At 38.4% G+C, this 288,358-nt stretch overlaps 8 protein-coding genes and 1 long non-coding RNA gene across 44 annotated transcripts; 6 read left to right on the top strand and 3 right to left on the bottom strand.

The window, feature by feature from the left end:
* Window positions 1–47,240: 47,240 nt before the first annotated feature.
* On the top strand, window positions 47,241–97,728 carry INTU (inturned planar cell polarity protein). 2 transcript variants are annotated; one of them, XM_075150193.1, is made up of 16 exons: window positions 47,241–47,399; window positions 52,450–53,036; window positions 64,505–64,590; window positions 70,979–71,182; window positions 75,882–76,000; window positions 78,641–78,730; window positions 79,241–79,318; window positions 80,123–80,312; window positions 85,453–85,506; window positions 86,911–86,973; window positions 88,040–88,261; window positions 88,838–89,260; window positions 89,796–89,893; window positions 90,646–90,835; window positions 94,709–94,771; window positions 96,852–97,728. In XM_075150193.1, the coding sequence occupies exons 1-16, from the start codon at window positions 47,257–47,259 to the stop codon at window positions 96,900–96,902; spliced, it is 2,661 nt and encodes an 886-aa protein (XP_075006294.1). In that variant the 5' UTR covers window positions 47,241–47,256; the 3' UTR covers window positions 96,903–97,728. The 2 variants fall into 2 exon arrangements, with proteins under 2 accessions (XP_075006294.1, XP_075006293.1); XM_075150192.1 differs by having other exon boundaries at window positions 94,709–94,863.
* Window positions 97,729–100,163: 2,435 nt separating this feature from the next.
* Window positions 100,164–112,169, top strand: SLC25A31 (solute carrier family 25 member 31). Its single transcript, XM_075148214.1, is given in 8 exon segments — window positions 100,164–100,345; window positions 100,348–100,389; window positions 101,571–101,698; window positions 104,215–104,332; window positions 105,632–105,786; window positions 106,000–106,125; window positions 109,063–109,267; window positions 112,042–112,169. Coding segments are annotated over 8 exon segments (1,056 nt in total). The 5' UTR covers window positions 100,164–100,191.
* Window positions 112,068–138,335, top strand: HSPA4L (heat shock protein family A (Hsp70) member 4 like). Of its 3 annotated transcripts, XM_075150195.1 has the most exons (20): window positions 112,068–112,406; window positions 116,888–116,945; window positions 118,411–118,551; window positions 120,093–120,215; window positions 121,720–121,819; window positions 123,470–123,603; window positions 124,554–124,798; window positions 124,885–124,961; window positions 126,169–126,320; window positions 126,842–126,948; window positions 127,365–127,498; window positions 128,727–128,929; window positions 130,309–130,356; window positions 131,512–131,613; window positions 132,142–132,279; window positions 133,171–133,296; window positions 134,479–134,586; window positions 135,692–135,811; window positions 136,396–136,557; window positions 137,008–138,335. In XM_075150195.1, the coding sequence occupies exons 1-20, from the start codon at window positions 112,300–112,302 to the stop codon at window positions 137,200–137,202; spliced, it is 2,580 nt and encodes an 859-aa protein (XP_075006296.1). In that variant the 5' UTR covers window positions 112,068–112,299; the 3' UTR covers window positions 137,203–138,335. The 3 variants fall into 3 exon arrangements, with proteins under 3 accessions (XP_075006296.1, XP_075006298.1, XP_075006297.1); XM_075150196.1 differs by lacking the exon at window positions 130,309–130,356 and having other exon boundaries at window positions 112,070–112,406; XM_075150197.1 differs by lacking the exons at window positions 130,309–130,356; window positions 131,512–131,613.
* Window positions 138,336–152,924: 14,589 nt separating this feature from the next.
* On the bottom strand, window positions 152,925–176,211 carry LOC142082225 (uncharacterized). Its single transcript, XR_012673620.1, has 5 exons — window positions 176,124–176,211; window positions 171,670–172,300; window positions 170,507–170,576; window positions 169,576–169,696; window positions 152,925–153,487 (listed from the first exon to the last, which is right to left on the bottom strand). It is a non-coding gene; the product is annotated as an uncharacterized LOC142082225 (long non-coding RNA).
* PLK4 (polo like kinase 4) lies at window positions 167,156–184,608 on the top strand. Of its 2 annotated transcripts, none has more exons than XM_075150191.1 (16): window positions 167,156–167,310; window positions 168,187–168,282; window positions 168,972–169,067; window positions 169,161–169,275; window positions 171,287–172,319; window positions 174,411–174,511; window positions 176,141–176,517; window positions 177,445–177,549; window positions 177,925–178,027; window positions 178,835–178,984; window positions 179,909–180,039; window positions 180,805–180,896; window positions 181,288–181,429; window positions 182,133–182,273; window positions 183,164–183,270; window positions 184,026–184,608. In XM_075150191.1, exons 1-16 carry the CDS (start codon window positions 167,281–167,283, stop codon window positions 184,123–184,125), a joined length of 2,919 nt encoding a protein of 972 aa, XP_075006292.1. In that variant the 5' UTR covers window positions 167,156–167,280; the 3' UTR covers window positions 184,126–184,608. The 2 variants fall into 2 exon arrangements, with proteins under 2 accessions (XP_075006292.1, XP_075006291.1); XM_075150190.1 differs by lacking the exon at window positions 167,156–167,310 and adding an exon at window positions 167,803–168,021 and having other exon boundaries at window positions 184,026–184,607.
* A 2,032-nt stretch (window positions 184,609–186,640) lies between these two features.
* Window positions 186,641–199,053, bottom strand: MFSD8 (major facilitator superfamily domain containing 8). 7 transcript variants are annotated; one of them, XM_075150202.1, is made up of 13 exons: window positions 198,897–198,988; window positions 197,702–197,765; window positions 197,146–197,231; window positions 196,087–196,130; window positions 194,677–194,917; window positions 194,264–194,377; window positions 192,720–192,864; window positions 192,023–192,081; window positions 190,962–191,070; window positions 189,720–189,854; window positions 189,232–189,335; window positions 188,875–189,134; window positions 186,641–188,120 (listed from the first exon to the last, which is right to left on the bottom strand). In XM_075150202.1, the coding sequence occupies exons 3-13, from the start codon at window positions 197,174–197,176 to the stop codon at window positions 187,905–187,907; spliced, it is 1,458 nt and encodes a 485-aa protein (XP_075006303.1). In that variant the 5' UTR covers window positions 197,177–197,231; window positions 197,702–197,765; window positions 198,897–198,988; the 3' UTR covers window positions 186,641–187,904. The 7 variants fall into 7 exon arrangements, with proteins under 7 accessions (XP_075006303.1, XP_075006304.1, XP_075006300.1 ...); XM_075150203.1 differs by lacking the exon at window positions 198,897–198,988 and adding an exon at window positions 197,856–197,925; XM_075150199.1 differs by lacking the exon at window positions 197,702–197,765 and having other exon boundaries at window positions 194,264–194,344; window positions 198,897–199,053.
* A 282-nt stretch (window positions 199,054–199,335) lies between these two features.
* On the top strand, window positions 199,336–224,736 carry ABHD18 (abhydrolase domain containing 18). 13 transcript variants are annotated; one of them, XR_012673619.1, is made up of 16 exons: window positions 199,337–199,492; window positions 202,348–202,496; window positions 203,300–203,408; window positions 206,751–206,835; window positions 207,990–208,090; window positions 208,557–208,700; window positions 211,045–211,123; window positions 211,214–211,300; window positions 212,087–212,112; window positions 214,367–214,505; window positions 216,088–216,177; window positions 216,893–216,994; window positions 218,264–218,642; window positions 220,761–220,923; window positions 221,955–222,120; window positions 223,949–224,736. XR_012673619.1 is itself a non-coding variant. In XM_075150181.1 (15 exons), the coding sequence occupies exons 3-15, from the start codon at window positions 203,317–203,319 to the stop codon at window positions 222,004–222,006; spliced, it is 1,539 nt and encodes a 512-aa protein (XP_075006282.1). In that variant the 5' UTR covers window positions 199,337–199,492; window positions 202,348–202,491; window positions 203,300–203,316; the 3' UTR covers window positions 222,007–224,736. The 13 variants fall into 13 exon arrangements, 12 of the variants coding, with proteins under 12 accessions (XP_075006284.1, XP_075006282.1, XP_075006278.1 ...); XM_075150181.1 differs by having other exon boundaries at window positions 202,348–202,491; window positions 221,955–224,736; XM_075150177.1 differs by having other exon boundaries at window positions 221,955–224,736.
* Window positions 224,737–229,297: 4,561 nt separating this feature from the next.
* LARP1B (La ribonucleoprotein 1B) lies at window positions 229,298–263,227 on the top strand. Of its 12 annotated transcripts, none has more exons than XM_075150164.1 (19): window positions 229,314–229,887; window positions 237,748–237,809; window positions 238,891–238,950; window positions 242,636–242,816; window positions 244,243–244,386; window positions 247,764–247,907; window positions 248,159–248,327; window positions 252,116–252,260; window positions 252,474–252,648; window positions 253,445–253,617; window positions 254,096–254,467; window positions 255,870–255,993; window positions 256,856–257,067; window positions 257,458–257,564; window positions 258,071–258,228; window positions 258,547–258,691; window positions 259,948–260,057; window positions 260,273–260,400; window positions 261,214–263,227. In XM_075150164.1, exons 1-19 carry the CDS (start codon window positions 229,611–229,613, stop codon window positions 261,445–261,447), a joined length of 3,120 nt encoding a protein of 1,039 aa, XP_075006265.1. In that variant the 5' UTR covers window positions 229,314–229,610; the 3' UTR covers window positions 261,448–263,227. The 12 variants fall into 12 exon arrangements, 10 of the variants coding, with proteins under 10 accessions (XP_075006274.1, XP_075006265.1, XP_075006269.1 ...); XM_075150163.1 differs by having other exon boundaries at window positions 229,317–229,887; window positions 258,068–258,228; XM_075150166.1 differs by having other exon boundaries at window positions 229,319–229,887; window positions 242,648–242,816; window positions 258,068–258,228.
* On the bottom strand, window positions 262,111–281,318 carry PGRMC2 (progesterone receptor membrane component 2). 3 transcript variants are annotated; one of them, XM_075150176.1, is made up of 4 exons: window positions 280,934–281,013; window positions 271,709–272,074; window positions 270,566–270,721; window positions 262,111–269,807 (listed from the first exon to the last, which is right to left on the bottom strand). In XM_075150176.1, exons 2-4 carry the CDS (start codon window positions 271,983–271,985, stop codon window positions 269,710–269,712), a joined length of 531 nt encoding a protein of 176 aa, XP_075006277.1. In that variant the 5' UTR covers window positions 271,986–272,074; window positions 280,934–281,013; the 3' UTR covers window positions 262,111–269,709. The 3 variants fall into 3 exon arrangements, with proteins under 3 accessions (XP_075006277.1, XP_075006275.1, XP_075006276.1); XM_075150174.1 differs by lacking the exon at window positions 271,709–272,074 and having other exon boundaries at window positions 280,934–281,318; XM_075150175.1 differs by lacking the exon at window positions 280,934–281,013 and having other exon boundaries at window positions 271,709–278,076.
* Between the last annotated feature and the right edge of the window lie 7,040 nt (window positions 281,319–288,358).

Here is a 288,358-nt window from a genome sequence, read left to right as displayed (position 1 = left end):
GAAAATGAATGTGAACTTGTAAAAATTGAGAACTGTATTTGTCCCTTAAAGAATCAAATCCAGTGCCTGTGGACATGCTGAAACAACTTCTACCGCAGCCAGTACAAGATGTGAAACATCACAAAGTAAAATTTGGCCTGTAATAAATCATCTAAATGGACTTTTGCTTGCACTATTGAGGAACCCTCACCCAGTTTTGCCTGTGCTGTTGAGGAGCCCTAACCCAGTTTTGCCTTCACTATTGAGGATCTTTGATCTAGTTTTCAGTCTCCCAAATTTGGAAATGTTTAGTTGGTCTTCAGTTCTGCAAGATCTAGACCAGAATCACTCTGCTCCATACAGAAGTATTTCTGCCCAAATAGAAGTCTAAAGCCAGGCATTAGGATGGAGATTCACCCTAACAGAAAGCAGGTGAAGTTATAGATACCAGCTGGCTCCGCAAGTCTTACATTCCTTTCTTCATTCTTTTTTTTTCATTCTGTGTTTTTAAAATTTGTCTTTGACCCTTCTGAATTTCTTTCTCACATGGACATAACCAAACAACTTAGTGTTTTACTTGGTTAAATAAACAAAGATAATAAATTGCTTTTAATTTAAACAAAATGCAGAAAGTTGACACAGCATTTCTTTTTACCAGCTTTCAGACTACATGTGAAATTATGTGCCTTCCCCTCTCCCCAGTGACAATGCTGGAGAGGAAACTTAATTTGCATTATTAATTTCATAAATGTGTATGTAGATTTAGACATTGATCAAACCTAGTGCTGTACAACAGATGTTACGAAAAATGAAAGCCAAAACACTGAAACTTTTGCATTCCTAATGAGCAAACTGTTCCTTCTTTATTGTCTTAGTTATGGTGTATTGCTAGATTCAGATAGCTCTGATAAATGAAATGATACAGAGATCTGTGTAATAGTCAAACGTTGTGCAGGTGTACCTTATTAATGTCAGATTTGGAAAGATGGTTCCTTGGAGACTAGAGATTTATATAGCTGAATGCTTTACATATTCTGTGCTGAAACAAGCTAGATGCCATGATTCTAGGCCAAAGCAAAGCCAAAGTTCACAGCTAGACTCTACAACATAACTAGCAATCAACTATCTTAAAATGGAAAGCAGAACGTTTGCTTTAAAAGTATCATGGGACATAAACTCACATTTACTTTCAAGTTCCTCTGAAGCTTGAGGCAGAATCTTTTTTTTTTTCCTCAAATTTATCACAGAAAAGGGTAAAAATATTATTGCAAGAAGAAAAAACGTAGTGCTGTCTCAGAGGAGGACATAACATGCAGTCCTCAGGTTTATTTGAACACCAATTCATTGGAAGAGGGCCATGGGAGCTTTAGCCTCCTGTTAGTGCTAACTGGTATAGCCTACAATTCCACATCATGTGGTACAGTCACAACTGTGGGTCCTGGTGTATGTGTACTTGCCTGTGTTCCTTTCCATTTAAATTGTAAAAGAAACATCAGAACAGGTTGGGCTTTTGAACTCAGATATTATGACTGTTCCTGCCACTATGGACTAGAATTTGCTGGTCTTACTCCTAAATTTTCCCATATGCTTCAAATAGGATGACTCGTGTATCAAGTGAATAGATCTGATAATGTTTTAACAGAAATTACTTTATATGCCACACATAAGCTCAATTTCTAAGTCACACAACAGTTCAATAGAGCTTTCATTTTAAAATTCTCTCATTTTTTCAAATGACAAACTCTCTAGCCTATTTCAGTTTAAAAATAACAAAATCTCCAAAAATTGTTTCAGTTACTGCAAATAATTCAGTTGGACTCTTGATATTTAAAATATTCCTGATTCATTTTTGCTTCCAACTTTTCTGCTTCCTATCAAAATTCCCCTTCTATTTTTGAATTGACAGAACTGACAGGCTAAGTCCCATTGAACTGAATGTTTCAGCAAGACATAAATCAGTAAGAACTTTCACAGGCTGTCAGTACACAAAAATATCAGCATACATCTACATATTCTCCACTGAAGCAAGTGGGATACAGTAGAAAGGGAATGTGAGAAGGTTTTGTGCGCTGCTTAACATGGTACTGAGTGCTAAGGAACCTGTGAAAAGGTGGCATTAATCTGCAGCTGCTGCCAATCCAGTTACTACTTGTCTTGCGTAAGGGAGGGAATTGAGGATTCTTAAGCACTTCTGTGCAATTCTCCCCCTCCCTATCACAGGATATGACTTTTGACATAATCTAGCTGTTAGTACGAACTGAATTATTATAGCTTATATTTTAATGCAAACATCTGTAAGTACTCCTATAAATATTAGAAATTTCACTGCACACATGTTCTAAAGTCTGACCTCTTCAAGGAGGAAAAAAAGGAGGTTAGATTCCAAATATAGAAGGTGTTTGTCTTATAAATTCTTAATAAGAAAGGCTGCAGTTGTCAAAAATATGCAGTTTTTCACTTGAATGCATATGCATCCATTATGGCTATTTCAAGACACACAGCAATGTGAATTACATGTCCAACTTCAGGAGTGGACTGCAAGACTGAAATATTATTGGTAATATAGAAAAACTCTTCCCCACTTAAAGAACAAAGTCCATCAATTCTTCTGAAGGGTCTCTACATACGTTACAGAAGTCAGGCCCATGCAAAGTCAACCAGTTTAGGAAAGATGGCAGAGAATTCATGTAATTTTTAATTCACAGGTTGAGAAAATAATTCCTACAACTGTGGAATTTGGCTGTGTGACTTTAGAGCTATGACAGGTTTGAAGGAATCTGGGACAGATGAACGGTGGATATGATTCTCCAGGTCCACTTAAATCCCCAAGGAAAATGTTCAGTAGGGATTATAAATTGGTACATAGATCCTTGAAAATTACTGGAGTGGATGGATCTGTTTTGTCCACAGTTAGGGTATGCTGCGTTACTTTGAAAGGCTGAGGCTGAGCAGCAGGGAAAAAAGCTCCCTGTTCCCATTGTACTGGCTGCTGCCCTCTGGGTCAAGAAGAGACAGGAGTTTCCCTTCCAGAGCAGATAAATTGCTGAGCACAGAAAAGGTTCTGGAGCACAACCTGGGGCAGCCAGAGAGAGGAAGCAACACTCACAAAATAAGTGAGAAACCTGCTGCAAGAGCAAACAGTGACTTTACTGTTACAAGCCTCGGAGGTGATGAAATCCTCCAACAGACTTTTCCCAAGGACACGCAGGATACTCTGCAGAGGTCTCTGCAGTATATCATCCATGGCACTCTACTGGCAATAACAGCAAACCTGAAGACACTTCATGCAAGGATACAACATGTAGAGAAGACGACTCACATATAAACATTTTTTTTCTGTCTTACTCGGCAGATAGGGTTTTTTTCTACTTGGTAGAAGCTAGCTAAAGCCACCTTTAAATTCTGGATGCACTGGAGTCCTGTCCCAACCTTTCCTTCTCTGCTTTGCTGTGTTTGTCTGAGCTGCTAATACAGAAAGAGAACATTTGTACAAGAGTGCTGGTGCTAACGCAACCTGAGAAACTAAACTGTATAATGATTTTTGTTCACATCAAGACCAGCAACATTTCAAGAGTATTGCCATCAGCAGATCTTCATTGCCCATGTCAGGAAGCATGCAGCTTTGAAGTAAGAGGAAAGTGGAAGCAGCTCAGTTAAAGGAAGAAAAATGACACAAGAAAGTAAAAAAGGAATAGGAAACAATGAGGAAAAGCAAAGAAAGAAAAGGACAGAGGGAAATTAATCAATCTGTCAATACCCTTTAGATCAAAAAGAGTAGCAACCAGCATCCTGAAGAATAATGCAGGTCTTCCCTGCTGGTACCAACATCCAGTCATGGATGTGGCAACCATGGGGGTATTGATACATTCAGTGATGTGGATCCATAAATGAAATTGAAATTAATCTGATAAATACAGAGTAAGATTTTCAAAAGCGGTTATCACAAGACAAAATAACTCCAGTGGGCATTTTGCTGCTTGTGTTCAGAGCAAATTAGACAGACACCAAGGTTTTCTGAAAGTCCCACACATAGGGCTTAACTTGTAGCTCAGTTATACTCACGTAAACCAGACATCCGCTCAAGACATCTAAATGACATTAGATCAGATTCAGACCCTTATGGCTTTGATTCCTGCCAAGCATACCAGGTTCATCTGATAGTAGAATCCATAGCAGACTGGGAACTTGGGAGGCTATTTGATCCACTCCATTGCCAGTAGACAGGATCAGATACACACAGACATGTTTTTCTAACCTGTTCTTAAAAGTCTCAAACAGGCTCTCTCTGAGACCTACTCCATGTTTATCTATCTCAGGTAGAGATTGCCACTAAATATTTCATCTCATAAAAACATGGCCTCTGATTATTCCTACCTAATGCAGTGGTTTTTACACATCATGAGTGAATTGTATTTTTAAATACTTCAAAATTTTGCTGCGATTGGTCAAGATACTTTAAAATTCTGATATGATCAGCTAATTTTAATATGAAATAATTAAATCTAAGATTACTTTCTCCACAGGAACTTTAATGAAATATTCTATTCCATCATTCAAGTTATTAATGAAACTATGAACAATAATGAACACAGGAGAGACCCCTGAAGAACTCCGCTTGGTGTATTTTTCCATTCTGTTGGGAACCTTTGATACTTATCCCCAGCAAATTCTGCATTCACATGGTAGTATTTTAATCTACATCAACTTGTACTCATTTGCTTAGCAGAATGTCATCTGAGACAGCATCAAAAGCTTTATTAAGGTGCATGTGAATGCATGCTGCTTCTAATCTACACAAGGAATCCTGCTGGAGATAAAAATAAGGTTGCTTTAATATAATTTGTCTTGAAAATTCCATGATTGTTCTTTCTAGTCATTTAATTACCTGTTAGGTAACTGCAGATAGATAAGTTGATTATTTGTTCTTTTATTTTTCTGAGAGTTTCAACTTGGGATGACTCCTGTGTAATTTTTTTTTAATAATTTCACTGTGAAGACAGGCATGTTTACCTTCCATGAATCTCATCTCTTCTTTATGAGTCCTCACAGACAGTTGCCAAAAGTTTAATTTTCCATTGATATTGTATTTCTAAAACAATTTTATATTCAGAAAGAAACCATGAAGAGCTAAGGTACAGCTATATGAATAATGAAAAAAATGAGCTGTCATTTCTTAGCATAAAAGTATACCTGAGAGTGCATATTACAACTTAATGAACCCCTTTAAAATGTTCACTTTTATATTTCAGAAGATCTGTCAGGGTAGGATACTTATTTTTATGCTGAGGATATATAGGTTGCTTATTTTTAATCTTTAGTATTGTACAAAGAAAGTGTCATATATATAATAATTCTGTCTAGTAATGTTTTCCTTAGAGTACATGTTATAGAATGACTGACAAGCAGAATCTATACAACTCAGTACAAAAGTGGTTTTTAATCTTCTTTGCAAGCCAGAGTGTAGCTATTAGCCAAGTTACACAGCCTTTTAAGAAAACATGGGAAAAACAATGTTCCAGGTGAAAGTCCCTCCACATCCTTAAGTCTCACTCTATTTCTAAAACAAACTCCAAATGAAAACACATTAACTCAAACTGGTGGGCTATAGCCACTTGCCAGGTTTCGATGCAGAAGAGAATCCCGGGTCTTTTCCCTGCAAGCCCCAGGCATCCTTACCCCACTGAACATTTGCTACAGCAAGGACAAGCGTGAGATTGCCTCCTCTTTCTCCATGCCTTTTTATATTTTGTACTAGACAAACAATTCATCTAAAACTTAATAAAATGGCTTTTTTGTCCCTTGGCTTGTAGATCAAACTCTCAAACTGCAGTCATCTTAATTTCATTAAACAAACAATAGCAACAACCATGACCACACAAAAGTACTGCCAGTATTCTATAAAAGATTATCTGCCACAGCCTTTTGTGGGAACACAACAAAAGAGTGTGGCTATTCTCTCAGTGCGATAACTTTGATCAAGAAAGTTAATAAATTATTTTTAATTGCAAAATTCTGTGCATTTTATAACCTATTTTTGAATAAAGGGTGGGGACATGGACAATGAGGTTGAGTGCTACAGACAAACTTAGCCAATCTCAAAATCAGAGTGTGGAAAGCCTGGCAAAACTGCACTTGCTTTAAGGTTTCATAACTAGTGAAAAACCATTCCACCAAAAAGCACAAAGTTGAAATAAAAAGCATTAGAGCAGCAATTTCAAATTAATCTGAAGAGTAGATTTCAGATATTATATGACCTGAGTCCATCACAATAAGGCATCATGAATATGCCATTGTCTTTTTTGCATGGCAATATCATAGGCATGATATAATTGCAGCTGGCTCCCAGACAAATAAACATACAGACCTGCTAAGAGACGCTATGTGGAACTATGTTAAAGAAAGGAAACATGCCAAAGCAATCATCAGCGCCTCAAGAACACTTTTGGAGATGGCTTTTTTCCTGGATAAAAAGCAGAGAAAAAATCTGTATAAAAGACAGGACAGGGCAGTAAAAAATGGAGGTAAAAAGGCAAGAGGAAGTATATGGATAATATTGCCAAGCAAGTTGAAGTGGTTGCTGAAAGAAGTAATAGTAAATCACTTTATCAGCTCAACAAGGTCCCAGCTAGCCAGTTTACGCTGTCTGGAAAGGTTGTCAACGATAAACAGAAAAAACTTTAACAAAGAGAAAAAACAAAAAATGTCACTTTCCAAGGACTAACTCAACTAGCATCACAGGACACTTCAACAAAGAAATTACATTCCCAGAACTAAACATTAAACATGTCACATCACAAAGTGAGGATTGGAAGACCTACAAATTTAAAATTTGTGAAAGTGAAGGCAGTGGGGAAATGACATGGGACCAAGAAAAACCTTTAGTATAACAACACTTGAAATTGAGGTACCAAAAAAAGTGTCTTACATGAGTGTGACTTACTGTAACAGTGACTGAGGTAAGCAGAACTATGGACATAAGTAAAATCATTTTAAGTACTTTTTTCTTTTTTTTTTTTTTTAGAGCTGAAGTAAAGCAAGAACAAGCTGCATTTCATGTGTTGGCCAGATTTTTACCCTAAGTATAATCATCAAAGAGAGCATCAAATACCATTTATTTGGTATAATACCAAATACCACTCAGCACCAAGTTCATAGATTTCCCCAGCACATGGAGAGCTCCTATCACAAACCACTATAGAACATCTTGAATTGTTATTATATTCTAACAAAAATAATTGCCATCATTACAGTGGAGCTTGCATAGTTAAACATAGGCTTGAACGAATGGTTAATCATACAGACTGATATTAAATAATGATGTATTCTCTAAGCTATCAAGTATGGTATTGCCATTAACTTCAATGTTAGAAAATACAGACATACGATATATGCATTCCATTCCACAGCAACAATAGATTTTGAAGATCTAGACTTTGTTGATGACATAGCTTTAAGTGCTAGCTCAATAAAAAGGCAAAGACAAAAGCAGTCTAATATTACCCCAAAAATAAGCTTTTTCTGTTATGAGAAAAAACAAAATCTAATGAAAACCAAAGTAAACTGCAACTCAATCACTTCATTAGAAAGTCAAAGTACAACAGGAAATCAGTCAATTTCCATACACTGGCAGTAATGAAAAAATCTACAGGATTTTCAGAAGGAAATAATTAATAAACAGGCAAGGTGGCAGGTGCATTTACCAGTTTAAGCAAGATTTGATCAGTAAAAATCTTTAACTTCAAGACCAACCTGTGAACTTGTAATGCACATTATTTCCATCATACCAGATGGATCTGAAAGTTAGAAATCAACCAGAGGTACAGACATATACACCTTATCTTTAAACTTATCAATAAAGAAAATGGAAATATTCAGGACATGTTAAAAATAGTCAATCAAAATTATCAAAATGACCTTTTCGTAAAACTCCTTGGAAGAAATAGCGTATGGGAACTAGGCCTCTCTTTCCATTTTAAGACATAATGGTGGAGACCTTTTATGCCCAAACAAAACTCCAATGTTACAGAAATAATTCAGACACTGAATAATCTAAAAAAGGCATAAAACAGGCATATTTGAACAATATTTGCTTGGATTACATGCTCTTTATAGTTCTTGCAACAGAATCGCTTGCTGAGAATTCAACGTAATAAGAAAGTGCAAAAGTACAACATACTGTATCGTAAGTTATAAAAGAACAGGAGTCCATCTGGCAACCATGTAACAGATATTAAAAGACTATTTATAAATGGAACTTTAATTTAAATTTTTTCTCAGATTTGATCCTTAAAAAGTTTTCAGTTTATTTCAATTGGGCCAAGTCAGCTTTATAGCCTGTATGAAAATATGTAGAACTGCTTTAGGTTATTGCCCAGACATGCCGCCAAAGCCATGCATACTATATTTGGGATTAAACTTTCCAATCACAGTAGGAAACTCAGTTAACAAAAAAATCTTCACTTACAATCCTTTTCTACAGACTCTTAATAACCAGCACTGCCAGCAAGAGATACTGGAACGATCCCTGTGCCTGAACAGTGGCAATCAGTGGCATTTTGGATACTCTAGGGCATCCAGGACTTTTGCCTGGCTAGGTCTGACACATGACAAATGGAAGAGCTGGAAGAGCTGCCCTTCTATAGCAGCAGCTGGAAACCAGATGGGATACCTCAAAGCACCTAAAATAACACTACATACCTACACTTGAGGTATCTGACTCATACTCATTGTTTTATTATTGTCTGTTTTATTAATGTACCAAAAAAGGAGTCTCAATCTGATTAGAATATCTGCACAAGAATGAGGTACAAATTTTAGGCATAATTTAGTGGCTTGTTTTGAGTTTACCCCACGCACACATATTAAACAAACAAACTGATGGAGGGAGATAGTTTCATTTTCATGTTGTTGCTGTTAATCTGTGTATCTGATTAATATTAGTTTATCTACATTCATGGCACATATCATTGTTTAGATAAAAATATTTCATTTGGAGGAATATGTTTTTGAATAATTTTATCCAGATGTTGGTCAGAAGTTTCCAAAATAAAAGAGTTTACAAGTGCCAGATCTTATGCCCCTTATTTATTATCACAGCTGGGAAGCAGGATGCTGTCATCCAAATATCCAGTGTTGGACCACCTGGTTTGACACAAGGAGATGTGGAAGTACAAGTCCCATTACTGAAGGAGTACACCAAAATGGGATTTAAAGTACAGTTCATCTTGTAGCCAAGATAGTATTAGGCAAAGAATGAGTATGGGCAGAGAGTGACAACAAAAGCAAAGCACGAGGGCAAAGAATTGCATTTCTTCCTCTGACTCCGACCTCTGTTAATACATATGGGCAACCTATTCATTCTTCAAGAACCTGCTACCCATCCTAAAAAGTCCAATCTGTATTTCAGTTAATAAGCAACATAAAAGAGTTCACAAAACTATCATGCAATGTCTGATCGCTAGTTTTGAAGCAGACTAAACAAGATGCTAGGAGGAAACAGTTTTTTATAGAACAACTGCCTTTCCAGCTTTGTGCCATTTTGCCCCACAATTTCACAAGGCTTAGCCCACTACTGTAAAATCTTCAACAAAAATTTAATTAAAGAAACAAATAATTGTAACTAATTATTAAAAAAATCATAATGAACAGCTGAGCAGAATCAGGTACAATGCTTATTGTTCTTTACACATATGGTTGCTGGTCTGGGCACACATAAACAGTGCTTGAGCTGCTTTCCTACTTTCAAATCAGAAAAGACTCTCTTACCATATGATATAAGCAAACAAAAACTCTCATTCATGAGGAATATGCGCAAAGGTAAGTTAGTTCCCTAAGGCAGTATATACTAACATATCACAATGCAGTTAGGTATCCTTTTTATCAGTTCCACTTACACCAGCTTTGAAAATATTATATAGCGAATGCATAATCTAATACACCATCCCAAATAAACAAATGGAAGAAATGTAATTCTTCTGTACCTCTTTACTCCTATGACTCTGTAATTCTTCAAAGGATAGACATCCCCTAACTTTTTGAAGTCACGAAGACAAAGGGAGACTCCATTTCTGAAGTGAATTTGTCCCTGTTCTGTCAGGTGACCAGTGATGTTTTTTCAGAGCATTCAGTAATGTAAAATCTGGGAGTATTCTCAGCATTGCATGTGTATTTTACGTGATATACCCAAGTCACTGATGAGGTCATCACAGGAATCTTAACTGAAATATTAATTTCCAGCCTCCAAATGAAAACTCTGCATCAAAATCACATCTAGATAGGAAATAGGGCAATTACTCTGTTTCTTTCATAGTTACACTGTAGGAATCACTAACAAAAACTAAAAACAATAAAAGCATTTCCTCAAAAGCTGAAATTCAAAGAAAACAGCTTTCATGAATGGAAAAACATATATACTCCCAAATAATGGCCAACTAAAACTATGCTATTACTGTTTTCCTGTCCAAATCTTTGGGTTTTATGTTTTAATTTAGTCATTTGACTTCCTTTTTCTTATCGGCACTTAGGTAATAGGGACATATATTATTTTTACTAAAAGTTTAGCTAACTCAACTTCTATTGCAAATTATAACCTTCTTCTCATACCTGGGCGGAAAGCTAAATAACTTTTTCAGTCCATTAAGGAATGAAAAGGTCAAAGATACGTGGCTGAAGTCCACCCCATCACCACATTGTGCATATAAATCATTCTTAGCAAGTTAAGTACAATTTTTATATAAAAAATATAGTTCTTATATACAGTAGTCTCCCTCCATGAAATACAAAAATAGCAACGGAATAAAATCAAGAGGGAGCACCAGTTAACAAGTGAGTAATAACTAGGATGTTTATGTAAGAAGCTTGTGGATGCCTGTTTTCTCACACTGTAACATTTTCTCTTCTGGCCTTCTTAGGACCCACCTTGGTTTCAGTCTGCTGGTTTACGGTGCTCCTGCCTTCCCCTTTTTCTCTGATCCATACACTATGAGCATAGCATTTCTGCCTTCACTAAAGGCAGTTTACAGAGCTCTGAATATTGATGAGCTAGGCCAAATAAAATCAGCTGTACCTTCAAGTACTCTTCATGTCTATGCCTCCCTGCTAATAGCAAGTGAAGAAAAGATGGGGGAAAGTAACTATGCAATATGGGAATACATTAGTTGGGTGATGCTTCATATTGCACCCCAGACTATCTTCAGTGCAGTACTTGAGTCCAACTTTCTCTTCCTTAGGAGGACAGTAGCAAGATAAAATCACAAATAAGCACCACTCAGCATTCAGTCCATTTCTTTCATTTTTATATCTTAAATTTGATGATTTGAGAAAAAAAAAAAATAATATCTCCTGTATCACCTTAAAATCTTCAATAGAAATCATGCTGCAAACAAAGACTAGTGTATGTGAAGGATCAGGAAAGAAACATGTGAATAGCATGGCAAAAAAATCCAAAATCTACACTGGAGATAATAAAATAACTTACTGCAATCTTCTGACTGTCTCTGAAATGAGATCTCATATGTTTGTGCTTGCCAGACAAGATTAAATCATAACATACACAGTTACAATAATTAGCTGCTGATGACAATTCTATGAAGATGTGTGTCATTTGCTCCTACAAAACAAGTTTACTTCTGAATGTCTTTTCCAATTTGATTTAAGACACTGTGTTCTCATTTCTTCCATTATAAATAACTGTGAATACCGCTTTGGCAGTGGTGATACACCCCTGGGGTACATGGCAAGTTCTCATTAAAATATACCATGATTTCTTTAGCATTAAATGAAAACGCTCAATAGCCTCACATTCGTTCTTCCTACAACATTCTGGATGTGTTGCTGGTTATTGCATGTGTTTGTGGGAACAATGTGGACTCTGCCTGGTAGACATAGGTACCGCATAAGCTGAACTATACCAGCACTCCAGTACCCTCTGTGTTCTGTGAAGCAGAACTAGATACAGGATCAATTAAAGCTTTTTACAGGAGACTAGTCCAAAAAACTAAGATGCTGCATGGTAGCAGATCCACAAAAGAGACAGTCACACACATATGCGTTACAGAAAAATCCTCTATTTGTTCTCCAAGATAATTTTTCTTACTATCTTGATAATAAAAGACCATCTTCCCCTTTCAGTTATACACATGCAGTCCCAGCGAAGTCACTGGCGTTCAAAAGGAGAGCATTTGACCCACGCTATTGAAAGAAACAATAAGCATGATTGTTCTAAGAGCAAATGGACTAGGGTAAGGTGCTGCTGGGAAATGGGAAAGAGAAGAGATTTTGAGCCCTGGAATCAGCAGAGGGGGAGGCAGTGACTGAGGTGAGCCAGCTGTGCTGTTACACTGAAAAAGCAGCAAATGGGCTTAAAAACAACAGGTGCCCTTTATCACATTCAGAGGCACTCCAGACACACAGTTGAGGGTGAGTTTTAAGATGTCGTCTTAATATATGATACAAATATGCATACTAAGAAGGCAACTTCTAATGAAAACTTGTTAAATGTGCTTTTTTAATAATTATTTCTCTACTTCATAATGCTTTTCCTTCAAAAAAGAAAAGTGAAGGTTGGTATTCTTATTGTTAATGCATTTCAAACACAAATGGCATTGTTACTGACTTTTCTGTGTGCTGCAAGGATGATGCAAATTGGCCTGTGTATAAAAGATACTCAGTTCTGCTTTGTCATAATTTTTAAAAGGAATTTCTTCAACAATGCCATTCAAAGAAAGAAACCTGTTTTTTTCCCCTGTGGTTGCAATTCAAATAGTTATAAAACCTGGTAAAGAGAATGCCTTGGACTCTGTCATTTTGTCTCAGTCTGAAACAGGATTGCTGATTTTTAAATAGTTGCTTTTCAGCTGCTTGTTCAGAATCCCTTATAGAATTGAATATGCCAGCTTGTCTCTCACTAATCTGCTTGAGGCAGATTGCTATGTTTTTAGAACAAATATTAAAATACACATAGAATTCAACTGAATGTTAAAAACAAGGCAGTGGAGTCTGCTCACAACTCACTGCAATGTTTTCACATTAATTGAGACATTTTATCTTATGAAATTAATTTAAAGCTCTGTTTATCAGAGAATTTCTATTGTTGTTGCCTTCTATCCGGAAGATCTAATCATATCATCCTTAACTGATGCAATGAGGCTGTTTTAAGTCATATTTTAGCACTATCTTCTCCAGATAGAATCAATCTGATGTTTCTGGACTATGAAGGGAGGTGTAATACCATTCCACTGTATTTGCAAGAAGGAGAATTTTGAAGGAGTGTTTGGCAGAGCAAAGCTGTGGCTCTAGCGATTATATCTTTTGTATAAAAATCTATCTAGTGAAGAAGTGTGTATCTTTGAAAAGGGGAACATGTAATGTTAGGTAATTTTTTTTTTCTGCCCTGCATTTGAGCTCTTGCATACTAACCATTCTAAGTTTTACTTTATTTTTGAAAAATAGTAAAAATCCTGAATTAATCCATATATTAATACATATATAATACATTTAAGAATTTTTCTGCTGAGATTTGATAGGGTATTTGGTGCAGCACTGTTTGTAGAGAAATTTGGAGGTCACATTAAAATTAATAATGCATGGCTCTCTCTTCACTAATAATTATTCACAGCTCAGTGATTCTTCCTATGGAATAGACTATTTATCAAAATAAGTTTTGGTCATCCTGAATCTGTCTATTACCTGTTTTTGCCAGAACATTCCACCTGGAAGGTTTTTAGGGGTAGGGTAACAAAATGAAGAAGGTTGTGGTCATCCCTTAAACACAAGGGACCACAATAGTGGATTTTTACCCCCTTTCCCTCTTGCCAGACTTCCCTGGGGGATTTCACTTCCTAAGAGGATACTCCAACTGCTGTTTTTTAAGATGTTCTAGATCTTCCTTGCCTCCTATTGAAATAGTTAACTGTACCAAATACGTTTTAAAGAATCATTGGAACAGGAACTGGTTTGCTCATAAACTAAGAGTTCTAGTCACCAAGCCAGAGAATTATTCTCTCGGTCGTTCTGACTCAGTGCACATTTAAGTATCTTATAGAAAATCACACACCTTCTACAGCAATACCTTTACAGACGTACAAAACTGTCATGCTCCAGGGTAGCAGATGAGGCATGACCTTGGGAGACAGATGATTCAGGTTCAAATACAGACAGGGACAGAAATGTCTTCCATTTCTATTTGTACACTCCATTTGCTTCATTTTTAAGCTCCCTAGCCACAGGACTACTACTAAATACCACAAAATTCCTTGACCTGCAATATTTACGGGTATCAAGTAACATCTGAGTTGAAGCTTATGTGATGGGGTCTTGAATAAGCAGTGAAGAGAGATGCTCTAAGAAGTACAACAAAAAAGAGATTATTGTTAATGATAAATTTCAACAGAAAAACTGCTATTCCCATCCCTTTCACTTCAATCCCTGAGATAAACTTCCTGAAATGCAACCAGGTCATAGTAAGCAAACTAATGTGTCAGTGCCTATATCATTCCTCTGAAATAGGCAGTCTAGAAGAGTCAGCTGAACCGACTGATTTGTTTTGGAGAACAGTAAATGATCTCCACAATGTCAAATCAGGCCGAGCTAAATTGTAGACCTTTCCCATTGGCAACAGTTAGTAACAGCATTGTCATTCTGGACTTGTTGCTGAAGAAATACTTGAATGAGGAAAAGATGAAAACCTCTGATTTCATTTTCTCCACGAGGGCACAGTACACTGTTACTTAACTGGTGAAAGAACAAGCCCCAAGGCTTGCAACTCTGAAGGGGATAAAGAGTTATAGCAGTTGACATTTTAAAGTGAGTACAATTTTAGAGGTACACTTAAAATATTTTTTTTTTTAAAAGCCTTGTTTAATAGGATCAATTAATTTCTAAACTTGTAGGGTTGATTTCAAGATTGACAGAGTCTCTTCAAAGGAATTTCTTTTGTTGTCTTGAGACCTGTTTGATAGATTTTTATGCACTGTTGCATAATAAAACTAAAATGTGTGCTGAAAATATTTTCCAAAGAGCACAACTGAAAAGCACTTATTTGAATGACCGCTTTCCAGAATTGTTCTGAGTGAATGCTTTGTCTTCAGTCAGTTAACCAAAAATGTCCATTGTTGCCATTACCCATCAGGAATGTAGGTTGGTATTTAAAGCCCAGCAAGTTACAGTACTTTTATTTCTGGGTACCAACACAATTTAGTGGCAATAGTATGGAGCATTAAACAAGCTTTTAAAATTTGCTTCTCAGGAGGTCCAGTTCAGCATGCTTAGATCACTGCTAGTCTAGATTTGTTTTCTGCATATTGTCACAAAGTATGCAGACATATGTTTATGAAAAACAGGAAGTTAGTAGTTTGTGTCAAAAGGGGTTCCCAACCACTTTGAAGAGCTTTAAAAGGACTAATGAAAGCATAATTTTGTCCTTTATCAACTGGTTGTCTTGCCCTGTAGCTTTTTTTAAAGGAACTGCATAACTAATGTAAGCAGTTATATACATAAATGTAAATAATCAGTACATTAGAGTATAGGATGTTTCAAATACTACATTTGGTATCTAGTTACACCTATCTCACTCTTCTGATGCAGCTCAGTAAGAACTACCTTGTAGGATCCAGCACTTTATTCAAGACTTGCTGTACCTGAGCAAGGACTTCAGAATTTGTTAGTCATACCATGTGTAAACATGATAGCCTGGTAGGATTTGATTGAGAAAGCTCCTGGTTCTTTGCAACAATATTAAGCCTTAGTATGTTAATTCAAGGTTCTCAAATATCTAAGACAAGTTGTTTTTCCCTTAAACTTCCTTTTTGACCTTTTCACTGGCATATCCTTTCGCCTTACACTCTTTTCCAAATAATCTTAACTTTTTCTTGACTCACATCCAAAATATTCTTTTTGAACTCTCTCAGCAACAATCCCTCCTCTGCACAATTTTGTATTATCTGCTCAGTTTTTCTTGTTTTCCTTGACATTCAGTAATCAGCAGGCCTGACCTGCGATCAAATAAGTGTTAAAGCTGGGTACCCCTGCACACATGGAGTGGCTGCTGACATCATAGGGTCAACTGCAGGATAGATTTTCCTGGAACCTTTGGTATAGGGTATCAAACAGACTGTTAATTGCTGTTGTTCTGATAAGTTATATCCATTTTTGTCCTAGTAAAGTCTCATAAGGTCCTGGAAAATTTTGTGGGCTGAAACTGATGGAGCAAAAATATTTACCAAAGGAAGAAGTCACATTACTGAAGTTTTTAATTCACTGGTTCTTCATACCGAAGATTTTAATTCTGACCTGTTTATAGCTGGCCAGATTGTGACTAGTTTTTATGCAATGCACAATACAGGGTCTTGACCCCTTATCTTCCACACCTTCCAACACCTGTATGGGCATAGTATTCACCATATATATCTCTTGTTCACATTTCCTCTTAAGACTGTCTTGTCCCAGTCCAATTTTAAACATTCAAGAATCAGAAAGTATGATCAGTTTTAATTACGAACAACTTGTATCTTAAAGTTATTTAAGGTCTCGTTACTGTATATATGCACAAATCCAATAGCTCTCCGTGGTCAGTTTAGGAATGTCCAGAAAATCATCCAACCCAAACAGTCTAAGAGCCTAAAAATTTGTGAGCTAATGTTTTTTCTCCTTTGTTTATCAGGAAATTGGGCTTATTTATATATTTTAAATTCAGGCATGATCAGCCTTTCTGCATACATAAAGAATTAGGTCTGATATCCCAGTGGAGCCAAAAGAGATCACATACATTTTGGAAAACAAATACATAGCCATTATATTTCTCTAATAATACAATTATGACAAGGTTTTTCTTTTACATACACAATAACCACACCTCTCGGAGCTGCTTTCATGACAGTTCTATCATAAAAATAGTCTAACAAATTGAGAACTGAAGCTATTGCCCAACAAGGAATATCACTGGGAAAGATTTTTTTTTTTTTAAAGTATTAAAATAACATTTATAGTTTGGACAGATGTCTATGCACCCATATTAGGCACAGACATCAAGGAAGGATAGGAATATTTTAGGTTAATACAGGACACTATAAATTGGGGCAATGGGATTATTATTGTTTGCTTTATGGAAAAGCACCTAACTGCCATAAAGTGTAGGAAGCTGAATTGCTACACATTATCCAAACACAGCAGGTCCTTGCCCTTGAATCAGACTGGAAGTTGAAGAGGAGACATAACAAGTGAGAATAACATGTGGTGGAGGCTGGCAAAGAAAGACAAGGGAAATGTTACAATAAGGCATACCACTACGTCGGCCATGCTTCTAAATCACATAAAACTTTCGTGAAATACTGTCTCTTTTGTTAATAAATCTGGATAGTAGCAACCCCCACTGACCCCTTTATCTTTTGAAATCAAAGAAGAGAAATGGGAATAGGATAGAAGAAATATTTTCCAACTGTGAGTTTTATTGGGAGATTAAATGCTCAAGCAAACAAAGCTGAGGATATTTTTATTCCTCTGGTCATTTAAAGTGAAAAGAAACACTATAAAATATTTAGCAGTAGATAATTGGGAAGAACACAGACCAAAATATTTAATAGGATGTGTTAATAGCCTGGTACTCTAAAGAGTCATCTTAACGTGCAAGAAAGGGGCGCTCTAATGAAAATTAAGATGAGAAATTGGAAGAGCAAATACTGAGTGTTAGAGCAACAACAAGGAATGAACATGTGTCAGTAGTATAGTACAACAAGGGAATAGAATGGAGGGAGATGAGCTGTTAAAAACTCTGCCAGGGAAGTGAGGGAAGAAATAGAATCAATACCAAGCCTGGAAGAAGGGTCAAAAGAGACAAAAAAGGAAGGTAGCTTATTTTTTTGTAGAGAGAAATATGTTCAAGGTTTGGGGAGGAAGGAATAATCTAGAATGAAAAGCTATAAAATTATGAGTTATGGCCTGGAATTTCATCTGAGGTTTTGTGACTTGAGTTTCACTGTTAATAAATTAACTTAATAGATACACCCACTATTCTGATAGAAAAATGGCCCCTCAGTTTATACTGAACTCTTTATTCTATATTTAATATTCCCTGTAGGTGACGGAACACTCAAGACTGCTGACTGTCAACACAGCAATCTGACATTTAGTATTAATGAGTAAATAAATATGCCCTTCTTGTTATGTATAAAGGCTCAAGATGTTCTTCTGTCTTTGATTTTTCCTATTCAATAAAAATACACAGCCTTTCAAAGCATTCCCTGTCAAACAGAGATAATGGAGATTTCATTGGCCATTGCCTTGTAGGTGCTGATATGTCTTCTAAACAAAAGTGTCAGAATGTTTACATAGGAGGAATCTGGCCAGCTGGAGGGCTTTCTTGACTAATAAAATATAAAATTAAAGCATTTATAACTGTTGCATTTAGTATAAAAATCTGCAAAAGTAATGACTGGATGGGTAATTTAAAGAAAAAGCACCAGAGAAATACAACGAAAAGTTAGCAGGGGGAATTCTTGTTCCAGAACTCTGGAGAGCATAGTTGGAATATGGCATGTATTTTTTCAATACAAAGCAATTACAGCCATCTCCAAATAATAAAAATCCATAAAATGTTCTGGTGTTCTTATTCATTTTTTTTCATTAGAGAATGTTGAAAAGTTACAGGATCCCATTGCATGCTGACAACTATCCACATCTGATAGGAATACCGGGGAGATATAAATGCTTATGTAATCAAATGCTGTATATGTTTTTAAATGTACCCATTATGCTTAGTACAGCATCACGAAAATGAATATGTGAACTTGTAAAAATTGAGAACTGTATTTGTCCCTTAAAGAATCAAATCCAGTGCCTGTGGACATGCTGAAACAACTTCTAGCGCAGCCAGTACAAGATGTGAAACATCACAAAGTAAAATTTGGCCTGTAATAAATCATCTAAATGGACTTTTGCAACCTACTGCTGATGGTGACCATATCGCCCACTGTGGGAAAATCATCAATCTTTTCTTTGCATTCTGATGAAAACTTTAAATACTCAAAAGTAAAAAGGATTTCCAGTTATTTTGAAAACCAGGATGTCCTGTTTCCAGACTCACTCTATAAAGGCTAATCCTTAGGAAACGCTATTTTAAATTTTTAAAAGTTTCTTCTTGTTCAAGTTAATTAAGATGGGTTAAGCTGTTCATAATAAGAAATTATAAACATGAATGAAAAGTTGATATCAGACTCAATTAATAAAAATTTCAAGTTATAAATAATAGTATAGAAAAGAAACTTTCCTTAGTTTGGCTTTGGACCACATTATAAATTGAATGGCAATATGTTTAGATTTTTCAGCTATAACTGAAAAAATGATTCTTTAAAATATTAGCAAAGGACATGTTAACTATCTTAAAAAACAGTTTATTTATAGATCTCAAAGTAGATATCCATTAGAAATCTTCATTCAGTAAGACTGCATCTGATAGGATTTTCCTGGCATTAGTACTAAGGTTATTGGTATTCAACATTTTTATCAATCATCTGGAAGTAAAGATAAAATTACAGTTGATAAAATGTGTGGAATCCATGAAGAGTGTCAGACTGGAAGGAAGCAAGTGATGTGAAGTGATCTAGATCATTTGGCAAGCTTAGATCATTAAAATTGTATGTCACCATTGCCAAATTCAGAGTTATATCCAGGAGTAAAGAATGCAGATTTTATAAATAAAATAGAGGCTGCATCCTGCAGAGTAATGATTGAAAAAGATTTAGAGTCAGAATGGAGCTAACACTTGCATTCATTCTGCTGTCAAGCTATGGCTAACAGAGTGAATATGACCTTCAGGTCTATGAATGGGGAGGATTGAATAGAAATAAATGGGTGTTACTATTTTGTGTAACATTAGTGAGATCAGTCCTGCAATACTGCATACAGTTTTGATGCCAGTAGTTTCACTGTATTTGCAAAGCTGGAGAAGGTAATGCAACAGACATTAAGATGATACAAGGAGAGGAGAACGTGCCTTAGAGTGAGAGACTGTACATAGGTCAATCTGTTTTTTTAAAAAAAAAAAAAAGACTGAGAAGTTACTATGTTCAGAAAAGATAAAAGATACTAAAGATAAATTCTGTTTAACAAAAAAGACATGGTACGGACAATGGCTGAAGCTGAATGAAGACAAATTTAAACTGGAAATAGGGCACAGATTTTTAACTGTGATTAACTACTTGAACTGATTATCCAGGGAAATGGCGGATTTTCTATCCCCTGATATATTCCCCTAAGGCTGGAAGTGATGGTTTGGACAAACAAATTATTTGGCTTGGCACATCAGTAAAAGAGAGAAGTGAAAAGGACAGTGGTATACAGAACAGACTGAAAGATGCAGAGATTTCTTCTAGCATTTAAAAAAAAAATCTATTCCTCTGTCCGTATTTGTATTGAGAATGACTAAAATAATGAAACATCATAACCAACATAGGGTACACAACTGCAGTCACTGCTAAATCACCGTGCCCAGGCCGTCCAATGTTCTCCAGGGTCTCAGTAGGTGTGGAGTTACCAGAAGTACAGAGCTTAGGGGATATCCATCCCTTCTCTGGCACAGCTGTGGGAATTCACACTGTTTTAGCAGGGCTCCCTCAGCTCCTTCAGAGTACATGGCAGTTGTAGAAATCATTGCTGTTCAGTCAGAGATGTGTCTTTCTCCTTCTCTTTGGGTGCTCCACATCCCAGTACACAAACCAATGTCAGGAGGAAATGGCGCAGCCCGCTCAAAACAGAACTGTATCCATCCCTCTCTGCCTTTCATCAGTTTTATTTCAGTGTTTTAATTTTTAATAGCTTCAGTGGTAAGTGCCAAAATACTTTTGAAGATTAGACTTTACTGCCTATCTCTGGTCAGAAAGATATCTAGACCAGGAGAAAGGAGAACTTTCACAATTCCTTAGAAAAAAAATAGGGGAAAGGTTGAACATCTTAAAATATCTATAAAATCCTCACTGCAAGGAGGTATTAAAACACATGGCATAATGTAAGAGTTTGTCATTCTGTCACATTGCTGTCTTTTTAAACTTTTTTATATTTTGCTGGCTAACAGTATCTCACGTCTTGATTACAACATTTTGATTCTAATAGCTAAAGGAATATTTTATTACAGTGGTATGATATTGAGTGAGCTGAACATAAAGGATATCTGGGAGCAGTGAGATGCCATTCCTTAAACTTACTTGCTACATAATATGCAATCAGTTCTTCATCTGTACAACTTGTACAATTTGTTCTGCCTCACTCAGCTAGTACCTCATTAGTTCAAAGAATTCGGATATAACTCTTCCACCTGGAAAAAGAGAGATTTTAATCATTTAGTAGTATAAAATGTAATGCTTTATATTTCCTGTGGTGGACAAAATACAGAAATTTTTACATACACATCTGAGAACTTCTGCAATTAATTATTTCATAAACACTTGACAGTACCCTTGTAACTTTCCAGTTTAAAAAAAAGTATACATATTATTCTTTGATAGAAAAAAATGAAAATAAATATGAAAACAAATTAAATTATTTACAATGGAAGCACAGATCCCAATCGCACACATAAAATGCACAAATTAATTGGAACTGATAGCCCACTGATACCCCAAATATGGTCTGTATACTTAACACAATTAAAAATTCATAATCTATTAATTTGCTATATATTTTCTATACATGCTTCATAGATTTAACAGCAATAGACTCATCCATTATAAAACATACTTCAGAATACTAATGAGTTTATTATTCTTAACCATATCAGGACAGGAAGGTAAAAGTATTGTTCCATTTATCTTCTTAGGAGTTCTTAAACTGCCTTTTTATAAGAGGTAGAATGCTGGCCAGCAACTAAAGGGATAGCAAATTAGGAAGGAAATCTTCAAAAATGTTTCTTTTTTCCATTATACCTACAAAGTTGTTAACTGCACTTGCCCAAATGAAGTCTTCCATATGTGACTCAGCAAACATGAGCAAGATTGTCATTCCTACAAAGACCTCCAAGCCAAATTATTATAGGTATCAAACACTTGAAGCTCCAATACACATTTTTGCACGCTAATGGAGCACTCCTCTCTGATTAGACTACGAGGTGAATCATGTTTTCTTCATCCGTTTAGTTCCTGAGCAGTTTTCTCACTGAGTTTAATCGAAATGATACATTTTCTTACTGTCCTCACAACGGAATATGCTCATACTAACGCATAGTTTGCTTTCCAGAGATCCCACATTCTCTCACAGTGTTCACTAGAAATCTTACAAATACCCAATTTCTTCCTGAACTAAAATAAAAGAAATGTCATTTACTTTGAGCTTTGATAAAATAATAACAATAATTTGAACACGCTATCTTTCTTTCACTAAGTTTGTATTTTTATCTCGTAAGAGATCATTTTATTGTCCTTTGTGACACAGTATGGAGTTTTACTGTATGGAGGCCAAAATGGAGCCAGACCTCAGAAATGCATTCAGGAAGATTCATTTATTTCTTTCACATCTCATGAAGTCTCTAGGACAACCAAAAGGCCTAAGTGCACTACTTGATTGGAGGTATGTATTTTATGTCTTAACAAGGAAAAAGACAGTATTAAGTCCATTACTTAATGGGGAAACAGAACAAATTAAGAGGAGGCTGACATATACATTGCTTTCTCTAGTTACATTTTCATAAAATCGATTAAATTTCACAAGGGTACAGGTATGCATGTCAATAGGAAAAGAAAAGGGGTTGCAAGCACTTTGAAGGACAGATTCAGAATCAAAAACTATCTTGTAAAATTTAGATTATAATACAAAATGATAGTAACAAAGGCAAATGCCAGGTGTCACAAATGAAATTAAATAAATAAAAAAGTGGGGAATAACTAGTAGGTAGCAGATAGGGAAGTGAAGTGAATCCCAAATGATTCAAGTCAATAACACAATGCTACTGCAAAAAAGGGTTGTTCAGTATATAACTGTCATGTCAAAATCATGTAAAAAATTGCTCTGTGATGAAACCTCAACTGACTGCGTGCACAGTTTCAGGTACTATTACGGAGGAAAGATATAAACATGGGGGAAAGCATTTGGAGGAGAACAAGAAGGAAACACATTCAGAAAACATGATGTATCAGGGAAAATTGAAGGAATTTACTATATTCGAGAAAAAAGTGAGGGTAAGACATGTCTTTCAGTCTGTAAAGAGTGTTTGTAAAGAGTACAGCATTCAGCTATGCTCTATGCTAACAGTGGAAGAAGGACAGGAAAGTTCGATTTGCCAAAAAAAATTAAAAGTAAATGAAAATCCAGTTGGATATTAGGAAAAACCTTCCAAAACTGTCAGCATCAGGAAACTCCAGAGCAGTTTACTAAGAGACATTGTGTTTAGTTTACTAAGACTTGTTTAGACCAGCTGCTCCCTAATTAGGAGCCATGACCCCAGCTGGAGTCAGAGCTTTTCTCATCCTGTATGAAGAAGCCCAATGGGCAGTCAGCTGCTGGAAGGGAAGGCAAGGCAGAAGTCATACAGGGAAGCAGACTTGTAAGCACAGAGGTCTGAGTACTGCTGTGTTAGACAAACATCTGCATTTCTAAGGATCTATCTGATTGCCTAAGTACGCTCTAGTCTGCTTCAATGAAGTGACTTAGATAGATCTGCAATATCTCCAAGCAGATACTCTTTGAAACAGATGTCCTTGAGGCCTCTGCTCACCCTACATGTCTAGGCTTTTAAAAGTTCACATGCATCAGTTATAGTAGATTAGACAAAAATAACAACCCTGCTACCCTTTACAATGATGGTAGATTATATTTTTACATAATCATGCAGAAAAAATATCTCAGCTGTAAAGTCAGCAGAAAGTACACCATGTTCTTTTCTAGTTTTACTGAGAAGGAGAAACATTGTCCTGTTGTATCACAGTAAAGAACTTTCTATCACTGCACCACTGATGAGCTCTGAAAATACCACTTCACCATACACAAAAAAGTATCTGTGGTTATAACTCTCTATAGCATGTCCAAAGGAAAATCTGAATCTTCCAAAATATAATTGCAAAGCAGCTTCCTAGCTGCTTGTCTAGTTTTGTAAGGTTGTGTTTCTATTCTGCAGGCTGCCTATAGCCATTTACTAGTTGACAAAAATATTTGGGGATCTGCAAAAAGACATGTGTTATCATAGAATAAAGCAGGTTGCAAAGGACTGCAGGAGGTCAGCTGGTACGACACCTTGGTCAAAGCAAGGATAGCTGCTCAGAGTCATATCCAATCAAGCTTTGAATATCTCTAGGAATGGAGAATCCACAGCCTCTTTATCTCTCTATTCTACTGTCTCTAACAAGTCCCTCTTCTGGAATAATATATCATTAAAATAAGATGAATACTGAACAATTATTAGTACATATCAGTGTGTTTTAACATGGCTTTTTTTTTTTCCTTTTGCAGAGCTTGGATATTTGATTCATCAGGAAGGTCAAAGGCACCCAACTTTGTCTTTTACAGTTGTTCACTCCTGTGGGTTTACCCAACATATTTTTTTTGGGTAGGATAATTAAAATCAAACTAAAAGGCATCTCCACAGGGCTGCTCATAATGATAACACCTTCATCATAAGGAAAATCTTCATCACTCAACGTAGTTAATGCTACCCATTTGTATTGTTGGGTTTAAATAAACCTTAATTCCTTAAAGGTAAGGCAGTGAATAAGCTGTGAATTTTAGATTAAGTGCTATTCAGATATTCAAGGGAATTTTTTTAAATACTTTTTTTTTAGTTATATGCCACTAAATGCCATCAACCACATTGTTATTATTTGTGAACCATATTGACTTTAATAAAGCCATATATCAGAGTAACATAAATTGCAAATTTTGTCCAATTTGGAAATCAAGCCACAATTGCACTAGATGTCATTAACTCAAGGTTGCTGTCCTAAAAATTTTCTAAATGCCCTATTTCTAGGGTCCTATTTTTTGAAAGAATTATGGCACACACTGAGCTGTATACTGAGTCAGCAGGAATACTCACAATGTACAAAGCTAAGCATGTGTCTTATAATTCACCCTAGCATCTGGACCCAATTCAAAAGAATGCATTGCACTTACTATATAGTAGGGAGAGAGAGAGAGAAGAATCATGCATGTTGTCAGAGTTCATAAGTGTGCACAATTCAACAGTTCAAAAACTGAGAAGGAAAACTGAGAAGTGCAGCTTGATTGCCAGAGGGACAGACAGTGAAATACAGAGACTCAGAATAGGAAATGCACTGTAAATGTTTTTTCATCTTAGAGAGCTTCTCAGTGAAACACAAGACAGAAAGGTATTGAACTGATATTGAAGTTTCTGCAAAACAGTGCTCTCAGATTTCAGCCTGGGATTTCCCTGAGAGAAAATGTGCATGTGAAACAAGCAGGTGGTCTGAGCCTGTGAAGTAGATCTGAAACGTTAGTGATGTTTCAAAAGTTACTGCATATGTGTAAAACAATAGTAGGACATAATAAAATGCATCCATGGCCTCATAGACAAAATGTGGAGAAACAGAAAAGATCTTCAAAAGCAGGTCAGAATTTCCAGTGGGAAAAAGTTAACATATCCAGATATGGTAGCCATAACTAATGGCAAGAATATGAGAGTGGGAATCAGGTCTCCTGAACTGTATTCCCTGGTATTTATGAGCATAAGCAAACATTTTGTTTTCCTATAACCCTGTTTATAGATCTGAAAATTGTGGAGATGGACCATTTAATACAACTGAGGTGCTTAAATAAAGGGAGCACTATTTCACTTGCTTTCTTCTGGCAAATTTATTGTTATTACTGTCCTATGTAGCACAAATCGCTTTCGATATTTTAGGCATATTCCATTACTAAGGTCTGTGCTTGTGCTCCCAACACTTCCACTGAAATAATAAGATACTTGCTTTTGGCTTCCACAGAGGTACAAAAAAGTTCAGTGTATTTTTTCTGACAACTGTATAAACAAATACTAAATAATATGGGATTAAGCTACAGCATGTAGCAATAGTATTACACAGGCATTTTCACTATTAACAAGCACACTGCTCTTCCAGGATGCTTATCATTTTTCATTCCAACTGTACTGGCATGAAGAGGCTTTGGAATAAGTGGATTTAGTTTAAAAAAACCTTCTCGTTTTTAATTCACTGGTAGGCGAGAGAGAGGTATCTTCAGGTAGTTTTACTAAAGTAAAATAATCTACAAGTGAGGAGGGTTAGGATATTTTAGGAGGGTTAGGATAATTTTACGTAATTACATAAAAAAGACACATTTTATGTTTTTTCAGAGGATACTGTCTTAGTACTGCTACCTGGCAGATAATTATTTCTTTTGCTCAGAAGGCACTAATCCATGCAACAGCAGTGAAAGTTGCTATTTCAAATCTTGCTTAATGGTCTAGAGAAAGGGTATCAGGAACTTGTTACTGTCATTTAGGAGAAGTATTGCAAAAATATACTTTAACATATGAAGTGTAAAATAATTCCAGGCAATTCTTGTTGGATAACAATGTACAAAGTAATTTACAGTCAGTTGTTACTTGGCCTCTCTCCTGGGCTCAGTACTCAAGGAAAGTTCCCATGATTTCTGGGGAAGCAACTGGCTGGGACTGTTTTCAATAGTATCTGCAGATTAAGCGGAATTTACACCATTAAATCCTGTACTTGACAAAACACTTCAATATTGAGCATAAAGCACGAGCTGGACTTTTTTATTTTATTTCAGGTAAAAAAAGAAAAGCTTTCAAATACAGAAATATTATTTAAAGGTTATCTATAAGTTGTTGTTAGGTATAATGATTTGTAAAATTAAAAATAATTTATTACAATTGATTAAATAAGTACTGTTTTTAAATGTTTGCTCTAATATATTTTCAAATTGCACAATATGATTTTTTTCTTTAGCCCTTTGTAAAATGGTATTTTCTGCATTTTCCAGCCTTTAATCAGTAACACCCTGCTGTTACTGTTGGCTTCTTTTGTGGAGGAGATCAAACTGGGATTCCCTCCAGAAATACAGTTCCTTAACCTTTACAGAATTCCTTAACCAGCCAGGGGGCAATTCTTAGTGTTCTCCCTTCACAGAGCTGAAAGAGCTGCTGCTGTTGCCCTGCAGAATGATGAAAGTGATCAGGGCACAACCACAGCTCAAAAGGATTCCAAAAAGTAACTTGTTAGTATTTTTATGTTCTTGGGGGGGGCGGGCAAGAGAACATCCTGAACTTGCTCTCTCACTCCATTCCTCAATGCTTAGGATGAAATCAGAGACATTCTTCTGTAAGCCCTATCTTCTAGTCAGATTCTGATCTACTCTTTAAGAACTTGCACACATTCCACAGTTTTACTTATTATGGAACTGAAGAAACATAAATTACATTCTTTCTTCATGGCAGACCTCAAAGCTGAGAATCCAATTCTCCCACGTTTAAGAATGTCTATTTAATTGCACTGAGCAGCTGCTGTTTTCATAGATCTCCAGCTATTCCTCTCTGTTCTGAACATTCATATTCAGTGAGATAAAGAAGAAAACAGGATATTTTAACAAACAAATATCCAAAGGTATGCACTGCACCACTGTGGTACTTGTCAATACAATAAAGGGTGCCAGAGCTAGTATGATCAGTGAGCTATTAAATGACTTTCTTTTAAAAGTATTTTTAAAAACAATGTCTGCATTGTAATACAAGCAGAAATATCCTAAATGTTTCAAATAATACTTCAGAAAAAAAAGGTGTACTTTATAGTTTACTATAAGATGGAAACTAGTGCATAATCTAAACAATATGATTACACCTTACCCTTCCAGCAATCTCCAGTAAATTCATAGCATGACTTCATCAGTTACCAATCAGAAAACATAACCCCAAGCTACAGTATGACTTTTATTGCATACCTTGTCATTGATTTGTTATAATCATGAAGGCCTGTTATGCATCTTGACATAACTGGGCATTAATAAAAACAGAGCTGCCTTTATAGATGTTTCTGGAATGCATTGGTATTATTTTGGCATGCTGTTTTAAATTGAAGATACGTGCTCTGCTGTAATGCAGTTGAATTTTTCTTCGTATAAACCACTTGTGCTTAAGAGAGCTCTAGGTAAACATCAGTTGAAGTGGTTTGTGCAGCAGGTACCAGCTATTACAGACAGTTTTCAGTTAGACTCTTTTATGTTCCAAATTAACAGATGATTTTTCTTTTTCACTGTATAGACCATGCCAGTCTCCTTCAACACATTGTGGAGTTTTCGTATTGCTTTCCTGTTTGGCAATATGCTGATGTGGTTTCTCTTCTTAAAGGCTTCCTGATGAATCCTGGTTTTCTTCCTCAATAAACTACTGAATGTTATCAGGCAGTCATACAGGTATTTTGAGCACCTTAAAGATGTACAAATAATTTGCAGATTCCAGCATTAAGGGCCCTGTCTTAAGATTCTCCTGAGAAGGATCATTTCCTTTATCTTAATCATCTAAAAATGTAATTACATCTGCCTTAAATACACTATGATTTTAACGTTCAACTCATTATACATCTTTTCCTAGTGAAGACAAAGCTGTTACAATCAGGTTAGACAGCAGCAAGAGTCAATACAAAATGCTTTACTCTAATTCATTTTGGCTAGGTTCTGGTTATGCAACTGACTCTTCAACCTGGCTACAAATACTTGTTCCATGTTTTACTTGATTTGTACCAGTAACATGCTAGAAAAACCAACAACAGTGTGGCTCAGAGAGAGTAATGGTACCTCTCAACTTGCCACAATAGACCTTGAATGACAGTTACACTGTCTCCTGCTTTCCAGTGGTACAGTAGCTATTAAAATGTATGTTGTTTGGAACCTGGAAGTTGCAGATTAAGGTACGGATCACTGTGGCAAGTCCACTACCAAAAGAAGCGAAAATAATTTTCTGATTAGCCATAGCTAGAAAAAAGATTGTATCATTCACCACTACCTGAGATGGATAACAATTATGCATTAATAAGCTGCACAAGTTCTTAGCTATGATTGATTATGAACAGAAAAATATTTAATTGGTAAAGAAAACAAGCTTTAAAGATAAATATAATGACAAAACACAAAGTATTTACTGTGCAGAAGGTGCACATACTTTATTTCAGTTCCTCAAGACCTCTCATTTAGTAACTTTCATCTCATCAGCGTTGGGCTTTAACTCATCTGCGTGCATCTAAATTTCCTATCGTAACAGCTGCTAGCAAAAAGCAGAAACCACAGCATCTGAGACTGAGGAGAGACATTTTCAAATCCCATGGTGTAATTGTTCTGGTGAAAACTATAGCTAGTGGCAACTCTAGCAGTTTGTCATAATGAAAAAAATAGCTATTCACAAAAGCCCAAACTGGCGAACACAAATCTGATGCTGCTCCACTGGGAAACACTATGGGAGTTCTGGTCTTCATTTTGTAAGCTTCCACTGCAGATTTTCTGTAATTTCTCAAAACATTTCTGTGTGACCTCAAGCCTTACAAACTTTTATTGGCAATTTGCGAAGGACGCAATAAGATGTCTGTTACTTTTGTAAGCCCTGGGGCTCATAACAGGTAGAGAAAGTCCATTTGATGTTCTCTGTTGCTAAACGTTGCCACCAGTGTTCTCCGAAGTGGTTATATTTCACTTTTTGTTTATCTTTAATTTGGTCATTTTTTCTGAAAGTTAACTTGAAACACTAATCCAGTGATGAAAAAACTTCATTTCCATTTCTTTTCCCCTACAAAACATACTTTTTTGAAAGCATCATCTGTATTGTAGCTATAGTACACAATTCAGATCTTCAAATAATTCATTTAATTCATGTTAAAGCATGATTTTAGTCACCATACTTTATGTGCAAGTCAAATACTACATTCTACACTGGATTTTGCACAAAAGCTTTAAAATAGCGATAGACAATGATTCCCCTTTGGAGAAGCGGTGTTGTCTGCTTGTTTTCTTATTGCAAAACATACTTCATAGGATTCCTATCTACTCTCTGTCTTCATTCTCTAATGGGAATACGCCTTTGCTGGGCCTGGTTTAAAGTCATGGGATGCAACAGTTTCATTGGAGTTGGCTTTCTATTTCTCTGCTTCACTGCAGTGATAACCCTGATAATGACATCAATGTGTGTATGTATCCTAGTTCTGCATAAAGTATGCTTCATTTCCTCTGATTTTTCCAAAAGAGAACTCAGAGTCATAAAAATGAGTAACATCTTTTTCTTGATATGGAAATCTCTAAAATCCCTAAGAACAGTTCAGTTGTGACAGATGATGTTAAATAGCTACATGGGCTGGGTAGTTTAGCAATATGCAAAATGGCTAAGGAAAACCCATCCAGGCTTAATCATTTTTGATTAAACACAGAACTACATACAAGTAAAACAGAATAAATGCCAGTATTTTGGACCCCGGCCTGTGATGGTGCATAGCTCTGTGCAGGTTTGCAAAACTGATAGGAATCAGAGAAGCAGGAGGAGGCTGCCTTTCCTTGCACCACTTTGCATCACTCCCTCTGGCACTGTGTCAGCATTTGCACTTTTCAAAAGAATACCCTCTTTGAAGACTACCATATACAGACATATCAGACACATACAGACACCTAAAACAGATAAAGAGGTAAGGGAGGGTAAGCAACATTTTTCCTCAAAGACCTTCCTCTTTTATACCCCATATGTGTAGTTCTGTCTCAAGAACTCTTTGTATCCTCAGAATTTTTCCTGCACTATTATTTCCAGGAAGAGAGATCAGTGACATGTATTATAGGACACAGAAGTTTCTGAAGAGCCTGCATTTTTTTGCAGGAAAATCAAAGAACCATCTTGCAAGTTCTACTCCTATCACTGACAAATGATTTCTAAACTACTCCTAAAATCCCCACTTTGTGTATACACACCCTGTCTTTACTTTCCTTCTCTCTTTATGAGAACACATGCAGTTTAGAACTCACTTAAAACAGACCTAGTGAAATTATCAGTATTTTTGTTAATTTTTGAACAGAATTTGTACAATGCATGGGAGTGTGTGGGGGAAATTCTATTTCTCAGACCAGAGAAAGGCTGGAATATACAACTCAACCAGCTGCCAGTCCCAAGTTACACAATTCCATTTCAGAAATGGCTGTACCTAATATTGTTTTGCTTATGTTTTCAGAGAAATACGTGTGCAACTTCAATTATGTTGGTTTGTGTTGTGTGCTCTGCATGTGCTGGCTGACCAAAGCAATCATTGTACTTGTCATTTAAGTGCCAGAAGTTTTTTTTTTTCAGTCTGCACATGGCCTCCACAGCTTTTTCCATCATGTTAGTAATCTTTTATTTGTTAATCACATTGAGAAGACTGCTGTTAAAGTAGAACACTGTGGAGTTACCAGATGTATGTGCACAGAACTTTCAATGCCCTCTAGTGTTTCTTGCTTGCAAATTAAAATTTATAGTCAGTGAAAATTTGTTAGCATGGTTGGTTAGTTGGATTTTTAAGTCCCTCTGTGGATACCGAAAACAAACCCATTGTAAATACAGCCGTATCATGAAACATGGAAGATTAAGTAAAACTGCCGTCAACTGAGATAGGCTGTGGAATGTTTTCAGTGTTTGAAATTAAAACAGTGAATAGCAGACTTCTCAACTTCACTTGCAAACTGTAAGACCCTGTTTATTGGTAAACCCATACATTCAGGACATGCCTGCACAAGAAATGTGATGTATCTACAGTCACATGGTGAGAAAGAAGCCATGGCACTACCTATAGCTAAGGAGTGAATCTTCTAGAGGTTTGGGGCACAGGATTAGATAGTTCTGTCCCTGCAGTGCCACAGTCTCCTTTCAGCTGTGTGATCCTATGCACCAAGTGCATCTGCTATATGGAAGAAGTTGAGGAAGTAGGAGACTATCAGATCCAAGTGCCTTCCAAACAAAAGCAAACAAATAGCTGAGATGTCAGAGACCAGAAGAAACTAAAGTTGCACAATAGTTTGATTAGAATTTCGTGATCTTAGTAAGAGAGACCATCCTGTCCTAAACAGCTCCATGATTGTCCTGATTTTTATGTGTGTACACAGTGAGAAATAGCATGGATGCTGGAAGACAACAGGCAATCAAGCCAAGACATGACACAATGTATTTACAAAGTTCTCTCCCAAATGACAGAAATCATAAAGACTACATTAATATCAGGATTTCGTCATCTAGCTAGCAATTATCTAAGAAATAACAATTATTTTTAGAGCTGCGAATGCTTTGATTTCCTGGTATGTAGCACAGCAGCAGTAATGTATCATTACAGCACTGCGCCCAAGCTAACCAGCTTTGATCACACTTTTAGGGTCAAGCAACTATCTCATACACTATTGCTCTTATTGTGTAAGTTTTTGGCCTGGTAGTTGAAAGATCTCTACCCTCCTGCTGTGGACACTCATGAAGATATGCCCTTAGTGTCTCTTTACATTAGCTTCCTGGTCAGCAGTTTCTGAACATAAAGGTGCTTAGTTCTGCCTCATTAATCTGAAAAAAAACACCATTTTTAGTTGTTTTTAATACTTCGAACACATAAAATTAAAACAAAAAAAAATTTCCAAAACAATGTTGTGACAAACTCACAAACTGTCCCCTAATCATTTTTGACAGTTTACCTAGTTATTGGTTTGTTTATTTTATGAAAGTATTGGTGTTTATTGTATGAATGGATTGGTTTTATAAAAATAATTTTCTTCCTTCACAAAAAATTATATGGAAGTCATCTTCAAAAAGTAACACAATCAAAACAGTGACACATAAAGTGGTGTTTATGGGACAAAGTGATCATAATGTTGCTATCAGTCACTGAGGAGGAACAATGGTAAACTCCAACACAGAGAAACAAAACATCAAGCAGAAATAAACTTTCTTGATTTTTCATGTTCTTCACAGTAAGTAACGGTCAACACCAGTTAACCCTTTTGCCAATATATAAAGTTTTATGGCAGTTTGTCATAGCTTCAGCATTCAATAGTTTCAGCAGGAACAAAATTAGGCTCAGCATTTTTCCCAAGTGGTTTTATTTACTGTTTAAGGGCAAGGTAGGTTAGGAGAGACTCAGCTAAGCTTTGGAGGAAAGGGTTTCTTTTCAGTTTTAATGTTGAGATGTTGGTTTGCTTTTATTGTTTGTGCAGTCTTCAGAATCAGAAAGCCTTAAGAGTGACGGTGCAGCTGGAGACTGAAATCTAAGCTATAATTCTAGGTAGCTTCAAGATGTAGCTGGACTTTAGGGTTCCTGCTGGGATGTCACACACAAAGGATTTTTTATACTTTTCATGGCCTTCATGGACTATATAAATACCAAGCAGGAAATAGATGACTTAAAAACGAGACGCTATCTTCAATTCTCTTATTTGCAGAAATAAATATATAATGCCTAGAAATCGAATTCTTAGGGATACATCCTCAGGCATTTAACTTCCTATTGATTTTGATAGGTTTTAGGCATCTGAAGTCCTTTCAGGATATAGGTCTTAACCTCAATTATGCTTTTAATTCCAAGCACCATGAAGAAGCCCAGAAATAATTAGAAACAAAGAAAAGGAGTGGTGAGGTTCACTTTTAGCTGTAGTTCTTCATCATCCTCAAATCTACACCAGCTGAAGAAAAGTCTAGAAATCAGATTTTAATCAATAACTTTTTACACATGTCCAGAATGGTTAAGCTACAAGAAGAACTTTTTAAAAAGTCCCTAAAAAATGCTAAATAATGGATAAAGGTTTAGGAGAAAAAGTGCCTATAAGAAAGAAGGGCAGGAAGCATTAATAATAGACATAGTGATAACATTATGTCCCTAATCATTTGACATGAAATTGTGATTGTGAAAGGCGGTAGTTTATCTGTACAGCGATAATCTCAAAAAAGTGATTGGAATTGATCGTAAAAACTTTGCTCAGCACCAGGTGGTGCTATTCTGCTTTTTTTAAAAAATCTTGTGAGCTACTAAAATATTTACATTTTAAAAGAATAACCTCTGATTAAAACTAAATGAGTGAGAAAAGTATCTATTTTCTCAAGCTGTAAGTCAGTGCACCTGATAGGAAAATTTAAAAAGTCTTTAGCTTTTAAAATAATCCTACTTACCTCATGATTAAACTAGTTACATAAATTGTTTAATCCATAAAAATTCTACATATGCTTTTTTGAGAGTCTCAGACAAAAAAGAAAATTCAGCTTAATCCAAAAGCGATGGTTGTGTGAGATGGCACATACAAAGTATGCATATTTGCTTGTAAATTTTTAAATTACAGACAGGCTGTCTAATCAATGTTCCATAATTTTCCTTTCCTTCAAAGTTAAATAAGATGAATACACATTCTCAACATTGCAAATACATGAATATATGACAGAATGTTTTTTGCCATGGGTTACTGTCAATGATTGTGACATATACTGCATTGCCAGCCCCAAATATTAATTCGCGTAAATCAAATCATTAACCATTAGATTTCTTTTTAATTATGAGATCTGAAAATAATAAAAGTATGGGTTTGCCGTCTTACTTAGTATCAATAAAGTTGAATTTTCATGTTCTACTTTGAAACCACTAGGATTAGGTACAGGAAAAATTTTCTTCAAAATAAAATTAAATTTTCACATGTCTCTGGAAGTTGGACTTGGAAAAAAGTGCTTATTTTTGTAAAAACAAAAAAAATCAAGAACAAACATTCAAGTTTTTGCAAACAAAACCATAAAGCAACACCATCATGCTGCTTGCCTTGGATGAGACAGGCAAACAGGCCTACTTGCTGCTTGAAGGAAGAAAAAATGTGGAAGGAGTGAGCTAGCTGAACGCCGAAGTCATTGTATCCAGAAACTCAGACAAACCCAGAAGATGGGGATAAGAGGGAGAGAGAGCCTTAAAATCAATTCTAGAAAATAAATCTGCAGTCAAAGTTCAAGGAGGTTTTTTTTATTTAGCATGTTTGCCAGATATTCTTATACTTTGCCCAGATGTTCATATAAAACATAAGTTGCCCCTTTCTATGGTTCTCATCTATTTCTCAGAAGACCAGATGGTCACAAACTTTATTTATAGACAAATTTACGAGAACTTTACCAGCTTCAGTTTAACAAAATCTAATTATGTTTTATCAGTCTTTGCAATATATCAACAATCTAATAATTTTTAGGATAGCTTTTTCAATTAGATTTAGACTCTTTATTCGAACAAAAAACTGTCTTAAAGGAAGTAATAAGAATCCAGCAAATTATTTTAAAGGCCATGAAGTAGCCACATGTTGCCACCCTATTCCCACTACTCTGCAAACTGAAAAGTCTTTGCAGAGCGGAACTGATAGATCGACATGAACTGAGTGACATCATCCTACGCTGCACTTCAGTTTATCACTTACTCCTTGGACTAATGGTTTACTTGTGGACTATTAATTCTTATTTCCGGCGGTTCTTGTATTGCTGACTTCGCCAGTTTGTCAAAAGCATTGCCTTTGTGGCTGGTTTTGAAGAGATTCCAGAATTACAGGAAATTTGTTTGACAAATAAACTGGGTTTTCTCTCTTGCTGCTGGAAGGCTGAACTGAAGACAGACATGGCAACTGTTTAGTGGCCCTGCACTCTGAGGAGGACAGATCATTAAACTCAGCATAGCAGAGCTAAACCTTCTGCTCTCTGCAGTGCAGTGCTGATATAATACAAGTTAGTTAACAGGACAACAACTTGGGGAACCCACCTTTCTCCATACAGATAGAAAAGAAGGAGCTATTCTGTAAGTGATGCAATAACACCAAAATCTCTGTGTGTTCTTTTTAATATGCATCTAGCCTCAATTAGAATAAAAAGCAAATCCAGAGGTGGATATCCATATTTGATCCTGTCAGCAGTGAAAAGTATACTATTGCCTCTGCCTCCTATAACCTTAATAGCTGGTTGTGGAAAGGAGGCAGAGCCTGGAAACATCTCCTTGGCAAAAATACCCTACTAACCCCACCCCACAGCAACAGATAGGCAGTAGCAGCATGAGTATGCATCCTCTGGTGAGTGAGAGCCTATCCTGTTACCTGAGAACAAATATCCACTCCACAAAAATGCCATCACTATCCACTATTAATCAGCTTGTTTTTCTGATCAAGTAATACTAGAAATAAACCACTGTAGGCTTGAAGAATGTTTCTACACAGAATGGCAAAATTTATGCATATTTGTTCTTTATGGGTCATGACTCTGAAGAACTATATTCACTAATGCAAATCACTGCTTTTTACTAATCTTTGCAGTTATCCTTAAGTTTTTAAGACAGTAGAAGCATATTTGTTAATGACCCCATTTACCAGAAAAAGCAATATAACACAACACAGAACAATCTAGTGCTAACTGATCAGTTTCCTTTATGGATTTTCATCCCTTGCGGTAATGTAGAGCCCCTGCTTGCCTACTACATCCAAAGATAAACAATCTCCTATTTAAAAGTAAAAGGTAAACTACACATGACCCAGTCAGATGGAAAAAAGTAATCCTTAGGCTGTCAAATGTCTGTGTTTTCAGATGAGTAGAAAATGTGGTCTCTAGTTCATCATTCCTGAACCCCTTTGGTTAACATCGCTTAATGCAATAGATATGTGAACTTGACACTCAGCTGCCACAGTTTATAGCTTGGCATAACAAAATAAATGGAAGTAGACGGGAGCTTAAGTTAACATACTGGACTATGAATTGCAGCTGGTAAGATGCGTTCTCAGTGCCTGTTCTGCTGCCTCTGTTACAGGGGTAGTTTCATAAGCAAAGAGGTGAGGAAGGATAGAATAGCCAGGAAAGTAACCTTGTGCTCAAACAACAATTTGCCATAGCCCTTAGTTTGGGAACTGAGACAGTATGGTACAGTCTCCCTTACTCATAGATATAATCAAGCAGAAAAAAATAGCTTTTTCTACAAATTTATCACCAGGACAAAAAATATTACAGGCAAAAATGATCTAAAAGAGACAAATCCTCCAAATCCTCCCTGCTCAGCGCTCCTAATTTCCGTTAAATTCTTACAATCTTGTCACAACTTTTCTCTTACCCAGATGGAGTCACAGTCAACTCACTTTCCTTCAAGTCTCATACTTAACCCATCCTGGGTCTGCAGCCAACATAGCCCACAGCTGGATACTGCCAGGATATTGGACTAGGAAGTATCCGTTGCCTCAAGAGGAGGGGACTGATTAATAATTATTTAATATTTCCCCCTCCAAATTCAGTGGAAGGAATGGAGTCTCTTCCGAAAGACTTCTACTATCCCCAGAGTGCTAACATCTCACAGCTAATGATATAAATGACAAATCATACATATGAAGTAATGATAACCTGATTTCTATCTTATGCAGCCAATGAAAGCAGGTTAGTCCTTGATCCCTAGGCACACTAAAACTTACTTTCCAATCAAGGAAGCCAAAGGTCTTTGAATATAGCAAAAGTAGCTTTACTACCTCTTTTAGTCTTTCCCAAAACGGGATTATGATTAAAAAACTTCTGAGCCTGTCAGCATAGGAAATAGTTTCATAATCAAGAGCCTAATAACTGTTTCTCTCAGAAAAAAACACACTACAATCTCAGAAAGAGATCTTTGTCATAAGCATAGCATCATAATACTTCGCTATTTCTTTCTTTTTTTTCTTTTACATCAGAAGCACCAGAATTGCTGAAGGGCTTTCATAAGGCAGTTCAACTGGCAGTAAAAGTACCACAAACGGAAGGGGAGCCCAGGCATACTACAATTATTTTATATGCAGGGTGCCTGTTAAAATTCTTTTTTGTTGTCATTGCTCTGTTTTTAACCTGGTTAAATTTCCTCCTTCTCCAATCCCTAATGGTTTTGTTTCTCTGCATTGAACATTGAACATTGAACTTCTCCAGTTCTCCATGTCTTTCATTGGATTCAGGCAATATGCCATAATGCCATGTTCTCTATATGTAGTTGGAGTTAAATACAAGAGCTGACAGACTTCAAAAGGAATGGTGACCTTCCTTTTTCTGTGGCCTATTGTACACATGCTAAAATCTTGCAGAAAATACAATGAAACGGCACTTTGTATTTTAGTGAAACTTCAATCTGTAAGACTCAACTAAAGTCTTGTAAATGTCAAAGGCTGGGGGATTTGCAGAAGTTGTGTAAGAGGATTAATCCTAGCTCAGAACTCTCTCTTTAACTTAAGAAAGTTATGTGCAGCTGAGGTAAGAAAAATATACTCAGGAAAAAAAAAAATGGCTCTGAAAGTCTCCACTGTATCACTTTTGAATTTCTGCTCCTCTTTCATTTTCCAATTGTGTCATCCATAAATATTGAGCCTAGGCACACCAAATGTGATAAAAATTGTAATTCATATCTAGAAAAACATTCTATTTGATTTTAAAATTAGTAATTTTGCCTGTTTATCAGCAGCATGGACCTGTCATTTCATAAGCTACACAAAACCTAAGTCACCTTTTTGCATTTTGGCATGTTTTGAGGCTCTCTTTATTTATATTTACATGTCGTAGTTTTGCTGAGTTGTAAGCAATTCTAAAAAAGATCTTCACAATTGATTTTAAGCCCATGTAAAAGTACAATATTAGTAGCAGATGATGGTATCATTGAGCTCAGCATTAGATCAGTAGTTGTAAGAAAGACAAAAAATGGTCTCCTGTGAGAAGGAACCCAGGGACAAAGAAAAGCTGACAAGCATCTTGGAAAGGCCTTCTGAGAATACAGTGTGATTTTGATGGTAATGTTTGGGGTTTTTGTTGTTTTCTACCAGCAAATGCCAGCCCTAGAAGTGGTTTTGTGTTGTCCTAAGCGAATTGGGAAAACACACCCCTGTTGTGTACAAAATTAAACATCTCTGCTCCCTTGAGGAATAAAAATAATACTAAGAGTGAAAAAAATATAGCAAAATAAATCTCTGCAGCTTTTTGCTCTGCTGCTGTTACATAATGCTGTTCTGAAAACCACATTGTACAGGACTGATGGGAGTGTAGCGGTCAAGATAAGCTGCTGAAGTCCCAGATCTACATGAAATTCTAGCTTAAAATCAGTAGCCTCAGTATGCATGTGTAGGGACTTTTGCCTCTCATTTGCTTGAGGAAAATACACACAGCGCTAGCAGCTCTGGCTTCTAACCATGCTGCTGTCAGATGCTGAGCTGCTGAAGGCTGATTACTTCAAAGAGGAGTAACAAAATATTTTTGGACTAATCGATGCTAGCTTAAGCATCATCAGATAATCTTTGCCTTTTTTTTTTCAGTTCAGCATGTAGGCAAAAGTGAACACACAGTTTAAAATGACCTGCACTGTTTCTTCTCCACTTTCACAGGGCTCAGTTACCATAGCAGACACGCTGTGAAGACACAAAAGTAGCTGTTACTATGAACAGGAGGAAAAATTCTAACCTTGCCATCTGATCCATACTTCCAAGAACATTTGTATATGAAATACTGTAAGCTTCAGATCACGCATTGCCCACTGGTGCACTCACTTAGGAACATGGATTGTGCCTAAGTGGTTTCTTGGAGTGATGGGGACACGACGACCATGTGCAATTTCCATCAGCTTTCTGAAATCAAGATGTGGGTATTGCAAGTTCTTCTCACAGCGCCCACTGCGGAAGCATTATGCTTATTTTGATACTGCACATCCCAAACTCCTCCAGCCACTGCTACTTAGACCCAAAATCCTGGTATACCTTCAGCTTCCCTAGCACCATAGCCCTGGTGCTGAAGATCATGACAAAGGTTTTATGGTCATAATCCTAGATAGTACTGCTGCAATTGCTCACCTCAGTGGATGATGGTGGTTCCACATCTTTCACAGGAGAAGAATTCAGAGGAGATTGTCCGTCTCTTAAAACTTCTAGCTGGTATCAAAGAAAGAAAGAAAGTAAAATTTTAAAAAGCAGAAAATGGTTAGATACATAAATTTTAGAGTCAAACTACTTGGTGAGCTGTTGCCACTGTCTACTCAAACCAAAGTCTTCAAGAAAGCTGAAGTTTTTACTCCATGTAGTGGTCAACATCCCATGGAGTTGGGTGCTAAAATATTCAATGGCTTCCAATTTGCTGTCCATCGTGTATCATGCTAATGGTCATCCTCTTAATGGTCTTACTGGGAAACAACTTCATTGTTGTGTTGCTATAATTATCTCAGACACAATAACCAAGAGAAACTAAAACTGATGTTTTTAATAACTGATTGCAAGACCTTATTACCTATTGATCTTAAATCACCTGTAGAAGAAAATATGGAGGAGATGACCACATCTTGAAAGATTCTAAACATTAGAAAAAACTGTTTGCTTTGTAAAAGGGAGCAGAGAACATAAATTACGGTAAGAAATAAAAATGGCAAAGATATGGGTCATACCACTTTTATACATGCACATCCCTATTCATTCAATAGACTCTGTCAGAATTTTGCAGATGGGAAACCAGTAAGGAGTCCTGTAACTCAGTAATCATCTGAAAGCGCTTGTAATTACTGTTTTGTGAAAGAGGGAAACAAAGACTGGATTAGGTTTTGTGGGATTGATAATTTTTCATATTAATAGTTAAGGAAATAGAATCAATTGTGCAATTCCATTATTTTAACCAACAGGAAAATACGCAGGGAAAAACTATTTTCTCACATAATTTTCTCACATAATTTCTCCACATAAGCTGTGGATGCAGCTCTGGGAAAAAAATCTACGGGTGCAGTTAGGAATGATTTTACTGTATTTATATGAAACTTGTGTTTTCAGGCTTTGCTAGTTCCCGAGAGAAACAATATCGTGCAACAGCGTGAGGCAGCCCCCCTCGGCGGCCGGTAAGAGGTCTGGGATAGACCCCCCGGCGGGGGCAGGCGGCAGCAGACCACCATCTCTTCAGGACCAGTCCCGCTATCTCCCCGCGCACGCCGCGGTCCTCAGCCGCGTGGGACGCGTTTCCCCCGTGCCCCGCGGCGTGGCGCCGGCGGGCTCTAGGACCGCGCGGGAGGCGCGGCGGAGGCGGGCGGGTTGAAGGGCTCCCACCTGCCCGCGGCGGCTCGCAGTCCCCGGTGCCGCGGGGCAGGCGGCGGCGGGGCGGGCGATGAAGGGGCCGCGGGCGCCCGCGATGTTTGGGGCGGGCAGGTACAGCATCCCGCGGCCCGTCACCAGGAACCTGGAGGACCTGGACTCGGTGCAGAGCGTCCTGTTGCACAGGTCAGTGGCGGGGACAGGGAGGCGGCTCCTGCACCGGCCCGCCGCAGGCTTCGCGGCGGGGGGCGGCTGGAGTTTGCTTCCCAGGCTTGGGAGGCTCTGGCGCCCCTCGCTTTCCGACCGCTTCCCCCGGGTGAGAAGCGCTTCTGCCCCTCCGCTCAAGAGGAGGTCGCCGCAGCCCGGCGAGGACCCGCCGGCCGGCAGCGCCCCGGGCGGGGGGCCGGCAGCGAGGCCCGCGGGATAGTGTCGAGCCCCCGGCTCTCCGGAGAGGCTCCCTGCAGCAGCCTTTTGTTGTCGAGGCAGGAAGCGAGAAGGGCCGTGTCCCTGCCTCCCTTCACCTTCCCCGGGCTCCGGTGGGGCGCGGGCGGGGGAGGCGCCGCGCCCGCCGCCGCGGGGGCAGGGGGCGGGCGGCCGCGGGCGGCGGGAGCTGGGGCTGCCCCGCTGCTCACGGGAAGGGAAAGGACGGCTGCCCGCGGGGCACCGACTCGCCCTCGGGTTTCCCTCCCTCCTTGAGAAGCGGTGGACCTGCAGGTGAGAGGAGCTCCCCTAAGGGTGCCCTGCAGCCTGTGCAGGACTGCGCGGGAGCCCGGGGGTACGTCTGGATTTCTTACACGCGTAAGGGAACGAGCTGACAGAGGGGGACTCTGTTGCATCGATTTTACAAGCAATTTGAACTCTTCCTTAAGGGAAGGAAAAGAAAAATATCATAAGTCGCACACAAGTCCAAGATGGGCACTCCTTAAGCGGGTGTGCAGGAGGCACACTGCATGAGAGAAGCTGCTTTTCCCCCTGCCTTCACCATCCCTAACGTGCGATTCTCCACAGTATCCCCCCACAAAGAAACCTCGACAATAAGATCTTACCCAATAGGCCAATGCAGGACTTTCTAAGCCACCCTCAATGCCATTTTCTTTGCGCTAGCTGAGAGCTGCTTAAACTTTACAAGGAGAACACCATCCCATTCTGCAGTATCCAAGAGAAGCTCATCTCCAGTTGTGCTGTAAAGTGCCCATTTCCTAACATGTTTTCTCGGCTACATTGATTTATTTCCTACTGCAAAGAAAAAGTACACTTTCTCTCAGTGCCAACTGCAAACAGCTCTTGCTATGGAAACTAACAACTAATTATTAACTCAGCTTCTCTCCAGCTCAAAGCATCAAACTGAATAGCCGTTTAAAATCCATTCCTGTGAACACTGAGGACGAAAACACTGAGTACAGCAAGGAAGGCACGCCAGAATCAGCCTGTTCCTGCATTGCACTTTATAGCAGCTTTATACGCAATAAATGTGCCCATATGCTAACAGGGGACCCTCTGGTATCTGAAACCCCGTGCATGCATTTGTCAGTGACTTAATAGAAAATGTTCCATTTCAAAGTTGGCTTGAAAACACGCTGCCCCATGGTATTGCTTCTATTAGTATACTTTCAGTGTAATAAGGTACTATTCATACTTGAAACATTTGCATGTTGACTGACTGCAAAGAATGGTTTTCTTTCATGCTTGACATGCCTGCTATGCATAGCAGGTGATCCTAAAAAAAGCCTGTAGATTTAAAGTGAAGTAAAAACAGTAGGAAAAATCTTGTTTGAAATTACAGCTGCTTTTAATACTATAGGGAACTCAACTCTGTAAGACTGTTTTCCAAAAGAATGAAATGGGTTGAACCAGTCTTCCTGAATTCTTCATGGCTGTCTTCTGTTGTTTTTATGTTCTTCTTCTAAAATACTTTCTGTGATCTAATTGCATGGAGGGAAGTTGATACAGAAAGCTTAAAAAGTCAGAAAGAACAGTCTGTTTTATTTATTGAGCACTGGAGTGTTTTCTCCCAAAATTTCTTTTCCTTTGGTCACGAAGGTAGACTTCATTCTCCATTTAGTCTGTTTATATGTAAATATCCCAGTTAAAATGACAGTCCAGTATCACTATTCAATTCGTGCCATTTTGCTATGGATGGTCTCTATACAATAATGTCAGAAAAGCTGTGAACAGAAGATTTTGTAATGGCAATCCTATTCACGGAGTTTTATGTAAACCTTGTAATCACAAAATCTTATTTATTAAGGAATGCCTGTGAAATGTGCCTTTTGTCTCTTAAGAAAGACACTGGCGGGGTAGGGGAAAGCTGTATTGTTGTCACTAATCTTTTAAAAAGAGGAACTTATTTCTGTCTTATTTTTGCTGATGCTGTGCACTGGAGGAACAAAAAATCAATAGGAATCAACAGCTGAAAAATCAGTAATGTCTCTCTTTAGCAATCCAGATTTTCTGTTAGTTTTTCTTCAGATGTTTGAGTAAAGCAGGTGTTAGCAGCAAGAAACAGAACTGTTTAACAAAGATGAAAATATTTTCCTCTTTATTTGCTTGTAATGTATCATGTTATATCTGTAATATATCATGTTATGTCTGTCCAGTTGTTGATGGAGCCTTCCTGGAAATATTATCTGATTTGAAAACAAGCAGAAAGGCAAAAAATGAAACAATAAGAAGTCACTTAGGCCTTCTTATTTCTTTAACAGTAATAAAGAGTTGTAATTTGAAGTATGGAAAGGGAGGGAGAAAGCAAAGGGATACTTAAAATGCTGTTGATACACATAGCGTAAGAAAGACAGATTCAGCTTAGTCCAGCTATATCCAGTGAGATTTGTTTCGCAGTATTACTATGGCCTGTTTATACTGCCTGTGCTGTACAAAAGAGCCGGAAAGCTGGCAGATCCAGTCGTTAAGAGAATTCTCCCTGTTTGGAGCACTGTTCAGATAGTACAGAGGCAGCACTGCAGTCTGTGCTCTTCCTCACCCACGCTGGCATTTAGCAGGGGGAATGACCCTGAAGAAGAAGGGGAGATTGCTGAAAAATCAGGGATCTGATATAATTCCTGGATAGTGCCTTGGCACCTCACGGGCATAAACTGGGTACTGCTAAGTATCAGGTAGCATTCACTCATAGAAGAGGGAGCGTTAGTTTGCCCCAGTATACCAGAGGCATAACACTGTCCCAGTTTTCAGCCCTGTGTTGAGAAGAGCTCAACTACATCCACGATTCAGGCCCAACACACCCGCTGAATGTGAATCAGTGAAATCAATCTGGGATATCATCAGTGAATCATGGGTCCTGGTAAAATTGCTAACATCAGGCCTGACTATACAAAACGAAACACGACGAGTTAGAGTAGTCATAAACACTAATCCTAAATTTCCCTGTGGTCTTCTATGTGGCTGCTAGGAAAGACTATAACTTCAGTCTCATTTCTTCATCATCAGGTTGAAAAAGTCAGCTGTCAGTATGTAACAATGAAAAAATGTTAGTAACTTAAATTGGACAGTGGTTGGAGTAGGAGTTCATAAGTATCCATGCCACAGTACCAAAAAATAGTTACGCCCCAGTTATTTTCCTCCATTATTAGAACGGACCAGTATATCTCTTTGGTGTGTCCTATACACTGTCCTCTTTTAACTATGATCTACTCCTGAATATAAATGTGGATCAAGGTAGACTGTTATTTTTAAAGTACAATAGCTTTTGAAGCAGGTTAAGCCAAAAAAGTAACAAGGAACTCTTGTTCTGAAATGAATTTCCACACATGGATTTAGTTCCTTGCAGGAACAGCTAATCAGAACAACCTTAAGGCAAAAGAGAGTGTTTTTTAATTACCCACTTTTAAATGCTCATTAACCAGTTGTCCAGTAAGGGTGAGCGGTAGTATTGATGCCAGTGATGCCCTGTGGCAAATTTTTACCATCTGCTTGTTAATAACAGCAACCTAGCATAGAAGGCTTATGGGTTCCTTAGTGAGAAGCAGCAGCCCAACTACTTGGACTAAGTGTAAAGGATCTGCCAGAAGACAAATTATTTCAAGTCTTTTCCTAATATTTATGCACAAGAAATGAGAGGCTTTCCTCTCAAGAGGGATTGTGTGGGAAAATCTGTGTCTTCACTAAAATAAAATCCTGCTGTGTGAGATGTATTATGTCTTGCGATCTTTAATTGTTCCCACAGCAGCAAAAATTCCACATTCATTTCAGAAAAATACTTAGGTGGCTCCCAACTACCTCTCTCAGTGGACCAAAATCTTCCATCATCCTTTCCTTCGTGATATGGTTATCCCTATAAAATAGCAAGTAGTGTTAAGACTACCGTCTCCTTTTTAGAGAGCCTGTATTTCTCACTTATTGAGCAAACAACTGGAAACAATTAACCAACTCTTGAACTCAGTGAAATTTAACATAACTAACACAGGACCATCTGGCATAGACTATCACTTCTCTACAGAAACACTTCAGCGTGCTGTTCAGTGTATTAAAAGTGCTTGCAAATATAAACAGAATTAGGGAGGGTGGGACAGTATATCTCACCTACCTCTATTAAAATCCTAATTCCTGCAGTATTCCTCTTGAAAATCATAACTCATTAGGCTCTTTGGGAAATGCTGTTTATGAAGACTATTTTGTTTTCACAAAGTAAATTGTTTGGGAAGTAGAATACTTTTGAAATATTTTTTCCACCTGTTCTTCTGGAAGCAATAGAAAGAATGAAAGTAGGTGCATATCTTGCATTCTGACAATTGGAAACAACAGAAGATCTGTTTGTTTTTTTTTTAAAGAATTGTCTACCATGCATGGATTATATACTTTGTGTGAAGTGGTTGTTGCCAGCTCAGATAGGAAAAAACCCTTAAATTATCTACCATATCCTGTCCTAAACTGAATGAAACCATATTAGAACAAACATTTTTTTTTCTTTAGGTAGGGAATGTTTCTATCTCCTCCTTTGGATAGGTTTGTAGTTTTAAAATCCACGCAACAGTGATTTATCTGTAAAACCAGGTCTTGTGCAGGCACTTCAGAGTGGCCACAAAATTTAATATAGGTATCTTTAACTACTCCAGTTGAAGCCTTAATCACATGGATATGAGTCCAAAACATTTCTGTCTGTTAATTCACTTGAAATCACACTTATTAATGAACACTTCCCTAAAACAGTTTCAAGCACAGGAATTTCATACCAGAATTCTGTGACTCCTACATAGTGCTCCAGCACTATAAAAACCTCGCTGCTGAAGCTGTGCAAATATCCCACTGAGCAGAGATTAAATCCAACACATTAAAAGTGTTCCAACAATTATTCTCCGTCCCTTTCCTTATTCACCATGCGTGTCCTGATAGGTTTACTGACATAGCTACACAGCAAGTTGTCTGCAGGGTTGCTATGGGTCTTGTTTTTCATGGATGTGAATAATTTAAGTCCTGAAAACTGAGTAGGGTTTTTTTCTGTCTCTTGACTGTGCATGATTTTGCATTTGTAGACTGCATTGACTGCTTTAAGGTGCCAAATCATCTAGCTTGTTTGGGTCTGTCTCACATCCTTGCCTCTCCTCCCTAACCTAACTGCTCTCCTGACTAACCTAAAGAGAAGTTATCTTAGTTTCTCACGACTCTTTAAACGATTATAATGGAGCATAACATAAAGCACAGAAGTATTCCACTGCTAACCATTTGACTTGATGAAAATTACTGTTTACCTCATGTTTCTTTCTCCAAATCGGTTTTTGATTATAAGCAATGCTTTGAGGCTCGCCCCAGGACTGTGAGTTTCATTAATAGTCTCTTTTATGGGACTGTTGCTGAGACCTTGATATCAGACCACTAAATAAATAGTCTGTTCTCCATTATGTGTTCCATATGACCCACTGAAAGACTTTCAAGGGACTAGTGAGACTCAGCTGTTTGTTTTGAGGAAGTAAACGGGGAGGTTGGGCACTTTGAAATGTTTGTTTATTATTATTCTTGCCAGCCGGAGGAGGCAGGTCTTTCTGCCAGATGCTGCACTAAAACTACAATTTACCTCCTCCCGAGGCGGGCAGCGGTGCGTGCCGTCACTACTGCTTACCAAAGCCTGGTGCTCTAGGGCCCGTTGCCGGCTCCTCCTGGGGCCGGCTGGCGGCGGCGGGGCTCGCCGTTGGCGCGGGCCTCACAGGCGGCGCCGCGACCGTTAACGTTCCGCGCGCGGCGGCCCTGGGCAGGACGCGCCTTCAGGCTTCCCCCCGTCTCCATGGCGCCGGGCCGGGGCCGCCAATGGGAAGGGCAGGGCGCGGGTCACGTGCCCGCCCGGCGCGCTGGGGTGCGGGTGTCATGGCGTCCGGGGGGGACGGCGGGAATGGGCGCGGAGCTGCTGAGGGGATGGAGCCGTCGAGGGGAGAAGGCGTTGAGCGTGCGGGCACCGGCGGCAGCAGCGAGAGCGGCTCGTGCGCCACCTCGCTGTCCGCGAGCTCCGAGTAAGGGCGGGGCGGGGGAGGGCGAGCCGCGGTGCCCCTGGGGCGGGGCCGGGCTGGGCCGAGGGCTTTCCCCGGGCGGGTCGCGGCCCCGGGCCCTCTCGGCACGTTGCCCCTCCGTGGCGGAGCCCGCCGAGGAGGTGGTCGGTGGGCCGCGGCCGAGCGGGAACCTCCGGTTCTAGCAGTGCGCTTCTGCCCCCCGCGCGGGGCCCGGCGGCTGCGAACGCCTCGAGAGAAAGAGGCTTTCCAGTCAGTTCCCTGAAGCTCGATGAAGGGCCGTTAGACCCTGCGGGCGCTCGGGGAGGCTGAAGCTTTGATGGTGCCGTGTCGCCGAGCACTCGCTCGCTTTCCCCCGTCCCTTCTCCCGCCTCCTGGAAGGTTTTTGCTCAGTGAGTTCCTTGAGAGCGTTCTCCTCAGGCGGCCGCCTCTGACTGCCCCAGCTGGAACCCGGCTTGTGCGTTACAACGAAGAGCGTTACCGTTTGTGCTGTTTTTACTGGTAGAGAACGCTTTTTGCTTTTTAAGGCTGCGTTTTGCTGGCAGAACCCTAGAAGTAACGTGGCGAGCGGCGGCATTAGTTCAGCCAGCGGGCAGTTCTTGGGGCGATTCCTGCGTCCCAGCTGGACACTGCCTGAGAAAGAGGAGGGAAAGAGGGACCTGGCTCATGTGTTATAAATGCTTTAGCATTGGAGATGCAGTCTTCCTATTTTAGTGGCCTGTCTCTTGGGAAATGGTCGGTGACAAGACAACTCTGTAATACCAATACATATTTTAAAGTCACACATGCAACCACTGGGGTTTTCTTTTTCTTTTTTTTTTTTTTAATTCGTATAAAAATTTACTCTCCGTCTGTTCCCTGCATTAAAGCAACTCTGCTTGACAGTTCAAATGTGTATTTCAAGATCTAATCAATGGCATTTTATTTGGCATGTTATTTTCATTATATAACACAGTGAAGAAGAAAAAGAAGGTTTAAGTGGGAGAGGTTTGAAGTGTGTTTAAGTATATTTGTTTTGTAGTTGTCCCATACCTCTGGCTCAGCGGGAGACAAAGCTGGTGGATGTACACCTACCTTATTTTGTTCGTCTGTTTACAAGCCTGAACTCAACTGTAATGCATTTCTGCCTGAAGCCATGCGCTTTTTTCTTTTTTTTTTTTTCTTTTTGTGTGTGTTTGGGTTTTTTCTTTTCCAATTCTTTCATCTAAAATGCCTGTTTACTGGCGTTCTTTATATGTGTTCAGGGATAAAGCTGTGTTCCACAGTTTTCAACACAGAACACAATATATAATAACGTTGGATAAATTGAAATGCATTTTTTCTATCACTGCATCAACAGAACTGTGAAGCTTTAATTTTAGGTCCAAATAGTTTCTTCCGTTGGACCTATAACACTCCAGCCTTCTGAGTACAGAAACAAGAGAAGGTTAAGATGTGACTTGTAATGAAAAGGGAGGGAGAAACAGAGTACAGTTTTGCAAAGTAACAGGTACAAAGATAGGTCTGTTAGCTATTTTAAGAAAATGGTGTTTGTTCCTCTATAGATGATCTGTATGTGGTTTTATAATCAGCCATATTTGATTAAATTAAAGAAAGAAAAACCTTGGGAATGGTTTTCTGAATTAAAAGTTACTGACTTCCAGAATAAACTTCTGACAGTTGGAACTGTGCTGCTTGATACTACAGCTAACGTAGACAAACCAAGATACGCCAAGGAATATCCATGCGAGGGTAGAAATAGGGGTGATACGAGTGCTGCTTTGTCAGAGCTCTATGATTTTGTGCAAGGCCTACTTTCAGACAGAGCTGTGAAGTGAATGCTTACATATGTCATTCTGAAAGTAGTGTGGGTTTTGGTTTTTTTTTTATAGTTTTGTCTATTTTAACAGAGTTTAACACTTGCTGTCACTCTTACTGATTGTGATGGATCAGAAGCCCTCTAGGCAGCCATAGCTGTTAAGAGGATGGCAGCTCTGCGTATACCAAATCAATGCCTCAGTCTGAAGCGGTACTTTGTCATTGCATAGGCAAAGGTTGGGAAAACTAAAGATGATGATGATCTTAACTTCTGCAAAGTGTCATATGGGTGGAATTTAATCATACAGTGTAGTAAAATACTTAACCCTTGATCTGTTGATTGCTTTAAAACAAGGCTCATAGGTGTTAACTGTTTATTGTTTCTGAGTTTCCTTGGGTGAGATCAGTCTTCTCTTGCTTCAGAATTGGAACTTAGCTCCTTCATTTCTAGTAATGTTTCTTCCATACGTGCACAATTTCAATTGGCATAGTTTTTCAGACATTTATCCCAAAGAAGAAATATCTGTGTGGGATCAGTGAAACTGCTCTTAGAGGAATGCGGGTCTTCCAGATTTTTAGATCCCTTGATTGAAGCTTCCAGACCTCCATAGAAGCTCAGGTTATTGTGTAAGTGCTTCTTTTGGCTCAAGGGAAGAGAGATGGAAATGAGATGATTTTTTTTTTTTTTTTTTTAGGTTGGTTTAGATCAGTTGTGAAACTACAGCATTAGGGAAAAAACCTGTCATCTAGGTGCAGATTTCTTGTTTCAGACTTTGCTTTTTTAGATGTCTGTAGGGATCTGTGTTCAGAAAGTGACGGTTCCTTTACAGTACGCTCGTGAAAATGCCTTCAAGGAGAGGAATTCATGCCGTTCGGACACTTTTTCAGTCTTCTGTCTTCATCAGCTTATTTGCATAGGGTGACTTTGCCATATGTGCTCCTCCTTGACGAGCCTTCTCTCTGGAGTGCTTCTGTTTGAGTGGACCCAGTGCAAATGCTACACATAACCCTTTTTTTTTTTCCCCCTTGGTCCATATAGTAGGTTCTAATAAAAATAGGCAACGAAGCTGCAGAACATGAGTGTATGAACTGACATCCAAGCTGAAATTTTGACCCCAAACAAGAAGGAGCTTTTCCAAAGAGCACAATCCCTTTTAAAGAGGGAATAAAAAGGCTATCATACATCACAGGAGTTTCTGCTAACCCAAATCTTCGTGAATTTCTAATGTTTCCTTTATCAATTTTGTTTTTTCCCAATTTTGCTTACACGTATTCGAATGCAGGAGTACTTCTTAAAAAAACAACCCAAGGTAAAACTCTGTCATGTTAATTCTTACATACCATCTTTTGAGAGATGTTGGATCAGAGGACCGTCAGGCCCTAACAGCCTTTAGGTATTATCATTCTGATGCTTTCTTGAGTAAGATACTCAATATCTTAAGTAAGACTTTGTAGAAGATGCAAACTTTGACTTACCCATGACTGTCAGGAATAGCCAAATTATCACAAGTGGTGGCTCTTCTTTTAAAAGTATCAACTTGGGCAAAATAATTAATAAATGCAGAGGAAGTGCATGATGTTTCTTCCTGTCTGCAACATCCATAGACTTCTGTAAGTCACTGGGGTTCCAGGAAGAGAGTAATGCGAATGTTTTCTATATTCTTAGTCCAGCCAGATCCGCTCTTTGAGCCCTTAAAAGTGCTGTGGTGCAGTGTCTTTGTATAATGTTCTCTGTTCAGCTAAACTTTGAAGCTGTATCATTTATCTGTCTAGTCAAATTAATGCTCTATTTGCATTATATAATACTAGTTTTAAACAAAATTTGCATCCTTTATTCAGCAAAATTAGCTACTTCTAGTATAAAGTGTATGAATGTATGTTAACTTTAAACAATTAATGATATTAATTATTATGTAAGTCTCCATTCTAATTTTTCCTTACTTGATTTTTATCAGTGCACTCTCAGATTCATAGAAGGGGAGACCTGTTTGTCATCTAGTCAGGAAGAATGAACTGGTCTTGTCTGCTCCTGAAAATCCTCCATACAGAATATCCTAGATGTTCCTTACATTGCCTGCTAATGCTGTTTTTTTTTTTCTTTTTTTTTTTTGGGGGGTGTGTGTGATCAAAAAGCTCTCTTAATATTTAGCTTAAATACTTTGGTAAATTAAACCACTAAGTACTCCTACTTTGACCATTATTGATCCTCATGCTTCTGTAGTAATATCTGTGGTTCATCTTGGGGTGGGGGAGTGGACCATTTGGCCTGTGGCTTCTCAGCTGTCATTTTTTGTTTGGGTTTTTTCTCAGCCAAAAAAGTATGACTTCCTTCAGTCTCTTCCCCTTTAAAACATGTTTATAAACTACTTACTATTTGTCTCTGTGCTCTGGGCTTCTTCCAGTTACTACATCTTTCTTAAAATGTACTATCCAAAACTGGACATGGTTGACACATCGCCATTGCCAAATTAGGACAAAAAATTTTTTGTGCTGTACAGATGGTACTTCTGTTAATACATCCTGTAGTTGCCTTGCCTTTTCTTTGCAGCAGCTTGTTGCTAGGGACTTAAAGTGATACACTCCAGCTGCCAGAACTTTTTCTATAGCAGTGCTGCCTCTTTACTTTTTTGTGGTGTATTTTTGCATGTGAGCTTGAGTATGCTATTTTGAACTTGTCTTTTAAAAAGCGTTACCTAGATTTCGTCTTGTGGGGTTTTTTTTTTGTTATATTGAGGTGATTTTGAAATGTTAAAATGTTTTAAAATTGTTTTTAAAATCTTGTCTTTCCAAAGGGCTTGCAGTACAATCCATCTGTAGATGCATAAGGGAAAAAATAGTGGGAGAGAACAAATAGGATGGCATTTTTTCTCTAAGAGAAAGCCCCATTGTGCTCATGAACGTAATTACTAATTAAAACTTCTATTGAAAGAAATGGTTTGGGGTTGGATTTTTTTGTTTGCTTTCAGAAAAGGGAATATATGCAATGGCTGTTTTCCGGTAAGGCATTTGAAGAAACAATTTTAATATCTGGGAGGGATGTCTTTCCTTGCCATACCCATCATTTGTCCAAGAAGAGCTGTCACCCTCATCGCAAGCTTAAAGCAGTCGAGCTTTCAGTATTCAGGAGGCAACATTTTTTTTTCCCTTTTTTTTTCCTTGCACTCTCTCTATCCCCTCCCTACTTGAAGTAATCAGATGTCACTTGCATAGCAGTCTTCCTTATCAGAGCTGTCACTGATCATTCTTCTTTCTTTCCCAGTGACCTTGAGCCTGAATGGTTGGATGGTGTGCAGAAAAATGGGGAATTATTTTATTTAGAATTGAGTGAAAGTGAAGAAGAAACTCTGCTTCAGAACAGCTGTCCAGAAATGCCAGCAGTGAATCATGTCAGGTTTCGTGAAAATGAAGCTGAAGTTATTCAAGAGGGATCACGAAAAGAAAGAAAGTATGAACTGAAGAAATTGACCAAATTATTAAAAAAGAAGAATCTTTTACCAAAGCATTCTGGTAAGAAAGGCAGTGGAAGCTGTAATGTGCACTCCAGTGGTCCTACTTCCATATTGAAACACCAGTCCGCTCAGAAAATGGGTGTCACGGTTCAGCAAAAATACAAAGATGTATATGTTTATGTAAATCCCAGAAAACTGTACAGTGCTGGAGAAGATGAGCAGCACAGGCTGCTGGAGGCCTTAGTAGGGATTGTCCATCAGTCTTCATGGAGCAGCAGAAGAGCAGAAAAACAAGGCAGGAAGGATAAAGTCATCAGAGGGATTGGTGAAGAGAAGCTTGTAGTACATGGCCTGGTGCCAGGTAGTTCAGCAATGAAAACAGGTCAAATCTTGATCGGTAAGTAATGGAATGAATAGTTAACTTTTGCCCTCTTCCTTTAAAATGAAGTTGTTTTTTTTTTTTTAAGGCAGCTGACTTGAATATTCCTTAGACTTAAGCAATTATTTACAACTATTATTTTGTCAGTTCTTGAGGGATTATTTTAAATAAACGTCATTGCATCTGATGTTTTGTTACCTATTCAATTTTACTATATTAGTGGTTTTAAGAACATGTGATATAAACTAGAAGGTGTTAATATAGTAAAGAGATGGCTATCCTTTAAGCATAGAGGGAATGAGCTGCTTGAACTTGGAGCAACAAATACCCCACCACCACTACCTTTAATTTAATGCAGAATTGGCTCAGTACATAAGTGGGACTGCGGAAAAGCTATAATCTGCCAAATATTGTATTTTGTTTTTATTCTTTTCCATACCATCCCCCTTAGATAAAAAGCTTTACTGTATATGCTTTAAATGGATTTTGTACCATAAAAATGAGGAAAAAATACTGAGTAAGATACATTCATATGTTACAAACTTTCTGCACAGCCTTGTTTGGATATTCTTCTGTTTAGCAAGTATAACAGCTGCTTCTTCAGCAGTTGTGATTAGATGGCCTCCAAATACATAGTGGGGCTGCAGTTTGAGGAGGCAGTAAGCCAGTATAGCAGCTCTCCTTTGTGTTGGTTTGGCTCTTGTCAGACGCTTCCATGAGCTGATGCAACTAAATAACCTGGCAGAAAACTAACCCAGAAGAAAAATTGCCTGTCTAGTTTTTGCTGGTGCAGTAAGTTAAACTTGGGTCACAGGAGGTCTGACAAGCACCCGGGTGTGAGTAACAGAGGGGAATGAACTTCTGTGGCTGGTAGCGAAGGAGAAGAAATAGTCCCACTTCCAGCATCAAGAGGCTATTAAAAGGACTGGGCCCTCACAAGACCCCAACCTGAGAGACAGTAAACGTGGGACAGCTAGCCTACATCTGTAAAGGGTGGAAGGTTGTTTAATTACCCTTGAAGTTGGTCCCTCATAGGGAGGGAGCAAAGATGTGATGTTGGTTAGACGATCACGAGAATCTTAATATTATAGTAGTACATACCCCACGAAGTCAGCATGAGTGCTTTTGAAATGCCAATGTTGTGTGTGTAAAAAGGCAAATCGTGCTTTGACTAGCTGATTCTTCTAGCACGTGTTTTTGGTAGGGATGCTAAAGATTACTCCAGAGGGAAAATTGGATAACTTTCAAATTTTATCAGAAAGAACTGATTAGTCAAGAAGTGGGGGATGCAGAATGAGGGGGAGGAGGGAGTGAGTTTCAGCTTGATCTGCTTAGTGGTATTTAATCTAATTAGTGTAAGAGAGGGTATTTATAACCTGTAAGTTAATTTTGGAACACAAATTTGTATATAACTGCATGTTTGTAAGAGCAGGTGTGAACTCCGAACAGTGTAGGCAAATACCAGATCCAGGAGGTAAAGCTAACCTTCTAAATGGAGATAATACTTCATCTGCAGCACTTCATGCTTCCCGGAGCTAGTGAGGACAAAAACTGTGGGTTTTTTTGTTTTGCTTTAAATAGAAGAACATTTAAATTAATCTAAAGAGTCTAGCAGTTTAATATGTCCTAGGCTATCATCAACCAATATTGCCTTGTTTTTGCACATTGGAAACAAATGCTTTTAAGCATACTGGAGTTATTCAGCTCTTAGCTGGGAAAATGAGCTGTATTCTGTGCCAACAGTATAAAATGTATAATTTTCATATAAAAATACTTTCAAATTATGTATCTATAGTGAACACTGAGTACTCTGGAATTTTTATGTGGTGTCTAGAAATAGGGATGCTTTGCATAAATTAGATGCTCAGGTTTCAGTGCTGTGTGCATAAAGAATATACAGTAAAAAAATTTTTGTTCTGGTCAAAAAACTGTCTGGTTTACTGCTTCTGCATTGCACATCAGAGGATGGCATAGCTATGGTACACACCCAAAGCGTGACTTAGAAGCAACTGTAGTTCAGTAGATAGCCTCCTCAGATCCTCACAGGATCTGAAGTTGGAGAGAAAGTTCAAGAAAAATACAGTAGAACTTCGCTTTTTGTTGTGGTTAAAAGTAAGTTTTAGGAATCCTGTTGTGAATTGTGGAAACAGTCAGTAAAGAATATTTCTGTGGTCAGTCTAAAATTGAAGTATTTGCACAAAAGTTAGCAGCTTCTTGAGCCCTCATGAATGAGGAATACCTGATCAGTATAGCATGATGCCTGCTGGCTGGTTTGGTTATAACTTTGTTCATCTTCATTGACCTGCATATGCACAGATATTAACCTGTTCTTATTTTGCTTTTTAGTATTTTAATAGCCTTCAATGGTGCAAACCATTTTTTCTAGTAGTCTTTTGTGAAGCAAACAATAATTATATTTTCCTTTTAAAATACATGCTTTAAAATGACATACTGTGGTCTTCCTGGTGACGAGTTGCAACGTGCATTGCAGGCAAACAATCTTGACTCAGGGAGTTGTTACTGAATTTAATTTTTTGCCAATTAATATAAAACTTCAGATGACTCTTTCAGGTACTGAGAAGATGAAAACAAAACAAAACAAGACCCTGAACAATTAAGAAAATGGTTTTTCCCCTGCCTTCTCCAGGCTCAGCTTCAACTAAACTCCTCTCCTCTCCCCTTTCCCAGTCTCAGGTACCCTTGTTTTCACTGCATGGTAACACTTTAAGTCCCAGCCCCTTCAGTGAGATAACGGGTGGCACAGCAGGGTGGGATTGTGTGTGTGATGTTTTCCTTCTGCCACTCCTTCCTTCTTTCTTGTTTTTCTCTGCTGCAGCATGACTCCTCAGCAGGCAACAGCCCTTCAGGGATGGGTCCCCTCCATGGGCCTTTCCCCTAGTGACTGCTGCTCGCTCTTAAATACGTTTGGGCAGAGGTGCCCTAGCTCCCCTGGCTAGGCGATGTTTTGGTACGTGGCAAGTTGCTTACACCGGCTTCAGAACTGGCTACAAGCAGCACAAGGCAGCTTATGACCTCCTGCCACGCAGGTCACTCCTGCAGCACCCCGCTACCAAAATCCTGCCAGTTATGCCCGATAGACTGTTCTAACTCTCCCATCTTATTTAAAATTCGAGCTCTCTAGATTATTTTTCCCAAGACTTTGGTTTGTAATAAGTTAAATAATAACCAAGTTACTTACAAGATTACTTTGTATTTTCATTGGCAAATTAGTTAATTTGTCAGTGATAAGTATGGTAGCCACTTAAATGGCTACCAAGGTTGAATAGTAAGGGAAACTAAACTCTCTTCATTTTTTTCACTCTGAAGAAACAGTTACAAAGTGGTTATTGCTTTAACATTTTTTAGTAGAAAAAACTGCTTTTTCCCCCTAAATAATCACTTTCCTCAGGTGGCTTCTTCAATTTATTTTGAAATGTGTATCCTTTATAGCTTTGAACACTTAAAACATCTGTTTATTATTTGTGCACTACACTTTAATTTTTCTTTTAAGATTGCATATGGAAGTCGTAAGTCTTGTTGCTGTACTTCATTAACCAAGTAAAATGCAGGCGCTGACCATATGAAAGTAAATACAACAGTTTTGCAAGCTAAAAAAACCCTGCCACTTAGTAACTCTGTAAAAAGATGCCACTCTATCCATGTGTTGTTTATCAGTTCATTTATCTTTCTTTTTTACATTTAGCAGGTCAGCATCCATCTTAAATTTTCAAAACAGAAAAGCCCTCATAGATTTTTAAATTCTTGCTGTCACTTTCATTTTGGTTAAGATGAAATAGTTGCTTTTATCTCATGTTTTTTAAGTGTCTTTTGTATTTTTGGCAAAACTTTTTTCTTGCTTGAGTTCATTATTAACAATATGCACTGCTATGTAAAACTTTCTAGTCTCATCTTTGAGCGTATCTTCAAAGATAAAAAGCTCCACTAAATATTCACTTTTAGATGCAGGCAAATAAGGGTTGTGATAGGAAATGCCATTATAATTTGATTTCCTCCCCCCCCGCCCTCTTCAAATTGAAACCTATCCGATTCACAGCAGGGGATACTTCTTATAAATGCTGATGATCATCATCTTTACCATAGTACAAATGGAAAAGTAATTCCAATGACACTGAAAATACAGGAAAGCTCTTTTCACTAGCAGAGTGTACTATTGTTACCCTCTTTGAAATTATCTTCTGTTCTTACTGCCCTCATTACTGGATATCTGAACGGTTTGCATGAATTCTCTCACCTGATCAGTAGGTACAATTGTCAAAAAAGTGTGAAAACTACCCAGGGACAGGGATTAATCTTGGATGGTAGTGAAGATAGGCTATAATAATCCAGTTTTGAACAAGTATGCAAAAGATACAGGCTACTGTTGCAAGCTTCAGTTGAAAGGTCCAGATCCCAACCCCATTTACTGACAAATGGTTTTCTATGGGTTTCTAATCCAATAATTCTGCTGATGTTATGTGCGAGGGTTATTTGTTTGTTTTCCCCAAATAAAGAAATGTTTAAGTAGTAATCTTTGCTCATTTTAATTTTAATAGTAAAAACGCAGATATTGCTGTTGGAGTTCTGAAGTTCTAGTAAACAAGGCCATCACTGCTAGAAAGCCAAGTATATTTGCTAGATTTCTATAGCATAGACTAGTGGTTTAAAACAGTGATCCATTTACAAAAAATAAACAACTTGCAGTCATCTTCCGACAGTCAAAGTAAATGCTGTTTTTGTCATTTGCAGACCATGGAACTAAGAGTCCTGTCAGAAAAATGTCCTTGAAAGGACCAGAATACTGTGAGAGTTTGAGATTTTCATGAGGAATTACCATATATGGTGTACTTGTTGAAAAAGCTTTTCAAAGTAGAGATGTTGGGCACACAAGATCGAAATACAGAGCTTGTGTAAGCTTTGCTATGTTCTCACTGTGGAGTTTGGGATGTCGTTTATGTTCTTTTAATCTCCTCTTGAAGCATAACAGCATTGGTTTGGGTAAAAGCAGCCTGCTAACATATAAAACAAGTAATTGATCTGGCTTTCTTCAGTAGAATGTGTTCCATACTTTGCCTTTTTTGGAAAGGAGTATGTGAACATTTATAAGTACTTCCACCAAGTCATTACCAAGAACAGAGGAAACTAAATTTCAGGATTTCATGAAAAAAGTGTCCTCAGTCCTCTCCCATGTGAACAACATGGTTCTGATTTTAATTCAGCAAAAAATGTTCACTTCCCATCACAGTATGGAAGTGGTATTCACTTATCAATCAATGTCCCCTGGCTTAATGCAAAGAAGATCTACTTTTAGAAATGGTGCTTGCAGGTTTATCTCTAGGGATGGATGTTTAACAAAAGTAATAGTCCTATACCTCGTGTGGCAAAGTGATAGGCAGTTCTGAAATAAACATTTTAGGGATGCCAGCAGTCCCAAAGACTTTTGTAAACTTTGTCTTTAAAAAAGCAGGAAAAATTTCATCAGCTGCGTGCAGACTAGGTGTTTGAGATCAATATACACTGTTCTTAGCTACTACTGACTGGATGCGAGAAGTCTTTTCTAATGAGAAGATGGAAAGACAGAACAAAGAAAATAGGAAAGAATTCCTGCCTCTCTCCTCTCTGTGTTCCATCACTCTAGTAAAATTCAGTTCTGCTCGGCATTGTGTGGAGAACATTTATGGACATCTTATAGTTCCTTTGTGAACTGAGCATCTTTTTATAATAAGTGATAAAACTCAAAAGCTTGATTATTCATTATTACGGGATTTCAAAAAAAGCTTACTTTATTCCTTAAAGAGAAGGACATATATTTTTCTAAAGATAAATTTATTGACTCAAGGTCTGATATCCTGGAGCTGCCTAAAGAAAATTTATTGCAGTTGCTCACTGTGTCTCTAAAAATGGAACTGAGTGAGACTTTGTTCTCATGTTCTTCATTTTTTAACATATATACTGGTGACTTTCATGACAGACAATAGTCATCTTATTGCTGGTAGAAATGCAAGCCAGTAAGAGCAGGTCAAGTGCTACTCTATATAGTATTATACAGTAAAATTTTTGTATACAACCGTATTGTTGAAAAAGCTAAAAAAAAAAAGGCAAAATTTTACATTATTTTATATCAGGTTTGAAAACAACATGAAATGTTGTTTTCAAAAGCAGCAAATATCTGCTTCTTGTCTATGTAAGTATATACATCTACTTCAGCAAAAAAGAAAAAGTTCACTTTGATCTCTGTACTTAAGAAAAGTAAGGGGGAGGGGGTTTTTCACCCACATCATAGAGCACAAGAATGATTGAAAAATGTATTTGCAGTACCATCTGTACAACTTTTTTCTCTCCACTAGTGAAATGTCTCTCTACATCTGAAATTCAGCATTGTTTTAGTCTGGGAAAATTTGACTTAACTCTGTAAACCATCAAGTTAGATCAACTTAAACAATTGCAAACACCATTTACCCTTTTATTTCATTTAACTTAAATTGATTAAACATTATGTAAGTGAAATTAGATTAAACTTTATATATTTGCGCTATTTTTTTGACAGACTGAATGTCTGAAGACCTAAGTCTGTCTCACTTTCTGTTAGTTTTTCACCCTGCTAAAGGGGAGGAAACAATTCTCAAAGAAACCGTAGATGTGAAACTCTAACAAAGGAACACTTGCATATATAAACTCTTTTGCTGGCATCAATTATCACACTGGGTAGATCTTGTGGTCATGTTCTGCTTTAAGATACTCTGTGTTCGTAATTTTACATACTTCCTATTGTGCCAGTGATGTCTTTCATTCTGTTACTTCATAGTCTCTATTCTTTGAATGCTGTTGTGTTTGGCAAAAAGAAAAGAAGGAAAAAATGCAAACACCCACCCACCCCCCCCCTCCCAATTCTGGAAAGTCCATACTGATAAACGTAGATTTTCTCAGTTGTACATCGAGTTGCAGTTCTTTAATAACGATACAGCATTTTCTGGCAAAATGAAGGCAGCCTCACAGGACTGCTGTTCCATTTATGGTACATGATTACATTTTTACAAATTGAATGGAATAAATATTTACTGCTGCAATGAAAGTTTTACATATGTACGTTAGGCGTCGAATAAATAAAACACTTTGAGTATATAACATGTAAATACTGATGAATCTTCTCCTTTCAAAGTGCCTTTGTATATTCCACCCTGGGAGATATGGTTCAAAAATATTCCCTTATGTGCGAAGGTGCATATGTCTTCACAAAATGTGTGCAGCTCATTTGAATGGCTCTGTGGATTAGATGACTCGACTGTTGTCTTTACAATAGAACTTGTAAGGTCTCTAGTAAAACAAACAGAACACAAACAACTTTTATTTAAACAGTGCTCCAGATGAGTACAAGAGCAATTTATACTTTCTCTTGTATTTGTGAACGATGATCTTTTAATACAGTGTTCTTCAACAAAGAGCGTAGTAATTCTGTTTATAATTTCTTGTTTTATTAGAGTAGCCTGAATGCTCTGCTTTTGATTACAAATTTTCAAGTCCTGGGGCTCTGGCTTACTGAGGACTTACTGAGTTGCTTTTAAATGCTGTTTAACTTTCAGCTTTCCTGTCTTTGAATTATTGTTGTGTTGAAGATTCGCTAGGCTAAAACTTCACTGTGCTGCGCATCAAGAAACACACAGGTTAGGTAGAGAGCTACTATTACTTGAAATAGAAAAAACAATTTAATTCATTCTATGGAATGATGACATTTTTCTGTGTATACTAAAACTTAACCTTTTCTTGTTTTGCTGTAAGAAAGAGTAGGAATGAATTCTCCTTTAATGTAAAATAACAGTGAGCAATTGATTGTTGCCTAGTGTATTAAAGAGGAATATTGAGTGCATTTTGGGGGCATTCTGTATTTCCTTACTGATGGTTAGTTAAGAAGAGTGTTCTTTCTCTCACTGGCCTTAATTGTGTTTTGCACCGATTTTGAGCAATCAACCTAGTACCTGGGAAGAATTCCAGTTGTATTTGATGGTATTTAACAAGGTAGAAGATAGAAGTAACGATAAATTGTCAGAATTCTTCTAAACTTTGAGTTTCTATTGTCTTTACTAGATTCTTAGGAAATGGAGAGACCTCAGAGACACAGATTCTGCTTTTCCTTAGTATGCACCTCATCATCATCACTGTGTTTGTTTGAGCTAAGCAAGTCTTCTCCCTAGAAAACATGAAATATGTACTGAACCTTACAGTTGTTCAGTGCTTTATTTCTGCAGTTGAGCACATTTTTGTTGCCAAGTCAAGGCTTAAAATATAGTTACACTAACATGCACATTTGCTATGAATCTGTATCCTTTTTCTAATCTCTTTACGCTGCCTGAAAGAGTGGTGAGCACTGCCGCTACTACCTGGCTGAGTATTTCTGTATTGCAGGTGTAGTTAAATACTGCTGTAGTGCTGCCTCTGGCTTTTCACATGTCCTGGCGCAGGAGGAAAGGACAGGTGTCACGATTGCAGCTTCTAGCCTGTGTCTTCTGGGATTCATATAATTCCCTGAACCCTGCAAGTGTAGCAGCACTAGTTGTGAGGGACATGCTGGTTTATTTCACCGTTTTCAATAAGGCTCACCTAAATGTGATGAGCTATAAGTGTAGATACAAATAATAAAACAAACTGACCAGAGGAAATAATGAACTGTCCAACTGTCTTCAGATTTACATTATATCCACATACCTTTGCTATGCCAGTCCCAGAATTCCTCCCCTTGCGCCTTTTCCCACACATGGGGATACCTCATACTGCTTTCATAATACCATTCCCTCTCCTGCCCTCTACCAGCTTTTTGGACAAGTCGGTGTTTGCTGTGTCTGATTCTGAACTGCCCTTGTACGGACTGGCCAGCCTGGAGCACAAACAGGACAGGTGATGAGCTTTACCTGGGGCAGGAGAGGGAAGGAAAAGGGGGAGCTTCTCTGTCCAGCAGTCCGTTAAGAGAATGCGTAGCATGTGACATGACTTGTGCCTTCTCTTCCAGCTTTGGCTGAAATTTAGTAATGGGATCAAAGCTATTCATGTAGAAGCCTCATTTCCTTAGAAAACAAAGCCCAAGAGTACCTAGTTTGAAAGAAAATCGAGTACCTCAGTCAATCCTTTTTTCTTGTTTTCAGTCGTTATATTAAGTGTCTGAAATTACATGTCACACTCCGTTAAATGCTTATATCAATAATCTTGGAGAGGATGTGGAGATACTTTTTAAGGGAGTTTTTGTGCAGCTCGAGCAAAATTAGGCTTGGTTTTCAATTTGCTCTTCCAGAGCAGCTCTTGGTATTTTTAGTTGACACCTGTAAGGCATAAGAATAACCTTGGAATTAAGTCACTTTCAATGTTAAGAAAGAAGCTAATTTCTTTTCTTTATTTCCCTTTCTACAGACAGAAGATACAAGCTGGAAACTAATCAAGTTTTTCACCCCATAGGACAGAAAGCAGAGACAGCTGAAAGTGACACCAAAGAAAATCAAGTAGAAAATAAGGCCTATTTTATTACTCTGTAGCTGAATATTGGCTCTGGAAAGGACCTAATGAACCATCAAGTCCTGGCAGTCACTTCATATAGTTCTTTTCATAAATTTATGTTGCCTCATCTTAGGTATTTTGCCCTAGATAGCCTTATTGGAAAGCTTTTTAGAAATTCTGGTTTGAGACTACAGAACCTTCTGATTACTACTTTACCTGCTTTCACACCTAACCTTTACTCACCTCATCTCTAACCAATATAAACAGGTTCTCCATTTCCCACGGTCGCTGCAGTATTACTTCTGTGTGTCTGATCTCATTTGATTTCATTTTTCTTGAGCACAGGAATAGAATCGTAAGGAGTACTCTGGATGGGATCCTGTCAGGTCTTATTAATACTCACCTACATTCAAAGGAAATGCCCTTCCTAATGCATCCAGGTGTTGCATGTCTTTTTCACGTTTAGTGTTACTTGGCTACCTTCTTGAGAATGAATATACGATTTAATTCCATTACATTTCTGTTATTCCAGTAATATTTATTGGTTTCTTCTTCTGTGATGTAGCGTTTCTTTTATACTGAAAAGCACTTCCAACTTTGGATGTTGACATTGGAGAAACCATGAAGGACTATCCTTTCAGTGAGAGTTTTTCTGACTTATGTTGAACCTAAAATCTCATCTTAAATGTTGGACTGATGTTCTAAATTGCCAACTTTTGTAATCAAATCTTTTGGTTGATTTAGTCTCCCACTACCTGAAATATCTTTAACGTATCCTTTTCTTACTGCTGCTTCCATTTTTTTTTTTTTTGAAAGTAGATGAATAGCCAAAAAAACCTTCTATTTTTACTTTTCAATTTCTATTCCTTTTGACAGGTCTAAGTAGTTTTATCTTTTGATGTTATTTTAGCTTTGTTTTCTAACTTCACAGGTAGTTTTTTTCACTGGTCTCTGTCATCCTTCTTACATACTCCATGCTTAAACATGCATCTTTTTGAGGGGGATGAGGCAGAGGTTATCAACTAATTATTACTGGGATACTTCTCTAGATATTTTCCCTCACTTCAGATAGAAATCCCAGTTTGATTTTTGTACTTGAAAACTTTAATGCGGATTTTAAGTTTGTAAGCTCTAATTCGGTTCTGTTTGCTTTTGTAACGAGTGCCTTTAATTTTTCAAATCTTTTCCATCTGCAGTTAAAGACTTTTTCTTTGGGATCCTTGGTTTTTTCTCCCCATTTCCAGTAATGGGAAGAGAGTCAGATTTAGAAAGCGCAAGATGTCGTTAGGCAGGAAGATCTGGCAGATAAAAGCATGAAGAGGGCAGAGTAAGAACCCACAGCAGTGGACAAGGCATGGAAAACAAGAGAAGGGACTAAATTGTGATGTGGCTTGAGCGACAAAGGAAGTATAGGGATGAAATGAGGAAGAGTGAATGGTTTTCTGCCAGTTTAGTAAACCAAGCCCAGTTACTAATACACACGGTAACTGCTGGGACTGCTTCAAAAAGAGGGGCCCGGGGGTGGTGGGATTCTCCCAACACTTGAAACCTTTGGTAAGTGATGGCCTAGAACTTGTAAGCTGCTACAGGAAGAGTGAGTTTTGGAATGCTTTTGGAAACAGTAGTGTTTATATCAATGGAGTTAGCAATGGAGAAGGATTGGTAAGTGAACAGAGGTGGTTTTGGAGGGGAAAAAAGTAATTCTTGGGCATAACTTCATTGGTGAAGTTGGGTTTTCTGATCAAGTAACAGGAGTGATATAAGCCTGGATGGAGGGGAGAGGCTTTGACAGTTATTTTTGTAAAATAATACAAGTGTGGCAGTAAGGCCTTAAGAGCATTGAGGTAATAGATTAATGTTTCTAAACATAGTAAATGTTGCATGTAGAAACCATGTACTTAAATGTAACAAAAAGACATTTATGATTTTTAAAACAAAACAATGTTTGGCTTTGTACTGTGGTGTAATACCATCTAACTTTCTCATGCTTTTGTCTGTTTTATCTCCAGGAGATGCTCTAGTTGCTGTAAATGATGTTGATGTGAATTCTGAAAACATAGAAAGGGTTTTGTCTTGCATTCCAGGTCCTATGCAGGTACAGTAGTTGAACATTTATTCCAAATGTCCTCTGTAAAAATTAATATTGTTTCTAGCCTTTTTTCCTTAGGAAACAGAACTTAGGTGGTCTTTTTCTTAGAACTTCCTCATCTACTTTTTGAACACATTGGTTGAATTCAGTCAAAATTAGAGTAGAAATTTCAGAGTTTAATTCCAGTAAGTTTTGTGAAAATAGATAGGTGCAAGTAAGTGACTCAAGCCAATGTCCCATTAAGGGACATTAGGCACAGTTCAGCTGTTACATATTCCGTTTGTCATCAGCCAGAGTCAGAAAGCACATGCGACATTGTGCAAGAGGTAGCAGCATACTTGTAGGTTTAGACTAACCACAACACCTGATTTTTTTTGCCCAGTGTGAGAATCAAGGTATTCTATGCCTGCAGAATTCTGAGTGTTCATGTTTCTCTATGAGAACTAGTACACATATATGTGAAAAATCAAGTTTTATTACTTTTCCTGCTCAGAAAACTACTTCATTATTACATTACCACTTGCATCAAAATTAATTACTTCTTGTTGAATACAGGGAAGTAACTCTTTTGAGACGTGCACGTACTTTTAACCAGCAATAGTTGTAGTTACGGGCAAAGATGGCAAGTGTGTTTGCTTTGAGAGCTGTTATTTTGAACACACTGATCTCAGCAAATGAAGGACAAGGTACGTAATGTAGTGATGTCTTGCTCCTGGTGGGTAATAGGGCTGGAGATGGCAACCTGGCAATAGCACGTATGAAGCAAGATATTGATGTCTAGCTTAAAAATATATATGTCAACTGCAGAATAGTAGTGGCTTTTTGGTCAATTACTGTTCTTAAAATGGTAATAATTGCTATGGAAATACTTAAATAAAATAATTATCTGTTCATCAATATAAGAGAGACTCACAAACCGCAAGAGAGTAAAAAGAAGCCTGAATTAAAAAGTAGTGCTATTAAAGATATTTAAGAGCATTCAAATGGAGAAATTGATACCGCTTTCATATTTAAATAGAAAAATAAATTCTTGAGTATTTAAGAGCTTTTAGATTACTTTTAAGATCTTTCAAAACTGAACAGTGATGAAGATTGATACAAGTCAGTAATAAATATTGATACAAAAAAAACCCGCAAAAACTGACCTGATGAATAATGTTTCTTCCCTCGAAACCTACTGCATATATCTTCTCTTATAGCTGGATAATAATTTTGGAGCTATAATGAAGAATTAAATAACTAATAAAGAATTAGATAGCTATTTCAGAATTAAAACCGGGAGAGTGTTATTACTTAGGATGTTAGTAGTGTAAAATTAAGTATTTTGGGTTATTCTGCTTAAATCCACTTCCTGATGGACAGGAAGACAAGGTAAAAGTTGCAACTTGCAGATAGGAGATGGAGCAGGTTAAAATTACAGTGTCTCTTACAGTATGTCTGTAACCTCTTGATAGTTTTTCTTCAGGTAGAATATATGAGATGATAATAATAGAAATGGTTTACTGTACGGAGATAAAAAGAAGTGGAAATTTTAGGTTTTGTTAAACATGCTTCTGTTCGCAACTTACATAGTGTAAGTGACTGTAGAACTACATCTGCAGTAAGATTGAGTACTAGTATGTCAGTTTAGGAAGCTTTCCAAGATATTTGACAGTATGAAGCTTGCCTAAGCTACCAGAGTTGTGGTCAGGTATTGGCAGAGCTCCATGGTAGAAAAACCTTGTCTTGCCTGTCTTTGACCAAAAATGGAGTTGCTATAACTGTTATTAAATACAGAATGATTAAAAAAAGCAGAGATTATATAGTTTATTTAATTGTATCCTTGCTAGATTAGAGTATACGTATTACTTGCTGCTAAAATGCAATGCAACCCTTTATATAGTAGTTACTTTTAGTGCAACATTAATGTTGACATTGTCAGTAAATCTGTCAAGTAGACAGTGATTACTTGAAATGTGTAACTGTTTGTCATGTTGGCTTTCCCAAACCTTTTATTAAAGTGCAATTATTCCTTTTTTACTGTGCAGTTTGAGACAAGCCAGAAGAATGATTGCTGAAATAGACCAGTGGAGAATTTAAATACAGAGTTCTGGGGTTTTTTTGCAATGTAGAACACTGTGTTCATGCTGCTGAAGAAACAGAGAGGAGTTGTTTCTGAGATTTAGTAGTAAAGACAGCTGTTACACAAGCAAAATTGTTAATGTATTCTCATTCATCATACGTTGCAAAGTATCAAAAAAAGATGCAGATTAAAGCTGTTTTACCGTGGTTATAAGTTATTTACATAAGCAAAGTCACTGCTCTTCTGGGTTCAGTGTTAAAAATTACTGGAAGTAATTTCAAAAACTAATTACCTAGATTCTCTCAGTTGCAGCATGTGGCATAACATCTCTCATTGTTATTATCATTTCCAGAATTTTGTTTTCCTTACCTCAGTTTAGGCAAACTAGCTTCTAGGCATGTAAGGGCTAGTTTAGTGTATGTGTTGAGCAACAGAAGTCCAAATGCTACATCTGTCTTTTTTTTTTTTTTTTTTTTTATGGCAGAACTGGTTCTGTTTGGGTGCTTGCATGTCACCTAATAAGATAAAGTCCCAATTCTGATTAAAGCATTGGATACCCCATCTAGAAGTTCTGTAGCAGTCACTGAATGTGACAGGACAAAGCAGACCCCGCAATCAATGCTTGAGATAGTATGATAAGTTATATTCTGCAGTCTATACAATTTTACATTTCTGTAATCAAAATAGCTGCTGTTTCCTATCACCACAACACAGGGAAGACAGAATAGGAGGGGGAAGATATGCTAAAAGAATATACTTTTCCTTACCCTGATACTCGGAAGTTGCAGAACCATTTTACCCAAAGCTTTCTAAAAATATTCAGCCCGAGGCAGACATTCAGAATCAGAAATTTCAGCCTGAAATTTTGAGTTACAGTTGTGCAAACCATAAGCACATGGAAAACAGAGACTTAAAACAGGAAATGGCAGGCAATCTTAAAAGGCAGGCAATGCCACCAACTCTGTCTATAATAAAATCCATATTCTAAGATATATAGCTTTCTTGCAGATAAACAGAAAGCATGCCTTTCTGGGTCAGACCAATGGTACAACAGCTACATTTTTCTGTTTCTTACACTGACAAATGTTTAAGTAAAGAGTATTCAGAAACAAATTAAATACAGAGTGACCTTCCCATCATACTTTTTCAGCTGCCAGCAGTCAATAGTTAGGGACTTGTTGGATCACTTACATGGTTGTACCTTCTTTTTTAATCTAGTTCTTAAAATTCCTTTGACTGCCATAGCATCCTGTAGCAGTGATTTACATAACTGATTTGTTACGTTCATTTTTGTTGGTTTTCAAACTTCCATCTAATTAAGTGAATTTCATACCACAGGTTCCTGTGTTATGAGGAGTAGTTAACTATCCATGTCTTATTCTTCATATCATTCCATGACTTGAGAGTTCTGTCATGTTCCACTTTTGTCACATCTTTCCTAAGCAGAAAAATGCCCATCTATGTACCTCATAGTTTGCTATTACTATCACCTTCATCAGTGCCTTCCTGCAGTTTGATTAAATTCTTTTTGAGAACTGTTCTAAGTATTGCGAATGTGTGCATGCTATGTATTTGTAGAGTGGAATACTAATATTTTCTGTGCTTTTCCCATTCTTCATTTCATTTCCTTTTCTGTTTTTTGCTGTGCATTAAACTGATTTTCTTCGGAGAAATGGAATCGAAGTTGTGAAAGATTCCATAGTCAGTATTTACAAAAGGGTACTTCAGTAGTCACATATTTAATCAGATCCTGTGCACTGCTCAGGACAGAGATCCATTTCTCCTCCACAAAAAAAAAAAATAGTTTTAAGGTATGTAGAAATGTAGTCTCTTGGTCATTTTCTATTACAGCATTTTCCAGCCTAGATAGTCTTTTTCACAGTAATTCTCTTTTTAAAGGCAGGAAATAGATTAGAACTTGGACAAAAGTAGAGAGGAACAGAAAATGACATGTTTTAAGCTGTTAGATAGAATCAAGAAGATTTGGAAAGGAACTTGTAGTCAAATTGCGGAGGGAGATCTTTCTCAAAATACCGTGACTTCACATCTGAGCAGTGCGGTATTGCCTACAGTGATGTGGGAGGCAGCATGGATGCCTACAGGATGAGGGAGAGTTAAAGTTCTGTTTGGCCCAATTTGTTTTGAGCTCTTGCTTGGAGGGCCATATTCTTGTGTCTCTAAGACAAGGCAGACTGAGTTTGGTTTTGTTGTTGTGTTTTTTTTTTAAATTGAGAGACTAAGAGATAGACTGCAGCAAGAATTACATCTGTGCGTCACTAGTTTAGAGATTGTAGCCTAAGTGTCATGAATAAGCGTCGACAGACAAGATGTAGTAGAAGTTAAGAGAAATAACAATTGAGTCTTGAGGAAATCTGCAAGAAGTTAAACAGGGTATGAGGAAAATCCGCTGAAATATATGTAGATGGAGTGGCAAAGAGAGATAACCGAGTCTCAGAATGCCAGAGAAGAAAACATACATCTATAAAATTGTGAATGATCAAGTTACTGCGTCTTAAGAAGCCATTGCTGCTTAGCTGGATGTTTCTGCTCCTCGAGGCCTGTTAATACGCAGTGTAATGAATTGAAACTGAAATGATGAAGAGAGAGCGAGTGATGAGTTACTGTCAGAAAAGGTGGTAGCACATGGCAGGAGAGCAGGATTGAATGCAATGCTGTTCCAGAGAATGAGAAGAGAAAAGAGAAAAAAGCTGATAGCAACCAAAATAGGAGAGGAAGAGATTAATGAGAAGTGTCGAGAGGGAGTAGAGTGGAATGGGAGGAAGGCAGACAGTGCATAAATGTTGTAGCTGGAAGAGCTGATGATGGCATTTCTCTCTGATCTAGTTTGACAGGCAGTGGATGTTTTAAAGCATCATTGTTTCTCGCTGGCACTCCTCTCTTTAAGGATGTGTATACACATACACAATTATGAAAATATAAATTATCTATATTTAAATGTTTAAATTACCTCTGCTTGGGCTTTTCAAATTTATTGCAACTGGGAAAATATAAACATTTTTTGTTGCATCAATCATTAGGCTAAACTGTCACTGACTTTAAAGAGAAGCAGGATTTGGTGTGATGTATTATGTTTAGAACTTCCCAGTCAATAGGCATGTTAAGGATACTTTAAGGCAGACAAACAATTTTGAGTAAAAACTATGAAAGAGGGAACTAAGAGTGTGCCTGCTTAGTCCAAATAGATATATTTCAGTCACTTTGAACAATGATGAAAACTAAGGTATCATCCAAGAAAATAAATCAATTTATTCTCCTCGGAAATTACGATTTTATGCTCAGTCAAGAGCTAGGTATTTCTCACATATCCTTCTTTCATACTTAGGATGAAGTGTTCATTCACAAAAAAAATAATTCCTCTTTCATTTCATGACTACTGGAACAAGTAAAATAATTTTTTTAAGGCAGTGCTCATAAAAAGGAGGTCTGTAAAGCAAATTTTGAAATGTATTTCCACATCAAGTTTGGATTTTGTGTTGCTTGTAAGCCAGGAAATATGTGTTTATTCTAAAACTCCTGGTTTTATTTGGGAAATAAAGAACAGTAAACCTCATGTATCTTTTTGATGAAGTAAGCTTAATCATCTAAACTTTAAGTTATTTTTTAAGAGAGAATGCTCTGTTAGTGCTTTATTTTTTTTCTTCTGAAGACATAATGCAGCAAGTGATGTAAACAATTTTTATACTTCTTGTTAGTTGTGTACAGTTGTTAAATATGGCAACAAAACTCTTATTTGCTGACTTTATAGTTTTAAAAAAAAAGTTAACATAGTGAAAATGTTGGCAGATTGAAAGAAGAATTGTTACTGAGTGTTACAAATTAAGACTTTTGCAGAGTAACGTAAATTGATTTTCCTGTGCAAATGTACCTGTCAGTGTGCTCAAAAAAGCAAAGAAATGCTCATGAAAAAGCCTTGGGGATATATACTTATGAAAGTGCTGACATTTTCAAAGAAGTCAAATATTGTGTGTGTTTCAAAAGGTTTTGTGTTCAAACAAACCCAGAGCAGTAAGTATATTTTTCCATTCTCAAAACCATAAGAATTAAGTATGAAAACACACCAAACCACATGCTTACTCACATGGTTTATAGAGCACGTAATAGCTGGCTTTGTCCTTAATAATAGATGGTAATGTAATGCTGAATATATAATTGGTTTTCTTGAAACAGCACGAATTTTTTGAATGCTTACATCTTTGTCAGTAAAGCTAAGAAAGGGCTTAAATCTCTTAAAGGGCTCCAACTGCATTTATTTCATCTGATATTAGAACGTAAGTACAGCCTCATTTTCACAATAATTAATTATCTTAATAGGTTAAACTTACGTTTGAAACGTCAATATTTGAGCCTGAAGGAACTTCTCAGGAAAGGTATAAACGGGCACAGACGAGTATGAACAATCTGGTTCGGCTCTTGTGGGGAGAAGATAGTACAGACCTTCAACAGGCTATACAAGATGTGCCTCATATTGTTATGTTCCTCACACTGAAACTGGACTCTGAAACATCTAAGGATGAGGTAAGTGGCTAACTAAATAAAACTGAAGATGAAGGGTAACAACTGACAACAGCAACTGCTATGCCTTTTGATGTACAAAAAAAAAAAAAATCTTGCTAATCATTTTGAGTAGTGAATAGTCCGTAAAATGTCCATTTTGACAGAAATAAGGCCTGAAATTCCAGGGGAAAAAAATTAGCATCACTGCTGACAAACTCTAATTGGACTTGAAATGACTTCAGCGCTGCTGAATGTCTTTACATAAAGAGCAGGCTAGAGGTGTTAACAGACAAAGCAGAGATAAATTCAGAAGTTCGTTATTGTCTCTCAGATGCTCACTGGGATGTTTTCAATACGCCTCTCAAACTTGAACTATGAAATCTGCCTAGTCAAAAAAAAATTTCCCCCGCAGGAGCTGTTGGCAGTCCACATATATAATCAGTCTAGCTCCTCCTGTTTTGAAATGCTAATGTGCCTTTTCTTAGAGGACTCTTGCATGTCTGCTGTTTGCAATCAACTGTTGATTCTTGCTTGGGCAACATTTTTCAGCTACTGAAGTACTTTTCCTTTGTCCTGTAAAGCTTCCTTTGATATCTCTTTCCTTTTTGTGTTCTTCAGAAAAATTTTGCCAGTGTACATATAACCCACTGTAAGTTTGTGTAGATGTTGTTCATGATGTAGCCATAGCTACAAGTACTCCACTCAGAATGCAAGGACACAGAACAGTGTGGAGGGCTGAGTTTGGCCTCTTGCCTGATCTGAAAATGACAAATGGACAAAGTGGACTTTTTAGAAACAGACATTTGGAAAAAGACTCTTCTCCCCTTCTGTAAATTCTCCTTAGATTTAGCATAGTGCCCCACTTATATTATCTGTGATGTGGAGATATCAAATGAAGCACAAGTTTTGCCAGTCCCCAGGGACTGGGATGGCAGGACAGTGATGGGAATGGAGAGCAGAAGAAAGACGTTTTGCTTTCTCTCCCCTGGAATTAATCCTTAGATCCAGTCAGGGCTCCATCCCTTCTCTGAGATGTCTTTATTTTTTTGATACTGTTTTTCAACTGATACAAGTCTGTATTGCTCTGCTGGTGATGTGTAATAGAGAAAAAGTGTTACAACTACACATAATGGAGTTTAATTTTATTTTCTAGAGACAGGGTTGGGGAGGAGAACCCTAGAAAATTACGTGATACCATAATATCATGTGAAAAATGTGAAGTTTGCAGAGTCAAGTGGTTGAAAGCTAGGAAATGACAGATTTATGGCTACTTGTGCAACTTTAATTCAGCCCTTTTGTACATACGCAGCATGACATTGTCTTTAAGTATTACATTTTTTCTGAAAGATGCCTGTCGTGTGCAGAGGACAAGATGGATAGATGAGTGTTTATAATTAAGGCTTATTAGGGAACCATAAATCCAGTACTTCATAATTCTGGAGTACGTGATTTTGCAATATAAATCATGCTCTTAACGTATTATTTTTAAGGTAATGTATGCTTTGTTGCTTATTACAGCAAGATACTAACACTATAAGCTCTGGTTTGCAGCTCTTTCCAATCCCGTTTAAGAGACTACATTTTTTCATGAGAGGTATCTTCAGCAGAAATTAGTTTATACAAGTGTCTCTGATAATTATTACCTTTTTTTTTTTTTTTAAATAGCGTTGCAACTAGGCAAGGTCATTCTGTGCTCTTTTTCCCACCCAGAGACTGCTTCTATTAAAACATACGATACTGCGGTATTTTTCTGCTTTGTTATTTCCTTGTAACAAAAATGAAAAGAGCTCATTTAGCTGTGAATTAAATAAACTTAAGATGCTTTATCGAAGTTCACTTACATATTGCAAATAGTTCTTTTTTTCTTCAATTCTAAGTTTGTAGTCCAAGACTGCTATGTTATGTGGATAGAACAGCTATGGACAATTTCTTTAGACTTAAAGACCAGTGTTTTCTTGGTCATATAAACTTTATGAAATATTAAAAAAAAAAATTATTTCAGGGCCTCTGGCTCCTCTGTTGGTAGGTGAATAGATATGCAAATGTCTAATTGCAATTCCTGCACTTCAGAGTAAATGGAGTACTGCTTTCTTGCCCCATTATTTCTTTACACTCTCTCAAGAAACAGGATTAACCCTGAATGTTGAGCAGAGGTAAAAGAGGGATTGCAATGCACTTGTTCTCCCTTCATACCATGGAAGAATTGTTTCCTGAGAAGTCTTGGCAGTTATGCAGCCCCAAATAGTCTCTAATGTTGAGAGATGCTTTGCTCGTGTAATCAAGCTCTTTGTAACATTTCCTAACAAAAGAATGCCGCCTTCTTCAAGGCGTTTGTCTTTAAAATCATATGCTGAACAGTAAGCAACATTTATCCTGTAGATGTACTGTTCCAGATTTATTTTACGGTAGTACTTCAAGTTAGCAGTGAAGTTATACACCTATGCTATATTGCACAATAAAAATATAATGATCCTTTACTAAGCTTCTTTACCCATATCCAAAGGAGGCACGGTATGCAGATCACATCCATGTAAACAATGACAACTAGAACTAGTAACTAATTCTTCCACTTGTGAGCTTTTGGCACCCAAAAATAGAATTAATGAGCTCTAAGACTTGTAACCTCTATCTACTCAACTATAAAGGAAAGTAGTATTTGAAATCATTTAGGATGCGTGCATGCATGTGCGGAGTGTCCCATGTGATAATGATTTCAATGAGTAAGGTTGATCTTGTCTTTTCTATCTTTTATTTCAAGGTAGGTGTTACGATTATAACATACGTTATTTGTCCCAGCATACAACTCTAACATCTTTGTGTTTGAACTGATTTTGGTAATACCACATCTTAAAAGGAATAATGTTCATATTCCTCCTACATGATAGTGTTCCTGGAAGCATGTGTTTAGTTATACTTGCAAAGTAGGTATTACCTTCGTAGCTGTTAAGATAGCTTGGTTCATACAGACACTGACTTGTACTTCCTGTAGCGTTTCTCCCTGTTTTTATAATTTCTGAATTAATCTTTAAGAATTCATAGTTGTCTTTCATCTACTGTTTCTTTTTTAATCTTATGTAAGATGCAACTTAAAGCCTCTATTGTCAGTGCACTGTGTTCGGAGATCATAGGTTTTTAGGTGGTTGGCACCATTTTGACACAATTTCTTTTAGCCATGTTGTCAAGACTGCACTATTGGTTTTGGGTTTTTTTTTAATGTTATTTAGGCTCAGTTTGAGAAATTAGTAAAATAAAAATAAAAAAGGGAAGCTGTTTGATAAGCATTAGTTTAGATAGTCTGTCCAGGTTTGGGTTTTTTGAGTTGAGGGAGGGTTTACACTTTTTAAGAAATAAGCTACTTCTCATTTATTAATTCCATTCTCAGTGGCCTATGAACTTTTGCCTTGCTTTGAAGACAGCTGATCTTGTGTGGTGGTATGTGCTAAACCTTGCTAACTCATTAATATATATATGTGATACAGCTATGACCTTTTGTTACAGTTGTCTTTTCTTTCCCTGGGAAAGCGTACAGATAATTCTCAAATGAATTTTTTGTAAAGGCCCTAGTTCTTAGTGAGGAGGAAAAAAGGCTCTTTCTAGCCCTTTGTTGTGTTGTAATTAGAAAATGGCAGGTTTTACTCCAGCTGAGGGATTGATTCAGGAAAAAAAAACCCATGTCACTAATGAGTATTTGAAAATAGAGCTGATTAAATTGGATAAGAATGAAGAGTTTGCCAGGTCCTTCTGTAATGAAACTTTACATTCTTTTAATCTTGATGAAGGAAAATTTTCTAATGGGTATTGGCACTGGCTGGATGTGCTTAGAGACATAAATAGGAAAATTAATCATGTCTGTGTTTCTTTTGTTTGTGTAGAAAAATAATTTACTATACTCTTTGCATTGGCTAGGCTTAATATTACATGCATTATTTCTGGCCCATCGTGATTTGTCAGAAAGCAATAAATGTGGGGGAATCATATGTTTGCTTATTACTATATTTTTATGGTTGCTGAAATAATTAATGTAAAATTTTTGAAAATGCTTACATAAAAAAAATTTTTAAAAAATGGTTAGAAAAATAAAAATAATTGTCAGATATTTAACTCTACTGATCTTCAGTTTCAAGATTACTTCTTTACGAGTATCCTCACACAGATGGTCAGGTTTGGTGATAAAATTGTTAATGGTGTATATGTTATTTGGGTATATACCTTAGTTATATTTTGTGTTACACATGTAAAGCAATTAGATAGGGTTATATAAAGAGATTGGAGTTTTCATATTCTTATTGTTGGTTTTAAAGAGCTGTATGTTTGTTGATTTAAATTACAATTTAAATATTAAAAGAACCATACAAATATTAGCTATCTCTTGGAATCAGATTTGTTAACAGTGTACTTTAAGCTGTAAAATGCAGTGGCCATACTGTTTGTCATTTTATGTTTCTCCATATAATAATGATTCTAAATAAGTCCTACTTTTCTATAAAATAGAAAAGTTAAAACTGTCAGAAGCATTCATGTGCATTTTAGAACTTTCCAGTATGCCCGTGCAGACCACCGCTTGTTTTGATACCATGTGAAAGTATATGATAAAAGCTTTCATGTTTAGAAAAAAATTGATGCCAGGAAAAAAAATCGTTATCTTGTTCTCTGTGGGGGTTTTTTTGTGGTTTTGTTCTTGGTTTTGCTTTGCTTAACTAACAGCTAACTTTCTTCACAGCAAGAAATTCTTTATCAGTTCCCCATATCAGAAGCATCCCAAAAACTGAAAAGTGTGAGAGGAATATTTCTCACACTATCTGACATACTGGAAAGTGTTACTGGTACCCAGATTATCAGGTAAAAGTATTTGAAATGTAATGTATTACTACTTTTATTATTTTATACATATATGTACAGAAAAACAGCCATGGGTCATGCATCAAGTTCTAGACAAAACAAGAGTGACTCTACCTGTTAGGCAGTAATGTTCTAACTAGAACAGCGTGCCTGAAATTGGACTGCTCAGCCTGGATGTACGTTGATTTGGGGGAATTTCTTTGTCATGGGTAGCAATGGCTAGGATTTTTAGTTCAGTGAAATTGTTTTTAGATCCTGTCTTAGATCTCTTAAAACATCCTTATCTAAACTGGGATTCCATGGCACTGTACTATTGCAGACGGGAAATTCTACGATAGCTTCAATCATATTTTAAAAAATTTTAAAAAAGATAAAATGTAATTCAGTTAAATTTATGAGTGCTTGCTACTTTTAAATTCATTTTATTTCACATTCAGCTTGCAACATCTGAAAGATTTTTGTATCCACAGACCAGGACTCTAGTAAGAAGTGTAATAAAAATGACTCCCGAGTTTTTGGAGCAGTGTAGGGGTGGTGGAGATATGTCAAGAGATTATTGAATATTTAAAGGTAGATGATTTTCTGATAGAATAATTAGAAGTGAGATAGCAGGTATCACTTTGCAGTTTCACACTTCTTCCCACTGAGAATCAGTATATGAGTTTACATCTTTTGGGGGTCTCTTCTCTTTTGCACATCAGTGCCTTGTGTGTCAGACATAAGACCTGGATGGGTATAAAAAAGCCAAATGTAAGTGGCATTTCAGGCCCAAGAATACAGAGTGCAAGCAATAGTGCAGTAGTGAACAGCATTGGCAATAATAGGGAATTCCTCAAAAGGCAAAAAGCCTGTTTAATATATTTAACTTGGGTTTTCCATTGATAAATTTTTCCTTAAAAGGAGTTCTTGAAGTGCTTTTGAATATTTTTGCTTACCAGAAAATTAATACTGGTTAATTTACTTTTGTTTACATTTGTTTCTTCTAATTTTTTTTTTCTCAGATTTGTTGGTATCCTGCTGTTTTGAGTAAGAAGTTTTAACACTGAGTTTTAACCATGCTTATAACTTCCTAGTTAATAAGTTACTAAAAGTCATGTTGCTGATTTAGCGATCAATAGAAATGTGGATTTACTCCATTAGCAGCAGGTATCAAACACAAGCTTTTGATCTTTTGCATATAACAGTATTTTAATGCAATGCCACATTAATTAGCACTGAAGTATGTTAACTCCTCTTAAATGCTTATGCATTATTAATGGAAATTCTCCTATATAGAAGCATTTTTGGACATGTCCAGATTTTCAAACACATCCAAAAGACAAATCAATCTGTTGTTTGATGATCTATACCTACAGTATTGTCAGAAATACAATACAGAAATTCATGATAGCGTAGATTCACCTTTCCTGTTAAGGTTCTCAATTTCCCATTTTTGAGTTCTAAAAATATAAAAGCACTTCTGCTGGTCTCTGTGGACTGTCTCATTTTTTCAAAAAATATAATAGATAATCCCCAGCACTCCTATGAAGCTTTTTCTGTCAGAGGAGTATTGTGTCTGCACATGTATTGTGTATCTTTTGGGATGGGGATGTTTACTTCTTTGTAGTTAATTGTATTATAAATACATAACTTGTTTTGTTTGGAAAGCACTTTTGGTTACATGAAGGATAAAAATTTTCTTGTGATCTGCAGAAATACTAACGTATTTCTTAACTAATGAAATGACAGTATTGTTTTATTCAGTACCATCAATTTTACAGTATGAGTGAGTTGGTGAAGCAAGTTAATCATGGAGCCATATCCTAAAAATTAAATTCTTGAATCTTTCAAGCTTAAACTAAAGTTAACCTTTTTTCACTTTGCAGCAGTGTTATCTTGTTATTTAAAATTTCTAACATGATAGTAAGAAAGGTGGGGTTTTGCTCTAAATTTCGAGTTCAAGATATTTACAGGCCTTGGTTTTAGCAGCAACCAGTACATTTAATCTGATAATGCATGGTTTACTGCTAGTTAGAACATTGGGTCTAATTCTGTTTCATATTCTAATCCACTCTATGGTTCAAATGAAAGTTCTCTGTGTCTTTCTGGGATTGCTGAGCTTCGTAGAGCAATTTTCTATACAAGGAGATAGCACGAGAATTCAAGCTTATGTTTATCACACAGGTAATATGTTCAAATACCTCTTGGGCTTGTTTTCAAAACGTGTGAAGTCTTTTTAAATGATTTTGTGAGTGACTACTATGTTCAGAACCTTCATTAGTACCTCCGGTTGCCTCACTGTGACCTGAAATGGCATTTATTTTCTAAGTTGATTGTGTTAAAAGCTAGGCAGGAAGACCTTTAAAGAGCATCTGAATCATTCAGAAGACAACTGTGGCGCTTCAGTAGTGGTCGTTCATCCTTTATGTTTATATACTTGAAAATGTTGTTACTACTGGTGTGATCTGTTTGGAATAGAAATCAGAGAGTCTCTGAGTTCTGTAATAGTTAATATAATTACCTAGCCCAGTTGCATGCATGTGATTATAGATGAGCATAAGACTTTGCATATAAAATACATATAAATTATTCTGGCTTATAATGGTGGTCTTTTATAACTTCATAGTGTTAACAGAAGTACTTCTGGTTTAATTTTTCTAGTTCCTCCCTTTTCTTATGCGGAAAACTGGTTCAAGTTGTTTACTGGAAAGAATCTGACAAGTTGCTTGTGATTGGCCTTCCTGAAGAAAAGTGAGTTTCAAAGATAATGCCTTGTTTTCCTTTTAATTTTATTTTATTTCCTATTATGTGTCCTCAAATTGTACTCTTCCACCAAAAAAGCAAGAAAAGGAGGGCTTACAATGTACTCTTTTTACTATAACTAGTTTCTATACCTGTGATTTTTGATTGACTTTGTTCGCATCTTTTATATATCCGTTGTTACAGTTTCTGTTTCATTTCCTCTAAAGGGAATAAGGTCTCATTAGATTTCAGAAATGCACGTAGGCTAGAAAACAGTCATTTTCAGTGTTTGGTAAAGGCGAGTCCTGATTAGAGGCTACTGAATAACAGCAGTAATATTACATATTTATGTGTTCTAGGAGGACTTTTGGGGTTTTTTTCCCCAGCTTCACTACTGTCTTGTCATCATGGGCGAGGAAATCTCTCATAAGGTCCAATGAAGAATTTTTTGTTTGCCTATGCTTATTCACAGTAAAGATGTTATAAACATGGCTGTACGTTTGAATTTTTATTTTTTAGTGTGCCACTTTCTCAGCTGAGGAACATGATTGAAGATGTTGTCAGGACCTTGAAATTTATGTACAGTTCTTTAGACAGGTGAGTTCTTTCAAAAGTATTTTCTTTTCAGTCACTCATTTTTCATTGATGCTCACTGAAAAAGACAGCTAGTAGCATTAATTTTAATGTTTACATGGAATTTCTTTGCATGTTCCTTTATACTTGCACAAAAAACAGAATTCTTGCCTTTTTGTTTCAGTCTTAACACTAGTAAGACTCTTTAAACAGTCTTCATTACTTCAGAACGTTTTGTCCTTGATTAGGTTAAATCATTCATATAATCTAAGTCACTGTGGATGTCAACAACACTCTGCAAATGTTATCCTTTTGGGTTAAAGCACTGTCTGTAAAACGTACGTATGAATCAGTGTTATATTTTTAATAAAGTAAACACTCCAGACTTCTCAACTTTATTTGGCAGAGTGACTGTCTTTCTCTGCATTTGGAAATCACCCAGAAAATTTTCAGTCTGACTGTAACCTAAATAAAATTGCCAAGGTAGGCTATTCATATGCTTGCATTCAATTCGGGGTTAAAGTGTGTATGCCATAGAGAAAGAAGAATAATCATCTTAATTTCCAAAAGGATGAAGCTGATCATTGTCTCAGCTTAAGTTGCTCTAAGACATCTACTATAATGCTGTACAGCTTTAGTTTTTTCTTTGTTTGTAGGTACTGCCTAGATATTAGCCTAGTGGGTTTTTCATGTTTAAAATTAATGGTAAAAAAAAAAAAATCCAAGTGTAGTATCATGCTCTAAAGAGACTTTTATAGCACAGAGGGTTATATAAACAAGCTACAAGCTTCTCAATGTTATTCTAACTTGGAGTTCATGTTTGTTCAGTGCTTTTTGCCAGGTGGAAAATGTTTCTCGCCTGGACCATTTTTTCAACCTGTTCTTCCAGCGTGCGCTTCAGCCTGCAAGACTCAAGTCAAACGCCAGCCCCAGTGCTCAGCACTATGATACCTGCAGTGCGTTATTCTTAGACAATCTCCCAGGCTTGCGCTGGCTGACGTTGCCTCAGGAAATCAAGGTAATGTCATTTTCAGATCTCTCTAGAAAAAATTGTATATGAGAGGCCAGAAAATTGATGCAGGTATCTTCTGCTGTTATTGTGTAATTTACATAAGTGCTTTGCCCATCCCAAACCACCCATTTTCCTACAGGATCCTTTATTTAAGTTCGGAACCACACAGTCATTCTCACAGGAAACAGATTGCTATTATGAGTGTAGTTTGGTGACTTTAGTGTTTTCTAGGAAGAGAATATGATGACAAAGGAATTAAACTTTATTTAAAAAAAAAAAAAAAAATATATATATGCACACACACACATATATCTCTAACAGCAAGCATATGCAGTAGGGAAAGCAGCCCCTGGTATGTAGCTTTATGTTTGATTTTGACCATTTAAGTATTTTCCAGGTAGAAAATACTACTCCAGAAGCCCATGCATAACTTGTAATTTAGGAGAGTTATAAATGGCTGTTGCAGAATCAAAATAAATATTCATACATCATTTGTTTGACACTATACGGGTACAGCTTTTCTGCACCATTTCACTGTGTCTGGGTACCTCCCAGTTAGAAATTGAGTTGTGCTTTAAGCAGTAGTAAGACAAAAGCTAGATCACAGTAAATAGCATTATAGTTTTCAGTCTTAAACCTCATTTCATGGCTTTAAGAAGTTAAAATAGGGATCATTAAGATAATTACTTGTAAAGTAATTTTTTTTTAATAAAAATAGTAGATTTTATATAAGTGTGATACATAATCCCTGCCAAGTCTTCTCTGAAGTGGTTTTTCATATACACTGTAGAATTGATGTTATTAGACCAAAATACATAAAGGTGATATTTCTCCAATTCGAAACAAGTGTAACAATGTTTGTACAAGAGAAAACAATCCCAAGGAGATTTCAGCAGTGGAGTTGTAAGACCAACACATATTTCATTCATTCAGAAATCTATGGTATTATTTGGAATTACATATTCATTTGAATTACACAAAATGAAAATTGAATTCAGATTGAATTATGCAAAACAAAGTCTGCAACAGGGATTGCAACTAGAAAAACTTTGTCTTGCTGGGTGGCAGATTCTATAACACAGTTCCAGCATAGTTTGGCTCTGCATAAATAAGCAAGTCCTAGCCGTGTTGTACAGTAGTTGGCAGACAAGCTTATTATAATACCTTTTATCAATGTGGTAAGTTCTGCAAAATGAACAGGACAATCTCAGAGAATGTAGGGGAAAACTTTTACGAAATTACATTTAGGACAAAAGCTGATAATTGTCTTATGTACAAAAGTTCCTCTGAAATGTTTTTGCTTGTATGATTTTTTTTTCTGTTGTGTATCCAGATCATCTTTCAATATGTTTTTTTTTTTTAAAGCTCCTGTGGATATTTTTGTTAATTATGGAGTCAAATATATTCTTTAATAACACAACTGTATATGCGTTTGTTTAGAAACAAACCAGAAGGCTTCCCTTACTGCTTCAAAGGGCTTGTAGTTTCCAATTTTTTTCTCTGTTTTCATGTTACAATTTGTTATGAAGTCATTTAGCATCACTGCCTAAGGGTTTTGTGTTCCATGTAAAGCATTGCTAGAATATGTTTTGATCTGACAGTAGGTTCAGGTGTAGATAACTGGGTCTCGCTAAGTGCAGTTTGCTGCTTTATTTTCAGTTATACTGGAAGTACAGAAATCAATGTGTACTTTCAAGACATGGTGATCATGAAATGATTGCTTTTAAGTTTCTCATCAGAAAGACCTTCTGGGACTTTTGTGTGGCACAGAGTAGATGAAAGCTGTCCTTCCCCCACCCCAACTCCTATTTTCTCTGTTTTCTTAAATGAAAAGCTCTATTCTTGGAAGACGGTACAGTCCACTTGGATAAATAAAACATCCACAAGAAATTATTTTGTAGACCACTAAAGCAAAAATTTAAGCTGGGGGCTTAAGGGCTGAAGATATTATAAGTACCCTGGCTCTCTCCTGGCTTTTTTTTTTCCTTCCAATTTCTATAATCTCAGTATTAATAGTTGTTATTCCTTTGTAGGTTTTATTAATGTTTCTTATTTTAATCCTATAGAGGTTTTTTTTCCTAATTAGGTTTTTAGCCTTATAGCAAAATAAGGTTAAAAATAAGGCAAAATGAGGCTTCTTCACTTTATTGAATTTGTAGTGACTTGGGATAGTATCCATCTTGCCTTCTTTTAGAGCTATGATTATAAATGACTATGGTTGAGGTGCTAATCCTGAACTCTTCCTATTATTTAATGGGGAAAATCTGGTACTTTAATAGTAATTCAACTGCTCGACTTCAGCTGTTTACTTTAGTATTAGATGAATCATGCCTTAGGACTCCTGTGGCTTCATCTGCATTAACTATGAGAGAACCTGAAGTGGAAGGACTAGCTCAAATAGAGAATATCTACACTGTAGGTATTTAATGAAATGCAGTCTCATTCAAGGAACTAAACATATGACTAAGTAGCTAATTACTGTTTAAATCGGCTGGCCTTTAATGAGACAGACATATTATAAAATTGGACCTCTTTTTCTATTTAGAGCAATCATTTGACGTATAATATAAAAACTCTAATGTGTGATTCCAGTTGAGAAGGCAATTTTCCATACAGCGCATATACTTCAATTGCAATTTGGTAATATTTTACATATTGTCCTGCATTCAAGAAGTGTTAGATATCAGACGTTGTAGTAAGGTACAATGGACCCCTTAGATTGTCAGTCATTTCACTTCAGGGCCTAAAGTGGCTGAAAGAAAAATTCACTGCATTTTCACTTTCCATCCTCTTGAACATTAGAGAATCTAGGATTCATTTTTGCCTTTGTGATTTTTAAATATTTTCAACTCCGCAACTAGGAAGTTATTTTCCATATCATGTGAAGAGTTGTTTGCATATTATATTTGAGTTAATACGTGTATGGCAGTTTTTACAAAATTTCACAGGAAAAAATAATTTCATTAAGATGGGATTATGTTTAGAATATGTTAGTCTTGTAATGGTTGAGTTAGTTTTTTAATGAGTATTTGCCATGATTTAATGCAAATGAAACAGCTGGGAAATTATTTGTAAGCTTGTCGATAAGGCTAGTTACTCCATTATCCACACTTATTTTATCAGCAACAGCAAAAGAAATGAACATTGTACTCACTAAAAGTGAGCTGTATGATGGAAAATTGAAAGTGCTTCTCAGAATGGCCCTGCAAAAGGACTGAGTCTGGATGTTCAAATTGACCTTACTTCTTTAATTTATAGGGTCTTTATATGAGGATAATATTAACTAAGACTTTCCTGGTTTTCTGATTTTTATGTTTAATAAGATGTCATGTACAATTTTCATAAAAGTGTGTTCGGAGGGGAAAGGATGAAGTGGTAAGTCTTTCAACTTTACTATTGACAGGGTTTGCAGAATTATTTCAGGTTTGCTACTATTCAGTAATAGAAGTTGCCATGGTCATTGCAAGCTATGCATCACTCAATGCTATTTGTTACCAAACAGATTTCTGTTTGCTGGTGTGGCCTTCTCCCTCTTTTCTCCATAATACAAGTTGTCTTCTCCTTTATCTTTAGTAGCAGACTGATAATGACTTGGTTCTTTCCACCCTGCCCTGTAGTATGTGTCTAGATCCATTTTTGCGAACTGTGCCTGAGGCCACTGTTTGCGACGATTTTAGTCAGACTTCTGCTTTTATAATATGCATATATGAACACCCGGTTATATATGTTTTAGCTACAGAAGTACATATTTATAGAGTGTCTCAGAAAAGTTTCTTTCATGTCATAACTCCAGAGCTAAATCTACTATCCAGGTGAAAAATGTAGAGGTGCGCACATAGTCCTGTAACATGCCTGTCCACTCACTTGCAAAATCCATGCTCCGTAACTGAAGGGAATAAAATGTTTATGCAACACGTAGTTGTAGAATATGGTCAGTCAGCAACCTAATAGATACTTGAAATGCAACTTAGTGCACCTCTAACTGTTGTCACACATTTTTTTCCCTATCTAGGAAATGGCACTTTTTTTTCTTGTACTATTTGGTGATCAGTTTTTTTTTTTTCCCCTCCATGCTTTTTTCTTTTCTTTTCTCCCAAGTTTCTGTAGAGAAACGCTATTACGCTTTGTTCTCTAGTTTAGCTTGCAGGTTGTTTCGTCTTGTAAAATTGTAGATTTTAAAGGGATTTAGGGAACAACGTAGTTGATATTTATGATACAGACATCGCTTTCCAAAATTGTCTGAGATCATCCACATTTTCCAGGAAAATTTTTTGTTGCAGAAGATAAAATTTCTGGTTAAGTTTTGGTGAAGACCTTTATATTCTGTAAGGAATATAAAACTAAAAGTGTCATTCTTTGTTGGGCAGAAAGCCATTTAAATTTTAACTGGGGAAAAGCTGAGAGACTGGTTAGTTGTTGACTGCCAACAGCCTCACTGACATTTCTCTGTTTGAAAAACTGGCTGTATTTCAATTAGAGGCAGCCTGTTAATACAGCCCAAGAAGTTTGTAATGATGGGGTTTAGGTTCTTTTCATAAAGTAGCACATTTATGTCATGAACTTCAGTGCCTAGTACCATGTTCTTTAAAGGAAAGTATTTTCAGTAAAACTTCAGTAAAGCTCTTGTAGTTAGACAAATAAGCAAGCTTAAAGCGGTTTCAGTAGAACAAAGATAATGTGTGAGAAAGTTTTGGCAATTTCCATAGGGACAAAAACTAAATCCATTGTGAAAAAGATTTTTCTAATAACTCAGTTGGATACAATAGCTTGCCAGATTTCAGAGTTGTCTCTAGCCTTCAAGGGGTGGTCTCTAGACCTCATGTTTTAAAGCACGCTGAAAGTAAGAGTGACATCTCCTTTATACCAAACAGTGGGTTCAGCAGTCGCGCAAGCAGAGAAATTTTACAGTTTCAAAGAAGAGAGAAATACGTAGCAATTAAGAAGGATTTTTCTTTAATCTGATGAATTGAGGTGTTCTTGATATTTGATATGACTACTGAAAAGTATGTGCAAATTTTTGTCTATTCACTTTGTACTTGTGAATCCTAATCTTCTGAGACTAGCAAGATAGAACGAACTATACTATTATTAAGTAATGTTAATGTGTTGGAAATCTCTATTAAAATGTACTGTTTAAATATTTCAGATGGAAATTGACACAGCACTAAGTGATTTGGAAGCAGCTGACTTTGCAGAGCTGGTAAACATTTTTTGTTGTTGTTTACACTGCACAGTATCTCTTTGCCTTGGTGTCATATTCAGTAGTTTAAAAAAGCACTAATTCCAACTCATCCACTTTTTTTAATCAAGTGAGAGTCAAAGTAAAGGTATATTTTATTATTCTTGTTTTAAAATAGCTCAATTTCACCCATTCCGTTTATCCTGAATTTCTCTCCATGGTTAACATCATAACTGTGTTATAATCCTATAGGATTAGTCACTGAAAACCCATGATTTACTATAATTTAAGTCCATGGGTTGTCTACAAGGACACTCAAATTTCCATATAGCTGACTGTTGTTACATTTCTTTTTTTGTATAGATAACCGTCTCCTTCCCAAGCAATTGTGAATAAACCTGAAACTTCTATGGAGCACTGAGAACTTAATTTTCCAGTTTATAGAAAGCAATTAGACATATTTTTATATGTCTAAAAAAGTTATAGAAGTTAGACATATTTTTAATACTGTAAAAGGAGATTTACTGAAGCATCCCTTGCTGTGCATGCTCTTTCCTGCGCTGTATAGGACAGTGAGGTGTAAATGTAGTGAAATTTCAGTTTGACTTTCTAATGAAAGAGCTTTCTTAAACTCATGTTCCAGAACAGTTATTTAAAAATTATTTTCTTTATAGGTATATTATAATTGAGCATAAAGATAACTTGTTTGATCACATATTTAGCATAACAATTTGGGACATACATACTCTTAATTACAAAAGATACTTAATGATTCTTAAAACCTAAAATACAAGGTAGGCAGACATGTAGTCCATCTTGCAAATGAATTTAAAAAAAGAGTCACTGTACTAAACAACCTGGATGATTATTTACAGAAAGCGATGTTTGTAAGTTGTAGTTTATTGCACAGAAATTGACTGCACCCACTTCATTTAAAATAAACTATATCCAACTAAAGATAGTGTTACTAATCTGAGAGCACTGGGCATCTAAATTAAAAGATCAATGAATGGGTATATTTTGGGTAAAATGTCAAATACTGGAAAAAAAATGCTTTGACTTGGAAGTTTTACTCTAGGAGGGCCTCTGGTGTCAATAGTTATGCTTCAGCTACTTTGCTGCTAAGAACTCTGAGAATTAGTATATCCTAATAAAAAATAGTTTATGGACAGATAAGAACTGAATAGGAAATCTGTTATTTTGAGCTGAAAATTGTAGTGACACAAAAATCAATAAGGTATTGAAACTTGGTATTTCACTTAACTGTTCACTATTAACTACTGTACTGATAATAAGAAGTGGTCAAAAATGAAAGTATTTAATAAGATACTGATTCCAATTGACTGGAATTAGTTGACTTGCATTTGGTAAATAAAATAAAAATTCTGAATTAAAAATTATACCATGCTTTTTTTCTCCCCACAGTCTGAAGATTATTACGACATGAGAAGATTATATATGATTATGGGCTCTTGTCTCTTCTACAAGGTAGTATTAGTGATTAAGGCCTAAAGATTAGGAAAATGCATCTGGAAATCTAACCCAGTCATGGAGTAACTCTTTTCTGAACCTCACAAATATGAAATAAATGTATGATTCCTTTAAACATATATTTCTAGTAACAGATCTAAAACTCAAACACCATAACAGAAAAAACTGATGTCAGGAAGCAATATGTACTATATGATGACTAAGAACAAAATACTTGTTTGAAACTGTCTTACGGGAATTTTGTGGCGTGTGATCCAAGGATTGGAGAGAGACAGTAATAAGAAAGTAATAAGAGTCAATTTAAGTAAAACTGTATGATATTCTCATAGGAATTTTTTTGTTCATTGCCATTTTTTAATAAAGATAACAGGTGATCTACCTTTAATCTGTCTTTAAATCAAAGACTTGAGAAATTGGATTGACAGCTTTTTTCACTTTGGCCTCATTTGTAAATTTATTTATCTTTATTAAATGTAGACAGTGTATTCAACAGTATAAAGAGGAAGATAACAGCCTTTTCTTTAAGGAAACTTACATTTTAAGGATTTTATCATGCAGTTGCTCTTTATGCTGGTAGTGTTATGAGACTAAACTGTTAGCACAAATGGAACTGCACAGTATCTACTATGACAGCGCTTTAACTGTAATGCCCTTAGTGCTAGAAACACTGTTTTGCTATGTATCATCTTTGGAAATTTTATTAATTCCAGTGAAAGCTCAGTATTTTTGGAGAGAGACTTAAATGAGAATTAAAGCACTTTAACTCCGTAGCTGTTTTGCAAGCTGTTAAAGGCATGCATTTCCCAGCTCCCCTTTGATAACTTGCATATATGCTGATGTTTTATTTGCTTATATTTCAGTATTTTGATTCATCAGATGTGGTGCAAAAGCTCAGCGTTATCTGTTGTACAACTGTATACCAAAAAGACAGTCTCTGGCCAGAAAGCTTAAAATCTTAATGCATGTGGAGCAGGGATATCTCTGTATGAAAAGTACTCTTAAGTGATAAGTGGTGGTGTTGTATTTCTTACTGAATACACTTCCTTTTCTGTGTTTAATTAAGGGTTACTTGATTGGTAATCACTTGCCAAAGGAAGATCTTATTGATATAGGTTTATATTGTCGGCACTATTGTCTGTTACCCTTGGCAGCAGAACAGAAGATTGGTCAGTTAGTGATATGGCGGGAAGTATTTCCACATCATCATATCCAGCCATGTGAAATTTCAAGTTTTACAGGATACAGGGAACCTGAAGCAAGATACTTTTTACTGATAGTTGGCTTGGTAAGTTGACATTTGCTGTATGCCCATTCGCTGATGGTCTGTTTTGCTGTTGTGTGTTGTCTATTGTTCACTAAGATCAACACTTTCCATGCATTTTATTTAGTAATTTTACAAAATATTCGTATTATAGCCATTTCATGGGATAGAATTTTTCAGAGGGTAGCATTTTTTTATAAGGCTTGCAAGTTTAAATATAAATTCTCATTATTTTTATGCCTTTTCACTTCAGTTGAAAATGTTTTTACTTGCATGATCTTGTATTTTCAGACAACTCATTTCAGAAATGTGTTTGGTTTTTTTTAAATGTGGCCTTCTTTTAAAGCAAAAAACTAATGAGTTTGTAAATGATAGCTTTTACAATAGCTTTTACGTTTGCATGATTAACTTAAATAACATAACAGAAAGATCTCCTTGGACATGATTTGATTAGGAAAAAAAAAAACCTCCTCTGGAGATGAGGAAGGAGTGTTGAATATAGTGCTGTATTTTGCCCAAGTATCAGATGAGATATAAGTATAATACAGCACATGCTGTATATTAAACCAAAGGCTAATGTTGCTACTTCTGTGTTTACAGAGACACTTTATGCTGTGTGTCCTGCTAGAGGCAGGAGGCTGTGCATCAAAAGCTATTGGGAATCCAGGACCAGACTGTATATATGTAGATCAAGTCAAAGCCACTATACTTCAACTGGAAGGAATAGATGCCAGCATAGAGGAAAGGCTAGATTCTCCTTCCATTCCAACTTTATCTTGTGCTGACTGGTTCCTTCCTGCAACACGTGACAAACTGGAGAGCTCGACCACCTCACCCATCCTAAGTAAGCTACAAAATACTTCCAAATCAGTAACCACTTCAGCAAGCAAAAGGACCCTGTTTGGTGACTCTTCCTTAACAACACGTAAGCCGAGCCCTACGAGAAACAGTGGAGGACCTGACCACGGTAATGAAGGTCCTGCGGAAGATGAAAGCAGTAATCCACAATCTGTAGTGGATCAGGTCTGAGAACAAAGACAAAGAGATTTGATAAGGTTCTGGTGGGTTTGGGGGAGGTGGCAATTCTTTTAAAAACTCTTAACTAAAGTAACTGTTAAATAAAGCATACTATAAAGAAGTAAGTCTAAGAGCCCCTGCATTCAGTAGAAAATACTTCTGTTGCCTTGGGAAGCTCTGGGTCAGCCTCACAGCTGATGCTTTTTTATTTTATCATTGCTTCTAAATATTTGTGTATTCACATGACTAAAATGGGCATACCTGCATTCGAATCAGCAGAAATAATTGGAGAATATCCCCAAAATAATGATGGTGTAAACATAAGTTATCAGAACAAAATGCTGTACAGTTGTTCAACTGCTTCTAGTCCATTTTAGTCCAAAATGGGCTATAATATACATTTATATAAGTTGATGCAACTGTTTGGGCCTTTTAAAAAATGCTACATTGTTTCCTTTTAAATAGGTGATTTGTTGGTTTGATTCTGGTCTTTCATTAGCTGTGTTTTCTCTGTTAGTTCATCTATATGTTTGTTTTTCAGGTCACTAGAAAAAAACATACCCTACCAAATCCATTTCACTTAGGAAACCTGAAAAAGAACCTTTCAGAGAAAGATACAGAACTTCTTAACGCTATCAAGTAAGAAATTGTTTTTCATTCAGCATTTCATTTTTAAGGTCATACTTGGATCGTTTTTTGAATATGCACAGATCACAAAAGTTCTTGCATAATTTTATTCTAACCAAAACTTTGCTATGCAAGGATTCTCAAAAGCGAAGCTCTTACATGGAGAGCTTAATTAGAAAAGATGACTGTTTCTCAAGAATATGTCAGTAGAATGTATGCAGATGTCCCACATATATGTGATCTTGGAAGTTCAAATAAAAGAGTTTTTGGACCACACATATACTTTGTGCCTCCCTAGTATCTCTAGGCAGGTGTACAAAGGACAAAGAAGCCATGATCTTCCCAGTTCCCACTTGTTGCTTGTGACAGCACAGTCTGCTCTGGTGTTTTGGTTGAGATCTAAAGAAAGCTTTCCTTCCCTCCCTATCCCCCCCAAGCTTTTATTTCCCCTTTCTTTTTTCTTTTTTTTGGTGAGAATTTTTGAGAACACAAGTGCAATACCTAACTAGTTCGACAGTTTTTTGGTTTGGTTTTTTTGGTGGGTTGTTTGTGTTTTTTTTTTTTAAATTGAGTATTAACAGTCCAAGTTAGCAGGATTTCTTTGGTGTAGAAGTAGAAACCTTTTGAATGTTTGTATCCATTTTTGTACTCTATTGTAGTTACCAGAAAAACAATTCTGTCTTGAGAAACAAAAGTATATGGTGTTTAATTGAAATTTCTTTCAAAGTTATTTGAATATTAAATGAATTCTTCTATTTTTGAAGGTTGACATCTGGTCCTGAGAATACCCTCTTCCACTATCTATCTTTGGAAACGATGCAAGGAATCTTTATTACCCCAACTCACAAAGAAGTAGCACAGCTCGGTGGCTCCATCCACCCTCAGTTAATTGAGAATTTCTATCGTTGCTGTCTTTCAATTCGTTCCATTTTTCAGCAGTCCATGAGGAAAGAAGTATGGAAGCTTTGTTTTCTGTTTTTCTATTTATGTTCTCAACTCAGTATTTCAAGATTGTTTTCACTTCATTATTTAAATAGTTCACTAGTAGGTGTATTTGCATGTGTGTGGTTGTTTTTAAAGCTCCTGATATTTTTACTGTTATGGGCAGGTTCTTTCTCTGACCATCCAACCACGTATGCATGCAAATATGGGTCACGCTCCCACCAAAAATGTCCACAAAATAAATACTCCATGTCTCCAGTATAGTATTTTCTTACTCTGTTTCATATTAGGACTCTTGTTTGTAACTTAGCAAAAAGTTCACACACTGGGTTCAAGAACTGTAAGTAGCAAAAGAGGGGATTTTAGCCATTTTAATGCTGGGAGGGAATTTCAGATTGGCAGCAAAAGGAAATTTAGGCCCTCTTTTTTGACAGAAAATGTTTCATATGAGCAGTGATAGTGCGTTCTGCCCTCACTGCGCTGTCAGGGTGTCTGACGAGTGACCTGAAGAAGACCTCTGATGGTGAGATCGTTTTTCATTCTTAGTGTCTCTGCTCTCTGTGCTACCTAAGATTGCTTATACGTTTGCCATCCGCTAATGTCTATAACCGTTTGTTCACGAGGATATCTGTCTAGAAGACTGGCTATAATGATCTATTCCTTTTAATTATGCTACCAGCTCTCTTGGATTTTAGATTAGGTGGGGTGCCAGAATAGGTAAGGCTTTTTCCCTTTACAAAGATACTAATTTGAACGTTGCTCTAGACTTGGGCTGAAGCCTGATCCTAGCTGCCAGAGCTTTATGTGGGTACTTAGTATTTAGATTATACACTTAAAAATGGACAGATCGGATGTCAGCAACTGTACTGCCTTGTGTTTGATTAAAAATTTCTGTTTATTCCAAATGATCCATCTGGAGTAAGATGGTAGTAGTAACACAGAAATCTAGACAATAGGTATAAGAATCAATTTATGAGATACTCTATTCAGATCAGACGTTTTGTGTTCAATGCATGCTTTATTTTGCTATAAGTCTGGTTTGTTAATTGCACAGTTGATTTTTATTGACATGAACCAAATTAGGATAACATTTAATCTCTGCTAATTTTGTGACCTGTTTAGTCCTTTTGGAAAAGAGAAATAATTAACTATAAACCTAAGTGGAATACTGTCTATCAGTTGCATTTTTTAGACCCTAAGGTGACAATCCAAGTGAATTAAATGAGAAATGGGAAATAACAGTACAAATTGAATGAACGCAGTCTGCAAAAAGCAGTATAATTTTTCTTAATGTTTTCTTGAAGTTACTGAAAAAGTCACTTCTGGGTAGAGCGATGTGCCTTGTAAATCATCTAGGAATTTTTAAGTGTTACAAAAAAATAGGTTAATTTGGATTGTTCTGTCAACTTCATATGACACTGGGGTTTGGCTGAGTAGGACTTTGGCAATGAGTCATGTATTTTGGGCACTTCTGTTGGGAGATGTAGAAACCCAAAAGCAAGTAGAGAGAATACACAAATATTTCTTATCATCAAATTGCCTTTGGTTACAACTGTTAAACAGACAGTTTATAGTTCAAACAAAAAAAACTGAATAAAGAAACGATTCAACCGTTAGGTGTAGCTCATAAAAAGTGAAAAACTCACACTTGAAAGTCAAAACTTCTGTTTTGGCCACAGCTACCTCAGCACATGCTTTTCTGGCTTCTTCAGACGCGAGTACAGTAGGCAGCAGCTGGGTTCATTCTGCTCTGAAAATCAGAAATAATTGATGAACATGTGCTGCACAACAAAGTTTCTCTTTTAGAGAAATTTGAGGTAGTTTTTGCATGTTGGCTCCAACAATTACTGCTGAAATTGGCAGGTTGTATAATGTCATGAGGAAAACGTAAAAGAATGAAAAGAAGTTTTCCTTGTTCATAGTGTATGACAAAAAAGTCAAATATAGAAATGTACTATTATACTGCTTATTCTTTGAAATAAGCTAAATATTGTTACAAAATTATTGTAAACTGATCAATAATTAATTTTGCCTCACTTTTTGAGAAATGAAAATTCACAATTTAACTTCTAACTGTGTATGGAATTTTTGAATAAATTTTAAATTGAGCAAAAATAAGTTCTGTAGTCTTAAACCCTAATATATATGTCACTGTATGTAATAAGCAGGCTTCATGTTCTTCATCATCATCTTAGTATTTTCTTACTCTTAAATAAAATCAGAAGGAAGGAAGTTTTAATGGATATGAAAGTACAGACCCTCATAGTTCTATCAAATATCCCCTCTTAATACATAATTTTTCTTGAGTATTTTCAGTATGAATAGCATAGTAGAAGATGTGCTAAAATATAAACAAATATCAGCTTGGAAATTGCATGATAATGACCTCATTTTTTTGGTGGGGAAGATTATTAGACTGAGTACTAACATATTCCTTAAGTCTTTTTCGGTAGCAGTATTAGCAAGAACAGGGTTTGAAACAAGTTTACATACTAAGGAAAGATACGGAAAGGGTTAAGTCATCTATTGTGAAATTTCTTCCACTCTACGAACTAGTAGTAATTTAGAATATGCTTTGTGAATTTAATCCAAAGCATGTTTAGGGAAATTTAAAAGACATTTTTTCAGGCAAATATTAGCTGGTTTGTTTCTCAAACGCTAAAGTGCATTTCACTTTTTCTACCATTTTTGAGAAATTAAGATAGTTGTGATGTTTTGACCATATTTTTTCTTCTAGATCTTCAGCCCCCATATCTTCATTATTGCAGGCAGATTGAAAGGTGTGGTTTCTGCTTCTGCATATGGCAGACAGAAGTTCCTTGAAATTTTTTTTTCAGGAAAACCTTTTCTTTCACCTTTGAAGAAACTGATTGGAGCAGAAGTGTTTTTGGCAGATCCAGAGATGCCCTGGCTTAGCAACTCTCTTAAGACAGATTTGTTTCAAAGGGATTTCCACTCCTGTTTCCATAATCTCATCTCACTTCTCATGTTTCAAAAAGAAAAAAAAAATTAAAGCTTGTTTTTTCATTATTACATACACATTTACAAAAGAGTAATAAACTTCTTTTGACTTCTGTGGGAGAAGAATTAAACTAGTGACAAACTCTTTCAAAATTCCTCCTGTGTTTATCTCCATTTTCATTCTGGTCATTTTCCCTTCGCATTTCTGGTGAAAGATACCGTGGCTTTATTGGACTCATAGGACTGTTGAGCACCAAGACAGAGCAAAGACAGAAAAGTAGTTCTTGTGCATGCAGTTTGATCCTCACTAAACAGGTACCAAGAGTTCAGTTAGAAACAACTGGAACTTTTGCAAGGTTTATTCAAAAACTCTGTACAAAACATAGGCCTAAAAACTCAACAAAACACAAAAAGGACTTTATTTTCTATACATCTTATGCACTCATACTGAGTAAGAGCAAGAAAACACTCTGAGCAAAGTGCTTCAACTGTTTATTTACAAAAAGAAATTCCTGCCTGGCCAGGTTTATTCAACAGACTTTTACTATCACAGTTCTTAATTGGGGAGGCACACAGAGAAAGAAAGATGAGAGCTTTAGCTGTTGTAAATCTTTTAAAGAAGCTGTATTATCTCAGATGTCTTATTAGAGAAATAGTGTTCAGCTAGAAGAAGAAAAAATAAATCAAAAAAGAACCATGTGTCCACCTCCAAGTTGTATAACAGTGGAAAAACCCGTTGATGCCAAAGTAACAAAACTGTGGAGAAAAGAATCATGTAAGCAAGTTAGTTATATCTTCTAAGTCTGGCTTTTTGACAGCAGTATCATTCATCAGAGATTCCTGAAGAAATCACATCGTTATATTTGATAGTGTTTATGTAAAAATATTTCATTCTATACTAACATTTCACCAACTCTTTTACAGAAGAAGAAAAAAGCAGGCAGTGGGATTTCAGAATTTAGTAAAGCAGCTGAGGACCTAGATCTGGTAAGAGAACATGGAGTTTTGTTTGAGTGCTCTCCTGATAACTGGACGGATCAGAAGAAACCACCACCAACAATGAGTTACTGGGTTGTGGGGTGAGTTTAAAGACAAATTAATGTGTTTCTCCCAAGGTTTTCCATTTTGAATATGCCGCTGTACTCTTTAAGAATAAATTTAACTGTAGCACATCACAGAAGTACTTGAGCTGACTGACTGAGGTAGCTTTGATTTGGGATCTGGGAAGTTGCATTGGTGTGATGTTCCACCTGCTGTAAAACATAGGTGTGTCAGTTCAGGTGAGCACCGTGCTAGCATGTTAACACCGCAGAGCTGGCACCCTTTGCAGTGTTGCACAGTGCTATGCAGACATCCTCAAGTGCTGTAATTGTACTCTTAATACCCTGCACTTTCTTTGTGCTCCTCGCACTCCTTCAGACCTCTTCATGCCCTGCTTTGCAAGTAAATCCCACCTGTCTTGCTTTCATCCATAATGCTGATTCAGTGATACAAGGAAATAAGGTGAACAATTCTAGTTCTTTTTTTTTTTCATTGGGAAGATCAAATCAACCCTACCAGTCTATCTGAGATATTTTGGAAAGGGAGTTTTCTTTCCTTAGTTTTCTTTCAAAGTTCTACCATTATCATTGCAAATGGATTCTGATTTATGTTATTATTTAAAATTAATTTTAGTGATTTTCTTAATGATGCCCATAGTTATTGCTACATAGCTAAGCCTTATTTGCATGACAGAACAGCATACTGCCCTAGGCATTAAATATTAAGAATAATACATTTTTTTGACTTAATGAAAATTAGGTGTAATGAGATAGTATGTATCATTTCTTCACAATTCAGAACGTATCGGATCTTGTTTAAGTCCAGGCCAGTAAGCCCTATTCTGTAGCCACTACTTCTCATATGTTACTCTTTTCTCCATCTACTATTTTTTGTGCTGTCTACATTTCAGCTGCAGTAAGCAGACAGTCACATTAGGAGTAGTCAGTCAACAGGATGTTTCCCTCTTTTCTACGTTCATCTTCTCTATTTGTATTCCTACTAGATAAATAGAAAGGAAAATGCAAATGCCCAGTTAAATGGAAGCTATGCTTCCACCATATGAAAAACAAATTCAGTATAGGCAGGGGATGAAAGGAAGATAAATGATTATGCTTGATTAATTCATGAAGTTATAATTACCAACTAGTTCAACTATTGTGCAAATAGGAAAGTCAGAAAACAGCAAAATACATTTCTGAACATGGCATAAAACTTTTTTTCTGATACAATGAGAGGAAACGTCATCCACAGGTAATTATATTGGCCAGGAATAATGATGTAGAAATTCTGTAGCAGAGCTTTTGTTCAACCTGTTTGCCTTTAAGTCAGCTGTTTAAAGAGAAAAAAGAAAAACAATTGTTTCCCACTATGAATGTACATAACTGCAGTTTGTGTGCTATCCTTGGGGTTGGAAAAATTAAAATCTTTAATTTAAATGTTTTAAAATGTTTATGCTGCTGTTGATATCTTTTAAAAAATATTTTTTCAGTCTGCATTATCAAACGACATGTTAAATCAGCGGCAGTCTATTAGTATTTGCAGTGCTATGTGCTATGCTATAATGCTACACACTGTTATGCACAGGTATTAACAGCCCTCGTATTTTAGCTCTTTCCCTAAAAGAGCTTATTAGATTGACGTGGGAATGTACCTGCCCAGACGTATTAAGTTTAAAAATTAGTAAATATGTGAATACTGGGGCTTGCTTGATTGCAGCTTGTGGCCCAGAAACTTAGATTACTGCAAACAGACCAGTACCATAGAAATAGATCCTGAAAACCTGAAGAATTTTTTCCATACACAGTCTTAAAAAAACTGAGCAGAGAATAACTTGATTAAAAATCTAATGTATTGAAAGAAGTAAGATAATGCAGGAGAGCCACAGAAATTTGCTAGCTGTCTAACACAGCAGTTGTTTTTAACATCTTACTGAAACCTCAGAGTACAAACAGAATATATCAAACAGTTGAGGAGAAAAAGCTAACATCTATGATAATTTTTTTTTCTTCCTTTCTTTTTTTCCCAGGAGACTCATTCTACATCCAAAACCTCAGGAGTGTTATGTCTGTTTTCATGACTCAGTCACAGAAGCTGCTGTTGAACTGGCCTTTAAACTGTCCTTCGGCTTAACTACATAGATGAGCTTCCTGAACGTTCAGCCATCCTGCAGGGCGTTGTACTTCAGTATAAATAGAAATTAACTCAGTTGTGGTGCCCACTCATGGTCTATCTTTGAAATGCTTTCAAAAAAAAAAATCTAACTTGTGAAAATGACACAGGTAAAACTTCAGTGATGATTCTAATGATCTCATCAATTGAATACTTAAAAAGATTTCAGAGAACCAAAGTTCTTATTTTTATATACTGTCGAATTATTTATCCTGATCATAACTTTATTATATGAAAACATCACGTAATTTGTACATTCACTGCTGTTCAGTGTATAATATGCAACATCAAATGATAAGCTGATATCCTCAAAGAACTCTCTGAATATCTGGCAATTGGTGATGGAGGGAAAAAAAAGTTTTCCAATTAATTAAAATTTTGTGCCTCTAAGGGCCTGAAAAATACTGAGTTTTCAGTAACACTGTGTTAATCAAAACAGAAAGAAATCTTTTAGCCAATTCATGGCACTTAGCCACACAAAATTAATGGCTTATCATTTTTGGCAGTATGGTCTCCTGCACACTTGAGCACTATAGTGCTCACCACGACATTGATGTTCTACTTGACTTCATGAGTTTTAACTATAAATAATACTTATATTTGTTGAAACACAATTTTGAAGACACAAAAGAAGATGGGGGGCAGTGGGGTGATGGTTTTAAGACCTATGCATGGACTCGGCTAATTTTATATTATATTCATAATTTCGTAATAAAAAATGTATATTTGGCAAAGTCCAGTAAAGCGTTATTCTATTTTTTTACTTAACATATTTTCTCTTTTGTTTATTTAAACAATATTTGTTTAGTTAGGTCTTCTACAATTTACAGCTGGATATTACAAAAAATGTTAGGTTATATCCGTATAAGGCAAAAGAAGACAAGATGTTTGCAAAATCAGAATTCTTCTACAAAATTCAGCTTTCCTACAAATTGTTAAAATGTTTGTAATCTACAGACCAGCTGCTCCTAAAGCTTTTTTTTACTGAAGTTTATTTTAAAATGTAAGATTTTTTTGGGGTCTTTTTACTCACAGCCAGCACATTTAGGTCTGGTCATCTGCATAGCATTTCATCATGTTCCATGTCACAACAGTGCTTTTTTTTTTTCTTTCTGCTGTTTCTACTTGCTTTTCATGAGTGCTTTTCATAAAATGCATGACTAAAGTTGCATTTTAAACAATGGGATCAAAAAGTTTAAGTATTCAGGAAAGTAAATTCTGTTCCATAGGCTCTCATGATCAAAGCTTTAGATCTTGTTTTCACTAGTAAATTACACTGTTCAGAGTAGTTCTAAAATAGTCAATCAAGTGCTTAGAACTGCCCACTCTCACAGAGAGATTCACAGCTTGTCTTGAATCACTCAACAGTTGCTTTAGTTCCAAGCAGTAGAAGTCTAAGGCCTGAAGTTTAAGCATATGATTGCGGGTTTTGTTAATCAGCCGTCTGTAGAATTTATGGTTCCTAGAAGATGAGAGACAGTATTTCAGTTTGAGACATACAAAACTGAGTTATAGCAATAGTGCTTGAGATTTGCTCCTCATCTGTACATCAAGTGATGTGAGATTTACTCTGCTTGAGAAATAAAAATATGTAATAGTGTGGATGACATCTGAACAGCACCTTTTAAAAGTCGAAAATATGTGGGGTTTGAATATTGGGTTTTGTTGTAGATGGAAGAAGGAACATAGAAAAACAAGCAGTCTTTGCTGCACTGCTTTTAGCAGGTTTAACAGCTTTTACAGAACCTGGTGTGTGTTTGTGCACATAAGTGTGTATCTGTGGAAAATACCTCATGTTTGTCTCGTTTCAGTCTTTTAAAGGCTGGGCTATATGGTTTGAATGCTAAAAAAGAAGATACTTGAATGCTTTAAAAAGAGGACAGCTAACTTTTCTCTAGATCCTTGTGTTTAGTTAGACCTAGGTTACTCTGCTGCCAGCGTAGTGGGTCGAACTCAGTTGACTGAGGTGGGCCAACCACACAACTGAGTCGATGCAGAAGAAACAGTGTGAATATGTAGATGTGTGTGGAGAAAAGAACTGAAGGAAGGTGGGACTCCTTCAGTACCAATCAGCTATTTAGATTGGCTTGCTCCTTCACAAGAAACAGTACCTTAAACAGAATTAAGGGCATCTGAGTATGGTATACTCAAAGCAGTGTAGTTCAGCAACAAAATGTTGCAAAATTTGCGGTATTTGTGTTGATACTACACTGAAGGAGATTTTTATTGGTTGCTTTATTAGTCAAGAAGCAGAGACTGTATATTGCAGATTTTTAAGAGCGTGTTTAAAAAGAACCCCAAAGAATGATAGGATTTCATTTCCTACAGAACATGTATTTTTTTTGTCAGGTGGCTTTCATACATACCCTGTAGCTTTGTAATTTTCAGGAAGATCATAGCAGTGAATCGGTGTATAGAATTAATGTTAAAAGGAATAGATATGGAGAAGCTACTAAAGGAATTAAAATGGTAGTATTAAGGCTCAAAAGAAATTAATTTATTTTGCCTTTAAATTATTACTTATAAAAACTACTAGCAAAGCAATGTGGAGTACAATGGAGTACCAGGGTTAAAATTACTAATGTCAAGGGAATGCAAGAAACAAAAGTTAGCATTTAAAAGCATCTACAATTAAAACAAATACGGTGTTTCATGCCTTCATTAGTCATAAAGTCAGGAGATGTAGGGGAGGTAAAGCAATTAAAAAAAAAAAGCAAACTGCTATCAGCAATCTAGAAGGAATTGGTACTTCTGACCTGCAAGGGAATGGGTATGAATAACATGACTAAAATTCATTTACTTGTCATATATAATGTTTATTAACTCATAATTCAACATGATCAACAACTACCCTATGTTACCTGGTTTTTTTATTCTCTAGTTCCTGGTCGGGGGAGAGGGGCCAGTTCCCACAGTTGACAGAAGCTTCTGGAAAGTTCCGGAGGTCTCTGGAAAGCTTGCTGCCTGCTGCTCTGGGAGGGCGGCACTCCCTGGAAGGGATCCAGGTAGTAGAAGCAAATGGTGCGGTTTCTGGGCGGTTTTCAGTGGAGGATAGAGGTGGCTCAGCTCCTGGATACCCCGAGACCATCAGCTTTTAACTTTTGAGGAAAAAGAAGCCAGTTAGGTGCCCGCCGCCCACGTGCTTTTTGGGAAGAAGAGGAAACGGCAGGGGGGCGGCTGGGGCGGTACTGTGCGCCATGGCAGCCCCACAGGGTGAGGACCTCTGCGACCCTGTCTCCTTCGGGAAGGACCTGCTGGCTGGCGGCGTGGCGGCCGCCATCTCTGAGATGGCGCTGGCGCCTGTCGAGCGAGTGAAGCTGTTGCTGCAAGCGCAGGCCTCGTCCAAGCAGATCCGGGCGCAGTGGACTGCTTCGTGCGCATCCCCAGGGAGCAAGGTAGGGACCCTGGGCTGCCACCTCCTCCCCTGGGCCGCTCCCTCATCCCCGCGCCTTGCCCTCTCTCTCCCAGACCTTGTAAAAAACAAAAGCTTTTGGAAACGCCTTTGAAGCAACCGCAATGGAGCATCCATCATGGGCTGCAGGCATTCAAAGGAGCGCGGATACTGGCGGAGGAGGTGGTGAAGAGGGAGTTACTGCTGGGTATGTCCCGGCAGGATTTTTTGGTTTATTTGGCAGTAGCAAAGTCGTGCTTGTTGGTATTTGTGGACAGCATAAAATACCCTTAACGTTTTCCTTGTGATAGTTTTACAAAAGCAGCGTTTATTTGACATCCTCATGTTGCTGTATAGGAAAGCATGATCAAAATAAGAAATGAAAACCCAGTTTTAAGTTTTCTTTTTCTTTATGGAGTCTTTGCCTTCATCCATGGTAACGCAAGAAAACTAAGAAGTCTGAATGAAGAGCATAGCTACGCATTACAGAGCTCACTTTATTGTCACTGCTTAGCAAAGTCTAACATGGCCAGCCAGTCCAATGTCTGTGAATATCCTCACATACATTTTTTTTTCCTCATAATCCGCATAAGATTTGCTCCTGCACTACCTCCTGAGCTCCATTTAGCTTCTTATGCATTTATCTTAGTGTCCAAAGGGATCCTTTCTTTAATTTAGAAGAAGATTTATTATTACAAAAGCCCTACCAAGTTTCTGATACCTGTATAAACCGTTCGTCTTTGCTTTAATATGGAGTGTGAGCACCCCCTATGGAAGCGAAAATGCATAGGCGGGCTACTTCAGGAAAACAATTTCTAGACAGTTCTGTGAGATACTCTTCTATTCTGCAGTTTCTGGACTGCAGTTTACATAGGTATCCCTAGTCTTAGAAACGTATGAAGTAAGAAAGTTGAAAATCTTACCTATTTTTCACCACTATTGATGTTTCACTTGCAGTTGTAGTTTCTAGTGCTAACACCGAATGTGTACATCTGTTGGTGTCAGAATAAATCCAGATTTCCTATACCAAATGCCTGAAAAATAAAGGACCTGAAAAGCAACATTTTTGGCCTTTGTTACAGCTCATACCAAAGCAGAAACAATAGAAGGAGTATTGTATAATATACTTGGTGTAGTATAAACTTTGGAAATGTTATTTTCAAGATCCGTTTCTTTTTTCCATAGGATTTTTCAGCTTTTGGCGTGGCAATTTGGCAAATGTTATATGGTATTTCCCAACACAGGCTCTAAACTTTGCTTTTAAGGACAAATACAAACAGATTTTCATGTCCAAAGTGGATAAAGAAGAACAGGTAAATAATCTCTTGCATATTAGTTCTGTTTAATAAACGAACTAGATCTGGTCAAGAGCTGTGCAATTCTTTCTCTCAGCATGGTTGGTAATTAGTGGTGATGTATTGATAAGATTTTGTAAGGAGCTTATTTTATAACGAGGAAGAGCGAGCATGGTTTACTGTGTAGCTTATTGTTGAAGGTACTGAAATCTGATTTTTGATCTTTAACGATTAATGAGTTTGTAAGGTGCATGTAAATGCTTATTAACTGCAGTCAGAATTTTCAAAGTTTTGTTCAGGACATGTAATTATTTTGGAGTTAATTGATGCAAGTATTAAGATGGATATTAAAAATTTTGGACTCAGACACCTATGTTTCTGGGCTTTGTCAAAAACCCCAGTTACATTCTCACAGTTAAGATCGCATTAACATGTACTTTAGTCTCAAAACCCTTTACGTTGGTAATTTCACTCACGTGAAATTACAGCTGCTTTTATTCTAATGTGTGAAGTCCTTGGGTGTGTCCCTCAAGCAGGAGTCTCTCATTTTAATTTTTTTCACGTTATTTTCTTGATAATCATTAGTAGGTAAGTGTCAGAAAAAACTTACAGATAGTAAAGTGCGTATCACTGCTGTAGATAAGTAATGATTCACACTGAAAACCGATTTCTTGCTACATGTAAAGCTAGAAATGTACTTGTCAATAGTTAAAGCATTTTAAGAACTTAGTTTTGTACAATGCACCAGAAAAGGAGCAGTTTTAGGTTATAGCTCAAAAAGGCAATTAAACTTTTGGGCTATGCTGCCTTACCTTGCAATTCTGTGTACTTGGGAAAAGTCCCTTAACTTGGATGGATTCTTGAAAGACACAGAGGTCTACACTCATGGAAGTAATTACAAGAGATCTTGGTCTTCGAATGTGAAATGTTGATACTGGCATTTGACAAATTACGTAAAATTCATTCATATCAGCAGATCGGGAGAATAAGTTCTTTGTATCTAATTTGTTTAATGTGAAAATAGCTGGAAAATCTGCTTTATTTGCGTCTGTCTTAGGTTATCTGTTTTAGGATTTCTTTGGTTAGGTTTTGATAATTTAAACAAAAATCCAATGTGCTGTGCTTTCTCTTGTTGACAGTTTTTTACTGCAGTGCCAGAAACTTTTCTTGCCACAGGCTTTTCTGGTGGTGCTGACCAGGAGGAATGCTGTCAGTCATTAAAGTATGATTGATCTCCTTGTATTGCATGCAAATTCTTAAGCAGTCTTTTTTCAATTACAGTCATTTTGTATGTAAAGTGTTTAAGCTTGCTGTTTTCTTTCTTTTCTTACAGTGGAAAAAGTAAAACATGCATGATATAAATAACACAGTGTTTATAGTTCTTCAAATCTCCTTTCCGTCTCCTGGAAGTGCTTCCAGATGGCTTACATGTGTATGAGCTTGTGACTCAAATTTTAGAAACATTCCATGAATAGCACTCAAGATTAATTTCTTTAGAAATATAATATTTAGCAAAGCAGCACACCCATTGTTGAAGCTCAGGGTCTTTGGATGCTTTCTTACATGTTTTGTGCAGGATAGGAAATGGGGAAGACAATATGGTTACATGCATTAGTTTTTGCTTAGCTGGATTATTTTGAAAAAAAAAAAAATTATTAAAACCTTTAGATTGTAAAGTACAAAGGAACTTCTATTAAAGACCGGTTATGTGTCTGTCTATGTGCCAGACACTGGGTATTGAAGGTAATACTGGCTCAGCCAAGCATCTTCAGATTGCAGCTGCCCCTCTCCTGCTTGTTACTACAACTAGCAACAATTTATGCAGCAACATGACCTAGGCCAGGTTGCAAAGCCTGCTGTACAACTAATAAAATATTAAGGCAGTTAAGCTATGCTGGACTCCATACTGCTACAGCTACAGTGTTGCTGTTACTGAACCAGCAAATAAAAAGTGATTTTGTGTACATCTACTCGGTCTGCATTTACTACACAAGATGTACCTGTGATGCCGTTTAAGTCAACAGAGCTATGTCAGATATCACCACCTAAAAATGTTACGCAAAATGTTTCTTTTACTGTGATTAGGTTTTTCTTATTTGGTAAACAGTATGGGCCACAGTGAAAGCAAGTACATTGATTTTTATGTTTCCCCGTTCCCCAGTCATGGAGAGTTGATGCGCGTTGTTGTATCGGGGAGGTCCACAGGCCGATTGTTACGGAGGACCGAATGATCATAGATGAGAAAGATGTTATCTGCTATCTGGGTCACAAGAGCACCATATAATTCAGAAGTTGAAAAAGAAAATAGCTTATATTTTTTAATAAATGTAATAATAGCCAGGGAATCTTTACAAGTGGGAATTTTGAAATACCCCAGTATAGGTCTTACTCTGAGACTGCCATGTTTATTATTTTGTAAAAAATACAATGGTTTAGATAGATCTTACTTTTCACGCTTTAAAGTTTCATTTAGTATCTACAACAAATGTCAGTATTAGAGTATTCATAACTGCATACAGTAAATTTTGTTTCAGTTCTGGAAATGGTTTTTGGCAAACCTGGCTTCTGGCAGAGCAGCAGGAGCAACGTCCATGTGTGTACTGTACCCGTTAGACTTCACATGAACTCGTTTAGCTACTGATATTGGGAAAGGTGGTGAAATCTCTTAAATGGCACTTCCAGTTTTATCTGATGTGCCTCACGTCGTTTATATTTACTTCATTTTAAAAGTAGACCAATATTCAACAGTATTAGAATTCTTTCTATTACTTAAAAATTTATCATTGCACAATTATAAACTTAAAAGTATTAAGAAATGTAAGATCTTTATGGAAAAGGAGAGGATGAAGGTGAATGAAAGAGGATTCTTTGGAAATAACTGCTATAGTATAGCTCTCAAAGTTTTGCGTTATTTTTAGATTCTGTATGGAAAAGTTTAACTGAATTTTGCCGACTTTGGATGCCAGAAACCAGAGGAGTTTAATTTTTGCTAACCTAGGGTTTTATGGGGTGTCATTTAAAGAGCTAATGACCATCCTTGTTCTATATCAAGAATATCAACTGAAGATTTTCAACAAAGATTTTGAGTAGTATATGTCTGTAGATGTATGTTTCATTCATTCAAATAGATAAAATTAATTTCCCAAAAAGTCTGGAAGGCTTTGTGGCAGAGAGAAAGAAATCTCTGCTTCCTGTATTGTTGTTGGCTTTCCTGATTTCCCTGCAATGGGACAAGTTAACTCCAGTTACTGTCTGTGCTGTGCAGGGTTGTCCCAGGAATTGGCTGCTTGTCTCTGCTTATTGCTTTCTGTGCCCCGTACTTGGGCCGAGTTAGTATTTTCATGATACCTTCAATATAAGAAGGTGTATAATTTGAGGTTCTTCCTTTCAAGATCAGTTTATTGCTTGCTGTGTTTTCACCTGTAGAGAATCTGAAAAGCTTGGGTGTAGTTACATGTGGAATGTGGAAACAGATGAAGAATCTACAGATTAAAAAAAGCGGATTTTTTTAACTTCCTCACAGCTTGTGGCTAGTGTTCCACTATGAGGAAAAGCTGAACTGAGTAACACTTCTAACAAATTTGAGTATGAATGCGTGGGGAGGAAGTGAAAGCATGGTATTAACGTAGAAAAAATTCTTTTCAGAGAGAGGGTAAGAGAATTCATACATAAGCATTCTGCTGAATGAGGACAAAATTGGAATGATAGTTATTTGACCTGAAAGTGTTTCAGCAACTGGATACCACTATCTGTTTGAATAAACTGTCTTCATCCATCCACGTGTCCCAATTTCTTCTTTAAGCTTCGTTCATAAGTGGAGGAAACAATGATCCGCTGTGTTTTTCATATAATTTTGATAATGTTAAATGTTTCAGTCATGCAGAGTAGTTTGTACTAAAGAGAAGGGCTTCTGTAAAGCATAACAATGTGCATAAATTTCTTTTATATTAGGTGCTGCTGAGCGACAGTTCCAGGGACTTGGTGACTGTATTATTAAAATCGCAAAGGCAGATGGACTTCCTGGCCTGTACCAGGGTTTTGGTGTTTCAGTACAGAGAATCATTGTATACCAAGCCTCCTGTTTTGGATGTTATGACACCATTAAGGTAGCTTTTACAAACAAAAATGCACACGTTTTAAATCTTTATCATGATATTTTAAATATTTATTGCGAACTAACAAGGGTATTAGTTACAGCTTTTGTCTTTACAGTTACTTGTCTTTAACAGAGTATATTACTGAAGAGCCAAGTAATTTTGCTGGATTTGACATACATTTTACAGAATTTGTACAGGCTTACATTTTTTTTTACTTTGCAGGGATTATTGCCAAATCCAAAACAAACTCCATTCATTCTTTCCTTTTTCATTGCTCAAGTTGTGACTACTTGCTCAGGAATGCTGTCTTACCCTTTTGACACTGTCAGGAGATGGATGATGATGCAGGTATGGTCTAGCGTGCAGTCCTTTTCTGAAAATTACTTACTAGATTTTTGAAGTTTGATATGCTAATTGAAGCACTGTATAGCCTTACAGCGGGCAAGACTCTATTCAGAAAAAAAGCAGAAACATCTCCAGAAAGACAAGAAGAAAAATTAAATAGTAGTATTGTGGGAGTCTGGTAAAAGCATGTTCAGTTCAGGACTTGGTGAGAGCTTTTAGTAGAAAGGCAGGATCTGTTTTCTTTTTCCTACTCAGAAGCCAGATATTTGGAGTAAGACAGGTTTGTGGGTAGAATAATATCCTTTATTAGCCCAGCTAATGCAGTAAGAAAAATGATCTTGATAGCACACAGCTGTTCTTCAGGTGTGAGGTAGAATCAGTAATCTTCAAAGCTCAGTACAAGCAGAGAATTATTTCTCAGCATGTGATGGGTATGATAGTGTATTATTAGCAATTAATGTTGGATGTTGTTCCTAGCTATTAGGTCATTTTACTAGGTAGTTCAGTAGCATTTGAAGTACATTTAATAATATAAATTCTTACTATGAAGATCATCCTCAAACATGAAATAAAAAAACCACAAAAATGCTCTTGAAAAATCAGGACCTTGTTCCCTGCATCCCTGAAGAAGTTTTGCCATCTGATAGTAGAAAGGAGTTGTTAGTTCCAAAGAAGTGTCTGTATGTTTTTCTTTCAGGATTATCTTCTTTTCTCTTGGTACTCCAGAAAATCAAAAGAAAATCCGAATAAATGTTGGCATAGAACTTGCTTTCAAAAAATCCTAGGAGATACTTACATTCTTACGTAATGCCTGCATACCTCTGGTAATCTGCCCTAAACAACAGAAATCCTTGAACCTTAAAGTGGGCAAACACCATTAGCACTACTGACTTCTTCCTTTCAGACTAAATATGATTTCACTGTCTTCAGATTCTGCTTTATCTGCTTAATCAGCAGTAGGCCTACAGTTAATGCTGTCTTTATTTGTAAGTACTGTGCTTCTTGAAGCTTTACCAAAAAATTGCCTGTATTTCTGGTAATTAACTTACCACTAGAATAGAGAATAGTATCAAGATTATTAAAAACATAAATTATAATCATATGAAATAAGGTAATGGGTTTACTAGCACAAAAGAGGATGAGAATGAAAGGACGTATATATGTTGTGGATGTATAAATATATTTCATGTGGTGTCCTTGTTTCATTCATGTAGTTTTGAGGCTTCAGATACAAATAAAGCTCATTAGTATGATTTTTACCAATTTCTTACCATGATGCTTATTCTAATCCAAGAGGAAGCCCTGAATTAAATATAGCCCCTTTTAATTCTTCAGTTAAATTGTGTTTGCCAGATGGGATGACTTTCTGAAATAATAAGCATAGTACAGTTACTGGTTTCATCAAAGATGATTTGTCAGCTAAGCAGTAATAACCATTACCAAATATCCTTTCATCTGCATATATTCATGTAGATTCAAACCAAAAAATTTTAAATGCTATTTAGCTATGTTGGTATGCTTATTTGTATTGATGTATGTGAATATTTATCATAGATGTATTTCTTACATTTCTTTTGTTCAGGAAATCTATAGTGATCTCATACCTTGATTCCTAACAGAAGATGTAACAAAATGTAACACTGTCTTCATCAGAAAATTCAAACATCACTTTATTAGCTGCAGAGTATATCACAAAGGCCCAAAGTAGGCAAGATTATCTTTCTGCCATTATAGAGAGTCTAGAACCTTACCTTGATATTGCAGGTGGATTTGACTTAAGATGTAGCTAAATTAAGTCAAATCTTCAACATTAAGTAAAAAAACTACTGTCGTCTTCCAGTAGAATTTCACATAAAGATAGGGATTTTGGATTAATCTCTCCAAAAAAGTGTACTTGTTTTTTGCTAGTGAAGACAAAAACCAGTGTCAGTTCCTAGCAGAGTCCTCAAATCCTGAAGAGACTGCAGTTCCAAAACAGGAATTGTTTGACAGTTCCCCAAGCACACCTACAAAAAACCGCTTTGTCAGAGCTATGGTGTTACTCAGAGTATCTGAGCGATTTGCTGTCGTCGTTGTGCCCACTGTGGAATTCAGGATGAGTATCTCCCAAGTGCTCTGCCGTGCAGGGACTGGCTACGCAATGTTCCTCTGGGCTGTCTTTACTCCGCTGTTGAAATTTTCAAAACTTAAAGGAGTTGGCATGATTTTCAGACATACTGCACTTGGAAAAAGCTGAAGGAGAGTTCAGTACTTTAGCTCTGACTTGTACCGAAAAGGTCATATATGTGCATGTGAACATTCACTGCTTGTCATCCTTCATTTTCTTCACCTGTAAGCACTTGAAGCAAGTTTTAGTGAACATGCTGCTGAGGTCTCTAACTAACAAATCCTCCTTTTTGCTTTGTTTTCGTTTGTCGAGCAAATTAATACTCAGAAACAAGGTGGGCTAGATGAGAACTGGACTGCGCTCCTCCTTAGCCTTCCTATGTTTTTACACTATCGTGCTAGTCAAGACCTTAACATTTTTTAGAGGACTCTATCGATTACTAATAAACTGAAATCTATTTGGTATAAAAATATTTCAGTGGTACTAAAGAAGGAAAAAAAAAATGAGCTGTGGAAGTTTTAATAGCATTGAAACAATTCAGAGCACCCTTAGGACTGGAGTGACCTCATTTAATTCCTAAGCCTTCTACTTGCCCAGTAAAGCTTAAAAGCATCATCAGAAGAAGGATCACAGCCTTTCTAAATTTAGCTATTGGAACCAGCTAACAGAGCATTACATCAGATAAATATTTATTAGTTAAAAGATCACTCCTTTGCAGTAAGTGAAACATTAGGAAAAAGTTCCTTAGTGTTCTTCACTAAAGAAAGACAAATTTTGCAAGTTTCTTTCTCAGTGCAGTGCCATAATGATTTGTCCTTACTACTTGTGCGCAGGGCAGGGAGACTGAACGTCAATGGAAAGGAACCATTGACTGCTTTATGAAAATATACGAGCGAGAAGGGCTTAATGCTTTCTTCCGTGGAGCATTCTCCAACATCCTTCCTGGAACAGGAGGAGCCTTAGTGCTAGTTCTTTATGACAATATCAAGGACATTTTTAATCTCGATGTTTCAGAGAGTTCAGGATCCGATTACAACAGTGAGTGAACATCTATTTTGCTTGTACAGTGTTCCTGCTAGAACTCTCATTGTTTGCATTGCATATTTTTAGTTTAAATGTTACACAAACAATACTTCTAAGAAATTATTTGGATGTTTTTGTAACTAAGCATGTACTAAATTAAATAATTTGTTTTCAGGGAACTAAAGAGCACTGTTTTCATTTCATTCAAGAAATGAATCCAAGAAAATACTTGCCTCTTGTTTAAAATTCTCAATGTTTCAGTTTTATTCATACTAAATGTTATACTTCTTGAATTTTAAGTTACAGCATGTACTTGAATATATTTTGGTAACAGCAGTTTCCCTAGCCTGTCAGCAGAGCCCATTGTAAGTGTCATATCCGTCTGCTACAGCTTCTACATGAACCACAGTAAAAAGAAAACCTGTTTCTAGCCTGTTGATGTGTTTTCATGGTATTTCAAAGCACAAGTCACGACAGCAAAGGAGTTTGTTTTTTTTTTTTTTTTAAATTGCCGTTAAGAAATACAGCAACTCACTTTCCTCTCTGTCCCATCCCTCAAACAACATTGAGAAGACTATAGTCTGGCTGGCAGCATTTTAGGCCAAAACGTAGCCCAAAAATGTGGAGACCCAAGCACCGAGAGACTTAGAACACTTAATACATTATTTCTTAAGGAAATTTTAAAATGGCTGAGGATTCTTCTCAGTATTGAGGATAAATCTTGCAGTGTACATAAGTGAGGAGACTCTTATTTTTATTTCTGAGATAATAATTTTCAATAAGGAAAGAAAAAAAGAAACCAAACCTTGTGGAATATTGGTAACTTTGGGACTCAAGAAAGCATTTAGGAGGTCTTTATTTAAATGTTTGGTTTCAACGAAATTAAGGCTAGTAGCGTTCCTAACATTTCTCCACAACCATTAAGTTTTGCACAAAACCATTAGCTCCTTGAGTTAGTACAAATATTTTTTTAGCTGCTAAAAAATCAGATGTGATCCACAGGCCAAGAATTGGAAAAACTCGGACAAGACCAATTCCAAGATTGCTACAGTGACAGTAGATGACTGGGAGGATATGCTCAGGCAAGCTTGTGGCTAATCTGACTTGAGTGAACTTTGTTCATTCTCGCAGACTGAGCGATCAGTATGACACTGAAGAACGCGAACGAGACTTTTATGAAATACTTTAAGAGTTTGGCTTATCCTGCTTATGATCTCATCTCCAACTCGTAACAGCCTTACTCTTGACAAAGCAAATAAAAAGTCCACTGGCACTTTCCTTGTCGCTATCATGAGCGTCTACACACGTCTGCGTTCCCGATGGCAGCTTGAAACCAGGTGGCTTGGTTGCCAGAAACAACACTGCAGCAGCAGCGCAAAGCTGCGTACAGGCTGATTTATCCTGTGGAGATGTGAGACACGCCAGCACTTCTGCAGCAATGGCTTGTCCCCCTGCTGCAAGGTTGCACAATTTCTTCTGGGCCTGGCTTAGTAATGTTGCATAGCTCCACAAGAGTATTTGCATATAATCTCTTGGCCCAAGGTTTCTTTACAGTCAGGAGTTAGCCTCGGGTGGTGCTGCAGAAGCGGGATGCTGCAATACCTTGAATCACCGAGAACTGGTTTTGTAACAGGGATTGAAACAGCAGAGCAGAAAACTGAGTTGGGATTTGTCTCCCTGGCTACTGCAGATGGGACTGGACCCGGTTTGCCTTTCTGATCCTAATACCAGCAAGGGAAATGAGGTGGTTAATTGCGTGTACTAATAAATAGTAGTTGTGTTACAAATAACTCTATAAACAGTGGCTCTCTTGCTTCTGGAGGTTTTAGAGGGAAATGGCTTCTGTCATCTTCACTAGGAAAATTCTACTCGTGGACCATTGAAACAATAACAAATGGAGAGAGAATCAAAACGGTGTCACATACTGCGTCAGAGAGATGTCATATTGCTGTGTGAAACTGAGATGTCATTTGTAGAAGCAGATAAATACTTATGGAGCTTTTCCAGCCTGTAGGTATGTTTTGTAGAGTTTCAGTCCTCCATACTTAAAATGACACCCATAAAAAAGGGTGACTGCAGTAGAGATACTCGGGTTTTGAGACGTTTTTTCTGAGAAAGAAAAATGACAAAGACGAGGGCGCTTCGGGGAATACGTAGGCACAAACCGGGGACAGCTCTTCTCTATGTGGTGGCGGTGGGGGGAGACAGATCGGACTCGAAGGTCCCACGCCTGTGCCCGGCCCTGGCACCAGGAGCAATCCCCACCTCGTTTCGGACACGAACGCCTGGGTTTCGCTGTCGGTGCCCAACGGCTTTCCGACACAGGACTCACCCCGCGCCGCCCGGCCACCCACCTCCCCCCGGAACCCGGGGCCTCTGCCCCTCTCCTCACCCAGCGGCGGGTCTGGGACCCCGGGGTGAAGGGCGGCCGCCCCGCAGCCCGGTCCTGCGGCTGACTCACAGCTGCCGAGGACGACTGTGTTAACCGGCTTCACGATCGCCCCAGCCGTAATTGCACTAGATTGTTATAATCATATTAAATTATGTTGTGTCGTAACCAACTTGTACATTACAGCAGCAGGCACCCGCCATCGTTCACGCAGACACCGCGGTGCCACCCCCCGCCCCGCTGCGCACCCCCCCCCCGCCCCGCACAGCTGCCGCCGGACGAGGGGCGGCCGCTTCTGCCCGCCGGCTCCTTTAAGGGGGGCGGGGGCGTGTCCCGCCGCAGTTCTGACGTCTGGGCGCGGGGTGTCGCTCTAGATAACGCCGTCTCCCTCCCTTTCCAGATCTTTCTCGAACGCGAGTCGCCCGCAGCCAGCGCAGCCCGAGCCCTTCCGGAAAGTGCCGAAGCCGTAGCCGGCGCCTGGCGGATTCCCCGCCGGCCGGCACAGCGCGCCTGCGCAGAGGAGAGTAACTGCCGGTTGGTGGCCGGTGCTCCGCAGTGGGGGAGAGACGGGCGAGGAGCCGGGTCCCAGCAGCCCAGACGGTCGCCGCTGCCGCTGTAGTCGCAGGCCGGCGGGGAGCGGGAAGCACTAGGCGCAGCCATGTCCGTGGTTGGCATTGACCTCGGCTTCCTCAACTGCTACATCGGCGTCGCGCGGAGCGGCGGTATCGAGACCATCGCCAACGAGTACAGCGACCGCTGCACACCGTGAGTACCGGCGTTCCCGGGCCACTCGCCGCCGGGCCGCTCGGGCCCCCACCCCCACGGCACTTTTCCGCCTCGTCGCCGTACTGGCGAGCCCAGGCGCCCTCTTTTCCTTCTTCTCCCCCCCACCCGCCGTACTGGGTTCCCTGAGGCGGCCGGGCGCTGCGGGGCGGGTGGAGTCGCGTGTGTCCCCGTAGGGCCTTGTCCTCTCCACCGCCCGTGGGCGCTCCTCGCGCGGTTCTAACGCCCCGGCCCGGCGCCGGTTTCTTCTCCGGCTCCCTCAGCGGGAGAAGAGCGGGGCTCTGCCGGCCGGCGCCGAGAGCCCGTCAGTGGCCGAGGCCTGGCGATCGCTCAGCAACCGTGTGCGGCCGCTCTTGCCGGGCGAGTGCCCCTTTTTCGGTAACGCGAGGAACGTTTCACGTAGGCGCAGAAATGCGTATGTTGGGGCAGGCGGCTCCCCGAGAGACGCTTGCCTCCCCCAGCTTTTGACTATTCCGTGTCCTTGAAATACCGCGCTGTGCTGGATGTGCCGCACGACTCTTGAGGCACAATAGGGTTTTTTTTTTCTGTCCTTGTAACACTTGCGTTTCGTGTAGCAAAGATCTCGGTTAAGTGCATGTGTTTCCCTAACTCTAGAACGCTTGCCAGGGCTTGAAGCATTTTCATTAACAATGTTATGATGGAGTGGTGGTGAGACTGGGGAGGAGGACGTTGATTCACCAGGGAAACAGGGAAGTGGCGCGATGAGTTCCCTCTTCTTAAACCTGTTCTTACTTGCACCGCGCTGCATCTGCTGGCCGTGGAATACCGAGGTCTTGCAAGAAAGAGGGGGGGCAGTGGGCAACGTCCGTGATGATGGGATACGCAAGAGTAGGTGGAGATTTTCCTCTTCTGTTTCTATGGGATACGTCTAGGGTTTTTAGAGCTCCATCTGTGCATAATTTTCAAGGTGGATTCAGGAATTCGTATAATACTCATAAAAATCGAGTTTTGGATGGTGCTTCCTTTTATAAAAGGAATTTGTAGCCAGCAGCAGAAAGCTGTTTCTGTGATGTGAGGCCATCGTAACTTTACCATTGCTGTCTTGATCTCAGAGAAATGTAGGTTTTGTTTTGCTTTCTAAAAAGTTTTTTTAAGTTGAGTGCTAAGGTGCATACTGTGTATTAATGGGAATACTCTTTAAAATTGTTTTTACTACTTAGAAAAGTATACTTCTCGCATTAACTCTCAAAAAGGCATTATCCTTGTGCATGTTCTATGAGAACTGAAATTGTGGGACCTTTCAAATTCTGTGCAAGGAGCCCCCTGAAATTGTTGCCCAAAGAATCCTCAGGCTGCTGCAGTTTTCTGTCCCCTTATGATGAAGAGCATTTCCGATTCTTAGCTATTCTTGGAGTGCCTTCTTTGCAGGTAGGCTTCACGTAGGCTTCCATTTAATATTTTTCACATTAATGTCTGAGTAACTACTTTCAAGACATTTATGAAGTGATTATGAAGGGGGTTTAAAGCACAGTTAGCAAGATAGCATGTGGAGTGCACAGATATGTAATGGCAGTAGTTACCTCACTTGAAGTGACTTTTTTCCTGGCTTTTTTCATCTGTTTTTCCAAAATGTAATCTAGGAGAACATGAGGAACTTCCTTTCTAATGCTAGTGTCTTGAGGCAAACCAAAAAAGTATGTAGAAATCTAACAGGTTTATTACTGTTATGTAAGTTTATCATAGTGATTAAACTTTACTTCAAACAGGATTTTAGTGATGTAGGCAGATCTAACTCTTAAATCATCAAAACTTCTCTGCTTATTACACATAGCAACACAGTAAATGAACTCTGTTGTAACATTTACATGTTCCTATAGAGGTGCTTGCGTCATTTAGATACTTGAAGTTAGCTAATAGTTAACGTTGATTGGATATGTCCCAAATACTTGGGACTTGCTCCCAGAAATACAAAGTGTTAATGTTTGTTGTGTCTGTGTAGCGTGGTATAAAAATATCTGGACTAGCTCTGGACAAGCTAGTACACTTTCATGCGCAGTGTGTTGTTATTAAGCCATGTAAAGATACTGGGTTAGGTCCTAAAGATAGGACAGTCCTGGCTGTGCTCTACAGGGCTAATTGCTCTTTCTGGGCAACGCTAATTAGTGCTTCCAGTTTTGGAGCTGGTTCGGATATCTGTGCAATACTGCTGTGAACAGTACAGCGTTAGTGTAAGCATGCTTCAGTGCTACAGACAGAAGCGGTGTAGACTTATGGAAGATATGTATTATCACAATTTAATACAGCACTCCTAAGTCATAAATCCAGTGTCCCAGTTGTTAAAACATTCAGGTGATCCTTTGGTAGTGTCGTTTGCCGAAAACCTACATCCTGTAATCCAAGGCATGGGATTGTTAGCATTTGTAAAATGTGTATCATTTTCAAAGCTTTAGCACAAGTATTTTAGAAAGAAAGGAAAAAGATTCTGCCATTAAGCCATCTGTTTCAGTAGGACTTGTGCTTTTTAAGGCTTTTGGCCGTAGCGTCTCTTTGGATGTTAACTGACACTTGGCTTTTTCTGAACTGGGAACTCCAGCAAGTCTGTTGTGTGCATTTCTAGTGCGCTGGGCATGTTAAACTCATGGCAAATGGCCCTTTCAAGTGTTGTGCCACACCACTGTGGTTTTGTGGAAAAACAGTTGATTGTTGATAGCTCATAATTTTTAGTAACTTTTTTCAGACCATGTGTAATTAGTGTAATCACAAACTGTAATTAAAATGATGAGGTAGCATCTTCTTCAAAACAATGCATGGAGTGGATTGAAATGTCCTTCTGGTGAAGAGAGTTGCTTGCTACCTTCAGAAAAGTCTGTGTACCGTTCAAAAGCTCACTTCAAAGCAGGCTGAGGGTAGCGGTGGGGAAGACAGTTCAGTTGTCACACTTGTATCCTTATGGCGGATGTGCTTCCTAAAGGGCTGTCTTGGATACAGCTGAAGGGTTTGGAGCCAAAGAGAGCATGTTTTATTTTCTGACATCTCTGCTTCCCAGCCAAGGGAGGGAGAAGCCATCCATCCCCTTGTGCTGGAACTGAGTAACTGAAGTAAGCCATGGCAGGAGCTCTGGTGGGCTGAGTAGCTTCTGACTTGATGCTTCAGGCTCTGCATAGGGGGGTATTTGCAAGTAATGCTGTCTGTCAACAGAGTCAAATTCCTACACTGAAAAGGTGTGATGTAATAGCATTAGCATGTTATTATCCATAAAATAAATGTCTTGTAAACCATTTGCACCCTTTCTAAATTTGAACCCTTTTATCTGACTTTTCTTTAATTACTACAAAGTATAATTGGGAACTGTAGCGTTAAGCGACATTATAAATTGTAAAAGCTGTTTGCAAAAGCTGAACTACATATTTGAAAAAGTAGGGCAATGCATTGTCTGTTTGCAGCAGTTAAAGCTGGAGAAGGTTTTGCATGTTCAGTGTGGTATTATAGCAGAAGAGGTTGCTAGATAATACTATCAAATTACATACAGTGCCCTCATTGTAGTGATAATGGAGAGGAGGCAGGAAACAATCTACTGTAGTGTCCTTTATGCATTTATTAAACAATTAAATTTGAACCGTATGAAATCTGGGTTGTATCTGTTGTTTACTACTGAATGGTTTTAGCCAGATCAGTTCCTTTTTGGGGAAAGAGTTGTATTTCAAATCTGTAAAGCGACGGTGTGGCGGTAGTGACTTCCAAAAAAAAAAAGTTCCGAAAGGCAGCAGTGAGGTGGCGAGATGGTGGCTGGGGGCCTGGGGCAGCCTTTGCTAGAGCCAGAGGCGAGGCTGAGAGGGGTGCTCAGTGGTAACCTGAGAAGAAGCAAGCTGCAAGGAGCCATGGACTACTCTAGAGTTTCCCAAGTCCTTGGTGGCTGGGAGCTGTTCCCAGACATCCCCCCTTTTGCCTGTTTGCAGTGTGTACCTGGTAGTCCTCAATCACGGGAAGTGCTCAGCAGTTTGTGGAACTGGGCTGTTCAGCTACCTTGGGTTTAGGTGGGGGTTTTTTATTGTTGTTTTATGATTATTGTTGCTAATGGCTCTTACAGTGTGAATGTGTACTGTCAGACTTCAGGGTTGTTGAGTCAAGAAAACCTGACTGGTAAAGTTCAGGTTTTTAAATTAAACGTCACATGCTTCTTTGGTTATAAGCTGTGACCCAAAAGTGGCTATTAATTCCTTACCTTCATGATAGGATCTGTAGAACACATAAGCTTTTAAAGAATTCCTTAAATGCAATTATTATGAAAACAATTGCGGTTGCTTGAAGTTTCTAAACTAATTTGCAAAGAACAAAATAACTAGAATTCCACTGCAAGTTCTAGTGCTTCATGCAATAATGCTGTTAAATACCACATCCATGTTCTGCTACTTTAATTTTTGTGAGTGTTTTAAAGTACCATGGAAATATTTTATGATGTTTTCTTTTAAAGCTGAATTTCTTTTCTTTCTGTTTTTACTTAGAGCATGTATATCTTTAGGATCCAAGACCCGGGCCATTGGGAATGCAGCAAAGAGCCAGGTAAATGGATCAAACACTCTTTTATTACTTACCTGACTTGTCTCCTGTTGAACTATGGGAAGAAAAGTAATGAATAAACTTGATATTTTTCTGTTTTAAAGTAAATTTTCTACAGTAAGTGTACATTTCACAGTAATAGTTACTGCTTTAACAGTATATTCCCTGTATTAGAATTGAAACAGTATTTCTGCATTGTTTTGTCATTCAGAGTAAAAAATGGGAAGAAACAGAAAACCTTGTTTCTTCCCCAGTAAAAGATTTTTTGTTCCTTGCTTACTCATGACAGCAAGAATAGAGTTCATAATTACATCTCCATTGGGGGTGGGGAGGCATACTGTGCTTATGTTTTAGGAAAGTTGAAACTGAAGTTGAACAATGGAAGCTTGGTATAGATACTGGTTGTTGCTTACAATGTGAAATGAATGCATGTTAGTAATTTGCTGTCTCAATTTGGAACTTTGAACAGAAGCAAAATTTTCTAATCCTCTGTAAATTCTTGCAAGCTAGGAAAACCTTCCTTTGGAAGGAAGACACATAAAAATTCATAATAGCCAGTGTGAATCTACAAATTCAAAATAGATCGGGTCTTACCCTCTTTCTTTGCATCCATGCATCATGTTAGCATGCTGAGGACTTCCTTCCCCTTAGTGTAGAGAGTAGGTAACAGGAAATTTGCCTGGCGGATATAAAGGTAATAGAGCCCACTGGTGGTCCCATGAGCAGTCAGTATATGCAGTGGCTGTATCGCTTTCATTCTGAGAAACTTTACATTTTTTTATCTGAGCTCAACCCCTGAACTTTGCTGTTGAGAAGGTATCCTGTCAGTACTCTTCCCAGCTATTAAGCTTGCTATTTAGACTAGTAAACTAGACTAGTTTATCTTGGGGATTACCCTGGAGTAATTTCTTTTGATAGCTTAAATACTGCGTTTGTTAGGATTTGTTTGTTCTGTTCCTTTCTTTACTTACAAGTCTGTCCTTAAAGTAATTAGGTTGAAATACTGATGAGAGAATAGGTGTGGGGAGGCTTTATGTCCGGATTGGATCTGAATTAGAGGAGAACTTTAAAGGAAGTGAAATGCGTTAATTTGTTGAAGCTTCATTTAAGGTTAATGTAGGTAATAACTTCATTTGTTCCTGCAGACAGCCATTGCAACAATATGTAATATGATCTCAAATATTGCATACTGTATCAGAAAGCTCCTCTAAAATAAAAGGTACAGTGAAAATTGATGGCAGCAAGCTAATGGGTATTAAAGAGGGAAGTAAATTTGAATTTTTTTAGTGGAGACCTCAGATGGAAAAATGAATGCTTCTTTCTCTCCCCCACCCTTTACATTCCGGTAAATGTGTGGGGCTTGACACACAGGTCTTCAATGTGTGCATTAAGCCCAACATAACAAGAGTTCCTTTCTTCTATAGTCTGCATGTCATGGGTAATTAAAAACAAAGGATCTTTTCCACAGATTGTCACAAATGTAAAAAATACGTTACATGGCTTCAAAAAACTGCATGGAAGGCCATTTGAAGATCCTTACATACAAGCTGAAAGGGCCAAACTTCCCTATGAGCTTCAGAAGATGCCGAATGGCTCCGTAGGAGTAAAGGTGAGTTAGAGCTTTGTGTAGAAAGCACAGAATATCTTTAGTGGTAGAGATGAGCACTTTAGACCTTTGTAACTTCACTTCCTGCTTGAATTGACTTATATTTTCCTTAAGAAAACTCTAAATATATTCTTGCTTGTCCTGAAAAGAGATGTCAGGTGATAACCAGTACAATAACACCTTTCATTTTTCACGGAGCCTGCCTTAGCATGGTTTTGCTGCATTTGTCCTTGTAATTAGTTCACTTTAAATGTTCGGGAAGATCTAGAGTACTTGCTCTGTGTTACATACTCATGTCTTTTAATAATAAAGTAGTGTAAAAAAGGTATTGCATTGTCTCCCATACAGGTGCTATAAAATGTTAATAGCTGTCACCCCAAAAAACGTTAAGTTTGTTTCATTCACCTTGAAAAAAATGGACAGTGTCATAAATCTGCTGTTACCAAGAGATGAAGAACATTTTTATTCCCTGCAGTAACATCTGTTCAAGTATCGTACTTTCTCTGAGATGTCTGTGGAGGCTTCTCATCGTCATTAGTTTTCTATAGTCACATTAGTAGCTTTTTACCTTACCTTACTAGATTTAACTCCAAATCACATATAATTACAGTGCGTGATTATTAGTCTTATCTGAGTTTAGGTCTTACAGACATGCAGAGACCAAGTTTCAGGAAAACAAGATAACGCTCTGAAGATGTAATCCAAACAAGTTATTTTTAATTCGCTTCCAAACTAAATGGCTGGAAACTGCTCTTCTTAAAATTCAGGCTTTCTGGCTTTGGTCTCTGAATGTGTCTATCTTTTAGCATTTTAATTTGGATCAGGAGCGCACTTCTGAAGCAAATCTCCCAATCATCCTCACTTAGTGCACTTTGGGTGGTTTCTGGTGGGGCTTTATACCACACAAAGTGAGTTTCTTTTGTTCTGTATACCTGCTCATATCATACTAATTGCCTGTGTAAATACAGCTGCTGCTCGTCTTTCTGGGTTTCCCTGCACAGGAGTGTTTGGGATTGCTAGAGAGATGGCAGCCTGTCAGGAATTCAGGACATAGAACCTCACATGAAGGCTGAAGACTCAGATGTGTTTCCCCAGCAGGGCAGGACTGTTAGAATTGCCTCGTTTGCCCCTTCCCTGCCTCAGGTGCTTGAGTGACCCTTGGGTTTGCACCAAAACTCTTGGGTTTAGCTCATGTTAGGACAAATGTGATTCTATGTTCGTTATGCATTTTCTGTTCTGTTTCTTTAATGAAAAAACCCCAAACAAACAACAAAAATACTGTAGCTTTGTGAATAGCCACTTGAGATAATGCAGGTGCTAAGGTTTCCCACAAAACAATTCTCAGCTAAACGGAACTGGTACGGTTTGTTGTAGGTAGCACAAATCCATAGCATCAATTGATACTTTATTGAGAGTTATTTGTGTCCAGAGTCTGGTGTTAAACTGGGGTCTCATTGCTCAAAATGACAAAAAAATATCCCAAGTTGCACATCTTAGAGGGAAGTTGAAATTATTTATTACAGAATTGCAATTCTCTGTTTCAGGCGAGGTACCTAGATGAAGAGAGACTGTTTGCAATTGAACAGATTACAGGAATGTTATTGGCCAAACTTAAAGAGACTTCAGAAAGTGCTTTGAAGAAACCAGTGGCAGACTGCGTGATTTCAGTAAGTTGTAATATATTTATTGCAATTCTTTCTATAGATAACTTGGAAGTAAGCTAGTACCATTTATGCCATGGTGCCATGGTAAGAGATACAAGTAGTGGATAGAAATCGCATCCCTCCCAAAAATGGGCTTTTATTATAGGTTTTTCCAAATGAGAATACTTTTGGAATCGTGTGGGAGAAGATGGAAAATTTGTTAAATCAAGAGCATGTTTTCAGAAAGAACATACTTCTTAAGCTGATCCAGACTGGCTAACTCCAAGTGCTACGTATAGTAATCCTGATTACTGTAGTTCCTGTTACAAATGGGAACTGTCCTATCTTCCTCAGTTCCAAAGAACCTTCCCAAATTCATGTCAAATTTCTTCGTTGTTACATAGTTGAACACTGTTGGGTTGTAGTGTAGTTGAGAGTTGCCTGAACTTTATGGCTCTGAGTGTCATACTGGCAATTTGAGAAGCCCAAACCACTTTCATTTGTTTGAAAAGGTCTTTTTATTTGGCTGGTTTACTTGCATTGGGTTTTTTTAGCTAGTGTCCTCACCCATGGTGGGGGAGTAGGGTGGGGAGCTTGAAGAGAAGAGGTGAGGTTCCTGATGCAAGGTCCTAAATGTCTGCTTTTCACATTGTCTTTGTTTACCGCTTCACTTCCGCTCTTGCTCTGGTGAGAAGTCTGGGCATGAAGTATTGGGGTTATCCCCTCTCTGTCAGACGGAGACATGGGAACTGGAAAGCTGTATACTTCAGCTGTTAGAAATCTGCTTTGATCTTTTTCCTTGCTTCCTTATGGTATACAAAGACACTTACAGAGAATACTTCCCACACAAACAAGGATTCTTGTAGCTAACAAATGGTAGTGAAAGAAATAGACTATGAATGTAGTTCTATGTCTTAGGCTTGACTGAAGTTGAAGATATGTCAACTGATTGCAGCCAGTTTCTAAATGGGCTCTGATTGTGCTTCGGCTATTTTTGGTGGAACTGAATATTGTAGCGCTGTAAGCTGGCACTGTGGTAAAGGTGATAACTGAAAAATGGATAAAGATTCAGTTGTAACACAGTTTAATTCAGCACTAAGTTTAGTTCCAGTACCACTATAGTACTTCTGCAGTAACTTATTTTGGGGCTCTGTATGAGTATTTGTTGTGTTGACTTTGTGCTGCACAAATGTTTTCAGAAACTGATAATGATTTTAAGATCAAAGACTCATCAGAAGAATATGAGAAAACACTTTCAGGGTTTTTTTTTTTGGTCCTTAAATCTACTTTATTTAAAACAACTCTGAAAGTCACTTCATTTTTGTCATATTTTGAAATTTTAATTAAAATAAGCACTAAAGTTAATTACCTAGCTGTTTACTCAGGCTACCTTATTAATCTGAGGTTAGCTTATAACAGTTTCTTGTGGTATTGAAATTTATAGGGTTGCTTAATGGGCGAGTCTGACTTCTTTAAATTAAAAAGTCCGTATTTCATAATATCCTAAGTAATTATTTTTTGGAAACAGGTACCCAGTTTCTTCACTGATGCTGAGAGAAGGTCTGTAATGGCAGCTGCACAGATCGCAGGATTAAATTGTCTGAAGCTGATGAATGAAACTACAGGAGGTAAAGGGCAGCAACACTTTTTTTTTAAAAATACCCATTCGGGCTATTGAATCTGTGAGGGTGATGACATACTCCTGTTACACAATTAGGAGCTTGGGGAAAAAGCTGTCCAGGCTAGTACTGCCCAGTCCAGCTTGGGAACTGGAAACACAGCAGCTCTTTTGGTGGGGTGGCTTCAGCACTTATGAGACGTTTGGGTTTGCTAACTTGAATACAGAGCCACTTGAAAATAGCTACTCTGCTTCTGAAATAAAGCTGATATCTGTGCTTACCTCTGCTGTACCAGGGAGCTACAGCAGTTGTATCAGGAAGGCCTGAGCTAGGTTCAGAATCTCTTAATGATCCAGCTGGGGTGTGCACCTGACCTAAATTCTCAACTGTGGTATTAAATAATAGTATAGTACAGTATTATCAGATGTAAACTGCAGCTGTCTGAAAGATTACAGTAAATACATTATTTAACATAGGTGTGTAGTGAGGTCTTCTAATTTTCTTTCCAGCTTACTCTAAGATGGGTGTGCTGGAGTAAAAATAAATCTCATGGAAGTATTAGAGAAATACTTTTTTATCATAAGCTAATATTTATTTCAAGTGAAATACATGGAAGGGAAATTTTAAAATGTGTAATCCAAGTATTTTTCATTTTTAACTACTTAATAGGTATGCTTGAAAAGCTGCTTCTAAACAAACTGCATTTTTATGGAGCTTTTTCTGAAAGCAGACTTGCTGATCATACTTAGAAAAAACTTGAACTGTATGACTTTTCAAAATATACAAATCAAGTCAAGCATGAGTCTGTGGGATAATGACAGTTGAAACTTGTGGCAATCCTGTCAGTTGTAGCATTGGCACAACTGTTGTTTCTATAAAGTAATTTGTTTACTGCCCTCCTCTGCTTTTGGTGAATTCTAGGGTAGAGCATAGAAATACGTTACGCTGCTTTTAGAAAGTCTCAACCAACTTTCCAAATGTGTGCTGGTATTGAAATCTTAGATTCATATAAACTAGTCTTCTAAAACTTTTTTTTAATCTCGTGAGCATGCTTGAATTTTGATCTGTACAGTTTCAGAAATTACAATGTTAATTTGGCTACAAGCAGAACTGAAATACAAGGTGATGCTTTAGTAGTGTTAAACCTTCGCTTGACATCTGTTTCCTCCCTTGACAGTGAAATATGTGTTTTCAACATGTTAAATTTCTTTGTGATGAGCTGCTTTATATATGAACAGTAATTCTTAAACAAAAGCAAAAATAACCGATCTGATAAATCCTGGATCTAAAAATTTAAATTTATGATGGCGCATATGCTACTGACTTCAAGTTAGTGCTTTGAAGGTGCACAGCATGCAGTTCTCGTTGAAAAGAGATGTTAGGTTAAACAGAATACTTAAGTGTCAATTACATGAATGAACAGGAGGTAATTTACTAGTAAAACTATAAATCAAACAGAAATGAAAATAAAGAATGTGGCAACTCATAATGGTCTAAAACTTGTGATTCTTTTGTCCCTTATGTTCTATTTGAGCAGAGTAATGGAAGTGTTTAGAAAGAGTGAACATAAGTAGTGTCTTTCTTTTGGTAGTGCTTTTAATGCATGCTTTACGGCTGTATACATCTTTCCCTTAATTTCTGTGGGTTGGTGTTTTTCAGTTGCACTAGCCTATGGAATATACAAGCAAGATCTGCCAGCCTTGGAAGAGAAGCCAAGAAATGTGGTCTTTGTAGATATGGGGCATTCTGCGTATCAGGTTTCAATCTGTGCTTTTAACAAGGGAAAACTGAAGGTACTCTTAAGTCATACAGTAAAATTCCATATTCCTGAAGTATTTAATTGAACAATACTCAAAATACTGTTCTGTGGAAAGATGATTTTTTTTAGAAAGTAAATAAATGTCTATAGCAAATATTTCTGAAATACAAAAACTTTCTGTTATTTTTTTGGCTATTTCAGCAAATCAATTTTTATAAAATGCAGAAATGAAGTATCCCTAAGTGTGTTTTGAAAAGTGCTTGACAATATGCATACTTGTTGTGTCAATACGCACAGTTGTTGTGTCATGTTACATCACTGAAATATTTGCATAATCTCATAGTCTCTGTAGTCTCATAAGCATTGTAGTTGTGCAACTGACCTATCTATGGGAAATTGTTGAACTCCTGGAATTGCTCTATAGTGATTTTTTTTTTTTTTTTCCCTGCCATCCATGACTGTTCAAAATCTAAATTCAGAAGGATATGAAGTAAAACTAACAGTCTTCACTTCTTGATTTGGAGATTTTTGTCTGTGAGCTACTAATGGCTGAATGTTTTTGCAAACTTGTCTTGGTAGCAAAATGTAGTCATCTGAAGTCATATGGAAGATGATAATGAGTTTTTCTGTTTTGAGTAAATGACATGAAACTAGTAATAGCATGACAAAATAGCTATGCTACTCTGCCTTTTCTTTAGTGAGCTAGTAAACTGAGTAGGGGCTGCAGCATGGTAGACAATAGAACGGTAGATGTGATAGTATGTTATTTAGGGAGAGCAGAAACTTAGTAATTGAGGAGTGTTCTTTTTAAGTTGTTCGGTCTGGCAACTGCATAGAAGATGGTGAGAAAACCACAAAGAATTTTCCCATATCAAACCTGTTTTTAAAGGTGCTAACTTATAAAACTAGTCTGTATGAAAGCTATCCCTGTATCTAAAACATTGTATAATAACTTTTAATCTTTGTTCTTTCACTTCTGTGCAGGTCTTGGCTACTACCTTTGACCCTTTCATAGGTGGCAGGAATTTTGATGAGGCTTTGGTAGACTACTTCTCTGAAGAATTTAGGACAAAATACAAACTGAATGTAAAAGAGAATCCCCGAGCGCTGCTACGATTGTATCAGGAATGTGAAAAACTAAAGAAGCTTATGAGTGCAAATGCTTCTGACCTTCCACTCAACATTGAGTGCTTCATGAATGACCTTGACGTCTCCAGTAAGATGAACAGGTACTGTGCATTATTTTCACTGAAGTGCAGTGAAGTGTGGTCTTTAAGCTGTCTTGTAATGTGAAGCACTTTCCCTGTTCCTGCAGAGCTCAGTTTGAGCAGTTGTGTGCTGCCCTTCTGTCCAGAGTGGAACCTCCTCTAAGAGCAGCCATGGATCAAGCTAGTAAGTAGGAGTTAATTTAGATGCCGCTTTTGGTTCAGAAAGTAACTAGTAATCCGTTATCCTAGATCTCTTTAATGATTATCTTTTTAATATATTTTTGTATTTATTAGAATTGCAAAGCTAAGTACTGAAAAGTTAAATGTAAGTTCCATTCATATGCTTGTCATGTATGCATGATCTCATTCCTGCCTCATTTAGTGCACATATCACTCTGCAACCTTGGTTTATTGACCCTCATTCACCCTGTGTAATGGAAAAGGTTGGCGCTCTGAAAGATTATTTTATTTAAAAATACAAAACAACCAAACCAAAACCATGATGGGAGAAACTATTATTCTTTACTACAACTGTCTGGCCAGCCTGTTCCATATGTGATACATACATGTCCTCACTGACCTGAGAATTTGGCAGTATATTCTTGAAATAAATTATCTGAAGCATGTGCAAATAACAATTTTTTTTTTTTTTTTTTTTTGCCTAATGTAGTATAAAGGAGAGAATTGGACTTTCACAGGGAAAGGTTTTACCCCCAATTCCAGTATCTTAAGCTAAAAGAAAGGGAAGAATAATGCTTATTTTGTGACTTGGCTAGATAGCTAATACAGGAAGTAAGAACCTGAATAACTGCTGAGCAGAGCTGTTCAAGGACTGACAGTTGTTTGAGATCATTTTATACGTGTATCTTGAATTCAGAATTAACAAGTTACCCTGCAAGCACAGTCTACTATTTATTATATATTTTTAGTTAAGTGTTTTGCTTTTCTTTATTGGCAACCAAAATTGAACCAAACATAAAATGAGGTATATTTGGGTTTCATTTTGTTCTTGTTTGGGAGAGGTGAGGTATTGTCCAGTAGTGCAAGGCTGCCAAAGAAAACCCAATTACACACGCTGAGTTTGTGCACACCAGAAAGGGGATGCACATGGACAATGCATTTTAAAGAACAGCTGTCCTCATTGATGCTTGGCTTCTGCATTTTCCAGGATTATGCAACTAGAAAACTTTGTAGCCTGCAGGAGGGACAAAGGGTTTGAATAGGGCACATCATGACAAATCTGGTTTTAAAGATCTTGTTGGCCGTTGAATATATTCAGTGCTTGTCATAGTGTCTAGATAAAAAGACAACTCTATCTTTTTTTTTGGCTGTCCAAAGACAGCTTTTTGATATCTTGATGATAACTTAAGGCCATGCACTCTCTTTTCTAGAACTTCAGCGTGAAGATATCTACAGTATAGAAATAGTAGGTGGGGCTACTAGAATTCCAGCAGTGAAGGAACAGATCTCTAACTTTTTCTGTAAAGAGATAAGCACCACGCTAAATGCTGATGAAGCTGTTGCAAGAGGCTGTGCCTTGCAGGTATAGTTATTGAAATTAAACTTCGGTATTGCTTCTTTAACACCATGTACTAACGAAATACAACTAACCAAAAGCAAAAGATACTATAGCTGAAACAACATGTAGTCTTACTTGTTCTTTCAACGGTTGGTGACAGTGACCATGTCAGAAATGATTGTATTACATTTGGTAATTTGCTGCTGTGTCATATGAGAAGGATGGTCTTGTCAGAGACCTGTTAAATTTGATGACCCAAATTGCACTGTTCCGCTTCTGTGTAGTCACTCAGAAGCTTTGCTGGATATCTTCACTGACAATCACTGGGGAAGCAGCATCTGTTACTATTACTTTAATTTAGTTAAGTCTTTAGTTCAGTTAACTTTCTACCAAGCATAGGAAGTTTCTGTTAAAAATTCTGCAATAAGCAGGACCTCCATGTGACCTATATGGATTGTAGCCTTTTTGCACTTAGGTATTAATTATTGTACTTGCTATTTATTTGACTACATGGATGTAATAAAATTTTGGTCTTTGTTTTCTAGTGTGCAATTCTTTCCCCAGCTTTTAAAGTGCGTGAATTTTCCATCACAGATGTCGTTCCTTATTCTGTAACGTTAAGATGGAAATCATCTTATGAAGAAGGGACAGGGTAAGTTGTATGGTGCCTACTAAAAAGTGTGTGTTTGTGTATATAAAGAAAGATGTTGAGGTATGGAAAAGAGCAGGCCTCGGGCTTTGAAGCTGTCATCACTTGAACAGTTTTAATTTTCTTTTTTTTTGCTTTATACCTCTGGATTTCCCATTACTGCTTAATGATTGGAAATACATTTAATGAAAAAATGTTGGTGTGAAGTTGCGTAATTTTTGAGAAGTGTGACATAGAATGCATAGTCCAGCTTTGAGACCTACAGGCTTTTGAACCTGCAACTCTTGTCATAAACCGACTTAAGCTAAATTATTTAGCTGCTTGGTTAGCACAGCTGCTGATCATTAACATACCTTGTTTTTGATTATGCATTGTGTATGCTCAGTGGTTTAACCTTACTTAATATTTTACTGCTCTAGGGAGTGTGAAGTCTTCAGTAAGAACCATGCTGCTCCATTCTCAAAAGTAATTACTTTTCACAAGAAAGAGCCTTTTGACCTGGAAGCTTACTATACCCATCCGCATGAAGTGCCTTATCCTGATTCCAGAATAGGTAAGGACATGTGAATAAAAACCCCATACCCAACTCCTGTTGATAATGGGAGAAGTGGTTCTCCTTTTTTTAAGATATGTTACTTCCATATTTCCTTTCCTAGACAGGAAAGCCTAGGTTCTTTAGAAAGGCTCAGCACAGTCGTCGTGGTTTAGATGCAGTTATCAAACAGCATTGACACCTTTTGGCAGTCCGTAAAAAAATTTACTTCCTTCATTTTATCTGTCTTCACTGTTTCTGAATGCTTTAAAAAAAGTAGGTACTAAGAGTTTAGTGCTCTATTGTCTGGTTCTTTCAACCTCTATAAAATGGATAAGGATCTTACGTGCCCGCCAGCCTGGATTTTTCAGAGAAATGAGATCAAAGGACCTGTGAGCACTAGACAGTTCTCTCTCCAGACAAGTATCTGTCATGGCTCTTTCTGTTAATCTGAGAACATACAAGATAGGCATTTCCTGAACTTAGGCATCTGTAGTAGAGTCCAAAGTATTAGATGGTATGAGTAAGTGTCCTGGTAGCTAATACTACCTTACTTGCAGTTACTAGTAGGCTCCTCAGGGTCTTTAAACTTAAAGTCACAATTTTATTTACCAGTTTACGAATCGGATATAAACTTGGTGCTACCTATTTAGCTGTCTATGCAGGAAGTCTGTCATCTTTAGGAAGGAACATTCTCCTTTACATGTGCACAGTCTGCATCATTTATACTCCAGTTTCCAGTGTTGCAAAATAAAGTATCGACCTCACTGCTTCCAGAAGCCTTGATAAGCACTGTTCATTCTCCAGAATGTGTAGTGCATCCATGTTACCAAATTCAAATAGAATCTTTTATCTCTGTTAACATTTTATTTCTCAGTGCAAAGTTTGAGTTATGTGGACGAAAAACTATTCGGGATGAATCAGAGTAATTTCTCTAGTGTGATGGTTAGAGAAGCTAACAGAGAAGTAGAACACCTAATGAAGTGTTATCTTGACTTTTTTATGAACTATAGATAAAGCAAAAACATACTAATTATCAGTCAACTGATGATAATTGGGGAACCAAGTTTTAGCTTACCTAGCTGCGGCTTACATTGTACAATTGACAGCTAAGTAGGAAGTTTCCAAATAGTTTATTTAAGTTGCATGAAGTTGCTATTTAAATTAACACCCTTCAAGGAACGTTTTTTTTTTTTCCTCTTTTGCTATTTTTTGGAACAACAATTAAAACCATCTTTGTTTTTTCAAGGGCGTTTCACTATTCAAAATGTTGGTCCCCAACATGACGGCGACAATTCCAAAGTGAAGGTTAAAGTGCGCGTCAATATTCATGGCCTTTTCAGTGTGGCTAATGCTTCTATAATAGAGAAGCAGAACGTAGAGGGAGATCACAATGACACACCTATGGACACTGAATCATCAAGTAAGAACCAAGGCAGAGATGATGAGCTGGTATGTAAACCTGTAAATACCTTCACTCCTTGTAATTCTGACAAGAGAGCCAATAATTAGAGATTAAATCATAGTGTATAGCTTTTGACAATTACTACTTCTCCACCCTTAAATTATTTCTTCAGTTATGTAACACATTTCTTCATGTTTGTTGTTAAAGTACTGGTGACATGTGGCACTACGAAAGCAAAAAAAGAATGTAAAACCAGATTCCAAAGAAAAAAAGTAACTCTTCATTGTTCTTTACCATCTCTCTACTAGTCTTAGCATTATCTAGGGTTGCTATCAAATGGCAGCATATTTAATGAGATCTGTTGACAAATGAATTCTAAAGGGTTGTTTTTCCTCAAGTACTACATTCTCATTGAGTAAAAAATAGGGTATTTCTTTATATATGGAAAACTTGTTCTTCATAAACATTCTTTCACTAAGGGCACTTCTTTATGTACTTCAGTACTGGTAGTTCTTACAAACTGGCTTGTAAGCCCATAGGGGAAAACTACTGGAAATCAATGTGCAACAGCTTTGTCACTAATACTGAGAAATTAACAAAATTATGTTCTCTCATTCTAGTGCAAGGAGGATCAACTTTCTTGATAGTGCACTGCATACTGGAAGTAATCACTGAGAGTAGTGAGGGGCAGCTATTACGTTTGACACTGTAGAGCTGAGGACTGGGTGCCAGGGAGCGCTTTGCAGCTGGGTACGGCACACCAGCAGTGGCCTTCTACAGCTTGGGATTTTGGTTATGTCACAGCTCACAGGGGAGAGAGATGATAGCATAGAGAAAAAGAGGATAAAGCAGTGGGCAAGCTGCTGCTTCACACTCCTGTCCTCTGAGATTACAAAGTGCTCTGCAGTGACCAGTCTCACAGGCTGTCAGGCATACTGAGGGAGGGTTTCCTTAGGGAGTAAGGTTGGACAGAAAGCAAACACTTGGCAGCTTTATTTAGAGGAAGGAAGGGGCGAATGCATTTCCTATCACTATCTTTTAAAATTTGTCCTTGGTAGCTTTTCCCACTTTAGTTGAATATACAACAGGAATTAGAACAAGTGGTTACACAATTAGCATTACATAACTGATATAAGCAACTCCTTAAATATTTTATTGCTTTCCAGGAATTTGAGCATATTTGAAATGCCAAACATGATGCAGTTCCTTGTGGACAAGTGCTCTGCATCTGATGTTTGTATACGAGCGAAAAACGGTTGAAGGTGACATAGCTGGCATTTAGTGAGATAGGCGTACTGCATGTGGAGGTTGCGAAGATGAGTACACTGTGTTCAGTACAAGAGTAACCATTTCCATCCTCAGGCTTTCAATCTGTAGTACTTCCATTCATCTAACACATCTTCTGTTTTACAATGGTGCTTGTCAGCAATTACCTTTCATTATTGAGGATGATACCCTCGACTCTGAGGAGGAGGTTTGTGGTGTATATATTATTTTCCCCCTCTAGCTTTTCTGTGTAAGCAAAACAGTTCCTTCCAGTTTTTGCCTTTTCTGTGTGAACAGTAAGAACAATAAATGAGGATTTTCTTTTTCTACTCTGAAGTGACAAAACGTAAATTTGGTAAAAGTAGCCTTCTTGTTTTCAACTTTTATCATTAAAAACTTGCTGAATCAATTAACATAGCTAAACTGCAACATATGCACCTGTGCTAGAGTTTGAAATCCTTAAATAACTTTTTCTTGTATTTTGCAGAACTAACAGTAAATTATTTTACCTGCATATGTAGTTGGTGAATCCAGGAACCTTAATTCCTTGTAATGGAAGTAATCTTAGACCTTTCAGACCTCTGCTACAGCTTGTTACTTATTGATGCTCTGGATGTCCAAGTATAGGAGTCATCCTGAAAACTTTAGACTTACCCATTACTATGTTATTAAAGTTTTTTGCAATGGTAACACGGAATTGTATTACTTAAACTAAATCAAGTGATCAGCACTAGTAATTAGTGATGTCTTTAAGAGCCTTAAATTGAGAATAAGGCGTAGGCGAACTACAGAGAAATTTCAGTGAAACTTTCTTAATTTCGGGTAGCAGGGGGGGAAGAGAGTTGGTCATGTGCTCCAAGAGGCTACTACGGGAACTAATTTTTATGGTCTTATGAGACAGATGCAGGTAACAATTACAATTACTAAATTACTTCCACTTGGGATTACAAACACTTGTTAGGTGAAAAATGATACGAGGTCGAAGTTCTGGCTGTTCCATAGAGAACCTATTGTTATTGCCTGTGTTGGTGGTGTGTTTCTAGAATGTTCTTTGCATACGTTTTATATGTATTTATTTCTAATTTAAAATGGAGTATTCACAGGGCTTAGTGTACCCCTTTAACAGGGGACAGATGGCAATATCATAATTATTTCAAGGGGGACAGGCAAAATAGAATTTCCATTTAATTTGAGAAAGATACGAATACTAGTAGTATATCAAAATGCCTGTTTAAACATGGTGAATCAAAAATTCTTAAGATTGATTCTTAAGTCCTTATAGTATCTGTGATCTGCTGTAATTGACATCAGTCTTAAATCGTACGGCAAACGTTTGCATTCAGTTATGTAACTCTTTTTCTAGGATAAAATGCAGGTTGATCAAGATGAAGGTATTCAGAAAAGCCAAGCTGAACAACAGAACCAAGCAGATGAGGAAACTGAAAATGCAGGAAATGAAGCAAAAGTTGGTATTCAGTATTGATAAGGAAATGTAATGTTGCTTCCCTTAGATTTCTGCCTCCCCCCTTCTCAAATTCATTTATCTTGCATGATAATGGGACTGTATTTAGTTGCAGACATGGTACTGTATTTAGAGGAGTACAGCTGTATTGAAATGGTTAAGTTAGGAATCCTACCTTAGCACTTGCATTTTCAATGTCGCATATGATTAAGACTTTGAAGTAATGTAGTTTTATAGTGAAGAGGGAATCTAGGGAAACTTAGGAAGCATTATGAGGAAGAATATGCGGTGCCCTTAGCTTCTGAACAGGTTTTCTCAATAGTTCTTCTCATTATGTTTAAAGAAATTAAATTCCACCAGTTTGGTTCAAAACTAAGGTAGTGGTGATTCTGCATAGCAGAGGAATAATTAGGTGCTTCATTTACATATGAATAATTTGTAGCTGTCGTACTAGTTTCGTCTCTCTTTTTTGAGCGTAAATGTAATATTTCTATTCTTGAAAATTTCTTAATAGTGTAAATCTTTTTACAGATTGCCTCTGGAGACAAGCAAGATCATCCAGCCCAACCAAAGGCTAAAGCAAAAGTTAAGAGTATTGATCTACCAATACAGGCAAGCCTCTATAGACAACTGGGACAAGATCTTATCAATTGTTATATAGAAAATGAGGTAAGCAGCATAAACAGATGACCACTCAAATTAATGTCACTGTAAATAATTATCCAGAAGGTATTTGCAACCATAAACTTACTATCTCATTTAGAATTCCTTGGGGGTTTGTCCTTAATTGTAAAAGGTTTTGGTTTGTTGGGGTTTTTGGAGAAATTAAACAGTTTCACTAGACTTAACTACCCAGATGTCCGAGTCTGACCTATTAGCCTGTCATTACCCGAAGTATCAATTCTGTTCTAAGCAGGAAATGCCTAGAATTGCCAGTAAAGGCTGCACAGTGTGTTACAGGAATGCTCATTGTTGTTGACTGACCTGATATGGTCAGGAGTAGCACTTGCATGGGTTTTTTTCGTGCTTTACAGAAGCTATGTCCTTAATTATATCGCATTTTTGCCCTTCAAGTCCTACATCAGCAGGGAAGTATTACAACATGTAGAAAACTTCCCTTCCAGAGGATCCTTCCTGAACTTTCCAGGTATCATGTCTGTGAAGATCCTACCAGTGTTAAGTTCCTCTCTGAAAGATAGGCAGTCTGAAGAATAAAATATGAAATAATGTTTATAAGGCAGAATGATTCCTAGTGACTTCCAAACCAGAGTCAAGACTTGTCTTTACTTTTAGTCCTGTCTGTGGTGGTCAGATCATAATTGATATCTGATCCATTTATGTTACGAAGCACTTGCCAAACAGCTTCCAAATACAAACTCATTTTCCCCCCGTTCCAGTTCTGCCTGCAGTGAAGGTGACTTACACAAAGGCGAAAATTTTAATCCGTAATTATGAACTATCAGGCTTCTGCAAAGTTCTGTGGTACAGTTTCAAGAGAGTAATCATTCAGCTTGAGACTTGAAATGCTTTTAGTTTTAAATAAGCTTTTCTCCACTCTAGGGGAAGATGATGATGCAAGACAAGCTTGAGAAAGAACGAAATGATGCTAAGAATGCTGTTGAAGAATATGTGTATGATTTCAGAGACAAACTGTGTGGAGTCTTTGAGAAATTCATCACTGAAGAAGTAAGACTTGCCTATGTGTTTCAGCTGTTGGAGAAAATTCCTTTGTGTTTATAAGTTTTGAGTGTGGGTTATGTAGAGGCTGCAGGGGTCTCTTGGACTTGTTTCAGAATATGAAATGGATTAACTTTACAGAAGTGAAGTTCAAACTACACTTACACCTGACATCCGACACGCAAGCGTGCAGAGTTCTTTACTGTCTGAGAAGTTTCTCAGTGGTAAGGAAAGATTTGGGATGCAGGTGGGTGGAAAACAAAAATCCTATGGTGGGAACAGGAGAGGAGGACAGATCACCACAAGCTTCTACATGGTGTGAGTGGGAACGAATAAAATGAAAATGAGCAGAAATGGACTGTCTGTAGCTCTGTGTTTGTCTAATTTCATGAACTTAGAAACATGATTCTTTCCCCACTTAAAAGTCCAAGTAAAGGTGATAAAGCAAGCTGTACACTGGGCTTCTGCAAAAGCAGCAGTGAAAGAACATTTGTGCAATAATCATTTCTCTGTAACAGCCATCTAAATAAAAGTGGCTGGTACACAAGCAACCAGTTGTTGAAACAACAAATGTCCAGCAGCAGTTCTAAGGTCTGGTCTCTGGATTACCTGGTCATCAACTCAGCAACGCAGTACAGACGCCTTTCCAGTATAAACTCAAGGGTGTGAGGCTTTTTTCCCATACCAATTTCAAAACAACCTCTTACATAAGTTATGGGGATAGATAAGATCTTTATTTCTAAATAACTAAAGAGAAAATCTTTGTTTATAGCCAGTAGAGTCCAATTAAAACAATTTTAACTTCAGCTATATGTATAGTGGTCCAAATTTGTCTGTTCTTCCGTCCTGCTATCAGAGAACCTGAGAAGCAGAACTTCCCATGTAAAGATGATATGCAAGAATGTTAAGAGATGCATCTGCTTCCTTATAAAATCAATCCTGAAGCTATGTAACTCCCATAAACTTCGCCTGCAAATCAGATTAGTAGGGCTGTCCTGCCTCTCTTATCATTCTGTAAAATCTTGGCTTTGAAGTCTGCTAATTACCGTTTTCCTTCACTATCACTTTGAATATTTTAAGCTGATGAAACAGTCTTTTTTGAGTAGGGGGGTTTCTTTTGTGTGCTGGGGGGAGAAGTCTCATTTGTCATGTTCCCTTCTGAACCTAGAGTATCCCTAACTTGCTTCCTAGGATTCAAACAAGTTGACCTTGATGTTGGAGGACACAGAAAACTGGCTTTATGAAGATGGAGAGGACCAGCCAAAACAAGTATACATGGATAAGCTTCAGGAATTAAGAGTAAGGTTTTAAGACACTTCCTAGAAAAATTGTTTGCGCGTTTGGGGGTGGGAGCATTTATATAAATATATATGGCTAAGTAAGCAAAGCTCTTTTAATGAGGGATGTGTGTGTGCGTACCCATATGTGAGTTTTGTAAATCCATTAACTTTTAACTATGGACATTAAGGTTGTATCTGGATGTAGTTTAGTTACAAAATGAACGTAATATTTAGAACTAGAAATACAGTTTGTTTTAATGTCAGTTGTGCTCCTAACTTGAAAACAGTCAAAGTGAAGCAGACTGTCACTAGTGACGATAAAATTAATTGCTGTCGGAATTTTCTGTCAGTCTTGTTACAATCTGAAAGAGGCTTTTGAGTAGTTCAGCTGCTCTCCCAGGTATTCAGAATTACACCCCAGAATAGATGCTCTGGTTTTCCTGTTTTCAGTGGTCTTCTATAGCTGTCTCATAACACTGAATTTTTGGTCTAATATCTAATGATGAAGGCTGAAGAGTGCTTTAACGGTAGCTTCCACTGTATCATTTGATTAGTAGTGGCAAAAAAACGTTAAATACTTCAGATTTTAATAATCTTGTGGAAAAATGCGAATTCTGATGAATGCTAGCTACTCTGTGTGTAGTAGGTTTGTCTCTAGCTCTTGGGCTGCAACTGTTTTCTCTCAAGTCAGATTTCCTTTGGGGGAGGGATAACTGATGGAAACAGCAGTGTAGATCCTGGCAACTGCCTTCTTGCCTGGATATCATTATTCAAGAGAAGGAAAAAACAGACAATGGATAAAACTAGAAGTTTTCAGACTAACTACTTTAAAATTACACCATCCATGTAAATCCTGCCTTGTTTCTCTTTTGAATGCATTGTTCCAAATGCTCTTTTCACTGAAAATAACTGCAAAATACTAAGCCTAATAAGGACAGGCACTACTTCTGTGTTTAAACTTCTGGGCTTGTTTTTGTTGCCCTAAAGCAAAATGTAAAGATAAAGCTCTTGAATGAGTGAGAAAAGGAGTTAAAGGCAGCCCTTCTTCCAATGCTGCGTTTTATTCTTAGACCAGACTAAAGTAAACTTGTATTTTGTCAAGATCTTTGTGCTTATGTTTCCAGAAATTTGGACAGCCTATTCAGGAAAGATACATGGAACATGAAGAGAGACCAAAAGTTTTAAATGAACTGGGAAAGAAGATTCAGCTCCTTATGAAAGCAGTAGAAGCATACAAAAATAAGGTACAAGCAAATTATTTAGAGAATGAACTATTATGGGTGTTTGAGTTCAGCTGTAGAGTTTTTTGTGTTTTTTTAAAAAGAAATCCTATAGGATTATCTGTTAGGCTGCTTTAAAATGGCTGTTGTGCCTTTGCTCCTGAGAACTTTTAAAACTGTTTGGGATCGCTAGCAAAAATGTTTTTTTCATGAGAATGCAAATTAAACATAGTCACGTTTTTTTATGGTGACTTGTACCACTTGAAATGGATCTGTCAAGTTACGGCTGTTATCATTGTTTCTATAATTTACAAGACTCTCTGTTGGGGTTAGTTAATCAAACTACAGTAAATCTCAGGTGCTTTTTTTTCTTGCAACTTCATTACTAACCTGCACTTCAGCAGTGCGCACTTAAGATCAAAATTTCAAATGACTAAAAATAGTGTTCTGTCTGTGTTGTTCTAAAGTCATCCTTCATACTAAACATTTGTTAAAAACTATTTCTATCAGGTTGTAGCAATGTTATCCTATTTTATTATGTGTCCATGAAACTCTTAATTGGGTGAGAAGCATATATAAATTGATGATATAAATATCTCTCTCCTTAGGACGAAAAATATGATCACCTAGATCCTGCTGAGATGGAAAAAGTTGAAAAATACATTAGTGAGGCTATGAATTGGTTGAACAGCAAAATGAATGCCCAGAACAAACTAAGCCTAACTCAGGATCCAGTTGTCAAAGTGGCAGAAATACTGACAAAATCTAAGGTAAAAAAAAAAATTTTGTACTTGTTGCATTTTAATAATTTTTTCTTTAACAAAATTTTGGCCTCCGTGTTGAGCTAGAATATTACATCTGCAGAGATTTTAAAGCTATGAAAAGATCCGTACAGAGGGAGCAGTAGTTTTATTCTTCTTCAGTTCTGGCTCTTGATTTACAGCAGTACCTCTGCGTAAGCCTTTTTAAAATATCCCGAGTTACCCAAGCACCAGGCTTGCCAGAAAATGGATTACCACATAACCTTCTAACAGATCGGAAGCTCTTTAGCTAGTGAAAGGTTTTATTTTAAGTTTCTAGACTTGATGGAATTGAAAAGTCTAGTCCTTGAAACTTAAATTCCAGGTCATTATGAACCAGAAACATATTTGAGACATTCTAGTTTAATGCAGTTAGTGTGCCAGCAAATGAACTTGCTCTCTCACTTCTGTTACAACTAGGAATTGGATAGCTTCTGTAATCCCATTATATACAAGCCCAAACCGAAGATAGAACCTCCCAATGATGGGCAGTCAAAAGCTAATGGTGAACACAATGGACCAGTGAACGGACAGAGCGGTACTGAAACAAAACCTGAACCAGCGAAGGACAATTCTCAGCAGACCAAACCACCTGGAGAAATGGAAGTGGACTAAATCTTGCATTTCTTTTACTTAATTAAAATAGTGCAAGTAACCACAGGGTCCATTCTTTTTGTCTGGTACACACCTCAGATGTTCAGTTATTCTTAGCCAACCTTCTGTCATTTGTTGCTGAGTAGTTTTGAAAGTGTTTTATATTAAGTACACCTCTGATGTTCATTTCCACTGATGCTGCTTATGTGGAGCTTTAGCCAAATGTAGATTGTATAAGTCAGTTTAAGCTTTCCCAATATATTTTATATCAAACATACAGAATTGATATATAAATGGCAACAATCTACCTTATTTAAAGCTTTTATTGTGGATAAACCTCAGCTCCTTTATTCAGGAAAGGATACTGTATTGCACTACTGATGCTCAAGTGTAGATCTAATTGCATCTTTATTTTGGAAAAATATTGGAATTGAAGTGGCAAAACTTGTCACTTGAAGCACTGACCTTTTCTAGTTATTGTATTGTTATAATTTAAATATTAAAATAGAGGTTAGTTGGCATACTAGTCCATCTTGTTGATGTACCATGAGAATTGTATGGTCTTTTTCATATAAACTGAATAATACAAGCTTAAACATTTTTTAGATTCCCATACCACTAACAATCTTAGTTACAAAATGCTAGCATAATGGCTCTGCCATGTGCTGAAGTTAAGTGAATGGTCTCAGTGCACATCGCTGTACATAACGTACTGCGCTTATGATAGGCTGATGCTAATGATAATAGTATGAAGGGGTAGAAGATACAAGGACTGTTGCTGTCTTATACAAGGACAATAGCTGTCTTACTGCATAAGTTACTTTTTCCACTTTTGTTTTGAATGAAACCTACATCTTGATCACACCTTGTGCTGGGGAGGAGAAACAACAGAAACTGCACTGTGCAAGCTGGATATTAGCACCCTGATTTTGAGGTTGCCTAAATGCTGTTTCTTGCTGACTTGAAAGACATACTGAGAGCTTATTTAAGCCTCGGTACTCAGCACGTAAACCTTTTGGTCAAGGCTCTAAACAAAAGAGCTTACAAACTGGATATTATTACCCCAAAGATGGAATCTACTTGATGAACTCGCATAGCTTACCAGTTATCTTTGGTCATTTAGTTGATCTAATGAAAGTGTCTATAATGTATTACACAGTTGAGTCAGTGTGTTCTTTGATACATCGTAGACATTGTCAAGGTCCAGTGTATGTTCATATATTCTGAATGCTTCTGTTGGTCACCAAGGTACTGTAGCACTTGCTAGAGCAAGTCACTTTTCTTTTGACTTCAAACAACTCTTCTATTGCCAGAATAGGAATGGGCTACTTTAACTATGAGAAGTGGTTTTAGTTGAGCCAGCAGAAGAGACTGAGATTAGTTGCAGCGTAACACTTCAGTGACTTGAACTCCATTGCAGAAATGCATTTAGGTGTTCAGGTGTTAATTCCTGCAGCGGCTCCCCTGTACAAGCTTGCTGCTGTTGTAAACAAGTGAAGGGTCATGCTCTTGTCTCTGGCTTTGGCAGCCATTTTATCTCCAGCTGTGCCCTTCATGTTCCACCACTGTTCATGCTACAAAGACAGTGGTCTGTGACCCAGGCTAGAGTTGGTAGAGGTGAACTATACTCTCAAATGTCTTCACAGAAAAAGGAAGCATCGCTCACAGCTGTATATAAACCTGCTAAACTAGCTCAAGTGCTAGAATTGTATTCTCATGACTGACATCAAGTGACTGAGATGCACGTACTTTGCTCTACTGTTCCTGCTCTACACAATCAATTGTGGATGGTCTGGCACCTTGAGCTGACGTATTTAAAGGCCTTGAATGAAAACGGAGCGACTGTGAAGAGAGCTGCAGCTACTCTGCAACCTCAGTCGTGAATTCTATTGCTGTAGTCGCACATCTCTGGCACTGAGGGGGCGACTGTACTTCACTGTCAGTTGTCCTAAGTTTCAGTCAACACATGACTGAGCTAGCGTTGGTCCTGTAGGCTTTAACCTCATTAATATCTTAATGGCTTTACCACAGCAGTGTAATGAGTAGCATTCTTCAGTATTGGCTTCCTAAAATCCATCTACACAGTAATATGTCTAATAGACTTCCCAATACCTGGCAGAAGAGTTCAAACAGTGGAAATCTTCCGTGTAAGCTCTCCAATAGCTTAAAAGGTCACGTGTGAGAACAGAAAGTCGTCTGCTCATGGCCATCAGGTGCTTAATACTATATTACAAATGTCTGAGGCAATTCTTGTGCATAAAGGGTGGAATAATTCTACAGCTGCTTAATATGGCAAGCTTAAAAGCAGATGTGGTTAAGACAAGCAATTGTAGTAAGGTAAGGTTTTCTTACTAGAATAGGGTTTTTTTGCTGTGCATCTGCTCTGTCTCTAGATCCCTGGTGAAGAACGCTACCCACAGACTGCCGATAGCAACTAGTTGCTGACGTACATGTCAAGAATCCCATTTGGAAGGGCAAAATTGTTCTTTCCACAGTGAGCTGCACATAACCATATGAGCATACGACTTGTTAATATGTAATCTATTTTCTGCTACAAAGAGGACACTTTACCAGGATGGAGATTTAAGGTTCTCAAGTAGTTGTATAAGCTATGCACAACTTGAAGATGAGGTTTTGTGTGTTGGACTCAACATGTGAGTTACCCTGTGGCTACCCTGACAGCACCAGTATTAGTATCTTGCAGCATAAAATAACAAGTTTTGTTAGGGAACCATCAGTAGTATGCTACTCTGCATCTTGTGTATTTTAAAAGCAGGTATTTGTTGCTAACGACTTATTTGAGACTTTCTATTGAGGGCAAGATACATTTCTAATGTTTGAAAATGTTCCCTCCATCCCACAAAAAGAAAAAACAGGAAGCAATACCATCTTTGTAAAGGCAGTAGAGTTTTGTTTTTTTAAAAAAAAAAGTTAATCACCATTTACAACTTCATGTAAAAGTTTATTTACAAAACAGCATAAATAATTTGTTTTATTTCACCAGTAACATCATCTTCCCTTTAAAGAGGACTGATTCTCTCCTGTCCTGAACATTAATAAATTTGCTTAAGAAATGGCTGTAAAATTAATTTGCTTTACTAAACTAAGTTGCTACTAGCTGTTTTACAACTGATTCATGGCTTCCTTTCCACATCTTTTATTACAGTAGTTTAAACTTCAGGATTTTCTTTGAACTTCATTCAGATGTAACATAAACAGATTTTTAACAATCCCTTTAAGTTAAACTTTTATTCTTGTCTTTCTTTAAACTGACAAGGGTGCTACATGATAAAATAACCCAGTACAGCTGCCTGCCTTGTTTGGTCTGAATTTGAATGTGTGTCTGCATTTGAATGAAGAATCCTCTCCCTCCTTTGCTTCTGGCAGTGTCCTTCTCTCACTGTTTAAATACTGCCTTGGGGGCACGCTTGCAAAACCTACAGTAGGCAGGTGGATCCCGAATCCTCCAAGCTGCCGTTTGGGTGAAGCACCTCACCTGTGGCTTCACAAGACAAGGTGGCAGAGCGAGGGGGAAGGCCCCCTTGGGGTATTGTGGCACTGGAGGGGAGCTGCAGCTCCTGCCGTGCTACTGCTGAAGCATACAGCCTGCACCCCCAGCACTGCCTGGCGAGCAGCCGGAGGGGACCGCCCCTGTGGTGCGCGGTAGGGAGGTTTTGGTTCTTCCACTTAGAGTGAAGGCTGTTAATCTAAAGCATCCAATCTGTTGATAAGATTCCTTTGTATCGTCAGCATTTAAATTACTTTTTTTTTTTTGAAATGTCTCAGTGTGCTTTACTCCAACCTCTGCTATAGATTCTTCCTGTTACTAACCGTTCTTAAATACACCATACTCAAGGCGGGGGGGTTCTTTAAGTGTAATTTCAGGAAACAGGCAAGGAGCTGGCAGGAGACTTTGTTTCCTAAGTATTTTTTGACACTAGTGTGAGAATTTTACAGCCTTAACAAATCTTGGAATCTTTACACTTTTCAATGCTCTGGTTATCCATGCCTTTCAGTTAACTGACACTAGCGTTCAAAAATGAAACCATTTTACAAATATGCTGCGTTTGCTGGTTCAAAGCACCTCGCCAGCTGCTGTAGGAAAAGCAGCTAAATTCAATTCCTGTAGATTAGTGTCATCATGAACCTCATTCCTCAGAACAGGGCTTTCATTTTTGTGCTACCATGCTGTAATACTTCTGTGAGCCCGCCGAAACGGAAGCTCAGATGCCCAAACTTCAGTTGTGGGTCAGTACGGTGTCCACACACTGTAATATGCTACCACTAGCTGTGAGTTTTCTTTAATTGGATGGAAGGATATTATGTTGTCTCTTACACTTTTTTTTGTTACGCTAAGTTTTCTAGCCTTTCAGGCACCAGAAGCCAGAAGTTCTCTGTCAAAAGAGGTACTAAAACCCATGTTGCTTAACAAAAGGCATTTAGTGCCTTGTAAATTTTCATTTCAACACCCAAGACAACATTTGGAGTATAAATACAAACTCAGTACGCTAGAGAATGTGTGGTAGCTGACTCTTAGCTGAATTCTTAATTCTCCACAGTTGAAATTTGAGGACTTCGACCACTTATTACACATGTAAATAACAGTGAAAACAACTAAATGTGACTATTAGCACTGCAAAATACTAAACTGGGTATGCGGTCATGTGACTTACCTGATGCAGTTATTAAACCCTATTTTCCATCTTCCTGGTCAGAAGGAAATCCATCAAACAGTGAAAAGCAGGAATCACTGCAACATGAAGAATCGTTTTAAACAAAAATGCAATTAAGAGCTATACCCACTGGCCACCTCTACAAAGTGATGAAATGGTTTAATTAAATTAATAAAAAAAGGCGGTAGTCCCTGAATGTTGCATAGTTGGAAAAGTTCATTTACATAGTCTAACCATATCTCCACAGGATGGGGGGAGGGAAGAGATGGGAGTGTTAGAATTTAAAGCAGTGTTTTAAGTATGCAAAATGTTTACTATGTATGTAAATGGGATTCTTCTTAGTGACAGATCATGTGCAAATTGACAATACTTCAATTTATTTTTGAATGGCAATATAGATTGTCAAGGTTGTGTATAATTATAATAAATATATCAACTGCTACTTGAACCATAAATGACCACCCAGGACCTCATTTTTACATCAATGTTCTTAAAAGATGTCTGATGCCATGGATTGATACAACGTACGGTTGTCCAAAAGACCACAGGTAAGAAATAGGCATTGTTGGTGGCTCACCCTGTCCTGCTTGCTTAGTCAGGTGTGGTTTCTCTCATGCTTCTCTGTCCCAGCCAGCTGCAGACTCTCTTCTGCTGACACGCTCCACCAGACGAGTTACCTATGAACGCTGTGACTCTCCGTTCCACCCGCTGCAGCCCAAACGTGGTGCTGCTTTGCCTCGGGGGAACTCCAGTCATTTTTCACATCTGCAATCACATCTGTGCATTTGGATGGGCACAAATTGCCAAATTTCAAGTAATTCAGCTCTCAGGTATGATTTGTTGCCACATACAAACAAGTTCAAAGTAGTTTTCCTGTGTCTCGAACTGCTTGGGGAAGTTGATGGCTTTGGGTATTGTTGGTTCTCTGAGAAGATCCTGAAGTGCGGCACTAAAGCAGCAGTCCGTGGGCTTACTCCAGGAGTTCTTTTCATGGCTTGGCAGTGCGATGGGAATTCCTCCACACTCCACCAGTATGCGATGGCTGCGGAATGTCTGCATAACCTATACAAATGTATCAAAACACAACATGACTCAACATGTTCATATCCATCTTCCTCAATACACTTTAAAAGCTTCACGAAGTCTGCCATTTCTTCCAGGCTTTTCATACTTGGATCTCAATAAAGAAATAAAGTCTAATAAAACATTTCAATGATATCATTAATTTCACAGGTGGCAAAAGGTCCTTCCTTTAAAAAAAAAACGCCCCATTATCTGTTAGACACAATTAAAAGCTCCCCAAAACATCACAAAATAGATGCGAGAGTTCTGAAAATCCTGTTTTCTCTCTCATACATATTTGTGTCCTTTCTATTCCTGCATCTTGCCTGAGCACTAGCCAAACAACAGTTTCTTTGCCCTACTTTATGTGCTACAATAATAATACTAAAACCAGAAGTTTAAATAAGAGGATTTTAAGTAATAAACCACACCAGCCTGACAATTTTCAGGACAACAGTCTAATTCCTCAGCAGTTTCATGTCTCTTCTCCCTTTGGAGGAGTGGATTATGAGCAATTAACCAGCCACAGAAAAGCTGAAAATCCCTCAGCTATCAGAGGACTCAGATTTTACAAGATTAGGCCCGTAAATATTGCTGGTGCTTCCCACAGCATGGGTATCAGTAGCAGGACACCCAGGAACAAACACTGCCGTGGAAGTTGATCCACAAGGGCCAGCAGTTCCCAAAGTTTGGCCCGTGCAAACATTTCCCCCTACGCCCCAGAGCCTCCTCACAGGAGGACAAAGTAGGGCCATGAGCTTTCTCCAAAAATCACCTGCAAAAATAAAAAAGTCAGGGGCACTGGTCTCAGTTTTATTAACAGAAATATTTTACGCTTCTGAGTCAGCAGCTATTCTGTCTATAACATAAACACCATCCTGCAAGTTCTTATTAAGTAAGGGTTAACAACCTGCTCATCAGATACTTCAGAAAAGTCAGTGGCATTACCTTTGCTGTTTTTTAGTGTTAATTTACAAGGAATAAACAACCCAGCTTATCTGTTGCTTGTGTGATGTATACTCATCTAACCCAACACATGATAAAAATAGCCTCCTGCCTGTATTAGAGACTAATGCTCTTGGAAAGCTCAGGCAGATGACCACTCAGACAGCACGAGGGAGTAGAAAACCAGTAGTTCCATACATCTCCTACCCTACATCTATGGAATTTCTGTTCGAAGTTTCAAGTCAGACTTCTGTTAGAAGATCTGGGTATTCTAATACTTAGAAAACAAAATCTAAACAAAAATTTAAAAAAGCCACGCTCCCACCTGTAACAGTTATCCACAGGGACAAAAAAGGTATCTTAGTGCCACCCACAGCACGCAGTAAACTGTGTGAGTAGATACATCCATACAGTAGCAATAGCCAGTTTCACAGACACCTGGTGGTATTAACTCTGAACTGAACCATTTTCTTTAATATGTCCATGAACTCTATTCCTTTTTGCACTTTTTTTTCTTTTTTCCCCTCTCCTAGTAATTTATTTTATAAACTGCATCTAAGTTCTTCAGTTCGAATCGAAAACTCTCCCTGACTGTTGCTTTTTCAAAAGCACTTTCCTGTAACATCAAGCAGTTGACAAACACCTGAGAAAACTTACCAGGCTGACATCTCTGGGCGTTAACATTACAGCAGAGGAAGTATTCAGTGTCAAACAGAAGAAAGCAGAGTGCCCAAGAGAGAACACTGGTTTTTCATTGCTTCCTCCAGCTCCCACACGCCTGCTCCCTCTCCACAAAGCACTCGTTCCTGTCCAGGCAACTCACCCCATCCAGGCACATATGTAGTTACTCCTCTGCTTGCTGTTGTGAAAAACAGAAAAACAGTCCTCCAGAGGACTGCTGCCATAAAGAAACATGGGATTTTCTCCCACGTAACAAGGGATAGGACAAGAGGAAACGGCCTCAAGTTGCGCCAGGGGAGGTTTAGACTGGGTATTAGGAAAAATTTCTTCACTGAAAGGGTCAAGCATTGGAACAGGCTGCCCAGGGAAGTGGTTGAGTCACCATCCCTGGAGGTATTTAAAAGACCTGTGGATGCAGTCCTTGGGAACATGGTTAGGTGGACTTGGCAGTGCTAGGTTTACGGTCGGACTCGATGATCTTAAGGGTTTTTTCCAACCTAAATGATTCTATGATTCTATGATTCTAAACCCAGGTCTTTTCTCTGAGGGAAGCATGAGAAAAGTAATGTAACACAGATTTAGTCAGGGCGTGATCAAAACTGCTCTCCCCAATAAAGTGTACTCAATGACCATCCCTCTATAATGAACAGAAAACTCAATGTATTCCTCACAGAATAAAAGGTGCTCAGCTACCCACTCCTTCAACCCTGGTACCTTGCTTCACTTCCATTCCCTCGCACACGAGAGAAGCTGAAGCACACCATACCCCTGAGGTAGGAAGGATGAAACGCAATACCCGGCTAGGGAGAGAGGACTCAGGGCACGCGGGCTAGGAGCACACCTCAGCAGAAATGACGGCAGGCAGGGCCACGCAGCTTTGTGAAAAGGGTACAATCTACATCCAATCCTCCTGAGTCCTTTCCTCTCCCCGCATCTTCCCTGAAGCAAGGGCTCTGATGGGCTGTGGGGAAACTCACTGTTACCTCTGCACTCCTAAAGCCGTGAGCCCCTTACAATATACAACTCGGGAAAAAATGTTTTTTCTACAAGAACTGACAAAATAGTGGCGCGCAGAGACCTGGCTGCCTCGCAGACTGTGGAATCCAGAGCAAAGGAAATAGTTTGTGAGGTTTCTTTTTCACTATACATATGCATAATTCCCACAAATTATAAGGCTCAAGGTTCCCCTAATTCTTTCTTCCCTAATCCTTGTTTCCTGAAGCTCCTCACCCTGGACACCATGACATTCTCTACAGGAACAGGGAGGAGACCCCAATTCTCTTGCGCTGCACATAATCAGCTGGGCTTTATTTCCTCAGTAACAGCAGGAGTTTAAATTCAAGCGAAATCCAAACTCCCTCCTGTCATGAAAGTGCTATTCTTCAAGGAATCTCTCATTTACATAAGACCTTCAATGACTTCTCTCTCCAGCATTTTCATAATTCTACGTTTGACCAGCGCTTTGACCCAACCTTAAATTCCCCAGAAAAAAACCCAGAGGCAAGAGGATATTATACTTATTTTACAGTCAAACACACATTTTGAAAAAAAATAAAAATAAAAATCCCAAACAAACCCCCAAACCTCAAAGACAATTACTTAAGTAAAGGGTGGAGTAGGAAAATATAAAGTCCCAGCATTTACAAGCAGATAAATACATACCTAGAGACAAAAGTGCAGTACATTTTCCTCTCTTTTGAGTATAAAAACAAAAAGGAGAGTAAATGCAAATTTTTATTTGTCTCAAACATTTTCAGTAAGTCAACAGGCAAAATTTAATAAAACAACTCCATTTCCACTTATACCTTCCAGAAGAGGATCACACGTTAAAATCAAGTAGAAGCTATGAATGAAAAAAGTCCTAAGACTTCTGAACACATTCCGTATAGGTAGCCAAAACTACTGCAACCACCGGAGAAAAGGTTTTCAGAAAAAGTTTACAGATACTGCAGATATCTACACACACGCCGAATTAGGTAGGAACAAAGAGGACTTTTCATAGCTCAGTATATTTTGCAAACAACTTTTCTAGACACTGATTTAAATAAGAAAACACAGAAACATGTTTTTCCTAACTTTTTACTTACCTAAATCTTGTAGAGCTGTCTCAGAGGGAGCTAACCTCTACTACTTCTTGATTTGCTGTCACCCCTTCCTAAATTCCTCTCAGCTTTCTCCCAGGAGACAACAGCTTTACAAATATGTAAATAAAGGCTTAATGTGAGCTCCTTATTATCCTTACAAATGACAAAAACCCAAACAAACATGCAGTTTGACTCCCAAATCAATGAGGTTCTACGTAGCCAACAATTGCAAAAGAATAATTTTGTAGTTATAAGGCATATAAAGTTGAAATGGAGGTCACTGACCAATTCTGCAATGATTTACACAGATCGTTACATGAACATGGCGTGATTAATCCTACTGGTGTCACTAGGGCTGCCTGCAATACACAGAGTGGAGCACAATTTGTGACTCTTCACGAAGTTGAGCCTAGGACTCCAATGAAGAGGTCTCATGCAACTCGCTGCCATCACTTTCCAGAACAGAACTGTATTTTAGGACTTCGTATGCTCACATCCTTCACTTCAGCCCAAACACAGCTTTTGGTCTTCAGTTCTGTGCCCCTTCTTAAGCATCTACACTCTCCACTCTCTTTTCAGGTGTAAGGAACAAACAGGTGTATGTGAAAATATGGATTCTGTCATTTCTTACGACTCACTCAAGTAACAGTTCGACAAGTCCCAGCAGACACTTCAAAAAGGGGCAGATGTTAGTCACTCATCAGTTTAGCCATAGGCACAAGAACTGCACCCGTTAATATTTCTATTCTGCAGGCAGTCAGAGAAATATCATTTGCTTCATGAATATGGTAGTCTTTGAACTCTGCACGTTTTAAAAGAGGAGTCGTCACAATTCAAATACGTTAGAAGCAAAACACAGAACATTTTACTTGGGAAGTTTAGTCCCTCAAAAACCTTCCAGTGACACTGTACAGGAAATACAAGCCCCACCTTGCAATTTTTTCTCTTCCAGGGAGGCCTTTCCGTCCATACAGATGTTTTTTTAAAGGACAGAGAATATTATTGGACTGGCTTTACCACCAAAAAGGCAAGCTGAAGTTGGCCATAAGGTAAAAAAAAAAAACCAAATAAAAAAATTGTTGTCAACTAAGAACTCCAAACTTGTGTACTGAAGCTTGTTTTCCATTCATGCAATGGAAGCACAGACTTCCTACCCTGCAAATCCAGCTGGTGGGATGCTCTCCATTGCAGGTGCCAGAGGAAGGCACCCTCCACCCACACCTCGGCCACGCCGCAGGAGGAAGGAGCAACTGCGCTTACTAAGGAGCAAAACCTTCTCAGCGAACGCTCCAGAACGGCCCACTGGACAGAGCTGTTCAGAGATGCAGGTGGAGGCACACCTGGTCTTCTCTACCTGGCCTGACTTCAGGCTTGAGTTAGCGATGGAGCTGCTCAAGCTCTACTGGCCTGAGACAGTGCCACGTACGCACACAAGAACGACTGAGGGCTGGGAATCAGAGAGCAGAACAGCACTACATTTGGAGATTTAGTTACTTCCTAAATTAGGCTGAATTGGAGGTTTTAGAAATCACAGTTTTCGATTTAGGAATCTAAAAGTCGACATTAAGACTTCAGGTGTTCAAGGGGGATTTATTTGACCTGGTCTGTCATGGGAAAGTTTCATTTTCTTCCATATTACCGAAAGTATGAAATACACATTTATAAATATAATTTGATGTGTAGAAATATAAAATGTATCTAAATTCACTAAGTTGCCAAGTCTATGGAAATTTTAAAAATAATTTTCTTATAACTTTAAATAACAGAAATACAGTATTTGCATTTGTCTTTGCTCGCAAGGAAATAAACAACCACACTCTAATTTGCTAAACTACCATCACAGTGCTTTTTCAATACAAACTAACTGAGCTCAGACAACAGAAACTGATTTTTCAAGTAACTTCTTGCTACATCATCTTAGTGATATAACAAGCCATTAGAGAAGTATTTTGTCTTGCTCTCCTTTAGTATCATGTCAGAAAAAACACCACAACGACCTGTTTGGCACAAAAAGGGCACTGACAAATGTCATTTGTCTTCATATGCTAAACTGCTGATCTAAATCCTTTGTAAACAATCGGACAAATGCATAAATTACATCTTCATGCTCAGGTGACATTTTGTTTTCATGGATAATGTCAATAAACCGATTTTCAAAACCAAAGGGGCAGACAGATGCCCTGATGGTGAAGTATGAACTGAAAAAAGGAAAAAAAGAATATTATTAGGATTTCAGTCAGGCATACTACAATGTAACTGATATTTTGTTGAGGAAGCTTTCAAAGCTCCTACTGCATCCCTTATTATGCTTTTCAAATCCACCTGAATAACCTTAGCAGATATCACTACCCAAGGGATTTAGCTTCTTTGCAAATCCAGCTGCTTGCTCGGTAACTAAGTGCTAGTTACAACTAAAAATAGCTTCAAAGGGAGTCAATCAAAATTTCTGACATAATAGCCTAAGGAAATACTGAATAGTTTTTTATTTAAATTGGTTATTAGCCCTCAGTATCCAAATAGCAGTGTTGCTGCGCAGAAAAATCTGTCCTCTAGTTTTAAGATTGTATCACTTTACAAGGCAGTAAGGGGACGCAATGCAAGTGCTAACCCGTAAGTATCTGCACTGATTTGAAGCTCCTTCATCTGTGTTGTGATGATGTTATTTTCACTTTGGTGTGAGGAATTCTTTTCATTGATGTAAGCGAGGTTTGTGAAAATTGTGTCATGAATTTAATGATAATTCTAGACCAAGCTAGGCCTTCTTAAGAAACAGTTCAAATACTGAGACCACCCTTTCTTACAGAATTTATTTTGCCTTGCAAAAGTTTCCTCTATTAGAATCTATTACTTAGTGATCACAAGTGCTGTGCAATCAAAAGAATCACAGAAAATGCATCTGGAAAGAAATTTTAGAGGTTATCAAGTCCACCTAAGTGCATCAAGACAAAAATAAAAAAGTTATACTTGTCCTAACAAATGTGTGTTTTGCTTTTCCTGAAAATGACGGACTTCATAATCTCAGGAGATAATCTGTTATAGTGAGAATATATTTGTGGGTTCACAGAGAACACACACACAAAAAACCCAACCAAAAGCTTTTGAAGATGTTTTCTTGCTAAATGGATTTTATAGCTATTGTAAGGGATGGGGCATTAGCTATTACTGTCAACAGTGAGCACTAGCAATACAGCCCCCAGCTCTGCTACAAATTTCCAAGCTGACTATGAACAAGTCTCCTTTTTGACAAGTCTATGTAGACCGAGTTCTGCAGGGAAAATACTCAATATGCATATGCAAAACACTGAGCACTGTTGGATCTTGAACTCATCTAGAATCTCTATTCTTTACTGTTGTACAGTTAAAGAATAGAAATGTTGTTTCATTTTCAAAAGATATGCATATAAGGCACTTGATTGCCATTGAGAAGTTCGATGAACAGGGAAGAAAGGGGAAACACAACTACACTGTAAATCACAGCTAATAATAATTGCTTTTGCAATTGCGTTTGCTCTACAGCAATGACACAAAGATCATTTCCTAGTCAATGCATTTATCACATGCTGATATCCACTGATGTACGGAGTTATAAAGAAGGTTACAAACAAGTAAGTATAGTCAAGAGTGGGGAAGTCAAATCAGGAAGATATGACTTCCAAATACAGAAGACTAACACACCGAGAGGCTGACTGAGGAACATACACTGAAATTCCAGAGAAGACAATCAAAAAGCTACTTTCACAGTGATTCATGTCCTGCTTAAGAACACGGCACAATCTGGTACTATGTTCCATATAGCGACAAATATGGCAGACACTGACAACCAAGGCATCAGCTAAATTAGCAAAACATACCAGTGACCTAATTGTTTCCATAACAATATAGGCATGATGTCAGCCTGGCTCTAGGGGTAAACCAGTGACTAATCTCACACTTGGTATCTACACCGACAGGACTCAACTATACCACACAAAGTTACAAATACAGTAACATCACTAAGACGTACAAAAGATATGAGGGGAAAAAAGCTTATGCTGGCATAAACGGTGAAATTCCACTGAGTAATATCACTGGACTACCAAATGCTGGCATTGTAGTCCAACACAATTAGCAAAAACAAAATATCCACCTGGCTTTGACAGCATTTATATAAGCAACATAATATTCCTGTAACACAGACTTAGGGACATTGCTGCAGGGCCAGTAACTTGATAGCAGGGTTCAAAGTTGGAATGTCCATAAAAATGTGTTAGTCATTGAAACAAAGCCTTATGACATACCAAGGATTTTACTCAAACCAGAATATATTTAATAACTAGTATGTCAGAAACAATCATTCTTTGCACAAACTATTTTTTCTTTCACTTACATTACAAATAACTCTCCTCCACCCACAGTTCTCAGCTAAGGATGAAACATGCTGTCAATTTTACAGATGAGTAAACTGAATCACATGGCTGACAAGTTTGACTTGTTTCTTAAAGATATGGATTTAAATAAAAAAGTCCTTCTCTGAAATAAATGGATTTTCACTGGCACAGAAGTAGGGTAGGTGAGAAAAGAATTTTTTTCTTGTATTTTTTTCTTGATCAGCATGGCAGTGGCAGGGTCAGTTACAGGATGAAGAAGTTTTCAGTTCTTTTTTCTGTCTGAAACAGACGTTCCCTCTGGAGAACTCACCATCAGACAGACAAATGAGAATCACAACCCCTTCCTGTGCGAGGCAAAGCACCAAAAATTACACAGATCTCAAGATAGTTGTTCAACTCCCAGTCTCTCACAACTCAAACATTCTGACATCTAGATTCACATATTTCCTCCGAGCACACTTAAGAGAGAAATGTCATTCTCCTGAGAAGCCACATGTGGAATCTGAAGTGGAGAAAGTTTAAAAAAAAAAAAAAGCTTGGGCTACTGAAAGGAAAAACAGACACTGTACTGCACTGTGGCAATGCTATTGTTTGTCAGCCTTAAGCAATAAAGTATCATGGGCATAAACATGCCATGGAAAGTTCTCAAGGAAAACCAGTCTGGTCTCTTAATGGTAGGAGAGAATATCAGGGAGGAGAACTAAGAGCTCAATAATTAAAGCTGAGCATAGGCTTTTGTTTAAGAAAGGAGTTTCAAGGCTAAGCCTACGTACTGCTTCATGTACCTCCAAACTTCAGTCAAATTGTAAAGATACCCCTGCCAGTTTTAAACTGCCTTGTTCGAGTACTAGTGCAGCCACATCAGCACAAAGCTTATTAATTCTGAAACGCAGGCTCAATCTCAGTAAAAACTTTACTAAGTAAAAACTAGGCACGCATTTTTGAAAGAGAAGTGACACATATGTGAAGCCACTAGGTCAAAGTATTCCTGAGATTGGAACACGCAGGAAAAAAAAAACCAATCTAAGAGTATGTGAATTTTACTGGTGAAAATACCCATTATTCTTATTTTTCCTCCTATTCACTATGAGTAAGGCTGTTTACTATTGAGCTGAAAATGTCACAGAAGAAATGCAATCACAGTTTTTGAAAATTTTAAACTCCAACCTGGGAATGAAATGGAACCTTTGTACAAAGCAATACAACTTCTCTAATTTCAATGGAACTACAGCTGCTTATGTTTAGAGCCAAAAATAGTCCACTATAGTTTCTGCCCTTGGAAAGCGCTGTCCTATATTTGCTTCAGAGGAGTTGCATGGTTTAAGTAGGCACTTCAAATTTATTTTCAGTCAAGATGGTGGAGAATAACCACATTCATTTAGTTAGTGATCAGTTCTATTGCTAAAACTGACAGAAATCTTACTCTCTCTTTTGCTAAGCCTCTCTTATTTTAGAGGAAGCTGAAGTTGTTATAGCTGGGCAAGCCTCTGCAGTTACATGAATGTCACAGTTTTTTTCGGATCCCAGGAATACAGCAATGGTCACTTCAGATCATTTATTCATTCAGAGAACTTCTGCACTTCATGTGACAGAAGGTAATACTTGATGGCTCAGTGGATGATCATAAATGTTCATAGTACAAATAAATACACTTAATAATACTATGCTGCATATGACAGGCACATATGTTTCCTCCTACAATTTAGTTAGCTTTACTGCTAGTGTGAAGGATAAAGACAGGGGTAAATCCATTCATTCTCTTTTGACAGAAGAGCAAAATAAACATTCTACAAAGGCAGATTAACTCTTTTTTACCCATGATGTCTTCAAAGAATATCTATACTCAATATGATGGGGTTTTTTTAACTTTAAAAGACGGCTCAGATATGAATGCTCCATTTATTATCAAAAGCATTGCTTACTATGATCCTGTCTTCCTGCATGGAGGCATTAAAGTGCAGTTCAAAATCCAGTTGTTTTCTATTCGGTGGTCTTTTTGCATTCTATGAAACAGACGCAAACTTCATCTGCTTACAGTAAGCTCAGCGTACAGGTAAGTGTAAAGATCTGAGTTCTGAAAACATATATAAGGACAAATGCGAATTAGAAAAAGAATTAAAACATGACATAAGACAGTAGTTACTCTCACGACTGTTGCATAATTCCGTATGGCTTGGAAACATCATTAACAAAGGAATTGTGCCTAAGGGAGCAGTCTACGTTTGCAAATAAAACGAGCTGTCAACACTGGCAGTTACACCCACTGCTGGCAATTGAATATTCAATAAGGAAGACCAAAGAAACCTCTAGTGAACATCTAAATAGACTAATATGTTAGGCAGCGTATCTGGAGGCAGGGGGAAACGATGCTGGCATTGGGAAAGGATAAAACCAAGAGACTAGAGAATCCTCAGATACCAAACCACACTGAGCATATGCTCCAGCCAACACGTGTATCTGTGGAGTTGCGTCTCCAGTATACCGAGTCATGCAACTGTCACGAGAAAAGATAAAGAAACACGAGATGAAAAGGTTTACAGACCTGAAGACAAACAGCTAAAATTCCATCTGTGTATGAACTGGAGGCTAGTGTACCTTTGGATATTGGGATGCTCAAGATGGAAAGAGAAGAAATTGTAGACTGAACCCTTTATCTGAATAAAATGCATTTGCAATGAATTGATGCTGCAGTATTCTTCTCAAAGCATTTTGGCAGGCTGAATTAAGCATAGATAAAGTCTGAGGTGGAATGCTCCTTGCATAAGCCAAAAATTAAGAGTTTTTTTTGTTTGGTTTGGTTTTTTTTTCCCAGATTATCTTCTGAGTCATAGGAGAACACTAAATTTTTTGACAATTTATAATTTAGGAAACAAAATAAATTTACAGACATTGAAGGCGTGAATAATAACCATAAGGAATAGGTCATATGCTCCTAATGGAGCACAGTCAGAGCCAAAACTTTTAATGAGATTTGCTCCAAACTTCAGTATAATCAAGATATAGAAGTTTTGTTCTCACAAATTTTGGCATAGTGCCTTTTAAGATGAAGCATGTAAGTGGCAAGACCTTTTTATGCTCATCTGTAAGGTGTACTTATTGCAGTTATTACATTACTATGTTTAACATGATGTGAAGACTGGAGACCACAGTAAACAGCAAACATCCAGCAAGTACGTTCCAAAATTAATGATCAAACTGTTGAAATGCCAGACTGGAACAAGCGCCCAGCAATGAGTTGTTACTGACAGAAACTTTGCTTTTCACCGCTCAAGTCTTCATCAGACAGATGATTCCAAATAACAAGAGCAAGGTTTCTCATCTCTGAAAGCAAAGCTCAGTTCTCTTACTGAAAGGTTAACTCTGAAAGCATTTGTGTGGGTGGGCAATGAAACAAAGAAAATTTTCATTTGATAAAATTTGATATTCTTTGTAGAAACACATAATTCTATTTAGTGAAAGAAAGAGAGGCATCCAAGCCTCCATGATCACGTACTTTCCCTTGAATAAAATAAATGAATAAAAAACACACACCAAAAAAACATTGCAAACATAAGCTGGATTTGATTCAGTTTTATGTTTTTGGTAAATCAGTCCTTCCTTGTCCAATTTTTCTGGCATTACCATCCAGAGTGAAGAATATGGGAGAAAAATGCCTGTGTGGAGTCACTGAGACAGTAACTGGAAGGGGCTCTTCCTTCACAGGGCAGTCATGATAAATAGGAAAACAAAATACGCATTTCAGTGCTATTAGGACAGGAAATACCCCACTAAAGTTTTGTGACTGTATAATTACAAACTTCAATTTTTAAAAATAAGTTGTTCGTCTTCTTGACAGTCGTTGGACTTGGTTTGCAGTGAAGAAGTCTTGCAGAACTGCATTTACTTTATCATGTCGCTAACGCACGCAGGCAGACTTGTAGGACAAGCCCTGGTGCTTGGATTGCTTTGCTTGCCCTTCTTTGCTTCAACAGCTTGCAGTGCTGCTGAAATACACTCCCTGCACCAGCATGCTGCTGATGAGCTCACTCCCTGGCAGGTCACAGCAATCTCTTGTGCATATGCCTGTGAAGCTAAGGCATAATTTATTCTAATATTTAGAATATAAAGTTAACACATCAAAGCAGATTTGGACAGGGATCCTTTCAACGCCTTCCTGTGCCACACCTTAATTGTCTTAAGAGAGTGAATGATGCATTATGTGGTTTATTTCCTTTCCTTCTTCCCTTCACCCGAGCTGAACATGTTATTTCTAGCATTCTTGCATACTAAAGCAGTCATAAGTGAGAGAAGTTATGCAAACTTAAAAAAATTAAATCTGAAGTAACGAAGTACTCATCAAACTTTGCCATGTCATCTAAATGAGCTTTCTTCAAAAGCACAGCCATCTTCCCCATTCTTCAGGGGATAAGGGAGGATACGACTTGGCACTAAATAAATAAATACAGTAATAGGAACTGTTTCAATACAGTACCACTCTCTATTGTAGAGTGCAATGTTTCTATGAAAAAAGAGATCTCCTACAGTTTCTAATTGTTCTACTGATATGCTTTTCTTAGTCTGGGAAGTAAGACATCATAAAACAAAATCGACCTGTATATATTCATGCAAAATTGAACAGTTTTTGGGTTAACTCAAATCACAATCCACATTAAAAAAAAAAAGGTGCTTATTACAAACTGCAAGCAGTGTATTTGTCTCGCTGGGAACTATCTGTCCAGAGGACTGTATGGTTTTCATTTGTTATTAAAATGAAACTGAGCATCTGTTTTGGATCTAGACCTAAAGTGGAGCAAAATAAAGAACAAAGATTGGCACTTTTCTTAAGCAATAAAATGGGGGGGGTGGGGGAATAATCAGAGGTTATTATCTAAATAGAATCATAGAATCATAGAATCATTAAGGTTGGAAAAGACCTCTAAGATCATCGAGTCCAACCGTCAACCCAGCACCACCATGCCCACTAAACCATGTCCTTAAGTGCCTCATCTACATGCCTTTTAAATACTTCCAGGGACGGTGACTCCACCACTTCCCTGGGCAGCCTGTTCCAAGGCCTGACCACTCTTTCAGTAAAGAAATTTCTCCTAATGTCCAGTCTAAACCTCCCTTGGTGCAACTTGAGGCTATTTCTTCTCATCCTATCGCTAGTTACTTGGGAGAAGAGACCAACACCCAACTCGCTACAACCTCCCTTCGGGTAGCTGTAGAGCGCGATGAGGTCTCCCCTCAGCCTCCTCTTCTCCAGACTAAACAGTCCTGGTTCCCTCAGCCGCTCCCCATCAGACTTGTGCTCCAGGTCCTTCACCAGCTTTGTTGCCCTTCTCTGGACACGCTCCAGCACCTCAATGTCTTTCTTGTAGTGAGGGGCCCAAAACTGAACACAGTATTCGAGGTGCGGCCTCACCAGTGCTGAGTACAGGGGCACGATCACCTCCCTACTCCTGCTGGCCACACTATTTCTGGTACAGGCCAGGATGCCGTTGGCCTTCTTGGCCACCTGGGCACACTGCCGGCTCATGTTCAGCTGGTTGTCGGCCAGCACCCCCAGGTCCTTTTCCTCTGGGCAGCTTTCCAGCCACTCTTCCCCAAGCCTGTAGCGTTGCCTGGGGTTGTTGTGACCCAAGTGCAGGACCCGGCATTTGGCCTTGTTGAACCTCATACAGTTGGTTGGCCTCGGCCCATCGATCCAGCCTGTCCAGGTCCCTCTGCAGAGCCTTCCTACCCTCCAGCAGATCAACACTCCCACCCAACTTGGTGTCGTCTGCAAACTTACTGAGGGAGCCCTCGATCCCCTTGTCCAGATCGTTGATAAAGATATTGAACAGAACCGGCCCCAAAACTAAGCCCTGGGGAACACTGCTCGTGACCGGCCGCCAACTGGATTTAACTCCGTTCACCACAACTCTCTGGGCTTGGCCGTCCAGCCAGTTTTTTACCCAGCGAAGAGTGCACCTGTCTAGGCCGTGAGCCGCCAGCTTCTCTAGGAGAATGCTGTGGGAGACAGTGTCAAAGGCTTTACTGAAGCTCAGGTAGACCACATCCACAGCCTTTCCCTCATCCACTAGGCGGGTCACCTGGTCATAGAAGGAGATCAGGTTGGTCAAGCAGGACCTGCCTTCCATGAACCCGTGCTGGCTGGGCCTGATCCCCTGGTTGTCCCGGACATGGCTCGTGAGCACCCTCAAAACGAACCACTCCATAATCTTCCCCGGCACCGAGGTCAGGCTGACCGGCCTGTAGTTCCCCAGATCCTCCACCTGGCCCTTCTTCTAGATGGGCATCACATTGGCAAGCCTCCAGTTGTCCGGGACCTTCCCAGTTAACCAGGGCTGCTGGTAAATGATGGAGAGCGGCTTGGCAAGCTCCTCCACCAGCTCCCTCAATGACTCCACCTCTCCATTCTTTCAAATACAGAGATTATTGAAGAGATTATCCAAGCTGCTGAAACCTGGCGAAGCCTCAGATAACTACTACAAATTTAATATTGTAATAATATTTCTAAAGGGTTAATGGAAAGACCTGAGATATGGATGGATTAATCTGACATCAGTGCAGACCAAAGTAGAAGATGTGAAAGAGTTAAAGGATATTAGCATCACAAATACCAGTCACACAGAAAAGGCACCAAACACAGCAGGTGTACTCCTTGATTCAGTCAGAAGTTCTATTACAAACCAAATACATCATCATACCCTTAGCCTTTTCAAAAGCACTGGACCTAGTACCACCTGAAATTTTTGTTAAAACAGGATGACGGCAGTGATTTTTATTTTAGCAGAAAAGAAACACAAAGCTAACTGGCTTGAAGCCAAAGTTAGGTAAAGTCACTCTAGAATAAATGCATACATTTAAAGTGAGGGTAATTAACCACTGAGACAACCTAGCTAAAGGCAAGACAGAGTCATTGTCATTTGACATGTTTAATATGGAAATGAGATCCCTGGAGATGGAATCGCAGAGCTGTGGGCCTCTCAGGCAAACACACTACCAGTACTCTTCCTTCTCTTCTGTATAGAAAACAATGTAGTTTGAGTATGTTTGCTCATAGCTGCAGCAGAGTAACATGGAGAGATTTCTTTCTTTCTCTCTTGGTTTGAGCATATTTTACAGTAACATATGTTTGGCAAAAGGCTGGCATAAACTTTGGATCCCAAAAGACAAATACCATTTATTAATTAATGCAGAAATCCTAACCCGATTAATTTTGTTGTTGAGTCTGTATAACATGTTGATGATGTAAGAACTACTATAAATAAAATAGGGTCAGATAATTAGGGAATTCCAAACTGGGGTTCAGATACTCCAGTGGGGTATAGTAAAAAGCCCACAAGAGAGAGAATCAGATTTAGATAAGGCCAAAGTGTTCTTGTATGATTAGAAGGAGAAATATTACAGAGTGTAGTGTCAGCAGGAGAAAACAATTCAACAGATCAAAGGAAACTGAAGCTCAAAGTCCTTGCCATATATACACTGAGCCAGAGAGGGGTGACACTGCTTGAAATACGGACTGGCAACCAGCAAAACTACCATAAAAACCCTGTTTATAGAAAATAACCACAGAACTATTGCTCACGTCTCAGTTCAGCAAAAACACATATACAAATATTTGATATGAAGATTTTGGAACCCAAGTATGGTGAAGGCTTAGAATTTTTTTCATCAAAAATGTAAAATATTGAAAAGACCATCAATGGCCCTGTAACAAAAGCATGAGGGATGCAAGAATAAGCTTTAATGATAACATAGAATTAGAAGCCATCATAAAAACAGAGGGCTGGGTATCATCTATGATGAATCAGATGTATCTCAGAACTTCAATAACACAGGTGAAGTGAAATTCAGTAATTCACAGTGAAGGGTCATGCATTTGTGGATTAATCAAAAATACTTATGCTATTAGAAGACGTTTCTAAATTTGAAGAATGACAATGAAGGAAGGATTTGAATGCAATAGCTGATCTTATGAAGACTATAAAATACATGATCTTCTGAAGTATCAGGAAAAGTATTTCTAGTAAAAGAAAAAGATTAGTATTACTAAGCGTTCATTTAATACCAGCAACAGCCCTAACAACTCATGTTGAGGAAAAAGATGAATTCACTATATAGGAAGCGCAGAGAAAAGCTACAGATTGACCTGGGGAATACAGAACATATCACCTGACAGGAGAGTAGAAAAACTTGGCTTGTTTATAGTGATAAAGTAAAGACTTGAGGAGGTCATAAATGTTTCTTTTAAGTATGCTGTTAGAGAAATGGACACTAGCGCCATGTACAGTAGTAAACTAGACTGTTCCAAAACATTAGCTTGACCATTGCCTGCTGCTTAACTACCTAAGCAGTGAAAACACGGTTACTAAAAATCAGCAAATGGGAAGCGTTGTTCTCATTTAACAGCTTTCATGATGCTCAAATTACAAAGGCACACATAAAGCAGTCTTAATACTAGTTTGCTAAGCCAAAGAAATGAAGTCTTGGCAACAGTATTGCAAGAGTGGTGACAGGAAGGGGCAGAGGGGAGGAATATATCCTTGAAGCCATTCGTTGCCTTATTCAAACTTTTCCTTCTCCTCCTAGAGCAAGAAAGAATCCTTTGAAATATCACAACTTAATTTTTTAGAAACTCTCCAACTACGCCTTGCTTTCTATTTCTTTGACAGAAATGACCCATTGTCTATTAAGGCTTAGTGGGATATGATTTGCTGGAGCAATTTTTCTATACAAAACAATGAGCTAAATTCAACTTGGAAATAACATCAGGGACGAATGCCCATCACAAAACAAAAAATGTCAGTAAGAATCAATGATACTTGAGTGTCACTAAAGGAGAAAAGCATAAAACCAGGTGGGTTTTTTTATTTAGTCCTAATTGTCAAATAAAGGCCACAGCTGATGGATCGTTACATGCTCACAACTCATCATTTTACCTGTGATACACCAACAATGTTTTTGAAAAGACTCAACTTCTGTTGTCTAGACTGGCACTACACTATCAGATACATCTGAGAACACTTCCCTGCATCTGTCAAAAGTAGCAATAAGAAATAAATACATACATGTGTTAAATATGTGAAACTACCAGTGTCACGAACCTTGCTGCCAAGATGCAAGCAAAGCTGTAGAACAACCAACGATGACAGATTATCTCTTGTAAACCGTAACTTTATGCCCTGTGGTCAAGGACTCTCTGAGAGTGTTCCCAGTGTCAGTGTGTAAACATGTTTCTCTTGCAAACACATATTCTTGCCTATATGAACCCCACAGGTGTATCCATATATTCTTTAATACAGATTTACAAATGCACTGGCTGCTTCCAGGCTTTACGAGTAATTCTTTCTCATTTAAATGGCTTGTTAAAATTAAGAGTTACAACCAGAAATCTATGAGGGTTCTTTTTTTTAAATCGAGAAAATTAAAATTAAAATTAAAAAGACCTGGTAAAATAAAAAGTTTGTTCTTGGTCTGACCTAGAAAAACCTTTTATATTCTTAATGTCAGAAATAAAAATAAAAACATTTCATCATCTTCACATTTTCACTATGAAATACTTCATCAGAAATTGTCTAATTACTGGCTGCTTACAATCTCAACTAACACACAGAAAGACTACTGTATCACATACATACTACCAGGTATGCACGAGCACTGGAGCCAGCAGTCAGAACAACATAATTAGCCCAGAACAAAGCAACCTCGGATCATACTGTTTGCATGACATAAGACGTTTTTTGCATATACCTGATCATATATCAGTGTAAAACAGATCAGGCCAAAGCCACAGGACCTTTTTTTTCATGACAATGAGATAGCACAAAATAAGCCATTCAGAGACTACATGTACAAAAAAACTTGTATCTGCAAGTTACAAGACCGTACTAAGAATAATACTCTGCTTGTCAGCCGACGGAACAACTGATACCAACCACACGCAGCCCAAACGCATTGCAGTCTCACCTACCGATCTACCCATGCAATTAATAAGTAATATACTAGGCATGGCATGCCAAGTGGCCTCTATCACCCAAGCTTTCTACCAGCTTTTCTGACTCAGTGAGAATATAAATTGAGGTAAATTCTGCCCTTTTTAATGAGAACAAATCAGGTATCCGGAGATGTTCTGAACAAGCAAGAGACCTCAATTAAAGACCTGAGCTCTACCTGCATGGACGTTTCTGCAACCTACTGACACTGCATCTCTGCCATTTTGTTCAAGGACAAAGTTGATTTACATAATTTGTGATACACATAGATGGATTTCAATAGGAAAGACAATTATCCATGCTCATAAAATTAGCCAGTGCAGCCAAGAGACGTCAGATTTAAAATAATCATTTTCAGTGTCTAAGACACAACGCACCAACACATATGCAGTACTCTGAACATGGGCTAAACCATCGCCACTACTGCAAGCCACAGCACTCTTGATAGTTCTTGTTCGCCTTCTACTCAAAAATCTGCTGTTGCTCCCTTCCTCTCCAGGAGAAGGCTGGAAGAGCTCCATCAGCTTTAGAAGGTTACAGTGAGACCTGAATGAAGCGGAATGGCAGGAAGGGAGGATGACTTCCCCTCTTTCTCCCAATTTCTGTGCTCCGAGAACTCTACTTTTGCTTTTCATCGTCCTTCTTACTCAGTTCCTTTTTACTGTTATTGCTAATCAGACTTCTCCAATAACGAAGGACCCTCTAAATCTTTACATTTTGTTCGTGCAATAAAGTTGAAAGAAGGCTTGTATGCCTGTTTAAAGGGAGTCCTATTACTGTCTTTAAACTATTTTAAGAAGACTTCAAGCTAGCATTTCTTTCAACACTGAAGCATGGAGAACAAGATTAGGTATGTATTTGCTCTGATAAAAAGAGTTAGCAAGGGATTTATTACATTGCTAGTTCGTCTCGCAAGCTCTGCTTACAGCAGATGCTGACCCCTGTAGTCATAAATTCAACCCAACAACAGAATAGTGATTCAACTTCCTTTTTAATCAGACAGAGGAAAGTATCATTTCACTGGCATGTTGCTGGCTTGACAGCTGCTGGAGGAGCAGCTACCCAGCTGCTGAAAGTCCAAAGACTCTCTGGCTCCCCTTTTAATGAGGACTATGTGACATGAAAGAAAAAGAAGCCAAACTAAACAATGACATCTACCTGCCAATATTATGCAAGAAACATGATCATCTTCAGAAGACTTCCTATTTATAACCTCCTAACTACCACGCAACCCCAAATATGCTACACACTATGCAACAGAACTTCAGAGAAACCAGGGCCTGTGCCCTAAAGCACGTACACTGCAGTGGCTAGTGTAAAAAGGTATTACCCCTACCTACAAATTTTGTCTTCTGTATAGTCATGCAGCATATTTTCTATGCTGTTAGCTATTTAGTTTGCCCCCAACATCAATAGGTATCAGTCATACTTTTGGCACATGAATTCACCCACACAACTTTTCTCATCACTGTTCAGATTAAAAATCTAGCCTTGAAATTAAATGGAAAGTCTTATGTTTGCTCATCTTCCACCCTAATTACTCAAACCAGCGATGACTGTTAATGCTGCACAGCTCCACAAACCAGATCTATTTAATCCGTCACACAGCTTCCGTTTTACATTTAAGGATTCCCAACATTTGACACATACACTTATCCATAATCCATTTTATATCCATTAAGGAGCGGATGACTGCATGTAACTTCTCGAGAGCCTCCTTCTCTGAAGGAGAAAGTGCAGCTTGATTACAAGCCACCTGTGTATTTTATTCCACCAATGAAAGTTGGCAGGCAGTGGAAGGACTGTTTAAGTTTATAGTCACAAGCTGGCAAACCCTGAAGAAGGTGAAGTGCTAAATCGGTGCACCTGCTTGCATGCTGTAACTCTTTGGGAGCACGCCCCTGGTACAGAAATAGCCAGCAAGCTGTTTATGAGGTGGAGTGATTCAGAGGGCAGACTAATCAAAAAAAACCAAAAAATATCTTTTTCCCAGCCAAAATCAATTCCTTGATCTGGTTCACTGTGTAGCCACATGAACAGTCCTGCTACACAACAGAGGAAGAAACAGAAGGTGGAAACAAATAGTCACGTCTGCTTCAGCCAGCTTAAACAGTCAAGCAAGAAATAAACAAAAAGCTGAACTACCAGTTGAAAAATAAGTAATGGAAAAGCAAACATCTTCTCCAAAATTGGGGAAAATTTATCCTGTGCAAGGGACCTGCACCAGTTCACTATACTGGTTGAGTCTAAATATTGTCTGAGGGCATTCTTGCCCAAAGATTAATTTCATTTTTAATAGACTAGCTAGGAATAGAAAAGCACATGAGAATGTAAACAAACTGGTCAGGTAATGGAGCTTGAAGATGCTTAACTTAACTACAGAAACAAAATTAATCAATGATGCCTGGCATCAGGTGAAGGCAGCTAGCCCATAAAAACAAATTTGTTACAACAATGTTGGTGTGTTTCGCATTAGACATGAAGTGTTGTTGACCAGGTCTGACTGCTACTTTGACATAAACAAAAGCTAAATGAAGGAGCCAAAGGACATAGGCAATTTGAGAAACTCTTTCTCTACATAGCTAGAGGATTTTATTTTATCATATATTCTACATAAAACACAATAGAAAAAGGTCACTCAGTAGTTTTAAAGTCACACATACGGAAACAGCAGACTTACCAGCCAGCTCTACAGTGTAACGCAAGGGAAAGAATATAAGGTGCTCTTCTCCCCGCTTAGCCTCATCTTACTGCTTTCTACCTACGAGTGGAATTCCACAGCAACATCAACCCATCCAAGAGAGAGCTGCTGCTGTCTCATCCTCCCTCTTGCTCCCATTTTGCAGTCCTGCCCCTTCCACTGCACTGGCACTACCACTGGCACAATCACTGGCACACACTGACCTAATTCAGGGCACTGACCAAAACCTAACCCTGCTGAAAGAGAACGCATTTTTAGCTGTTTCAGCGTCTTAAAACAGCTTGCCACTCAGCTGAAAAAGCATCACAGCCAGCACATGAGAGAAGATAGATGAGACAGTGACAGCCCTGAGTAAGCTCAATCCAAGCTAACGGGGACCAGCAGCCTTAGAAAGGATAAGTTTGTTATTAAGATGTAGGTTTGGAAGACTGCCAACAGGCGTATCACTCAGGGCTTTGCCCAGTAGCACATTAGTACCTCAGGTTAAAGAAAGATTTATGTCAAGAAGAGCATGCTAAGCACAGGTGATGGAATGAGGTTCACTTCTGATTTTCTTCGCTCATGTTTTTTTAAAACTCCAATCCGACTCACAGTTCAGAAGTTATTTCAGCAGGAAAATAGTTGGAAATAGCATTTTTGGAAAATAAAACAGGAATTAAACCCACAAATGGATGAAACCAGCTGCTCTGCTTTTGCCTCTCAGTTCTGCCTGTACTTAACATTCATCACACCTTCTTGTGGTAGAAGACAATTTAAAGTAAAGCTGTGCTATATTCTAACAATAATTACAACAATAACCACCACTGTAAAATTGGCATAATTCCTATCAGTGGAACAGACTAACAGAAGTGGGAGTTGCTATACCTTTGAAAAAGGTTAAAGACCCAAGAGGAATTTGACTGCAAAAGCATGGCTCGCAGCTGAAAGCACCACTGAGAGATCAGAAACACGCAGCTGAGAACAAGGGTGCTGGTAGAATAGTTGTGGAATGACTGAACAGGCCGAGATCCACTTAAAGCATTTTACTCAAAGTAAAAGAAACCAAAACATGAGCAGACCTCACAGCAAGGAAAACAACCAAATTTAAATAATGAAATTATATACGACAGGTCTGCTCTCCCTTTTGTGCCATTCTCTTTCCAAATGAATGGTTCAAAAAAATTTGACTACTCCTCTATAGCTTAGATTCTACTCCATTAAAGGCAATGTAAAATCTTTCTGGCTCTACTTTCAAAACCACTTGACTTTTACAATTTTCTAACTAAACTGTAACCCAGCAAGAATGTTAACTTTGTCTATGCAAATGAAGATGTGTAATGAGCAGAAAGCAACATTTTATCACACTTACAAGAAACAAACATGTTGTTATTCCCATTATATATATCATAAAAGCGAAGGCTAAAAAACCAATAAGGCCTTTGGAGGGACGATGCTACAGACAATTAAAGGAAAGGGATATGCCTCTTAAAGGACATCATAAAAAGCTGACAAAACCTGCTGCTTTAAGGGGAGCAGTCACTTATTAGTGGCAAAGACTTAAGATCAATACAAGTAGGAGAATGCTGACCTGGTCCCTTAACAGAAAAGATTGTCTCAGAAAGAGTTCTTACTGCTAAATATTTCACTGTGCAAGATCATTACAGTACCAAGTACCCCTTTTCCACTCCTAGATCGTGAGAAAAGAACACTTAATTAACTCTTGTTATGAGCAAAAAGAGGAATTATCTTCTGGTTGGAAAATTTATGCGGCTGTACAGAGCCCCTTCTTCTCTGCCTGGTGTGCTGACAGCTCCCCCTTCTGTTCCAATCGACTTTAGCCACCTTTCAGAGCATACACATACTTTCCATTAGTAAGAAAATAGTATATCTGCTAAGAAAGGACAATCTATATTATGCCTCTTCCCCCTTAATATATGCAGGTCAAAATACCATGCCCACATTTTATAAGAGAAATACAACCTGATGAAAACATTACAAACCATAATCCATTCCCAGAAGCACTATTTCTTCCATTAAAAGCATTTTCAATTACAGCACTTTAGTAGTGTTTCAATTAAAAAAAATGCTATTTCTTTGTCCTAATTAATGTTCATATTTAAGTCTGCATTCAAAAGCTTCTATATTTCGTATGAAACAGTATAGAAAAAATCCAAGTAGGTATTAGACACAAAGAATCACCACTCTCAGCTCAGTGCTCCATAATGCTTTCGGTTATAAAATTAGTTACCATCTTGTGCTATGTTTATGTGGAAGCTATGCTACTATCCCAGTACATTACTTAGTTTGGCACCACAGCCCCAGAACCTCCAACAGGTTCCTCAAGCAGAAATGTTAATTCAATCCAGGCCTTGCAGTTGCTCAGCATGTGCTCCAGCAGTCTACGACACACAATACGACCACCAGCTGACAAAACCTCACTGGCCTAAGCTTTTTCATATATTTGGAGAAAAAATACAGCAATGTACCTTCAAGAAAAGATTGGGAACTGAGGATTTAGAGCTTCAGTTTGCACCTCTTCCTTCAGTGGACTGAACATCTAGGAGAGGGGGATTTGGGACAAACCCCAATTGAACAGCTCTTCCTCTCAGCTAGCTCTGGGCGTGTTTCCTGTGCAGCTGCAGGTTCCTCAGGGTGCCAAGTGGCAGCAGCTGCTGCTGCTCCCTATCAGTACCCTATAGGAGAAGGCTGGGCACCCAGCCCAGCCCACACTGACAATCTTGCACCTAAGGCCATTGCTGTTTCCAGCCTATATATCTGAGACAAACACCCTGCGTCTCCATTACTAGATGCTGGATCAGAGAAGGTAACATGGAAGAACCGCACTTTGTTCTTAATATGTAAGGCAGTAAACCAAAGGGAAGCCCTTAAACTTTGTGAGAATTCATCCCGGAATTTAGCCTGGCTATTTAATTAAAAATAATAACTAAGGAATAACAAAAGCTCTCAGTTGAGTGCGAGGGAGATACCCACGTGAGGGCAGCACTGTTTCTTTTATGAGAGTTCAGTTCATTCACCATCCACCACGCCCTGACCCTGCCAGCTCGGTTCGGCCGATCTTCCAGGCCTGAGGGCTTCCACCCAGACGCCCGGGTGAGCGTGGCAGCGCCAGGGAGCCCGGCCTCCCCAGCCGCCGGGCGTGGAGACTCTCCCTCGTCTGAGGAGAGATACCTGGGACCGCGCAGGGCTGTCAGAAGTGGTTATTTTTCAGCTACCGGGCCGAGGTGACACACCGGGCCGATGACCCTGCACCGGCACGCCAACGCCTCCGCCACCGCCGGACCCCCAACAGCGCACGCGCCGTAACGGCTGCCGGGGAAACGGGCACGCGACGCTCTACGCATGCGCGGTATCTCCCAGCTCAGCCACGAGCGCCACGGACGCCTCTGTGTGACGCGATTGCGTCAGACGCAGCCTCGACCTGGGGCGGGGCGGGGCGGGGGAGGTAACGGCGCGATTTTTCAAAATGGAGGCGCCGGGGGAGGGGAGCGGCCGCCGGGCCCGGGAGCCAGCAGGCCTGGGCCGAGGCGGGCGGCGGAGGGCGCCGTGATGGGGAGCCGAGGTCCTGAGGAGAGCCCATAGCGGGACCCGGGGAGAGCGGCCGGCGCCATGGCGACCTGTATCGGCGAGAAAATAGAGGTGCGGAGCCCAGCCCCCTCCCGCTACCCGCCGACCTAGCCGGGGCCGCCCCGCCATTTGCTGGGGGCGGGGAGAGGCCAGGCGGGGGCTCGTCCTTCGCCCGGGCGGCTTCTTTGTGGGAGGCGGCCGGCGTGGCGCCGGGCGCGACTCCACCCGGGCGGCTGCTCAGGAGCGCGGCCCGGTGGGCTGCGGTGGGGCGGCCCCCGGTGCCTCCCCGGCTGGGCCGCTGGCGGAGCGGGCGCAGGGCCCAGCGCCCTCCCCCGGGCCGAGCCGTGAAGCCGTGTTTTCCCACCCACCGGGGGGACCCGGCTTGGGCAGAGCGCCCCGGGCGATGACACCCGGCGGGAGAGCCGCCGTTCCGCCGGTGCGCACCTTGCGTGGGGGTTTATGTTCCCTGCGCACCCACGCGAGCGGCGGCTGGCCCATGGGAGCTGCTGCGGAGCCGGGCTGCGGAAAGCCCTGGTCGCTCCGTGTTTGCGGGGCGGGCGGCGGTCGCTCCCCAGCCGCTGCCATAGCAGCGGGAGGCGGGGGCGGGTGTCTCTCGTGCCCCGGGAGCGGCGGGAGAGACGGCGGGAAGGCGGTCGCGCCGCGCCGCCCCGGGCAACGCCAGCGCCAGTGCAAGCCGGCCGCCGCGCGGGGAGGACGATGCCGCGGGGGGTGCTGTGCGGCCCCGCCGCGGACCGCCGCCGCGCCCCGGAGAGCTCCGTCCAGGTACCGCCCGGGCACCCCGGGGGCGCCTGAGGGTTTGCCCCGGGCATCGGGGGTGTGGGGTCCCCCATCTCTTGCGTGGGGGGGGAGGGAGGGGAATCTGCATCGGAAGAGAGAGGCTTCAAAGCCTGGGCTGGGGCTGACGGCGATGATTTGTTCGTATTGCAGGATTTCAAGGTGGGGAACCTCCTGGGGAAGGGTTCCTTCGCAGGGGTCTACAGAGCAGTATCCCTGAAAACCGGTCTGGAAGTGGCTATCAAAATGGTAAGGCAGCCAGCCAAGGAAGCCTCTGTCTTTCCAGAGTCTGAACCCTGAGGGCAAGTTGCGACAGGTTGGGGTTATGCGGTTGGGCATTTGTGCCTGGGTTGCTTGTTTGTATGTAACCGATATTTAGATTAGGATTCGATCCTGAAGGATGCAGTACGACCAAATAGACTGTATTGATAATTAATTAAAAGAATTAAAGAACTTAAAGCTATTAAAAGAATTAAGCTCAAATATTCAACATTGCGTGGACAATCAGCTCTGTAATACTAATTTAGAAATTTGTGACCACAAAAACTTCATTTAGAATCCGTGTGGCTGGAGAGGTCCTGGAAAAAATGCCTTGAAAAATTTCCTTCACTGCCAGGACAAACTTAGTTTGTGAAGGCAACTCGCACCTCACAGGTGTTTTGCTAGATTTACGTATAATCTATAATACTTCTATTTAGCCACCTTTTTAAGGTTAACTATATTTAGCATATCTGCCCAGCAAAATCAGAATTAGGTTTCTCTGCTGAAGTATTTCAGAAATTTTTTAAATTAGTGTTAGTATTGAAAATGTTATGCTTATATTTAGAAGTTTTCAGGCAAACATGCATTTAACATCTAAAATGTCACGTTTGCTTGAAATGAACATGTTTGTAATCAATGTTGCAGTGCTTTAAAAATATTCTGTGATCCATTTACAGATAGATAAAAAAGCCATGCACAAAGTTGGAATGGTACAGAGGGTTCAAAATGAGGTGAAAATACATTGTCAGCTAAAGCATCCATCTATACTTGAGGTAAGAATCATGTTTTTGTAGAGAGGACTGTATATGTGACTTGCTGTATAGCCTACAAAATATATTTTAATTTTTTCATTATTTATGTTCTAGCTTTACAACTATTTTGAAGATAGCAACTATGTGTACTTGATACTTGAGATGTGTCACAATGGTGAAATGAGCAGATATATAAAGAACAGAAAGAAACCCTTCTCAGAAGAAGAAGGTGAGATTTTTTTTTTCCTGTGTAGCTCTCTTTGCATTAATGTTTTGGCTTACTCAATAAATATTTAATTCTAGTGAAAGAATATTTAAAACTGCCATCACTCTGAACCAGTTTCTATAGTTTAAAACCTTGTGATAAGTGATAACCTAGAGATTAATTACTATTACACATATATTCACTTGAATTTCTGTATACTTTTGTTTCTGTTTATGCCATTTTACAGTAGCTTGTGCTATTTGGGGTTTAAAAAAAATAGACAGTGAACTTAGAAGGTAGAGGTATATAGAAGGTAGAGCTTACCTTTGTACATAAAATTATGTTGAAGTATAGGTCAAGACTGGGAACTTCCACAGAGGAAAACTGGCACCTTCACATCCACAGATTTGCTTTCTTTGCGTTGCACCTCTTCACCTCAGTATTACTGCATTACATGTCACCAGTTAGAGAGCCTTCCAGATTATACTTTGCCTTATGTGGTATCGTTGGAAATATTTACTGTGTTCCGAGGCGTGTGGAAATGAAGATAATGCAGGTAACTTGTTTAAGGGCAGAGTTAACAAGGAAATACCCAATTTGACAATCTATCTAGAGTTTTTGAAGGACTGGCAACGGAGGAGAAATTCTACTATGGTTTTATCTGTTTCTTACAGAAAGCACTGAAGATCCTATCTTTCCTTGAGAGTTCATTGTAAGAGTAATTCTAAAACTTCTTAAATTGGCTATGTTACTCTTTTGAATAGTGTTTTGAGAAAGAAGTCTTGCAAAAAAAAATTAATTGCACTTATGAATTTACTAATGTTTCATTTTCTTACAGTTGAGAGTGCGAGGATTTCAGTTAGAATACAGACCACTGAAAGCCTAACCAGAACAGCTCAATTAAAAAAAAACATGACAGCAAAGCAAGCTGCTGTGTATAACGTTTGAGGGCACAGCCAAACAAGCTGTTCTGGTTTCAGCTGATCTGGATTCAGTGGCTAGTACTTCTACTGCTTCCAGAATTACCATGCTGGTTATCTCTTGCACAGTTCTTCCAGTTTACCTGCTTCTCTATCAGTTTCTAATCTAATTCGGTGGAACTATTATATATATATGCATTTTTTTGGAACCCAGATCATATGACTGGATTAAAGGGGTACTGCTATACAGCCATCATCTGTTTAATTCAGATCTGCTCCAGCAAAAATAGTTCATCTGATGGTACCTTAGTTCTAAAAGCTGATAAACCACTGACCTGGTTAAAGAAGTCTCTTCCTTTGAGGAGTGGTTTCTACCAACGTTTGTTACTCGCCAGTCTTTGCCTTCTGCTAAGAGAATAAGTAGGATTGTAAATTGTTTGCTCTAGAAAGAATAATTCTTAAAATTGCTGTAATTGCAACATCATAATAAATGATGCTGTTTCAGTCTGGATGAGGTTTTGTTATTCCTGCTGTAAGCTAAAACTTTTGAATAGTCCCTGAATTTCTAATGTAATAGAACAGAAAGACTATCCCAGGATTGTGAACTTAGAAGTTTTTGAGAAATTGAAATACTACTAGCCTTGCCAGTTTGCTAATGATAAAACAAATATAATCCAAATTGTCTCCTATATTCTATAATCTGCATGTAGTGAAGCTGCTTGATTTTATGTATTTGCTGTTTCTGAAAGTGTGGAGCAACTTAACTTTTAAAATTCTTAAGAATCTAATTTTAAAAAGTTTAGGCCAATTGAAAATACGTCCAGTCCTGTTTACGTTATTCTGTTAGCAAAGAACAAATCTGATTACTGCATTACAGAACACTTTTTTTATGAACTTAGGAACTTTATGTCTTAGAACATAGTCATGCCATATTGCTTAAAGAAAAAAGCAGAAAGTTAATTCCAAGCTCATTAGCATGACACTTAAACATTCTCATAACATCCTCATTGTTTAAAAAAAGAAAACAAGACCAATAGCAGACTTCAAAAAGTTATTCTTTTCACAGCTATGACTTCAATTATATGACTAAAACGTCTGGTTTTGTGTTTTGACAGCCCGACACTTCTTGCATCAAATTATCACGGGTATGCTCTATCTTCATTCTCATGGAATTCTGCACCGGGACCTCACCCTTTCTAATATCTTACTCACCAATAATATGAATGTCAAGATTGCTGATTTTGGACTAGCAACTCAGCTGAAAATGCCTCACGAAAAGCATTACACCATGTGTGGAACTCCAAATTACATTTCTCCAGAGATAGCCACAAGGAGTCCACATGGACTTGAATCTGATGTGTGGTCTTTGGGCTGTATGTTTTACACTCTTCTTATTGGAAAGCCACCTTTTGATACTGACACAGTCAAAAACACGCTGAATAAAGTAGTATTAGCAGATTATGAAATGCCAGCCTTTTTATCAAGAGAGGCGCAAGACCTTATACACAGGTTACTTCGCAAAAATCCAGCAGATCGTTTGAGTCTTTCCTCAGTGTTGGATCATCCTTTCATGTCCAGGTGTAGCTCTGCACGGAGTAAAGATTCAGGAACTTCGGAAGATTCCATGGACAGTGGAAATGCCACCATCTCTACAACCCTCACAGGCTCTTCCAGCATCAGTACCAGTGGTTGCTTGAAGGAAAAGAAGAAGCTATTAGTTGGACAGCCACTCCCAAATAAAATGACTTTTTTTCCTAAAAACAAGAATTCCAGTAATACTTCATCTGTAGATGGAAGCGGTTCTTTTCATCAGTGGGGAATTCAGGGAAAAGAAATTGGTGTAACTGGCAGGGGAAGAACCATGCAACTTGCTGAAGAGAGACCACATTCACGCTACCTCCGAAGAGCCCACTCTTCAGATAGGTCTGGCACATCCCATAGTCAGACTCAAGGCATATCAAATATTGTTGAGAGATGTCACTCTATGGAACTGCTTTCTAAGCCTAAAGTAGGAACAAGGGGAAATACAGAATGCTTTTCACCTGCGAACAGCTATACTGATATAGGAGAAATATTTAAGGAGAAGACTTCTAGTAGTTCTGGTTCTTTTGAAGAGCAAATATCTCCACCTGTAAAAGATCAACCACAGTAAGAATCAGTTTTTATTAAGATGGAATTTAGAGCTGCCTTATATGTTAAATGCATGATTTTTTCCTGTAACTAAGCTGTAGTAAGTGCTGAAAGTCTCTACACTTGTAGCTTGAATACCAAATACGAGAGGGTGATAGTTGACGCTGTTGCTCTGTAGAGGTTTACCTCCTCACAGTCCCTTTCTTAAAGTTCATAGATGCAGCACATCAGCTAGCTAGATTGTAGCTTTTATTTGTCCTGGTAATACTCTATTATTGACTTATTTCCATGTGCAGCAAGTTCAGTATTTCTTTCCCCACAGTAATTGTAGGAGAGAGCCTTGCTAATGCTTCTTTGTTGAAGAGACATAGATTAGGATGGAAGGCATTCAGAGTTTGACTATCAACGTCTTTACTTGCTGCTCTGGCTTTTTTTTTCTTTTCATTTTTAAATATGCCTTATGTATGCTTAAACAAGATAAAGGAAAAAAAACAAATTAAGTACAAGATTAGGTGATGGATTATAAAACTGGTGTACCAGAAAGGAAAAATAATGCTCAAAAATAACTATCTGAAATTTAGTTCTGTCCTTAGTTGTAGCTTCTGGGTGAAAATCCTGGCTTCTTTCCATACATTGATGGACTTCTCCAGCTGATACAAACCAACTCCGGTGTCAAACGTACAAGTGACGCTAGGATGTTTTCTGTGTTTTTGGAGGCCTCATCTTTGCCTTCTGTGCCTTGTGTGCTCTGCAACAAGAGCCCTTCTTTGTGATAAACTTAATCTGTCTATGCTCAGAAGTTTGCTTTGTTTTTTCCATCAGCAGAATATCAAAGAATTCTTTCCTATTTTAATGTAAGGACTATTGCATATCTTGGTTCTTGCATTTCTCTCCACATTAAGAGTGGCAATTTTGTGTAATGGTTTCATCTGTTTTTCTTTTTGCAAATCAGTTCAGGGAAAACGCAAATGAGTGCTTTGCCCCGTAGAAAAAGTAAATGGAGTAAGAGGTTTTTCTTGACTATTCACAAGTGTTTGACATAAGCCTCTATTCAGCAAGTTCAATGGACATGTGCATTCTTTCTAGTTTGAGAAATGTTTGATGAATCAAAAAAGAAATGATTTATACAAATCATAACATAACGCTTACTTGTATTCCCCATGACTTCATAAAGACATGCTCTATGTAAATGTCACAGAACATTAATCTGAGTGTGGGGATTAACTGAATGATTACTACTTTTTTTAAATGGTTGATTATAGGAGAGCCTCTTACTATAGTTGGCCTGCACAGCAATCTTAAATGCAAAGTTCTAAGGCCTAAATTACATGCTTATGTTCTGTGGGGGTTTTCTGTGATAACTGAGTCCTTGCCAATGCTGAAGTCGTGATCATCGCAAAAAAAGTACAGACAGGTACAAGGCTACGGAAACAAAAAACCTCACAGGAGCTTAGTGTGAATTTACAACAGATCAGTGATTCTGCAGTAACTTTTTTGTGTGTGTATTCTTTATTCTTCAACATGTGGGTTATACAGCTTGAGTTCACCGGTGACTACATATATGTCATTGTCTAAAAAGCTGGTAAAAAATCTTTTTAACCTTTGGGATTTACTATATTTTATATAAACTCAAATTATTTTAAGTGATAAGATTGCCTACATATTTCAGCTGCATATTTGTTATGCTGAATGAGATCCACTGGGATGATGGGCATCATCCCTGTGTCTTCTCTGAGGTTGTTTCCTATACTGTGAATTAAGAACTAGATGTAAGAACAGCCACTGCTGGCAGCATTATCAATGGCTCTTTTTGTTCATATATGTCAGTTCCAAGAGTCTACCAGTGAGTGGTAACAGGCTTAAATTGGTGCTAAAAATTAGTAATAACTTTTCATTCCAATTGGAAACAGTATTTTTTTTTTATGCTTTACCCAATGAACGTTGCCCATGAAAAAAGAAGCATGTCCTATGCTGTCTAGAGCTGCAAAATGCCACCTGCATTTCTTAAATGTTCTAAAAGTGTTGTGGTTTTTGCAGCTGTAACATTGTAACTTTTGTTGTGCAAGTGTCTTTGATGTCATCTTGATTACATGTAACTTTTTTTTGCAGCTCAAATTATCTCTGCCCAATGAAGCCCCAGGTTGGTTTGTTAGAGCAGAAGTCCCAGGCTGAAACAATGCAGCAGTGGCTTGGAAGCATGCAAACAAATGGTGTGTTGCTAATCAGTTGTATATTTTCACACTCAAGTTGAAGTAGTGACTTGTAACTTTTCTGTGGTTTTTCTATATTTTATTTCTTTAAACTTGTGACAGAAGGGATATCTGTATGGCCAAGTAACTGTGATACCAGAGTATAATGCTGGCATCCTAAATAACAGCAATTGGATGTTAACAGAGGCTACTGCAGACTTTTTTTTTCCGATGAAAAGCATGGGAGACCCTAAACTGACTTGTCACTGCAAAAAATTGACACAGATATTGAAAGAGGCAAAATGATTTCCAGCATCACTAAGCTGTTAGAATCATTCCTAAGCAAGAAATACCCCATTGAAAACATCTTGTTCTCTCTTTTGGGCTAAGCTGTGACATTTCCGTTTCCTGAGGTAGGAATTAATTTCAGAAGGTTTTGTAGTTAGTGTTTCTCTTGAGCTCTTGGGTTGGTATAATGGACTGTATGTAACTGCCTTCTTAAGAGTGAAGAAATTGTACATTGAATTTGAGTACTTAGCTTCCTAAAATGAGGTCATTCTCTTCTTTTAGTATTTTAGCCAAAAAAAAAAAAGCCAAAAAGAGAGGAAAACACAATTCTAGAACCTGCCATAATTATTCAGTTGTGACCTGAAAGATGTGTAAGTATAAATACATGACAAAGGATTGGCAGGTGACTCAAAAGCCCTGTTAATTTAGTTGTGCAAATACGCCTTAAGAGAAAATGGGACTTTGGTGAATGAGAAAGATAATGAGGCTGCAGAAGGAGGGGTGGAGGAAAGGACAAAAGACACAGAAGGGAAGGAGGTGTTTTGTCATGCATCATATTACATCATTTACAAATAATGTAATTTAATCATAAAACTAAATCACAGATCCATTCTGGCCTTTTTTTGTTTTGATATTACTGGACTCCTTCCCTTCCTGTCTACAGGGAATTGGAATCATATGACATATGGTCTGAATAATCCTATTTAATTTTTGGTCCTTTCTCAACTGTTCCGCAACATGGCAGGAGGAGTGCAATACTTGTGTGGGTGAGGCAAAAGTTGATCAAGGGCTTAAATATTGAAACTAGGGAAACAGTTATAGGAAATTTAAATATAAAAGTAGGGTTTTGTCTGTTAACAAGTGACTGGAAATAAAACAAGAGTTTTGGAGTGTGCATTTAACATCTTGAGTACTAAAACCTCTGGTTGATACTAAAGCACTAGTTAGATAAGCTGAAACTTAAACAAAACTTGGTACTAGTGGTTATCTGAATGGCAAGTAAACTCTGTTTCAACAGATTAAACGAATTCTTGTAAACTAATTGTTTAAGTATCTATTTAAAATTCAGTATTTTGTTTATGAATGGATGCAAAATCATTTGATATATGTTAAGACCAAAGGCCATCATAACTGAAATCTAGTAACAGTTTATTTTAAGTAGTAGTGGAATTTTGTTAGCACTGGTATTGATTGGTACAAAGTTATAGCCTAATGATTTGGACTGAGGATTAAAGAAATCCCATTCTCTGCTTAAATAAGCCTTCTAAGACGATATTTTGAAAAGCTTTTAAAAACATAATAGCATTTTTTTTTTGTCCTGTGATTCTTTGAATCTACAATGTACCTTTATGATGCTTTCAGTTCCACTGAGACCACCTGCAGACCTAACTGGCAACAGTAATGCACATGGAGGTTTTCGGTATCATCTGGATGTGCAGCAGGATGCATCAAGAAATGCATGGAACACCTTAAAAGATATAAGGAATCATGATGCATCTGTCGACTGTCTGCATTCTTTAAACCAGAAAAACCCAGCGAAGTACATCCCTGGAGTTCTCTGCAAATCTGAGAAAATTCAACCATCGTCTTCTACGTGTGGCCTTTGGTCAACTTCAGAACAAAACCAAACATGGGGCAAAGAACCACCAGCACATCAGAAACCTACACTGCGAAGTATAGTGTCACCTCTCAACGCTCACAGGCTAAAACCAATCAGGCAAAAAACAAAAAATGCAGCGGTACGTATCAGTTCTTAAAACGGAAACAACCTAAGTATTAAATATAGTGTGACTATCTCTTAAAAATTACTTGGTATACTAGAAGCATTTGTTCTTATAAAACTTAATCTATAATAACTTAATTTAAAGTTATATTAGTAAGATGCATCTTAGGTTTTGTATATGGAATACTGTAACCTTGTGGTCACTTCCTGCAAATAGTGACATGGCATTGCTTTTAGCTTACAAGCAAAGAAACTCTAGGTAGACATAACAAATATTAAATGCATATATACTGCCTACGGTTCTAAAACTACGTACTGCTTAGCTGTACAAGTTGTGCTTAAGCTTTCAACATTAAGATTTTAACTATGTAAAACACATCAAACACTTTTACAGATTAGATAACTGGATTAGAAATGAAAATAGTCTTGCTCTCAAGTAAAAACTTGAATCTTTTTCCTATAACGCTGCTTTGTCCCTGTCTTGTGGGTGGGAAAGCAAAACAAATTCCATTAATCCTTACTGATCACACAAATTTTCTGGTTGGTTTGCTCCTGGTATCACCCTTTTACCTTTTGTTCCATTTCTTAGTCTTGCTTGTCCTGTTATGTTTCCCCCTGCCCTCCAATTTGGTTTTTAAAAAAAAACATAATAGAGCTGACCTGTCTTTCTTTGATTTGTCACTTCTTAAGAAGCCACACCCTCACTGACCAGGCTTATAACCTTCAGTCATGTTGAACGAGCGTTCTGGTTTTATAGCACTAATAGCAAATGTTACTGTAAGAAGCATTTATAAGTTTGCAGTGCATTCAAGGAAAAAGAAACCCCCTTTTTTTTTTCTTTAAGGCATTTGTGGAAAGGAGCGCTATCGTATTTTGCCAGAAAGTAAAGGTCTTTTTGTTTAAAGAGTCTTTTTTTGTTTAATTTATATTTAATATATTTTAGGTGAGCATTCTAGATACTGGGGAAGTGTGTATGGAGTTTCTAAAAGAACACCATTCACAAGAACTTGTGAAAGAAGTTCTCAGAATATCTTGTGATGGAAATGTGGTGAGTATGTTTTCAACTTCTTCACTGTTCTATAAAGGGCTTATCAGAGTTTTTTTAATTTTCATTTAAGTGATTATTTGTTTGGAAATGCAATGTTTACATATGCACAGCTGTGAACTCCTTTTTTTCTCCCCCATAGTACAGCCATACAAATACAGGTAGCAAACAATTATTTCAGAGCAAAATTGGACTTGACTTTAGGAACAGGTGAAATATTGTTGAAAAACTGCTGCTGTTAAATAATTACTTAATAGAGCATTCATGGTAAATCATGGTAATTAATTAAACTGTGACTTATTTCCATACCTGTTAAAAGTAGGGAGTGCTGTAATAATTTGCAATTGCAAACACATTTTTTTTTTCCCCTTACTGTAGATTGCAGTTTATCATCCAAATGAAGGAAGAGGTTTCCTTCTTGATGACAGACCTCCTGCTCCTCCTGAAGACATCTGTATGTATAATTTTGACAACTTGCCAGGTAATCTGAAATTTATTTTAAAATTATGATGATTAATGTGATTTTTGGTGAATCTTGTTTAAGACTTTTTAGCTTTTAGCCATTATTTTTCAGATAATTGTGAAGATAAAACTCCTTTCAGAATAAGAATCAAACTGCAGTTTAACTGGAAACTGTATTTTGAAACTTTACAAGTGTAAACCCACAGCTTTTAAATTATTTTGTATGGAAGTTATAAGGAGTTACTTAGCCCTTTACAATGTAGTGTACTAAAATTAAAGCTTTCATATTCTTCTCGTTCATATTGGAAACTGCTTAAATATGAATGGAAAAATATTACCTAGTCAATTTTAAAACAGAGCAACTTGACTTTGTGCTTTGGCAGGGAAGGGGAAAAAATACATTCTTGAAAGCATTGACAGAGTAATGGAGACAGCTGAAAAGCAAATACAGAGTAACTATAAGTTCTTAAGAGACAAGCAGACTTCTCTACTAATTAGAGATCAAAGATAGGTTTTATCTAAAGCCAAGAAGCCAGCTGGACTGTGATATCTAGTTAAATGGCATATGCAGCACTTTGCTATGTTGTTTAGGTTCTGAACTATATTAACTGAATCTATTCAAGTGAAGCTGTTGAAGATGCACACTTTTCTAAAAGTTAGTGGAAATAAGTCAATTTCTTTGAACGTACTTGTGTAAAGTACTTAAATATTACTCACAACATTCAGCTATCGAATATGTATTTTAAATTACTTCTCACCAAGCTGGTGCACAATGTTTAATCTCATGACTTTTTGAGAAAAGTTTTTAAATTTTCTTTTTTTTTAGAAAAGTACTGGAAAAAATACCAGTATGCAGCCAAGTTTGTGCAGTTGGTAAGAACAAAAACCCCCAAAGTTACGTTCTACACAAGATATGCCAAGTGCATGTTGATGGAAAATTCACCCACTGCAGATGTTGAAATTTGTTTTTATGATGGTATGTATTCATTTTTGCAATTATGCAAATGGTTATATCATGCTATTAAAGCTGCACTAAAATATTGCCAAACAATGAACACTTCAGGTTGAATAAAATACTAGAAATGTTTTTTATTTTTTGCCTCTACCTTTACTCTAGCACTTGCAGATCAGTTTATTATTCATTAGTTTCTTAGTGACATTCTCTTCAGGGAGTACATGTTGCAAAAGCGTTATTTAAATTATGTCTTGTTTTTATTCATGAGCTCTTCTTTGCATCTACATTTGATAGTTAACCTACTTACTGAAAGGCGCATCCCTACTCCATGCTTTCCATTCTTAACTGAGGTAATAGTATTACCAAGAACACTCACTGGAGAAAGCAATTAGCTGCCTTCTCCAACTCTGCCCTTCATAAACTAGACTGCACTGACGATTGTTTACTCACTATAGGCTACTGTCAACTAGTTTGATTTGCCACATGCATAGATATACCCCAACAGAATTTATGACAAAAAAAAGAAGGCTTAACGGCTCTGATTCAGTGTGGAACCGCTATTGAAATAATGGACATCTTTTTTTAAAACTGTATTCAAAAACTAATAGAGCCTACTTCACCAATTTTTGGCAATACTGTTAGAGTATTTTGTCTCAGATTAATGTTTAGAAAGCTAGTTCCTAAAATATGTAATAAATGCATTATTCAGCCCATTTAAGTAGTGATCTTTGGCCATAGAGGGCATTCCGTTAACATCACAGTCCCAATTTAAGTGGCTTTTTATTTCTGCTAGACATGCAGCTCATTCAGGAGTGGTTTTATTCTTGCAGTAATTAAATCCGTGAGAACACTTTAGTAGAGTAGAATGTAATGGCAGAAATCTGTATTTTATAGATGCTGGTATTTTATACAATGCACACTAGAAATTTTTACATTTTTTTACAGGAGCAAAGATACACAAGACAGCTGGTATAACTCGTGTGATTGAAAAATCGGGGAAATCCTTCACTTTGAAAGGAGAAAGCGAAGCAGGTTTGAAGAAGGAAATACAAGTTTATATGGATCATGCAAATGAGGTAAACTTTTATATAGACCTTTTCCAGTGCAAAGCAACTTTCTGAAAATTCAGTTTCTCTCTCACAATTGTACTTCTGATGTTGCTTTTCATATTTTTCTTTACACTGATAAGGAGGGACGATAAAGTAGTTTTTGGAAGAGCAAATATCAATGTAGAGGTAACAGTAATAATGCCTCACAATGAAGACTGTTAGAGGAAATTCTTACTAGTGTGTAAAGCAGGTTTGCCTGTCTGGTGAAAGGATTAAACAGAACAGATGAAGCTGCTTTATACAAATTTAAAAAAAAAAAAAAAAACAAAAAAAAACAAACACAAAAACCTGCCAGGTGGTTAACTGGCCTGCCTGCTGTGCTTTCCATCTCTTGTTTCATGTCACCCAATTAGCAGTCACAAGAGTAATTTTTTGTCTATGAACTTAGGAAACACTAAAAATATAGTACAAATTTCCTATTCAGTCTTCCTTATGTTCTGTTATTTTTCTGGAATAGAATTTGGGGGTCTTCTAGTCCCTCATCTAGTCCTGCTAAAAGGGGAGGAGATGTGGTTATTAAGAGCATAATTCCATATGTGCTGAAGTTACGAGGCAGTCTTGCTGTAGTATAGCTTTTTGAATCGCCTCCATGGTACACAAGTGCAGCTGTTATCGATATTCAGTACCATTCAAAAAAACATTTCCTTGTGTGCTCACGTCCCACACTAAACATGTATGGAATAGTTATACTGTTCTCAATTAAAAACTTTAACTAGCCCCTTCTAATTCCAGGGACATCGTATATGCCTTGCACTGGAATCTGCTGTTTTGGAAGAAGAAAAAAGGAGCGAGAGTGTTCCATTTTTTCCAATAATTGTTGGAAGGTAACATTTTTCACTTGAAAATACTTTTGCATTTGAATATTCCCAGTAAGCAGCCTTATGCAGCTAATGTTTGCAGAAGCCAGGGTTGTTTAACAGAGGTTTATAGTCATTAGCAAGATAAATATTAACTTGATAGTGTGTATGAACACCTTATTTTGGACGTGCAAAGCTTCCTTTGATACTAGGACAACATACACTTGTGGATTTAGAGTAAACCACAAATTGTTCAGACTAACAATTAGCACGTGTAAAAACAATTCTGCAGAATACCAGTGCCATCAAGTGCTTTGTACAGTCCATGGTAAGCTGAAGGAAAAGCTACATCTCCTCACTCATTTCTTTAGTCCCTTTCGAACAGACCTTTTCCCAATTTGTCTCATTATTTTTCCAGAAAACCTGGCAATACTGAATCGCCACAGGCTGTAGCACCTCCATTGTTGGACAACACAAATGGTTCAAAGGAAGTTATGGCGCTGGATAGAAATATAGCTGCCAGTTCTACTCCAGTTCAAACTCCAAACTGTACTCCTTCTGTAAGTATTCAAGAACATAGTGGAGACTGCTGTCCAGCAGGAATTCAAATATTGCCGTTTTATTTGAACTAATGGAATTACATTTGTATGGACGTAGGCTTTTGTTAGCTATTTGTGAGAATCTTGACTAGAAATGTCAACTTTGATTTCAAGTAACTTTTGATATCTGGATTTAAGATCATCTGAAAAATCAAAATCCTCCAAAACTTGACTGCAAATGACTCCTTGGAAGATAAGTTTGAAAATTGCTTACTGATGTTATACAGCACAGTCGTCAATTTGTTTTGGAGGGCTCTGGTGTGCCCTCAGGCCTGTATATCAAATGGTAGTCACAAGGGATATTAGCACTTGAGGCTACTGTTCTGAAATAATCAAATGTTAGTGTGTATTTTTAAAAAATACAGGGTTTTCTGACAGTCAAATAAGGAAAAATGGGGTTTAAGTAGAAAAAGTCTACTTAGGGAAAGCGATTCTTTTGTGAGTACAGAGAAGTGATAGAAAAATTGTCATAATACTGAGAAAGTCATACGAAATCCTGTGGGGTTTTTATAATGTAATACTGTTTAAATGAAGCATATAGGCTAAATCTGTCTGTATACATATATGAAAAGATTAAAACAGGTAATAATTGACCACTATAGTTGATACATTATCAGTTGGATTAATACTAAGACTGCTAATACTGTGCATTTCTGGGTTTTAGGTGGTGTCGTATGAAAAGTCTACATTTATGACTAACACTGCTGAAACTTCATGCTCCTCTGTTCATCAAACAGAATGCAGTCCAAACTCAGCCCAACTTTTAAAATCTGTCTTTGTGAAAAATGTTGGTTGGGCTTCTCAGGTGAGAAATGAATACTGATAAAGGAGGGAAGTCTGTTCTTTTTTCCTATTAAACTTGAGATACATATTTATAAGTCATTAACTTTAAGCTCAATTTGTGAGGAATATATTCAGTTGTGCTCAGCTGCAGTTTAAATCCAAAAATTGGTATGTGGAAAGATCCTTCCAAATAAGCATCTTAAATACCACGGTGAACTACATAGGTGGAAGAAACCAAAATAACAGTTCAGTATTTCAGTTAACACAATTTTCCTGTGGTGGTTATTGCCTATTTCAGTGTCTTCTGTCATTTAAATTTGACTCTAGTAAAAAATTGAAGCTGTTAAACTTCTGTCTGTTCACTAATGTAGATGTAAAGGTGTCGTGACAAAATGTTTTTAACAGATACGTACCAGATCTGTACAAGAAAAATGAATCTGCCTATACAACGGGAAAAGCTGTTTCCTTACAGAGAAATTTTTCCTCTGCTTTTCTGTGGGACCAGCTTTAGATTTAAAAAATGGTTCTCTGCAATCCAGATAAAGTAAGCTTCCTGTCCTAACAGAAAGTTTCCTTTATATATGTAAACTTTAAAATGTATATAGCTGTGAACTCTCATAAACGGGCCTTCTATTTTATGTTTGGTCCTATTTAAAATTTCTTTAGGTTAAGCTAAAGGTACTTCTTTGTTTAACTCTCACTGAAAAGGATGACTAAAGCTCAGTATCTGAAACCTTAGGGAGTCTGATTCTTGAGACTGCATGAGACTACTTTCTCCAATGCAATCTTTATTGTTAAAAGACTGACCAAGATACCTAAGTCAAAAACTTTCAGCTTCAATTATTAGAAAAATTTTAGATATGTAATCTTGTATTTTATGTCTTCAAACCATAATGCAACTTCTCTCGTTAGCTGACCAGTGGAGCAGTATGGGTTCAGTTTAATGATGGATCCCAACTGGTAGCCCAAGCAGGGGTTTCTTCTATCACTTACACCTCTCCAGATGGCCAGACAACTAGGTGAGTCCATTATTGCTATAAAAATAGTCCAGTTTACTGTCAGTGCAACCCTGTTACACATAAGGTAAACTCCATAGCTGCTATTCATTTGGTTTTGTAAATATTAAAACTTCAGCTTTTCAGTCACTTCTCAGTTGATTAGCTTATATAAGTTTAATAAATAGAAACACCCATAGCTTTGACTGAACTCTGGATAACAAAAAAATTTTAAAAAGCTGGGAGCGCATCTACTTGGTCTCCAGAGTACAGCTACTCTTCATGTGTAGTATTTAAAAGAGGGAGGGGGAGAAAAGTAAAGTTTTAATACTTTAAAAAATTTTTTTTTCCAAGAATACTGCTAGATTAGGGAGATAGCATGTAACATTGATGCATAGACCTGAAGTGCTCAGGTGAAGTTTTGTATGTCTTTTGGACACTAGGCACTTCCCATACAAATATAGCCACTCCGTAACATGCTTCCTCTGTGCAAAGTTCGAGACAGTAATATACAGTCTGTTCAGGTATTATTGCAGCTTTAAACATTGTTTAGATATTTTCTTTATCTGAAACACTTCTCAGTTAAATACATATAGGGAAGGGGGGGCGTCTAGATTTGAGACATCAAGCTCCAATTAATGTGTCTAGATATACTTAAAATCTACTTGACTTAGTGGTTTGCCTATTTACAGGCAAGTTTTGAAATAATTATGCTGTCCTGAAATAAAACAAATTATTTCAAGCATCTAAATTTTTCTATGCTTTTTTGCCTTTTCTAGGTATGGAGAAAACGACAAGTTGCCAGAATACATCAAAGAGAAGCTGCACTGTCTGTCTTCTATTCTTGTGATGTTTACCAATCCAGCTGCTCCCCACTGATGAAAGCAAAGCAGGTGTCAGGACACAAGAGCTTAATAAACTCACTCACTGACTTTCAAGTAAAGTGACTGATATTACTCGGCTTATGCAGAAATTCTTCCAAAAGCTGGTAAAAAACTAGGCAGGGAAGGGTTGGTCTGTTTATGTGTAGCAAATTGCTTGTAAAGTATCATACAAAACATGTTTTTCCTCAAAATGATGGATAAACTTGCTCAAGCAAAACATTGAGCAACTTCGTTCTAGATAGCATCACCTTTTTGGAAATAATCTGAATCTGTTGAATTTTTTTTCTTCCCCCACTGCTTACTGAGTGCCAACAATCAAGGAAAATGTATCTGTGCTGTTGAAATCTTGTATTTGTAAATAACTTATATTTTTACATCTTACAAGTAATATATGTAAATATGTATATGTTTTATAACTGTTTTTATTTTTTGTAGCAGCAGCTTTAACTTCCCTGCACAAGCATTTTATACAAAAAAAAAAAATAAATGCAGTGGTAATTGTCCAGATCTATTTATTTGTTTCACATTCAAGTGATGGTTTATTGAGAGCCCTTTCCTTTAAGTATTAAGTTCAATTTACAACAGGAGCTGATTCTGACATCTTGTTGGGAGTTTAGGGCTGGGGGAAGCTTGGGGAGGAACAGTATAAAACTGTTGCCCAAAGTTACTTCTAACCTGCTTAACTAAAAAATTGCACTGTGGTTTGTATATTCAATGTTATCTCTGGCCTACAGATGACTAAGACCAGCAGCACATTTGATAAGAAAGCGAACTACACATACTGTAGTAACTGATTCAGTTTGTTACTTTGTAGGAATTTTATTAACTTTATATACTTTTACCTTGTCTTACACATTATGAATCACACTTACAACAAACTGAAGTAGCATTAACAGTACCTTTTTTTTAAGCATTTTGCTTCAAGTGTGCTAACACTCCTGATGGTGCTTATATTCATACTTTAAATAAGGAAGGAGAAAGGCTTAAGTTGAGTGGGATCCAAAAAGGTGTCAGCGGGGGGAAGATGGAGAGTTTCAGAAGAGCTGAAGGTGGCTTGCACATGTGGTCTAGGCACAATAAACTGAGCTGCAAAACCCTCAGGAAACAGATGTTCCAATACCGCTTCTTCAAATCTGCAGGCTCAGCTTAGAGCTGAACTAGCCTTGACTTCAAGTCAGTTCTTATTTATCTAGTCTCTAATAGAGAGAATTTTGATTATTTTGTCATGTCCCAATCAAGGAAATAGCTTGCAAATAAGGAATTTGGCAAAGTAAGATATATAAATAGCACTTAAAAAAAAAAAGCAGCCTTAAGTGATTCTCCGAAAAGATTTTTTTTTAACTGCTCTTTCACTTGAGAAGTGTACCTTCTCACGTTAGACCTTAAGACTTGGATAAATGGTAAAATATGGTGAAATGGTAAAATAACTATTACAGGTATTTGATAAACCACGTAGTATGCATAGCTCTTATGCAAGACTCTTAAGTTTTTTTGAATATACCTGTAGATACAAATGTGCACATAAATACTGCTTTCTTGGAAGAAACATTTTGGTTTAGTACTTTAATCTTAAATCAACTGACTTTTGAAGTAGCAAGTCAACCTTGGTAAGATGGGGGTCAACACTGCATGTTAAAAACTTGCATTATCAGCCACACTGATTCTCTTTACTTCAGACATAATATAATCTAGTTTGATGTGCAAGCTAAACATACAAATAGTTGAAGAAAGCCTAAGAGGTAGACACCAGAGGGTAGAAAGGCATAAATGCTTAGAAAGAACAATCAGCTAGCCTGTAAGGAACAGTGTGACTTAAGTACAGTTACGTTACATTGCTAACCAGAATAAAAAGAAAAAACAGAAGCCCTACCTGTGAATACAAGATGTTTTTAAGAGTGAGAGGATGATAATCCATAACAAGCAAGCCATAGCTTAAAACACAGCTGACCTAGGAAAATAAAAACAACTCTCATGGCCAAGGAATTTCAAACCTTACTTTCTTATTTTAATTATTATGTAAACATATTAATGTGCATGGGCTACCCCTTTTTTCTACAGGTATTCACTGCAGAAGAAGAGGCTTGAATCTAGTTTTATCCTTAACCCTTTAAATAAATTACAGCTAAAATTAGCTCTCCAAGTACCCAAACATTTTCTCACTCTGAAGTTGGAAGTTAGCTAGCTTGAAGAACAGCAGTAATAAAAACCCAAAACCATACATACTTTCAGCACAAACTGAAAATCCTAACCATGTCAGCCATTTTGAAAACTTGCATTTCTCATGTCTAAAGTAACACCATTTCTCATGACTGAAGTAACCTTCAGTTGTTGTAACTCCAAGCACTTTATTTTGCAGTCTGTTTTCACCACCAAAAAGTATTTCTGGTACTATTTATTATGAATTAGCATATAAAAGAAACGCTTATAAAAGTAAAGTCCTTTCTTGTAACATTTTGTGATTCTGCAGCAGGAAAGCCCGAGAGAGAATAAAACTTCTGTGTGCCCTTAAGTCAGTATTGAAAAAATAATCTTTTAATTCAGTAGTCTTTTAGTGTTTGAACAATTGATTACATAGGAATACTTAATTACATTTAATAAATTCAGTAAGCATCAAGTATTAGACACATTGAGCAGCAGCTACAACTCTCATACTGGAGTTACTCCACATTTTTTTCCCCGGTAGTATTGAAACAGATAAAACAAACCCATACAGACAAGCTTAGGCCCCGTTATGAAGGAAAATTATTATTTCACTTTTTAAAATAAACACTGAATGATTCCAACATTGTAAATTCCTGTTTCTCATATCATATTATCAGAAAACAATAAGTCTACAAATAACAGTCAACACCTGAGAGACCAGTTTCCTCCTTTATGCTTAATTAACACTGGTTGCTCAGCACAGTGCATTCATTCCCGCAAATGACAACAAAAGTGTAAACGATCATGCTTAGTATTTCCTTCTTGTAGTAAAGTTAAGAAAAAACTGTGCATAATTCAACTCTGTGCAGGTTATCTTTCTTGCTACAAAAAGGCATTCAGCAAAACAGTAAGAAAAATTGCACATATGGTTCACTGTAGTTCAAGTAGCAGCCACTGAGGCTGTGATTTTCAATGGCTCTTAACCAACTTAAATAAATACCCAAATCCCACACAAACTGCTTGTGAAGCAGGCACCTACCTTCCTCTACAATTCTGTCACGTTTCATTTGAAATCCTGGAGAAGATGTACTGATATGTAACAGTTTCCAAAGTGAGACATTTTGTATTAACCAGTGCTTACAAGCTAGCAAACTGAACATCAGAGGAGGTTCACTTAAGTAGTGATGTTTCCATACAAAGTGCATGCAGCTCAACTAATCTTGTAGCTACAAAAGAGTTACTAATCCTGATTCACAGAATCAAGATAAATATTTCTTGTAATTCTTTCTCGAAAGGATCCATGTAACCTGTGACCTTCACAGCTGCATTCAGTACACAGGTGCATCATTTAAACTGTACACACTTCAAACGTGCCATTGTATTGATCTAACTTGTTCACATCCCTTCCTCTGCTGCTAGAAAAGCAGAATAGAAGAGCTCTGTTGCAGCAGGTGTAACCATGTATTAGGGTATGACCAAGTTATGTGTTCCGTCCACATGTAAGTACAGGTCTACAGTTCTCAGCATACAGCCAACAAGTTCAGCGGTTAGGTACTCCTCATTAAAAAGTAGTAATAAACTAAAGTATTATTTCTGGTTGGTTTTAGTTTTTTTTTTTCCCTAAATACATATTTAACAATTCTCTTCTTGCATCCTTCCATATCTGACAGAAAATGCAATTAGTCTCTTGTATACTATCTCCAAGAGTAAGAGTGAGACTACAACTACTCCACAGATTAAGCTAAATGCCCAACGTGGTCCCAGGTGAGTGTATATTTGGCTCACGAAAACAGGCCCAAGTATTCGTGCTCCACTTCCAGAGGCAGTTAACCATCCCATGTAGACACCCTACAGAAGATCAAAAGCTTATGTTAGTGATACAGGAATTATTTGGCTAGCCAATAATTCCCATCCTAATTAGAAAATTTAGACATGTTTAAGCAATTGCTTATCTTTCTTAACTCATTAAGAGACAGAGTACTTTCTTTGCAAGAGTACTGCTCAACTTCTCTAAGCATTAATTCAAAGGCTCCACTGAGCTACACACTCTATAGCTTTCTAATAGAAAGGCATTCTGGCTCAAAGCATTTAGTCTCTTACAGCAAAACATAACATGGAAAAAATGAGATAAGTGGTTAAAATGGAAGAAAATTTTTTGTTAAGCAGTAATATCAGCTTGCTATGTGTTTCACCACTGTAAAATGTCAAGAACTGCAGGTATCATAGCATTTGTAGTCTTTATATAACATACTTAGTAAGAGGAACATTATTCAGTACTGATATTCCAAATATATAATTGATTTTCACAAAAATGACTCCTCCAGAACAGTCGTGAAAGTCACAAGCCTTGGGCTTAGTTGCTCTGAAATTTTCACGCTGTAAGATTCGCCATAAATTGTAGTACCAGCCTTGCTTTCTCCTCTAGGGACTCGCCTTGGGTTTTAAAAAAAGATTATAGTTCCTGGAAACTTCTGTCCAGGTTGAAACGTACTATTATTTGGCTAATGACAGAAAGAATTGTTGGCTAGATCCCTCATTCTAATAAAGAGGGTGCAAGTCCTGGGAGAGCAAATGAAATAAACTGTTTAGGCATCATGCTTACCTGAGGCTTTGGTCCTAGAATTTTTGAGTATAAAGTGTAGGACATGACATTACAAACTGGATAGCCCAATCCTATGAGTATGTCAGAGCTGATATACTGGGCCAGATAGATCATTGGAGTATTCAGGCACCAGGACTGTGTGACAGGGCAGCCTACGGGTTCCGCTGTGTGGTTGGATGGAAGCTGCATTGCTTGCAAACCCCAGAAAGGCATTAACATTTCAGTGGAAATTGTTTTGGGAATGGAGTTATTCTTTATTTCTGTAAAAATAAGTTATGCATGCCATTAAGAAAAAAATACAATACAAAGCTTTCAAACAAACATTATGATGATAGTTTAGTATGAGTTGAATTATACCTTGCCACTGGATATTTGGTAGTTTTTTCCCCCAAGGCAGTAAGATAAAGAATCCAACCAAGACAATCAGTAAGCCTCCATGGAGTATGGCACGCTCACCAGTCCTACCAAACAATGAAATTACAATTAAATATATCACTTAATTAAAGTAAAATTTATGAAGGTGCTAACGACATAGCCCATTCGTTTGTGGAAAAGATGCCTGACCAAAACACCTGCAAGAAGAATTGCAAAATCACAGTAACTTAAAACCTGTTTTTCTTGTGATTCAAGGGTAAAAGACAGACAAGGAAGGGGGTTATGTTAACAGAATAAAGAACAACCACAGCATCATGGCTGTGTCAAAACTGGAAGTACTTCATTGTCACAGTAAACCCAAATTCATTAACAAGTAAAAGATTTAAGTAACGCAGCTTTGGCCTTGCCGTAAAGCTTTTCACACCTAGCTAACGTAAGTAACAAAATTCCGATGAACTCCAAAAACTTACTTTTTAGATAGCGTTTTAACCACCATGAAAACAATAACCGATTCAATGCCAACCACACTGAGGATTATTCCATTATAAAAAACGGCTTCTTTCCTGGTCCAGGAATACATATCCATCGTCAGTGGAGTAGCTATACTAAATTGACAGAACAAAATTACGTTAGTTAAAAAGAAGCTTCTTCTATACAGTCGTTTCCATACGTATATTGTCCCAAACATCAAACACAGTGGTATAGAAGCCTTTGTTCCTGATGGGCATATCAGAAAACACAGGCTAGTTATAAACTAATTCTATCATGCATCATTTAATAAAACTAAATCCACTAGACAAAATTCACAGTTGCATTACACCAGCCATATTCTGAAGCATCATTAACCTATTTCCCATAGTTCATGAAAAGTTGATGGAGTTAAAGCAAAGCAAGAGTACTAGAGAGAAAAAAAAATCAGGCCCTGTGAGTATAAAAATAATAAACATTTAATACTGTTGCAGTTTTAGCAACCAACCAGGCTCTAGGAACTCAATTTTCTAAAAATAATACAATTAAGGCAGAGACATATTGTCAAAAGAAATTTTAGATACATTAGAACTCAAAAAACTTACAGAATAAATCTTATATCCTCAAAGTATTTTATAAATTAAAAAAATGACGTATACTTAGTCTGAGATAATGTTGTTATGTTTTACTTATTTTCTGACACAGACAAAATTTGGGAATAAATAACATACCTCTCCAGGTAAAAAAAACAGTCATGTAAAATAGTGTATTGAAGAATACAATTGCATTAACTATATCAAACAATTGTGTTAATGATTACAGAAATGAGGTCTTCACTGGAGCTTTTGGAGCTAACCAGAATCATACTAAAAAATTACAAAATTAAAATAAAAAGTATGGAACAAAGTACTCAGCTGAAGACACAGCTTCCTCTTAAGATTTTAGGTAGCCCAAGTTAAGCTACTTTTTTTTTTTAACACTTAAGAACAGGTTTGCATCCATTGAAAAGCTTTTACATTAATGTTTCATATACCACAAACTGTATGTTACATATTTTTAGTTATTACTGACCTTTAATTCATTACTTTATATCAGTATACATCAATTTGATTGCAAACGGTTTTGGACTTCTATTTATGAAGAGTACGGTTAAGAAAATGAGTGCAACAGAAAAGCCTTTACATGCACACCCAGTCTAACTAATTACATGTCTAAGTATTTTGAGAGAAAATAGACAAACTTACGTTTCAAAGACAGCAAACACAAACAAGATGACAAAGAAAAGAAAATTGATTGCTACCACAGCAACATGGTCAACGTTTCCTTCTGCGTCCTGATCCAGAACACCAGTTTCTGCAACAAAACAAAAGAAAAATCTCAACGGCAAACTGAGCTTTTTTTACACCACCACAAATTACAAACAGTAATGATTCCCTTACTCTGTTAAGTATTTAACGTGCAGGTTGGTGGGCGGCTAGGCAGTTATATTTTGACAATCTAAGTAAAATGTTTTTAAATCAAAATGGAATTGTTGAAACTTCAATTACTCTGTTCCTCTTGCAAGGTACAGGAAAAAGTACACAGTAGAATTCTCTGCACTACCACAGAGCCTTTGTTCCTCTAATTTGGGCATAGCATTTTCATACACAAAACACGCACGTGTGGTGTGCACATACAGCTCCCTTTTCAAACAGAAAACTAATACAATAAACTGGTGACTTCCATAGATTTTAAAAGAGGTTTAAAATGATCTTTCATGTACTTTTTGCTCTTCAAGTGAAAGGGATACTCACAACGTTTTAAAAAATTTGAACTGCCTACAAAAAGGGTATATATTGAACGTAAGCTGTTGCACTGTATGTGGCAATTACTGTACTTTAGTCTCACCAACGAAATTTACAACATACACATTTTAATAAGATGCCGTATGTGAAAGTTGATATGCAATAACAATATTGCATGATACAGACCAGAAGAGAAGTATGAGTGCAGAGTAGAAGTTAAGGGAGATTTTTTTTATGTCCATATTCACTTAATTCTGTCCCTTGGAAGACACAGTTCCAGGGTGAAAATCTGGAAGGATCCATACAATGTTTTTTTTTTTTTCTTCTTTGCTACTAGACAGCACTACGGACACAACATGGACATGAAGCAATTTCTGGACCAGTTAGAAAGAGATGTAGTCTGTTTTCCACTTCGAGTTCCCAAAGCGTCAGACTTCAGAATACTTCTAAATGCTTGTATGTAATAAGAGAGTACTTCAAAATTATAATCACAGAGTAAGTTTTCAAGAAAACATAGGTACCTTCTCCTTCAAAATTGATACTTTTGCATTGCCGTCCCATGTCATCCACTCGATGGTCTCTAGAAATTTAGAACTGTTTTCATTAATACACATATTTATTTGATCTACTATTGAGTCAAATTTCTATTAAAATAATTCTAAACGGCATAAACTTATATTCTAATTATTCCCAGCTCCTTTAAACATCATCTGTGTAGTCTACATTTGACTGCAGTGAACACCACCATATTCAAGAAAGAAAATATTCTAGTGGGAGAATATCACATATCTGTGTGCATCTCTCCCCTGCCCTCACTGCCACCAATGGGATAATGCATAACCCCCCCCCTCGAGATTCTTAAGGAAAGACACAGACAGTGAGAACCCTACAGACAAGCTAACCTTATTTCTCTTTAGAGAAAAAACATGGGCAGAAACCACCAACATTAAAAATATATCAAGGCTAAGCTAATAATCTAACAGCTCTAACTTTTTTCATCAGTTTACATTCTAGCCATAACATCACTATGATTAATTTAGGAGCATAATGAAAAAGATACGTATTAAAGAAGGTAGAAACCCTGAAAAATAAATAACAGCTTATAGTTTTAGCACTCCAGAGTTCAGGCTTATTAATTCTTCTTCTGAGCTGCATATTATTTGTTGCAAGCCACCCACTAAAACAAGGCAGAATATTTCTCTTTTTTGACTTGATTACCTGAATATGGCAAAGATAAGAATAATATTAGTAACTCCTAAGAGAGCTCCAAATAAAACTGGTGCTGTATACATGTTCAGCTGAAGATGAACTAATTTCCATGTTATTCCTTCTTCTCCAATAAGTGTAAAACATGTCTGAAAAACTTAAAAACATACATGTATTAAGAAAATCTTGAGAATCATTAAGAAAATATTAGAACACATATAGAATAAACATATAAAACTGCATAAGCAAAGTTGTTCTAATTGCTAAGTAAAATTTAAATATTATACCTGTCAAACCTTTTATATTTTGAGAATCCTACTCTAAATAAACTGATGGATACCAGTGGGATCTCAACCAGCCAGAAAACTACTTGGTTACATACAAATACACTGTATAAACAACAGCATGATACTTAATGAACTGGAACTGAATTCTGAGTGTACCAATGGTTAATTTTCTCGGCCACGTGCAGACACCTGATTTACTCTTTTTCCTCTTCCTCCTACACAGAAAACCTTGGTCCTGTGACTGGACCCTCCTGTTAAGGGCAAGCTAGAGAGAAAAGAAGTTGTGGGGTTTTTTTAATTAAAATTTAAATTGGTGCAGAGCAAAAGACTGTAAGATCAGGCCATTTGCTTACTACTGTTAGGAAACAGACTGAGAGTCCCTATTAAATTAGGAAAAGGAATTACCTAAATTTATACTCCATGCAAATCACACAAAGAATGCAGATTTTTTTGGTGCTGTAGACCCTTTAATGCTCTATCAACAGCACTAGTAATAATCAACTGGAGAAAAAACTTTCAGCCCTAAATGTTCACCTCATTATATTACCATACACAGAGCACTTAAGCTGTACTAATTGGATAATCTTAATCTCCGGCTATAGAAGACAAGTAATCAGTAGAGGCTGTTTAGGACAAAATTGCTGGTCTCTCTTTACAACACAAGGCAAGTCTAACGCATTTCTGCCATGAAGCAGGTAGAGTACCTCAGGAGCCACAGTTACGCCTGATCTCACAAACACCCCTTGAGCTTTTTGTTCCCGAAGCTCTCTGTAATACTTGTGCTAGGTCTTAAAATTTTTGCCAATATGAAGATTTTGTGATCGTCATTACAAGATCAGAAAGATCCGTTGGGTGTTATTTTCTACAACAGGCGAGGCAAGGTGAAATTTTCAGTCATTTCAGAAACGTGGAAATATTTGCCCAAGTACAGTAATGTTAAATCCCCTTCTCCATGAATAAAGTGCAATTGGTCATAGACTATTTAGAGGGTACTGGTACAAGAAAGCATCTTGGAACTTGTTTTTCCTGCAGCCAGCGATCCAAACCAGCTTGTTTTTAAACCACAAACAATTAGATCTTCTTTGGACTGGAATATTTAGTTTATATTGGCATACACAAGTATACATGAGTGGATGCCATTCATTCAATTTTGATACCACTGACAAACTATGCCTTAAAATCTCCAACAGCTGCTGAGGATTCCTACTTCCAATGCCCAATTTCATCCTAAAAAGTATTAGAGCACTGAGGAAAGAAGATATGCTTTACCTGGTCCTAATATGAAGCCAACTGCTTGGCAGGCACTGGTATTGGCCATGGCACTTGTTCTTTCCGTAAGAGAAGTGGCACCTGCAATATACGATCGAACTACGGCCACATTTCCTTAAAAAAACAAAACCAAGAAAGTGTTCATGTAAATACTGAGTTATATTCTTAAATTATCCAGTTACATTGATTTTAGAGGTTTTTTTCCGTATTTTCCAAGAGAGTAAAACCCAGCACTCCCTCTAGTATTTATACACAACTGCAAAATTACACAATTTTATTATAAACTAGCATTGGCCGACTCTTTGCTTTGTTAAGTAATAAATTATCATTCACATAATGCTAAATCTGGTACTAAAATATCACGAGACATAGAATTGAATAATTTTCAGAAGTGTAAATTCTGCTGTGGTTACCTGCTCCAAATCCCACAAGAGCTCGTGCAGTCAGCATATAGTATTTGTTGTGTGAATGAGGTACATGGACGTAGGCATAAAGACAATTAGCAGCTACTGAAATAGCAGTTGAAACAACGAGAGGTTCTCGCCTTGGCCTGTAATTGGACCAGAAGCCAAACAGGGGAGAGGCAACCATTTGGCCAATGCTATATGAAGCTATAATCCAGCCCAAGAAACTCGCATCTGCTGTCGGATCAATCTGCAGAAATAAATTAATCAATTCTAGGGTAAAGTATTATAGTATTTTGTAATATCAACAAAACCATTTTAGAATCAGTACCTGAAATACCTAAGACTCTGCACTGTAATTCTGAGGGTATATAGCACTACGCAAGGCAGTGTCAAACCTAGGCTATCGCTAAATAAGTTAGTGTGTCCGCATGGCATTGTGCAGTGTTTAATATAAATACACCACTCTGGGTCTCGGAAGTAGTTGTTTTCACATAGTACTTCGTCTGGGGCAATAAACCTTGGCTAACTGTCTCCAGCAATGCACCAAACCAATGAAAAGTGCTTTGCTTCTAAGGCTGGAAATGGCTCACTTGCAGCAAACTCAAATAGTTATCATGCAGCACTGCTGATGTTACAGGCTACAGACATAACTTAAGCAGTACGGTAGATAATGTACATCCCAGGAGCGAGGAATCACTTAAGTCATCTCTGCACATGCCTGAATCTGTCCTGATTCACAAGGCTGATGATGTATTTTCTTTTCTTCTCAGCACCAGCCTCAATTTTAACGACACCGTTAGGACCATGCCCAGGATATGTTCTTCCAAATTTGCATTTGAAACTGCCTTCTAAGTACCAGGAGCAGTAATATCCTAGCACAGATTAAATTAAAGTTTTAGAGACCTTTTATGCCACTTTTAACAAGAATGCAACAAAGATGGAAAAAAACCCAACCAAACTAAAAACGCTATTCAGGAACACAGGCAATTCCCTGTTAAGAATATCAAGAAGGTCTACGTGCAACGATCTGACATTTACAGAGCAACTTCTAACTTCAGCTTGCTTTTTTTTTCCCCCCAAAATGCAGACAAGCCTTGTGTATTATATTTTAACACTACAAATGCATCCAGATAAAGATATTTCTATTGATTCACTGTCCAAGAAAACAGTGAAATTACATTGGAAAACCAAACATTTCTGGATTATGATGTACCTTTACCAATTCAGGAGATCAACTGACAGATTTTACATGAAATAATGAAAGCTGTCTAAGTGGATGGCAAAATAAAAGTCTCTTATAACCACACACTTTCCTTTACTGTTTCTTTTCCTAAATAAAATGCCAAGTTTCGTATTACATACTTTCTGAGCAGGAGTTTTCTGTTCTTATTAATTAAAAAAAACATATTTACAAACCTTTTGGAGATACGGCCACACAGACATAATTACAATTGAGAAACCTGCAATAGTAAAAACATAACTGAAGTTACTTTATTTGCCATGTTTATCAGTAATTCGCTTTACTGAAACACTTACTACAGGTTCATTCTTCTGCTCCTAAGTGTGTTATAGTCTAAAACTGTGCATCAGTCTGCCACCTGAAAAAATTATGTATTATGTGCTTTTTTTAAGGAGTGATAATTCCTAGGAGAAACTATTTTTAAAGGGACATTTTATAGGTGCGTACACACTGAACAAAAAAATTCCTATGAAAAGAATACTGATGCACCAAGCAAACTGCATGGGATTTTTCCTTCCAATGGAAAGACAACAAGGTCCCCCGAGTAAAAAGAATTTCTTGATATACTAACATATTTGTATTCATTTATCAAAGAAATTTTAAGTCATCAAATTAAAAAAAAAAAATCACTGAAGTACCCTATGATTTTCAAAATCATTTCTAGACCCACAGAAAATCACCAGAAGTCAAAAATCAACAGAAGTCTTGATTCCAGGGGCAGTTATTTAGGAATGAAACAGTAATTTGTTCTGCAGTGGAGATGCAAAATCCCACAGGAGAAAACAAGCTCTTATACACGTGTTGAAATAGATGACATACGTTCCCACAAAGATCTTACCTTTTAAGAACTCAGCATTATTTCTGTTTTCATTCCCTAGAAGTTTCACTTTGGATAAGAGTGTGACCTTTGTTTTGTTTGGTTCTGAGCAATAACCTTACTCTGCCGCTATCTTTTACCCCGAACTATTACAAAGCCCTAAAACAAAGATTTAAGTAATATGTCATTTAGTCTCAAAACAGAATATAATTTAACTTATCTTATTAAACATAATTTTCTGTTTGATTTGCTAGTCCTATCTTCTCTTTGAAGAATCAGAAAATGCACCTTTTTAAGGTTATACAAGAACAGTAGCATTAAAGGAGCTATGTAGTTGCAACCTAGAAAACCCTGTAATTTACAAACCAAAATATATTCATTAAGCAAATAACATCGAAATCCTCCTGTGTTTACTCACCTACACTACTGAGAAACATAGTAAGATACATAATCCAGATGGATCGCCACCTGCTCTTATAATGCTCTTGTGTTTCCACAACATCCCTGTTTTTGAACCAAAAGTCAAGAGAGAAAGAAACCGTTATCAGATTCTCTTCTAGTTGTTCCCACAGGACATTGAAAACATTTTTCACAAACCTCTCAATACAATTGTGTAAATTGTTATGCAAGAATGGACTTCCACACAGCAAAAAATACAAAGAATTTATTTCAGAAGCAAGCTAATTTTTCACTGAAAAATACTAATTGTCAAATCAAAAAACTAATAGAAATGCTATCATGTACCATTGCATTCAAATGTTACACAAAGAGATCTTTATCTAGAGAGATCTTCAATTCTGCAATCTCTTTGTATAGACACTTTGGAGCACCACAGATATCACGTAAAGACTTTAAGAAGTCCATATTAAACCATACAACCCCAGACATCTTCTCAGAACTGTGGCTTTAAAGCAAAAAAAACCCCAAACCTGAACAACTATTGATTAGACTAAAAGGTATGGCCAGTCTATTACTATGAGAAAATAACTATACAAAGTAAAAGATGTGTGTGAAAGATATTGCTGAAGATTGTCAGGGCTGCAAAAAAAAATTAAAATTAAGTTACAAACTTTGTGAGCAGTAAGTTATTTTTCTAAAATTCACAAGCACCTTCTGAGACCCACGTACTTTTTCAGAAGCAAGAACATTTCAGGCTTCTTCATTTCTTTTGAAGTATTCTAAACAAAATAACCTCTGTCCAAAAGATGCAGACTCAGGTTACATAAGCCTAAACATAGTTTATAAACATTGTTTACATACGTCATACATAGACTTAGGCATATGCAAATTTTAAAGCTAATATAGCTATTCTACAACATGATTTGTACATTTGTTTCTTCAGAAATGTTTACACCATTGAAGTGTCTTGGTTCAATAAAACTTTAACCACATAAACGACGTTTCTAAATGTACTTTGTAATCTTATTGCCCATCACGCATAGGAAGAAGGCAGGCAAACTCTTGTATGTGCTATACATATGCTACGTTTGGTTACTTTCAAGATTGTAGTTAAATCAAGCAGTATGCTTCAAGTATGAGAACACCTCAGCAAAGACGGCAGCAGCAGCCACCCCTACACATTCAAGATACTGTTGTTTCCCTGACAGAAGGAAAATAACAAGTGATCAACTGCTGCCCGCACAAGACGACTGCTATTAAATACCTAGACTTCAGCACTACAATAATCGATTTTTACGCTTTTTGGAAACTTCCCAAGCCAGCGCGTTTGTTTTTTTTACAGACGGAACCAGCCCCCGCCGGGGCTGCGGCCCCTGCCGCGCCCCGCTCCCGAGCCTGGGGCAGGCTGAAGAGCCGTCGCCGATCCGAGACCCCGGGAGGGCCCAGCGGGCGAGGGAGGCGACGCCGCGAATCCAGGCTACCAGAGCGCTTGGGGAAGGCGGCTGGGTCTGTATCCCCTCCGCCGGCTCCCGAGGCGGGCAGCTTTCCTCAAGCTTGGGCTTTCGTTGCGGGGTAAAGCACCCACGCAGGGGGGAGAGGGACTCGTCACCCACGGCTGGTTCCTCTAGTGACTCGTGGGGGTGTCGCCTCAACCCCCCGGAGCAGGGAGGGACGGGAGGCGCCTGTTGGCGCAGCTCCCCTCCGCCCGCGGCACAAGGAGCCGCCTCACCACCTCAGAAAGGAGGGGCGCGGGAAGGAACAAGCCCCTACCTGCTCTCCTCCTTCTCCTCCTCCTCCTCGTCCTCCTCTCCGGGACTCAGTAAAGGCTCCTGCCCCTCAGCAGCCACCTCCGGACCGGAGACCGCAGCCGCCATTCCCAGCCGCGACCGCTTCCGAGCCCCGTAGTGCCGGGATCCACCCCCCGGCCCCTCCCGACCGCCGACCGCCCTTCGCGACCGCTGCCGCCAGAGGGCGCGCGCGCCGCCCTCGCGCCTCCGCCGCTGGTGGGCGCTGCCGGCCGGGCGCGAGGGTCGGGGCCGGCGCGGAGACGGCCGAGCGCGAGACGCGGCGGGCGGGGGGAAGGGGCGGTGAGCACTGGTCACGTGCATGGGGCGGGGCCAGCGGCCTGCCGCGCGTCTCTGCTGAGCGCCTGCGTACGTGCGCCCGCGTGAGGCCGGCCACGCCCTTCTCCCTCCCTCCCTCCTTCCCTCCCTCCTTCTCCCCTTCCCCTCCCCCGTCCACCCATGTGGTGCCCCAGCACCGCAGCGCCGGGCTGTCGGGTGAGTGACCTTCGCGGGGCGGACGGGACGGGAAGGAGGGGCCGCCCAGGGAGCGGCGGTTGGTCTCTGTGCGGCTCTCAACAGAGGGTGAGGAGGAGCTGTGCCCCGCCAGGGCTCTTCCCTCCCGGCTGTGCCCAGCGGGCACGTCTCCGCCGCCGGTTGAGGCGGCCTCGCCCCGCAGCGGGCTGCCGACCCCTGTCCTGGCGCGGGGGGGGGGGGGGTGACGGACTCGGTGTCCGGTGGGCCGCCGAGGGGGCGCGGGCGTCCGCCTCCCCGCCGTGCCTCGCGGCGTTAACGGGCCGTTGGGCGCCTCCCCCCCCGCCCCTTCCCGCCTCCTCCCCCCGCCCCTTCCCTGAGGGAGCGCCCGGTGGGATCGGGAAGGGCCACCTGCAGCCTGCGGGGTTGGTAGGGCACCGTCTGTTGAGCCCTGCACTTGGGACCGGTAAATGTTCCGGTTAGGCTGCCCATCCGCTGACAACCGAACCCAGAGCGAGTGGAGGAAAGGCAGGTAGGCAGCGGCGGCCGGTGTAACGCTTCTGGCTTAGGCCCCGTTCTTTATCTGCAGGCTCCTCTGTATCCCATCGTGTGAAATTGTTGTGGGGCTTGTTTCTGACTTGTCGCCGTGACTTCTTTGTGATTTTTTTTTTTTTTTAAGCAGTCTTTCTTCTATTGGAGGGAAAAGAAAGGAGAAAAAAAAAAAGCATGTCCTGACATTAATTGGAAGAGAGATTTTTTTAAAAAGTAATAGGGCAGGGAAGTTAAGGACTCAGCCTTCTAAAATAGATATACCTTCTTGGCTTTTGCAGTTGACTTCTTGGTGGGAGCTGTTTCATATTCATGTATAGAAGCAGTAGTCTGGGCTTTTAATAAAGTATGTACTTTCCAGTGGTGTTTTTCTTGTAACTGAAGCTGCATGCACTGGATAAAAAGCAATAGCTGACCTTTTATGTGTTGGATTTTGGATGAATTTTTGTGTCTGTTTCTATGAAATACATGTACGTGCCAAAAATTTATAGTTAGTGTGCAGTATGAGGGTTCTGGAAGCAAAGAAAAACACTCTTCCTAGAGCAGGAGCCTAGTTACAATTTATTTCTAGGTTTCCTTGTCTTCTCTGGAAAGTGCTTAGAATGTAGAAGGGTTTTTTAGTGGATCACTTCTTAATGTGCCTTTGTATCTGTTACAGTTTCTATTCACAACTTGCAATTATGTAAAGCTTACCGTGTTGGCAATATACTCATTGAATATTCATAACGCAGGTGCTGTTTCTTGGGCTACACAACTATGCAGCATCTTTATCAGGTCACTGCTTCCAGCTGACCTGTCTTACAAAGGGATCATGATGTGACATGTGTGGTATCAAGTGGTGGAAATCCAGACGCATTCCGAAACAAGCTCTGCTGATTCTTTTCTCAAGTTCAAACTCTCACTGCTAAAATACACTTTACTTCTACTGTGAAGTTATAAAACTTCAGCCTCCAACAGTTGGATTTGCCTTTTCTGACAGTAAAAGTATTTGTAATTGTCTTTCCATGTAGACACTGATGGGCAGTGACTGAAGAATGTCCTACCATTTTGTTACTAAGATAAACAAAATAGGAGGATGACCCCTATTTTATCTCAGTAATATTTCTGAGAAGTTCTGTACAACATACTTCACTTACTTGGAATACTTTTCTGTTTTAGTGTTTCCTGTACTCTTTCCAGTAGTGGTTTAATCTTGAATCTGATTAATTGAAATATCCTGAATTACTTTAGAGTCTTTATTCAATCAATGAAATAGAATACAGGATGAGACAACCCTTTCACCTCAATCAATGTTGCATTTAAATATAATGTACTTGTCTAGAAACTTGTTTTGGCATTCCTTTTGTGCAACAGAGAGAGCTCATCAGGCCAGCCTTTGAACTCACAGCAAAATCAACATCTTCATGTTTTCTCTCTTCTTTGGCTTTTATTTTGGAGAGGATTTAAAAAAAACAAAACAACAACCAACCAAACAAAACATGCAAGGCTGCTTTGTTAAGCATCAAAACATTCATTAAAATTTCTTTTCACAATTACTGGTAGTGTACTGGTAGAACTGCAAATCTAGTTTTAGTATATTTTTGACAGCATAGACTTACTCGTGTGTGTACTCACACTGAACTGTCTTCCCAGCCCTATAGAGGGTCCACTCTGTACTGCTGTCCCTGTCTCCACCACCCAGTTCTCTTCTAGCACCAGGAAAATACACAGCTGTCCCCTTGCTCCAAAAAGCAGAGGAGGGACCTTTCAGCGGCTAGCAAACATTTCCCGTCTGACACCCCAACAGCACGTGAGGTCAATGGATAACTCCAGAGTGGGCAAGGAAAAAGATTGTATTGAGGTTGTGATTCTGTTAGACCAAGCAGATACGGATTAGAATAATAAGATTACACAGTCAGCTGTTTGGGACTGGTGGCGTAGGAACTAACACTTTCTACAGTGTTAAAATAGAGGGTCCTCACTTTGACATTCTGGTGATTTCGGGTATTTATTTCTGCCCTGTAATGACTGAATGTAGAACCATTGTGGCTTTCTAGTATTCAAGTACCTTAAATCATCTATAATTTCTATTTCGATAGTAACTTACGCTAGGTGTTAAAGCGTTTTTCTTTTTTCTGTATGTTGATTCTTAAGTATTGGCTTTTTAGAAGTGTAGAGGAATGTATTTACTAATCTGACCACAATTTTAACTTGTTATATTCAGACAAGTTTATTTTAAGAATGATCATATTAAAGTGTGGCAGAATAAATTAACTTTGGATTAAAATGAAAAAAAAACCCATTAATTAAATTACACTATTTGGAGTGTTATGAAGTTATTTAGACCATTTAGTATGGAGGGATCTGGAAATACTAGAAAATAGTTGAAGGTAACTCACTAACCAAGTCTTTGATTATTAAATCTATTGTTTTCTTAGGTGTACACAGATCCTGGACATTTTTTTTTTTTTAAATTGAATAACCTGTATCCTGCTGATCAAGAAACCAGATTTGAGTTCTCTTTTCTTCTTTTCTTTTTCTTCCTTCCTCATTGGAAGAGCACAGTAGTGGCTCCCTGTTCACTTCAGTAAGTATTGCTTTGAAAATAATACTCAGCTTGCCTGAAATCTTGTTGGCTTTTTGAGCTAGTATATTTGCTGAAAAAGAAATTGGTAAGGATTTTGATGGTGTGATTTCTTCCCTGAAGGGAGTGGGAGCATCATTTTCAAAACCGTAAGAAATGAGTTGGCGAAAATTGGAAAGGAGTGATAAAATAAGGGTTACGATGTATGCTTAAGGCATCAGTGAAGACAAGTTTACAAAAATAAGCTTTCTCTGCATCAGTGACTGGAGCTACTTTTTTTTTTCCTTTCTTCTTTATAAATGAATAATTACATAGCTAGAGATCTAGTCTTCTAGTTGTTTAAAACCAAATATTGTTTCAAGCTTTTGTTCTGAAATGTGTTTATGAAAGCCCATTTTGATTGAAAAGTTTTTCCCGTCATAGCTATATTGGTAGGACAGAGATCAATGCCACTCTTTGTTTTATTCATTCAAGTAAAATACAGTTAGGACTGATTGAAGATGTAGTTCTGTGACCTTATGTGCCTCTTTAGTTGGCTTGTCATCAATTATGTAATAAATTTCTGGTTATATTAGGCATGTTAAATTCCTACGCCTAAATTTTCCTAAAAAAGCTATTAACTGCCTTTGTATTTTGTTTAAAATGAATTGACCTGAATATCAGGGTTAATTTCCTTGGAATAAAATGGTATGGCTTTTCATTAATACAGATATTGGAATAAGAACCTACTTTGTGTTACAATCAATGAACTTACCACTCAAGTTAACCCCTTTAACTGCCTTGTTTTCACCTGTTCTTTTTTCTAGATGTCAGTTTGCTGCTAATGGGTGTAAGTAAATTAGATGTCTTGTACAGAAAGCTTCTCCTCACTAAGCTTTTCATCAGAGGATGGGGAAAGCCAGAGGATCTGAAAAGGTGACTTGTTAAAAAATAACAGCATAAACTGTACTTTAAATTAAAAGAAAAAACCCACCCTTGAAGTACCAACATTTGTTACTATCCTGTATTTAAAAACAAACAAACAAAAAACCATGTTAAAGGGTTTTTTTTTTCAGCAAATCATGTGTTTCCATACCAAGGGAGGGACTGGATTTGAAAGAAGTCTTACAGGGATTTGTTAAATGTTTGTGTTTAGAGAGGCTTTTCTTGAGAGAATGTGTATATGTCCAATTACATTTTTCATTTATGCATATATGATAACATACTTAAAGCAGCATCTCTGAAAAGTGTTTTCTAAAAACAAAACTTGCTGAATTTTTGCAGAGGAATTGTTCTTTTTAACATTAGAGAGGATCTTGCTAGCTTTCTGGAACTTCTTAATAATAATGTGCTTTAAAAGTGTAAGATGTGATCAGAAGTTTCTCTCATAGCCTGAAGTAGTAAACTCATTATTTTTAGATGTCTTCAAAATACGAAAAAAAATGGAAGTACCTCTTAATTTTTAAATATTTGCTGATTTTTATTAGTTATTATTAAGAGCAATAGTTGAGCACTTGCATTTCTTAAGTTTAAAAATTGACTGAATATATATATTCTGCATCATGTAGTATTTAAATAGGAAATGATAAAACTGCATTTAATAAGCTAATTCTTATGTATTTGAAAATCAATAAAGAACATTTAAAAAAAAATACTGAAATAAGATTTTGTTCACTGTGGATAGCAGTGGAGTTATGTGGGGGGTTGTTTTTTGTTTTTAAGTCCAAGCAAAACATCTCATCTTGAAATGACACTTGGATTGCTTTGTATGTCTTTCTTCAGTTGATTTTTCTCTTAAGTAGTAGACTTTCCTGCAAAATGAGAATGTTGAATTTTTAAAATGTCTAGTTTACTTTTGTTGGAATAAGCAAAAAATATGGGTTTTGGTTTTTTGCATTTCTGTATTCTGTTACTCGTGTGTGTATCTGAAATGGGACATTTTTAATCTTATCAAAACCCTCTCTTAAAAACTTTTAGATTCTTGGTGAGACATGATGACGTTTCACTCCCCTATCCCCATCTCCCCCCAACACAATTGCTATCTATATAGGGGAACTTCTGACTAATTCTAGTGTTAGCTATTGCAATACTAGGCAAGGCTTTTTCTCTCTTCTGCATGGGGTCTACAAGGGTAATCACGCTAATGTCAAACAGCAAGAAAGAAGCATTGCTGATAGTAATAATGGTATCAGCTATGGCTCTTCCTTTTTCATGGGCGGGGGGGAAACCTTTCACATGAGATCAAAAGCTGTGGGGGAAAATGATGCAGGCTTGCTGGCCTGAAAAGCGGGAGAAGAATTTGTTCCATGTATTGCCGCTGAGTGGGAAGAAGATGAGCTGTTTCCCAGCAGCCTGGCTTCACCTGGATGAAAAAGGAAGAATACCACCTCCTCCTGACTCCTCTCATGGGCTAGCGAGAGGAGGGAGTACCACTCCCTAGTATACATGCCCTATCATGCCAGAAAGAGTGCCAGCGTCATCTGTCTTTCCTTTTTTTTTTTTAAACTGATCACTGTGAAGCTCCATTAGAAGAAATTATTAAATTTCTCGTACTTCAAGCGTTAACTGAGGTTGACTAATATTACAGACTACCCTGCCTAGATGTAATCTGAAGTTTTATGTGCACACCCTTGCTGTGATGACTGTTGATATCCTAATGCTTTATCCTCAACTCATTAGCAAGAGTTGGAATTCCTCAACACATGCAAGATTTAACCTTCAGGATCCTCCTAACTACAGAGGAAATACATAAATGCGGTATCTTTAGAGGATTTAGTGTCAAGCAAAACATCTCTTCATTTAGCTTACCCTCCACACTCACGTCTCATACCTTTACCCTTACTTTCTCAGAAATACTTAATGCACTTGCTGTTCTGTATAAGATAAGCAAAGGCTATATAGTAGAGCTATTTTTGATATGGTGGTAAACTGGATTTTCTTTCCGTCCTTTTGGTTTTGTTTTTTCTGTGTGGGAAGGTGAACAGATCATTCCAGTTATACTGTTGTTCTGTACTTTCTACCCAAATCTGCTGTTTTAGTTGGTCAGGTAACATCATTGTGTGTATTTATAACCGTAAGAATGAGCAAGTTATTCTTGGCATAGAGTATTTAAGGTTGAGAGGGCCATCTTGAGGGCATCTAGTCCAAATCCCTATTCGAAACAAAGCTAGCTTCTTAGTTGATTCAAGTCACTTGGCACCTCATCCATTTGAGTTTTGAAAGTCTCTTGAGGATGGAGATTATTCAGTTTCCCTAGGCAATCTTTTCTGGTGCTTAACCGCTATCACTGTGAACAAAATCTTTCACTGTGTTCCAGTAGGAATTTCTTACATTGCAAAATGCAACCATTGCCTCTTGTCCTCTCACTGTATACCTCTGAGAAGAGTCTCCTTTCATTTTCTCTGTAAGACTCTGCAACCCGTTTAAGTAGCAGAAGAAAGCAACTAGATTTGCCCCTTAGCCTTCTGTTCCTCAGGCTGTGCAAACCCCGTTCCCTTGACCTGCTGGCTGCCCTCTTGCTGGATGCGGAGGGTATGCCATTGCTCTTCCTAGCTGCAAGGATGTGCTGCTAACTTGTGTTCAGTTTGCTGTCCACCAGAAACCCCATTCCTTTTCCTGCAGAGCTGCTACCCAGCTGGGAAGTTCCCAGCCTGTTTTGTTGCATGGGGCTGTTCTGTCCTTGGTGCAAGATTTTGCAGTTTTGTTGCTGAGCTTTAGGATGTTTGTCGACCTGTTCCTCCAGCTTATCCAGATTGCTCTGAATGCTAGCCCTACCTTCCAGCTATCAACCTCACCCTCCAAATTGTGTCATTCGTGAACTTCCCTAAGTGCTGCTAGTAACTTGTTTCCAGCTAGACTTCAGATCATTGGCAACTACACCTTGATGTTTGCAGTCCAGCCTGTTTTTCACCCATTCAGTCTATATTGCCCCAATGTGGCTACAAGGATATGTAAGTGCAGGAGGTTGCTATGTCTTAATTTGGCCCCGAAAAATGACATGGGTTTTCAACATATCGGGTGTAAAATATTATTTAAGAGCTGTGCAACTGCAAGCAATGTACCTGAGTCTTTTTTTCTTCCTAACTTAAAAACATTCTTATATACCTACTCTATGGTAGCCTGATTAATCTGTAAATGCAAAGCTGGCTTCATAACTTTTATTTTCTTTGTGGCTTACTTTAGCTCCAGAATTTTTTTTCTTTTTTTATATATATATATCTCTCTTCTCTTTTTTTTAGATTAAAAGTTGAATCTTCTCTACTTGTTTCCTTTCAACAGAATATTTGAATTCAGAAAGATTATTGGAAACAGGGAAAAATGCCAGAAGCTGGTTTCGAAAGATTACCCAGTGTTCATTGACAAGGTACTTAAAAGCAAGAGATGATACACTTTAACTAAATTTATTTTCCTGATGGTATATAAAGGTGAAATCAACTTAGTACTTATCAGGCTGCTTTTATAGGATAGAAGAATTGAATCTTAATGAATCTAATGAAAGAAGAAATGAATCTTGAAATGAATCTGCATTTTCCTGATGTCTGACATTATCACAGCATGACTTGCTGCTGGGATTGGCAACTCGGCACTTGTGTTAGGGAGTACATAGAGGTAGGGTGGTGAATGCACCTCTGACAATATTCAGTTAGCTTTTGCTGATCACCAGTTTTCTAACAGGTGGCATTAACTGACTTCACTGGTGTTCCCAGTTGCTCTGTGTCAAGAAAAGGACATTAGAATTTATCTGTGAGGGAAGAGGAAGTGAGGCTGGAGAGGCAAAAGACATCAGCGTAGTGTGAGTTTTCAAATGCTCTTGATTGGAAAAAGGAGGCCCTGTGCTTCCAAGTAAGGTGTGCAGATAGAAGTAATCATTGCCCTGAAGGCTTCTCAATCTAGAAAGTGTGAATAGGGGGTCAGAAGTGAAGAGTAGTTCTAAAGCCAAATAAATGCACTGGTGGTCAGTGCTGTGGCAAGCTAAATACTTCAACAGTTTTTGCTGGTTTGATTTTTTTTTTTTTTTTAATTGAGCTGCTGTGCATAGAATTAGGAGGCAATGGCAAAAATGTGAAACAGGGTTGGAGAGGATGGGAAAATTAAAAGTAGTCATATTGGCTACTAGCGGAGAATGGAAGGAAACTGAGAGAATAAAGCAGTGGCTGTACAGATACTGTTTTATTTTTTCCCCAGTAACACAGTAGTTGGGGGGATGGGATGTCAGATCTTAAAGCTCAAAAAATGCTCGAAACTTAGTGGTGTTATGGAAGTTGTTTAAAATGGGACAGCATTGCACTTTATTCCTTGATTCCTTTAATAGGTCATTTAACAAAAGCAAAGTTTGAAACAAATGTTTTGACTGTGTTGATAACATCTGTATCCCTATATTTGAAATAGACCTCAGCTTTGGGTTTTTTTAAGTACATTTTTATCCTATAACAAATTCTTCTACTTTAAGAGATTGGCTTTCAGAGCAAGTTAAACACTGAGATGAAATATACTGTTGTCATCCCATTCTCTCTGTAGGTTGAGGAGCAATCCGACTGTAAAATCCTTGAGGGGCACTTCATTTCCCCATTGGCTCATTATGTCCCAGGTATCCTGCCAGTTGAATCTCTTGTAGCAAGGTAAGAGAAACCAAGTGGTATTTCCTTTCTGAAACTAGTACCACAGAGAAATAAGAAGGGTCTATAAGTAGTTTTATTGTGAAGCTAATTTATTTTAATACAAATTATCTGTAAAATATTTCAAACTGTTTTTTGTACTAATGTGTTGAAATACATTTTGATTTCAAAAGTGAAAATAAATCTGAAATAAATCTTATTCCTGTGATGGTTTAATCTCTGTGTAAATATAAAAAAAAAAGTCCCCTAGCAAAGGACTTTTTTAGGGGACTTTTTTTTTTGAGTGTAGAAATCATATGGCACAAAGCTATGGAATACCCTGGGTTTTTTAAAATTATTTGTTTGTTTTTTTCCAAATGAGCAGGATGCTGGAAATGAAGGATACTATAGCCAGGACAGTAGTTTTTTGTTTTATACATAGCAGGAGATGCTGTTTATATGAAAGAAGCATGTTATATTGTATTTGAAGGAACCATTCCAGCCTTCCATTTACATTGAATGATGGAGTGACTACATCAGTGGACATGAGAAGGGCTACCGATGTCATCTATCTGGACCTCTGTAAGGCCTTTGACATGATCCCCCACAGCATCCTTCTCTCTAAACTGGAGAGGTATGGATTTGATGGGTGGACTGTCCGGTGGGTGAGGAATTGGTTGGATGGTCGCATCCGGAGGGTAGTGGTCAACGGCTCAATGTCCAGATGAAGATCGGAGATGAGTCATGTTCCGCAGGGGTCCGTATTGGGACCAGTACTGTTTAATATCTTCATCAGTGACATAGACAGTGGGATCGAATGCACCCTCAGCAAGTTTACAAACGACACCAAGCTGAGTGGTGAGGTCGACACGCCCGAGGGACGGGATGTCATGCAGAGGGACCTGGACAAGCTTGAGAAGGGGGCCTGTGTGAACCTTATGAGGTTCAACAAGGCCCAGTGCAAGGTCCTGCACCTGGGTCGGGGCAACCCCCAGTATCAATACAGGTTGGGGGATGAAGGGATTGAGAGCAGCCCTGCCCAGAAGGACTTGGGGGTACTGGTGGACGAAAAGCTGGACATGAGCCAGCAATGTGCACTTGCAGCCCAGAAGGCCAACCGTATCCTGGGCTGCGTCACAAGGAGCATGGCCAGTAGGTCGAGGGAGGTGATTCTTGCCCCTCTAATCTGCTCTGGTGAGACTTTAGCTGGAGTCCTGCATCCAGCTCTGGAGCCCTCAGCACAAGAAAGACATGGAACTGTTGGAGCGGGTCCAGAGGAGGGCTATGAAAACGATCAGGGGGATGGAACGCCTCTCCTGTGAAGAAAGGCTGAGAGACTTGGGGTTGTTCAGCCTGGAGAAGAGAGACCTTATTGCAGCCTTTCAGTAGTTAAAGCAAGAAAGATGGGGACAAACTTTTTAGCAGGGCCTGTTGCGACAGGACAAAGGGTAACGGTTTTAAACTAAAAGAGGGTAGATTCAGACTAGATATAAGGAAGAAATTTTTTACAGTGAGGGTGGTGAAACACTGGAACAGGTTTCCCAGAGAGGTGGTAGATGCCTCATCCCTGGGAACATTCAAGGTCAGGTTGGACGGGGCTCTGAGCAGCCTGATCTAGTTGAAGATGTCCCAGCTTACTGCAGGGGGGTTGGACTAGATGACCTTCAAAGGTCCCTTCCAACCCAAACTATTCTATGATTCTATGAATACAAAAATATTGTATGTGTATTGAAGTAGTAAGTTCATTTAATTGTAGCAAGAGAAACTGGTGCCTTTCTTACTTGGCAAGCCAAAAAAAAAGCGTCCTCACAGAAAGCTGGATGATTCCTAATAGTCAGGAGATACCTAATGGCATTTTTGCTGGTTTCACACTAAGACTTCTTTGCAGTTGAGGAGTGGGTTTGAAAGGGGAGCATAATTTCTGTTTGCTTTTAGTTTTGAGCTAAACTTTCATGATGGAATTTTTTTTCCAACCTTTGTTTAATAACTTAAATGTTAAACATAAAAGTTTATTAGCTCAAGTTGATACTGGCATTGTCAATTTTATCGATATTACCGGTTGGTGTTTTTATGTGTACTTAAACATGTAACACTAAGGATTGTCAGAAAAAGTTTGATAGTCAAAATATCAGTTCTCTTCCACCTCTCCATTGGTTAGAGAAAGAAACTGTCTCTTAACATTATTGGACTAATTAGTACCATACTGGAAAATTTACTATACTGATTGTTTCCTTATCTATGTTCTCTTGCAGTTTGTAGTCGTTATGCTAATTGTTACATTCGACAGTATTGTTGCAGTTTTGAAATGCTCTACAGATTTCGCTTAAGATCGTCGTGCATTGTATGAATATTTTTTTCCGAAGTGTAACTCTATTGTAGGTAACAGTGCTCCATCTTGTGGGGAAATACTAGTGGCTCAGAAGTGATCTTTTTTTTCCCAGTAGTTAGACTGTAAATAACTTGGGTAGCAGCAGAAGACATTAAGGGATTGATGTTGGATGTATAGAATACTTTCATGGTTTGTATGTTGGGGTTTTGATTTTTTTTTTTTTAATTTAAGTATATTGCTCATCTTAATCTTCAATTTCACCTGTTGTGCCCTCAGGAGAAAAATAGCAATGCTGCCTAGGAGAGCTAGTCATACTTGTTTAGGCTGCTCTTCATCTGAAGTTCCATTTCTCCACTCTGCAAAATTTAAATTGTGATGATGAGGCAGTGGTCTTTTTTAGGAACATGATCTTTCAGCTTGGCTCCTGTTCTTGTTTGGCATTTATTCTGTCCTACTTTCGGATTCCTTTCTTTGCTGGATGTGTTTATGAAAAATGATATTGCTGAATCGCTGGCAGTTTGCATGGGTTATGAAAATACTTTATTCTGTCTTTTTCTTTCGTCTTTTTTTTTTTTTCAGATTAATTTCTCTAGCACAGCTTGTAAATAGATACACTTACTTTGCTAAAATAAGTGTTTGCTTCTCATAGATTTCAGTTTATCATACCCAGAAGATGGAATAGTAAGCACAGACCTGTGTGCATTCATTTAGCAGGCACTGGAGATCATGTGAGTATGTAAAATGTAAAATTGATTGTTATCGAGAAGTTAAATAATCCGATTTTACCTTAATATATGTTTGAACATCTTATCTTTTAGCACTTCTGGAGGAGACGTACATTAATGGCACGCCCGATGATTAAAGAAGCCTGTATGGCTTCCCTATTGCTAGAAAATCCTTATTATATCCTTTTGTGGAAAGCACGATAGTTATTCTTAACATTCTCTCCAGAAGGTAGACGACTTACCACACTGGTATAATATCTACTTTGTGGATCGATTTCCAGTGGACTTTTCAGTGGAGAGAAGCAAAGAGCGAAGTATGACCATTCCACAATGTGGAACACAGTTAATATAATATGCTACTTTTACACCAAGTATCGCTTTTCTGATTTTTTTGAAAATGTCTTCTACAACTTCTTACTGTAGTCATTAGAGTAGAAGTTCTGATATGAATCTGTGTACTGATCAAAGTAGTGATATGATTCTTTAGCCATGACAAAGTGAAAACTATGGATTCATTCTTCATCATACTGTGTGACTTCTGGAGGTATTAATGACAGAAAAGAAAGTTGCCTCTCCTGTCTTCCCTTCTCAAATGCAACCCTTTGGTACCTCAGGTACTTTTGAGAAACTTACCGCTACCATTCAAGTATTGTTTTTTAAAAAAAAAGTTAAGTTCTGTCCTGTCATCAACTCATCGGTAACTTCTGTAACACTGTTTTATTAAATAGGATCTCTGGTTACGCTTTTTTCTTACCCATGTATCTGAAAAAAGTAAAATCTTACGATGCAAACTACATCATCAGACTACATTTAACTTGATTTAGTTCCAGTTAAACATTTGGAATTTTAATTAATCCGTGCTATTTATGTGTGTGATTTATTTTATTTTATTTTACTTCATTTTTTGTTTTAATTGCCATTTTTATATAGAATTTTTTTACTTTCTTTAACTTGAGTCTTCTACATGGCTGTAGAAAACCTAAGGATCAATTGTAAGTATTACTGTTACATTCATGGATACTGTCTTTTCGAAATACCACTTTTTTTTTTTCTCAAGAAGCTCAAAATAGTATAAACTTTGATAACTTATTAAGAAAAATAAATCCCAAGCACGGACAGGTTATTAAGAAAAAGAAATCCAAGCATGGACCACTTGTAACCTGCTAATGTGAAATTGTCTACCCTTTGCTAGACTGCTTTGTCATTTTTGGTGTTAAGAGATCACAGTGATCAGGAAAGTTTGCACAAGATGAACTTAAAGTATAGAGGGAGATGCAAGCAAGTTGTGTGAATGCAAGCAAGTACCAGTTTATTTTCCTGGTTCACAAATGCTGCAATTATATTTCAGTCAACTGTGAGTAATCTTTGGTCAGATAGTGTATTTTCCTGTTATAATTGCTAAGATTTTGCTTCTCCAAGATATTTTAAGGATTTACAGTCAGACATGTAAATAAATATGGTGTTGCTTGTTTGTTAGTCAGTGGAAACTATGCAATATTCAGTATTTTACAGGACTTGCTCCTTCAGTCAGTTTCATAAACGTGAATTTAGCAGCCTAATTAGGCAGTCCTGGTTTTTTGCTTTTCACATTTTCCGAACCACTGGAGTATAAACAGAATTCAACAGGATATGTGTCTGAGGCAAAGCTGTGGTTTTAGTCTACCAATATTTCTTGAAGTCCAAATATCAGTTGGTGTTTTAATCCTAACTTGGACATTTAACATGAGTAGAAGACGCATAGAAGGTGATTTATTTTTAAACATGTCCATTCTATTAGGACTTCACCAGGAACACTGTCTCACACTACAGCATTTTAGATTTCAGTATTTGGTCTTTGAAATCCAAAAGCTTAAAAAAATTACTTTTAAGGAGAACATTTGAATTAAAAAATAGTTTCTAGGGTTTTTTTTCAAAGCAGATGCTGAATTTTATTTATTTTGACATAAGAACCACTTTTTTAAAGAAAGTGAATTACATTTACCAACTGAGATGATTGTTGTAAAACTGCTTTTTTGATAGGAAAACTGCTTAAACATCTATATATTTATTATTGCATTTAGAAGTGTAAGATTGTAAGAAAGTGACAGGAGAGAGTGTGTGCTGGAATACATCCATTGGTGTTTTTTTCCGCAGTTATTTGGGATCGGATGCAGAAGAATAAATTAAATATTTTGGCGAGGATATGTCTAACTCTGTTCTCAGTTGTCTAGCTTGACAGCTTAGTGTATGCATGATGTAGGGCAGGACTCTTTGAAAGGGGAGTGCTCAGTCTAATGCCCCAACCAGTAATTGTCACTCTTCGATACAATGTTACAAAGCAGTGGCAGTGCTTTTAGTTAATGTGCTAGTAACAGTGTTTAATAAATAGAGCAGCTGGAGAGGGCTGAGGAATCTCATAACAAAGCTGTAGGAAAGAATTACATTAGCCTCTAAATACTGGTCCGCAGCAGCTATGTTCATTCTCCGGTGGCTTGCGCACTAAGCTTTGTCCTTGTGCTTCAGAGTGTCTCAAATGTGATTGTATGCTGGCAGAAGAGGCCAGCAGCCTTTTGTAACCTGACTGTGCGATACTGAAAATACACAGTCCCCCTCCCCAAATTAGAGGTGTATTAATTACTCTGTAAAATACTTTTTTCCCCCCCACTTTTTAGAGTCCCTCTGATGGTTCAGCTGAATAGCTTTCTACTTTGTTTTTGTTTCTTCTGTGTTTTAATGCTTTGCAGTACACTACATGAATTTCTCAGTACCGTGACAAACTTCCCACTTTACAATTTCAGTCTTACAGTGACACTGATGAGTGCTTCCAAAGCTGACATACTGATTGCTCTTCAAATGTTGTGTGCAATTTTTCAATGATGTAAAACAGGTAAATAAGAAAAAAGAAAAAAGGATTGTTTCTGCAAATGAGATAGTGATGTCTAGGACTGTATCGCTTTGATTCTATTTCAAAAAGATTCATTATAACTTTACTAGAAGATGACTACTAATGAGATTCTAATGTTGGTATTATCTGTTTCTAGAAGACCAGGCTGTCAGTGATGTTACATTAGAAGCTTAGCAGCTGTCTATTTCTAGTTCTCATTTAGATGAAAAAGTACAAGTGCCAGACAGTTAACAGGAGTTCAGCTCCAAAATTCTCAGGGATTGTGATCAGGCTTTGTATAAAAGTATGTATAGAATGATGAGAACTGTCAAAATCTAATCTTAGAAAATAAATCCTATATTTTCCTTTTCTGGGGAGAAAAGACGGTCATGTTTAAAAAATGTCTCGGACCTGTTTGTGATGGGAGGAGCTCTTGTTCTAGAATCGGCAGCTCTTTTGCACTGGCTAGAGAGAGAAGGCTATGGACCGCTAGGGATGACTGGAATATCCATGGGAGGACATGTAAGCTTTTATATTTCCTGTTCAGTAATTTTTTTTTTAACTTCTCATTTGATCATTTAGCATACAGAAATAATTTGTTTTATAGGGTTCCTCTCAGAAGTACTTTAAAATAAACATTTAGAGTCATGAGAAACAAATCGTTGGCAATTCTCATGTTCTGTGGCGCTGAATAGGTATAATCCTCAATAAGTACTGACAAATCATAGAGCCCTTTGTCAGCCATCTCCCGACAGGCTTAATAAGAATATAAGCTTCTGACATAATTATGTTTTTTTCCACAAGGGGGGAGGGGGGAGAAATCTTTTCTGAAAGAAGGTCTGTACTGATCAATTGCTAGTTCTCCCTCTTTTCCTCCATTCTTCTTGCTTAAACTTTTGTCTTTGAATGCATTGTGTGAAATGCCTCCTCTTCGTAAGCATGTTGTAATTGAGGTGACTTCTGGTGTCGGTTATGTTCTCAACTCACCTTTTTTTCCCCGATCATTGGTATTGATCAGAGAAGGTTTCTGTGGTGAGGTGGATAATATTTTGTGTATGACATTTAGCATAATCAAACCAAAACAGCGGTGTATTAGTAAGATGCTTGAAAGACTAACACACAGTTAAAATATTACTGCTTGTGTCCCTGCAGATAATCATCGCTCTGTGAGACCTAGGTACAAAGCTTATTAAAACAATATACCTCTGTTTTGCTGACCCTTGTTTGTTTGTTGTTCAGAGCTAAGAAATAATGTTGGTAATGGTAGTGTCTACTGAAAAGAAAATAATTTTCCCCCAAAGCACAATTTTGTAACTTGAAATGTTTTAAATGTACAAAACACCTTTGATTTACATAAACATCACCCTGCTGGAACAACAAATTTTGTGTTAAACATGTCTTCCCTGTCTTATTTGTAAGTTGGGTTGGAATTCGCAAACTGGTATATGCACCACTAACCGTGCAGGACTCTTCAAATGCTGTGCAAATGCTATGGGAATAACTGGAGTTACGGAGTACTGTATCCTATACCAATGGTCATATACAGCATGGGTATAGAAGGAGGCAAGATCTGAGAGAGTGAGTTTGGAAAGTCCTTTGAAATTTTTTTTTCTTAGCCCAGGAAGATAAATTTTTGGCGAGGCCTGACTTACTTATAGGACTTCTGGTACTCCTCTGCATTTTGTTTCCAGTATACAAATTTAGAAAGTATAAAATGTTACATAGTCCTTCTCGTAGATTGCCTCCATTTTGCCTTGAAATAAGCTTGCAAGAGCTTGATGAAAAGGCTTTATAGATGTTTTTCATGGTTTTAAACAACTAAAAGGTCAGGATAAATACTCCATTGGGAATTCTTACAACAAAAACCCATTCAGCCTTGAAATTAGTCCTATCCAGGGCAATGTTTATTGTTAGGGAAATCACTGAAGAACAGACTGTACCTTCTAAACAGGTGAAAGTATATCCAACTGCCACAGTCCTTAACTGCTTTAGCACTGTGTATTTGTTTGATACTGTATAAACAAATAAATTGAAGGTGAGAGAGTTCTTTTTACCATATTGTGAATTCAGTATTGAAATATGTAATAAGTGCCTTTGATTCTAGATGGCTTCACTGGCAGTGACAAACTGGCCTAAACCATTGCCATTGATTCCGTGTCTTTCCTGGTCAACAGCTTCTGCAGTCTTTACCACGGTAATTAACATATATTTTTGTTAATATACTAGAGTGTAATTAGGTATGTAAGTTAAAAGGTTTGGGTTGGCCACATTCACCTTTTCAGTTAGGGCATTTCATCACCCTTCGGCCTCTATTAGTGACTAGTGGCAAAACCCACCCCTCCTGCTCAGGATATACAACACATGATAAGGAAGGTAGCTTTGAGCTACTTCAGTGGTCATGTACCAAATCAGGGTCTGATTTGTGCGACAATGATTAGAGTCCTGGTTTGAATGTGGGAAGATGAGGAAGCAAGCCATGAAAACATGTTTTCTTCTGCTCAAAGCCTGGCTTAAATAGTTGAGTAATAATGCTGCTACTACCATGAGGGGTACCTGTTTTCACTACTGCTGCCGGGGTAGGTCAATGAATAGACTGGCTTTGACACCCGTCATTGGTTTAGCCCAGTCTAGATGTGTGTAAACCCCAAGTGGGACTGTTTTCTGCCTTCTTTTTCCTTTTTTTTTGTTTGTTTGTTTTTTAAAGGAAGGTGGGTTTCCATGTCCTGTGTTATAACATGTGCTTATGCTTTGATTACAGTAATTCTAAGGGTTATCTGGAAACTTGGGCGGAATTCCACTGGAAAAATCAAGTCACAGAGAGGAACAGATCAATTTTCTCTGTATATCGTTATTTTAGAATGATCTCTGGGTTTTACTTGTGTACTGGATGCTTGTGTTTATAATCTCAGGGTGTGTTGAGCAAGGCAGTGAACTGGAGAGAGCTAGAGAAACAGTATTTTACGCAAACTGTTTATGAAGAAGAAATCATTCAAATGCTTGAATACTGTGGAGTAAGTATAGTTTATTTTCCCTATTTGCTAATATTTACATGTGCAAATCTAACATAATATAAAGGAGGAAACCTTTAAAGGAAAACCTTCTGAAAAACAGAAGCTATTCTTTTGGTTGTATAATGTGTGTTAAGTATAGCCCTTACTACAAGTTTTTTCTGTGACCACACTTAGTGTAATCTGCAACATAAAATGAATTTAATCAAAACATTGAAACTGTAGATAATATTTCCCAGTAACTGGCTTTATAATCTGGAAAACCAATAGCCTGGCGTGGAAATATAAAAACATCATTTATTGCCCTTTGAAGCAATTGCTTCCAAATATTCAATGCTGTAGAATATTTTTAATATGTAGCAACATGAAGTTACTTTTCTAGTTTGTTTAGAGTACTAGGTCTCTCTATTTCTGTTTCTATGTGTGATGCTAGCCCTCCCTCAGCTTTAGACTTTTATTGCACAGGAGGCTGAGATAAACATGAGGCAGAGCTTTTGTAATTAGCCTCTTGCGCCTTATGAAACATCATTTATTGTCTGCATTTTTTTTTTTGCTTTCTTCTTGACTCTTTGACTGGGGTTGAAAGACTCTTCCCAAGGGGAATTTAAATTGGAGCGATAACTTTTTGAGAATTTCTTATATGCTGCAACACTGTCTTCTAGCCAATTCTGATAAATAAGTTTTTTCCTAAGATTCTTTGCTTTGTGACAGTCCTTTTCGCAATGTCTCTACGACAGGAGAAGAGGGGCTGGGGTGGAGATAGTTACTTAGGCGCTTGCCATTTTTAAGTAAAATACACTCCAGGAATACTGATGGAGCAGACAAAATGAAAAGAAGAAACATTTCAAGATGTTCAGTTTGTGTCTTCCTAGTATTTAGAGACAGTAGATTTTTCAGTCCTAAACCTAACATTAGACCTGGTCACATATGTTTATTGCCCAGAAATTTAAGCTTAAACGACTGCAATTATAAATTGAGGGTTTGAGTTTAATATAGGATTAAAAACAAATGTTTGTATCGTAAGCTACCATATATAAGTACTTCCTGCATTTTTTAAGCTGACAGAAATGTAGAATGAAATTATCAAGAGGTTATGATGATCGGGATTTAATTGAGGGACATGCAGGCTGAAAATAACAAGTACTGTGAGCAGTGCTGTTTCTATCTTTTTTTTTTAATATTGAGTTGATCTTAAAAATAAGATTAACCAACTGGAGAGGAGAAACCCTTAAAGGAGAAACCGTTAATAAATGACCTGTTGTCTTTGTTTAGACGGATTCTTTCAAGATGGGACAAGACTTTGTTAAAAACTTCCCTGACAGCGTGGACAGTCTGGAGGATGTGGATGTGACTTCCAGAATGTTCGACCTTGGTTCCTCAAACAAGACTGTATCTAAAGAAGCTGTTCACAGCTTTACCACGAATAAAAGTACTCTAAGTGCCTCATCAGAAAGACTCTTAATACAAGATTCTCCTAAAATGCAGTGCATAAATCAAACATTTTCAACCAGTAGCAATAGCAATAAAAACTTAACCAGCCTACAAGAACACAGGATAAATAAAAGAAGAAAGAGTGACACTTTACAGAGAGAATCCTTAAGGTTCATGAAAGGAGTAATGGATGAATGTACCCACGTAGCTAACTTCTCAGGTATATATTTATTTGTTCTAATGTGCAGTTTGGAAAACTGAATAAAATACGATGTAAGGAAAGGTATTTTCTTCATTCTCCATTTTGTAAACCTGCTGGCACCTTAGCTGAAATATGAAAATACCTTGCATGTTATTCAGTAGCATCTATTTACCACTCCGTTTCCTAATTGTTTTTCTGTTTCTTCTTAATGGCCAACTAATGATTAAGTGAATTAAAAATTTGCCTTTCAGTATCTTTGCTCTTTTTTTCTCTGCCTTGCTGTGGCTATTTCCAGATATGAGTTAGTGCAAATTTATATTATTTAAAAGAACAAAACGTCTGTTTGATGTGAGTAATACGTAGTTCTAATTAATCTGCTAATAAGGTTTTTCAAGCAGATTCGAGTAAATCTCATAAAGCAGAAATCTGATATTGACTTCAGATAGAAAGTAGCCTACATAGCTGAGAACCAAGCTTGAATGATACTTTTAGACAAGTGTGACCACTAAAATTCACAGAGGTCCTTCTGGGACGATGCAGTCTGGTGAATGTACTGTTTCCCAAGACAGGCATAGCATATAGAGGGAGCTGTAGCCCAGCGAGCCTTAAATCTGATGAACCTGGGTTTCTTGGACAAATCCCTTTCAACGGCCCACTTGCAGGCAATGCAAACGAGTGATTTCATCCTAGAGGTATTGAAAGGGTTTTGCTGGAGTGGGGGCTTGGAATTGCTTTTGTAGCAGCCTGTTCAGACAAAGTGGTTCAACTGTGCACATACCCACAGAGGACTCTCAACATGTCCTAGAACATACTTTGACTTCAGACAGGTTCCTGGCACAGTTGTCTTTGAATGTCAAAACATTCTTGATACTGAGACCCTGTGCAACCTCATTTTTTAATTCTGGCATTCAGTACTCCACTGGTAAATGTTTAAAAATAAAAATTCCAAATATTTCCACACTAGCATAGATTTCTTGGACAATGTCCCAGATCACTGCTAGCTGGGGATGTTTTGTGACAAATACCAGTGAAGTGCTTTCCTTAAAGCTTAAACAGTTATTTCAGCAGACAGAAAAAAAACTGTAAACTTTATTCTAAGTACAGACATTCTTGTTTATTTAGACACTTATCCAGATATCACTTAGCTAAAGCATTGACCTTTCTTGGAACTTAAGAGGATCTGTCATCCTAATGCACTTGTAAAAGTGATGTGGTCCTTCGTATCAATTGTCTCCCAGGTCTCTTCACGCTCTGGGAGACATTGCGTCCCCTGCCAGGGTATCCTTGGAGTGTGTCTAGAAAGAAGCTTCAGAAAATCAGCCTAACATTCAGATTTCATGGAAAATTGAATGGAAGACTAGAATCTATCTTAGCCTTACATATCCCCTATACATGATCTAGTATATATGAAAGGAGGGGATCTAAATTATTTGTGACACCCCATTGTCAAACATCTTGGCTGCTCACTCTTTACCAAACCACATATATTCTTTGTGAAGAGAGGACTGTTCTGTGTTTAACGTCATTTTGGTATTATTTTTCTCAACATCATTTTGGTGTTATTCCTGTGAGTCAGTAATTTGATTGGTGCAATTCTGGTTATGAGTAATAAATACATATAACAATACGTAGGGATTTTTATGTTGCAACCAAAACATGTAGGAGACAGAAAAGAAAGTGAACATATACTGCACTTTGACTTCTTGTATGAAAAGTTGTCTTTTTTCCTCTCCTTGAGGAAAAAAATTATACGAAGCTTCTACTCTATTGAATTTCAGATGTCTACTAGTTCTTTTCGCTGAAAAAAAGAGATCTCAGGGAACTGACCTGAATGCTGTAGAGTTTTGTTGATAAGAGGGAAGACAATTCTCCTATCATTCCTCAAAGACTTGTGAAGTTTTCTGCTTTAGGGGAGGGAAGGGGATTGATTAGTTTGTTTTTCTGCTGATGGCCTCACCACTGTAATGTCAAAAACCAGGTAAATTCTGCTGGAGACTTTAGAAAATATAATTTTATTAAAGATTAGAATAATTTTAATTTTTTAGAAATAGAAAGCATTTTTACAATAGAAATTTCAGCTGATGTGTTTCTATTTCTTACCTTAGGTGAATTCAATTTTGATTTGTTTTTCTTTAGTTCCCGTTGACCCAAGTTTAATCATAGTTGTACAAGCTAAGGAGGATGCGTATATTCCTCGAACTGGGGTGCGCAGTCTTCAAGAAATCTGGCCCGGATGTGAAATTAGGTATCTGAATGGAGGTCATGTCAGTGCCTACCTCTTCAAACAAGGACTCTTTAGGTAAGATAAACAGGAAAGTTTGAAAATAGTTGAGAGCTTAAAACCATAATTTTGAGACACATAATTTTTCTTCTAAAAGCAAGTCTATAATTACTCTAAAGCAACAAATACCAAATACTGCTTTGAAGAACAAGTTATCGGATCTGAAATAATTTAAAGAGAATGTCAGCATTTCCATTTTATGAGCAAAGATGAGGTGCAGCATAGCTCGGATTGTTCAGTAAGCCAATGGCAAGAGAATGATCCTTCTCACTTCTGTTTTTCTATAAAAGCTTTTAGTTAGTTTGTTCACTGGTCACTAGAAAATATTTTTTTAAGCAGTGACTGCTTATGTCATATTGCGCAGCTGTTGTCTTTTTGCAAATGTTGTCTTCTGAGAATTAAAAAACCCACGCAAATGAAGATGAGAATTAAAATATAAGCTTGACTGCAAATGAGTAGTCCTTGCATGAATTCTTGCCTTAGTAATATTAGGCGTTGAATTTCTGAAGACAGTTACATAACTCCGTTATATAAATGCAGTTTCTTAGTTTTTAAAAGTTAAATACTTGTGCTGTTAATCTTAAAATATAAGGAATTAGTAAGACTGTACATCACATTTAGGAAGTCTAAGCAACAATAAAAAGGAATAGCAATATACTGGGTCAAGGTATGCTAACCACTAGCTTATTGCTATTTAAAACTTTAAAACTTATTTTATGACAGTTGCTCAAAAATTATAAATCATACATGTCTCTCTGACCCGTTTCCTGACATGTTTGAGTAGAAAACTCCTAATCCATTACCATTTGCCCTCATATTAAAGGTGGTAAACAGTCCCACTCATTCCTGAAACATATGTTTCACTGGATTGAAGCGAGAGATCCCGAAATACGTGAAGGAGAAAAGACTACCTAATACCATATTTGTATTGAATGCTGTTTTGAAACTGTGATGATAGCTTTGTAAACATATTTGTAAATGTGTGGAAATATGCCACTTACATCTGCCCTTTCCCAAATTATACAAATGATCTTTTTTCCTTGTTTTAGGCAAGCGATTTATGATGCATTTGACCGCTTTCTTCAGAAATACGCAGTCTAAAAATCTGCATAATGTATTCAAACTGATCTCATTTGTACTTCTGCTTACTGGAACTCGTATTTGGAAAAGAAGCCTCTTGCAACATTGAGTAGATGGTCACTGACTTTGATTGTTGTAGGTAACAATTATCAAAAATGGTAAAGTACCGGCATTACTTTCATTTCAACCAAATGCCAGTCTGACACACTTGCTTTACCAGTGAAAAAACAATGGCAGCATTTGTTAGTGCATGAGTGGTTCATGTACTTCATGTTTAATCACATTGTGTATTCCTTTAATTCTGAATAAATTCTGAATTGTGTATCAGTTGAAAACAGACCAATCTAAGTATTGAAAGAATGTAAAATTTGCTGTAGGGCTAAGATGCATTCTTGTGTTTGGTGTATTTCTAGAGGTACCTTGGTTTCCTCTTGCTTCCTCGTGCCCTTGCTGTTCCTATTGTGTTGTACTATGGCTTTGCCAGCGCTCGGCCTCTTGTGTTTGTCACTGATTTTCTCTATTATGAATTGAAAATGAGCTATAATAGAAGGGGCAGCACCACGTGTTGCAAAAAGAGACTTTCAAAATTCAATGAAGAGTGAGAGAGAGACATTTTCCTTCAATGTGTCCATGAGATTTTTCTGCCACTGAATTAAACCGTGCCATTCCAGAAGAATCATGTAGCAGTTCATTGATTGGTTTCACAAAACTGGAATAAGTGAAAGTGGAGTGTCTAGTAATTAAATTGTTTACATGCATTCAGTTGGATAACATAAACTTTTTGTTCTAGATTTTTTTTTTTTAGACTGCTAGAGGAAATAAAAATGTAATCATTTTTCTTTAGAAGCGGTGGCATAAAGAGTCTGATTCTAAGCAGTTAAATCAACAGCAGATTATATGGTGCTATAAAGACCTGTTGGAAATATTTCAACAGAGGTCCTTTTTAAAGTGCCCTCGGTGCTGATATGCAAAATAGAGTTTCACTGTATAATATTAAAAATGTATGTGAGACTAAGGGTTATCAAAACAGTTAGATTAGCTCCTTATTTTTCAACACTGTTTTTTTAATTGGATGGAAAATAAAAAAATCAGGATTATGAACGCATTTAAGAAAATCCAAAGTCTGTTGTTTCCTCTTTTGGGATCAAAAATGCCAACAAATTACAGTAGAATAAAAGGTTGTCATGCATCAGCTGTATATGATATCTGTCCACATCTTATTTTGTGGTAATCTCCTGTAACATTCTTTTAAAGCTAGTTTGCAGAGAAGTTGAAAACTGAAACACTTCAATATTAATTTTAGTACAGTAAAGACCAGAGTTACACAGAAACAAAGAGAAAAATCCAGGCATTTCTCGGAATATGTAACTTCTACACCTTTCAAATCAAGCACTTCATTGATCTTCATGGTTAGCATAATGGTTTTTAATAGGCAGAGTATGAAGCAAACAAAGCTCAGTTTATATATTCTCTTGAATTTTAGTCTGGCAGACAGGACTAGTAACTGGAAAGAAATCATAGTTCACTTGAAAATCAGATAAGTTCAGGTAAAACTGAAGTGCAACAATTTGTAATAACCCAAATTATTTAACATACAAATTTACTGAAAATGCAAAAGAAGTTATATTCTCTTGGAAGTTAAATTGCTGGTTTCAAGTGTTTTTTCATAATTTCTTTAGACATTGTTGGTTTTATATATATTGGGAGCAAGTGTGAAGGGACTGGCACATTTCAATATAGTAAAACACTGAATGTTGGAAAGTTTGAAATCAAATATAAGTAAGCCTACAAATTTAAAATTGAAGGCTTGACTACTATACTAAAAGATTTATGGGGTTTACGTTTTACAAGCTCATTCACCAATTAAGAGTGTTTTACAAGACCGTTGTCTGCTGTTCACCAACTTTTTTAGATCTCACATTTTAAATGTATTTGTGTGTTTTATGTCCTGTTTCTGTTGCAGCTATGAGAAAGGGAGATAACTGGTGGCAAGGGAAAGGGCTTGAATAAATGGAAGAGAGAAAAGACAGATTTTGTAGGGCGGGGAGTAAGCACAAAAAAAATCAACTTCGCTACAAAGTATAACATGCCAAAGTAAATATTTTCAAAGCGCACAATACTAAGAATTACGCAGCTGATGGGAACTTGACATCCTGAGGTTAGTGTTCTAATGATATTACTAACAAGGTTTAACTTGCCAAAAGGGCATACTATTCACAGAAGCAGATTTATGCTAATGTAACTCCTGTTTGTGAGAGTGTGTTTTGGGATAAGTAGTGAAAGACTGGTCTCTGACAAGAATGAGAAATCACGCTTTGCTATGTAACTAAAGTAATGTTGCCAAATATGAAAGCCCAGTAAGAAGCATTTAAGAAATTTCTTAGGTTACAGTAACAAAAAGGAAAAATGAGCTCTGTGGTCTATTTCTACCAGTTATCAGACACAGGAAACTAGTAGCTGGTCTGTGAAGGGGGGAATCTTGCCGTGTAAATGTTTTTAACCTTTGGAAAATTGACTTTTTAAACCAGATTTTAAGGTTAAATCCTAAGAAAGCATTATTAATAATCCATTTTGATGTTAAATGAGAATGTGATTTTAATCCAGCAATTGCATGGGAAAAATATTGGAATAAGGTTCCTGCACTAAATCCAAATAGCAGGTAAGCCATTCTGTATGTCTCAAATTTATTGTAAAACTGGCCTTGATCATTTTTTGGTTTTACTGTTTTTCAATAAAAATCCTAAAAAAACAGTTAGGTGTGAGTTTTTTTCTTTCTTGTTAACAGGAATTCAAAATGCATCTCTCTGTCATCCTGTAATCCTTTTTATTCCTACTAGTACTGTAGCACAAGAAGAGTAGTTAATCTACAGTACAAGATAAAAGCTTCACATAACAAACAGTGATACTGCTTTCATGTTTTTCAACATGCAGTACCTAGTAAAGAAAATAACCTTGTATCACCTAATTAAGATACCATTGTGATTCCAATTTTGTACTTTTCAGTGGCTTCATTGTGCTCGAATTTCCCAGACTTACTTAAAATCCCTTCTACTTTTAAAAGGGTCTAAAAATCTGTACAACTTCTTCCTGCTTGCCGCTGTGCTCCGAGCAAGGGTGTGTTGTACCGTAATAAACTCAGAGCATATTGTAGGACTGTCCAGCAGTTAATTGAAAAAATCACCCTTGCTGTTGATGGTTGGTCTTGCAAGGTAGGAAGGTGGTGGTAAGGTTTCGGAGTGCTGCTGCTGCCGGGAGAAGAGGGGGCTATTTCGTCATCTGCAGCAGTCTGTCATATCAATGGGAATATCACACGCTAGCTGAAAGGCTGCTTTGAACAGATAGTTGTAAATGTTACTGGCAGGTGCATCTTTGAGTCTTGATGTTTATATGCGCAAAAAAAAAAAAAAGTCTTGGAAAATTGTTGTGGCTTACTCTGTGGCATTGGAGCACTCATTCTGACTGAAGCCTGCCAGTTGTACCCAGCAACCAAGATGCAATCAATTTTATTTTGGTGCTCAGTTATGCTGTCTGAAAAGTGAAAGCTGTGGTAACACCTCTGCATACTAATACTAGGACTGACAAAACATGAGAAGGGCAAACGGAGCAGGTAGTGCATTTTGTCTACATTTGAAAGGAAAAGCTCAAGACAGAGTGAGAGGTTAGGTCTGGAGTGTTATCCATGAGTAACCCAGCTAATTTTTTTTAGTTTTTTTTTTTTTACATGTTTCTCTCCTGGCACCTGAGTGCTGATCACCATCTAGAACAGAACACATCTAACCATTGTCAAATGGAGCTTGTTGTAATTTTTTTTCCCCAAGTCCAAAAAACATCCCCCTCAAAAGTGACTGCTCAGCAATTTTTTTTAGCAAGGATACATCACTTGTGTTGTATTACTCTAGAAAGTCTGCAAAAAGATACCATTATATGAAGGAATGGAGTCTTGTTGCTTTTTCTTACTGGAATGTCATATGTATGTATATAGATACTCTTTAAATAGTAGATTAGAAAGTGAAAATCCTTGGATCCTTGGAATGCTGTTTTTGCTTGGTAGCTGCTAACATTTTGAGGCAGTTAACATTCTTTTTTAATTTATCTTAATTGTTTCTGTCTTGTGTCGCTTTTTTAAAAATGTTGATCTTAATTACGGTTGGTTGGGCAGGGAAGTTTCTTTATCTTAAGCTGTCAGGTTCTCTGTCAGCTTGGCTGTAATGATAAGTTGTGCAGTATTGAAAGGAGGTTCGTATAGTCTGTAGGCATGTAATTCCTCATGAAAAACTATTACATGAGTAAAATGCTACTATATTATGTAATCCTGTAATTTGCAGTGTTTCCTGGTACGCTGGGATGCTTCTACAAAAGATAAAACATAAGCTTTAAAATGTAAAGTAGCTTGTAAGGATTGTTATTCTCTTGGTTTCATCTAGTGTAAATCAGCCTCTTTTTCAAATACGAGTATTTTAAATATTGTGCTCTTAAAGGAAAAAGTGCTGTGAGTTTTGCCAAGGAAGCCTGACTTGCCCTGCTAGAAAGTAACAAGAGGGGTGATACAAAGTGGACAAAGAGTTAAGGATGAGTCCTGGGCAACTGTAAAAGCTTTTTATATATTCTTCAGGCCCAGTCCATCCAATAAAGTATACAGTAAGCCTTCTACTACCACAAAGTTAGCAAAACAAGTACGTTCAAAAACTTCTCAAGCTGCCACGTTACTGGTCACCTTTACTGTTTTTTTGCGCCCCTGTAGTTAACTCTTAATCAGTTTCCTGCTTTTTTCCTGGTCTGTTCAGGTTCCTGTGCTGCAGTATTGCAGTGTTCCTGACGTCCCGGCTAGCCTGCACATCTGCTTCCTTATCTTTTAACGCTTGTACGAGAAAAAGAGGAAACAGGAGGTTAATCCCCTTCTTACCAGTGACTTAGGTAGGGCCTCTGTACTTTCATATCACCCTAACCTCTGCTTAACTTCTGAGTTTGGGAAACCAAATAAAAGATGTGAAAATTGTTTTGAATGGGTAGCGTGACTGATACTCCCATTTTCATGTAGATGTAAATGTATACAGATACTGCCCTTTTTCCCTGTCAAAATTATTCAGAAAGAATGCTTTCTTCCATTTCAAATAAATTTGTCACTGCAATATGCAATTGGCATGTCCTTGATCTGTAAATTTATTGCATCTGAAAAAATCGAGTTCTTAGCTGCAAACAAAAATGCTTCTAAGAGTTTGAAGATTTGCTTTAATCTTTCTACCTTTTTTCCTCTTTCTTGGTATAAATTTTAAATGAAGAAAGAATACATGTCGCTTTTTGTACAAAAAGTACTTAGAAGCAATAATAATTTTTTTTTCTATTTATGAAAAGAGAAACTCCTCCCTTATTACCAATGTTTGGAGCTTAAATCTGCAGTTACAAAGACATGCATTAAAGTCCCTATGTGGTTTGCTTATAGTAGCATCACAATTGTGGTAGATGTTTTAATTTCGAGCCTTTGCCACAAAAGGTCATTAATTTCCAAATATCGTGAACAAAGCAGCAAGCACCTGGGGGTTTTCTTCTGTGAGGTAGACCTGGGCCTCCACCAGGTGACCTGGTCTCATCAGACCTGACTAAATGGCCCTCTGCTTGGGAGGAAGGCGTCCGCAAGCCACTTCTGTGGGTCGGGACAGTTGAAGTGCTTGGTGTTGTAGAAGATGGCCTCTGTTCTTTTGAGCTGCTGTTGTACCCACAGTTCCAGAATAATCCTAGAAATGCCTCGGTGCTTGAAGAAGTGTGAGCTCTGGTGGGGGTTTGTTGTGTTTTCGGTGGGTTTGTGGTTTTTTTTTCTGATGAAGAGGTAAAACTACGTACAGTCTCATTAAAGCAGAGAATAATGTTACCCCAAACAGAACGTATTTTGCTGCTGCAAAACACTGGAAATTTGGTTACTTGTGACACTATTTTAAAAAATATTTTACTAGCTTTATAAAAGCCTACTTAAGAATTTGCTTAGTTCATTAAAGAGATGTTAGCTATTTTTTGGAAGACATTTTATAAGAGAGGGAGTAAAACAGTGCCAAGCCCTACATCTGTTGCTTGAGAGACTGAACGCAAGAAATTGGAGAGGAAAGGGTGTCTTAAGGTGTAACCAAGAATTATGGGAGCACTAGGAGGTTGCAAAGAGGGAAAGGGGTAATTAATTTCATGCTGCAGTGGCTTTCCTCGTTCTGTGACCACAGTGCTTCTGGGATAACGCGGTGGCAGAAGTGCGGGTATAACCTCCTAACGAATCCAGCAGGCGTGGCACGAGTGCACACACATGCTATTGCAAGATGATTTCTGGGAGGACTTTGGCAGAAAGTAGAAAGGTAAAGGAGATGTGGTGTGATAGCGAAGGTACATGTCTGTTGCCATGCTTAGATGATGCGTGGTTCCCTCGCTGCTTGGACCCACGTGTGTTCTCACGTGCCGGTTGAACACGTTCTCTAGGTTGTGCTGCTGGAAGCAAACCAGAGAAGTCCACTGTGCTTCAGCAAAACACGTTCATCCTTCCTCCTGTATTTTGAGACCCTTGTCGTATTGTACAACTATGGGAAAGACCTATAAAACCAAAATGTCCAGTAAGCGTTACTTGAGAGCTTACACCACCTTTAATCGGGTGTCTGTCATGGAGAGCAGAACACAGCAGCTGCTCTATCTTGCGCTTTCCTGTCCTGCGCTGCCTGCCGTCTTCACCTGTGCTTCATCTCGGCCTTCCACTCCAGCAGCCAGTTTCAAAGTAGACTTGATATTTTTAAAAAAAAAAAAGTTAGGTTTTCAAAACCGAGCTGTGCCCTCACTTTAAGGCAGCTGTTGGGTGATTTTTTAATTTTTTTTTTAGCGGCAGCGGGGAGTGCCGAGTTGCTTAGTTTGTGTTTCTGTGGCTCTGGGCGCCCGCTTGGCATCGTACGCCGCGTGGGCACCTAAGTGGACTTTTTTTAATTAATGCAAGGTCGGAACGGGGTATGACACTAACAAAGGTGCTCCAACAGCTGAAATAAGCCATGACGTTTTTGAACAGGGTACCTCTGCTGCCTGGGGCTGCGCTTGCCACCTTACTTAAGCAGGTGCCTTCCGAAGGCTGCCGCCCTTGCGAGGGGTGAAGCGGGGCCGTCCCGCCGCTTCCGCGGGCACGGGGGGACTCGCGCCGCCGTGCTCGAGCCCGGCCGCTGTGAGGTCATAACGCACGGGAGTGCCCCCAAGCCCCGCCCCTCCGCCCGCCCGCCCGCCCGCCCGCCTGCTACGGCGGCCGCCGCCCGCCCACCCCCCTCCCTCCACGCGGGCAGGGCAGGGCCGGGCCGCGCCGGGGCGGCCGAGGCGCAGCGGGGCCGGCAGCGCCTCCCGTCCCCTCCGGAGGCGGCGGCGGGTCGTTCTCCTCCTCGCTTCTTCCCTCACCCCTCGCGGGGAAGGGGTTGCGCTGCGGGAGGCGCTCGCTGAATGAGCGGCTGAGGGGAAGGAGGGAGCGAGCGGCGTCCCGGCCCGGCCGGGGGAGCTGACAGGGGATCTCCCGGAGCCCCGGCCGGCGGGGCGGGGCGGCGGCGAGGGGAGGAGGCGGACCCCCCGCCTTGACTTCCCCGCGGCCGCCCCGGCTGGCGGCCCCTCGCGGCGGGCGGCAGGGCATGTCCGCGGCGCAGGTGTCGGCGGCGCCCGCCGAGCGGCAGGGCTGGGGCGCTGAGGCCGGCGGCCCGCCGCTCAGCCGGCCCCGGGAGTCGGAGGAGCCCCGGCGGCCGGAGCCCGGCTCGCCCCGCGGGGAGGAGGCCGCGGAGGAGGACGACCGGCGGCGGCGGCCGGCGGTGGAAGCCCCGCCGCCCAAGGAGAACCCGTGGACGAGGCGCAGGCCCGCGCGGGACAGCCCCTCCCCTCCGGCAGACGGGCAGCTCGTCCCGCAGGACCCAGGTGCGGGACCGGGGCGACGGGCCGGGTGCTGGCTGGGGTGCGGGGGTGGTTTTCTGGTTTTGGGGTTGTTTTTTAAGAAACGAAACGCGCGTGTTTCTTCTGCCGGAGCAGGGCCCGGGTGCGGGTCGACCGGCGGTGCAGCTCCGCGGGAGCCGAGCCGGGCGCTCTTGGCTTTTGACATACATGGGCAGAGGAGGGAAGCGAGCGAGGGGAGGTGGGGTCCGGCCGCCGCCTTCGCCCGGCTCGGGGCGGGAGGGGGGACGGACACGGGGACACGATTAGGGTGAGGGAGCTGCTGTGCTGGCTGCAGGCTCCCGGGGGCTGCAAATGGTCACCCCGAACCGCCGGGGGCGGGGAGCGACCTGCGGCCAGCCTCGCATGGCGCTGGGCTCTGGTACTGGCAAACGGGGCTGGTACGCTACTTGTCTGGCTTTGCTTTTCTTTAGAAATATTGCTAAATCCCGTTTGCTTTACCGCAGGTCTTTTTTGCCTAATTATATAGTAAGGCCCTCTGTACGATCCGTTAACTTGGTTTTGCTTTCCAGAAGATTTGGATTGCGGAGGCAATGTTAACAAAAGTAGTCAGTTTGCTTGCTCTCAGGATTCAAACTGTTTATGTGGAAAGAGATGGAGCCAGAGCAGCCGTCATATAATTTTCTGGCCTTTAATCACTACATGTAAGATAAAGCTACTTTATAGGCTCCACGCTGACTAAACAGGCAGATAGATGGCTTTACAAAGTTGGTCATTGAAGACCTGACTTGAAATTGCCAGGCTTTATGCTTAGGCTAGCAAAGCATTCCTAAAAGTTAGCAGCTTATTGGGGTATTGTTCTTGGCTGGAAGTAAACTGCTGACCTCAAAATACATATTTCAACCTGTATTTCCCGAGAATTTCAATCTCAGCACTTGCTCCTGAAGGCACGTGACAAACCTTTTTGTGATCTGACAGTCGCTTTTATGCTTGAATTAAATACATACTTCCTTCATAAAGAGAAATATATAATTTATAGTTTCAAGTATACAGGTCATGCAAGCAGAGGAAAGAGTTCTCCAGACCACAAAATCTCTACTTAGCTGAAGATCAAACCTTTCGGCAACATATATAGTCATCTTTATCATCTCGATTGTTTTGTTTGCGTGTACTGACGCACTCGTAAATACCTATTTATGCATAGCTTCTACAATCCGGCTTGCTGGGCAGCAGCTTGTGGTCTTGTCCGTACATGAAAGAGAACTTGTCACTCATTTGACTTGCTGTGGCAGTAATAATAATGGTACATCAGAAGCGTTGGGAAAACTTCTTTTGTTGCATTAGCACCTCGTGCTTCACGTTCTGTAAAGTTTACTTTTCCACTTAAGATAGAACACACAAATAGTTGTTGAAGGAAGGAGAAGAGAGAAAGGAGGCAGTGAGTTCATACACTGTGCACGTTATAGGCTTAATTTGATGATTTCAGGTAACTTTAAATTATTTTTCTTCTGTATAAAAATTGTGCTTACCCTTTATCAAATTAATATTAAACCGAGTGGTTGCACCGGAACATCTTTTTCAGTGGCAAGTGTATAATTTAGAAAATATGGGAGTTACTGTTGCTTGTAATGGCATCGGTGAAGAACACATACCAGGGTGTGTAGTTTGGTTTGGCCACTGCCGAAAGCACCGTGAAGGAGCCACCACTCTTCCCCTTGTAAAAGACAAAGCAGCTGATCTTTCCTGACTGTTTGAAGGAAGAAATTGCCATGTGCCTCCATCTGCAAAGAGGGATGTATTTTGAAGTAACTAATTGCATGTTGGCAAAGCAAAATCAGTCACACTAGGCTCTTACGAATGTAGTAGGATGGAAATTAGTCATATGAAATAATAAGTAGATGAGCAGAAATACTACTGGGATGGAATGTAAAACTATCCGTAAAGAGGGTAATAAAATGTAAAAGAATCTCACATCAAAGTAATGACTGAATCCTGTTTGACTTGTTGATCCTGGCTTCATTTGTTGAAAGTTTCCCGAGATGTGCATGTATGGTATGTTCAGTGATAGTTACGCACTTGAGAAAATTGACCCCAGTCTGTCATCTTTTGACTTTCAATTTAGCGTGGTGTTAGTTTGTAATAGAGGCAAACCTGACTCTTGTTACTGAAAGAAACTGTTAACGTCACCCAGCACTGGAAGGAAAAAAGTAATGTAAAAGGCGTAAAATTCTTGGCGAAAGAATTTGGTCAAAGCATTGTTACTATGACCTACTTTTTTTTTGGTTTCAGATACGTTAGTGGGTTTTAATCATGTCATAGTAAACCAAACACCTAATGTAAACATATTTGAATTTTTCATGGTATGTTTGTTACCACAGTTAATTGTTTCTGACGAAGCCTTTTATTAAACTTGTCTTTTAAACAGAATAATTTCAGAATTATACAGCTACTTTTACATCCTAATCTGCATTTAACGCGTGGAGAAAGACTTGTAGCAGTATGAAATTGCTAGTGAAGTTAATAGGCTTCTGTCTAATCCCGGTGATCATGAACAGAGGGAGTTAGCTTTAGCATAGGCTGTCAAATGATGAAAGGTACTTCTGCCGTGTGTCTTTCTTCCCTTGTAGCGCCCAGCCAATATATTGCAGTAAGTTTTCAGTTCTTCAAGTTGAAGCTCTATGAGTACGAGGAGAGGAACGGTTGCAAGGAAGAAGTCCTATGTAATCTTGTAGATAATTTTTTACAAGGTAACAAGATAAGCTTTTTTTAAATTGAGCCAACAAGATGCGTCCGTACGGAAGCTGCGGAACAACCCAGCGTTAGTCCTGTATTCCTTATCTTTCTCTGAGTCTTGTTTTTCCTCAACTACCCCTCATAGCTGGGCTCTCACAGAAGAGGCTAGTTACCCTTCCTCCATATAAATAATTTGCCCAGGATGGAGTTGTTGAAAGAATTTTATTATGAAAGTTCTCCCACCTCTTCGTTTGATGAAGCCTAAAGTGCTGCCCTTTTTGTGAGCTTGCTAAAGGGAATCTGAATGACAAGGTCTCTAGTCTTCATGTGATTTGTATAGCTGATGTGGGTCTCTAATGATTCCTTAGATAATTATTCAAAAATTGTTCATGAAATTTTTGAAAGTATTCAATGTAGCAAAATACCTGTGCTGCTTAAGTGGTTGAAGTGGGTTTGCTTCCTAGTGTGCTTGGATGATGTAGTTAATTAAAGTAACTGCACACTTCAGCCTTTTATATTGTGCTCAGTTTGTCTTTCTTCATTGTGTTTATTTCTGGGAATCAAAGAACACCTTTTATCTGATTGATATTTTGGTAGCAGAACCAGTTCACTGTAGTGCTATTGTATAAATTAATTTGCTTTAGTCAGTTAGCAAACAGGTTGTAAAAGTACAGTTTAGTAAAGGTATACTGTGTTACTAGGAATAGCAAGCTTTTGATTAGTAAATGGGTAAATGATCTGATTATCAAATTATTTTGGTGTATCTAAGGCAGATATTATCGTTAGTTCTTTTGAATTCACTGAGTGTTTGAATAGCAGCTTTTAAAAATTATTTTAAGAATTATCAGAAGGTACAACATTGGCAATTACCCCAACCCTGAAGGGATTAAAAACATTATCTTTACAAACCTGCTGTCTGTATTTTAGTTATGTATAACAGCATATGTAATTTTGTATGGTAGGGGCTTTTTTTGTTTGTTTGTTTCTAAACTGGAGACCTATTATGAGAGAGAAATCCATCCTGCTGCATAGAGTCTAAGGCAGCAGTACTGGCTTGCTGTGCTCTAGCACGTGTTCCCTTTAGACCATGAAAGCTTTTGTAGAAATTGAGTCACAGGTTGCAGCTTTCTATGAAGAAGCTAAGAAAAAATTGAGATGAGAAATGCAATGCACGGAAAATAAATAGTATAATGATTAATCAATCACGTATTGGGGTTTTTTTTCCCTATTGCTTGTTGTATTGAAAAACTGATTAGTTTTGAATGTAAATAGGTGGAAGGATGCAGGTGTCAACTCACTGCCTTGGTTAGTTGTTCAAATAGTGTGAAGAAGGTCAATCTAATATAGTTTTGCTATAAAATGCTAGAATTATTATAGGAAAGGATGTTAGCATAATTACTAGGTTTTTTATTTCCCAGAATCTCGGATCTACATCCATGCTCTAGATTTAAATTACGATGTACTCCCAAGGATTGCAAGACTTTCACGTTTATCTGTTAAAACAATAGATTTAAGTATAGCTTACTTTGTTTAAAAATGGATTACACTGTGAAGTTTCAAACTGAGCATTGAAAGGAAAATGTTGTACAAGTTCAACAAACATCTTCCACTGAAGTTTTGAAGAGCTATTCTGCTGGGTGATTTCAACTGCCTCCTGAAGCACTTCTGGTATTTATGCGATGCTGTTCCTTCACTGAAGGAAATACATGTGCCGCCCAAGTAAAAATAAAACTTGAATATTGTCTAGAAATCCTTACAGCATAAACCACGTTTGTATCAAAATTAGAGTGTGTTCCACCTTTTATTAACAGACTTTGCTTTCAAAAGGAATTGGCAATATCATCCCTCCCCTTCTATCAGAAGAAATTACTTGCTGACTAGTTATTTGCAGAACTTCAAACCATCCATTCTGAAGTACTACTACTGAAAACGTAATTTGTCTTGTAATCAGTGGTACTTTGGTGATTCATCTTTATGTCCAAACTTTGCTTCTCTTATCTCTGCACAGCGTCCAGTCTGCTTGTCCTTTTCTGTTGCCGTTGTCCCAGAGGATTGCTGTTGTTTTGGTGGTTCCAAAATTCATCTTTAATTTTTCAGAACTGTCATCCCATGTATCTTGACATACTGCACTTGATGTGTTTGCACATCCATATCTTTCTGCAGAAAATATCTCGTGTTAGGATGTGGTGTATTAAGTGACTTGGAAGAACCATAATAAAAATGGCTTTGAAGGCCGATTACTGTTTTCATGTGGATGGCATCTTTACTGGATGGAGTTCAGTGACTGAAAGATGATCATTGGCAATTAAACTTCCTCATCCTTGATTTTATTTTTTTTCTCCACCCCCTCGAAACTCACCTGAAACCCAGGAAGTAAAGTAATTGAAGATAACTGAATTCTTTTATCAACACAGCATGCCATTACTAAACAGATTACTTTGTAACATAGGACTGAATAAACCATTTTAATACACTTAGGTTGGAATTAACAACAAGTGAAATAGTTTATTTGCGAGGGCTTGTTGTGTTCTGCTGGAGCAATGTACCTAAGATGCCATTTCTAGGTATTCAGCACTGTTACGTGGTGTTGAAACCGAACACCGTAGTAATGTTAAGCATAGAGCTTTTATCTAGATGCACTCTGGAGTAAGTTTTGCCTGAACAGTGGCTCTAGGCCTGTTCATAACAACATAACAGACGTGACCTGGGTAAAAACTGTAAGTGATCTGAAGTTTTGTTCTTTTACTCTCCCACCCTCCCTTTTTTTTTTTTCCTCCTTCCCCTCTATCTTCCCTTTCATGCTTCACTCTAAAATCCAACTCCCACACGATAAGCCCCAGAAAGCCGGTCAGGAAAGATCAGTTAAATTTAGTTTTGAGCATGGGAGGACAAGGAACTCCGCGGAGTTGTTTTTGGGCAGGGAAGTGCAGAGTGTGGTGAGATTTCAGGCCTTTGAATTTAGAAAGGGCATCATCAACTAGGCGGTGTGTTGCCTAATATTAATTTTCTTTTTATTTAGTGTGCAAATGCATCTTCCAAGTCTTGGATTATTACATACAGATAAGAGAGGTTCCTTAAAACGAGTTGGGTCTCGTTCTACTCGATTCAGATAGCTTCCTCTGCCGCCTGGAATAATATCCCATAACTAAGATAGCGCAGTGACATCGAGTCTTTCATTTTTGAATCCCTTGCTACGCCCTGGTGACACACAGAGTAGAAGTCCTGGCAGAGCAGTTCTTCAGCAGCAATTTAAGTAAAAGTGCTGTGAGATGGAAAAAGGGCTTCAGTAAGGTAATTGAACAGCTAAAGAGAGATGTGTGTTTACAGACTACTGGAGGACAAATGCTATGGCCAGTCAGTTTACCTTTACAGATAATTGGCAGTTTTGTTGGAGAAAATTACACATTTGTTTGCTACTCTACCTCTACAGCTGTTTGTCTTGTTTGGTAAAGGGCAATTAGTTTACTATTGAATGACAAGTAAAAATTAGGATTACACAGTCACCGTGTGTTTCTGAAAACTCTCAGTCTAAAGTGAATTGAGGCTGAATAACAAGAAAGAGGCAGTTTGAGGGGGTGTGTTTTGTCTTTAAAAAGCAGATGTGAAGGAGAGGAAAAAAACCTGCTGGTAAATAGTGTGGCAAAGGTCAAAGGCCGATTAGGATTCACTGCATTCACATCTTGTGTGATGTGCAAGTTATATGTAGCAGTATTAATATAATTTACAGTGGAATATGGAGTATACATTAGTTTATGCTTCTAATGTTCACAGAATATTCCAGGAAGCAGACAGAGAGGGTTTTCAGAGTCACTGGGGCACGAGGGTGGGGTTCCCACTGTGAAGCTGCGATAAGGAAGATTAGTCGCTGGATGTGAAAGAGATAAGGGTTGAGGAGGTGATGTTATCCCTGTATGAAATAATAATCCACTAGTGATTTCAGTCATGTTCAATGTTTCAAGCTTGTCTTGCAGTAAAATACTGAATAAGAAGTTTCAAGGAAAGGTGGTGACCACTTCTCTATTGGAAAATACGCATTGGGAGAACAGAACCAGGGCTTAACAGGAGAAGTTAAGAGGTGGTTTCCTCTGTCTCAATTCTAATCTCCAAGAAAAATTGCCTGATACTAGCGGGTTTTTTTCCCCCTGAATTCCCAACGCAAAAAGTAGAACACAGTTGAGATGGGTAGGGAAAAATTGCACAGAATGAGAAAATTGGATTCATATACAGAAGGGTAGTTGCACATGTATTAAAAGATATAGTAAGTTTAAATAGACCTTATTTTTTTTTCAATCTAGGTTATTGATCCTAGATCATTAGGTCCAATAATGTTGCCATATATGAGAGAGAGAGCGCGTGTTATTTCCAAGCATTATATTAATTCCTGGCAGATATTACTGGTAGAAGAAAGTCTCTTGCTCAGGAGATCAGATGGGATCATTATTATAAAGTTTAGGTCTTGACTCAGGGTGGTTCTGAAAGTCTATGGGTGTCAGCTTTGTGCAAATGCTCATATTTATCATAAACATATCCATTGTGGAATTTGGGCATTAAAATTTATTAGTCTTAACGTAGTTTTTATACTAATTTTCTCTTTTCAGCTTTCCTTATTTTTTTTTTATTATTGCTTTGGTTTGATTATGAGCAATATGGCTAAATTTTATTTGGCATTTGAGTAATTGCTTATAAAAGGAAATTACTAGGAATTTGTGAATATGTAATTGCTTCCATGTTTTTTTCATGCTTACATAATGATAGATTTTGTAAATTAATTGTGGCTTATAAATATAGCTTCTCACAGGATAACTTTTAAAATGTGTTTCAGGGGCTCGTTTTCTTTGCTACTTCTTAGGTTAAAATACCAGTGTTTTGAGATAGTCTTGACCTTATTGCTGAGCAAATGCTTAAATACTGTGTTATACAGTATCCTGTACACCTGGTTTTCAAGGTTATTTACACTCATTATGAATGTGAGTTTTTCAATGTAATGTACTATTGTTACTTTATGGAAATGTTCATTGACTTCCATACCAAGGCCTCAGAAAAACTTCGGTGTAGTATGATAGATAGTTAAACAGAATTGTTAAAGTATACTTTCCTTACTCTTTTAAAGTGTAGTCTAATTCTTCATCTGAAAATATTTTTCTTCTTTTTCAGAACTACAAAATTCCACTAAAGTTATAAAAGCAGCGAAACCCAGGACAAGGAAATGCAGCAAGGTTTGTATTTGCCAGAAGGACATTTAGCTATCAGTTACTGTACTGATTGTGTTAGAAGTCCCAGTTAATCTAACCTGTTAATTTAAACTGGCATTTAGCTCAGCTGATAATATGGTAGGAAAATGAAATAATTTCAAAGGAGTATTTCTGGCTGTAAATATTCAATATGGTAAATAGCTGATATTACTAAAATAAAAAGATAGCAAGGTATTTTGAAGTTACAACCAGAAGTGTTACGTTCTGCCTTGGTAGTGGTTAATTTTGAAGACAGAGAAAAGTAAGAAAGGAAGGGAAATTTAAAATTAGAAGGGATGCTAAAGTGGTGTATGTATCAGGAATAAGGAAAAGCACTTTTATTTAAAAAAGCAATGGCATTATACAAAAATGTGAAAGGGCTGCAAAGAAACAACATCACTTGAGCACAAGTGATGCTAGATTCGTTTTGGAAATCCTTTTTGCATATTATGTGATGTGTGTGCTTTCTGTGCTGTTATAAAATTATCATTATGACAACAGGAGGCACTGAATCCTTTTATTGAAAAATTAAGGTTCTAAAATTCCGTACAACCACCCCTTTTTAGGTTGAATAATAACTGTGCTCAAAGGTCTTCCAAAAGCTAAAAGACTTTCAAGTAGTAGATACCTTTAAATCAAGCTATGTGTAAGACAACGTTTAATCTGATAATTGTTTTATGTGTGTTCAAAAGTCATAAGCCATCTCAGTTTAGATGTAATAGAATGTAGAAAATTTTGCTTGCTTGCTATCTTTTTTTTGGCTGTGCCCACTTAAAATATTCTTCATGAAGCATTCTTTAGGCAGTTATACTAATTACAAGCTAAGATGTATTGGATCTTGATTTGGATGTAACTGCAATGAATAGTTGTTTCTACAATTGATCATACTCCGTTTTCAAAAGTTGTGTGTTTGTTTTTTGTTGTATTTCTCAGTTTGTAAAAATTGCTACTTCTAACAGTTCCGCTCAAAGGGGTGTTCTGGCCATCTGAGTCATGACTATCATCTTCCATGTATTAAAAAGGACTAAATGTAGGAAGTAGTATAAACTGTTTGTCATCTTTGCAGGCTGGGGATTTTGATGACATCACAAACTGGCCAACACCAAGCGAAATAGCAAACAATGAAGTAAGTATCCTTTGTTATCTTCAGTATTACTTTTTAAAAACCATATTGACTTCTCTGCTTAATACCGTTGCCCCCAGAATGCGCTTTGGATGTTGTAGGGTTTCAGCAGAAATTTTGTCAATAATTCAGGATACTGCTCTGTGCTTAACTGTCTGCAGTTAACCCTTCACAAGCCCACACGTGTACACTCCATTTATCGTTGGATGTGTGCCGTGGACATGTATGTAAAAATGTGCCATATTTACTCCATCATTTTAAAACTTGTATTTCCCTTTTCTGCTTTGTTGGGAAGTTTATGCACAGATGAGATGGCCTTTGGGGTTGTGAGCATGCTGCCCTCCCTTGTGGCTCAGAATGCTTTGTGCAGGTTGTCTTAGGACAATTTAGTTATCCTTGCCCTATTCCTCTGATATATTTTCCCCTTGCTGGATCTTTAGCTAAGATGTATTCTGTCAAATTATCTTCCTTTCACTTTATCTCAAGTGATAAGTGCATAATATATCTTACACCTCTTTTATGCTATTTAAAACAAGAACAGAGCACAGATTATTGCAAGCTATGAGGTGCCATTTCACTCTTTGCTTTAGTTCTGCAGCACCCCTGTGATGCTTTTACTGTTTTCTTGGTGAGGGAAACCAGAAGACTTGGGTTCAACAATGTGCATTGTATAATTGAAAGTCTCCAAATGAAAACTGAAAAAGAGTATTAAGGCGGTTTGGCATGAATCATTCGTTCTGCGGGCTCAGTTTCTAACACCCTCCCTTCTCCCTCAACTGATTGTCATAACTTTGTTATTCATGTCAGCAACAAAACATTTTTGAGTGTCTAAACCAAGCTTTTAGTGTTGCAGGTCAAAATTATAGATGTCTGTAGATTTGACACAACATTATGTTTACTGCTAGGTAGAATTGGCCTCCTCTAGTAGCTTGTTCTACAGGATCTCAAAGAAAATCTTTGAGATTGCTAGAAGAATCTTTAAAACCTGAATAGATTATATGCCAATAAATTAATGCTCGTTCAGTTGCTCACATACCAGTTAGAATACTTCAGTGCGTGCATACATCCGATTGTGGTTAGGGATTTATACAAGATCCTTGATTTGACTTTTTTTTTTTGAAGTATTTATAAGCTTCTCCATCATCAATATTCCTGTCAGTTGGTGAGATGTTGTGAACGGAAGAGACTACCACTTCAGAAGGAGACAGTGGTGATATATTTAACAATATCATGAAGGATGCATGACTTGCATCCTAAAGCTGCTAATTTATCTGGTGGCGTTAGAGGTGAATAACTCTCAGCTGTGCATCAAACTCCTTCCTTAGTTACTCCTAAGGTTAGAAATAATTTCACCTGTGCTTTTTGTACCTCAGATGCACAGCCTTTTCGTTTGCTACAGTCTAATAACTCAAAAATGCTGTTCTTGAAGATTGTGTGGTCAGTTCTACTATGCGATACTTTTTGTTTGTAACTTTTCAGAGACTGTTGTAACACATGAGATACAGTGCAGGGAAACTCTGTAACTGTGTCCAAAAAATAATTATATTTTCTTTCATGTTCTGATACTCAGAAAAGGAGAGGGTCTGCTGAGCTTAGATCTTAGAGATTGAATAGCATTGAAAGGATTAAATTTTATATCCTTTAATAATATTTGTAAATGCTAATGCTGATTCGTGGCTAAGTCTAGAATATGCTTATTTTTTTTCTTTTTTCAGAAATCCTGATTTTAGTGACTTAAGAAAACATGCACCCATATCTTTTCCTTTTTTTTTTTTTTAGTACTGCAGGTCTTTGGCATCTACTTGGTTATTATGTCAAATTTTGATATGATTAATGGTGTCTGTACAGTACTAATCAGAGTGGCTGAGAGATATGTATGTAGTGTTTCATAAGAATATACACATTTGATGTTTTCTGTCTGAAATAGTCTGCTTTAAGAGTATTTTATAAAGAATTTTTTGGTTTACCAGATGGTCTAGATTGTATTGCATAGATGTTAATTAACCTTTTGCTGACTTAAATATGTGAGAATTTTAGTACACAAATTTCATGTAGTGTCTGTTAAACCAAATAACATTTAGTTTGTATTTAATCTCATTTGAGTTGTCTAAGGGAAGGCTTTGCATTCAAATTAATTATGGCATAGTACTGCAGTATCTACTGTATGTACTCCAGCAGGTTCAAAGCTATGTCCACAACGTGGGAGTATTCTTTCTGTTTGGCAGAAATGTCTGCGAAGCTTAATTTTGCAGGTAGATATTATATCTGATCATTGAATGATTTGGGTTGGAAGGGACCTTTAAAGGTCATCTAGTCCAACTCCCCTGCAGTAAGCAGGGACATCTTCAACTAGATCAGGTTGCTTAGAGCCCCATCCAACCTGACCTTGAATGTTTCCAGGGATGGGGCATCCACCTCCTCTGTGGGCAACCTGTGCCAGTGTCTCACCACCCTCATCGAAAAAATTTCTTCCTTATATCTAGTCTAAATCTACCCTCTTTTAGTTTAAAACCATTCTCCCTTGTGCTATCACAACAGGCCCTGCTAAAAAGTCTGTCCCCATCTTTCTTATAAGCCTCCTTTAAGTACTGAAAGGCTGCAATAAGGTCTCTCTTCTCCAGGCTGAACAACCCCAAGTCTCTCAGCCTTTCTTCATAGGAGAGGTGTTCCATCCCCCTGATCGTTTTTGTGGCCCTGCTCTGGACCCGCTCCAACAGGTCCGTGTCTTTCTTGTGCTGAGGGCTCCAGAGCTGGATGCAGGACTCCAGCTAAAGTCTCACCAGAGCAGATTAGAGGGGCAAGAATCACCCCCCTCGACCTACTGGCCATGCTCCTTGTGACGCAGCCCAGGATACAGTTGGCCTTCTGGACTGCCAGCGCACATTGTCGGCTCATGTCCAGCTTTTCGTCCACCAATACCCCCAAGTCCTTCTGGGCAGGGCTGCTCTCAATTCATTCATCCCCCAGCCTGTTTTGATACTGGGGAAAAATGAAACTTTCCACTATTTACTAAAATGCTGTTCGTTTTGCCTTCTTTGAAACCTGTTATTCTGTGGGATTTCCACAAAGTGATGATCTGCAGGATGCTGGCACTACTCAAAGGCACATGGTACCCAGTAAATGCCATATTCTAACGTGGGAAGAAATAAATCTGTAGTCATACACCTCCACATCCTTTGATCTTTGGTTCATGTTCTGATTTAGTGGAACAGAATTGTCAGAGTTAAGACCTATGACTCCTTATAGTTTGCATGAACATTTGGCATACTGTTGAGATTGTACAGCATCATGGGAATTCCTGATTTACCATTCAGTATTCTGTAAGCACAGCTTTTTAAAGATAATCAATCTGAACAGTAGGTACCAGTGAGTAATATTTCTTTCATTCCTATAAAACAAATTTCAATTCTGAAGTGTTGAAACATGATTGTTGTGTACTCTGCAATTCGACATCTTCAATTAAAAACCAACCAAATAAAAACTTTCTTAGTCTAAAAATTCTTTTTATAGTCTTGCCAAGTTACCAGAAAATAGAACTATTTAAAATAAGACTTTACAAAACAACACAGTTCTTAAAACGGACCCAACTGAAGAGGTTGAGAACAGGTAATAATAAAGGAATTTTAATAGGTAAAGGAAATTTATACCTTTTGCTATCAGCAGCTGTACTGTCAGAAATAATTACCAGTATCTCTTGCAGTGTAAGACTGTAAGTCACAGTAAGAAGCCAACAAATAGAAGAGAAAAGGAGGAGAGATCTGATCAAAAAAGCAATAATGGAATCAAGGACAACCCAGAGGCAAAGCCAGATGGTCCAGGAGATAATATTAGCGAAGATGAAGCTCAAACTAATAACCAAAGGAAAAAAGGTCAGTCTGGGCACTATGTATAATGCAATAAATCACCATCGATACACTTACATTAAATCCAGTTGAATGACTTGATGAAACTTGTTTTGCATTTTCTAGGTGATAACAGGATATATTGTTTTCTGCTAGGAAGCTTAAAACAGGCTTCCTTTCTCAGGTTTTGGAGTGTTCTTTTTAGTCAAATAGGAATTCTGTGGAAAAAGCAGCTCGCGTTCTACTGATGGTCCATGGAGCTCTGACAATTTCTGGAAAATTTTAGCATGGCTGTACAAACCATTACTGTCTCTCATATCTTTATTTCCCTAAATAGATAGCACTATGTTAATTTAACTTCATGTAGATGTGTGTGTGTGTTACTATATATACTGACACTTCAATTTTCATGTTTTACTATTAGCTTACACCTTGAAGTGATCACTTGAAAACTAAACCAGGTTATTCATTTCCTTTTGATCCAAACTGTTACATTAAAAACAGGAAGCAAACCTGTATCTCATTTGGTCAGTCGACTGGAGTAGGCTGGAGAAACAGCTGAGACAGTTTTAAGATATAGCTGCCATCAGCTGCTTTTTTTTCTTGCTTCCCTGCTGGTAGTTCTTCAGATCCTAAAGACCTTTGTTGTTTAGATTTGTTAATCTTCCTATGTATATATTTAAAAACAAATCATTTATTGCTTTTAATTTTTTCAGTCTAAGTGGAAATCTAAAGCAAAGCATTCCACAGGTACAACCTGTTTTGTTTTTCCCGCCCCCCCCCCAGTGTGGATAACACATTTTATGTACTTGCTTATATTTCTTGCTATAAGGGTATGAAGCCCACAATCCAATCAAGTATAGAACAGCAAATATTATTATTAAATAAATGGTTAGTGGATATTTTAGGCCAGCCTACCACAAAATTCAGCTTTGCTAATAATTTTTGATGGACATGAATGAAGTTAATTTGAAAATCTCAAGGTAAAAATACAGTACCACAGCTAAATTCTCAGGAAAACTTTTATGGTTTGTGATTGAAATCTTTATTTTAGTGATTAACTTGATATGTTATTTTTTACCTTTAAGTTTCACATGCAAGTTGTGAAATTATATAGTGATGAATTTACTGTATATATTTAACACTTACATAGCTATAAATTCTTGGTAGTGGAGCTTACATCTAAAAATTCATTAAATAAAAAAGCTCACCTTCATTTCATATATTTAAAGCTTAGGTAAGGTTACCTTTCAGTTTGAGAAATTCCTGTTTACTGCATTTATTATTGTTTAGTCATTCATCATATCTTAAAATCTCAATGTTAAGCTCCTCCCAGTTTTTAAACTTTGAAATTAACTGTTACTAGTTCTACAAGAAGAATTCTATAGAATCTTTTCAGGAGCTGAAACCTCAAGTAGTACTATAATTAAGAGTAATATATTAACTTTTCAAGGTAACAAGCAGAAATGGGTGCCACTTCACTTGGATGATGTAAGGTCAGACAGTCAAGAAAGACCAGGCTCTCGAACTAGCTCAAGATTTCTGCTGGAAACAAACAAGTTAATACCTCATAACAACCGACGGAATGAGACAAGATGTAAGTAGTTCTCAATCTCTGGGTCTTTCTAGTTGTGGCAAGTAAAGTATAATACCACATGAGTAGGCATTAGATTTGCAGTTTATGTTGAAACTTGACTTTGCCTATACTAAGTAAAACCGAGTGTTAATATTTGCCAATAACCAGCAAAAAGTAAATAAATTGTACTGTAGTTTAAGAAATTTTAAATTGGAAAGTTTTGTTTAAAAGCTTACTGTCAGATTTTTTCTTTCTTTTAACCTCTTCACAAATTGATCGGAGTTGTAATGTCTCAATCACTGACTCTGCTGAGTAACTGAGTTTGGAAACAGTCTATCTTTACAGCATGTGCTGGTGCTCTGAATCAGAGCAGCATATATTTTTCTCTTCATGGCTCCCTACAGAGTCTTGGGCCACAGCTTTACGATGCAGAAAGTTTGGAAATAGTCTTATAAGGTGGCTGCTCTGTCCTGCTCTGCTGCTATTCCCGCAGCTTGTTGCCACCAGAGCAATTGCTTGTGGACCTACACTTTGAACTCTGCTTTGGCAATTCTACTGATGTTGTTTTTTTCCTTTAAATTGGACCAATTCCCTCAGTTCCCCGACCTATTTCTCAGCATGGCCATGCAAAAAGTTGTACTGGCGCAACAGAGGGAGAAATGCACCACAGCTGGTGCTGCATCTGGTCCTCGGGTGTTCTGAATAGAGCTCGTCAGATGGCAGAAATCCTAGGCTGAATGTAACTCTTTGGTTTATGTATTTGTGTTTAAGTTTTAAAATCACAATATACATTAACAATTTAAATGTTTGCTCATTATACTAAGTGCTGCACATTACTGAGATGGGATTTGTTTATGAAGCCATTTTAGGAACATGGATGTAAGGGTTTGATCTGGATGTCTGAGGGACGGACAGGGGCAGGGGGAGGATTTTTACTAGTGTATCACTTTCTTCAGCAATTATTCCTCAGGATGGTCAAATGACCAGAAACTTGTAGCATGAACTCTACCCCAAGGCTCTAGTGATTCAAGACCGGTTTCAGTATGAGGGAACATAAAACATCTCTTGCTCTTCAGGAACATTGGCTGTTTAAATAAAAAAAACTTGTTTCAGGCTTAAATACAACTCTGGCTCATGAAGGTGTTATATGTAGGACTTTTGCATGTGTCTGAGCCACATGTACTCTCAGAGTGCAAAAATGAAAGTGATTTGGGGAAATAGTTCAAATAATGCCTGCACGTTTGGGATCTCTAAGGTTGAGGGTAGCAAGTGTGAAGACTAAGGTCCAAATTCCAATGAGACACGCATATACAGATTATGATATTTGTAAATTCAGAGTCTTACTTGACAGAAAATAAAGTACAGGAACTTGAATGAATGAGCGTACATATTTTGTTGTAGGGTTCACTAAAAATAGTTGGTAGTAAAACAAGATTTCTAATATGAACAAAGAATGATATCTGTAGTCAGTCCTTTGTTAAATTTAGCAACTCAATTTGATCAAGCAGGGGCTGTGTCCCCAGGTATTCCTCTGACAAAGAGGTCCTCCGGCATCTGGAAGACTATCCAATTACAACTTAAAGAAACTTTAAGCAAGGGTGACTGACTAAAGATGGAAGTCTCCGAGAGTGTTAGGAAAAGAGAAAGAAATGGTGTGAGAGAGGGCTTAATTTTCTCTCATAAGTAAAGTGAGAATTAAACCTGTCCTTAAGTTTTGTGGTGAGTGGACCCAGGGTCCCTGGGGTCTGGTTTGGACCTGCTTGCTTTCTTTACTTCTGCTTCTCTCTTGCTCTCTTTTGCTATGTGCAGACCACATGTTTATATGAAAACCTTACATTAATTCTTACAGAGTCGTCTTAGATTTGCATGTGTTATCAAAAAGGGATCCTTAACTTAAAAGCTCAGTTTGGGGCACGACCAGCAGAGAATGAACAATTGCTGTTAAATGGGCAGAGTCAGGGGAGTGGTAGGTGACTGCTTCTGGGAACAAAAGGGAGGCTGCAGAGAGCCATTGCTGTGGAAATCTGACCCCGAGCAGGATCATCAAGAGCTAGCAGCTCTTCCTAGCTCTCTCTAGGGAGGAGACTCTATTATCATGCCTGGAAGGAGAATTGCATAGAATCATAGAATCATAGAATTATTAAGGTTGGAAAAGACCTCTAAGATCATTGAGTCCAACCGTCAAGCCAACACCACCATGCCCACTAAACCATGTCCCTAAGCGCCTCATCTACACATCTTTTAAATACTTCCAGGGATGGTGACTCCACCACTTCCCTGGGCAGCCTGTTCCAAGGCCTGACCACTCTTTCAGTAAAGAAATTTCTCCTAATGTCCAATCTAAACCTCCCTTGGCGCAACTTGAGGCCATTTCCTCTCGTCCTATCGCAAGTTACTTGGGAGAAGAGACCAACCCCCACCTCGCTACAACCTCCTTTCAGGTAGTTGTAGACCGCGATGAGGTCTCCCCTCCGCCTCCTCTTCTCCAGACTAAACAACCCCAGTTCCCTCAGCCGCTCCTCATCAGACTTGTGCTCCAGGCCCTTCCCCAGCTTTGTTGCCCTCCTCTGGACACGCTCCAGCACCTCCATGTCCTTCTTGTAGTGAGGGGCCCAAAACTGAACACAGTATTCGAGGTGCGGCCTCACCAGCGCCGAGTACAGGGGCACGATCACCTCCCTGCTCCTGCTGGCCACACTATTTCTGATACAGGCCAGGATGCCGTTGGCCTTCTTGGCCACCTGGGCACACTGCCGGCTCATGTTCAGCTGGCTGTCAACCAGCACCCCCAGGTCCTTTTCCTCTGGGCAGCTTTCCAGCCACTCTTCCCCAAGCCTGCAGCGTTGCATGGGGTTGTTGTGGCCAAAGTGCAGGACCCAGCACTTGGCCTTGTTGAACCTCCTACAGTTGGCCTCGGCCCATCGATCCAGCCTGTCCAGGTCCCTCTGCAGAGCCTTCCTACCCTCCAGCAGATCAACACTCCCGCCCGTCGTCTGCAAACTTACTGAGGGAGCACTCGATCCCCTCATCTAGATCATTGATCAAGATATTGAACAGATATGATCGTTCCTTCCTGTCCCAAGCAGATTGTAGGTATTGTTGTCCCTGAGCTGGCACCAGAGTATCCAGTTGCTTCAGAAGCGTTTGAGATTGACTGCCAGTCAAGCCCATTTACTCTTCTTTATTGCTAACAGCTTCTGCCCGACTCACCTTCAGGCATGGCTGGGCAAACCTTACCGTTTCACTCTTGCAGCTTCAGATCTGACCTTCTGCTTCAGCCGGCATGACTGAGTCAGTGGATTGTCTGGGCACAAGCTGAGAAGTCTATGTTACAAGGGACTTTTTGGCACTGTGATAGTTAATTATGATTGCAAGTATTATGCTTTTTTCTCTTAAAGATTGGCGTCGTGATAGAGAAAAGAGAGATGATCATGATGAAGTGTGCAGCGTGAGAAGTGAGGGTGGCAGTGTTCGAGGATCCTCCAGAGGCAGAGGAAGAGGACGAGGCAGAGGAAGAGGACGAGGCAGAGGAAACCCTAGAAGTATGCAAAGAAGTAGATGCTTAGCAAAAATTCTAAAACTATGTTTATAATGTTACTGTTTGCACATGAAGTAAGAGTTGTCTCAAAAAACATATCCTGTAACTTAATATAATTAAGTAGCTTGGGTCTTTTTAAAATCAGATGCTGAAAACCAACAGTAAAATAGCAGTGTGTATCATGCCTTAAAATATTTGTGTGCTGGACTTAATATTTTTCATCACCTTTCTTTTATGCTCTCCTTTATTTTGAAGTGAACTTTGAATATTCCGTTGGTTATCAAGAACTGTATGGTGAAGGAACTGACCAAGTATTTCAACCTGAGCTTAATGCTAGTGTGATGTATTACTATGGTGGTGGAACAGGAGTGCAGATGTATTCTGTGGATGAAGCACTTCTCAAAGAATATATAAAACATCAAATGTAAGTAGATTGTTTAATGTACAAACATTTTTAGAGGTCTAGTTAAAATAACTCATTTCAAACAGTGTTTAATCCTTATTATCCATATAAAGATGGCAATTAAGGCACTTCAATTTAACTTTTTGATTTGACCATTACCAGTGTCGGTTTGAATTTATTCACTAGTGGGGTGGAAAAACTTGAATGATGGGGAGGAATTTTAAGGAAGCTGTTCTGCATCTTGTGCTGTAGTCTGGCTCTAACTCGTATACCTGCTTTATTTATGGTACATAGCCCTCTTTTTATGTTGTCATGTAATTGAGATATGGATGTCTCTGAGCTTGTGCTTTTGAGTACTGTTGGTCTGTTTGCCTATAAAGCTCTTCTTGGGTGTGATGTAGCTAGACGTTTCCCTTATTTGCTCTCAATTTCACTTTGAGAAGTTCTTGTTAGTTTTATGTTTTCGGAGTGTTTCACCTGAAACATTTAACTGAAAGAGAGTAGTTTTGCAATGATACTTGATTTTTCAATAATCTGAAATGTTTACTTTCTCGTGTACACCATTAGGCAATGAGAAACCATCTGGAAGACTGATTATCACCAGGAGACAAGTCAAAAAGGGCTTGGAAACCACTAGTTCATTTTAAAGAGACAGTTTCCACCACTGGCAGATATTTCATCTTCTGTACTTGCAACGGCATTTCTCTGCGATGCCTTCGTGGTGGTTTTTGATTGCCCTTGTATTCCATAAAGCAACTTGCTTATTTTATTCTTGCTTCTTTTGTTACAGTTGACGCAAAAAGGAAGAAAAAAGCCTCTTTAAGGGCAGAAAGTATCTGGCATGTGGCTATCAACTTCAAAACTTCTATTGCAGTCTTTTTTGTTACTCTTGCTGCCAGGCCCCTATGAGACCTGACAGTGGACATGTACCCCCATGTCAGGATAATCGGCCTGCACTGTCCTCAGACAAATGAGGGAGGAGCACAGACACTCCACTGTTGGCCAGATTTCTGGGCATGCAGTGTAGAATCCAGACCTTCTAAGGTAGGACATGATGATGTCCCCCTCTGCTGAGAAAAATGTCAGTTACAGCATTGGTCACATCTGACTTCTGGTTATATTTGTATTTTATTTTAGCAACAAGAGGGTGGCAGGTGTCAATAGAAGACTTGGCATGGCTGACTAACCAGAGCCATTGGTTGCTTGTCTGATATGAACTCCTAAGGCAGTTTGATTATGGAGTTTGCTTTCCACGAGAGAGAGGGAGATTCTTGAGCAGGTTTAGAACATAACTTCACTATTTTTATGCTCCTTAAAAAAAAAAAAAAAAAGTGGTTTTTTATCTATTCACTTCTTTTATCACATTAAAAATAATGGGAAACAGACTTTATTCATCAATTACCTATTACTAGCTTCTAAATGGGGATGGTTTTGTCTGCCTTTCATAATTTAGTTATATTAAAGTCACTATGCCAAAGAAGGAAGTATATATAGAATAAAGCTACACAGAACTGTTAAGTCTCAGAGTTCCTTATGGAGTCCAAGATAAATCAGGATATATTAGAGAAGTGAGATAAACCAATCTTAGTGAACTGATGAATTTTAAAACAGTTTACCTGTTTAATAGGGAAAAATCTTAGATACTCTGTCCAACTGAGTTGATGTGTAATTACAGTAAGAAATACACCGCTGTCAAGCAGTTTATGTTTGTCCCAAGAACGAGCTTGATGTACAAGAGAGAGTATTATTTGTATTATATACAAAAATATCTTTAACGTTTTTAATTACAGGCTGAAGTTGTCAGTCTGAAAAGTTTCAGTGCTTAGCCACTCCTCAATCTGCAACATGCATTAGAACTCTATTTAAAGTCCTCTTTTTTTAAATAATATATAAATAAATAAAAGTTCAGACATACATTCAAGTCTGCAGCAATTCAAGAATAAGCAAAGGGACTGAGGAAAATGAAAAAGAAAAGCTGAAGGGTGGGTGTGTGTTTAGGTTTGGCCCTCTACTTGGAGCAAACTTGTGCATTGTCTTCATTTATCATTAATGGTCTTTCACGTTCCTTTTTCTAGAGTGATGGACATCAAGTGAGGCAGTTTGAGTCAAGTTCAGTCATTGTCCATTTCTGCTTGTGGAATTTTTAACTAGGTGAATCGTTACAAGATTTTACCTTTACTGTATGACTGTAAAGGTAACATTAGTAAAATGTTGATACGTGGCTTTTGTGCTTGCTTATCTTCTAGATTGGGAGGGGAAAAGAAATGTAGCAGTTCAGAACAGTAAATAGGATATTCTTGAAAGAAACCTTCTCTTTGTGCACAGTTGTTTCACTGATCAGTTTACGTAGCTCTGAGCAAGAGCTTAATTCTTCGAAAGCCTTATTCTCTTCTCTGTTTGCTCTGATTTAATGGCAATGTTTTCATTTGTCGTATGTCTTATTGTCCAACTTTGAGACTTTATATTCATTCTGTCTTGGAGCTGAGTGTTTCTCACAGAGAGCTTTTGCTTCGAATTCCTTTAGCTTCCAAAAATTAGAGAAAGAAATGGTATCAAGCTTCTCCTTGGGTCAATGATGGCATCAGAGTCCTCTCCTCCTGGTAACTTTGGCCTTGATCCCAACTTCAGTGGAGACACTTAGCATTTTATACTTTGTTGAAATTAGAATTAACTTTATTTACATTTGCATGTGGGTTTTTTTCCTCAACATTTTAATGCTCTCTTGTTTTATTTTTTGCACTACCTCTATTTTTGTGTCATGGAATTTTAATTGCTCTCCATTAAATACTTCACTACCTACATTTTCCTGAGCCTGATGAGGAGTAGTATTCCTTGGATGTAATATGCAAAATCATGGTATGATGTGTAAACTCTGTGAAAGGCCTAGATTTTAGTTTGAATTATTAAATTGGGGTTTTTTCCATTTTTTTTTTGTAGGATGTTTTCTCGTTCCCTTGCTTTGTGTGACAGATCGTGATTTGAATTCCTTACTTTTTCTCTTCACTAAGTATAAAACGTCTTGACACACTGATCATTTCATAGAGCAGCCTCATTGTTTAAGAAGATTTGTCTTTCTGCTATTTCTTTGTCCCTCGTCTCTCTTGTTCTGTGGTATTGTCAGATTCCTGAAATGGTCCTTGTCCCTTTTTATCCACTAAACATCATCTCTTCTTTTAGACTTTACCTTTCTCCGTGAACTGTTGTGCCTTTTGGTACAGTTTCATGACAAATACAACATTACTATTTTTGTTTTCTCATCTTCCCACAAGCATGCTTAAGTAATGATTCAGAGTACATATATGTGCCTCAACACTCAGATAGGATACTTAAACCTTCTAATGTACTGGAAACTGGGAAAAGAAAAGATACAGTTCAGTGTGAAGGTGCATTAATAGTGCTGTGTGGGAAATAACTTACGCCCTGACTATAAGCAGTAGTTGTCCTTCATCTATATGGAGGCTAAGAGAATGTTGTTGCCTTCTGTTCATGTAAGTAATAAAGGAGGGGGTGGGTGAAAGAAAAATTGAGCATAGTTTTTCCTTATGCAGTTCACATGTGCAAATGTAACAAGGCTTTGATTTATACCCCTACGTACTGCACTGGATCATAAGTCTTTCCTTAACATGTCGAGCATGCATGCTGTTCTGTAAGTCTTGCTTATAATGGTACACCTGTTGAAAGAGCGATTTTGTTGATGACAAAGCAGGCTCTGTTTTTAATGAAAGGCTTTAACAAGGAATCCCTAAGTTGCTATTTTAGGATTTTCTTTAACCTATAGTAGGCTCATATTTGTATGTTTCTTTCTGCAGTGAGTATTATTTCAGCACAGAAAATCTGGAAAGAGACTTCTTTCTGAGGAGAAAGATGGACCAGCAAGGATTTCTGCCTGTTTCATTGATTGCTAGCTTCCGTCGGATGCAAGCTCTGACTACAAATGCTGCACTCATTTTGGAGGTAAAATAATTCAGAAGTACGAATGTAGAAAGTTGCTTGGTTAATTTTGTACTGCCATTTAGAGTCAGTGCTATGAAATTAAGGAAGATTTCTGTTTGCAATGACAAGGATTTTATAAAGAGGCTATAAATGGCAAAGTTTGTGGTTTTTTTTCTTTTTTGGATGGTGCTGGATATGTAAAGTTTTTAAAGGTATAATATGCTTGTCACACAGGCCCTAAAGGATAGTACAGAAGTTGAAACTGTGGATCAGAGGATAAGAAAAAGGGTTGATCCAGAAAAGTGGCCAATTCCGGGTCCTCCTCCATGCAGTCTGCCACCAACTGACTTTTCTCAGCTGATCAATTGTCCGGAATTCATACCAGGCCAAATTTTTGGCTCACATACTGGTAAAGGATTTACTTTATAGAAACATAAGTTTAGGACTGTCTAACTTAGGAAGTTTGCCTCTTGATACTGGTTTCATAATAGAAGTTGTACATTTGTTAACGGCTTATTCAGCTGATATGCCTGTCAGCCTTGCCGTTGCCAAGTCACATGGCTGGCACAGCTGATGTGAAGTAGATTAAAATCTCTCTTCTGTGTTACGGCTGTGACCATTCTTCAGAATATAATATGATGGACTACAGTCCTTTAGTAGTAGAAGTAGTAATAGTCATCTTAAGTTAGTCATAAAATCTGCTTCATTTTGGTAGCAGCTGAAAGTTTACTCTTTTATTTGGTGCATCCTGGTTTTGGATGGGGATCTCATTCACATTATTAATCAGGAGATGGCTTTGTTCGCTGACAACCCTTGGCAAAGGAAATCTTTTACTAAGATGTTGAAGAATGAAGACTGAGTTAGGCACCCGTCCATAGAGCTAGAGGATGGCGTGGAGAAAATACGTCCCTAATGATGCTGCTGCTCTTTTCTGAATAACACATAATTTCTCTCAGACTATTAGAAACTTTCCACTTAAATAAGTTGCTAGAATCGATCTTTTCCGAAGATGTTAAGTGAACTGTGAAAAGCTGTCTCCTAAAAATGAAAAGAAATTCTGCTGATCAGTGTTATATTTAACCAGAGAGGTAGAAAAATGGTAGCTGTGGTTAAAAGAAAGACTAGTGAAACAATTAAAAAAAAACAAAACAAAAAAAACCAAAACAACCCACAACAGGAACTGAACTACTGTTTTCCACTGCTAGAGTCTGCACCAAGTTCTCCAAGAATGGGAAGCCCGGTGAGTCCAAAGGAGAACACTGAAATGAGTAATTTTCAGACAATGTCTAAAGGATTGTCTACAAGTTTGCCTGATTTGGACTCTGAACCTTGGATAGAAGTGAAGAAGAGGCATCGTGCATCCACCGTCAAACTAAAGGTAAAATCAAAAACCTTTGAGTTATGTTTAAACAGACAAATGCAAAACCTGCCAACTTTCAGATTATACTGTAAAACAAGATTTTTCATGTCTTAATGTATGTGATGCTTGATATTGCAATGCAGTTAGTGTGCATACTTCTCACTCTACCAGACCTAGAATAACTAAGTGCATTTAAACTCCTGATCCAAAGCTCACTAAAATGAAAAGGAAATACTGGGTTTTCTTCTGCTGAGGGACAGTTGTACCTGTTGATTATTGAAAAATGTATTGTAATGTGCGTTGAGAATTGGTCTAAAAATTTATGACAGAATTATTTAGAACAGTAATTTACTTAATAAACATCTACAAGTGGCTGTATTGTTTCTAATTCCCATACATTTGTTTATTGAAAATGTTCTATCATGTTCTATTTGTCTCCTGTTTGGATAATCACTATGCAATTCAAATATAAAATGCATCACCTTTTCCAACTTAGGAAAGTGTTCCTATACCTGATCAAACACCAGATGAACAACAGCCACCCCCACCTCCAGAGGAACAAGAACAAGAAGAGCTTGATTTTTTGTTTGATGAAGAGATGGAACAAATTCAAGGTCGGAAGAATAAATTTACTGATTGGTCAGACAGCGATTCCGATTATGAAATTGATGATCAGGACGTAAACAAGATTTTGATTGTAACACAGACACCACCATATATGAGAAAACATCCTGGTGGAGATCGTACTGGCAACCATGTATGCCGTGCAAAAATTACATCAGAACTTGCTAAAGTTATTAATGATGGCTTATACTATTACGAACAGGATTTGTGGATGGAGCAGAGTGAAAATGACACTATGATGAAGGTAACTCTCTTTATTTTTGACCTGAAAACTATGCCTGTCCAAACAGTTCCAAAATTAATTTCAGTCATCTGCTAAGTAATTGTAAAATGCTACACTTTTTTGAAAGAAAAGTGACGGTAGTTGCATTTACAGGTCTATTGAATTCTCTTTATTTTGATAATATTATAAACAGTTGAAAGCAAAACCAGTAAGTTTTTCTTGTCACAGATTTGACCAAAAACATTGACTGAATATTTTTTAGAACTATTTTTAACATTTTGGAGATGGTTCAACTTTTCCAGTGTTTTCTTGTTCTATGAATAGCTTGTTTCATAACATTTGCAAACCCCTGCCATAGGGGAAGGGGGCACATTTCTGAGGTGAGATAATAAGAGGGGAAGGTAATACAGTCATTTTAAGGTCTGTAGGCGATCCCACTGTATCACTAGCAGATATTATGTGAACGGAAATTCAAAGTCACCTAAACACTAAGTAGTGAGGGGAAGGAGCTTTATCCATGCATAAGGGCAAAGGTGGGTTGTGGGGCAGGGGGGGGAAGTAGCAAAAGGACAAAAGGAGCATATGGGTACAAAAAAGAGCTGACAAAGGTAGAAATGAATGTGGAGAATAAGAGCAAGAAATAAGGGTAGAATTCAGAATGTGGAGTTTTTATTACAAAGCAAATGGACCAAGAAAACCGCAGACTGGAAGAGGACGGTGAGAAATAGCACCAGCAAGAGAAAATATTTTCTTTTTTGTTGTTGTTACGTTCTTGACAATGATTTAAACAAGATTTTTCGCACACAGTATGCAGATGCACACACGTCGCACCCCAACTTCAGCTGAGTAGGGGCATGAGAGATTTGAGATGTTGCCACACATCTTGGAAAATCCTGTCCTTTTGCAGTTTAAGCTCCCAATCAAAAAAAAAAAAAAAAAAAAGCTCAACACTTTATTTACAGATACTGGCTTTTCTTTAGATGCAGCCTGAGGAAGGGAGCAGAGCCTCTTCTGCTCCCCTAAGTTGCTAGGGCTTCCCTTGGCACACTTATTGCAGAAGAAGGATGGTTTTGGGCTTGGCAAGGAGCAGGATCTCAGTCATTTCTATTCCTTATTTGTCTGTGAAAATTCACATGTAGATGACCTTACCTGCCTCCATTCGCCCATTTGTTGGCATAACTGTTTCTTTTAGCTAATGCAGTGTGAGCTGCGTTAGGTTACATACAATGCTCACGGCACCTTTTTTTACAATGTGTGCTAGAGACTCATTCCATCTTCCTTAAAAGAAATCTGTACTGGCTGTGTGTGGGCAGTTGCGTGTCAATTCTGGCTTGCTTATCTTCTCTTTTATGAAATTCACCTGTTTCTCAGGATGATATCCATTATCATGCTTTGCGTTTACAATTTGCTTTCTCTAATTCAGCAAGAGATTGAGAACTTTAAGAAGCTAAATTTCATTAGTAAGGAAGAATTTGATAATCTCACACCAGAACCAATTGCTGATCCAACCCAAGAAGTTCCAGCGGGACCCCCAGGGTTACGGAAAGGTAAGTAATACGTATTTGGTTTTAGAATCTCTGTAGTAAAGAACAATTTTGTAGGTGTTCTAACTCTTTCTGCCTGTGTAATATTTTAATTTTGGTTCAGTCAGCAGTCTGAGGGGCTTTTTCTTTGCTAATTTTTCAAGTTGTCAACGGTTTCCATTGAATTAGAAGAAGCTGGTATACTCGTACTTTGCAGGATATATATGAGCATCAGTAGGCAGTGTTCTGGTTTGTTATACCTGGTGTTATACTAACACCAGGTGCTTTTTGTGTAAGTTGGCACTTACAATGTGTAAAGTAATAGCTAGTGATGTCGTGAAACATTTTCTAGAAACCAGTATTTTTATGGGAAATGGGGATAGAACAAAGTGAGATTAGAAGAATTTTCTACTTGTATCATAACCTTACTGAGCAGTCATGATGTCCAAATCTTGTCTTTTGAGGTATTTCTGATGTAGTAGTATTATTAACATTTACTGGGATACATGCTAATAGCATCTTTAAAGTAGTTGAAGAAAACCACCTCACCAAACCCACCACCTCACTGAAAAGCAAGAATGTGGTTACACTTTTACCAACGTTTATTTTCCATTACTTTGCTAGTGTAGATACACAAGAACAAGCAGGTAAGAAAGAAGTGGGTTTAAATTTTCTAGCGAAGACATGCTTGAAACATTATTTCATAGTTTTGAGCAGTTTGTGCTGCTTCTACGCCAAGTGCTTTTGTTAATTTGATTATCTTTTGGGGATGATGTAGTTCACTTGAAATGAAACAGGCCTTTAAGATACCAGATACTGGGGGAGGTTAGGCTTTGAAATCCTAAGTTTCCTTTGAAAACAAGTGTTTTCTCCTTCCTGCCTACAGATTTAGCAGAGGAGCTAGCTTGTAATTTGTTAAATATTGAAGCACCTGCAACAGCAGCAATAGCTCGATCACTGCCAACAGCAGTTCCAGATTCCCCCTGTGTTCACGCTGGCTTCACCCCGCGAACACCTCGCACCCCAAGGCTACAGGATCCCAACAAAACACCCAGGTTCTACCCTGTTGTTAAAGAAGCACGATCCATTGATGTAAAGGTAAAAAGTAAAGACGTAATATTTTTTTAAAAAACAGAAAAAGCCCATAAAACTCATGTCGATATAACAAGAATGAAAAGGCAGGAAATGAAACGCTTGTACTTTTTAAATTGTTTATCTTCAAAGTATTTACCATATTAATTCTTTTTTACTTCTACAAAATGGTTTCCGAGTTTTCTCTGTAACATTTCTTAAAAGTCCTTGCTGAAAAAGTGTAATGTCTAAAGATTTTTAATTTGTTCCATAAGACTAAACTTTAGCTTATGAAACTGGAGTGTTGTGACTTTATAATGTGTTAGACAAAATATAAAATTTTTAGAACTTTGTTTTAAGAGGGAGAGAATGAGTGAAATCAAATTAGGGAAATAAATACTTCATTTACTTTCTTAGACTCCAAGAAAAAGAAAAACACGACACAGTACAAATCCTCCCTTAGAATGCCACGTTGGTTGGGTGATGGATTCCAGAGACCACCGGCCAAGAACTTCCTCTGTGAGGTAACTTTTTTTTTTTTTGTCGTAGAAAATTTGTTTGCAATGTCATTAGTTCTCACTGCTAATGGAGAAACAGTCTGCGATAAAAGACAACTTATAAATACAGTGGAAGCAAAAAAGAGTGATTAAGAAAGACAAAAACATAGAATATAAGGCTATCTGGAAGTAAGTTAGCTAGACTGACTATGTTCACAACACTGTTTGTTGATCCATGATATAGTAGCAGTAATATTACTTGAAGCACTGATGTCCACTTCATGATTTTGCCTTTAAGTGGTCATTTAAAATCAGGCATTACAGTAATGTTTAATTATCATCATCCAAAACTGCCTGGTTTTTGACATACTAGCACAGAATCTGTTTTTCTTGAGGTGTACCTGAAAACAGATGAGTGGGACCCCAGCCGTGCATTGTAGTGGTCATCAGGTGACTGTACTATTGATTGATTCTGTAGAAAAACACTGTTTATAGGACAGAAATACTTTTTTTTTTTTTTTTTCCTTCAGCAGTTCCAATGCTTCACCTTCAGAAGGAGTTCCACTAGCAGGAACTTATGGGTGTACCCCAAATTCTCTTCCAAAATTTCAGCATCCTTCTCATGAACTGTTAAAGGAAAATGGCTTTACTCAACAGGTGTACCACAAATATCGTCGAAGGTGTCTAATGGGTAAGCTGCTAAATGTGCTTCCTAAAATTTTAGTAGAAGTTACCAGGTGTCATCTGATACCAATTTTCTCCACATTGTTCCTCATTCTTAATTTTTCTTGGGAAAGGAAAGCAAAATTTATTTGATGCTTCTATTTTATGAACGCTGCTTTCCATTTAACTTTACATTCCCTGACAAAAAAATTACTCTCAAATTTAAACTTAAGTTACTGGAAGGTCTTCTGTGTGTTTTACTAATGGAAAAGCACTTGAAAATATTCTGTTGAAAAATTAAAAATGGCTTTTTCCCCCCCCCCCCCCCTTTCTTTTTTTCTTCCAGAGAGGAAACGGTTGGGAATTGGCCAGTCCCAAGAAATGAACACACTTTTTCGTTTCTGGTCCTTTTTTCTGAGAGATCACTTTAACAAGAAAATGTATGAAGAGTTCAAACAGCTTGCTCTAGATGATGCAAAAGAACACTACAGGTATTTGCTTTTTCCTGGAAGTTAAAAACTGTTGAGGTCTTACCATTCATTTTAATGACTGTGATGTTTACGTATATCTGAAGTGAACATTTTTAGTATTGGCTTTGATTCCTTGTAAATCTTTAAAATAGCAGTCTGTATAAGTTATTTTAATACCAAAAATCTGTTTGTCTATATTTGTGCTTTGCAGATAAAATAGCTAAATGTGCAATACTTCCTGACTTGTAATCGGTCCCAAATTCTACAAAATCCTGTAACTTGTTGACTGTGACAGGTCAGCTCTATACTTACTAACACTCGTAAGATTCTTCCTTCCATAGGTGAAGACATTCTTAACCTCATTCAACTTGTTCAAACTGCTTCTTGCCTTCCAAAAACACCAGAAAAATGACCACAAAGAAAATTACCACTGCCCCTTTAGCTCTTTGATATTATTCCCTTCCTTTCACCCAGTTCCCCCCGCCTCTATTTCTCTTAGCCAAAGAGACAAGGTAGCCCAGCGTTTTGAATGCCAAGTGAGGAAGCACTGGCTATGGAAATCCTGAAGTTCGGATATGTTGTCTGAGACACTGCAGAGTGATAGTCCCTAGGGTGCAAAGGTAGCTTTAATAGTACCTTGTGTCTCTGCTCCGAGCTTTCTTGATGCTCTGCGATCATCCAAGGATACGTTTACCAGGAGAAATTTGAGAAGGCTCTCAAGGGGACTAAGGTGGCAGCAGATGAATGCAGAACAGAAGGAGGTCCCAGCTACCTAGAGGCCCAAGGCGGCTCTGGTGACGGTGTGGCAGCCAAAGCCCGAGTGTTACCAAGTGCTGAGCCAGAAACCCTGGTGCTGGGGTGGGCGGGAGCTGAAAGAACACCGAGTCCTGCCTTACACGTCGGGTTTTGCACTGGTGGTGGGTTAGGCTGACTTTTGGTCTGACCCACTGTGGTTGGTTTTATGTTGAAGTTGTTTGTGGATGCAAACATACTGAAAATGTGAAAGCATTCGTCTTCATTTTGTGTGTGTGTATAGTGTCTGTAAGTTGAAACTGTGGGACAAACCTGATTTTCCAAAGTCAGTTTTGATTATTTGTGAAGATGTTTCAGAACAATAGATCGATAAAAATTGATGTGAAAAGGAAGTATCTCGTATGAGAAGGGTAAAATGAGACTATGCCGTTTACTTACATGCAAGGAGGGACTGAAAACTTGCATCCTTCTGAGGAATGAGGAGCATATGTATAAGATTTTCGTACCTCTTTGTTCCGTTACAGGTACGGATTGGAATGCTTGTTTAGATTTTACAGCTATGGCCTAGAAAAGAAATTCAGGGAAGAAATATTCAAGGATTTCCAAGAAGAAACAAAGAGAGACTATGAAGCTGGTAATTATCATAGGCCAGTCACTGCTCACACCGGGGTAACTTTAGTTGGGAGATAATCCCAATTCTTTGGCACTGACTTGTTAACCCAAGAGCAGCTTTTGTTCACGTTCCTGGTATCTAACAGTTCTCTTAAACATATAGTTACCAATGAATATTAAGTTTTTAATTAAATCTGACCTTTGTAAATTGGTAAAATTTTCTTTTTCCATTATTAGGCCAGCTATATGGACTGGAAAAATTTTGGGCTTATCTAAAATACTCTCAGCACAAGACTCCAGCCATTGACCCCAAACTGCAAGAATACCTTAGTAGATTTAAGAGACTGGAGGACTTCAGAGTGGATGTAAGTTTCAATACCTACTTTAAATAAATATTTGGTGTACGAATATTTTTACTGCAAGGTAAACTGAGAACAGTACTTCATTTCACAAAAAGGCAGCTTTACAAATCCTGTCAAATGACTAGAAGAAGCATTGATTAAAAAAAGTAAGTTCAAATGAAAAATGCAGTTTTATTCTAGACGTTCTTTTTTGAACCAAAGTATGGTGCTGAGGTGTGGTGCCTAAAATGTAAAAAGTGTCGATCCATTTTCATTGTGTAATGAAATAAATAGCAAAAAAATAGCTTATTTGTCATCTGGTAAGACTGATGACTTCTACATTGTTTAAGAATTTGGCAAATGAATTAATGCCCAACTGGCATTTGCTAATGAACTGTGACAGGCATTGTCCTTGCTGAGACTTTATATGCCAAGTTCAATGTATTCTTCCTGTAGAATTCTGAATTCCTAAACTGTGTGCTTCCAGGGCATAGCGCTGCCATGCTTTCATAACTGGGTTATGGTGCACCTACGTTACCATCATCCTCTATAATCCTCCATTTTCTAGGAGTTGTGGCAAACATTTGGGCAGCGACAATTAAATAATGCTGTAAGACTGTTTAAAGTCCTTAATATGTCATGCACTTGCACTTCCAGCTGAACGGCCAGGAAAGCTTTAGAACATCATCAGTGAGTTGTGAATAACTAAGATTACCAGGCCTAACTAAGGGCCTAATTATGGAACGCTCTGTCTTTTTTGATCCTTTAAGTATATGTAAAGGCAAATACCTGGCCTTACAGAAAAACATTTAACAGGTTGCCAATGTTTATTTTCAGCCTCCTATTAGTGAAGAATCTGGCAGAAAAAGACCGGTTGCTGCGACAGGTGAGGATTCAGGTCATCGCAGACATCAGTCTAATTCTTCTAAAACACTTCTTGCCACTAAACCCACGGCTGCCTGTCATTCCCAGGCACTGGGAAACGTTACCAGTGGGAATACTGTGCAAGCGTCCGTAGGCCGTAACAATGCTGCCACAAAATCTATAGAAAGTGACGTACCAGAAAAATAGACTTAAGACAAGCTTGTGCCCTTGAGAATCAACTTTGACATCACTCTTTTAGTTTGGAGATCTTCAAGGCGAGCCAATCTAATACATGATTAAAAATGTATGGGAAGACAAAGGATTGGATTCTCTTTTTCACAGGATTTAGTTCCAAAACGCTTACCCTAGGAGAGTTGCTCTTGGTTTTGGGATCATCAGAAGGATCCTAGGGAAGATTCTTTGGCTTCAGTATTGCTTTCCTTGAGCTTTTGTTTACAAAGAACTGCATTCCTGGCATATGCAAAAAATACTTTGGGGGATGCCTTACATTTCAGCTCATTATTTCTTAAAAAAGGTATGATATACCCATGTTAATTACTGTGCTTTCTTTACCCAGATTTTCCCATTATTTGTATTTTACCAAAGCAAAAAAGATTAAGATATATGTAGAATTTTAAATGTAAAGGAAGGATCTATGTGATTGGTTTGCTCTTGAATCTAACTATTAAAAAGTATGTTTTTGTGCAAAAGCACACTCGAGAATGCACAGCTATATCTGAAACTGCATTTCCCGATTCTATTTAAAGACACAGTTTCTATTTTTTTCAGGGTCTCCATAGTTAGTATTTTATTAAGTATGGAGTTTGAGTGGAGGTAACTGGGATAGTTTTGCAGATATTTCCTCCAGTACTGGTTCTTAATAACTCAAGCAACAGAAAAATACAGGGGAAAATGGATCTGTTGGTTGCATCGTGTCTTAAATTAACGTACAGTGTCTACAGTTTGTGCAGGTTGTTAAAATAGCAAACTATTCAAATTATTCTCGGCTTGAGAGGTGTCTTCATTTGAATTCTCTTATGATTATGAAGTATTCTAACAGGAGAGACATAATTCTAAAAAATTTTTTTCTCCGTATTTCAAGTAATAAAAATAAGTTTGGAGGGAAACAAAGTATTCCTTGTAAATTTTATTTTTTGCTTTATTTTGCAATATCTGAATGAAGTTCTGCTTAAACTGTGCTAGCTAAGCCTAAATAATTTCAAACAGGTCTAAATGCAATTTCACTGAATACAAGTTATTAAAATACGAATCCATTTCTGTAGCTGAAAGATGGGGATGTTTATATCCTGTAATTTCTTACTAACTTCATTACTTTGTTTTTAAAGACTCAAAAAGAACGGAGTGGGTAACTTATTTCTTCCAAGGGTAGGTGAGAAGAATTTCAGCTTTTTGTTAGTTAACTGCAGAAAAGACTTCAGTTAACTTTTAAAGTTAAACAGCTATGTCTAGCACAAATGCCTTAATCCACGAAGGTCTCCTCACTGACCGCACAGCCACGTACGGGGTTTTAAACTTGTGTCAGATCTCAGAGGTTATGACAAGTCCATTGATTGTTCAGTCATTGTCTTGTGAATCTCAGTGAAACAAATTATGAATGTTTGCGTTGTAAAGGAGTACGTGTTAGCAGTGGCCTTCCCAACAGTTGATACAATTTCAATACAAAATTGAGCCTTTTGTAAGTAGCCTGTTCTAAATGAATTTAAATGAACACATACCAGTATTTTAAGTAATCTCCTATAAATATGCTGAAGTGACACATCTCAATCCTGTGTTTGATCCATGCCTTTTGCTATACAAGAAAATGATGCGAATGTAAATTTGGATTGAAATTGTATATACAAGTAATAGATTTAAGATATTTCCTTTCACTTTTTCATTGGAAAATGTGCAGATTAAGCTTTCAGTGTGTGTAATTTTGTGATATCTTGACAAATTTTATAAAAACAACAACAACAACAAACCCTAATAGTGTTGTATATCAACTTTTTTTCCCCCAAAGTGTGAAGAAAAACAACTTGAAAGAGTGTAAGGCTGTAGATGTGCATGTGAATTTCTGTTGCCTCTGGTGCACTCAAGGTATCGGGGAAACCTAGTCCGTTAAAGGCTGAAGTGGTTCTTGGAATGTGAGCCAGCTTTCTTCAAGTTCAATATTGATTTATTTTTTTCATAAGACTGGGTATTTGTCAAAGAAAAGTATGACAGGTGAATGATAAACATGTCTGAAAGCAAAGAGAGTGACTACTTTACCTGCTGTCTGTCCTGTTGCCCTCTATAGGGCTAGTTGCTTAGACAGTGTCCCTTTATTTCGGTGGACAAAAAACCACCCAAGTCCGCCCACAGCTCTGGCTACCTTTCAGGGATGTCCCCTTTCACTTCCCCCAGGCTTGGATCTTCCCTCTCTCCCCTTGTAGATAGGTGGAAAAAATGGTTTGCACACCGACCTGACAACAAAACCATCAAATTTTAGAATAAACCCCAAAGACTTTGCTGGCTAAGCAGCTGGTTTCTCTATATGGCTTAAAGTGGTTAATCACCTTTCAATAACTGGCATACCTATTGCAGAACCATAAATTTGTCTCTGACTACGCACGTATGTGTCCAACATCCTTCCCGATGGATGCCTTTTAGGTCCACTTAAGCCAGCCTTCAATTTGTATTTCTTAAGACTGGCTGTATTCTAACAGTAGTCTCTTACTAAACACTTAGCAAGTCTTAGACCTTTCCTTGTCTAAAAATTCTCCCATGTGCCTATTAAAGAATTTTGTTTATGTTTGTCTTCATTTCTTCTGTTGAGAAATGACTGTACAAATATTTCAAAACACTACCCTGCCTAAACTCAGTAAGATTTTTCTTTTGCCATGCTCAAAATACTGGATTCTGAAGGCTTTTTAAAAGGGAAGGAAGGGAAGACTAAATTGGCTCTTGTTCCTGATGGAGAGCAGGTAGTGTTTTCCTATAATGAGCAGCAGTAGCCTGTCTGCGTGACTGATGCTCCCGGAGTTTAACAGGGACTTGGGTTTCTGTGGGAGATAAAGCATTAGAGTGAACAGAAACCAGTTTGTATTCATAGCTGCCTCTACCCTGCAGACTTTGCTTCAGGCAGCGCTGCGGTACCGAGGTGACAAACTACACTCCCTCAGTTCCAGATGGAGAAAGAGACTAAGCGTTAGCCGATGTTCTTTTACTGCCAAATCCCACAGCTACGCTAGGCTTTACCCATAATCTTAAAAGCTTTCTTCTCTGCTGTCTTCAGGGGAGATGTTTTTGGGGTTTTTTTTTGGGGGGGGGGGGAGGGAGGAATGCAGTTCCCTTTGCAGCTTACACTTCCACAAACTCCACTATGAAAATGCAGCAGACAGACCAACTCCCAAACCTAACCCCTTAACAGACTTACAGCTTTTAACTTGTGTAAGGTACTATTCTTGTATGACCTAAGTAACAAGAAACTCCAGAGTACGACTTAAATGGCAACATTATAACATTTTAAAGAAATTAATCATCTCTGTTACCAGTTCTAAGGTAGTGCCTTGGTTAGTACCTTCAAAGTTGATTAGCTGAGGTTTCTTTCTAGTAAAAAAAAAAAAAAGAATAAATCACCCTTCAAATATGTAAAAGCAAAGGACCGTGATTTCACTTCTGTGAAATGGGGGCCAGAGTCAGTCAAGAGAAAGGGAGTTTTTATACAAACAGTAATTGAATGCTTGTGGTCAAGTGACAAACCCAGACTTGCCACCGGAACTTCACACCCCAAAAGGCTTTATTTTTAGATGCTTACACAGTGTACACTTCCAGGCTTTGCCCAGTTACCTAGAAAGTGTGACAGGTCCGTAAAATACGATCATCACAAAAAAAACCACCCCACCAATCACAACAAAGTAAACTTTGTACCCAGAATGGTACAATCGATTTGCTCATGAATTTTGCAGGAAGGCTGCAGTGCCAGACTAGACCTCTATGAAACACATTAAAGTTGCTGCCTTCTGGTACAGGAAAAAAAACACAAAGGGGTTGTTTGGGGTTTTTTTTTTGTGTTTTTTTTTTTTTTTTAAAGTTTTCAGGTAAACAATCCTTCATCTGCATTTGAACCAACGTTGGCACGCATGTTCTCTCAAAAGCAAGCTTAAAACCCAATCTGTAAACACCTGTTAGTAAACATTCACCTTTAACCATAAATTAGAAGCCAGTGGAAGGATTTGCCAGTAACATTCATACTTACTTACTTATTTGGTTTCCATATTTAAGTAAGCCTTCAAGGCCAGAGTTATTACTGGTGTTAAGTAGGAAAAGGAGTAAATAGCCAAATCTACAGCTGTGATTGCATCATTCCATTCATGCCTGAAAGAGCAGTCAGGCGACAGCGATGGCAGGGATTTTCCCCACAGCCTACACTTCAGTCTGCAACATTAAAATAGGAGAGAACCAAGACCGCAAGAAAAGGCCTCTATGGCCACAGGACTTCATCACAAACACGCTCTGAGCTTAATAAATGAACTCCAGCAACACTTCAGTACTGAGTTGCTGAATTAGCAAGTTATACTTCGTGAAAAACTACACAGCTTTGTCCTGAAGAAAAACCAACCCCGAAGCAGAGCCAGGAAGACCATTATGTTCAAAGTACTAGGTCTTGATCAGTATTTGGTACTATTCTACACAACAATGCGTGTATTTCCTGGAGGAAATAAAACCCCACAAACTTTTATTGTAGAGAAAACAATTATCAAAGAGAGTCAAAGTGTAAGTAAGTAAGGTTTAACTATTCCTTGACCTTTACAGTGAAGCTAGTAAAATCAAACTGATTTTGCAGGAAGAAAAAAAAAATGTTAGAAAATAGATCAGCACTAAGATATTTAAAGTGAAACAAGATCAGAAGCAGAGTGCCAAACTGCTTTTACATGCTGTGTCTGACTCACTCTGAAGGATAGAAAAATTAAACCTTAGCCAAGGAAAAATAGATCTTGCTCAATAAAAAGACACAAACAAGTACAAGCACGTGAAAGGGTAATTCTGTAGTCCTTAGTGGAAATTCAAGATGTTCAGATCAAGTAACAACATGGTACATTCTTTTTTTTCAACCAAGAAGGTTTAAAAATAGATCTGCTATAATAAAGCATTTTTAGGAAGCAGTGTACAAATGAGGCAGAAATGTCAAAACAAATGACTACTCAAACTAGTTTAACACTAAGTCTAGCCTAGGAAAACAAGTCATGTATTAAACTGGAAATATATTTTGTTTCTAAAGATGATGAGAAATACTCCCTTCAAGTCCCTTATGTTGCTTAAACAAAATTTAACACATTATCAGTATCAACTTGCCTGTCATTTTAGTTAATAGTGAATTTTGACCAAGTGATTGATACAAACCCCTAAATTATTATATTAATTGCACTGAAGTTTTGATGGATCTGATGTTATTCTAAATTATTCCTTGTATGTGTCAACTTTTTATAAAAAGGTAAGCTACAGTGTGCTTTAAAGCACTTTTTTAGGTTGTCAGTCTTAAATCACTAGTGACTTTGTACGTAGGATGAATGAGGTTAATTTAAATCCAGTAGACATCAAAGTACAGGATTAAGGCTATGCAACATACTGCTGCCATAGGGTGACAGTTGTGTTCTTCACAGTTACCATTAAGTTGCTTCAAAGCAAAACTCATCCTTTACTGTTCAACCAATCCTAAATCATGAAAGTAAAAATCTGAGCATTGTTCTTTTAAAACAATTTAAAAAACAACAAAAAAACTTCATGTAGCTTCACTGTGATTAAGCTTCACTGCATTTCTTACAGCAAGGGAAAGGAAAAGGCTGCACTTGGGTTAGGAAGTCACGGCATATGCAAAACTATCCTTCTTTCTCCAGTAGGGAAAGTTTCTACATCAGATACAAGCATGATAAACAGCTAATGCTAAAGCTATGCCAGATGTAGCAATACTAATAGCTGTAATAAGCAAAAAGCAGAGTAACTCACAGCAAGCATTAAGAACCTCCACCCATGACTGTACAGTAGTAGTACAGCTGTAACACATAGTACATGTATTTTTATGTGGAAGCCTGGGAAAAAAATATTTATCTGGTTGTCCTATCTGATAGTTGGGTCAGCCTTCTCCTCCTGCTCCACAGCTACACCCATCTTGGTGCCATGATGAGGCGCAACAGCTGGCACAAAAGCTAAAAGTGAAAGGCAATATTGTAAATGAAGTGTAGCGTAAAACCTTTTATAGCAAGATTTAGTTAAAAGAAAAAAAATTCCCTAGTGAAGGATCCAGATAAAGAACTGGTGCTTAATACTCCTAGCTCCTGTCCTACGCAAGAAAGCTTTTCTTTATCCCCTGGTAGCTTCCATTGTTCCACCTAAAACACGTATTTTTGTGATTAGTTACACTAGCATGCCCAGCATTTCAGCAGTGTTAGATGATTAGCAGACACTTATTATAGTACTAAGGTGCAAACCGAAGTCTGGACACTGCACCAATGCTCGGCTTATAAGGATGTGACCTAAGCAGAAACCAGCACTTTACTGAATTACAGTCAGTAGCTGAACAGCCGCACATCTAACTGGACTGTTCAGCCTGTACAAGAACCTGCAAGCGTAACCTAACTTCTACGGAGAGATGGCTCCAGTTCTCTTACTTCTTCTAAGATAAAACAATTCTATTCCGAGCTTGGATATGCAAGGAAGAGAATTCAACCCGCCTTCTAGGACATGTGAGTTACACATGATTCAACAGAGAATTTTTGTTTATTTGTTTCATTTCCATCAATATAAATCTCTTTCAGTCAAATAGAATAAAAAGGAAGTAGTCCCTGCAATTTCACAGTTTACAGTTCAACAGAATGTATAGATAGAAACTTGTTACTGTAGACTTATCACAGGTGAAATCTGCAGAGGTACAGATGTAAGCCATAAAGCTGCAAGTCATGAACTTAATAGTGTCACTGTTACGAATTTAGCAGAACAGATGGTGAAATTTCTACAATATGTTGAGTGATACCCATGTATAGACCTCCAGTGTTCTTGTGCCACGAGATGTACTCCTTTTACTGTACATTACACGATTTCCTAAAATGCTTCTCCTTTATTTACTTCACTTACTTTTTTCCACCATGAGTGCATTGGCATAGGTTTACTCTCTTAAATACAGCTTACCTGAGTAAGTCTTCAAGATTCTTCAAAAGCTGGGACTTCAAAGGAAATATAACACCGTGAGGACAAGGAACAGTATTAATAGCGGTGGATGTTTCATATCCAAGACTTCTTCCCCTTGCTTGGTATTCCATCATATTCCAGCTCTGCTCAACAGCTTCTACATAAAGTCTGACAGCACATTTTGGTATTGTACATGCTTTATTAAAATGGTACTCGTATTTACAATATCTGCAGAAACAATCCCTCCCTAGTCTTGCATTCAGACAGACACGCACACATACACACGCGCGCACGCCCCTTCCCTCTACAGGGGTGTGAAGGCTATGCTCCCAAAAGTTAGGCAGCTTCTGGAAGAGGAGGAAGGGTGACTTTTTTGTGTGTTTGTAATTACTTAAAAAGAAGCATGGGAGTATGCATTTGGCCATCACAATGCTAATTTAAGTATATGTAGTATTAACATATGGCAGTAACACTGAGTATTCCTCTTTTACATTCTATACACAGAATGACATCAAGGTTTTCCAGTCAACAGAACATTCTAACTTCAGTCTCAATGCTGCTTGTAGTGACTATGAAACCACAATTTTGGGGCTGTCCCTTAAAACAATTCAAGTCTATGTAAGCGAAATAAGGCACAATTAATATTTGATTTGATTTGATTTAGAGGTTGGGAAAAGGGGGAAGAGGCAGGCTTCAGATAATAGTTGTTGCAGAGGAAACAGTTTTACCCAATCCTTTTGAGAAAAGGATGAATTTTACCCCCATCCTAATCTACATGGACTTCTCTTAGAGAACTGAAGTATTCTGCCAGGGCTACTAACGCCCACGTACAAAACAAAATTGGAAATTCACATTTTAACACCAGTTTCAGTAGTCTAACCTACTGCTACTGATGTACATGAGTACGTCTTTCTTTAATGCTGAAGGAGAAGACACACATGAAACAAGACTCAAACCTTCCACTGAGCTTGAAGACTCACGTCTTTCAGAGAGCTTGTAATATATACTATTTGAAGGCTTCAGCTTACTGATAAAAAGGAATAGCGTTTCTGCCTTTAAATCCCTGGCCCCTCTTCACTAACAAAGCCTAACCAGACATTACAAATAAACTGCAACAAAAAGTTTGGCAGCACAAATAATGTCTAGTATTCCAATCTTCGTTTGTGAGTATATTATTTTCCTTGTACAAAACCTGTTGAATGTTTTTCGCAGCAGATGAACTGTACCCAAAGATGCAGGACATTCTGTGATGGGGAATAAGAGGTTGCAGTTCCGAAGGCCCCTGACTTTGGTTGTTTACAAAGTTCATTCCTGTTTAGTGTGATCCTTGGTATCTTCCTCATCTGTGTATTCTGATGGTTCTTCCCCTGGTTTTAGGAGTCTACCTACGTAGTCGTATTTTTCTGAAAAAGATTTATGATTCCATTACAATCAAATACAGCTGCATTTGCTAGTTAGCCTGCACTGCTGCAAATTCACTTTTTCTCCTACACACCAAGGTTCTGAATCTGAATCACTGAAATTGATGGCAATTTATCAGCAAGCTCAGCCTCCTAAAACAATCTTGCTACCACTGCTGCTCATTACTTTCTCTACTCCGAGTACTTTGTTTCAATTCTCCCATACCTAATCAGGCAAGCTTTATCACACAATGGCTGAAAATGCTGCTATTAAAACTGGCACAAATTCCCTCAGCCTGTTTTGATTTCAATTAATGTGGAAAATGACTCCCCCTCCCTCCAGAGGCATAATTCCACACTTTTGAGAAATTATTTCAAGACAAACTTGTCCAACCCTTCATGCCAAAACAACTCTTAGTCCTAATCATAATTCCACGGCATCCAAAGCCAACAACCTGCGAGCAGGGATTCCATCAGCTAAGCTAGACTGAGATTCGAGAGTGAAACTCTTGTGCTGAAGAGCTGAGAAGAGAACAGCTTTCTTGTATAAAACTAAAAGGCTGAAAAAACTATAGTGGGGTATAGTGGAATCCTCTCTATGGAAGAAAGGCCTGAAATCCTTGGTCTTTTCCTAAGAAAGTTACATTGCATTATTAATGTTACTGTCAACACCTCTTTAAAAGCTGCCCCAGCCCAAATCAGTCATTTTTATTAAAAGCATTTCCTTAAGCTAAAGATGTGCTGCCAATTTGAGAATTTACCTTTAAATTGCATTTCCCACTCTCTTACACTTTCCATCTGTACAGCATTTAAGTCCGATAGGTCATCATATTCATCTCTGAGTGCATCTTTATCTAGACAGAAAGTTGCTAGTCCCCTGGAGGCATCTCTGCCAGCAAATATTCCATATGGACCCTCTGAAAACAAAAAGACAAAATCGATACCTTCAAGTCTTTGTTTATGGTGACCAATCTTTATATAGTCTGCTGAAGCCATACATTAAACTTCTGCAATGATGGGAACAGCAGTAGTTTCAACGCCATGGCTGTTCAACATTCAACAGCACTGCAATTCCATCTTAAATATCACTAGGAGATAAAGTCTGCTGAGAGAAGCAGAACCAGGAAAATAGCTTTGAAGGGGTATCTGGAAAAATCCCTGTCATTTGATGCAAGTCAGTTGATGTAAATTCCAAAGGGACTGGAGGCTGGAATTCAAAAGAAATGCACTTCTATTAAGCAAAACATAGAATATTTACAAGTCAGGCATGAATAGAAGCAAATTGTATAGACATCTTAATTAGAAATCCATTCAATTTTATCAAGAAATAGAACTTAAGAGTGCTAATGAATAATTTCACTTATAGAACCACCACAACTTTCTACATACTTGACAGTCAGTGTGTCTTTTGACACATTTCTTACTACTGTGTAAATAACCTCATTTATTTTGGGCAGCAGATCACCCATACACCTATCCTGTATTGTTCTTGAAAACTGCACAAATCTTCCTGTTAAGAATGTAAACCAACTATTTCCTTTGTGCTTTTTGACTGATGCAAAGTAGCACAAACATGCTAATAAAATTTTGAGCAATGACTGTCAAATAAATATTATTACAAAGAGAACCGGATGATTTGCAAACTAACAACTTTCAGGACAAGGTTGGTAACTGGCTTTCCCAAATTTTAGTTAATCTAAAGAACTTCAAGCATATTGTTATCTTAGATTTTCTTGACCTAAAAACAAATACCTTCCTTCAGCTCAATTAAAAACAAAACAAAACAACCACTTTAAAATTTTCTGCACTAACTGCAGCAGCTAAGCAACAGGGAAATGCCCAAGGCTTTATAAAGAGTTGTCACTACTTGAAGATAAATAGGCCAAAACCCTTCTCTGGCTTACCTCTCAGAAGACGACAGTGGCCGTCAGCCTGAAGAAAAGGCAGCACCCATGGGCAAGAATGAACACAAGCAAGTGGCAACACACTGTCCTGCACCCCCTCTATTGCCTGCTGTAGCACCTCAGACCTCTTCTGCACCAGGACGAGCCACAGGAAATCAGAGAGGCCGGTTGCTCCAGCCACCACACCTAGCTGCTCTTTCCGGGCATTGACTTCAGGGCTGAGACAGAGGCTGAACGCAGCAGGAAGAACTCCTGAGGCAGGGAACCTGTGTACCATATGGATTAGAAGAAACTACGTCCTCACCAGAACTGGTGTCATCTCTCCACCCCAGGGTGCTTGGCATTGTAAGTCGCTTACAGTCAAACCTGAGAACAGAAGGGTGTCTTGTATGCCAAAGACAATTCCCCTGTCTCTCTGGAAATAAACCAACTGATTTGAATGCAAAATTTCACAAGAAGTACACATCAGAGAAAGAACTATCAACTGGAAGCTTGCCCTATGCAAATCTGGCCGTAAGAGACAACCGTAATGATTAACAGCATCTCTATGCTTGTCCTTTCAGATATTTAGCTCGAGGAACAGCATTCGCAATAACTACCTCTGGGATCAGGGACTACATTTATGCTACTTAAGAGAAACATAGTCAAGAGGGCTTGTGAACTCTATTTTTCCTATTTGTATCCTGAATTAGATGTTTATTTGAAAAACAGGATTCAGAGACCGAAATCAATCCTATACCAAGATATTTAATCTACGCATTTTGCATGCTCAGTCACTTCCCATGAAACAGTGTAAGAGGTAGTGGTGGCCATCATTTGCAACATAACATACAGCTTCTTCAAACAAAAAGTCTTGCTTCACTCCAAAATAGCTATCATTCAAGTGATCTAGTTTTTGATGTTGTGAATGAAGAACACGGGCGCTATAAACAGCTCTTACAAAGACCACTCACAATCAGTAAATCCTTAAGAGCAATTATAAATTGCTACTCAACCTCCCTACCAACAGTATTTTGTCCCCAGTCTTCCCTTTCTCTGAAGTGTTTAAAACAAATATTTCCATAAACCCTGATAGCTATTTGCATAATGTGTTTTCAAAATTCTGGCTAACCAGAGTTAGAGAAGCACACTGTTCCCCTTCCCATCTACCCTGCGTTTAGGGGTTTATGGAGTTTTACAGCACCTGCTGAGATGCCACCTCTTGGTGCACCAGCTTGATTCCAATTATTTCTATTAAAAAGAGAATTACAATATATTTATCAGTATCAAGCCCTGAACACCCTCACATCTCAATAATATACTTAGTTGAAAGCATGAATGCTTTTAGAATGAATCAGTTTGCATTAAGATTAATGGATGCAAAATTTCTGCAAATATATTGTAATGTCAGATGCTACTATACCATTTCTTTTTTCTTTTTTAAAATTGAATTTAAATGTTAACATTCCACCGTGTTTACTACAGAAGTATTCAGGAGTCACAGAGAAACCATCAAGCCAGGTCCAAGCGCTCAACAGAATGCTAGCTAGTAAAAACCAGCCTTTGGACTAGGTAGACAGCATCTCAAATTCCAGCTCTGCAAATGCAACTTAGAAATGTGTCCCATTTTTTAATCCTTTACTAAAAGGTAAATATTGAATTATGATTATTTAAAAAAAAGTGCAAGCCTGGCTTCACCTTAGTTGCAGGGTTGCTAAAGCAGAAGTTCAGAGATCTCAGTGTGAGAAATCTACTTCAAGATTTAAAGCTTCCATTCAGATACTTTTACACAGAGATTAAGTACAGTATTTTATATTAATATAGAATATACAGGCCTGGGATTTTGCTATAAGCCCTAGTCTATTATTCACTTTTTCATAAATACTGGTGCAACAGTCTTAAAGAAGTATTTTGCATATCAGATTTCATTGTGCTTGGAGAAGCATCCAGGAAGGTGCCAGCAGAGAGAACCCTGGGGAGAAAATATGCTTCAAGAACATGACTCTGAGGTACAGACATTGTGGGAGTATGTCTAGGATTGCACTGGAGTTCTTTCATGACCAGATGCAATTTACTCTGCAAGCCCTACCCATAGTCCTTCTTTTCCTTCCTTTTGTCTGCCTACCTATTTAGACTGGCTCCTGTTCTAAATAATTGATTGCACCATGACATGATATACATACTGAAGAGATTGCAAAAAGAGATGCTGTTAGCATAGGTATGTATACCAAATTGATTTTTCGAGACCCTATCACAAAATTTCAGTGGTTTTCTTCTGCTGTACCACCAAATTAGCTATTTCATAGTCAAATATTTCTTTAAAAAATTCTCCTTCCACTCCTATTTGGCATCTCACGACAACAAAAGGAAAGTCAGGGAAGTGTCAAAACCCATTAAAACACGCCTGGTACATGTTACTCGGCTACATGTAGCTACGAGCCTTATATGAAGGAAAACTTTGTTCCTTGAAGAATGCTTTTCTTCCCACCATTGCTTTCACATATTAAAACACTTTGTTTTAGAGCCTTTGTTTATTTTAGCGCTGAGACCAGTTATCACGACTACGTATTTGCCTACGTATCTCCACATCTATACCACATTTATACACTGCCTTTTTCCCCTGTATAAAGTCTTCATTTACCTCACAACTCTACCTTGTATGAAGTGTGCCCTTCTCTAAGCTACAACGCATGCAAAATGTTGCTACCCACCACCTGCAGATCCTCATTTTCTTTCAGAATCCAGTTAAAAATCTGGCCGCCTTGGTGAATTTGACATTTTGTTCCAGCCTGACATTCATCTGTATTCGCAAATGAACTGGGTAGCTTGAGAATTGGCAACATCAAAGTCTCTTCAGCCAGTAAAAATACCTTTCCAATTCCTGCACTCAGCATTTCTGCATCTCCTAGCCCTGTTTTGGTTCTCAAATGAAGATTTAATTTCTCTTTGCAGACACCCTACAACAGCAGGTGAGGAAAAATAAATTTAACATTAAAGCACTGTATTTAAAAATTTAAGATATGAAGCTGTCCAAGCTGAAGTTTTTATTTGGAAGCACTGCTTCTAGTCAGTTGCTCCAAAATAGGCTAAACTGGATCTTGGAACAGCAGGTGTTTCAATTTTCAGCCCGTTTGGCCAATAGTTCCCCCAGCAAAACCTACGCTGGTGTTCAACTTTTGAGTAGACATTCTTGGTTTACTAAAGAGGCTATCTGACCATTTCAGTTCTATACTAGCTTTGCAGAACATCCAGGCTATTGCTCCAAGACTAGTAACGAAGATGAACAATGTACACTGAACTTTGGATTGCTCCAACTGCCACAACAGATAGCCACATGTGGACTTTCTATCTAGTGAGATGATTTGTAATCTAAGAATTGTACTCATTCTCACAAGGCCCGTACAAGTTCTCTGAAGAAGCCACAGAGGTTAACAAGATTCAGTTTTAAACCAGCTTTGGTTTCTCCAAGTAGGCAAAAAACACTTCCAAGCAAGCACCAAATACGCAAAGCATACCAGATGTTCTTTACATCTGTGGGCTCCACGCAGCCACTGGAAATAAAACTCAGTTTTGTCTGAAGCTTAGAAATTCATGGACAGCATTTCTTAAACTGCAGACAAGAATAAAGACTAATCTCTCCTTTAATATAAGTTAAAGGAACAAAGGGAGACAGACCACAAAATTATTGACAGCTGCACTATTCTACCACTTTGTCTACCTTTTCCACTCCAAATCAAAGCGAAATCTCCACTGTCTGTTTAAAATTTTCCATCCGAATCCTGACACGTTTGTTCAGTGTTGAGTCTTTTATGAGGGACTGAAAAAGCTACAAATTAGACAAAGCCATTTTGAGATGCAGTTTGAAAGCAGAAGCTTTCTAATAACATTTATCACTGGGAATTCAAGGTGACATAATTTTAACTTTACTGCTCCAGATTTACATGAAAGGAAAGATGTGGGTCAATTTTAAATTACAACTTGCATGGAAAGTAAGTGTTTTTGGGAGAGCGATCCACAAAGTCTACATGCTAAGATGGGAACTGCTTAGAAAGAGGGGTCTAAACCTGACTTCTTAGGCACAAGACCAGAGAGCTCACTCTCTCTTTCGCTTGCTTCCTTTTTATCTCTGTGAAAAAAAGTGCAAGAATCAATGACCCAATTTCAACTAAAGGGGCAGACAACCAGCACTGCCAGGAGAGCCTGTAGTTCAGTAGTCAGGAGATTCCTGGAAGACAGCTCCGTACTTGAGGAGGACCTAGATCCCATATCTTGCTTTAGTGAGAAGTGCTCTGGCCACTAGTTTATTCCATAATAAAGCAAGCAATGCTGGCCAGGTTTTTGATTAAATGAAAGAGAGCTACACTGCTATGTACTGGATTTAACATCTATATGTCATTAAGGATGATGACACTATCACATCCTAGTATCAGGCCCCTCAAACCTCAGGTGACTGGAACCTGAATGGTTTAACTAGGAACTAGGGATTTACACAGACCTTTTATCAAACACACAGTTGTTCAAGTTTTAAGGAATATATTTAGGTTATTAAAAAAGGGGGAAGAAAGAAAAAAAAAAGAGCGCTGACAGATACACAGTGCAGAGGCACAGGAGACAGAACGATGCATCTTCCTGCACAAAACCACTTTACAGGCCCCTGCTCTCTGTGAACATGGACTGTGGGCTTAGAACAACCCCTTCATCTTGGTGGCAAGGGCACTAGTCCCTTTAATCAGAAGTATGGAAACAACTTCTCGCCAATATGCATGTATACACCTTTTTAGTTTTACTACTTTTGGTAGGAACTTAGTTTCTTTATCCAGAAACACTCTGAAAAGCTGTATCCTGGGCCTTGAGACAGCTCCATTACACAGACACCAAAGAGCTGACAAACATCAAAAACACAGAGAAGACACACACCTTACAGGAAGCATTTCTTTCCCTCCAGTCTTATCGTTTGTACTTATCTGTAAACTCTCAGCCTGTTGTGTTCTTAAGATAAGGCCACCCTTAACAGAATTGTCCAGACACAACATATATGATGTCCCTCCTGCAACATTTCACTCTAACCATACCCTTGTAAAGGATGTACTGAAAAGTGTCAGTGCCATCTTTTAAATAGAGACACAATTAAGTTTACAGCACTCAAATCCAAAGAAAGTCTAACAGCATCAGATTATTTTTATACAAATGATGGGAAAAAAATACAGCTGTTTACTACAAAATTTTTCAAAGTATTTAATATCAGAAATCGCGGTTCTTAACTGGATTTGCAACATGAAAGAAAGCTAATTTTCCCCTCATGAAAAATGAACTATGATGGAAATTTTTGTGGAAGGAACTACTACTACCTAATCCATTCCTCTTGGCAAACTGGAAAGCAGAAATCTTCATGACACTTTGGAAGACAAGAGTGGGATGAGAAACAAGTTGACAGTGACAAGGTATTGCAGTGAAGGAAGGTCAGGAAATTGATTTTTTTAAAATCATGAAACTTTAAGAACCAAGAAGTGATGTAGAACAGTTGTATACACTGGATTGCATATAATCTTGCTTTGTCATGCTCAAAGCTGTATATTTTTCATAACTGCACAAAGTGTTTGATAAGTTAATCAAAACCTGTTTACAGCATTATCTTGGCATGCCAATTTAAATGCTGAATATTAAGATTTGCTAACATTACTTTATCTCTTATTATGCCCTTCTATTTACCAATATACTACCAGGAATCTTGATACAAACAAACATAAAATTAAATGTTGTGATAAATGAAACAGTAAAAACTGTCTCTCATAAGGATATAAAACCAACACAGCACACACTAAAGATATTAATCATTAGACTCTAAGTCATGAGACGTGATTACAGATGGGGAAATCACTCCAAGACAGCTTCTTTGAGATTCTGGTTACATGCTATTTTTAATAGTGAGCAGCTAACTGTTTACTTTATTTCTTTTAGAGTTTGCAGGTGATAAAGGAAAAGGTAATTAATTATAATTAATACCCAAGCAAAGCATTGTAGGACACTTACTCATTTGGGCACAAACAGAGGTGGTATTTAATACAACTAAAAGTGAAGTGTTGAAACAAAGGGTATACTCGCAGGACAGAGGGTTATCCCAGGAAGCAGCATTTTGGAAAAGAACTTAGCAAGTAAATTTTTAAATGAAGAGTTCGCTGTAAGCAAAGTGATTCTTGGAGGCACAGACAGTTAAACGTGTGATATAACCTTTTCTTGCTCTTAACTAAAATGCATTAGACATACCAAAGACTAATAGGATACAATAAGATAAATTGTGGAAGGCTTAAAGAAGACAACATGAGAAAAATAAAAAGTTTTGAAAACTTTTCGATTAAATCGAAAAGGTTCAAGAAACTGAAGTTTTCAATCATGGCTGTTTGAAAGGATGACTTGAACAGTCTATCCATTTTAAAAAAATCTTAACCGTATGTATGTAAAGGGCTCTTCAATGAAACAGACCAAAGTATAACAGGATTCAGTGGATAGAAACTTAAAAACAGGAGAGTTTCTAATAAAATCAGAAGCTTGGTGAGAGTTTTAATGGAATCTCAACTGCTGGACAAAAATCTGGACTAGATAACAATTCCATGCATTTTTTGGCTTCTGCTATAAGTAGAAAAAATAAGGAACACTGCATCCAAACTACAGCAAAGGAAAAAACCCAGACCTTAATTTCAAGACATCAGAAGCCTTCTGAGACAGCCACATCATTCAACGTCAACCAAGCAGTCAAGACATACTTAGGATTTGATAGTGAGCCCTCAGCCAGTGCTTTTTGCTGCCTTCAAAGCTGAAGCACTATTTCACATCAGTATCTCATCAAAGTACAAAAGGCTCACAGTCTGAGCCTGCAATGTCAGCAAAGCCAGTGTCCTCAACTGCTTCTTCTGTTAAACAAAATTTGGCCATGGCTTTGTTGGTATGTTTTGTACTTCTCTTGCTCTCCAGCTATGAGGCATAAAATTACCAAGAGAACCGCTGTGGATATCTGGCTACTCTGACTGAAGTCCTTCTGAAAAGGCCTCAGCCAGCTGTAGACGACTTTTCGACTTAACTCTTCTCAGATCTTTTAAGGCCTGCAAACCACCTACTAGCTTTTTTTCTTTTCAGCCACAAAATATATTTTCTTTTCAGCCACAAAAAGAAAATATTCCCCAACATGTATCCATACAGGGAAACCATGTCAGCACGATTCAAAAACCAACACGTTTAGCAGAAAACATACAGCTGATGATGCACAGGTTGAGCATTACTATCCTAATGGGGATGGTCCTAAGTAACAGAGATCTGATAGCAAAGATGATGTCAGTTCTGTTATAAAAAGGCAATCTTTCACCATGGGGCGGGGGGGAAGCCTTTGTCCCTCTCCACAAAAAGCTGGAAGCACTGCTTTAGGGAAACCAGCTGCTGCCAGTTATCAAAAAAGCAGACAGAACATATCCTAGAGAACATAAAGCTTTAGCTTCCACACAGTAATAGACCTCCAGAGCTTGACGAAGTGAACTAGTGATGATATCTACAGTGGAGAGTCTAAAATTTAATTTATGTTTGATACACAAAAAAGTTAAAGTGAATGTTTAGATTATGGTTCAGTATTATTTCATGGAGTAATTTCTGAAGCAATCTGTCAACTCACTGGTGTTTTAAGTTTCACGTAGCATATGTATTACCTGCATTTTATATCAGCACATAGGTCTCAGTTTAAAAACCCCTAAAGGGAGAGAGACATAAGAACTAGCCTGATTAAGTGTCATGAAAGCTGGAGCACACCAGACTGCATTTTCTCAGCTTTACTGGTCAATAAACAAAATAAGGGATGGCGAGGTAGTTTAGATTCCATTGTCAACTTTTACAGTACCCAGTCAGAAAAGCATTTTGATTCAATTATGGCAGTTTCAACTTCTGTGACTGGTAGCAGAGCTGCTATCACAAACTTTGAGGGTAACAAGAGTTACAAAATACTAGACCAGTTCAACTGTACAACTGCTTGTCACTTCCCCGGTAAGAACCAAAGACTTGTAACGTGCCTGTTCTGTATTTTTCTTTTTGTAACCCAAGATTATTAAAAAATAATAACAATAATAATTACTTAACTTGAACTATTTCCAGGAGGGGGAAGTATCCTCTCTCTCCTCCACCCCTCATACAAGGGCACTTGCCATACCTACTGTGAAAACTCCTGCATAATTTGATCAGATCAAGTTTTCCAAACCACCATTGTTTAAGGAAGAAAATTATCAGCAGTCATAACCCTCATTTCCTTTGGCATCAGATGTGAACATAGCGCTCACTAGAAAGTTTATCCACCTCATTATTACGAACACTGTTTATTACAAGAAAATATGCTGCAGTTTCACAATGTGAATACGGAAGCATAACATTGGCTTTGAAGCATACTTTTCTGAACCTTTAAAGTATACATTTCCGCTCCAAAGAACTGTATTGTCTATCCTTCTATTTAAGAGATTGGGTTGGTTTCTGCACTCTTCTCAATGGTAGCAACATATCAGTCCCTGAGCTCTCCCTGCTTGCCTCTATTCTGATTAGAATTCATACTCAATAGGGCATTTGCACCTAAATAAGTAACCAGCTGTTTTTTTTTTTCTTTCCTGAACCGTAAGAGCAAGAATGAAGGAAGCACTGCTCAGTTGCACTTGGGAAACCTACTAGAAAAGACAGAAGAAAAAAAAAAAAAAGAATTAAACATTGCACATCCAAATCTAGGCAACTGGAGAACCGGAAGCCTGAAGAGAACCCAGACCCGTTTTGCACCACCTATTTAAAACTACCGTTAGCCCCAGGCAAGCAGGCCGGCCGGCCTGGTAAGGGGTTGCGCGCCGTAGCGACCAGGGCCAGGTCGCGGTTTCCACGGCTGCTTCCCATCGGACACCACCACAGGCAGCCGGCGGCCCTATGAGGCCTGCGGACAGCGAGCACGGGGCTTGCCGCCCGAGATAAACCCAGGGGCCCGAGCGAGGCCTACCCGAAACCCCCCGCCCCCCAGGTGGGGCTGAGGCCCGGGCGCCGTCTGCAAGGGGCCCCCGGCGGCAAGGCACGCCCGCCGCAGCAGATCCCCGCCGTCCTCCCCAGCGCCGCCCCCGCCTCCCGCCAGCGCCTCCCGAAACGCGGCGGGCAGCCGAGGGGCGGCGCGGGGCCCCCGCCCGACACGGCGGGAGGGCGGCTTCCGCCACGGGACCCCCCCCGGCCCCGGCCCCGGCCCCTCACCGGGCCCGTAGAACTTGCTGCCTTTGGTCACGTCGAAGACTTTGCCGTTGACAGCCAGGAGGATGCGGGGGTTGCGGGCCCCGTCGAACTCGCGCAGCTGCTCCAGGGAGAAATCCCGCCGCTTCATCCGCGGCAGAGCGGCGGCCTGGTTCTGCCGGGCCGCGCCCCCCGGCCCGCTCCGCGTCCCCCAGCGCAGGTACAGCCGGTAGGCCGCCAGCAGCGCCAGGGCCAGCAGCCCCACGTTCAGCAGCATCTCACCGCCCACCGCTGCCGCCGCGCCGGCCGGCGGCTCCCCCGCGCCCCCGCCCCCTAGGCCGCCGTCGCTGCTCCCCTCAGTCCTTAGCCTCCCCTCCCCATCGTCCGCCATCACTGCCAGGCCAGCGCCTGCCCGCCCGACGGCTCCGCCCCGCTCGCGCCCAGAGAGACGCGAGGCGGCGGCCGCCACGACGCGCCCCGCCCCGCCCCCCGCTCGCCCGCTTCCCATTGGTTCCCGGGCGAGGCGGCACCGCCCCCGGCAGGCTCACGCCCCGCCAGCCCAACGGCTCTCCGCTCGCGAGAGGTGCTGCCGCCGCCAGCGCGCCTGTGCGGCTCCCCCGCCCTGTGCCGCGCGCGGCCAGGTGGCGTTGGCGGGAGCTCGAGCGGCAGAAGGGGGGGTCTCGCGCGGCGTAACCGCCACACCGCCCGCTCGTAGCTCGCCTCAGCCGCCCCCCCCCCCCCCCGCTTCCCCTCACGGGAGTGAGCGGGCACCGCCGCCTGCGACACTAAAAGCAGAGCGCGGGGAGGAAGCGGTGTGGTCTGAGGGGGCTCGACGCTGGCAGCCTCTGAGGGCGGCGGGGCAACGCGTTTAGCTCCGCGGGGTGGGTTGCAGGACGCGTATGCCTCCGCCGCTGGGGAAAGGGTCAAAGGCCGGCGGTGGTGGCCAGCGTGGTGCCGCCACGTTGTGCAGTGCCCTTTCGGCGGTTGCTGAGTAAGCGACACGTCTGCCCAGCGCTCTGGTGCGGAGGTGGTTTTGCTCTCCGCTTGAGTGAATGCAGGCGTGCCCCTGAGGTGACACAGCAGCCAGTCTTGGAGGGAAACTACCTCTTTGGAGGTAGCTCAAGGGACTGCTTGGTGCACTTCACTACTTAGGGTAAATACACCCTTCCATTTTTTGCTGTCAGAAAACGGGATGATTACTAACTAGGTTAATCCACTAGAATTACTCCTTGTGCTGTGAAATGTGGCAGTGGCAGCACATAGATGGCTTTAGTATATCTTGTTAAGTACAACCCATGCCCGGGAGTGAGTTTGCTCCGTTACGTGAGGAGAATCATAGAATCATTTAGGTTGGAAAAGACCTTTAAGATGATCAAGTCCAACCATTAACCTCGCACTGCCAAGTCCACCAAGAAAGACTTAAAGCTTTTATTGTTTTAAAGGAGAGAGTGGCTGTATGTAGATCAGCTCAGTAGGGTGACACTTACCTGCAGAGAAAACAAAGACCTGGGCAGAATTTAGCCCTTCTGTTCCTCTCATCTTGTGAATGTGTTCCCAAGCAAAACAGGCTGTCTTATCAGATGATACTGAAAAGCCACTCTACAAACGTGTAACTGGGCCCAGGGAACATAAGCCTGGCTCAGCCACTCTCCCTGTCGTTGGAATGTGATACAAGCAGCACTTGGCACTTGAGGAACATTGTTATTCCACGTAACTGTGTGGTGCTGAAGCCTCCCTGCCTAATAACATCAGCCTTAAGAAAGATTCACAATTACGTAACTCAGTCACAAAAGTTGGAAAACTCAAATGTTTTCACAAAGGTTGGTAGACAGTGCAAGAGACTCAACAGAGTGGAAAATAACATTAATGATGCTTAGCATTTACGTAAAGCTCTGCGTTTTCAACACCCTGTATAATGATTAGGTATTTAATCTTCTGCCCTCTGAGGCAGTTCAGTAATGACTACCTCTGTGAGAAAACAGGATGAAGTTCTGACCAGTCAAAGACCTGCAATTAAAATACTACTACTATTCCTCTTAGCCAAGAAGGCTCTGTTTAATATATGTATAAGTAAACACTATTAAGAAAGTCCTTTTATCTCAGCAAGTCACAGCTTGATTGTGGTTTACAACAGTTTTTATCACAGAATCATAATATGTTTGGATTGTCTGGGCACGGCTATGGTGCAGGTCAGAAGGAGACGGAGTTGTACTCTTACCTCTGGATTTCCTTCCCTCATGAGTTTAATTTAGATTTTCCACAACATCTTGCTATGTTCTCTTAACTTCCTTTGTATTTTAAAGATGGGTTCAGAAAATAAAAACAAGTAGTAAGAGATGTGAAGTACTTTTACCCATCTGCCTACCATGATCTTATCTCTGAATTCGTACAGACTGGCTAGATTATTCTAGACATTTCTTTGAAAGCACATGGTTTCCCACTGCATGAATGTGGTGGTCTGCTATATTCTGGAAGGAATTCTTTCAGAAATCATCTTGGCTACTGTAAGCGTTCTAGCCGTCATTTGTCTGTTCTGGCTGCCCTCTTAAGAGATTATATTGCTACCTGGGCTTGGCTAGGATACCTTGATTTACTTCTGTGAGCCTTGGATCTAGCACAGCAAAATGGTGGCTATTTTTGATCCCCAGGTAAGAGCTGGAAACCAAGAGGAGTTCCAGGAACCCACCCTAAGGAAATGAAAGTTTAGAAGAATTTTACTTGAAAGAATTTAAACACTAGAAAATAGACAAATACATTAGAAATAAAACAATGTGAATACTAAATATACTAAGTATACTTGAATTAGAATATTTCCAAACCTAGCAGAAAGAAACCACTAAAAACACATAGGTTGCGAACTGGAGAAACACTGGCTGGTTGCCCCCTTGTTAGTGGTACGCCTCAGACGAGTCCAGATACGAAGTGCCAAGGAAATTAAGATTCCAGGGCAGCTGCATCCACCTTCAGTACCAGAACACCATCACTGGAAGACAGGCACTCATGATCTGCTAACTCAAATATGACGAGGATATGTCTTCCTGTTTTGGGGCAGAATAGTTTCAACTTCAGTCAAATTTTTTTACTCTGCTGTTAGCTTTACCTGCCAGAGAAATTCCAGAAAAAAACAGTTTCTCCACTATGACTGCTTCCAGTGTTTCTTCCTCGCCTGTCTTTGGTTTGCCAAGATAAAAAAATCTGTCCCTGTAAAATATAAAAGTTATGTTCTATAAACCTCCTATGACTGGTAAAGGGTCCCGAAAAGTTCCTTGGTATTACTGTGTTGCTTCTGCGGTTCTTTCTGTGCCCTTCTTGGTGGCTCTTTTGGTGCGAACAAATCTTATTTTGATCTAATTGACAGCCAGCTGTCATAGATCCTGATCCATGACTGGGGAGCCCAGGTATTGCTAATGTATATAATTGTGCCTGTCAGTGGAGTAATTACAGCAATATGAGGAGAGGAGTGAAAGGAAAAAAGGGCATTCTGGGTTACCTGTGGAAAAAAACCTCAGAATTTTCCAAATTCTGCAATTAATGCACAGCTAATTCATTTATACGGATTTGATCTGAAGAGCAAACGAAGTAGTAATACTTGCATATCAGTTTCCTATAAAGAGCTTAGTGAGCCCTGAAAAAACATATATGAAAGAATATTACCAAGTTTCTAATTACATACATTATAGCTTTTGTTGTTCTTGAGTATTTATTTAATTTTATAGGGTTTTTTACCTAACAAAATTTGAAAAATACCTAGAAAATAATAATTTATTGGTATATTCATATCCAATCTCATCTATTGTTACTTGTTTTTCCTCTAGTTCTTGGAGGTTAATAGCCATTAACTTTCATAGCAGTCTCTCTGCCGTATCTGACATGATTTGTTCTCGCAACAAGGAAAAAACAGTAGTATCTTTTAAAGTTATTTGCTCACTTGTGTTAGATGGTCAATATTTTTCTACATCAGTATACATTTTCTTCTTCAGAATAGAGCCTTCTGTGTTATAATGTGTCAGATATACTATGACTGACTATTGCACCTTTGTCCTCATAATTTCACAAATAGATCAGTTGCCACCTACTTTGTTTGCTCCACATATGAAATAATTCTCTAACTTTTGGGTTTTTAGAGAGAAGCTGGTAGGATGCTTCTGGATGACTTTTCCATTAGGAGGTGAATGCCTCAACTCAGAGTTATGATGTTCTTCACTTTTTCTTTTTAAACACTGCTTATTACAGTCTCTGGAATGAAGACTGAACTCAGTGAAAAGCACAATGAGAGCACAACTTTACAAACAGAAATTGAACTCTGATACAAGCCACTATCATGGCTGAACTTTATTTTCCATGGATTTTGAAGCTGAAGAAACGTATCATGCAAAGACAGGCTATGTTCAGGACAGATTAGGAGGTGAACTGTGTGTGAAGGAATGTAGGGATGTCTCAGTAAATTTGCAATAATAGAACAATCAATCAGCTCCATTGATTTTGGATATTTTTAAACCCAGCTTAATGTATGGGATGCACCAATGATTTTATTTTAAGTTGATACAGCTTGGAAATGCTTACTGTTGAGGTCAATGCAATGCTTGATGTCTTAGTATCACTTACATTCCTTAACACATCTTTGTTTCATATTTATTTTAAGTGCTGCATGTAGACCTATATAAAATTTTTTAATATCATGTCACAGGGTCTTTTAGTGAAGGGATGTTGAATGCATACAAGTTATTCAGACATTTCTTTCAAAAATTTGAAAATACAGTATGAATAGCCTTATAGCAAAGTTCATATCAACACATTTTGCTGGTTTTGGCTGGGACAGAGTTAATATTCTTCATAGTTGCTGGTATGGGGCTCAATTTTCATTGGTATAAAGTCTACTGTTATTTCTTAGTCTTTGTAAATGGTGTGATATCTGAAGTGCCTGGTCATAATATCGCAGAAATAGATTAAGTTAATCTCTAACAAAACAGTTTGATTGTGTTCATCCATTACAAAGTTACTTTGTCTAATGGTGTGCTTCACAGAAAAGTCTCTATAGTCCAGATTGGGACCAGCAGAAACCTGTGAGCACCAGTCAAACGCTGACCAGATGGGTAACTGGTGGTGCCTTGCTGCAGGGCCAGAGGTAGATTTGCTGCAACTGGAGCTCAACTGGGGTAGGAGCTGAGAGCAGCTTTCCTTCAAAGATGGAAAGCTCAGGTTACTCTGGCTTTCAGCTCTTGGTCTCACAGTGGCTCTGGCATATATTATTGCAACTCTGGTCAAGTAAATTACTGACTTGTATACTAGAGATACATTCTCAAAAATCATATGCCAATGCATTTGCAAAAGCAGGTTTTTAACAAAACAACTTATTTGGGATATTTGCAACTGTATGTATGCAGCTGTGTTTTCAAATGGTAACTTCAGAACTGCAATAATTGGGCTGTAGTGAAACAGCAGAGATGGCAGGCCTTTGGGCATAGCCATCTGTAAGGAAGAAGGTAGATTTTGAATATAAATAGGGCATACTCCTACACCAAGTAACTATGTTTTCATATGTGACTGTAGATGTTTATAGGACAAATACTAAATGCCCAGGCCTATCATTAGATTATATAACCTCACCGTATTGTGGGTTATGTCTGCAGAAAGTGCGGACTCTATGTAAGAGCTACAGAAGAATATTCTTTAGCACGTCTCCATAAAGGAACACAAAGAAGGCAAAAATAGCAAGTTACACAGACGTAAGAGTGTAGCAAGGAGACTGGGGATAAGACCTTTCTAGGGGGTTGGGAAGTAGACTGCTTGCTGGTACATTGTGGTGCGTGAGCTCAGATATGGGTATTTTTGCCTTAGCACTAGTAGTGTGTGGCACTATAGATAATGAAATAGTGTATGTAAAATGTGGAATTAAAGTCAGAAAATAATTTGAACTCCTTAATGCAACTGCAAATAATTTTAGTATTTCTATTCTTCCAACTCAGTTTTTGACCATACAGGTATGACCTTTTGCATACTGGGCAGAATTGTACCGTGTGTGTTTTACTAGAACACTGGCAAACCAAGCACTTAACGTAACCAAATCGTGTTTGTCTGTGCAGTGATATAGTTCAAACACATGAAGTCAATGAGAGCTTTTCCAGTGGCTTTAATTTCATAACTTTAATAATACTAGTAATCTTGTCTTGGTTTTAAAAGAGCTGTCTGTGTTTGTTTGTTTGTTTCCTTCATAGGAAACACCACTACCATAGGTGCTTTTCATTTAGTTTTAAAACTAATACTGATTTAGCCCAATTTCAGTTGACGCTTTTTTTTGCATTTTAACTCTGTCTTGGGATTATCTTTATAAGATACTGCTGTGTTTACACGTACATTTTGTTCTGTAGCATGATACCACTTACGTTAAAAATTGCTGTGGTAGTTTCCTCGGTTCACCACAACCATCATCTGCTAGATTGTCCACAGGTGTCTACCTCAGCTGCTTGTTCTCTCTGTAAGTGTTAGTGTTGATACACAACGCTGCTAGCTGTGAGTTAAAGATCACAAACAGAAGTAGGCCACTACTGGTATTCCTCCTGTTCTACATTCTTGTCCCTCTCTGTCCTGCTTACCTGCCTTTCTATCTCAGTTCCATTAAGTCTTTGAGGCATTTTATATTCTATTCAGTCTTCAATCACATTTTTTTTTATGGACTATTCCAAGTTACCGTTCAGAGAGACAGCTAATGAACCTCTGTTTTGACAAGCCAATGATTCATACTAGCAGACCATAGAAGTAGACCTGTGTTTGATAGGTAGCAGGAAATAGACTACACACCCCAGTTTTGGGTTCATTTCAGAAATGGTCGCTAGCTATCCTAGGAGATTTCAGCAATGAATTCACAGGTGCTCCCGCAGATTCAAAGTGAAGGGACCAATGTTTCAAGCTAATACACGTTTTTTAGCCATATCTGTGTTGGTTTTCTTAGAGAGATTGGCTTCTCTTAAGGGCAAAAGCCATTTAAGCAGCTTATGCAGAATTTATTGCCTCTCTTCCATCCCAAAGTCCACTTCATATTGAGGGGGGGGGAATGGTAAATACACAACCAAGTGTAAATGTGTCATAGTAGTAGCTTAATGATTTTAAATAGGCATACATGACCATTCATACGATTAGATGCTTTTTTAGTGTGTTGTTATAATCTGTAGAACTACATCATTCACACATAATGGGAAACTGAGATAGAGTTGATTCATAACTTAGGCTACTGATAATAGACCTCTTAATTGGACAAAATGTGTCAGGGCTCAAAGTCACCAAAAGCCAGTCTGCCCTTGTAAGTCTTTTTTTTTTTTTTTTGGAGGGGTGTGTGTGAAATCTGTGCACACGTGCAGCTCCGGTTCTTTGGCAAGCATTCATAGTGAGGAGTAAATCGCTGAAGTCCTCTGTGGCAAAGTCCATGTTTTCCAGTTTTTGCCCTTTCTTTTT

The sequence above is a fragment of the Calonectris borealis genome, chromosome 4 (assembly GCF_964195595.1).
Source record: "Calonectris borealis chromosome 4, bCalBor7.hap1.2, whole genome shotgun sequence".
Lineage (NCBI taxonomy): Eukaryota > Metazoa > Chordata > Aves > Procellariiformes > Procellariidae > Calonectris > Calonectris borealis.
The sequence above is the reverse complement of the archived record's forward strand: the minus strand, read 5'-3'. Positions and strand labels throughout refer to the sequence as shown.

Coding starts and splice junctions, on each gene's coding strand:
- INTU (XM_075150192.1), top strand. CDS start 47,257: ATGGCGTCCGGGGGGGACGGCGGGAATGGGCGCGGAGCTGCTGAGGGG. Junction 53,037..64,504: donor AACAGGTCAAATCTTGATCG/GTAAGTAATGGA, acceptor TTTTATCTCCAG/GAGATGCTCTAGTTGCTGTA. Junction 90,836..94,708: donor AGCAGTCCATGAGGAAAGAA/GTATGGAAGCTT, acceptor ACTCTTTTACAG/AAGAAGAAAAAAGCAGGCAG.
- HSPA4L (XM_075150195.1), top strand. CDS start 112,300: ATGTCCGTGGTTGGCATTGACCTCGGCTTCCTCAACTGCTACATCGGC. Junction 126,321..126,841: donor CAAGAGGCTGTGCCTTGCAG/GTATAGTTATTG, acceptor TTTGTTTTCTAG/TGTGCAATTCTTTCCCCAGC. Junction 127,499..128,726: donor TTATCCTGATTCCAGAATAG/GTAAGGACATGT, acceptor TGTTTTTTCAAG/GGCGTTTCACTATTCAAAAT.
- PLK4 (XM_075150190.1), top strand. CDS start 167,956: ATGCCGCGGGGGGTGCTGTGCGGCCCCGCCGCGGACCGCCGCCGCGCC. Junction 168,022..168,186: donor CCCCGGAGAGCTCCGTCCAG/GTACCGCCCGGG, acceptor TTCGTATTGCAG/GATTTCAAGGTGGGGAACCT. Junction 168,283..168,971: donor TGGAAGTGGCTATCAAAATG/GTAAGGCAGCCA, acceptor ATCCATTTACAG/ATAGATAAAAAAGCCATGCA.
- MFSD8 (XM_075150198.1), bottom strand. CDS start 199,000: ATGGCGGCTGCGGTCTCCGGTCCGGAGGTGGCTGCTGAGGGGCAGGAG. Junction 194,378..194,676: donor TCTTGTGGGATTTGGAGCAG/GTAACCACAGCA, acceptor TGTTTTTTTAAG/GAAATGTGGCCGTAGTTCGA. Junction 189,135..189,231: donor ACCAAATATCCAGTGGCAAG/GTATAATTCAAC, acceptor TTATTTTTACAG/AAATAAAGAATAACTCCATT.
- ABHD18 (XM_075150182.1), top strand. CDS start 203,317: ATGGGTGTAAGTAAATTAGATGTCTTGTACAGAAAGCTTCTCCTCACT. Junction 208,091..208,556: donor GTTGAATCTCTTGTAGCAAG/GTAAGAGAAACC, acceptor TTGTATTTGAAG/GAACCATTCCAGCCTTCCAT. Junction 208,701..211,044: donor CTTCTCTCTAAACTGGAGAG/GTATGGATTTGA, acceptor TGCTTCTCATAG/ATTTCAGTTTATCATACCCA.
- LARP1B (XM_075150163.1), top strand. CDS start 229,611: ATGTCCGCGGCGCAGGTGTCGGCGGCGCCCGCCGAGCGGCAGGGCTGG. Junction 238,951..242,635: donor GCGAAATAGCAAACAATGAA/GTAAGTATCCTT, acceptor AATAATTACCAG/TATCTCTTGCAGTGTAAGAC. Junction 260,401..261,213: donor TGGAGGACTTCAGAGTGGAT/GTAAGTTTCAAT, acceptor GTTTATTTTCAG/CCTCCTATTAGTGAAGAATC.
- PGRMC2 (XM_075150174.1), bottom strand. CDS start 281,300: ATGGCGGACGATGGGGAGGGGAGGCTAAGGACTGAGGGGAGCAGCGAC. Junction 270,722..280,933: donor CAGCAAGTTCTACGGGCCCG/GTGAGGGGCCGG, acceptor TTTTGTTTTCAG/AGGGTCCATATGGAATATTT. Junction 269,808..270,565: donor GTGGGAAATGCAATTTAAAG/GTAAATTCTCAA, acceptor AATCTTTTTCAG/AAAAATACGACTACGTAGGT.